The sequence below is a fragment of the Heliconius melpomene genome, chromosome 19, assembly GCF_056956725.1.
Source record: "Heliconius melpomene rosina isolate 202511_hmr_F chromosome 19, ASM5695672v1, whole genome shotgun sequence".
In the NCBI taxonomy this organism is placed as follows: Eukaryota; Metazoa; Arthropoda; class Insecta; order Lepidoptera; family Nymphalidae; genus Heliconius; species Heliconius melpomene.
This window is the reverse complement of record NC_140407.1, coordinates 5,860,972-6,080,016: the sequence shown is the minus strand read 5'-3', so window position 1 is coordinate 6,080,016 and position 219,045 is coordinate 5,860,972. Positions and strand designations below refer to the sequence as shown.

Below are 219,045 nucleotides of genomic sequence, written 5' to 3'. Positions count from 1 at the left end.
CGATTTCGACATGAGGATATAAGCATTTATAACTTAGCGATTCTTGGGTGGGCCGTCTGCTCAGATGTCTAACACATATTAAATTATTTTATTTATTTACATCCTTTACTTTTCCTTAAGGTAGTAGGATGTTCTCTGCACTAGATAGTGTACAACCCAGTTTCTATGTTGCGTTTATTTTACCGCTATTACATATATTTAATTGCTTTATCCAAAAACACGCATCTATCAAATAAATATGAAATTAAACATTAAAATAAGCCTTAATGGAAATCGAATTTACAATTATCGTTTTCATTTAGAAACTTTCCGACTGCACCTCTATCGCGTCACCAAATTAATGTACATTGCTATCAATTAAATCATTTGAATTGAGGCAAGTCTCTGGTCTGCCCACACTCTTCTTCTGTCGTTTACTTAAAACTACACAAGACGGTACGTTTCTCTCGAAATAGTGTTAAAATTAGAATATCCGTTCGTCAGTTCTTAGACAAAATGCGTTCAGTTCGATGTGGTAGTGTACTTGTCGTAGTCCTTTTTGTGTATTCAAGCGAATATTGTGAGTGATGTAGTTTAAAAATTCGTTTATTAATTTTAGTGTGTTTAAGTATAATGTGGGAATAAATAATATTTAATTAAAGTTAAGAATTTTTGTTCGTATAGGTACGTATTTTTCCTGATTTTTTTCAAATTGAGTAATTTCTGTTTTGTTTAAAAAAACAGAATATTTAAAATTCTACTCCCATTAACAACATGTTTCGTAAATTTCAATCAATTTTAAAGTACTTAAATTAATATTCTTATTAATATTCAGTCATTTATTATCAGCGAAAAACCAAAGATTCTAATATTTTTTGTGTACAGCTTTTAGCGAATAAATTAAAGTAATGGTTGGTGGAAAGAGATTTTATGATTTCACTATTCTAATAAACATGCATAACAAAACTTAACTTTAAATAGTTTCTATGTAACAGACTACCATATGCAGGACTGAGACTACTTCAAACGTAAACATCAAGCGTAAACACCAAGTCTAATGACTCACAATGACGAAGTTTTCATTATCATATCACAACCACAAGCATACGTTAGTTGCAATCTGACACTGGAAGCTATTTGTCGTTTAAAACGTACGCGTACAGAGCTAAACTTTTATTGTTATTATTTATTTCCATTTACATATTAATTCAAGGCTGTTTTAATGAGTGAACGCGAGCGACACAGCCTGGGCTCGCGTACAAGATAGTGCGTATTTTCCTCAACGGCGAGAACAAAGGGAATTTATTTGCAAATTTATTTAACACTTTCCAAAACTGACAACCAGCCTGTTGATCTGGACACGTGAACGTATCATATGTGAAAACGAGACGATGCGAGCGATCGTGGTGCGCGTGTAAAAAAATCGAATGCAAAAATGATTAAAAGGAACGGTGATAATGTATTTGCGATCGCGTCGAGCAACAATCAGTGTCAAGGCGGCCGGAGCGCTGTCTCGCTCTGCGGCGCCGCCACGAGGATCCCGCGAGCCACTGCCGCCAGGATGACGCAGCCCGACGCGCATCACAACACCAAGGAGGCCAACATTGCCCTCTCGACCTACGTGGAGAAGTGGAAGAGCAGATACGAGGATGCCGAGAGGAAACACAAAACGTACCTCCTCAAATCGGAAAAAGGTTGGTACTGTTTATTTGAACTCGGAAATCTTTAATTTTTCCCACTTTTTTGTGAATTCACTGCGCATGCTCCAGCGGGCCGGGTCGTATACGAACGAAAGTGCGAATGGTAAATCCTAGCCTCGTATTTGTCGGATTATGATAGGCGATAACCTGTTGCTTACACATTATATATTCTTAAGTTGTACGGCTCTGAGATAAAAAGTTCTATGACTTTGTGTATGAAAGCCGCGCCTTTTAACTTATAATTTAAAAGTAAATATTATATTAAACTCACGTCAGATACGGTTTTATAACTAGATATCATTACTACTGCGCAATACACCTGGCGTAATTTACCTTCGATCTGTAAATGATAACTTCACGTTCTCCGACATTACAACGCTTTTGATTGAATTTCGATATTTTTAAAAATAAATTTGTAAATCGATTAAAACGATGTGCAACACTATTTACGTCACATTTTTATTAATGTCAAAAATAATGTAAAAAGTGACTATTAGTATTATGATTTATGAATAATATTATTATCGGCTTATTCTAAATATATTTCGTTAAATTTGTGGCATTATTCAAAATAAAAAAACACGAATATTTTATATAAGTGTCTATTCCTTCATATTATAATTATGTTAGAAAAGTGAAAGGGGTTCTAGAAAATATAACAATAGAACTATTGACTATCTACAACCACAACTAAAGTCATTTACAACTGAAAAAACGGTAAATAATTAATTTTTATTAAAATACTATTTAATTAAAACTACAAAGTAAATATGTTGATCCAAAAGACATAATTTGAAAAGTTTCATTTTCAAAATACAGGAAATTCCACTTATTAAAATATTTATTATTTCGTAAAATTTTACGAAACGCAACACATGAATAATGATCATAATTTCAACTAATTCTATACCAGCCTTGTCACTCAACAGTTGTTTTAGTTGACTCTGCAGTAATTGAAGTTTTGTTTATATTATATGTAAATCTACACTTTAGTAAACAATTTAATAATTTCACTTATACAACATAAAAGAATATAATTATATTAATATATTTAAAAGAATGTTACAAGATGTTTAAGTATTAATTACTTTTAATGGAGTTTAGTAAAAGTTAGAGTTATGTCAATATTAATGAGACCATCATGATACAAGCTTTAAAAGCAAATGTTATGGGTTTAATTCCCATGCAGCGGGATATATGATTTTCATTTGTATGTTCTGGTAAGAAAACAAAGTATGATGTTGAATTCTGCCACTCAATGTGGAATGTCTCAAAACTTGTTGGTGTGTGAAGAACAAAGTGCACCGGGTTTCTTCTGCTTATCCTATTGTGGAGCTAGATGCTAAAACTTTTTGTATTTGGATTTCCATATATGTCAAACTTTGTTGACCTCTGGCATATAAAAGAAGGCCTTTTAAGAATTATTTATATTGGCAAAAAGATACAAGGCAAAAATCCTTTATTTGATTAGTTATCAATATCTTTGAGGTTTTTTTGTTTGCTTTAACAATTTTTTTTTATTGTTTAAACTGATTATGGTATGACCTAGTTAGACTTATATTTTTAACTTTATCTAAGTTATTAACTATATATGTATTATTTTCCTCATACTTAAATTAGGCTCAGAATTAAACTTATAAACTTATTAATTACACTTATGAAGTTTTGTATTGAACTAAAAATCAAATCAGCTTCTATCATGCTGAAACCCGTACACAGCAAGATTGGCAGGGGTAATCTAGTGAAGCCGCGGTATTGAGTTCCTCCACTCAACACACAATGCCAAATTTTGGAGGCTTTGTGTGTTGAGTGGCGGAACTCAATCAAATCAAATCAACCAAAGCAAAGAAATGGAAATATAAATTTTTAAATAAATATTTCATCTCCTTTGGTGGGGATCGAACCCACAACCTGTCGGTTTTACAGTAACACTTTGTGCCTCAAATTTTTGCAATATTTTATTTTAGATTATGTAGTTGCTGTAATATCACCATTTTTAATATTACTTTAACATATACAGCAATATGTTAGTTTTACTAAGAGTATAGTTAGCAACACAATGAATTTACTTTAAAATAAAGTCAGTTTACAACAAACAAGGTAAATGTTGAATAATAAATATTTAAGGCATAATGATTCAAGCCATTAACTAATGTCTGTACATATTTAGAGAATGACAATGATTTATTTGTTGTTAATTATTGCTATAATTTATTTAATATATTTGAAATAATTACAAAAAAATAGATTTTGGTCCTCACATGGGAGAATGATTTAAAAATATCTCTAGATATGTATATTTTTAAGTCCTCTCTGAAAAATATACATATCTAGAGATATTTTGTAAAAGATATAATATGTAAAAGTCAAATCCTACTATCTTTATCATTACCTATTTATAAAACAAGTCCCTTACTTTATGTTTGCTTAGATCTTTCAAATGATGCAGCAGGTTGTAATGCAGTTTTTACCAATCAACAGATTGTTGGTATAATACTTTTGCATACTATATTATTAATATAACTTGAGTTGTCATATCATATCAAATTTTGAAATTAAATTGGTTTTTAAATATCACAATATTTAAAAAAAATTAAAAGTTTTATAATAATGACATTCAGTTAATGATGAATATGAAAATTGTGAGACTGTCGTGACGCAGAGGCAAAGGCGTGTGACTGCTACAGGTGTATGATAGATTCCCACTCGGGGGAATATAATATTTAATATTTTCATTTCTTCCCTCTGGTAACGAGGCAAAGCGCGACGTTGAGTTCCGCCACTCAATAAGCAATGCCTCGAGAAGTTGGCGCAATGTGGAGAACGGAAGAGTCTTCATTTGAACGGAGTGTGTTAACACTGGGTTCCTAGGTTCCTTCTGCCTACCCTGTTATGTGCGAAATACATCGTGAAGCTACAATTAAAAAAAATAATCAGTTGTGCCAAATTTCCCAAAGTGTCAAGACACTCCGTTCTTCACTTTCTGCATGAAATTTAATATTATATAATATGTATATTATAAATGGTAAATTTGATTTGCCAGAAAGAGAAAATGAAAACTAACTAACTAAGTACTCGACTTTGCACGATCTTCAACATGACTTATATTCTTAGAGTCATAATATATTTATTTATTGTTACGAAAATCTACAGAAAATGATGTACCAAACAGTTCAGAGCGAAATTATAATTTTAATAACGTTATATTGTAAAATATTTATCTAAACGTATTTGTCAGATAAGATAAATTATACAATCTAGAAGAATATTCCATTAGGTATAGTTGTTACATTCTGCCTATTTATCTCTTTATCTTTGTGCAAATGGGAAGTAAGTATGACTAGATTCGATAGTTTTGGGTTCGATTTTCATCCTCGCATTTTCCTTCGTTCCGGAACCCAACGCGTGGTTTCAGGTGAAATGAAAATGTAAACTACATATCCCTTCAATTCCTAGAAATATGTTTATATATAAACATTGTTTTAGGTATTAATTACACTAGTGACCTATTAATCTGTTATCCAATATGTCAGGTACCAGCGTGTTGTACTGTATCGATACGCATAAATGGTCAAACGGGAGGATAAATCCGAAGATATAATATCTCGTATCAAATTTATTATCCTTGGTTTATATGACCATCTCATATGGTCTGGTTAACGCTATGAGAACTACGATTTACTTTATAGCCCTTTGGTCTTGAGATAGGGCCAATTTTATAAGTCCTTAGTCTTAAGATAGGATATTTTTTGTAAAGAATCTCTTTATAAAATATATTAGTTTTAATGGAGATAATCGAGTGCTGTGCTTTAGGTAAAATTACCAATTTTCAATTTTATATCTGGTTTTTTTCTTAAGTTTTTAAAGCCTTTGTCAAAACTAACTTTATGCTTAAAATAACATCAGAACGCTTTTAACGTTGAATATTGTCTACACATTTTTGTTTATCTAGTTTTAATGATTTTTAAATTATGTATACTTAACTGTACCTTACTAGCTAAAAAGACAAGAAACGGAAACTAATAATAAACAAATAAATTAAACATCAAAATAAAATTAGCTTCGCGCTGTATCTCGCACACAGCAGGGTAGACAGAAGGAACCTAGTGTTAAGACACTCCGTTCCCTACTTCCCGCCGAAATATGGAGACATTACGTATTGAGTGGCAAACGCCGTAACGTCAAATAAACTAATTTTTTTTTCTTCCCACCAGCAAAACGTGAACACGATGATCTCCAGCGCCGCTACAACATCGTCACAGAGGAACGCAACCACTTGGAAGCCGAACTTAACGACAGGGAGAAAGAGCTCAACAAGCTGCGAGCTGTATCCGAGAAGCTGTTCAAGGAGTACCAACAGCTTAAAAATAAGCATGAGATCGACACTGGGGTTATGCAGAAGTAAGTGATTTTGATTAAATTCATATTTGCATATCACATGGTAGGCAGAGTAAATATAGTTTCAAGACATTTTTCGAAATTGCATTACATGCCAATTTGTTTATTTTATCACGTCTTATTTGGCGCGCACTAATTAATTTCACGCATACTGGGTGGAATTAAACGCTGTACTATGCAATCATGAACATTCCCATGTGCACTAAAATCTTTATTCTACCCCGAACACTTGTTGAGACATATAAATCTTCTTTTTTTAACTTTCCTGGCCTGGTTTTCGGTGAAATGGACAAAATGCGGCGTTAGGTTACGTCTATCACACGGTATTCCTTAACAAAAAGAAAATTAAAGTAAACACCCCTCTGCCATTTTTCCACCCCACAAAATGCAGGATATGCATAAATTTCAATGAAAAATATAAAATTACAGCCTTCCTATTTATATTACGTTACGTCAAACGCACCCAAATGGAAAATTGCCTACAATTAGTAGAAGGGAGACGAAATGAATTGTTAATGACTTGGGGACACCATATGGGGAAAACTCTAAAGAGAACCTACAAACCATTATGGCATCTAACTCTCCATTATAAAGTCCAAATTTGCTTTGTTATATTTCAATATTTATTCATTATTAAAAGGAAGACTATTATTTATTTATACTGATTAACATTAAATTTAATAATTTAGTACGGAATGTAAGTTCAGTCAGTCTAGACATTTTTTTTTTCAGATTTGTCATGCCTTTTTAATTTTTGTTATTGTTTTGGGCCTGTGGCTTTTTACGACGGGAAAGTGAGTGTTGCTATTTAACGAATAAGTTAGAAATGCAAAGAAAATATGTAAATATTACAACTTGTTTATTGATTTTACCATAATTGATGGTAAATACATCAAGTTAGCTATAACCCACCTCGATGAATGGAATATCAAAAAGCAAAAAGATTTTATCAATTGAAACCAGTAGTTTCTGGGATAAGCGCATTCAACCACACAAACTCTTAAACTATGTGATTTGAGTATATGCATAGATTTTTATATACAAGAAGTCGGGATGGAAAGCTAGTGTATATATTCAAATATATCACAAACATTTCGCAAGCAATTTGCATTGAGTTAGAAAGTATGAATTATTTATGTAAACGTTATATCGATATTGACTCGATATTATAATTATAAACTAAATTTCACTTCTTACGGTCGCATCTTCCATAAGTGTTCTTTTTATAAAATAATATTTTGTTTTTTTTTTGTTTTAATTATGGCCGTAGGCTGTTATTGGGAATGCCCAATAATGTTTAGTGTTATCTGTGTTTATAAAAAAGTTAAATTCAAATATTTGGATGTGTGTGAATGCGAAATTGAAATCGAAATGTAAGTTTTTTTTCTACTTGGAATATGGCTTATCTTTTTTTTACTTAACTTTGGAATATCTCTTTTTTTATTAAAAATGTTTAAAAATCCTCTGTTCCCCTAAATAAAATCTGGCAATGCTTGTATATATAAATACATTTCTTTAAGAGACTTGAATTCACTGCCTCGGAGTAAGTACCTACTTAACTATGTCGACTTCAATTGGGACACAGTATCAATATAATAAATTATATTTCATTTTTAATGTTAAACTTAATGGCCCATGTTATTTATTACGAAGAAAGTTTCGATAATTTATAGTCTGTAACTATATTTATTTTGATATTAAAATATGATTTAAGGATAAAAATAGGTATACGTCGAAATAACGAATACGATTACGATTATTTTGAATTCGTGACATTACCTTTTGAATGGCGAAGCTCAACGCCGCTCTTTCTATTATCAGAGCGGGGTAACGAAACTAAAATATTTCCCCGAGTGTTCCTCCTTACTTTCGCTTAGGCGCTCTAAGTACTATTATTGTTATAAACATATTGAACTACTGTTATAAACATATAAAACTACTAGCGGACGCGCGCAGCTTCGCTAGCTTATTTAGGGGTGTATTCTAATAAACCATGAAACATGTGTTCAATGAAATATTTTTAAGAGTCTAAATATCAAATTTTATAAAAATCGGTGGCGATTTAAGAATTTTCCCACACAAACTTTCAACCCCTTATTTGCACCCTTAGGGGGTGAATTCTAGAAAACCATGAAACATGTGTTTAATTATATACGTTTAAGAGTCTGAATTTCAAATTTTATGAAAATTGGTGACGATTAAAAAAAAACCTATACAAACTTTCAACCCCTTATTTGCACCCTTAGCGGAAGAATTTTAGAAAACGATGAAACACGTGTACAATTAAATACTTTTAAAAATCTAAATTTCAAATTTTATAAAAATCGGTGCCGATTTAATTTTTTTTCCATACAAACTTTAAACCCCTATTTCACCCCTTTAGGGTCAAAATTTTTCAAAATCCCTTCTTAGTGGATGTCCAGATTACGAAAGTAAACATCTGTCCAAATTTCACGTTTCTACGCACAGCGGTTACGGCTGTGCGTGCGTCTTACCTCAGTCAGTGAGGACAAGTCCTTTTATATATATAGATTATACGTGTGTATACATGTTACACACATACATACATTACTCATTATTTAGAACAAAAAGCCGATGAGACAGTACCTACATATTTATAATTGTTATAATTAATTCACAGTAAAATGTATCGTATTAGTCAATACTTCTATACTAATAATATAAAGCTGAAGAGTTCGTTTGGTTAAGCGCGGTGATCTCAGGAACTATCGGTACGAATTACAAAGATCTTTTGTGTTGGGGATAGTCCATTAAGGCTATAGGCTATATTACATAACATTAATCGTTTTTATGTAAACCACGGTATCTGCGGTAGTTACATCGGACACTTAGAATTTCTTTTACTTATTTCCATTTAATAACGCAGACAGAGCCACACGTACATGCTAGTATAAAATGTGTATGAGAATCATAAACAAAGGTCTGCTATTAAGTTGACGTAATATGTTAGAAATAGACCTCGGTATATACTATCCACATAATAAGACCTAGTTCTAAATAAGCGTAGGTTGTGACGTTTTATCATTCAATACAGTTTATTTAATGTTTTAATACTAATTGGACTTATAGTCGGACTCACAGATGTATATTATTGGTTAAGTGATATTAAATTATTTATACCTACCTACTTGAATGGCTAGTAGAAATATGCTCTATTCTCCATTTTTTTACCTATTTAATAAATATTATAACAACTTAACGCAACTCTGCCTTTTAATATACCTTTTTTGTTATCTATATCGAAACTTTTTAAAATATCATCAAAGCTAGTCATCGACCTCAGTCATTTGTTGTAGAATCTTTTAAAAAAGCTTTAAAAAAGAAACACTATAATTATCCCAGCTAATATTATTAATGTGATATTTACTATGTCTGTTTGTAACACTTGCACGCCTAAACTACTGAACCAATTTTATTGACATTTGGTACAGATATAAAGTTAACCTTGAAATAGGACAGAGGTTGCCTTTTATCTATATCTATACTAATATAATAAAGCGGAAGAGTTTGTTTGTTTGTTTGTTTGTTTGAACGCTAAGATCTCTGGATCTACTGGTCCGATTTACTATGTTTTTGTTTTATATGAAAGCTGCATTCTTCAGAAGTGCTATAGGCTATATAACATTACATTACACATATATACTAATAAATTAAAATACTTTCTAATTTGACATGCAATTTATTCTGCCATGTTAATAACAACCGTCGCGTCGCTACGCAACCGTTACCGCGACATTTTGATATTCATCCTTATGAAAATAAATATAATAGTCACTTTTAGCATTTCATCTAGATTAAAATTATATTTCTATAGAAATTATATTCTTATATTTCAAGCAGGCGTAGCCGCGTCCGGGTCCGCTAGTCGTGAATAAAGCAATAGCGGTTATTTATTTTTTTTAGCTTCACGCTGTATCCCGCACACAGCAGGGTTAGGCGGAGGGAACTTCGTGTTAAGGCACTCTGTTCTCCACTTCCCACTGAATTATGGAGGCATTGCGTGTTGAGTGGTGGAACTCAACGCCGCGCTTTGCAGACCAGAGTGATAGTATGAATATATTAAATATTTCATTTCTTCAGATGGGAATCAAACCCACAGTTCGCAGTTACAATTGCACGCTTATGCCGCTAGTACCTGTTGGCATCACAACGGACAAATTTATTTTTCTAATATTAATTGATATTTTGCGTGTTTCCAGGGTTATGCAACAGGCTGGTGAATGGTACAAACAGAATAAGCAGTTGAAAAGACGAAGTACAGCCCTCTTACACGCATTGCCCACAACTGTAGACATCGATCTTACTGACGCTACTGACTCTGGTAAGTTAAGCACTTTGTTTTTATACAGTTACTTATAGCACGATATATTGTATACGTAGACTATAAAATATTTAATATTTTTACCGCTTTTACCTTAAGGAGTTGGGAAAATTCTTTCTAAGTGCTTCTTTATACTCTCCAATGAATAATTAAATAGGATAACCTGAATGTTATAAGTCTCTTTGTTCGTAGTTCGAGATAAGCTAATGATAGTTGACAACTACATTATCAGAGAAGCTTACAAAAAATTACAATAACTAATTTATAAAAATAATAAATATTATTCATATTTTTAAGTATGAATAATATTTATTATTATTACATATATTATTACCGAACAGATAACAAATTTATATTCTATAGTAGTATTTCTCAAAGAAAACCTTAAGGTTACCTTTTAAAATGAATAATTATGTCACACTTCGTTCTACGGAAAAATTATTTAATAAAGATTGAGTCACAAGTTATTTAACTAGTAGATTAGATTATAGTTCAATTTCTATGTAAATGCGGCCTTTTTGCGTAATCTAACGTTTACACGATATGCGTAGAATATTTTAACGTATGAGGAAATTGTTTAATTTCTTATAAAAAATTGCATGTACGCGTAATTGGTTATAGAAATGATCTTATTAAGTTAGTGACACATTTCTCCGTTTTCTACATGCCCCTTCAAAGATATAGATACTTTGTTTAGATCAAATTTTTGATGTGAGCGTTATTTAAAGCAAATTCTAAATTTACAATCAGCGTGTATAATAACAAGTACTGAGACTGTAAATACAACGATTGTTGATTCGATTCCCATTCGGGGTCGAAAATTATAATTATTTCCTGGCTCTGATAAAACAAGGCACGGCGTTGAATTCCGCCATCAATAGTGAAAAACGATGTCTTGACACTAGGATTTTTCTGCCTATCCTACTGTAGGATAAGGCGTGACTCTGACGTGTAAAACGACCTCGCCATTAACTTCTTTCACCATTCAATCGATCATCGAACCTGTGACCTTCACCAAACAATGCGCTTTATTACCAAGTTTTAAGAAGTGAGCTCTACAGTTAAAGCTATCTCAATTTTGAATCACATACATACTCGTATGTTTAAATGTACCTACGTTGTAGGGGAACAATAAAATTATTCATGCAATGATTCACTTTCTACGCCACTATAGATAAAGAGAGCTAAATGCGTTTTATAATATAAACTTTATGGGTTTTTTTTAATTTTTGCAGTATTTTTTTTACAAACAGTGAAACATTGTTATATACTTCTGTTTTACTTTGACTTTATAATATTTTGTTTATTTTAATTTATCTTTATGCTTTGTCTTTGAGTCAAGGTAATATGAGACGCCCTATTTATTTATTATTTGTTTTAAAAAATATGTCGTCGTCTAAGATATAAATTACAATTTGTTTTTTTTTTTAATTTTTTTCTTTGTTTTGTGTGTTGAAATGTAATTGATCGTCGTCACATATTTACATTAAGAAAAATCGTGAAATTCTATGATCAATATTTGGACCGTTTATTTTGAAAGTGGTGTAAGTCCATTTTTGAGAAAAATGAGCTATCACGTAATTCATGCTTCATTTAATGTAATTTTATTATATATAACTAGTCCGTGTTTAATTTCTCAAAAAAAACCCATGTTTTGAACAACTTAAAATCGGTCGGTAAATGAAATTGCATAATCATCGACATGCTAACCTTTAATTTTCTCGAAACAAAAGAAAATGGACTTACACCACTCTCAAAATAAACGGTCCATTTAATAACTATGAATAAGGTTCATCATAAATTAAGAGTTTTATATTTTTTGTATACTGATTAGGCGAAACTTTGAATTGCACAATATTATTATTATTTAATATATTAAATTTTAAGTGCCTATTACCCAATTCTTACATAAATACCTTCAAATATCCTCTCCAGCATCAGACACAAGCAGCAACGAGGAGGTAGAGTTCCTCAAACGCACAGTGAGCGAGCTCTCCGAGCAGATAGCGACGCTGCAAACTGAAGTGAACACGGCGCGACTCCATGAGTTTGAAGCGCATGAAATTAATGTGCAACTTACACAGGTGGGTAGTTTTATTCTTGTTTTTCCTGTTTATCTAAGTTACTTCACTGTGTTGATATGCAATCTATTTTCAAATTCCTACATTCGCATTATTTTTAGTTTTTCGTAGCTATCGCTCTTTGGCTGGGTGGTTATGGTCAAAGTAATAAAATATTAGATAATATTTTACCCTCAATTTGAATACGTTCATAATTATTGCAAACCTGCTATGTAATTCTAGAGTATTCCATGAAATTCTCTAAAAATAAACCTGTAACTTCAGTTTCTACGAAAATAGTAATATAATGACTAAATAATTAGTCAAATGGTTTTTACAATGTGTACGTAATATATCTATTACGTACACTATCTATAAGTATGAACAATATAACGTAAGCCATCATGGCGCAGTGGCACTGGGTGCCACTCGACGGTTGTGGGTTCGATCCTCACTCGAGGGAATAAATTATTTAATATTTCCATCTCCTCAACACGCATGTTTAGAAAAGTCGTCAGTGCGATGAGAAACGGAGTGCGTTAACACCAGGTTCCCTCTGCCTACCCTACCCTATATTTCAACGTGAAACTGAAAAAAAATATTGATTATTTGTAGGAGTTGGAGACGGAGAAAGAAAAGACTTTACAACAACAAAAAGAGTTAGAAGAAATTAAAGGGCAGTTGGAAAGACATCACCGTGTTTCCAAACTATTGTTAGACGAAATGGCCGCATTGAAAAATGATGCAGATAAAGATAGGGAAATGGCGGAAACGTAAGTGCTATTTGCTTTACTTTTTTGTATGTTTTTTTAGGTGGGGATTGTAATGGACTAATGGCACGAATAACTACGATAGAAATTCCGACCTAAACGTCTAAGTAGTGTAGTAAGTGTACGGAAATTGAAGCTGTGCACATGGCAACTGGTGATAATGTAATGCGTTCAATTGAAAATGTCAAACCTGTTCGAGAACGTTTTCAACTTCCCTTGGAAGTAACGTGTTCACAAAGCGGCTGATGCGACACTAATGATCTTGTCACAAAACACTTTGCAATTAGAGACACTTGTATTCATACAGAGACAGTCTTTGTGTACAATGAGGGATACAGCGCCTCATATCCTCCCCTCCCTCCCTCACCCTAAAGGGATATAGCGTGAAGCTAATTTTAGTTGAGTTGGTTATAAATTAATAACTTTTTTCACTTTCCAAATAAAAAAGAACACACACCAATTTTTCACTATTCATTATCAGGTACAAATCAGAAGCTAGAGATGCCAAAAAGCGTGCCAAGGTCTTGGCACATCAAAGTGCCCTACTCCTGGGGGAACTAGGGGAGTTAGGTCCAGACGAGAGGCTGGGACTACTCCTTGGTGAAGTGGATAGTCTCCGAGATGCCCTGGAACACCAAGCCATGAGACATAAAGATCAGCTCGAAGAATTGCAGGTATAGAAACTAAGTCTTGAGGTGTTTTGTCCAAGAATTTCTTATTGGTTTTGGACTAACTGTGACTTTTCTAACTCACACTCTTAAACTGATTAGGTACTAATAATTTAAAAAACCTATTTGCAGCTAAAATTAGCAGAAAAACACGAAGATACCGACATTTTACTATGGGAAGAGAAAATTAAATTGGCCGAAGAAGATGCTCAAAAAGCTTTAGCGAGAGCAGAGAAAGCAGAGAAGAAACTCGCTGAAATAGAAAAGAAACCGAAGAAATCTAATTTGATGTCGAGAATAAATTATTTTGAAAATGGCGGCAATGAGAAGGTTATGGAAGTCAAGGAAGTAAAGGAAGTGAAGGAAGTTGAGGACGTTAAGGAAGAAATCGAAGTGATAGAAGAGATGGTTGTTGGTAAGAGTTTCGTTTTGTATTTTTTTTTTCGTTTGGTTTTGGTTTTTAGTAACTAGGTACAGTCCTTGAGGCCTAAGCTTAGCTTTCATTAGTGTGAAGGAATATAAAGTGTAGTTGAGACGTCACTGGCTTGGCCTAAACCCGTTTATATTCCATTTTGACAACCAGTTTACATCTCTTGTACCGATAGGAGCGTTACATATTTAATTCTTAAAAAATAAGTTTTTGTTTGATTTAATAAAACTGAACGATAAAGTTGGCACTATGACTGTACAACAATAGTTAGTTACGTTTACGTCTATGCCTATGTGTGTATCTTCACTAGTACGTCTGTTTGTTTGTGGGAAGTCCCAATGGATGGAATGGATGAACCGATTTTGATCTAATTTTGCGTTTAAAAGGTGACTTAATCGAACGTTCTTAGCTATGATTCAATAACATCTGTCCAGTCGTTTGAAGATCATAAGATATTTTCTAGTCCAGATTTATATAAAATATACTTTTGTGTTGTTTTTAGTTTTTGATATACATTTATTATATATCTAATATTACAGAACCAATACAAGAACTACCACCAAAACAACAAAGCCCTCCTCCTTCCCCCACTCCTTCCCACAATCCTACCCCAATTCTCCCACCTCCCCCGCCTCCCGTTCTGCCACCACCACCTCCCCCTCCCCCGCCTCCGCCTATGGTGTTTAACACCACGCCGTCCAGTGTGGAGGACATGGCAGATATGCTTGCTAACAAGGGAGCGCAGTTAAAGAAAACTAAGCAAAATGGCGGTGAGTTACGTTTTTTTGGGTTTTTTTATATGACGCAGAGTATGAATATGGAACGTCAAGTTGTTTGACTTGGTGTATTCAGAGGACTGCAACACTGTCAGCTGTCAATATTTAGGGAAGTAGGGTGAATGACGCGTCGTTATCAAATAGAGGGTACGAGCGATGCTCTTTTGTACGAGCTTCTAAAACACATTTTTTATTTATAAGCACGTTTTATGTCTCTTATTAAGTTTTGACGAGGTGTGGCACGGAGTGTCTTACTATTAGGTCACCTCTACCTACCCTGCAACATACGAGTTACAGCGTGAAGCTAACACATCAGTTTTTTGCCTATTTTCTTATTCTTAATCTTTTCATATACCAGGTGGTGCAATAGACGCGATAGTGGATCAAATCAAAGGCGGTAAGTTCCAACTCAAATCCACGGGGGAAAACTTTATGGAGAAAAAACCTAAAGACGACCAACCTGAGGCCGTCAAAGAAATGCTACAAATATTGGGAACTTTAAGAAAAAGAAGGAACGTTAATAGACCTAATGCTGTGACAGATGAATGAATATTAAAGTACAGTACGGTCGACTAGTTGTGGCTGTTCTGATGTTAGATTTTCTGAACTTCTACCTATAATTATTACTATTTACCAGTAAGAAAAATCCTATAATCAAATTTCCACAGTCATATACAGCTAACTTCAGAGCGGCTTTTGAGAACGTACTGTATATATTACCAATGGAAATGTAAATATATAAGAGTTATCTATGATCTATGATACAGACGGCATTCGGATAAACGAATATCCGAACATTTGAATGACTAAAGTATTTGAAAAATTATGACGACACTTTCCTGTATTTTCCCCGTCTAAGTAACAACATTTTTTTTTATTTTAAAAATGGTTTATTCAGTTTAGTCAGTTAGTTTTATTAAATATATTAAGGTGTTATATAAATATTCATATTTTTTCACTATTTTTTATGAAATGATTCCTTCTTGTAATATAAGGTAGGGATTATATAACTGTGGAATAATATTACACTGATTTAAATCGCTAAATTTTAAAATTGAATCGGATCGGATTGAATATTATTAATAATTTGTGAATTATATACACGTATTTGTATATTCATCGCACAATCTCTTAAAAAAATACTCTCAACTATATTTTTTTGAATATGTTAAAACATTTCATTTAAAACTGCTCTTATTTTTTATGATATTTGACTGAATTTAAAAGTTTTACTTGACACCACTTATAATTAAAAGTGTACTTTATTATTACTAGAATAAGACTAAGTTATATCTCAATAGATTAATATGTATAGATATTTAGATATTTCTTAATAGTTATACAGTCGTTAATTAATAATATTTTATTTTTAATAATATTAAAAACATATATGAGAAATTAGTAAAAAAAATATTAAACTGAATATTGTTTCATTCTTTTTCATTAATTATTTGACTTAATTGTATTTAAAATTTGTTAAAAAATTTAGAAATCTGATATATTTTTAATATTTTTTATATTGTACATCAAATAATTGTAATACTGCCATTTTTATTAATTTTGTATTGATTTTAATTATTCATTTATCACTCCGTTTTTGCGTATTACATATGGCAACAATTGAAAATATGTACTTGAATTTAGCTTTTTTTATTAATTTGGTTGGGAAATTAACGTACAATAAAATTAGAATAGTCTGTTTATATAACGCTAAAGAATGGAGTGAATTACATGTAAAATAAATTTTTATATAGATAATAAAATCTTGTAGATTTACTTCTATTTTATATATACATTATTTAGTGTTGCCATTATTATTAATTTTAATAATTACATATTTTTAATATTATTAATTATTATTTTTGTAACTAGTAATAGTTTTGCGATGCGATGGAATTGATTATGAAATTGTGATATTTTTAATAGTATTGATAAAGTAACGTTTTATTGTACAATATGTTTTTTTAGGTAAGCAAATGTACTTGTGCCTTATAAATGTATGTGACTTTTGTAATAAATGGTTTATTCATTATATAATTGGTTATTTTTTTATTTATAGTAGAAATATTGTACAATGTTTCTTACGTAGGGAATACAGCGTGAAGCTAAAAAGAAACAAAAAGATATGTAATTGTTAATTTTACCATTAATTAATGTTATAATAACAACATATTTTAAATATAATTGACGTTTATTACAACCACGATTAAAATAAAAGCTATTTACATATAACGATTAAAAAAAATTAACAAATTATACATATTTAACACATCATTTTAAAAATATATATTATATACAAATAATAATGTGACAGTGTATGTAATCTTCTTGAATTATTTTTAATTACCCTCACTAGAGGCTCTGCGAAATCGATGAAATCTCTGTGAATAAATATATTAATTAATTTACTGCTTAATTAATAACTTAGAGGACTCGTGGCGCAGGGTAACAAGCGTGCGACTGTAAACACCTCAGGCTGTGGGTTCGAATCCCAGTCGAGGAATTCAAAGATGTAATATTTTCATTTTCTCTTCCGTTACTTCCGTGTTCCGCCACTTAACAGTGTCCCGAGAATTCGGCGAAAATTGGGGAAAAGAAATGTCTTAATGGAAACGGAGCACTAGATGCCCATACTTGCAGCGTGTAGTGAAAAAAATATCAATAACAAAAAAATATGGGGAACAAACTAAAATTAAAAAAAGAAAATAAAATAAATATTTTTTATTTGTGACTTTAATCAATACTTTAAAATACTGTAAAAAAATAACTTACAAAAAAATCATTAAAAAAAATAGTTTATATAGAAAAATTAGACAATAATAAATTTTAAGTATTTTAACATGGACGGATAACTATTTTTACGCTTAGTAATAAAATTAATATACAAAATAATAAACTGACTTCAAATATCTGCCACATTTGAATATAACAATGATTCGTTATTACATATTGTTTAATTGTCATTTACATATTAAAAAATTAAAAAGAGCAATTTAATTGTACTTTAATTAAAACTAATATACAGCATGTTTTAAATTAATCATTATCATTATAATTCATTGTGTATTTTTTATATATAAATATATTTTAAAAAACAAAAAATTACAATATATATGGTGTTATAAATTTAGTCCTTGATATGTTGTGTATTGCGTACAGAGCAGATAAAAACACTGGCTGCGACTCCCACTTGATGTGTGGTAGTGGAGGGCTGTTTTTTTAAAAACGGTTAAATTTTTAAATAAAATAAAAAAATACAACATTATTTGTCACCAGACGATAAAAAATAAACATTTTTTTAAAACGTCTTATAAGCACAGAAAAAAGATTTTTTGTCAAAGAAAAGAAAAGAAATATTTTTTTTGTCATAGTACATAGTATATAATAATAGTAATTGTGAAATAGTTAACTTCTTCTGTTTGATTTTTTCCTTTATCATGATGATATATAACTAATTGTATAATCTCAATTTATATTAAAAAAAAAGAAAGTTCCTAAAAAAGCAACAATTATTCAAGTAAAAGCCTACAAAAATACAATTAAGTCTACCATTAGTACTGGCAATTGCATTAACGACATTATTAAGCTGCGTTTTGTAACATTTACTATTTTAACAATAACATATTATACATATTAAATTACATAAACACCAAAAACATACCCAAATCATCAAAATAGACTACACCATAATATTATTATTTTTACAGTAATATTCTACAAATTACATTAACGATACTTTTTGCAATAATTATACATAAAAAATGAAAATCTAAATGTATTATTACATAATCGCTTTACTTATTAAAATGTATGATATATAAATTGAAATTAAAAGTATATAAAACATTTGTTAAAATATCGATACCAAATATAAATTAAAAAATTATAATGGATATTAGTTTTTAGCTATTATTAATTTCTTATATTTATACAGCATGTTCAATAATAAGTAAATCACGAAAAATATCTACTTATTTATTACAAGTCTAAAATACATAAAATAAATATTCTTACTATTGTTCTTACAGAGAATATTCTCGAAGTTTGTCCACAACAAGTTTCTTGTTCTTTTTCAACCAGTCAATGTTTATTCGAGCATTTTCAATGCCTTGAGATATTGCTAATTTCGATTCAGTGAGGTATTTTGCGTTTTTCTCTTTCCAATCTAGGAACTAAAAAGAAAAGAAAAGTGAGAAATTGTTTTTTAACTTCATAGCATAGGGAATGCAGAGAGAACGCAGTCCCGACTTTCTGCCCAACTGAATTGTGTACCAATTTAATAGATAAAACAGTCTCATTAGCTTACCTCATTAAGTTCCTTGTCTGTTGTAAATTGACTTAATAATGCCTTTATTATTCCACCGATACGTCTATCCTGACCGCGGAATCTGAAACATACATATATAAATATAAAAAATATAGAATAATTACCTATATGTCAAATATTGTAGAGCAAAAAAATACTTCCTTAAAAAATATATTTGGCTCATAACTCAAAAAATAACAATAGATTTTTTATCATCTCGTTGGTTTATATCAATATTAAATGGGAGTGGAGCCCACGTTGTGTTATGATTCGCTTGGGAGTCGTTTGTTAGCCTATAATTAGTACATTATAAATATTTATGTATCTTTAGTAATAAAATTGATTGAGATCGTCTTTTCGTCACATAATGCTCAAAAGTAGGGGAGAGGGCGGTGGATGCAAAATATAATAAATCTTACACTACTCAGTATAGGATTAACTTATAGGCAATTTCACTCTGGTTTCCGAATATAGTAGATCAGGTAGAAGGAGAGAGGAGGAGACCGTAGAAGAGGCCTAGTGTTAAGACAACACTTTGCGCGCTTTGTCTTTTTACTAGAATGAAGAAATGAAAATAATTCATACCCCGGAGTAAAAACCAAACTCACAACTGTATTACTGCGCTACGATATCTTCAATTTATTATAATATTAATAACTTCAAGTCCAACTCACGCATTATAAATATCGTCAATCCTGTTATAAATGAAGTCCCTTGCGACGTAGTACCCGACGCTGGAGCGCGCGACGGACGCGAGCACGCTGCCCGCATCCTGGCGGCGCACCTCTGACCCCTCCGTCACCGTCCACTCTAGGTATCTGGGGATCAACCCAGCGTTACAGTCACACATTGACAATAATTAGCACTATATGAAAGATTAAACAACCATCTATAAACAAATTAACACGTAAATGCATTTTTCTAAATAAATTAACACGTAAATGCATTTTTCAATTCTAAACACAATCCTTCCTTCCATCCTTAGTAGGTGTAAATATGTTGTCTGTACAATAAATTTTAAATATGAGCAAAACTTTTAATAGGACTACAGTTCGATCCTCACAGGATATGTGTATATAAACAATATATGAATATAATTATACTCACTGCGCCAATATCCACACATCCCTGGAACATGCCAAGGCATATAACAATACATCTCTCGCTGCCGCCACGTTAGAGGCGCGTCGCCTTGCGAGGGCGAAGCGCCATTCTTTTACTCCACCGCGACGGAGCGCCACGCAGTAGGTGGCACGACGAAGGTCCAAGGGAATACTGGAAGGAAATTAATTATGTTTATATGACTACAAGTGTCAAACGTGGCTAAATGTGGAATATCAACAGAGTACAGAGTTCTTGGCGGGCTAGATTCCCATTTTTGAGGTATTGCGTGTTAAGTGGCGAAACACAAAGCCTCGCTTTACCTTGTTAGCAGAGTGAAGAAATGAAAATACTAATAAATATTAATAATTTACTTCTCCGCGTGGGAATCGAATCGTCAACCCGTTAACAGTCACATGCTTGTGACACTGCGCCACAACGGAAAAATATTCTTGTTTCTATCAATATTAAGCTTTGAATAGCCTAAAAAAAGGACTCACGGGTTATTGACATCGGGGTTATCTGTATCCATCCACTGCTGGAACAGCTGCATGGCGTTCTCTTCACAATTAGGTACCTTCATGCTGCAAGCCCAAGAGCTGGTCAAACCCTGTAACATACACAAATAAAAGTCAGAGCTTATTTAACTCCAAGCTGTATGCCGCACATAGCAATGTGGCAGAGGAAAAGGCACCACCCACCTGCATTTTAACACTATTTAAGTCGTCGCCATTAACGATCCTCTTAACTGACAGTCCTCCAGCCCTCTCGTACGCGTTAGTAATCAATCTTCTCATGTATTTCTGGAAAGCTCCAAATTCTGGTGTCCTTTTTAGAACATTCTCGATCTTTCCTAAGGCACTGAGTCCAGTACTGAGGGGTGAGTATTCGGTTTCCCGACGGAGATAGCTTGCCAGTCTGAAAGTAATAGGAGGTGAGTGATAGTTGTAGGTTCAGCTTACATTTGAGTTGTTTTGATTTTGGGTAGTGTTGTTTCTTGTTCAAGTGTTATAAGATAGAGATATATTTTTAACTTCACGCTGTATCTGGGAACCTAGTGTTAAAACACTCCGTTCCCATTAAGACACTTTTCACCGTTCCACACTTTCCGCCGAATGGTGTAGGCATTGTGTGTTAAATGCCGGAACCGGACGTCGTGATTTGCATTTTATCTCACATATTAATATTCCGGCACCTTATTAGTGCGAGAAATTCTTAAAATTATCAAATATTTACTACATAAAAATTATATAGGTAAAGAAACTCACTCCAAGGTGATAGCATAGTCTAATTGATTATTCCACGCTAGAGCAAATGCATCAGTCAAGAGCTGAACCCGCCCCTGTGTCGGTACAGTACGATATTTCTCACTTGTCAACGTGTTGCTAAGGAGTTTCCAGTTTCGTGAATCGTAGTTTACTCGATATGGGGCTGAAATAAAAAAAATGTTTAAAAAATTTGATTATTCGGATATTATGGTTGCAAATTTTTGGTTGCATTGATTTAGGAGATTTTTTTTTTCTGTACTCCAAGGGACGGTAGACTTGACTATTTGACATTATTTTGACATTAACAAGCCAACTCGATACCACCGCGCGATCTTATGATAAATGGTATTGAAAGACAGACATACGGACAACAAAGTGATTCTAGAAGGCTTCCAATTTTTTTTATTTGAGGTACGGAACCCTAAAAAAATTTACAATTTTATAAAAAACATAGAAAATAAATATTATATATACAGATACAAAACAAAACATCAATCACAATATGAAACAAGAAATACATTTATTCTAAATCACCCTTTATAAAAATTATATACTCACCAATCATATTATAGTTAAGCAGAACCCATTCATCAGGTTTCGAGCCGTGCTCGAACTTGTGTTCATTCACAACGCCCTCCTTATCACTCAACCACTGTACGCTGTTATCAGCTGTGTCCTCATTCTGACAGAGAACACTGAGAGGCACCCACCAGGAGGAGGATGAGCGAGTTGACGAGCCGAGAGATAGGTATCTTTTCTAAATTAAATTCAAATTTAAATTTCTTTAGAACAACTTATAAAATCTGTGAAACATTTACTCGTAAATAGAAATATTTTCCAGTTAGTACTATGTTCTGATCTATATTAAATGAAATTGATCAAAAAAATCCCAACTATTGAACAAAACAAGAAAAAGAAATAAAATAAACGAAAAAATCAAACCTGCGACAACGTCAACGATTTATCTGTGTAATCCCTAGTGACAGTAATCAACGGATATCCGGTCTGCTTGGTCCATGTGTCCATCACTTGTTTGACAGTGACGTCTCTGCTGAGACCGCCATGTTGGCGGTTGACAGCTGTCAGTTCCGACCACAGATCATCTTGTTCCGCATTGGAGTACGAATATTTTGTTAGGTAGCTGAAATTATGTTATTATTTGTGATATAGAATTAAATTTCTGTAGATTAAAATAAACAGCCTCTCTGGTTTTAATTGACTATGTAATTAATATTCAATTCGGTCAAAACATTCCGTCAAAATTCTCTAAAAGGGATGTTACAAAAAACACTGACTCAATATATATTACTATAAAGGCTATATTTTGCTGTAATGCTTGAAATTAACAGAAAATTGAAACCTAAATATAACATGTTAATTTTAAGTACGTCCCCATACTTACTTGTGCAAGGCCTTCCTAAATACATCTTCTCCGAGGAACATTATCATCATACGTATGAGGGTCGCGCCTTTACGATAGGAGATCGTGTCGAATATCTCGGATATACGCTTTGGATCGTCTAAAGGTACTGAAACCTGAAAGGAATTACAACTTTTAAAAGAACTTCTAAAATTTTTTTACTAACACATAAAAACAAAACCAAAAACAATTACTGGATGCGAAGACTCCAGGGCATCTAACGCCAACACAGACAATGTGTGATCCACAGCATTATTAATTTCGACATTCCATTCAGGCTCGACGGCAGCCATTCCTACGGACGCCATGAAGGTTGCGAAACCTTCGTTCAACCATAGATCCGACCACCATTTCATGGTGACCAAGTTGCCGAACCATTGGTGGGCTAGTTCGTGGGCTACGACCTGGAGAAAAAAGAAATAAAATTACTGTTAATACTTAAGAGGAAATAATAAGATATTATTATTACTATTTAAATATCAAAAAAATAGAAATTTGAAATATTGACCTTATATAATACTAGCGGGCGCGCGCAGCTTCGCGTGCTTATTTAGGGGTGAATTCTAATAAACCATGAAACATGTGTTCAATTAAATATTTTTAAGAGTCTAAATTTCAAGTTTTTTATAAAAAACGGCAGGGATTTAAACATTTTTCCATGCAAACTTTTAACCCCTTATTTGCACCCTTAGGGGGTAAATTCTAGAAAACCATGAAACATGTTCAATTAAATATTTTTAAGAGTCTAAATTTCAAATTTTATAACAATCGGTGCCGATTTAATTTTTTTTCCATACAAACTTTTAACCCCTATTTCACCCCTTTAGGGTTAAAATTTTTCAAAATCCCTTCTTAGTGGATGTCCACATTACAAAAGCCAACATCTGTCCAAATTTCACTTTTCTATCATCAGCAGTTACGGCTGTGCGTGCGTCTTACCAGTCCAGTCAGTGAGGACAAGTCCTTTTATATATATAGACTAGCGGACGCGCGCAACTTCGCTAGCTTATTTAGGGGTGAATTCTAATAAACCACGAAACATGTGTTCAATGAAAGATTTTTAAGAGTCTAAATTTCAAATTTTATAAAAATCGGTGGCGACTTAAAGATTTTTCCATACAAACTTTCAACCCCTTATAAGCACCCTTAGGGGGTGAATTCTAGAAAACCATGAAACACATGTTCAATTAAATATTTTTAAGAGCTTAAATTTAAAATTTTATAAAAATCGGTGGCGATTTAATTTTTTTTCCATACAAACTTTTAACCCCTATTTCACCCTTTAAGGATTAAATTTTTTTAAAATCCCTTCTTAGTGGATGAATGATGATGATGATGATGATGAAAGTAAACATCTGTCCAAATTCCACGTTTCTACGCACAGCAGTTACGGCTGTGCGTGCGTCTTACCTCAGTCAGTGAGGACAAGTCCTTTTATATATATAGATTACTAGCGACCCCCTTGCGGCTTCGCCCGCTTTTACTACTGGATTATTCATATAATGTATGTTTGCAAAGCACTTAAGATAATGTGAAAATTAATTAAACCCTAATGCAATCCGCATTTTCGTAGTTTCAATAAGGATTTTCCAATTGTTTTACACAGCAAGGATTTTTTAGTAGGTACCGTAATTTTAAATCTGTACTACTAATCTTTTCAAGTACTTATTAAAATATATTTAAATGACTATTTTTAGATAGTTAAATGACTATTTTTAAACAGAAAAAATTATGAACAAAAGCCTACCTACTAATAACTACTACAAAAAATATGAAACCAAATATATCGCGCTGAAATAATACATTCAACTCCAATTATTCAATACGTGCAAACGCATCTAAATCTTCGTTGCTATGCCTCTATAGCGGGCGGGTTTTTTTTTCGAGCTTGTGGTTAATGCTGAAGAGGGTATTCTGTCCCTGATGAAAAGCAAGCACTACGTGGCTGCCTGTGAGGAAAATTAAATAGAATGCATTGGCCGGGAATCGAACCCGGGCCGCCCGCGTGGCAGGCGAGCATTCTACCACTGAACCACCGATGACTGCTCATGACGCGCTTGTATAAGCAAAACGTCGCGGGGCGCGTTTCGCAGCAAGGATGTTTTGATATTGTATCAACTTCTAAAGTACTTATTAAAAAACAGTAAAAGACAGTTTTGATCTACATTAAATGGCCATCGTAACTAATATACTTATTTATATGCACAGCTGATGAGTCAACGGCGTGATGTGTCAACAATTAAATGCGTTTTTCTCTAAAACTATTCGCAATTTCGAAATAGAGTAAAAAGCAAATTTTATCTTCGTTTAACGTAGAAAATTAATAAAGTATTTTAAAGGATAAGGATTAATACCATTATGGAAAAATATCCCTCACAATAAAAAATATATTGAAATTACTATTTTTAGACAGAAATATGATCACTAAACGTTATCCTTAAAAGATAAAAATATGCTGTCGCGGACTTTTTTGTAGATCTTATTAAGAGGAACAATACTCCAGTACATTATTTTCATGTAGTACTTACCATTAAAGCAGCGCATGCGCGAAAGTGTCTCAACGGGTAGGACTTTAGACACATTTATCGTATTTATGTTAATTTACATAAGAATGTACAAATAATAAACTATATATAAACCTTCCCTGAGAAATACTCGACCTAATGATGAAAACCGCATAAAAATCCGTTGGGTGGTTTAGAAGAAGAAGAGTTAGAAAGTTCAGACAGACACGAAAAGCGACTTTGTTTTATAAGATATAGGATTACTTAATAGTATAAAAATATTATAATTATAACTTTTTGTTTCAGCTTTACGCTGTATTCCGCATGTTACAGGATAGGCTGAGGGCGCCTAGTGAAAGAAATGAAAATATTCAATATATCATTCCTGGAATGGGAATCGAACCCACAACCTGCGTTTACAGTCACACTCTTGTGCCCCTGTGCTACGACTAGTCTCAAGATTTATTATCGTTATTACCTACGTATAAAAATATAATTCTTAAAGGAATCAAGTCTTTACCTCAGCAACTCTCTCCTTATTCAAAAACGATGATTCCTTCTTATCATACAACAAAGCGGTTTCTCTATACGTTATCAGTCCCCAGTTCTCCATGGCTCCCGCTGCAAAGTCGGGGATAGCTAACATATCCTGTTTCGGCAGGGGGAAGGACACGTTGAACCATTTCTCGAAATGTGATAGCACTTTTGGACCTATTTGGGCTGCGTAGGATGTCTGGAATATGAAATTGTTGTATAAATAAATTACAAATATTCCAAAAAAATTTTCCATTTTTGAATTTGAAATATCAAAGTAATATAAAAGCAAACTAACATTATTCTCATTTCTTATGAACACAAACATACCTGATCGATAGCGTCACTTCTGGCCCAAATTTTGAACTTTGTTTTAGATAATTCTGCAGGACTATCCACATAGGAGAACGTAGAAACAACGTAGGCGACGAGGTAAGTAGACATTGGGACGGATTTGTAGAACTGATCCGATACAAATGATGATTGTTCCTTTCTGTAATAAGTATGTTTAGAAATAATATAAATAAAGTATGCTGTGAGTTACCATTTAGGGTAAGAGTATTTAAATTGTTTTCAATTTCTCGCCCTGGTAAGACAACGTGCAGTGAAGTTCCGCCACTCATAATGTTTCAAAAATTGGACAAAAAGTGTCTGTTTAATTTTCCATTCATTGTAATAATTTGTCAAAAGAAAAGGATCGAATCAAAAATAAGAAGAAGAAAGCACAAAACATTTTATATAAACGTTATCTATTATAAGTCTATAATACAAATTTGAAGCCAGTCGTTCAATATTTCATTCCACTCGATTAGATCCCCACTTGAGGGATTTCATATTTTAATATTTGATATATTAATTTTCTCGCACTGATAACAAGGCAAAGCGCGGCTCCGGAGTTCAGCGGAAAATGAGCAACGGAAATGTCTTTATGGGTACGGAGAGTATTAACACTTGGTTCCCAGGTTCCCTCTGCCTTCCCTGTTATATGCGGGATATAGTGTGAAGCTAAAAAATATGTAAATAATAATAAACAAAACTTACTGAAACTTCTTCCCAATTGTTTCCCACGACCAAAAATCTTCCATGGCGCTGTAAAATTAATTAAAAAAATAAAAATACAAAACGACTCTATAACACAATTTTAAACAAACTTATAAGTAAAATATAATATTTAATTTAATTTAAAGAAAAATATATTAAATAAGTATACTAGAGAAGGTATTTTTTTATAAAATTAATATTATTAGCTTTTGCTCGGTGTATTTAGAAGTTATATATTAATACTAGCGGACCCGGACGCGGCTACGCCTGCTTGAAATATAAGAATATAATTTCTATAGAAATATAATTTCAATTTCATCTAGATGAAATGCTAAAAGTGACTATTATATTTATTTTCATAAGGATGAATATCAAAATGACGTGGTAACGAACGCGGTCGCGTAGCGACGACGGTTGTTATTAACATGGCAGAATAAATTGCATGTCAAATTAGAAAGTACTTTAAAATATATTAGTATATATGTGTAATGTAATATTATATAGCCTATAGCACTTCTGAAGAATGCAGCTTTCATACAAAACAAAAACAAAGTAAATCGGACCAGTAGATCCAGAGATCTTAGCGTTCAAACAAACAAACAAACAAACAAACAAACAAACAAACAAACAAACAAACAAACAAACAAACAAACAAACAAACAAACTCTTCCGCTTTATTATATTAGTATAGAAGTATAGATTATTTTTGTCTAGGCTTGTTCATTACCCAAATAAAAAGAAATAAATGAATACTAACTTATTATTACTAGAAGACTGCAGTGGCATGTTGGATACAGCGGTATATTCTTTTTGATGCGCGATGTTGATGGTAAAGGTGGCCTTATAGATGGGCTCGTCGAAGCATGGGAATGCTTTGCGGGCTGATATGGCCTCAAATTGAGTCGATATGAGGTACCTGGAAAGAGATCAAAATATATTTTTGGAAAGAAACCTACAGTCAAATTACCTACTCCCTTCTTCGATATCAGTAGGTATTCCATAATTAAATTCATTTTGTTTGGATTAGTATAATTATTTAAGATTATACCTAATCCATACAGAGGCCGTTTTGGTGCAGTAGCATTCGGAGGAATCAAATATTTAATATTTTCGTTTCTTCGGTCTGGTAACAGGGCAAATCACGACGTTGAGTACTGCCACTCAACACTCAATGTCTCCAGAATTCGGTTCACCATGTGCAAGGCAGCCTCGGGTCCTACGATGGCGCCTTATGTTTTAAAAATATAAAAAAAAAATAACCAATACTCACTCAGTGTTCTTACTGGCATTATCAGTGTACGTGCTGATGTAAGCGCCATCGAGTCCTCTCACCAAGTTACCATAAAACGGTATAGTTAGTGTATAATTCTCATTTTCCTTTAACTCCTCACTCAGAGAGATAATTAAGAAATTGACTGTATCATTCGTTTTGATGTCATTAACTTTAGGCGGCCCACTTTGGCCGACTATGGTCACTTTGTCTGTGGATATTGAAAAGTCTTGGGCGTGTAGAACTATCTGTTGCGTGTTTTTCTTTGCTGTTATCTGGAATGAAATTTACGAAAATATTTTAAATATTTTAAGGATTTTAAAGGCTAGTCATGACGCTGGGAGAGAACTGTGTGACTAAACGCGACAGATTACGGATTCGATTCCTACTTTAGGAAATTATTATTTAATATTCTCATTTCTTCGTTCTGGTTACGAAGTTTGCCTCGGGCGGCGTTGAATTTCGCCAGTCAACACACAATGCCTCCAGAATTCGGCGGAGAGTGGGGAACGAAAGTGCATTTTAATGACATTTCTATCCATCCGCTTCTGGATACTTTTACTTTTCGACCAAACAAAATTGTTTGTTAAAAAACTCGAACCCGCGCCCCTTGTAATTCGTCCATTTACATGTGAATATATAACATAAATACAATCTATCTATAGCAATATTATAACATTTACAAGTTGGTTTGGTTGAACACGCTAATCTCAGGAAGTATACTGGTATAGGGAAGGCCAAAGCCCATCGTTAATAATTTCGATGAAACCTAACTGCCGTTAAAGTTACCTTGGGGACTTATAACATACCATACCATACCATACCGTACCATAAGGTCATAAACAACTGTTAGTTACTTCTATTTGCCCTTTTTGACCAAGGGGGTGAAAGTAAAGAGCTTAATGAAATACATGTCTTTAATTTCAGAAAAGTATATATACCGAATAATCATTTCAAATGGGCTTTCAACCCACAACTATCGCGTGCTAACAAAATATCAATAAAATATATTGAAATCAACGATAAATATAAACGAAGCACTCGAGATAAAAATTTAATATTCATTAATTAATTCAGTCGTTGACTTATCTGAATTCACTGTTATGATAATGCCCATTATAAATGAAAATAATATAATAATAGTCATACACACTTATTATTAATTATTATTAAAGCATCGGGACGCAGTGGGGTAACTTCTGTATGTAAAAATAATAATTGTGGGTTCCATCTCAGCTCGAGAATCTGGATTATTTTCATTTCCCCACTTTTCTAAGACAGAATTAAGACAGAGCGCGGCGTTTGCTGTTCAATTTTAAATTTTAAAGTATGTTCTCTCTGCCTACCCTACTATATCCAGAATACGGGATACAGCGTGAAACAAAGCAAAAAAAAACTCTACCTCACATGGGTATAGAATTCATGGGTATTTTGCTGTATTTATCAATTACCTATATATTATTTTATTGTAGAAGTAATATAAGTAATAGATTTAACCTTTAAACGTAATGGCTATTACAGTATTAAAATGCATTTCTGTTTAAAATAAAATACCTTAAGGTAATATATGTTTAAAAAAATAAATTAAGTTTAGCTATTAATCGAATATAAAAAAGAGCAAAAAAAAACTTTCAAAAGCTCAACTTGCATGTTATATGCATATTAAGTTCTTTTCATTCTACAAAAATTATACGTCACACCACTTTACACTGACAACTCGAATTGTTTCTTTTTTTTTTTAAGATAATATTTCTTTCGAAATGCTTATTTATGCGGTATCCTTTTGTAAGTCTATATTTACGGCTATTGGGAAAGTTCAACGATCTTGTGGCGTAAGATTAGTCGAAAAAAAAATGGGTGTATCGAAAACAAATATGTAAATTTATTTAAAAGAGTTTCACGTTATAGCATATAGTAAGGTATGCAAATATGAATACAAAATACAGTTCGTTCCCAACGCACCTAATTTTTTAAGACATAACGTGTTGAGTGGCAGAACTTGACGCCGAGCTTTGTCTTGTTATCAGAGCGGAAAAAAAAAATACTCATTCTCCCGAGTGGGAGTCGAACCCACAACCGTCGTGATTATATCTTGATAACATCAAAGACATACTTACTTTATATTACAGATAATATCAACACATTTTAAATAATAAAATAATTGTAATCAAAATCCTAACTTTTTACCTAACATTGCCCAACTGGTATCGTATTTAGGACATTTTCCATTCTTTAAACTTTTTATTGGCTGACTCGTTATCGATTGCATACACAATAATACAAAAAATGATGTTTTTCTTATAATCTGTATCGCAACACTACGTGTTTTGGGTCGGCAACGTGGAGGCGTATTGTATTAAAATACAATACAATAAATACAATAATGCATTACAATATGTCCAAACTGGGTTATGAATAAGCGTGATTAATTTTCTATTTTTAGAGGTTAAGAAACTTTGAAGTCACAAAAATGAACTCCTGCGCAGTCAAAACAAGTTTCTATTTATTCCCTAATATGATGGTTATAATATATTCTATAGATTTTCTTAAATTTACTCATATAATTTTAGGGGTAATAAACCACTAATCCCAACTATCGAGAACATGTAAGCTAATATACTTTTTATAATAAAACTTTCCAGCTTTACGATTAATGGCAATGTTTGAACTTATTAGCCTTATTAGCTTTTACACTACAGCGCCACCGCCCTGGCGGAACTCGGAGCCGCAATTTATCCTATCAGAGAGGAGAAATGAAAATAATTTATTTCCCGAGTGAGAATCGAATCTACAACTATCGTGCAGTCAGCCAGTACAGTCAGTCAGTAGTGCAGTCGCTTTACCACTGCGCCACAATGTTCTTTTATAATTTTTAATAAACTTATCTATGGTTTATTTCGATAACAGTACAGTATAGAATTTGTTAGTAAGCAACCTTCTTATAGTTTTTGATGGAAAACGGGAAGAGGAGAAATTCGCCTTTGCCCCTCTATATTTATAAATATTATACGGCCTTTCTGGGGAAAGCTGTGAAGTGTGGATGACTTTGATTTTAAGATTTTTCTTACTTTTGATTATTTTCTTCGTTCAGAAAGTCTAATTTCAGGGCGGCCATAACTCGTCCGTCTCGACTGTATTGTACACCTGACACACTTCTCATAAGTTGCAATTATAGAAAAAATGCACGTGTCATATAGAAAACCTTCGCAGTAGCATTGCCTCGCCTTCGAGCGCTATGTGAATAATAAATATACACTGACCTCTATATACGACGTAGTTCATAAATTACAAGACGCCTTGGCCATATTGGCGCAGTGGAACAATGTCCAAGTGTTGAAGAGGGTTGCGGGTTCGATTTCACTCACGTTTTTATAGCAAAACGTAATATCCCGAAAAGTGGAGAACGGAGTGTCTTAACATTAGGTTCCCCTAACCCTACTATGCGGGGAAAAAGCGCCAAGCAGCTTTCATAAAAGATTTTAAATGTTGTTGTTCCCAAAATAGATGGAAAGTTGAGTGTAATTTCAATAAACATACCTAGAAAAATGTTTTTTCTAGGAAAGTCAATCGTCAAAAATCTAGTAATTTATTATTCTAAATAATGTGACTCTAAATTTAAATGATGGTTGTGGTTCCCCGCTCTGGCAAAGCTGCTTAGTTTAAAAAAATATATTTAGGTGTTGAGTTTCGCTATTCAATACGCAATGTTTCCAGAATCCTTCGGAAAGTGGGGAAAGGGAGTATCTTAACCCTAGATTTCCAATTTCCCTCTGCCTTCTGATTGGATTCTGCGTGAAGCCAAAGAAAATGATTTCTGTTACCGTTGACAGTAGAAAAAAAAGACAAGAACCGTCACTAAACACTATGACACAAATAGAACTATGAAATTATGAAACTATGGAATAGAAATTTTAAAAACATACATTTAAAATAAATACATGAAAGAAAATGAGATCGCGTTCAGGTCAGTAGGTTACAATGCGTACGTTTAGAATTAAATGCATATTGCACGCTATGTAAAGAGCCTACTTACATATAATATATCTATATCTATACTAATATTAAAAAGTTGAATAGTTAGTTTGGTTGTGTGCTCTAATCTCGGTAAAACTACTGGTTCAAATTGGAAAATTCTTTTTGTGATGGATAGTCTGTCTATCTATCGAGGACGGGCTTTGGAGGCTATCATTAAAATAAAAAAAGTAATACTAATGTATTTAAAACTTTCGTCCATATTACGTACTTCCTTTTACTTTGAAAAACATTATATTGTCATTATGTTTCGCTTTTACAGTTTACCAATATTAAGTATTTATTTTTAATCGTTCATCGATAACGTAAACATCGATTCAGTTCAGTAAAATTGTTTTTTATCTAAATTACAGTCTTTGTTGTAAAATGAGGGTATTTAATAACGTCTGTATGGAGCTAGCTGCTACACATCGGTTTTTATACTAGGTACATTTTTTTAAAATCCTACTAATATTATAGAAAGGATGTTTCTTTCAATTTCACGGAAAAACTACCGATTCAATTTAGATGAAACTTTACAGTAATATGTCTTATATAACAGAATAACACATATCTAAACGTTTGTGTAAAGGTTTTGTATAATTTGTCTATGATATAAATCGCTAGTGATACATAAGTTAAATAATTTTATTAAAATACTATCTTTTTTTGTAGAGTCACGCTGTAATCCGCATATAGCAGAGTATTCCGTTCCCCACCCTTTGCACAATTTACAAGGCATTGAGTTGAGTGGCGGAACCTAACGCCGCACTTTGAATTGTTAGCAGAGCTGGGAAATAAAAATATTATAAGCCTATAGACATAGTCTCTATTCTAAAGTACCTACGCTTAATAAAATTTTGAATTTACTTTCATCGTATATCTAATTTATATTAGTAATTGTAAATTACCTCTAACATAAAAAAATACATTTTCAAATGACAATAAAGACGTCACTTCTGGCTAATTACATGCGTTATGTTGTGCTGTAAAATAAATACAATACATACTTAAGAAGATATTAATTTAAATATTGTAAATTTTATTGAAATTGCCGCATTCACAAGCAATGATGACGTAAGAAATTAGTCAATGATTTCCACAATTTCCGCATGTAGCAGATTGGATTCAGGGAACCTTAGTGCTCAGATTTCTTCCTCACACACAGCCCAATTTTCGATACATTGCTTGTTGAGTGGCGGTATTAAACGCCGCGGTTTGTCTAACAAATAATAATATAGGTATAAATAAATGTAAATAAATATTTCATTTCCTCGAGTGGGGATCGAACTCACCACCCGACGCGTGTACAGTCAGACATTTGTGCCTCTGGGCCATGACTGGCCTCATCTCATTCACTTTATACTGGTAATATATTCAATTCGGTCTGAAACTTATTCTATTTGGCTGCCTTATTTCTGATGTCATTTTAGATTTTTTTAGCAAAAATACGAGTATGTTTTTTTGAGTCATATGACATTAAGACAAAATAAATACCAGTTCCATTCATCGGTTGTTTCGCAAACTTAGATCCGCTAACTTACACCACTAGATAGATAATTAATTCAAATTTCAAATTCTATTTAGATAATATAACACATCTACCTAAACAGATTTAATTAAATTAAAAAGTTTGTTTGGTTAAAGCCGCTAATCTCGGGAATTAGTGATTTCTATTGAAAATTTATTTTTGCCTTAAATAGTCCAATTATTGAGACAGGCAATGGAAATTATAGGGTATAAAACATCACGTTAATCGTTCCGATATAGCCCATTGGACCTGCGGTCAGAGATACGTCGGGCATTTAGAATGTGTCATGTGTCATCACTACTCTTTAATTATTTCCATTTGGCCAAGGAGATGAAGCCGCAGTCAAAAACTTTTTTTTTTTTTTTTTTATGGTAAAAGGACTAGTTATTAATATAAAACTTGTTCCTGAGTAACTGACACACAACGCACAGACGAAACTACTGGATTGAGAAAGTCGAAATTTATCATGTAAGTACGTAAGTTAAGGAAGGAACTCAACGGACGAAGAAAAGAACGGAGAAAATGAAAATGATTCATTGGTCTGAATAGGAATCGAATCCACAACCGTATATCAGGTGGAACTATTACTTAGATGTCTTATAACCTTAGCCGTCATATCAAAATAATTTCTGCTTCACACTGATAACATAAAACACGTCACGGTTGCTAGTAGGTACAAATTGCTTATAGTTTAAATTAAAAATTTACAATGTTATTCCCATATTTATTGTCATAAAAATATTGGAATTCAATATAGAAAACAATTTAAATGAAGGACGTTTCTAATTCGTGTGTTTTTACTACTTTAGAAAACTTATATTGAAACGTATTTGAACCCGCTCCTATGTCAATATTAAATGGAATTCCTAATTAATGGAATCTATCCTGCGGTTAACCTATTTCAGATTCTTAGATTGTTTTATTGTTGTTGTAAATAAAAAACAACAAAGGCAAAGAATATACACACAGACAAACTTTAATATTCAAAACATAAATATAGAAGTACCTATATAATTGAACAAAACACATATTATCAACTCGTTAAAAAAATAAAATTTATAAAAACTTACCAAAATATCAGCAACTCCAAAGAAACTGAAGTTGCTAGCAGGATCTATATCATATGCCAGTCTCAGGTCATAGTGAGAGGGGGCCACGTCGCCGGGCAGCAGGTACTGGGCGCTGAGCTGGACTGCTGCCAGCAGGATGAAGGCGGCGTGCCATCCCATTGTGATATCTAGGAATAAAGGATTTGTTAGGAAATGTTTGATAAAAAGATACTTTAGGGTATAATAGTGAAAAGAAAACGGGGAAATTGTCGAGTCGCAGAAGGAATGTAAACGCGGCGGTTGTGGGTTCGATCCCACTCGACGAAATGATTTTTTTCTCTTCGCTCTGGTAACAAGACAATGAACGGCGATAAGTTTCGACACTCAACACGCAATGTCTCGAAAATTCAGCGGAAAGTCGAGATTGTCTTAACAATAACTTGTATGTGCGTACGGGGGAAAATGCTGATGAAAAAAAAAGAGATGATTGATTGATGAACTTTTATTTCGGACTGAAATGGAAAATAGAATTAGAATATTCAGATTTTTTCCGAAAAAATCTAACAATAATTAATTATCACCAACCCGATAGGCAAAAAGCAGAATTCCGATACTCAATAGTTAAATAAAAAAAATAAAACTGAGTGGACACCAAAAAAACTAAATTATATATTACTATGCTTTTTAAAAAGCTATTTTTAACCTTAATTAATAATAAAATAATACACATAAAAATGCGTAATTAAAAATATAAATCCCTGTTTTCCATTACAATAAATTTATAAATAAAGTAAATTATAATATAAAATATAAATAAATAAAATACTTTTTCGATTTCCAGAGCACACCTAACTACAAACACTGACACCTCTGAAGCAACTGACGCAAATGTCGACCGATACTAAGCTAACATATATGTATATATTTATTCACTTATGAATATATGCAAAGTATTCACATTAATTTCATAAACGGGTCATATACTATGTTCATTTAATAATCGATTCAATTATGTCATACTTACGTACAATTTCTAAATTGTTTGTTTTATTTTTTTTAGCATCAACTGTATTCTGCAAAAGCAGGTTAAACGAGAAGGAGGGAGGGTTGGTTCTTTCGCTTTTTTGCCAAAGCGAGAAAATGAAAATAATTAATTTCTCCAAGTAGAAATCGAACCAACAATGGTCGCGTTTATAAAATTAAAAGCTGTTCCAGCGCTACAATGGTCTCGAAATGGAATTGAAAGAATCTATTGGTACATTATTTAATTCTCTACATTCTATTGACATGTAGATAAGTAAAGAACGGATTAACAGTAACTTTTTGTAATTTCCCTCTGTGTCTCGCATATAGCAGGATAGTCAGAGAGTACCTGGGAACCTAGTGATAAGACACTCCGTTCCCATTAAATGTCTTAACACTAAGTTGGAACTAAATATTACACGAAACTGAATATTAGGTAGCGTAACCGCCTCAAAGTTTCTATATATTTTGAACGTATTACGTAGACCAGCTATCTATGGCGCAACTGAGATATGTTTGACTGAACGCGAAAATTGTTTATGTTATACTCTAGAAATTAATATTAATTATTTTTCTTTGTTTTCTAATCTGAAAAGACTAATCGGTTAAATGATAACCTCCTTTTCTTACAGAAGTCGGTTAAAAATAGACAAACAAACGTTTGTACAATCAAAGTATTACATGTTAATGAATAGATATGACACTGACCCAATATTTTCTTAATTTCATTATGCACCCGCACCATATTCTATGCTGATGAGAATTTTAACTATTTGTCTCACTATATCTGTATAGTAGGCTCAACGAATCGTGATTGCCCAGAAATAAACTGTAAAAATGCGTAGAAGTTAAGAAATTCTAACTTCAGGGCGGCCACAATTCCTTGACCATACTCACAATAGGGCCATCCAAGGCCAGGCCTTGACCTTCCAATATGGTGAATTCGAACGAAAATTTCACATGAGCAGCTAAGCCCTCAATAGTTAAAAAGGGTTGGTTAATTTGGAATTGAAGAAAATATGTAGGTAAGTTTTCCCAGATTGTTTTTCCGTACGTACGTATTTTTGACAAATATAATTATTGTGAGTTGTAATGAATAGGGCAAGATCAATATTTAGACGGTTAACTGACTGTCTAACTGTAAGCGTGACGGTTGTAGTTTCAATCCACACATCTCCAATTATTGTTACCTATATTTAAATTAATTTCATCTCTTTGCTCTGGTGGAAAGGCGTCCTCGATAAATCGACTATTCAGCATAAAAATATTTTTTAGTTCAAGCCGCTAGTTCCTGAGATTAGAGCGTTTAACCAAACAAAGAGTTTGGCTTTGCAATATTAGTATAACAGTATAGATTATGTGGTAAGCAGGGGAACTTAACACCGCCAACTCAATAATATTTTAAATATAAAAAATTACACCAAATAAAAATCAAATCCATGACCATCGAGTAGGTACACTAAGACATTTTCCAATTATTTCGCTATAATGTGATTAAAGTGTTTATTGATTCATTAATAACACTATTTATTAACAAATAATTATTTATCTCACACACGAGTTAATTTAGAATAGTAATATGGTAATAATTTTAATTATCTATTTAATATCTATATTATAATAGCTACAGATAAATTATTTTAATTATCTATTACCTATTACCTATAGCTATCTATAGGTAAATTGTACTTTTTCACTATGCATACGTCCATTACGCGTTTTACATTCTTGGTGACCGTGAGTAGTAATATGTAAGTGGCGTCATAGAATTTATTTATATGGCTTTGTATTGATTTTAAGTTTGAATGTGGGGGGAAAATAGAAACAAAAATACATAAATATATAAATTACTAGTGGACCCGAACGCGGCTACGCCCCCGCTTGAACTATGCGAATATTTATTAAATATATTTATGAAATTATTTTCAGCTTTCAATAGAGAGATGCGTTAAGCAAGCTCATTTTGGGTGACGTTTTCTAACAACGAACTTTGCAAATCGTTGCTTAGCAACGGACGGTTGTTATTAACATGGCGGAATATATTGCATGTCAAATTAATAAATATTTTAATATATTGGTATACATCGAAAATATTACAAATATGAGAAAAAAAAGTATCCTATGTTCATCCCGAGATCCTCAAGTATCTCTATGTGATTACTATTTTATCACAATTTAATTAGCGGTTTGTCCCTGATCGCGTAAAAGACAGACAGACAGACAGACAGAGTTACTTTCGAATTTATAATATAGGTATGGATGAATTAAATGCCTATACAATTAATTATAAACACATTTTCCTTTGTCCCGCCATTGACCCGCTTTTCGTAAATTATTCTCCACACTTTAAGAACTCTTTGTAAATATATTTTTTTAATTAAGCTAACCAACAATTCCAAAGATATATAATATAATAGATAATAGTCGCAGAAGGTTAAAGATGTTAAAAATAAAAAAAAAATTAAATAGCCATAGAGCCCAGTTTAATAAACAATATGCAATAGTCATTCGCACTTTGCAAAACCTTCTGCCTTTATATCTATATATTATATATATAATAATGATTGCGTAAGACAAACCATCCAAGTCAATGGCTCGCGGCCTTTCGAGTAAGTTGCCTTGGCACGGGAAATTATTACTTTTATGCGTTTAATTCTTAAGTAGTAAGTACACTGGGGTCGTTTACTAATAAATATATACTTTTAATACAGTTAGTATTTAATTTCTATTAGCTTAACTTCGGAAGGAACCTAGTGTTAAGTCTTTTTGTTCTCTTCTTTTGAATTGCTGAATTTTAAGCTGTACCTAACCCTTTTTTACCTACTTGAGTTACCTATTTGAGTTACCTTGGAATATGTCATACATTACTTTTAGTTATTTCGCTTAACTCACTGTCCCTAACAAGTAACAACAAATGAGGATAATAAACAGTGATTCATTTTATATTTATATTTCATGTTTATTTTTCCTTATTTTTAAAAGCTTTGTAGTTTATATGTCAAGAGTTACTAGCTTTTATTCATATAAAAATTAGGCGTGCCAAGGTAACTTTTATATTTATTTTTTTATTTCTTTTTCAACTTGTAACAGGGTAGACAGATGGAGCCTAGTGTTAAGAGGTATAAGAAACACGACAGGTTCGATTCCCATTCGAGAAATTGAAATATTTAATATTTTCATTTCTTCGCTCTAGTATCCAAGCAAAGCTCGGCATTGAGTGCTCCAAAACCACAATACATCTCCAATCCACAAATCCACTATCCAGAATTTGGTGGAAAGTGGGGAACGAAAGTGTCTTAACACTAGATTCCCACGTTCCCTCTGCTTACCGTACTATATGTGGCTACAGCGTGAGGCTAAAAATATATATAGTAAGTTTTAGGTATCCTTTTACGGCGAGTTGTTATGGGAATCCCCGCGCCGATTCATAACATCGAAAAAAATATTCGTATTTAAAATACGATACGATACGAATACGATAATGTCGATATTTATTTAACATTGATAAGTTACATTTTTATTATATTAATATTGAATAATGTAAAGATTGTTGTTAAAAGTCATAAATTGTTGGAACTAACGTAAAGAATTGAGTTTAGTTGAATTTACAATTAGTAAAATTAATTTAATACCATTCATTTGAGTTGATTTTCATTTCCTCGTTCTGTAACAACGCAAAGCGTGGCGTTGAATTCCGCCACTCAACACGCAATACCTCAATAATTTGGCGGAAATTGGGAAATGAACTATCTTAACACTAGGTTCCATGCATTGCAACGCATTAAATAAAATATTAACATACTTTTATAATATTTTTTATTATTGTAAGTACGTGTTAAGGCATTTAATTGCAAAACAAGAATGGAATAATGTAACACTAAATTCTCAAACGAAAAGAGTATTATTAAAAAGATTTATTCATAGATATCTTGTATTTTATTATTTTAGAGGAAATGAATTTTAAAAACAAAAAAAACACCCCTTAAAATGTGTTTCTTAAAATAATATTTAAAAGAATCTACTTTACTTATATTATGTAAATTCTACTTCCTTTTTTACTATTGCACAATCACAATTACCTACCTGATACAAATGTTGCTTCAAATAAAGCACTAAAACTCCACTTTCTCTTCGAACATTTTGCACAATATTTTGCTTGTAAAAAGCGTAAATAGATAATCCAGTTGGTCGTTGTACTTGTAAGCACATGTTTTCAATATTGACAGGTAATTTAAGACATGACTTTGTTTTTTTTTATTATATTATAATAGCTTCAAATTCTAGTATTTTTCGGGCTTACATTTTTTCACAGCCTAATTTTCGAAACTTTGTATGTTGAGTATCGGCTCTCAACGCCGCACTTCATCTTAAATTCGATCTCTGTGGATTTACATAATACATATTTTGTTTTGAACCTATAACCATCGCATGAAGTAATACATTTTTAAATTTCGCCAAGCTGATGTCATAATACAATTCATATATTTTATATAGCTATGACATAATAAACACGAAAATAGCAATTTTTTTTAAATAAAAAATTTGCAAAGGTTACGTAACAAACAGGCTTTAAAAATTTCGTTCGTTTAAAACCCAACCCAACTGCTTAAGATACATATGTTTTTTTATATAAAAATGATTGCTTTGTCAATATAATCGTTATTAGAATTTACAAGTAAACTAAATATAATTTAGCAACATAGGTAATTTAGAGTCAGTTACAAGAGCCTTCTGAGCCTACGGTTTCACCTGATGTCAACGTCACAAAAAAATTGCCCGAACATATATACCTTTGTATAAAGGTACAGGCATTCCCTTAAACGGGAATCGAACTCAATATCGTCGTGACTCGTGTTTACTATCAAATGTTTTCCCAATGTGTCATCGTGGTGTTTGACGATATAATTATATTCTTTTAATTATTTGTTCAACTATACTATTCAAGAGCTTTATTGGTTGATATATTGTACATCTTAGAGCGTTATTATTACTTCATCTTATAAAAGTGACCATGGATAATGGTGAAATGCATAACCGTTACAGTTATTTAAAACAATTCAGTTTTGTATACCTCTTTTATTTTATTTAATTAAGAATTTTGTTTAATTTAAGCAATGAAGAAGAAATTATATATACCTATATATTTATAATTATCATCGCTTCACGCTGCATCGAGCATGGCAAGGCAGAGTGAGCTTGTTGAGATATTACGCCGGCCGTTGTCTTATTACCACAGCGAGGAAATTAGGTAAAGGTAATTGATTTCCCCGAGTGGCAATTGAATACACAACCGTCGCGTTAGAGACCGAGACTCTATCATATGAATATTTCTATTGCCTCAAGCTTCTCGGTTTTTAAAAAACCTGGTCATTTTAAAGCTTGCGTGGGGACACAGGTCCAACACGTAGAGGCCTCCCTTAGACAATATAAGAATGTTTTATTGTAACGCATTAACCGAGTTCCATCTCTGAGCAACCGCATAACGCGTCGTGGCTTTTGAGATGGTACGGAAAATATTGAAAACTACGTTGAGACTATGAAATAGTACCTATATATCCACGAACCTGAATCCTTTACAGGAGAAAATGGAATTTATCCACCTTTGGCTTCGGAACGCAAGAGCTACATGTAGCTCCACCATTTTTACTTACCATTTTCTCCTGTAAAGGATTCAGGTTCGTGGGATTGTCAACAATTCGCTACAGGCTGCCCTGCTGGTACTTTATTATTATTATAATCAACCACAATTGGGTAGTTCTAAATTAAGTTAATTCAAAATGAATTCAAAATGAATAACATTTTAAATTATTACCAAAATATGATCAAGACTAGTTCTCTCATAAATAAAACACATTCGTCTATAAGCAATATCTATTATGACATTACAATAACATACACGGACAAAAATACTGTTAGAAATGAGTTCAACGAACGTTACAATAGTTTTAGTTTAAAACTCGATATATGTTGTTGTTTTTTTTTTAAATATGTCCAATATTTCATATTGGATCATATAGGTCCTATATTAAATACTTTTTTTACTATTTGACTATTTATATATCGTTTGTTAATATATTATACTAAATCAATTGAGCTGTTTCAAGCTAAATTATTTATATCTAATTAGTATGTCCTCATCCATATCATCTATAATTACATATTTTTTTAGAAATTATAGGAAGCCTTCGTGGGACTGCAAATAACTGTGAACGCGATGGTCAAAGGTTCAATTCTCACTCGGGTCGGGGTGAATAAATGTTTTCATTTTAAATTGGTATAGCATATTGTAACAAGAAGTGCGGTTTAGTCTTCGGCCACTCAACACTAGGTTCCCTCTGCCTACATTGCTACATAGGATAAGGCGTGAAGCTAATGTCTTAAAATAATATTTAATTATTTATATAGGTGTAGACTATTTAAGCCAAGCTACGTTTAAATCATATTATGATATTGAACTTGCCGTCGAGTCACGATCCACTTTCGTAATAGAAACGTTACTGACACAACCAGTCTGAATGCGAATTTCAAATTATATTATTATAGCCCTCTAGGCACTGTAACGGTGGGTTTATGGTAGCAGTCGTGGATTCGATTACTAAATGTATTATTGTTTTTAAAAAATGTTGAAGTGGGACAGGGTAGCACTTAGGGATGCTAGATGGCCGGGAAACCTGGGAGCGTCCTGGAATTTTGCATGCTGTCCCGTGTAAAGTAATATCACTCTGCTTTCCCGAAATCAACATATATCTCTTAAAGGCGTTGCTTTAGATTCGCGTTTGTATTATAAGTAACTAGCGACCCCCTTGCGGCTTCGCCCGCTTTTACTACTGGATTATTCATATAATGTATGTTTGCAAAGCACTTAAGATAATGTGAAAATTAATTAAACACTAATGAAACCCGCATTTTTGTAGTTTCAATAAGTATTTTTCAATTGTTTTACACAGCAAGGATTTTTTAGTAGGTACCGTAATTTTAAATCTGTGCTACTAATCTTTTCAAGTAGTTATTAAAATATATTTAAATGACTATTTTTAGATAGTTAAATGACTATTTTTAAACGGAAGAAATTATAAACAAAAGCCTACCTACTAATAACTACTACAAAAAATATATCGCGCTGAAATAATACATTCAACTCTAATTATCCTATACGTGCAAACGCATCTAAATCTTCGTTGCTATAAAGGCAGGCGGGTTTTTTTTTGCTTGTGGTTAATGCTGAAGAGGGTATTCTGTTCCTGATGAAAAGCAAGCACTACGTGGCTGCCTGTGAGGAAAATTAAATAGAATGCATCGGCCGGGAATCAAACACGGGCCGCCCGCTTGGCAGGCGAGCATTCTACCACTAAACCACCGATGCGTGTAAGGCAGGCGGGCGCGGCGGACGCATGGCGAGTGGCGAGCCGTTTCGCAGCAAGGATTTTTTGATATTGTAACAACTTCTAAAGTACTTATTAAAATGAAAAACAATAAAAGACAGTTTTGATCTTCATTAAATGGCCAACGTAACTAATATACTTATTTATTGAGAGTAAGGGATAAGTAAAACTTGAGTCGATACTGCTGAAGTATCAACGACATGATGTGTCAACAATTAAATGCGTTTTTCTCTTAAACTATTCGCAATTTCGAAATTGTGTAAAAGCAAATTTTATCTTCGTTTAACGTAGAAAATTAATAAAGTATTTTAAAGGATAAGGATTAATACCATTATGGAAAAATATCCCTCACAATAAAAAATATATTGAAATTATTATTTTTAGACAGAAATATGATCACTACACGTTATCCTTAAAAGATAAAAATATGCTCTCGCGGACTTTTTTGTAGATCTCATTGAGAGGAACAATACTCCAGTACATTTTTTTCATGTAGTACTCACCATTAAAGCAGCGCATGCGCGAGAGTGTCTCAACGGGTAGGACTTTAGACACATTTATCGTATTTATGTTAATTTACATAAGAATGTACAAATAATAAACTATATATAAACCTTCCCTGAGAAATACTGGACCTAATGGTGAAAACCGCATAAAAATCCGTTGGGTGGTTTAGAAGAAGAAGAGTTAGAAAGTTCAGACAGACACGAAAAGCGACTTTGTTTTATAAGATATAGGACAAGACTGAAAGGAAAGATTAGCTTTCGGATATATTCCACTGCACTGCACTGCACTATTTTTGATATCGTTTCTTGTGGACTATCGGAATTGAATGTCGCTCTTACAAGTTAAAAGACTGGAGACATCAAAATGATATAAATAAAAATAGTTACCCGAGCGAGAATCGAATCCACAACTATCACATTTAATGTTAGACCGTTACCAATATTACTATATATAATCTAATTTAATTTTACAACTAGATACTAATACACGTAATATGTGAAAGTAAAAACTAACACATTCAGTGGGTAATATTGTTATAAAATATTTACAATCATTTAAGAAGACCGCCCTGTTTAGTGAATTAAGTGGTAATTACTTAACTCTTTTTATACAAGTTTTATTTGAATACATTGTTACTTATAGATTAATCAAAATTCGATACACTTTTAATGAGATAGGTCTGTATCTATAATCCACTCTCAACTCTGATGTCTATCTTGAGATATGGTTTTAATAATCCATTTATGAATACGGCACCACAAGATCGTCCTCAAGATCGATCTCAGACTTGAGAACGGTTTATAAATACGGGCCTAAATTAATGATTTTACTCAAGTATAGTTGCGTTGTCGATGATTGTAGCTTCGATTCTGGAGAATGATTCTATTTACATTACAATTAACTCAAATAAAAATACCACACAACTTTAAAATCTGTACAAAAAGAAAAATGGAGACCTAAATACAATTTTTTTTTCTTGTATTTTATAATAATTATCTTTAAATGTATTTTTACTAAAATTTCTCTTAAAATATTTTAATAATTTTACCTAATTTATATTAAGATTATATTTTTCAAATTATATAATTCTTCATAACGCTCTTGCTACTGTACAAATATAAATCTTACGTATATGTATATTATAAGTTTAATAATAAATTTTCTAAGTTTGCATTTCTAATATTAACAAAAACATTGATCTCTTCTGTTCATGTAGCTTTAAAGATAATGTAGGGTAGACATACAAAATATAAACATTCACTCTAAAATCTTTTGAACCGCAATACGTTAGTAGTAAATTAAGAATAGATATAAATTATATTTTAAATTATATTTTGCTTTTAAAAAAAAGATGGCAAAGTCACGGAAAAGTTTTCAAGTTTCTTATTATGAACGTGATGGTTGTACATTCAAATCCTATTCGAGGAAATATATAATTATATTTAAATGCATTTCACTTATACCAGTCCGATCATACAAAACGCGGTTCTGCACTCCTTACAAGAAATAATAAAAGTAGACAACAGAGTGTCTTAAAATCTCTTTTTACTCCACAAAATAAAAAAACAAACTAATTTTAAGTTACGTATTATATTAAAGCTAAGCTCACCTTTCGGCGGCACGTGCTCCTCCAACGAAAGACCAACACCGACTGGCAAGCGCAATTACTTTATGTAATGTAATAGTCATACCTTATTGAGAGTTGTACGATATGCCGTTTACATTGTAATATGACGGTTACGATACGATTTTTATTTAAGTAGTATGTTATAATTGCTAATAGAATATTGGTATTTGGTAGGTTAATGATGAACAATAAAATTAGCTTCTCTAGTGTTTTTTAAAATCTAGTCTACACTTTATAGACGTCTGCACGTTGAGTGGCTCAACTCAACGCCGATAGACAAAGGGTGCATACCGTAATATGTCAATAAACTGAATAAACTTTTAATACAAGTTACTAAACATTTATAAAGTGGTATTTCACACTTACATGAGATAAAAGCTTTTTTAGAAATACTATTATATATTTGGCTACTTTCAAAAAATTGTGTATTAAAAATGCTTAAAAATCGTATATTATAAGTCCACTTCAATCCGTCGACATCACTATTCGTCATTTTATAAATAATCTTTTTCATATAATTTGAAAGTTGTTTAGTACAAAAGTTCTTACAGAGCTTTTTAAGCTACTAAATATTATTATAAACAATCTTGACCCCGACGTGGCGCAGTGGCATCAGACTGATAAACGTAATCGGCACGGTTGTGCATTCGATTCCTACCCGAATGAATTAATTATTATCTAGTCCCTTTGTCCACCCTGCTGCGAGATACAGAGTAAAGCTAAAAAAACCTTTTCCGAAAGGGTTTTTTGTGAAATATCAATAACGAAATTGTAACTTTTATATAAAAGACACTGTTTCTCGAAGATCTCTTATTCTACAATCCAAAACCGCTTGCAAAAGTCTATTTAATTAAACAGTACTTTGAAATCGAATTTGATATACGGTTAAAGGTATTGCAAACATAATGTATAAGAGACAAATAAGTATAGAAAAAAAAAATCGTACAAATTATGGTAGGTTATTAGATAAAGTGAGGCTTGGAGATCAGCTCCACAAATATTTTAGCTTCACGCAGCATCCTGTATATAGTAGGGTTGGCAGGGGTTAGAAAAAATGATTAATTGCCTCGAGTGAGATTTAAATTTCCCTAAGAGAACTTGGAAACCCAGTATTTAGACACTTCTTTCTCATTAAAACACTTCAGTTACCCATTTCCCGTCCAATTCATGCGACATTGCGTGTAGTGGCAGTACTCAATGTCGCGCTTTGTCTCGTTACCAGAGCGAGGAAATAAAATATTTATTTTATTTTCTCGCCTCCTATTATATTTCTTCCTCGTTACCAGAGCGAGAAAATAAAATATTTATTTATTAATAGTTTATAGTTGCTCACATGTCCCCTGCGCGACGGGGGCCACAATATTTTACTATATTAATATTAAATATACAAACATTTTATCAATAATAAAACGTGAAACCGAAAAAAAAACCAATAAATTTGTTATCTTTAATAGAAAAAGTCTTACTTAAATTATTCTGAACATCGCTCTATAATAATTGAATTTAAGAGAAATATTTCAGCCGCGAATCAACAAGCAAGGTCTCGGGAAGGTTGCAAAATAAACATTTTTTACTTCAGTTATTTTTACAGATTTGATTCTAGCGTATTAGGTAAGTAAACAAGTAGTGATATAACTCTCCGTTACGTAGCCAAGTTGGCTGATGCAAAGAAAGCTCTTAAAATGGGGATACGCTCTGGAAGATCAAACATGTGACTGTGGCGACCCACAAACAATGGCACACTTACTCTCCTGCCCAAACTGTCCGTCTGCTTTGCTCTAGGGTGGGCCGATTTTCAATTTTTTGTTATAGTAATATTATTACAACGAGATGCTTATATGGGTCCCTTTTTTAACTTTTGGGTACAGAAATCTAAAAACAAGTAGCTTCACGATTTTAATTGTCGCATCAAAACAGGTAAATTGAAGATTTAATTTATAAGGTAAATAGCATAACGTGTGGGCCGTGCTTTATTACCTTAGCCGCCAAATCTAAAAAAAAATCTAAATAACTGTAAAAACTAGAATCAAACATTTTATTTGTTCTTAAGCCGATGAATAGATCGTTGACATTTACGAAGACATATTTATTCAGTTGACTATACTTTTTGAGTAACAATAAAAAAGCAGGTTTAACATGATCTAAGCATGTTTGAATAGAATTTATTATTTTTTTATGGGACTCAAATCATAAAAAATAAAGTTTAAAATTTTTATTTTTTCGTCGTAGCATACGAATTATTCACCATTTGTGGCCGCCTGCAACCTTGTAATGCTTTTTCCATTTACTAACCGTTGCAAATGAAACTTACAGCAAGTAAGCAAAGGAGGAAGCTTAGTACTAACCCAAATCCGTTCCATTTTGTGAAGTTCCAAAGACGAGCGTGTACAAACAGACAAAAATTTTTAAAACCGTAAATTCATATTCTATTGGTGTTTTTACATCTCTCTAAATTGTTTTTTTTTTTTTGAAAATGTTCAGAATTTTTCAGTCCCAAAGATTTATTATAAGAGTATATGGAATTGTCAAAAAACAAATAGGGAATATCTTGTACAAAAGAGCGCGACAGGTCCCCGCAACGCCCGCCATGAGCTGCTAGCTTAAGCTATATGTATAAAATAATTTTATTTATCTGAATACTTGCAGTTGCTCTGCTTTATTGCAGTTCTTTAATTCGTCTTTGTCAAGAATGTTTCTTTTTGAGACTATTTTTTATTGCTGTCCACGCAGCTAATATATTTTCATTATTATTTACAACGTTCATACGAAGTCAGTAAAGAAAGTAAATAATACTATAATCACAATTACAACTAAATAAAACGTAATTACTAAATATATGTAAATTTAAATAAACCTTTAGTGATAATACAAGGGCAAGCCAAATAAAACAAACTCACTCGATTTCATGATTTATTAACAAAAATTATCAATTCTATTATAATCTTCATTCCATTAATTACAATTATACGTACAAAATTATTGCAATTTAAAAAAAAATATTCAAATTTCATTCATGGACGACAAATTAATACTTAACAGAAACGTTAAAACACACATTATATCTAAAAAACTTTAATACTAAATTAATTCTATTAAAAATATCTGTGATTTTTTTAAACATAAAGCACTTGAATATAGCAGATGTCTTCTTTATTTGTAAAATATTTGAGCCAGTATTTGAAATAAATGATAAAATAGTAAATACACTAAAGTATTGATGGAATTAGAATCTGCACTAAGCTTTATATTAAATGATGTACATAAATAAATTGAAAGTAACATATGAAAATAAATCTCTTTATTGCAAAAATACAGAATATGGCATCAATCGGTGGTTCGTGTCTATTGTCATGATTTTTAAGCCAAAAAATATTATGCATACAAAAAAATGCATTCTATGATTTTTCTTTGAAATTATTTTAATTTTCTCAATTTGAATATCTCATACTCATTTTGAATGTAAGACAAACTAAAATATATCAGTTGAACTATTTCAAAAAAGAAAATTAAATTCATCCCCTTCTTATCAGGGGGTTCTTTGTTATATTAAAATAAAAAAACGCTATAGATTTCTATGTTTATTATATTTATAAAATGAACCATAACCTAGCACGTCTTAGAAATGAATCACATACTAACTAATATTTACTCTTAAAGATTGCAAATTACTTATCGTCCCCTGGACTACATTACAAAATACAAGTGATTCAATTCTAAAAACCTTAAAAATATTTTAAAAGAATAAAGAAAGGCATGCTATATATTGAGATTATAAGCTCAAAGCTATGATTACTTTACAAAAATATATTTTGTAAATATCTTAACCAGATTCTAAAAAAGAGTGTAATAATACTATATTTTTTCTACTTTAAGTATCAATAAATAGCACGCCTCGTATATATTACAAGTCACTTGATGAAACTTAGCTGGTCGCATGTTAAAATCTTGTACCACGGTGGGTACTGTAATAAAAATCTCTAAACTCACGATATTCATTCTTGCAAATGGCAGAAATATATGTCAAAATGCCAAAAAACAACTAAAGTCTTTGGGAACTTAAAGGCAACAGCAAGTTACCAAATACTTACACCTTATATTTTAATAAGATATACAAGCATGTTCTAGAATATTCCAGAATATCTAGATTTTATACTATATTAATTCTGCAATTTGCTAGTATGTTTATCACGACTCTTCTTCTCCTCTTTATCGATCATAAAACTTATTTTCTATACCATGCAATCATTGAGATTTAGACTTTTGTGTTGAGTAACAAAAAAAGTAAGATGACGATTTTTCTATATTAGATTTTTATTATCCATTTTCTGAAGTAAAACTACGCCATAAACAATAATTGCCTTTTTCATTAAAAAACCGCTCTCTAATACAGATAATAAAATATACATAGTTCGATATAAATGTTTCTAATTTGTAAAAAGATGTTAAAGCATTAGGCTTCAAGGCCTAGCCTTGAAATTTTGTTACCAACATTGGGTGCAATATAAAACCCGTTATTTCATTGTACAATTGTCAGACACATTGTCCTTTACGAAATGGTTTTAAAAAAATGCAACTTTGTAAGAAAAATAATCTCTTCAAAAGCATTATTCTATTCTTTTTTTAAATATTTGTATGTTATCATTTGTAACGAAATGTATTTCTTTTTATTTTAGGCAGTATCCCGCTTATATGCTATGTAGTGTAGGCACACTTATTTAATTTTTAACTTAATGCCCTGCTTTGCCTTCCAGAGCGGGGTAAGAAAAATACTTAATTCTTCCATCAAACTCACAACTGTCGCGTTCACTATCGGACATGGTCTCATATGTATTAAATATAAATAACAAATGGATAATTATAACGCATTTTCAATTAGTTTTTATAGTCCATACCTTGTTATATATAATACAGTTTTCATTAATACCAATTTATTTGCATAGAATGTTATTATGTTATTATTATAGTCTTTTTTTGATAATGAGTTAAATTAATAAAGTAAACTTGGTTATGTCAAATTACGATTTAATTTTTTTTAGCTTCAAGCAAATAAAAATTACTATCCTGAATACCCTTCACATGGTAGGGCAACCTCACCTAACCTGTTAAGACACTCCTATTAAGACAATCTATTTTTGTAGTTAATAAAAAGACCCATAGTAAAAAATATATACCTCTTCATAATAAACAGTTAAGCATTTTTTGACTTTAGTGTCTAATATTAAACAAAAAATATGATCAACCAATATCGATTTTAAATAATCGAATGTCCATTTTTTGCAAATATATCATATTCACAAACTTATATTTACATATGATTTCCATTCTACAATTTAACATAACCAGTTCCATAAAAAAAAAATTATATCAACGAACCAGAAATATCTCCAAAAATTATCAACATTATTATTTCACGTACAAAATATATTTACAACCATCTCTTTCATATAAAAATAAACCGGAAAGAGTCGGCTTGACACATACAAATATATATTTATGGAAAAAAGTCACAATAACATTGTATACAAACAAATTTGTTACTTGGTGTTATTTTTCTAATTACACAATTACAGAAAAAGTCAGCACTATAAATTACATATAACATAGAGAGAGATAAAAAACAAAACATTTTACACTGAAAATATTTTCATAACATTACACTCGTTATCTGTCCTTTTGTTTTATTGCTTACGACAACAGAATCAGACAGCACTATACATTACAAATGTATATAGAAAGAATAATGTGATTGATACTTTTTTAAAAAATCGATAAAAAATTGAACGCTACGGATTTAAACCCGAGCCTCGTGGAAGTAGTTTATACATGTCATCCCTTTCTTTAAAAGGAAAATGACAAAAGACGACATTGTATCACTTTACTCATATAATGATCTCTTATCAAATATCACTTAAGTTGAGTTAAGACTACTTGATATCAAGCCATCCTTTTTTCATCATAAGATAACAGAACGAGACGGCACTGCATAGTATCAGAAGACTAAGTGGCTTTTGTATAATATCTATATCTGTCTTACTACGATAACAGATAGAGACAGCACTATTCATTACATATAAAGTTAAAGAGTCAAAAACGACATCGCACGCGTTACATTTTTGTAACGTTACATTCGTTGCCCGTTCTTTTTTTCTTATATATATACACGACAGAAAGAGACAGCCGTGATTAATATTTCACGCTATCCTTTTGTTTACAAGGCAATAAAAACGAACTCTTTGTCTATTCTTTTCATATTTATGCCAACAGAAAGAGAGAACACAAGATAACATACTTACATAACGATACACCTTTTGGAATCGCGTTCAGGCCCCGATGTAAAAGAGGGGGGTGTTGGGGGTGTTTGGGGTGTATGAGGAGTTGGGGGTTTGATAGTTTCCGGATCTAGGGGCTCGGTGCTCGCGATCGGCACTGACAGGGGCAGGTCTGTGTTGATGCCCACGATCTAGAAAAAAAATATTTAGATAATTAATAATTTATTTTAGTGGTAATGAAGAGCCACGCTACATATTATAGAGTTTAGAGATGATAAAGAATAATGCGAAACGGTCGTAATTAAATTTAAGCGCCCTGATACTAAAGATTGTTCAATATAATCACTCAAAAACATCAATTCTTTCTTTGTTTAATACACGTTAAATTATTATTTACAGGGATATTCCTATAAAAATAATAAGTTGACCAAGATAATTTCATTACCAGAATATCAGAACACACCAAGAGTAGAGGACACGATCTTTGCGTCCCGTCTAGCAACAAGCGACACGATGCTAATAAATCTCTTACCATAAATAATATTCAGAAATATCAAATATCAAAATATCAAAGTGAAACCAACCTCTGCATTCCTCCTAGCAACAAGAGGCATGGTGGCGCGGAACGGCCTTGCGAGGCGGTCCAGGAGGCGGGCGCGCTTACCTCCTCGCCTCTCCTCCGCCTCAACAGCTACCTCTATCACCTCTTCTACCTCTAAATCTGCCTCTGAGTCGGGTTTGCGTTTGCGTCCCACTACAGTGCCTGTCGGTCTGCTGGGATGTTCTGGTACTGGAATATAAGCAAATTTAATATGTTTTTATAATTTGAATTTGTTTAAATTTCTTAATTGATTTTGTAGTTCTACATGCACTAGAAAGTTTATCAAAAACAAAAGACATTTTATATAGTATAATGAAAAAAATATTTATTATCAATCTTAAAGAATACAAAACTCAAAAGTAGCTACTATCAAGTAAAAAATATTTTAAAAAGTTAACTCCTCACCACTAGCAACAGATCGTGTGCTTCTATTAATACTAATATTCCTCAAGTTCATCTCTTTAAGTGGCTTATATGATTTTCGGCCTCGGATACTGCGTAAACCACTCAAATATGGACTTTCAGGTGTTTCCTCTGTTACGAAGGAGGACGATTCTGTTATGTCCATTTCCATTGTTGTGTTGTTGCCTGTAAAAAACCTAGTGTCAAGACATTCCGTGCTACACGCACCGCCTAATTTTCGAGTGTTGAGTGGGGAAATAAAAATATTATTTTTAATTCCAAGATATACGCGAAGAATAGAGCTAAAATCATTTCATTTCAGATGTGTGAATATCGCGAAAACCAATTGCGCGAAAGTCAGTGATGTTCTTTTAAACAGTCATTCAATATAATTAATGTTGTAAGCGGTGTAAGTTTTGTCAGTACTATCTATATTCTTATTTTTAGCAGGGTAGGAAGAGAGAGAGGCAAAGAGAACGAAAGAGTCTCAAGACACTCAATTTCCACTTTCGATCCAATTTGGGAGAAATTGATTATTGAGTGGCGGATAGTGGCGGAACGTCGCGCTTTTTCCTGTTACCAGAGCGAGGAAAATGAAAATAATTAATTCTTCCGAATGGGAGCCATACCCACAACCGTTTACAATCACACGCTCTGGTCACTGCGCCACGATGGTCGTGAACATATATATAATATATTATCGATATCATTATTGTAAAGTCAATAAATTTAGTGTTGTAAGTATCAATATTATACGGCCCATACTTTTTCACAGTGTTGTCCGTATAAATCACCAGGATAATTACCTAGGATGGAGACACATCGAGATATTTTTTTAGTATAGTCTTATGACCAGTCAGTCTTTATGATTAGTGTTGTTAGTTTTGTAAGTGTTATACGTGTCATCAGTCAGTGTTGTCAGTGCCGTCAGCAACTCACCAGTATAGTTAGCCAACATGGACACGTCGGGCTCCGCGCGGGCAATGGCGCTGCGGCGGTAGGGGGACACCTTGACGCGCGAGCGCGAGTAGTTGGTGTCGGGCTTGAGGCGTGCGTCGTCTGCAGAGTAACGTCACACTACACTTATCGTCGTGCCGCTCTTGGTTATAGTGGTATTAAGTTCGCGTTCGTAAGCGGTAATCGGTATCATTTTATCATATTTTTTTTATTATTTTGACTTTCGTATAAAATAACACAACAGAATTCGAAGCTAGGACCTTGGATACAGTCAAAATTTCCCATATCTATAGCCCAAATATTTAATTTGCCATATTTCCTAATATTATCTATATTAATATAATAAAGCTAAAATTCCTTTCGAGCCAAATTGTCTATTTATCGAGGAAAGCTTCATCGATATAATAGGTCACTTAGCATGGGTCATGTGTCATACACAACTTTTAGTTATTTCTATTTCGCCTTGCGGACAAAGCCGCAGGTGCTAGCTGGTAATTAATAAAAAACCTTCGAATGCTTACACTCAGTGATTTACTTGACATTTTAAAAACCTCACGCTACATTAGCGCCCCCAGCGACAAATAGAAAATCGGCAACTTTCATTATGCTGATCTATACGACCAGTATCCAACCATGTTGAGTTTCCATATACATTTTAACAGCTTTTATAAATGGTTGTAAGTTAAAAGTATTGAGAAGATTAAATTAGCGGGATTGCCTTTCGACTAATATATTTTTTATATATTATATAAAATCTACATCGTATTAATATACATATATATTTTTCATTCTTATTAGACAGTAGAAGACAGGATCTGTGCCACATTTCAAAAGGCGTCTTAATTTACACCTGTAAAACTATTTTTCTTAGATTACAAAACGATTAAGTATACAATTTATAAATCTACCCACCTTCATTCTCAACTTCAACAACGACTTCAATTTCAACTTCACTTCTCTGTTCTACATTATCTTTTTCGTTATCTTCTTTCTGTTCTTCTTGAACTGCTTTCAAGGTATCTTTTTTTGGGGATTCAGATTTTTTATTTTCCTGAACCTTATCTATCTTTTTATCTTGTGGTTTTGGAGAATCGGCGGAACGTAGTTTTCTGTCCGACATCGGGGTATCGTCTTTCAACTTGAGGAGTTTTAACTAGAATTTCAATTATTACGAAAAAAATGTTACAATTTTTTTTGATAAAAAGTAAAAATTGAGTAAAAATCGATATAGTATTAAATAAAATTAAGCATAAACAATGTATCTAATATTGTATGCATACAATGTATGAATTAACTACGCAATGGATTTTAATGCGGTTTTCATTAATAGACAGAATGATTCAAAAGAAAGGTTTATAATTTTAATCTTGTGTTTTTGAAGAATCGGCGGAGCGTAACTTTCAGATTAGTGATTGGTGATAAAATAAAGTAATAAAAAATGTAAACTTTTTTTAGATTTTCGAAGGGATTTTTTGGTGAAACCAATGGCCTTTTGTCCAAAACTGCATTTAAGTAACTCCAAAAATTGCGTATTTATAGTAATATAGCAGTACCCTAGTCATTAATAGAATAGAATAGAATAGAATAGAATATACTTTATTGCACACATAAATGAAATATATAGACAGAACAACACAAATAAAATTTAAAGAAAAACACGTATGCAAAGGCGGTCTTATTGCTTTAAGCAATCTCCACCAGACAACCTTTGAAACATTACGGAAAAATTGTAATGAGGAGAAAGGGGACAACGTCTCAGTGCAAATCTTATGAAATATAATTAATTAATTATTATATAATATATAATAAATAAGTCAATAATATAAAATAAACTTACATAAAATGTGTTTAATGTTTATATACTTTACACATACATACATACAAATATTTAAAAATAATATATACTTACACATATATACATACATACATAAAACGTGTTCAAAAATATATATATAATATTAAAAAAATAAATAAAGATAAACTATTATACTAAATTAAATAAGTACTCTTTTAGACGATTTTTAAAACTGTATAGAGATTTGGAATGTCGAACTTCTGTAGGAAGTTCATTCCAAAGAATTGCAGATTTCATAGTAAAAGACTTGGAATAAAATAGGGTATGGGAAGTTGGTAATTTAAGGAGATTATCACAACGGGATCTAAGGTGGAGGTGAAGAAGTGAATCGGCACCTAGGAAACAAAATCGATCTTTTAAGTAGGAGGGAGAGAGAGAGTTGTACAGGATAGAATAGAGGAGAGTCAGCATGCGGAAATTTCGGCGATGTCGGATAGGAAGCCATCCCAGCTGACGACGATGATCAGAAACATGATCAAATTTACGTAAACCGAAGATAAATCTAATACATAGATTTTGTAACCGCTCTAGTTTATTTAGTTGTTCCTCAGATAAGTCTGGGTAACACGAATCAGCATAGTCTAAAATCGGTAACAGTAGTGAATGAGCTAGAGCAGTTTTGGTCTTTATAGGTAGGAAATATTTCCATCGTTTGAGCGATCCGATAGTGGCAAATAATTTACGGCTAACCTCAGCTATCTGTACTGACCAAGATAGGGAATTGTCTATAATAATACCAAGGTTCTTAATAGATGGACTCAGGCTCAAATCGACGCCGCCAAACTGTATAGCAGGGAGGCTATTCTGGTCAAGTTTTTTTAGTTGCTTAGAGCCACCAATAATACTGACCTGTGACTTGGCAGGATTGACAGTTAAGCCAAAAGATTTGCTCCACCTACTAACATTCCGCAAATCTTCGTTAAGCTTATGAATAGCCTCACTAACATCATCAAACGGGGCGGCTAAGTAAATTTGAAGGTCGTCAGCATATAGATGAAAGGAAGAGCATAGATTTTGGGAAACTGAATTAATAAAAATGGAGAAAAGGAGAGGAGAGAGGACACCACCTTGGGGAACACCGGCAGAAAGAGAGCAAAGGGAAGATGACTTGTCATTGGCTTGAACGTACTGTTGCCGATCACATAAATAGCTTCTGAACCACTCAGTGGCTTCAGGAGAGATATTTATTGAACGCAGAACAGCAACCAAGAGATCAGTATCAACAGAATTAAAGGCGTTGCTAAAGTCCAGCAAAGCAATGACTGTAAGATTTTGTTTGTCCATGCTAAGTCTGATATCGTCACAAACTTTAATCAAAGTAGTGACTGTGCTATGCCCGTTACGGAATCCAGACTGGAACTCGGATAATATATGGTTGTCAAATAGATATTGATTTAGTTGCTGAAAAACAATACGTTCCAAGACCTTTGACAAGAAAGGAAGGATGGAGATAGGACGGTAGTGAGAGAAGGATTTTGGATCTTTGGTTTTGGGTATGGGGATAACGCGGGCAATGCGCCACAAACTGGGAAAAGTGTTATGGGAAATAGAAAAATTTAAAATATGGGTAATGACTGGAGCTAAGACTTCCAAGGGCAAAATAATCATTTTGCGGTTGATGCCATCATAACCAGAAGCATCAGATTTGATGGCTAGGATACTGTTTCTTACCTGGGATGGGGTTATAGGAGCAAAGTTAAAAGGAACGATTGTGGGAGACGGCAAGGAGTTGATATAATTCAATGTATTTGCCCTAATTGTGTTGTCCATAGGTGTTATTGAGGCAAAGTGTTTATTCAAGGCATCAACGTCTAGATTGCAATTCAAATCCTTACGTTGCCGGCCAATGCCTAGCGATTCCAGAAATTTCCACAACTTACGTGGGCTTAAGTTTTGTAAGCTCAAGTCAATATAGTTACGTTGCGCGTCCCTGCAAACTCTGCTACATCGGTTACGCAAGCTCTTATACCTTAAAAGATTCTGATCGGTGGGATTATGCTTATATTTGGATTTCGCCACATTTCTTTTAGTCATCAGTGACTTAATATCTGGCGTAAGCCATGGAGCGGGTAAGTATTTTAATTTAATTGGCCGAAAAGGAGCGTGCTTGTCATAGAGCTCAGTTAAAATAGAATTAAATTAGAAATGCCCAATTTTAACCCAGAATATAATCAATATAGAAAGAAACAACAATTTAAGTAACTAAAGGTTTAAGTTGTTTTTAATACGCAAAATAATAAATATAAAGAGATATCATTATACAGGGTGGAATTGTCAGCGCCACTTTAAATGAAACCATAGTTTTAACTACTCTATAAAAGCCTAATATAATTCGGAAAAAAAAAATTCTCAAAAATGAAAAAGTTTTTTTTTCAAACAAAATAAATAATAAAATTATCGTTTTAAAATAAAACGCCATTTGTAAAGTATAACATAGGCACGCACACACTTACCTGTCAAAGCGGCAACGTCGCTTACGTATGTGTGCGTGACACGAAATACAGGTATGGATAAAAATCGTGAAATGTAAAAAAAATCCTACGTCCAAACCGTTGAGGTACCTTGATTATTTTTTTTAATTCTGGGTTTGAAATATTTTACCCTATATGCAGTTTCAGTAAAAGAAGCGCTGCCTCTTCCACCCTGTATAAAAGCCAAATTTTATTATTTACACATTTTAAAAAAAGTTTTAAAGGTGCATACGCATGCAAATTGTAAAAATAATAATACAAAATTACTATTTAAATATATTATAATATTTTTAGAATCTAAATTTAAGAATGGCTTTTAAGCCATTCTATTTCAATTTTACTGAAAGCTTTTCAGTCATTTTATTTTTAATGTTCGCCACCATGACCATGTCGTAGCTTCTGAGTATAAATAAACATCTGGTTGTGGCTCTAATATTTATAATTCATTCCTCTTTTCCCCACTTGTAGGAGAATTATACTAATTTCTATTGCAAGAATAAAGGAATTACTAAAAACTCGATTGTTATAACATTGTACAATGCTTTTCATTGTTTAATATTGATGTGAGTATGTTTTTAAATTTGTATAAACTTTTGTACCTAAATATTATTATAAAAAATATAATTTAGGATGTTATATAAAAAATTACAATAAAAATGTTAATATGTTAGTATTTTAGTAACCAAGCCACAAAACAACAAGAACAAACAATCCCAAATAAAAGGCAACAAAAAAAAAACACTAGGGTATTCGAACCCGGTACTTACGTCATCTGGCACATAATCCTTGTCTGTGTGTTTGCTCGGCGGGCGTGGTGTTTCGGGCGTGCGGGTCGCTTTCACCTAGTTTTTAACGATTATTTTAGTGACAAAAGGGGATAATACGGTGTTTATTGTATTTCATTTTTTTAAATTATAAAAAATATTTTTTATTTATTGCATTTGATTTAATTATAACAAAAGCAAGTATAGTTCTGAAAGCAATTAAAAAATAATTACTTTACGTTCGCTACATGCCTACTCCATATAAAACAAAAATGTAATATCGTTTAACAATGTAAAGTGTAAAGTTAGGCAAATTTAATTAAATAAAATTATTATTTTTTGGATTTTTTAAATATTTTTTTCCTATTTATTTAATGTTCAATATTGTTTCAATTTAATTCAGAGCCGATTATCCTCTTTTATCTGAATACAACATAACAATTTACTAACTTCTATCACCATTAAAGTTTTTATCGTTTACTTATTTTTTCTTTTATTTAAAGAATTAAGTAAATAAAATAAAAAAATACTTTCACTTTTAGTGATTTTAGAAGTTATGTAACAGTGTGTCAATTTAAAGTAAGTGGTCTAACTTAGAATCTGTTCTATTTTGCTAGCAACAACTTAAATAATTCTGAACATGTTTTTATCAAGTTATATATGAACTATAGAACAATAAGTTGTATGCAAATACAGACTATAAATTTGTTAAAATCGATACCTTAACTTAACATAACACTTAATCTGCGTGAACTTTATAAGAGATGCCGAAAACATTTTATTTTCGCAAAAAACACGTTACATATTTAACTGTTTATTTAAGAAAATGATTTTTTTTATTATTTTTAATAAGTGGTCTGCAAAAAATAACATACTATTCGGCGTTTCTTGTTAAATTCAGGAAGATGAAGTTAGCTGGTCTGAGAATTAAGGGATCGATATATTCCTATAATCAAATATATTTTTTAAATATATTAATAACTGTTTATATAATTAAGTTAGACCCTCTATGCTTTCATAAAGACATTGATAAGACAATCACAAAATTTCACAAAATGTTAGTCATATCTTAAAAAACAATAAATTTATTCCAAATATTTTAATAATAACAAATCGACTTCAAAACAAGAAATTTAAATTTATTTGCGAAAAATCTAAATCAATTATTATTAAATAGGTAAAAAAAAAAAATTTATCTTATAACGCTTGAAAATATTAGTAATTAATTTGATATCGATTTCTCTTATAAATAGTAAAATTACAAATCGAAATTGAATACTCACACATAAATTGCAACCAAGCACCAAAAACCATGTGTTTTGACAAAAATAAAGACTTAAACACTTACTGTTAGTTAGTTTTAGATTCCATTCTACCAAGTGTTGGTTTCCAAACCATTTTTTGAGACAAACATACATACAAAATATTTAGAGACTTATTTATCAGAGAGTGGGGTTTAAGGAAAGATTATAAATATATCCTGCATCTTCCGCATATATCAGAGCAGAGAGAACGTAGTGATAATACACCTCATTTTCATCCTTTCGCCCTTTCTTGAGACATTGCTTGTAAAAACAAATATAATTAAAATATATTATCTTTAAAAAACAACAAACATTTATTCCCGTAGTGATAAAAAACAACCTTCCTCAAAACCTCACCTAACCAACTAAATAAGAATCTAGAGAAAAAAAACTAAAATCATACCACCATAACCACTAAACAGCCAGCAACCACGACGACTCCTCAACGTCAGGACATGACAATCACCTACAACGCCGTGACGTGACATAACGACTCTTCGATTAGGCCATGACGTGATAATCCCCGACAAAATCATGACGTGTTTTATCCCCGAAAGTCATGATGTGACGCTACAATGGACATCACAATAACGACGTGATGCATACACACCTGCGACCGCCTAGTGTAGCTGCGGCTGGGCAACCCCTCAGGGGTAGGGGGTTCGAACTCCCCGTCTGAGTCCTCGTAAGCGAGCTCCGGGAACATCTCGTCCCGCTCCACGTCAACGTCAGAGTCGCGGAGGTCTTCGTCCGAACTCACCGCATTGTCGCCGCCATTTTGTTCGCCGTTGAGTTTAGCGCCGTTTTCCTTTGCTTTCGGTTGGTCTGCCGTCTGTTTTTTGGTGGTTTGCTTGTCGTCTGGTGTGTCCGCCTGGAAGTTTTTTTTCTTTTCATAATATAATAATATAATTATTAATAAATATATATTTGGGAATGGAGTGTCTTAACACTAGGGTCCCTCTGCCTACCCTGCTGTGTGCGGGATACAGCGTGAAGCTGATTTGATGACAAATGATTGAGTTATTAAATCAAAGCCAATTTTCAATATTACAAAGTCAGATAATAAATATCTGATTAGATTTTATATTGCAATAACAAAAAGAGGTCTTTGTTTATATATTGATATGTGCTTGAGTAATTACTGTGCCAGTGTTTCTGTATTTAGGTCAGCAAGTGCAGAACGAAATGAAAGAAAGAAAAGAAATTTTAAAATTAAAACAAGTGATCTGTGACCTTATATAGACCATACATATCAAATATAACATATTATGACACATATATATCATAACTGAAACTATATAATACTTATAAGCTACTAACCTTTGCAATCTTCTCTTTACTGTTTTCCCCACTTTTCTCTGGCTGTGCTTCCTTCTTTTCTGCAGGCTTCTCTTTCTCCTTTTTCTCTACTGGTTTATCTTCTTTACTATCTTTTTTATCTGAAGTATCTTTTTTGTCACTTTTTTCCACTTTATCTTTCTTTTCTACATTTTTTTCAGTACTCTTTTCTGGTTTATCTTTTTTGTCAAGAGATTTTTCAACTACTTTTTCTACTTGCTCTTTTTCCTTGGTTTTGTCCTGTTTTTTGTCATTTTGGACTGATTTCTCAAAATTTTTTTCTGCCGCCTGCTTTTCTTTTTCAGCATTGGCAGCAATTTTTTTCTTCATTTCTTTCACAGGACTGTCCGTTTGTCGCTAAAGAAAAAAAAAACAATTTACTTTTTATAATATTATAATTTATATTTAGCGACTAATTATTATTAATAATAGTAAATATTGTACCTTTTCTTTATCCTCTTTCACTGGCCCCTTGCGCGTCACTATCTGGCTCATGATTTATCTGAAACAAAAAAAAACAAAAATAAATATTAGTCTCAAACGAGTGTAATATCTTAATAACAATGGAGTGTCTTAACAAAATAGTTCCCAGAAAACAAGTAATGTATATTGATTGCTAAAAAAATAATATCCTATATTACATTTTAAGCCCAAATTCCCATGTCATGTCTTCGTCAGTAATTTTAAATCAAAAACGAACAATAGATTAATCTTAGACCCGATAATTAAACTTTTATGAGATGCCCTACTGTACTTAATGCAAAACTGTTGGTTTCAAAACTTAGGAACATATTTCTATTCACAACATAAGGTTTCCCTCGGTTAAGTGTTTTGAAGTGTTATTCCATATTTGGAAGATGATCGAGAGGCGCGGTCTTAAATTGTAACGGTATTAGACGTTACATTTTTTATACGTTTTCTAAAAGAAAATAATTCATAGATACCTCCAACATTTACAAGAAATAACATAACATAAATGAAAGCTTAAAACGTCTTTTTCCACAATTTATCTACACCAAAAGCCCGAACTAATTTAGAAATACCAGAAGTATGAAAGTAAACGAAGCCGTGGGCGGCGCGTAGTTAATATTCATCAGTCAAATGAACTTGAAATGCCACTTTTAAAGTTAATAAAAAGTTGAATATATTTCGAAAGTGTATAGTTTATTAGATGTAAGTAAAAGTGGTCAGAAATATGTATAAATATATATTTGAGTTTTATCTTTGAGTTTTGTTAAGCTACATTTGTAATATGATGATTTTAGCCTGCAACGTCTCTTTCTTTTATATATTTTTTTCATAATTTATTCAGTATCCTGCTCTGATTGGGTAGGCTCAGACTAGTTAGTTTTAAGACACTCCATTCTCCGTTTTTCAGGATTTTTCCAACTACTCAAACTATTCAATACTTAATTTGAATTTCAACGTGTTACAGGCACATTGAAACAAGTGTTATCCACTTCTATAGGCGTATATTGAAATTCAAATGTTACGCATACATTTAATAACCTATCTATATATATAAAAGGACATGTTCCCACTGACTGAGGTAATACGCACGCACAGCCGTAACCGCTGGGTAACCATAACTAAAGTGGGGTTGAAAGTTTGTGTGGATTTTTTTTAAATCGGCAGCGATTTTTATAAAATTTGAAATTGAGACTTAAAAATATTTCATTGAACAAGTACGAACACGGTTTCTCAGAATTCACCCCTAAGGGTGCAAATAAGCAGGCGAAGCTGCGCGCGTCCGCTAGTAATTTATAAAGTAGTACGCATAGAAATTAAGTCAAAAAACGGAAATTTGATTGAAATTCCTTTCGAATTAATTTAACTGATTAATTAAAATAATATTTATAACTGTAAATCCACATTTTAATTGATATGAGCAATGATCACATCCGGTGTGCATAGCATGTATTAGAAATATTGAAATACAAAGTTATACGTAGTCGCCGGTGATGCTGTCAGCGTGAATCTATATATTAAAATATTTCTTTCTGTCTCAGTGTGGAATAAGACTAAAAAAAATTATCTTCTTATTTAATAAAAAATATTCAAACCTCTTCAGAATACATTACGAGTACATTACGTAGCGAGCGTACTAAAATATTTAAAAAATACATAAAAAGATAGGAAAAAAATGCCCTCTTCTAATTAAACCAGCCAACCAAAACATGGCGTAGGTACCTTTAAAATCAATCTCCATAGACTATTATAATTATAGACACTGAATATCCCTTAAAAATATATAACAGTTTTTTATCTACACTGTTACAGTATAACAAAAAGGTAGGTAGGGTATTAAAATTATTTATGTTTTTAACAGACAAAATATGTAATAGTACTCATAAATAAAGAAAGAAGAATATAAAGAAACATTAAATACGTTTCTATCTTTCTATCTATCTATCTTTTTTTTTTAATTAGCATTCCAACCCTCGTCTCTTGGAATACAATTTTCTAAATGATTTTGGAAATCGTTCAATAAAAAACAGCATGGCTTAATTTTCTAAAGCCATTGGCCAGTTTCCAAGAAAGTGGCCTGAGTTTAAGTCCCGCTACCTTAAAAAAAAATGTATCTTAATATTTATAAATTTTGAATATATCTAATATAGCAATCTCAATAGATAAACCGCAATAAATAAAATCACTTTGCACTCCGTATTCATTAAAAAACATAAGAAAAAATCCCTTCTATCTACTTGTTCATAACTCTGTATATGATTCCAATAGAGACGGGTTAACGACCCCGAGAGTGCACACTAATGGTCGACGGTAGTGGTACAAGGTGAAATAAAAACGAATTTCATGCCTTTTTTTATCTACAAAAAAAAAATGAATTTGATTACATAAGTTATTATAACTCAATTTCTAGGTAAGTTTCGAAAGGAAGAAAATATTTTTAAGAAGTACTAGTAAAGATCAATAAAACGTTGGGATAGAGTTATAATATATTTAACATTTTAATTGAAAGTGCGAGTTTATGATTTACAGTATATGTATAATTTATAAATATTTTGCATAATTTGGCTATAATGTAACAATAAACATAAGTGAGCGAACCTTATTATTTATATGCGAAATCGAAAATCGCGATGAGATACCACTTAATATAAAAATTAAGAGCTGCCCTTTTAACAAACATATTTTTTCTGTGTCCAATATTACATATTTTTATAACATCCTGGTATACTCTCTAAATAGCTTTAACAATATAGTTCCACTAAAAATATTCATAATCCACCCAGGGACTTTAATTATCTTTTACCTACTATTTAAAATGGTATAAAAGCATGTAATATTTATTTTAGAAAACGTATAAGAAATAGTACGTTCTGGCATTTTATGCTGCACCTCTTGGAAACAAGGTAAGAAGCGCAGGTTCAAATAACAATCAAATTTATATATGTTTTCTTCACTTGAAACATCGGCGGCCACAACTCGTCGAACGCATTTTAAATCGCTTACCGCTACAAACTTGCACCAGCACAAACACATACAAATATTCAACACAAGCAAGGGCCGTCATTAGAGCAGATATAAACGAACACTAGCGAAGGCACAAAATTAGAGTCTACATTGAGAATACTTGAAGGCCAAAGGGTATTATTATTTACTTGAAACAGGCAGCGCCATTTAAAACAATATTTTTATGTATCTCTTATTTTTATCAACATTTTATTGTAAAGACTACCTTGTTCTTTTTTCTTGTTGGCAAGGCATTATATGACATATAAAATATATATTTTCGTGCAAAGCAGGATACGCAGAGACAACCTAGTGTTAAGACACCACGTTCCCTGTTTTTACATCAGTTTTGTAGACATTGCGTGTGGCGGAAACGCAGCGCCCTCCTTCTAGAGCGGAGTACCTAATAAAACTATTTAATATGGGCAATGCTTTGCTCCAAGTAGGAATCGTTCACACAACCAACGTGTTTACAGTTAAGTTGCTCTACACCGATTTTTTTTAATTACAAGTATTGTTTTAACTCCTGCTGCGAGTGAGAGAGCGAGAGCGACTTAAAACATACATAATGTAAACAACATCAGTTTACAACGTCTGGAATCCGTAAATAGTCAAGTGTTTCAAAAAAGTTCAACTCAAATCTATTTGGAACATCCCCTCAAAATGTTAGTTATAAACAAACAAATACTCCTAGAACAAGGAACAGACTCTTAATGTCAAGACATGTTTGTCATCGAAACAAATATAAAAAATAATATTTATTGAAATCAAGGCAAAGAAAAGTTACTCAAGAGTAAGTAATAACTTATACCTTTCTCCACTATCTATTTTCTACTTCAATTTATATAGGTTTTTTTAAATATAAACAATCCTCGTACAGAAGTCGAACTATAAATGTCAGTACACAGTTGGAACACTCCCAGTGTGCTATTATGGTTTAAATTAGCTAGAACCACTAGTTTTTAGTTACAAAAAAAATTACATAATCAGATTTTAGATAAGGATGTTTTATGTCAAGTAGCAAGCCTTATCTTTTAAAGATAAAGCATTTAAAGATAAAGCAAGAAGTTACCTAAGTAAGTGGATTTCATCAATAGATTAGTCTATGTTTACAAAATACATACAACACCCACATATTACATACCTGAAGAAATAACTAAGGGCTATATATGACATATGACATCTTACCCTATGTCACACTGACAGCTGAGTTGCATCAAAACAACTAATTGTTTAAAGTGATGTAATGCCTATAAGCCTTCCATGATATGGTTAATTTTGTACATTTTTAATTTGAACCAATAAGTTTCTGAGATCAATGCATTCAACTAAACAAACTATTCAGTTTTAATTTATTAGAAAAAAAAGACAAATAATGAAAAAGTTTAAGTATTTATATGATGATGAATCACTTAATAAACAAAAGATAGCTGTATTATCTCATCAGTCATTCATCAAATGGCTACTGATTATTTCACTATGATTTCAATATCTTTGTAAGATGTTAATTACTGTCTCCAGTAACTTAAGTAAGTTAAAATTATTTTAAAATTTGAGAAAAAAGAATTTCTCATCAATTTCTCCGTTTATATAAAAAAAATAACTTTACACATAAAAATGTATGTAATGTAAAGACCTAATATAAGGTAAAATTTAAACGACATATCATTCACACACTAAGCAATGCTGTTATCACCCCTTATAACGCACATTCCGTCACGCCCAAGGTGTGCCCACTATGTTTAAATGTAAATAAACAAAAACGTACATAAATCTTATTCCGTATATATTTTTAACTTTACGTTGTATTTCGGAAGGAAGTGTTGAAGTTGGAATTGAATCTAGTGTTAAGACACTCCGGTTTCCCGCTTTCCGCCGATTTCTTAAGGCATTGCATGTTGATTGGCGGAACTCAACGCCGCGCTTTGCCTTGTAACTAGATCGAGAAAGTGAAAATATTAAATATGTCATTCCCCTGAGTGGGAATACCCCTTAACCGTCGCGTTTACAGTCGTATGCTTTTGTCCTTGTACAACTACGGTCCAAGTAATCTCATTAAGAAATAATTAAACGTTATTAAATATAATGTCAAGCTCATGGTAACAAGACTGCACAGCAACAGTTAAGTTCCTCCACGCAACATACGTTTCGAAAAAGGTTCCTTTCAGCATTAAGCTGAAAAATATGGAATATTTCTACTTTGTAATAGTCATTATAAATCTAGTATTCCTATAGCAAATATTTTAGATACCACTACTTAACCTTTAAAACGGCCACCTTGAACTTAAGAAGATATGCGACCAAAAACAACAAACAGCTTAGTCTTATCGTTTTACATAAATTTGTATTGGAATCGATTCATTAATTTCGCTAGCAAAACAAATAATGAACCTTGCATTAAATATAACTTTGGACTAGGTTATGAAATAACAAATTAAGTAAATTACAGTCTTCATATCAAAATTAAAGACGGGGCGTTGGATTCCGCCATTTAATACGCAATGTATCATAATATACAACTGGACAAAGAGGAGAACGAAATGTCTCAACACTAACTATGTTCCTCATTTTGCTTGGAAAAGATTTTTCGAAGAATGAAAATCGTTCTCTAATTTCTGCACAATTTTTGAGACATTATTTATTAGGAATGTGTTGAGTGGTGGATCTCAACGCTGCACTTCGTCTTGTTACCAGAGCAAAAGAGTATTCAGGCGTAACAAAAGACGGACAACATCTAAACAATCTGGTACTAAATTCTACTAATAATCACATTCTCGACAAGAGCTCGCTAATGTATGGTAAAATGGCGGTGCCTTTGTAACAATTGTTTATAATGTCACGCGTGTTGGGTGAAAGCCAATTTTGCAGGACGTCAAGAATCATTGAACTCTAATGATAGATTTTAAAGAATCATAGCAGTAAGAGCGTAGTGTCAAGATACTGCACTCTCCACCGTTCAGGTACCGGTATGATAAAAAAAAATTAACTCCACGACAGTAAAGAACACCATAAGTCAAAAACAATAAAGAAATTCAAAATCTCTTTAGCCCACATGATGAAATAATAATACCTACATATATAATAAGATTTTAAACAAAAAACCGTCCCCCCTCTATAAAAACAAAGGCCGTATACAGGAAACGGGTATCACAATAACCGTCGCGCCTATACACATACTACATGGTAGGTACAGTACTTCATATTTCTTCTTATAATAATGAATACATTATATATAAAAAGAAATATGACGATTATAACGTCGTCGTGCATTCTGATTAGGTAATATCCGAAATAAAAACGATATACATACAAAAAAATTATATATCTCATAGAAATTCACGTTCAGTTTAAATATCAGATAGATATCCTCTATAGATACCGAGAAAATATTTTTTTCGTTAAGGGTTTTAACCCCCATAAATGCGTTATTGTAAGGGTTAGAGGCATACAATTTGCAATAGTAAAAACGGTGCATATCAATGAACTGAAAGACAGTTCGCTTCATAAGCGAATATGATAAAAATAATCTTAATATTAAACCCAATTAAGATATTAAAATATTAACCCAATTAAAATATTTATAATAAAACAACGTCTCTTTTCAATGACAGCTAATAAACAGTCACTTGTTTATTTATTTTTCTTTTTATTTTAGATATCATTACAACACCCCCACTATATCTAATAATACAAATACACTAAACCATTAAACAATTTGTACACCCAACCTTTCTAGAAATTTATAATGTTTAATGGAACATAAACTTTTAGTAAATAAATCTGCAGGCATTTCAGCAGTTGGCAAATACTTGACATTCACAATATTGTTTGCTACACATTCTCTACAATAATGATATTTAATGTCAATGTGTTTGGTTCTCTTGTGGAAAATTGGATTCACAGTTAACTTTAGAGCACTTTGATTATCATTAGAAAGATCAATACTGTACAATTTATGTGTTATTTCATATTGTAGATTTCGCAAATACACTGCTTCTTTACATGCTTCAGTTATCGCCATATATTCGGCTTCACTACTGGATAAGGCGACAGTTTTCTGTTTCTTTGCCTCCCATGATATAACACAGCCAGATAAAGAAAAACAAACTCCAGTATATGACCTTCTATCAATAATGTTTCCACCCCAATCAGCATCAACAAACCCTTCTATTACTGAGTTTCCATCAGCAGAATACTTTAAACCATAGTCTCTAGTATATTTTAAATATCTCAATAACCGCTTTACATATGCACAATGTTCATAAGAATAACAATTATTAAATTGGCTTAAATATCCAACTGCATATGCAATATCTGGCCTAGTTAAAACTACAAGATACATAAGACTTCCAATTATTTGTTGATATGGAAAACTACCTACACAATGTTCATTCTTGGATACATTTAACTTAATTTCCATTGGAGTCTGAACAGGTTTACATTGTGTCATGTTAAATTTATGCAACAACTGATCAATATAATCTCTCTGACTTAATGTTATTGTTTTCTTACATTTATCAACAGTAACATTGACACCAAGACAGTTTTTTATTTCACCTAAGTCTTTGAGCTTGAAATGACTAGCAAGAACCTGCTTTAAATACTTAGTCTCATTAGTATTATTAGAAAAAATAAAAAAATCATCGACATACAATGCTACAATAGTTTTCAACTGACCTTGCATTTTAGTATACATACATGGTTCTATTTTAGATCTAAAATAACCTATGCTTAACAAACATTCATCTACCTTCCTGTACCACGCTCTTGAGGACTGTTTGAGCCCATAAATGGCTTTCTTTAATTTAAGTACTTGACCCTTTACTGTTCTTTCAGTAAAACCTTTAGGTAAATGCATATAAATAGTTTCCTCAAGAGAACCATTCAGGAAAGCAGTTGTTACATCAAGATGTGTCGTATCCAAACCTAGTTGTACTGACAATGCAAAAAGTAGCCTAAGAGTAGTATGTCTAACTACAGGAGAGAAAATTTCAGTAAAATCTACACCTTCTACTTGTGTAAAGCCTTTAGCAACTAGACGCGCACGATATCTGACTTTATTTTCACTGTCATACTTTTTTCGAAGCACCCACTTGCACTGCACAACCCTACCATCTTTTGGAGCATCACTTAACTCCCACGCATCATTGTCTTTAAAACACTGTAACTCCTCTTTTACAGCCAACTTCCACTGCTCCTTTTCTGGTCCATTTAAAGCATCCTCAAGAGATAAACCTGCCACATCATCCCGTAATTCACTGTCTACACACAGGTTTGATATCCCATATCTTTCTGGAACCTTCTTTATCCGTTGGGGCCGATCTTGCAGTCTTATTTTTATATCATCGTTCAGTGAGCTGTCTGCGTCTTCATAGTCGCTTGGCATGTATGTCTTATCATCATCTTGAAAACTTTCTGTTGAACTTACAGAGCTGTCTTCTCTTGGGATTGGTTCACTTTCTTGTAGTTGTGTATCATCAGTGCTATCCCCCACTGAATCAATATTCTGACTATGCACCTCAATGAGATGTTCAGATTTTGATTCCTTCTCAATGATGATCACATCTCTACTAGTTGTCACACTCCTAGTTTCTGGATTGTAGACTCTATATCCTTTTATATTTTCTGGAAAACCTATCAGGATACATTGATCTGCTTTTTTGTCCCATTTCTTGCGCTTTTCTTTTGCCACATGAACCATCACAGTACTTCCAAATATTCTGATATGACTAATATCTGGTTTGGAGCCAGTCCACAACTCATATGGGGTTTTATTATTCAATGCCGTTGCTACAATTCGATTTTGCAGGTACACTGCAGTATTGGTGGCCTCACCCCAAAATTCTTTTCCTAAATTTGCATCAAAAAGTAAACATCTTGCCTTTTCCACAATTGTACGATTAAATCTTTCACACAATCCATTCTGCTGTGGCGTGTATGGATTGCTCTTTTGATGAATTACACCAGCACTGTTCAAGTAATCTTCAAATTCTTTGCTGCAATACTCTAGACCATTATCACTTCTTAATACTTTGATTGTTTTCTTTGTTTGATTTTCTACCTGAGATTTAAAAATTTTGAAACATTTTAAAGTCTCATTCCTGTGTTTCAGAAAATAAACAAATGTCATACGACTGTAATCATCAACAAACAGTAAGAAGTATCTTGAGCCTCCTATAGATACATTTTCCATAGGCCCACAAATGTCCGTATGCACAATATCTAGTAGATTACTGCTTCGATGTCCTGTGCTTTTAAATGGTAACCGGCATTGTTTCCCTTCACAACATGTTGTGCATGAAGATTTGCTTATGTCAACTTTTTCATCAAGTTTCATACCCTGCACCGCATTCTTCATCTTATTCAAATAATCTTTGTTTACATGTCCTAATCTGCGATGCCATGTTATTCCTGACACCACCGATGCTGCCAAACATTCTTGTTTTAACAGATTGACTTTGTACACTCCGTTCATCAACACTGCTGTGGCAACCAACACATTCTTCTGATTATATACTGAACAACCATCTTCCGTGAAAGATACACTGTTGCCTTTCGTAATCAGTTGGCTTACAGATAACAAATTCGTGGTAAGACTTGGTACACAGAATACGTTTTCCACTATGATGTCGTATTCACGGTTGTCCGTTACTGTCGTTATTTTTACATCGCCAGTACACGATACTGAGACCTTTTCACTATTTGCAACAACAATTTCTTTGCATTGTTCATACTGTGCATTTATAACCCAACTTTCATTTGCTGTAAGATGCATACTCGCGCCCGAGTCGATATACCATTCATCTTTGTAGAAATTTCCACTCAGAAACACTGCGCTAAAAGCATTTGACTGCACTCTTTCCTTATTTATTTTCTTATTTGACGAGTTATTTTCATTATTTGTACATTGGTTTTTATAATGGCCGAACTGTTTACATCGATAGCACTTTATCTGTTTGACGTTTGACGTCGGTAAAGTAGTGTTGCCTACGTCACTTTTTCTGGCCATAGATAAATTCGAATTTTGTTTTCCTCTGTACTTAGAATGAATTGCAAAAGCACCACTAACTTCATTCTCATCATAACTTGCCAAATCCATATCCAGCAATTTCGTTTTGATGGAATCTGCTGTAATAGGTATTCCTGAGTGCTCTATTGCCATAATCATAGGGGAGAAACGATCAGGCAATCCCGCCAACAGCAATGATCCTGTCCACTGGTCATTTATTTCAAATCCTGTTCCGCTGAGCTTCTGTGCAGTATCAATAATCTGCGTCACGTATGACGTCATCGAATTACAATTCTCTCGGCGAATCGAAATTAAATTCCTTAGTAGACTTATTCTACGTGAAAATCCGTTATCATCGAAAAGTTGTTTAAGCTTATTCCACAATTCACTTGAAGTTTTAACGTTTTTTACATGTACGTACAGAGACGGGTCGATTGTCATTATTAGTTTGGCTTTTGTTTTTGCGTCATCTGCAGTTATTTCTTTTCCTTCTTCTGGCCACACGCAGTGCTTAGTGCCTTCCAAGATTAGAAAATTTTCTGCCGCGAAACACCATTCACTATAATTATTACGCCCCGTTAGCTTTGGTACGTTCACAAAATAGTTTGTCGACATTGTTAAATTTCAATAGGAATATACACTGCTATAATCTGCAAAATACTTGTAATTATCCTTTAACACTTGCGATGCAAAATTCTTGTTAAAATTACAAAATCGCGAAATTTATGAGCGCGGGCCCATAACCTATAATAAAACAACGTCTCTTTTCAATGACAGCTAATAAACAGTCACTTGTTTATTTATTTTTCTTTTTATTTTAGATATCATTACAACAATATTAATATTAAAATTGGCCGTCAAAAATGTAAATAACTATGATATACATATATACTTCTTACAGGTACACCCACATTGTAAAGTTGATATAAATTGTTTCGTAAATGGCATGGTTACAGACTTACGGATACCACATACAAGATATTATATATTTTTTTCATATTACTGCAAGTTTATATATTATTTATATATTAATACGTGAAATAAGAATTTTGAACCCCCTTTTAAGAAAATTGCGCGCACGGAGGAGTATGAAATTGGCATATTTATAATTTAGATATAGAAGTGCAGAACGCTAACATATTTGAATAATAATGCTTATAAAGTACATTAAATCAATGCTATGCAATTGACAATATTTACACTTTTATGTTTATAAACAACACATGTCTAACATTTTTTTTTGTTTTTTTTATGTGCTGATCTTTGCAAGTGTAACACTAAAACTCTTTTTGATTTTATTTCATTTCATTGACACTTATTACCTTAAAATATAACTAAAGACAACACAATTAAAGAGATAAAAATATAAAGCAGAGGACCAGTCTCTACATATGCAGGTAATCTTCCAGGAAAAAACAAAAGTGATTGTGTTTCACACTAATTGACTTAAGGGAAGGCATTAGGCATGACTGACTTCATTCACATCATCTGGGTAAAGCAGGTTTTTCATGTTTTGTCTTCTTAATCAACAATGAAGCATGAAAAATTTGCTTAGTGTTCTAAGTATATTAAGCGGACTTGTTTTGAATCAGTAGTTCCTAAGATTAAGCAAAAAAACTATGCGGTTTCATTATATGAATAGTATAGTATAAATACAAATTTGTACATAATATAACTTGGCTTCTTAAGATAAATAATATATTTAGTATATAATCTCAAAAGATGTCTTCCATACAAAATTAGCAAGTAAAATTTATTCTGACCCTAATAGAAAACCTAAGTTAAGAACAAACAAAAACTATATTTGAATAACAAAATATTCAGTATTTATGCAAGTGGCACTTCAGAGGCCCTCATTTTGAATTTGCATTTGAGTAAACTATGTTTTTGTTTGGGAAACCTACTTCTTTAGACAGGTATTAGATGACAAATAACTTGGGGCAGTAAACACTTTGTTCTTCACATATTATGCATGCAGAAAATTCAGTCTTTGACACTAAACTCTCAATGCCTAACCAGCTTAGAGATAAAATGATACAAAAATAACAACCAAAGATCTCTCTCACCAACTTATTACTTGTTTCTCTAACCATAACCTTCAACCATAAAAAAAATATTCACCAAAAAAGTCACATAACAACCACAACACAATTATAATCAAAGTATATAAGCCATCAAAGTATATAGTATATAGCAATTTATAAACCGTGAAACCCCCATACTTGCTAACCTAAAGGTTAATAAGGGAAATTTAATCTACTCCTGTTATAGCATTGCATACATCATTGATTTCCATACTCCAGTGATTCTGATACTATAGAATGTCTGCTTATAACTTAATTTAGTAATATTAGTATTTATTTATTTATTTGGGCGGTGTTGAGTTTCTACATTCAATTAAAAAATGTACAAGTTCAGAGTTTTTCTCAAATCTTAGGATTTTTTTTTCGATTTTTGATATTTTGATCTGGGAACAATTGTACTTGCATGCCACTTTGGTAATATCATCTTTTGCAATATCATCTTTTCATCTCATGTATATCAGTACTTTATATTATTTATTAAAAAAAGCTGATTCACACTTTTTCCTGCACCTACTGTCCAGAAAACTGTGAATCAGTTTTTTTTGGTTTGGTGAGCAGAGAGAATTAAATGTTAAGACATTCCATTTTCCACTTAATGCCCATTTCCATGAGTCAGGATCCACAACCATCATATTTACACTCAATGGCCTCAAGAAAAGTATGTAAAATAAAGTTTATAAATAAAGAAGTATATGTAGGAAATCTAATATACAATAATTCTCAATCTATATATTTATAATAACAATTAAAACAAAGCCTTAGACCTTAACATAAGCTATTATGATAAGTGTTTTATAATGAATTCAATTAACCTCATATATATTTCTTATCAATATAGTGTTGTTTGTTATTTATTTTATATTATCAATATAGTTATTGTACTGTTGTGTAAACTAATTTAAATATTAGGTAAAATAATACAAAAATACCATGGTTTTCTATTAATAATTTTACGAATATTTTTTAAGGCCGTTGTAGAACAGCGGCACAGCAGCGCGTCTGGCTGAAAATGTGATGGTTGTGAGTTCAATACCACTCAGGGGCAAGAAATTATTTTTCTGCACTGGTAACAAGACAAAGCACGGTGTTGAATTCCGCAAATCAAATCGCAATATCTCGATAACTGGGCAGTGCGTAGACGAAGTACGACGAGACTTAACACTAGCCATGTGGGAAAAAGCGTGAAGGTGCGTGAACTTTTAAATATTTTGTAATTTTTATGGTAAGATACAATATTTTATTCGCATAATAACTAACCTATAGAAGTTAAAAAAACTCAACACCTTCAAAGTAAGGTCAAGCTCATAAAATACGTGAGACTTCCTTGTTTTTTGTTGAAGACCATTTTCGATAGAACTAGTTTAGATAGTATCTATTACCTTACCTATGGATACAAGACACGATTTATCTATATATTGTTATTATAGGTAAATATTTACCAAAAAAATAATATGTATGTATCATGTTTCAATATCATGCAAAAATTATTAAAATCGAGCGCGTAATTTTTTTTCTAACCTTTCTAGTATCAAATATGTGAAAATATTAAATAATTGTTTTATACTATAAGTAATTTATATATTATCATGTTACACATGAAATTAATCTTTAAATTAAACGTAATATAATCGAATAGACGTAGAATTAATAAAATAATAAATTGAAAGAATGGCGGGCGGCATAACATGGCGCGACAAGCTCTAACGTTCTAATTAGAATATAATTATATACTTACATTTATTTAAATTGTAATCCACACTAAAATAATAATAACACTAAACTTTCACTTAAATATCCGGTGTATTATCAAATAAAACAAATATTCGAGTTGAAAGCGTCGTTTCTGATCATTTCATTGCGGCACAAACGAAATTATAATTATAATAATGTTGCCAAAGTTAAAATAAAATATTGTAATGCAATATTAAAAAACATTAAATTATTATTTATTAATAAATAGATTTATATAATTATATAATATATTTCAATAATATCTTATAAATTTCATAAAATAATAAATGACCAGAAATTGATACTAACACTTAGACAAGTAAAATTAATGAAACTAAAAAAATCCTTATAAAATTAATAAGAATGTATTTAAATTGATACATATTTTCGGCACAAATCTATTTTTTTATAATAATTAAAATTAGTAATTAATTAAATAATAATTATATAGGTAGTTGCCTAAAAGCGATAGAATGATAAAAAGAATCTTAATTGTCAATGTCAAACTATAAATATCACATTTTCTGTCAAAATACCATGTGGGTATTGTGGGTATTATTACTCGAGGAATTTTTTAAATTATTTTAGATCCAGTTTTAACTTTGAATTTAACAATGGATTATGTTGTAGGCAGCGTTGCCGCTTTAGTAACAGGTAATGTTACACCGAATAGACCTAGAAAATTTAAAAAGGCACTAACACCTACAAAACACCAGCCCTCGCCCAACGTAACACCTAAAAGTGAATTTGTAGAAGATAGATCTATATTTCTGTCACCAACAATGCAAAAAAAGAAGGCTATTGTTAAGAAATCTCCTAAAAGAATCTTCCAAAATCCAGATATGGACGTTACCAGTGAAGACGCCGGTGATTCAAGTATTAACAGTCCTAACGCTGTTAAAGTTAAGAAACATTTAAAAGATGAATTGGACGGGAAAGTTGCTTGTAGAGATGAAGTGTTAATAAGTTCTAATTCTCCAAAGTCAAATGAAAAAGTTCTTGATTCTCCACCAAAGATGAAGAAACCGAAAGACAGTGAAAATATTACTATGTCCAATGTAAATGAAAATACGCCTAAAAAGAAGAAAAACAAACGTAATTCCGCAATCGGAAACGAAGACTTGCCTACAGAACATAGTAATATGAAAGAAAAGGATGATGAAAAAGAAAATGTTACTGCAAATGTAGATTCTCAAAACACATCACCAAAAAAGAAGAAGAAACGATCAAAACCAATAGCAAATTTAGAAATGGAACAGCACCCTGTAGGGTCAAGTGAAGCACCTGAAATAAATGATGTAAGTGTAATGAAAAAAAATAAAAAGAAAAAAAAGAACAAACAAAGCAATGATATACCTACAAAAAATGTACTTAAATCAGTAGAAATCAATGTTAAAAGTCCTAAAAAGAAAAATAAGAAAAAGAAAAAATCTGAAACTGAAATTGAGTCAAGTGACAATGTTGAAATCAATCCAAATGCTGTAACAAACAAAGACACTGACTCGGAACATGAGTCTGACGATGAAATGGAATCAGAAAATGAGGAAATTAACAAAAAAGCTTTAGATTCTGGTCCAGCTGCAGATAGTTCTGATGATGAAGAACAAAAGCCTAAAGCCGAAGAGCCTAAGAAAGAAGAAACTGTTATTACAGAGGATGAAGTGAAAAGAACTATTTTTGTTGGCAATGTACCTTTCAGTACTAAATGTAAGAAGGAAATTAAAAAGATTTTTAATGAGTACGGACAAATAGAAACAGTGAGGTGAGTTTTAACTTATATATTTTTTTTATTTGTAAATATTTTAAAATTATATAATGCAGTTGGAAAATGTCTGTCTGTAAATGTAACAAGACTATGCTTATTCATCATCATAGTTTGGCATAAATTATTGCTGTGGCATCTTTTCTTCATGAGCAGGGAAATGAAAATAATTCATCCCCCTGAATAGTAATTAAAATCACAACCTTCACATTTGCTCTCAGATTCTGTCCCACTGTATCACAAAGATCTTAATTGGATGTTTGAAAATTTTAGATGTAATTTTAATGTAAGCTTTTTTGTAACCCTTTAAATAATTTACTACTCTAGTTTTTAGGCACAAGTTCTAAAATTTATTACTACCATACTATTTATAGGATTCGCACAGTCCCAGTAAAAGATGCCAGGGTGACTCCTAAAATGGCTGTCATCAAGAATGATCTACATCCTGACAGAACTACAGTCAATGTTTATGTAAAATTTGTTGATGCAGCTTCAGTGGAAAAGGTAAGGTTCTTTTTTCTTCAATTTACCAATTTTATACAATATATGTTTAAAATAAGAAAACAGGATGACCTTGGCATAAGACAAGTTTATAGGCTAGTAGTTTAGGTTTAGTTTAGGGGCTAAATGGCCCTTTACTCCAGATTGTGGGTCCATATCTCAAAAACAAAGCTAATTTATAATAATTTTAAAATTTTCTAGATATATTACTATACATATGATAACTGGCAACCTGAATACTTTCCATTCTTATGTTCATTTAATGATTCAATAGTGCTTACAGTAGTATATTTGAAGAAAGAATTATATAATAACTAGCGACCCCCTTGCGGCTTCGCCCGCTTTTACTACTGGATTATTCATAAAATGTATGTTTGCAAAGCACTTAAGATAATGTGAAAATTAATTAAACCCTAATGCAACCCGCATTTTCATAGTTTCAATAAGGATTTTCCAATTGTTTTACACAGCAAGGATTTTTTAATAGGTACCGTAATTTTAAATCTTTGCTACTAATCTTTTCAAGTACTTATTAAAATATATTTAAATGACTATTTTTAGATAGTTAAATGACTATTTTTAAACGGAAGAATTTAAAAACAAAAGCCTACCTACTAATAACTACTACAAAAAATATGAAACCAAATATATCGCGCTGAAATAATACATACAACTCTAATTATCCAATACGTGTAAACGCATCTAAATCTTCGTTGCTATGCCTCTATAGCGGGCGAGTTTTTTTTTCGAGCTTGTGGTTAATGCTGAAGAGGGTATTCTGTCCCTGATGAAAAGCAAGCACTACGTGGCTGCCTGTGAGGAAAATTAAATAGAATGCATTGGCCGGGAATCGAACCCGGGCCGCCCGCGTGGCAGGCGAGCATTCTACTACTGAACCACCGATGACTGCTCATGACGCGCTTGTATAAGCAAAACGTCGCGGGGCGCGTTTCGCAGCAAGGATGTTTTGATATTGTAACAACTTCTAAAGTACTTATTAAAATGAAAAAACAGTAAAAGACAGTTTTGGTCTACATTAAATGGCCAACGTAACTAATATACTTATTTATATACTGAGAGTAAGGGATAAGTGAAACTTGAGTAACATACAGCTGATGTGTCAACAATTAAATGCGTTTTTCTCTAAAACTATTCGCAATTTCGAAATACTGTAAAAAGCAAATTTTATCTTCGTTTAACGTAGAAAATTAATAAAGTATTTTAAAGGATAAGGATTAATATCATTATGGAAAAATATCCCTCACAATAAAAAATATATTGAAATTACTATTTTTAGCCAGAAATATGATCACTACACGTTATCCTTAAAAGATAAAAATATGCTCTCGCGGACTTTTTTGTAGATCTTTTTAAGAGGAATAATACTCCAGTACATTATTTTCATGTAGTACTTACCATTAAAGCAGCGCATGCGCGAAAGTGTCTCAACGGGTAGGACTTTATACACATTTATCGTATTTATGTTAATTTACATAAGAATGTACAAATAATAAACTATATATAAACCTTCCCTGAGAAATACACGACCTAATGGTGAAAACCGCATAAAAATCCGTTGGGTGGTTTAGAAGAAGAAGAGTTAGAAAGTTCAGACAGACACGAAAAGCGACTTTGTTTTATAAGATATAGGATATTAAATTTTATTTTATTCCAGGCCCTATCTGCAAACAACACGGTGTTAAACGACCACCATCTCCGTGTATCCCGCAGTGACTCTACAGGCGCAGCCCATGATCCTAAATGTTCGATATTTATAGGGAATATGCCTTTTGCCATAGAAGATGAAGTGCTGAGGAGTAAATTTGAGAAATGCGGTGAAATAGAGTCGGTGAGGATTGTGAGAGATAAAAAGACTAATGCTGGGAAAGGTAGGGTTGACATTTTGTTTTTTTTTATTTACGTTAGGGGATTTGCTTGATTCAGGGTATTGCTTGATATTACTCTCTGATAACTAGGCAAAGCACAGCATGGCAGAAGCCACTCAACACTCAAGAATTCGGCGGAAAGAGGGGAACCGTAATGTCTAAATAATGAATGAAGTTCTTAATACCAGGATCACGACGGCCTTACGTTTAATATATGCATATTATAATACAGCAGCAGACAAGAATATGTACGATTTTTAATGTGATGTTGTAAAAATACACTACTGTTAACTTTTAAATATTATTTCCATCCCACATATATTATAAATATTTCCAGTAGTAGAATTTGTACCCACAATCGTTAGTTTGAAACATATATGATACAGATATATGAAAACTGTATAACAATAACACTTAACATAAATTATTAATAATAAAACAAAAACAAGCAGCATTATGCTTTTTCCGTCACAGCAGGGTAAGCAGAGAGAACCTAGTGTTAAGACACTCCATTCTTTACTTTTCACTTAAATTTCGAGACATTGTGTCAAGTGACGAAACTCAGTCATGCTTTATCATCTTACGAGAAACCCACAACAAAAAAACCCACAACTGTCTCATTTTAATCACTCCCTCTATTAATAAGCTTAACATATGTTCCAGGTTTTGGCTATGTCAATTTTAAATCCAAAGATGGTGTAGAACTGGCATTAGCACTAACAGAAGAAGATCTTACAATAAAAAACAGAATAATGAGAGTAAAAAGGTGTACACAGGTCACTCAAAAGAAAATATCTAGACCTAATAATAGACAAAATCAATGGTCAGGTCAAAATCACAGTCCGGGTCAAAGTCAAAGGCCGGGCCAAAGTCAAAGACCAGGTCAAAATCAAAGGTGGGGTCAAAGTCAAAGACCAGGTCAAAATCAAAGGTGGGGTCAAAGTCAAAGACCGGGCCAAAATCCTAGGCCGGGTCAAAATCAAAGGCCAGGTCAAAGTCAGAGTAACTATGGAAGGCAAGATGTTAATCAAAGAAATAGGTTTGATAGAAATGATGATAAAACTGATGGCGCTTATAGAAGAGTTTTGAATAAGAGAAAGAATCAAGTATGTCTATACATAATTTCATTTTTAATGATTTAATTTTTGATTCTCAAATTGTAATATTAAGTACTTAAATAATTTGATAACCAAGAGTCCATAATTAATCTATAATTTTATTTTCTATTTATTACATTGTTCTAAATTATATTATAGCACAATGCTTTGTATTTTCTTAACAGGATAGTAATGAAGGACCTCCAAGCAAACGTCAAAATGTCAATCAACCACACAAAGAGAAGAAACCAAGGAAAGAGTTTGTTGGTATGACAGCAGAGAAGAAGAAAGTATGTATCTATTCTTTATTCTTCTATTTCCCACTTTCTGTTGAATTATGGAAGCATTGCGTGTAGATTGGCGCAACGCCGCGCTTTGCTTAGAAGTCAGAGCTAAGAAATGAAAATATTCAATACTTTATTAAATCGAACCCACAATATGAGGCGTCATACGCCTGCGTCGCAACGGGCCTCCCCTTTAAAATATACTTATTAAATCATATATTAATTATATTATGTAAGGACTTCAATTGGTAACCACTGCTCTAAACTAAATACTAAAAATGAATTCTTTAAAAAAAAATGTTGATATATCTTTTATTTTATTTCTCAGAAACACAAATTCAACAAAGGACAGAAGAAAAAGAAGGTTTTAAGTGAAATTTTGACTAAAAAGTGATAATTCATACATATTGTAAGTTATTTTAAGATCGATATTTTATCATAATAAAGCTGTTAATTTGGATTTTAAACAGTTTTTTAATATCCTTATATTTATTCTATTTTACGACTCACTTGCGGCTTATTAAACAAAACTTATTGTAGTAATGTTCCTTCTTCGTTCCTCATTCCTTGCGTCGATTCTTCTCAGGTCCAAAAAAGGTCCTGTATAGGGATGAGTTCGATATATCAAAACGTAACTTAAAACCGATATGTTAAGGAAAACATAACATATCGATATATGTTTTTAGAAAACCGTTTTTACAGAAACTTAAAACTCAACATATCTGTGATCTGAACAAAAACGTAATAACGCAAAACTTTTGAAACGTCAAACAGGTTTATATTAAAACTAACTTCCTCTCTTTCTAAGTAACTTATTCCGAACGGGCGTAAATGAGATAAGGCGAATATCTGATAAACTGATATTCGCTACCTCTCTTTCTATCCGTATATTCTTCACGGGTGTAAAAAAAATGAAGCGAATACCCGATAACTAACTAACTAACAGATTCATGTTTCGGCGGTTTTCTTACATTACATCTACAAGTTACTATTTCGTCGTTATGAAATCGAACTTCTAAATAAATGAATAAAGTTGAAATTTGGATATGATTTTGTATTTTAACATTATTTCAATTTAATTACTAAATATTGATTTTTTACATTTGATTATAGTTTTTATTTATATGTAATATTAATTACATATATTTATTATGATTGATTGATTGATTGATTTCTCGAAATATGGCGTTTCGAGCGTGCCAGTTGAGCACAATTCATTTCGCCAATGTCACGTTGTATGGAAAACACACGAAGGAAATTGACCGGTAATAAAAAAGATAAATATACACAATTATAGAATACATGTAAAAAAAAGAGATCCTGTGTTAGTACAGCCTTCACCTAAAACAAAACAAACACAAATTTACAATATATACACAACACATTAGATTAGTAATAAATAATATTTTACATGGGGGTTAATTTAAAGTTTTATTTTGTTAAGTTTAATATATTTACATAAGAATTTACATAGAGGACTAAACACAAACATTAACAAACACTGAACATTTAAAGGACGAGGGACTTTATGAGGGAGGACATCATATAAGGGACGAGTTAACTTAGGACAAGAGAAAAGGATGTGGGAAGGGGAGCCGTCGTCCAGGCCACATTCACACAGAGAGTGGTCCCTGACCCTGATCTTAGCTAGATGTACAGGAGTAGAAGCATGCCCAAGACGTAAGCGACAGATTGTTGTAATAATCCTCCGTTCAATAAACCTTTGAGAATAAAACCAAGGTCGCCTAGGAATATCAGGTTGAATAAGGGCGTAATACTTACCTTTATGGGATTTTGACTCACTCCAGGAATTATTCCATGACTTATGCAGATGAATATCCGCAAGGGACATCAGATCTTGGGCGGAATTGGAGAAATGGTCTAATGTGCCACACTGAATAGCTGATTTAGCGCAGGAGTCTGCAGATTCATTCCCACTGATTCCAGAATGTCCTGGAATCCACACCAAAGTAACATCCAAACCCTTTAGATGACAAGAGTACAATTCTTTACGAATCCTTAAAACAATTGAAGATCTCAATCTACTATAAAATGGGCTTCCCTTTAAGGCCATTAAGCAGCTTAGTGAGTCAGTAAAAATAACTGTCTGTTTAAAATTGTGGGAATGTGTAAACAGGACTGCTTCTAACAAAGCAACAGCCTCGCCTGTGAACACAGATGATTCGGGAGGGCATTTAAATTGTAATATAATTTTGAATTTTGGTATCCAGCAAGCTGCACCAACACAGCTTTCTTTTGAAAGCTTTGATGCATTTGTAAAGATGAGGATGTGATTTGAAAAATTTTCATTTACTATGGATTGAAATTTTGTGTTGGTGCCAGGATCTCCCTTGGTTAGGCCAAGATTTGTGACGATACAAGGAGAATGAACTAGGGCGTTATACGGTGTAAGGAATAGTGGATTAGAAGGAAAACAAGTCAAAGGATTAGGAAGAGAGGTAAGTCTAAGGAAGCTATCAAGCAGGTATGGTAAAGGTTTGCCTTGAGGAATGAGATCAGCTAGCTTAGATAGCTTAGACCGTAGAGGATGGGAAGACAGCTGCAACATTTTACTCACAAATCGATCGGAAAGGAATTGTCGGCGGATAGGAAGTGGAGGATCTACACACTCCACCTGCAATGCATTGGTAGGAGTAGACTTCATCGCACCTAGGATAATCCGAAGACATTTATATTGTATTCGGTTTAATTTTTCAGTAGGTAATTTATTAAAGGGGTCTAACACAAATAATCCATAGTCAATATGACTGCGAATTATAGCATTGTACAGCAGTTTTTGAGTATAAGGGTGTGCGCCCCACCACACACCAGACACAGCTCTCAAAGCATTAATGCCTTTTTCACATTTCCTGCTGAGATATTCAGCATGAGCAACTCCGTTCAATCGCTTATCAAGTATTATGCCTAAAAATTTGACGTTTTCTGTTAGATGAATGGGAATATTATCACACAAAATTTGAAAATTTGGAATTACTCTCTTTTTTGTAAACACGACCGCTTGACATTTAGCTACCGACAATGCCAGGCCATGCTCAGAGAGCCACTGGTTAAGATAGTGCAAGGCAGTATTTAAGCGAAAAGTTATGTCCTCCATAGAATTTGAGCTGTAATAGAGGACGATGTCATCAGCATACTGAAGGATGTTACAGAAATTATTAACAGATAATTCAAGGTCATGTGTGTATATGTTATACAACAGCGGACTAAGAGCTGAACCTTGAGGAAGACCTTTCCAGACAAGTCTGGAAGGTATAGTAAGAAGCGGATGTCTTACAGATACCGATCTCCCGGTCAGCAGATTACATATGTAATGGGACATCCTCGGCGGAATACTCAGCTGACGCAATTTCTGCCTGAGCACCGGAAGAAGAACATTATCATATGCAGATGCGACATCTAAAAAGACACCAACCAAATACTCTCCTTTGGCAAAGGCTCGTCGAATATCTGTAGTAAGAATACTGAGACTATCGATAGTACTTAGCCCCTTTCTAAAGCCAAACTGAGAGGGCGCTAAGATATTCCTACTTTCCACTATCCATTCCAGTCGATTTTTCAAAAGCCGTTCAACAATCTTAGATATAGTAGATGCCAGGGCAATGGGTCTATAGGAATTAAAATCTGAAGGACATTTTCCAGGTTTGAGGATAGGGATAACAATTTGGGACTTCCATGAGTTGGGTATATTGCCTGATTGAAATATTTTATTTATCATGTTTAGAAAATGGTGTTTAGATTTATCATTTAATCTTGTAATAAAGGAGTAAGAAATACCATCCTCACCTGGACTGGTATCCTTTAAATCCGTTAAGACGTTTTTAAGTTCTTCAAAGGAAAAAGGAAGATCCATTTCCTCCGAAGATTCAACCGGCGTGGATATAAATAAATCTTGGGATGGGACAAAAGGAGGAGCCAATTTGTTTGCAAAATCGTTGAGCCAAACAGAAGGATTATTGGAATTGGGACTGCTGACATTGTTAAGAGATCGGCGAAATCTCTTAACATTTGTCCAAACAAGGGAAGGAGAGGAACGAGGACTAAGGGATTCACACAAACTTATCCAACCACGTTTTTTCCTTTTCCAAATGCAATTTCTAAACTTCGCATCCTTGCGTCTGTAGTCGATAAAATTTTCCATAGTCATACAGGCTGCGTATGACTCCTCGGCAGATGTTCGCCGAAGGACAGAATCAGAGCATTCCTGATCCCACCAGGGATTGAAATGCATCCAATTCTGAATGGAGCGGTATTTGGGGATATGTAGGTCAGCAGCAGACATAATAGCAGAGACAAACCCTTCATAGTAAACAAAGATACTCTCATAATTACCAGACTCAGAAAGATTGCACAACATGCAATCCACAGAGTCGGCGTACTCGTTCCAGTTGGCCTTTTTTAAATTAAATCTATGGGGAAGGGAAGGACTAGGAGTGGAAGGAAGTCTATTATTTAAGGACAGCAAAATCGGGAAATGATCACTACCATGGGTAGATGGAAGTACAGACCATGATAGTTGGGAAGCAAGAGAAGGAGAAGATAAGGAAAGATCAATAGCAGACCTAGGGTTCTGATTTGGATTAACCCTACGAGTCGGTGATCCATCATTGAGAATGCAGAGATCCACATCATCAATCATGTCCAGCAACGAAGGCGAAAATCCATCACAGTAGTAACACCCCCACAAAGTGTGATGGGTGTTAAAATCACCCAGGACCACCACAGGGCTGGGAAGCGAAGAGATAATAGACTTAAGCTCTAGAAAGATGGAAGGGGAAGGATGAGGGATGTAAACAGAAAGGAAGGAAATACCAAGGGTCCTCACAGCAACAGCATTCAACTGTTGACTATGAGAAGGGAGAGGAATACGGGAATATGGAGAAGAGTGCTGGATGAGGATAGCACTACCTCCATACCCGTCATTTCTGTCCTCCCTCAAACAGGCGAAACCTGGCACCCTGAATCGGGAGTCAGGCACCAGCCACGTTTCTGAGAGGGCAATAATGACAGGATTATGCAGAGAAATAATATAAAGTAATTCATGCTTTTTAGCACGAATACTTTTACTATTCCACTGTAGGAAGGATAGTGGAGCCATTGTGAAGGATTTTAAAGATTTTGAGTAGGTTTTGGGCAACGTAGGACGGTAAAGGAAGTTCATCAGCAGTTGAGATTATGCTCACAAGAGTGTCAGTCAAAGCAATTAACAGATCCTTTGTAGATTCTGCTGAACTGTCAGAACCTTGACTAAGTGCACAACCATTAGGAAGGGATGAGGAACAATTGCTAATAATGGACTGGTGAGCTTGTCTATTGTATCCCTTTGCCATAGGAGCGTGGGGACGGGGAGCTTGGAAAACTGTTTTAGAATAAGATTTAGGGGAAGAAGCAGCAGGTCTGCTTTGTTGGGATTGGGAGTTTGTGAAAACAGGAGGTGAAAACATTTCCTTAGCAACATCAGCATAGGAACGTTGGACAGATGGAAACCGAGAGGATGCTTCCATATAGGAAATACACTCTTGCGACATAACCGACTTAATGTTCTGTTGTCTTACATACTCAGGGCACCCTTTTTCAGTTGCAAAATGTTTCGCTGTGCAATGGATGCAGGTTGAATTTTCCTGCCGGATGTCACATGCGTCACCAGTATGAGACTGGGAACACCTATAGCACCTTGGCTTTGACCTACACTGTGACTTAACATGACCAAAACGACAGCAATTAAGGCACTGGATTGTAGGATATTTATACAGTTCAATATTAAGGACAGATTTATAGGAGAATACTCTTTCAGGCAATTGTTGACCACGTATAGTAATTACAACAGTTTGAGTTGGGACCCATGTAACTACACCCTCACTTACATTCTTCCGGTTCATTCGTCTTGCTTTTATAACTTCTCCGCATGCAGTAGGGAATATCAGTGAGCCAACAAACTCTTCCAAAGACCATTCAACGGGAATTCCTTTTACAATACCCATTCTTGTAATATTAAATGTCGGGATTACACAAACATATTTACATAGACTAAGAACAGGATTAGCCAAAAATCTATTCGCTGCATCAGCAGACGTAAATTGGACACTGATTTTATTGCGACCAACATTTTTAACTCCATCATTAACTATATCACTAATTTTATTTGTATGGAGAAATTGACCAAATTTAATAGCTCTTATAGAGGTCCCTGCAGATGGGTCAGGAGATTCCCTTGACACATACACAATAAAGGGACCTTTATCCGTACTAATATAGGATTTTGGGGCTTCGGACATGGCAGGGTGGGTCCATACATTTTGGATGGAAGGAGTAGCGGTGGATGGGTCTATTATAGTTTTTTTAACTATATCCTGGTTTGAGGATGTTTCCTCACCTTGCCTTTTTCTATTTACAGCTTGAACTGTGGAATTTACATAACCCCCCCCAGGATCAGGGGGGTCAGGTGGAGGATCAGGATCCATCTTAAAATAAAATAACCTAACTATAAACTAAAACTAATCTAAACTATAAAACAGCACAACTACTTACTATTACCAATCACCTTATTAGTATGGATCTATTTACATTATTATATAATGTTTCCACTAAGTAAATAAGGAGTTTCACCACTAAAAAGAGATATTTTCACTAACACGTGTGTAAACCAAAACAAACGTCAGCGAAAACTCCATTTATTATGATATTATAATGTTATAATTATGATTTGACGTTTATTGACAATTCGAAAAAAAAATCGATTGCTGAAAACCGTTTTTGATATCGATACGAAAACCATATATCGGTTTCAAAACCGTTAGCGGAAAAAAACGATAACGCCCATCTCTAGTCCTGTAGTGTATGGGCCCACAGACACTACACACACTTAAAGAATACTGGGATCACTATCACTGGCTCACCACTACACCAGATCGGCAGCAGCGCAAGAGCACGTCTAACCTGCACCGTGTCCCCGACAACACTGCCCCTTTTGCTGGTGTACATGAGACAATGCTACATATCTATTTAATAGATACAAACACTATAGATCCAATCTATAATTTCCAATCCAAGTTCAATTTATAATTTGTAAGATTATGGAAATCAGTTCATAATATTCTACATATTACTGCTTTATATCATTCGTGTTTTCTCCACTATACGTAACACACACAGCAAATTAATTTGCGTCTTTTATCGCAATTTCATTAAAAAAAAGGAACAGTACTTGTTCCTTATAATAAACTTGACATACCTAAAAACGAACGACCTCAGCGATGGTCAATACGGCTTTCGGCGTAATGAGTCTACTTGAGATCTTTTGGCGCTTGTCACACATAGAGTGAATCACGTGTCATTGCAATATGTGGATGTGTATCTTATATTAATAGGTAAATAACGTAAAAAATCAACGAACTAAACGTCGTGGTCGTGGTAAAGAGTGTGACTAACGCGACGGTTATGGGTTCGATCCTACTCGAGGAAGTGAAATATTTATTTACGTTTATATTTCCATTTCAAGAGCTTGGTGCAAAGCGCGGCGTTGAGTTCTGCCAACACGCAATGCCTCTAGAATTCGGCAGAAAGTGGGGAACGGACTGTCTTAATACTAGGTTCCCTCTGCGTACACTGATGTGTACAGAGTACAACATGAAGCTGATAAAACAAACAACCAACTATTATTTGGTAGAATTTTATTATAATTGTCATTACAAAAATGTCAATGTTATCAAAAATAATCACAGTCTGACACTTAGTTGTATTACATTGAAGACTTATTGCCCTTAAACTACTTAAAACTAGGTACAACTAAAAACTACTACACCGTATTGAAGAATAAATATATTACTGTCGATCGCGATTGAGCACCTTATAGCGTAAGAATATAAATAAACAAATACAAGAAAATGGAATGAAAACAGTAAACACAGTAAAGGGGGCCTTACAACTACTTAGACTTAGAACTAAGTATAGTACACGTAATCGCAATGGTAACTAGCCGCGCTTGAAGCGCAGTATGGTGAGCGTGAGGGCCAGGAAGAGCGCGATCCAGGCGAGGGTGGCCACGAAGCCGAGGTAGACGTCGGGCTCGCTCAGCGGCCAGCCGCGCGTGAGCACTGCGCGCAGCGCGCCCGTGGCTAGCGTGAGCGGCAGGCAAAGCGAAACGCCGCGCAGCGCCCACGGCATGCCCTCGATAGGCCAGATCACGCCACTCAGCAGTAGCGTGGGGTAGAACGAGCCCAGCGCCAGCTGGATAGCGTTGCGCTCCAGCTCGCACGCCGCGGAGATCACGAAACCGAAGCACATGCCGCATAGACCTAATGGAAATTATTGAGTTATTATAACTTTTCATAGGGCAAAATCATTTTTTTACATTTTTTATTACAGTGAGTGTCTTAATTATCTCCACTCTGAAAAACAAAATCAAATCTTCAACTCACCTTGCAACAACGTCAACATGACCACGTACAGAATATTGCCATTGCACTTAACGCCAAACACTAAAATCATGAAGAGCAACACCAGCGCGGTTTGTCCGACCATCACCACGAATTGTGTGACGACGTGCGAGAACAATATCTCTCCTGGGGACACTCCGGCCACCCACGAGCGGTCTAACAGACCCTCCATACGCTCCACAATGAGTGCGGATGAGGTTAAAGCGACGGCGAGGAAGAACACGATCCTGCAATATACAAACAGAATATTTAGTTAAAGCAAATAATAGATATATAGAGATAATGGAATTAAAAAAAAAATTGGAGTTCTATTATTAACTTTTAATAATTGATAAAATGTACTATTCATTAAAAATACAGTATAAAATAATTGTATTTAATTTTATACACAATTTTCTCGTTGCTATTAATTTATCTATTAACCTATATAATTCACAAACCACCCGAACCCCCTCTTTCTACGTCTATGCGTAGGTCTATTCACTATAATCATCAAAATACTACTATAATCACTAGATATACAACTATAATCATCAAATATATTATTTAATATTATTGTTGTTAACTACATAATAGTAAAGGAAACTCACGTAAGAATAACTCCAGGCGCGACGAAATCAGTGAACGATGGGTTACTGTCACCATAAATGGGGTCCTGGAAGTCTATGGGGATGTCACCCACTTTGGGATTGTAGTTGCAGGTGGAAAGAAGGTCCTGAAAAAATGTTAAAAAATATATTAACTCTATTGTCTGCATGATCATTAGAAATAGAAGCCTAAATTATAAAATTGTTTCTTTTTACTCTTATAATTTTTTTTCCACAAAACCATGTTTTATCCAAGGTAGGTAATGAAAGTATATGATATCTTAGCAAAATATTTATACTGACTAAAAATAACACAGAAACATAAAGTAAAAATAATTAACTTACCTTAGCGAAATCACGATATGAGAACTGTATGTCCCTGTTCAACATGAGTCCGATCTGTTGGTTAGACATGTCGAGCCACACTTGCACTTCGGATGACGATATGGTCTCGTTGTCCGCTGTATCAGCTGTCGTATAATAAAAAAAACATTTGAAATATGACTTAAAGTTTTTAAACATTAGGCATTAGGCATATTATATTAAAAGATTCCTTATTTTCCAAATTTTTAAATTAAACACCTACATTTGCTTCCTTATTAACTTTTTTTAACCAAAAATAAGAAAACTCACCCAAAGCCAATCTAGCAACAAGTGAATCAGTATAATTGTCGTTAAAGTACACAGCGCCCCACGCGTCGCCGCTCCTCACAGCCGCTATGGCGTCCGGCACAGTGTCATAATACTCTTTTACTATTGATTTATTGTTGAAATGTGCTAAATAACGACATGATAGATTTTTCATTGAACACGATGCGTTGTATGGGCAGTTACCGTCGATGATGTTGACGTCGTCGTTCACTATCGCCTGTAAAGAGAATGATTTGATTGGTAACGGTATCAGTAATGGATTGGTAACCAAAGATATAATTTAATAGCTTAATTAATATGACTCCTAAGACCTGGCAATCCAGTTAATTATTAAAATGTATTGAAAAAGAAAAATGCAATATTTAGGTAAGAATTGTTTTATTTTTAGCTTCACGGTTAATTGTGTCTTTTTTAGCTTTACACGGTATCCCGCATATAACAAAGTAAGCACGCCATTTCACGCTTCCCGTCCAATTTTTAAACATTGTGTATTGACTATTGGGTCAATGCTCCACTTTATTTTGAAATCCCTCTGGCGGTATTGCCTCTGGACAATCGAACCCCCAACCGTCGCGTTAACATTCAGACGCAGTGCTACATCAAATTTTAAATTTACTTATAATTTAAGTAAAGTATGTTTTACATATTGATACTCACTAATCTCAATCCGCTAGGATCTCTACCGATGGCAAGACAGAACAATATCACTTGCATGACAGGCAGTGCAAAGATGAACAGCATGACGCCGATGTTCCTCCACATCCGGAGTATGTTCTTTTGTAAGAGAGCCTTGATCTTGCCTTTGGATGTTAGCTGGAATAGTATAAAAAAATTGGTTATATTTGAAATTACTTTAAATATATTATATGTGTAAGGAAATAATGATTTAATAGTTTTGAAAGTTATTTAAGAATTTTATATTATTAATTGCAATAGGTGACGTTATGAGCTACTAGCGTTAATATAAAGAAAATATTATAGAAGTGATTGATTTTTTCACGAGAAATAAAAAATACAGATATTTTTTTCCAATAGAATAAATAAAATCAAACAAACATTAAGAATCATCAACACAGCTTCATAGCTGATTTCAAAATTGTATTAATAAGAGAATAGACCCATTATAGTAATATGAAATTTTTATAGTAATAATTAAACTTTTTATGTCAATTATCTCACGTTGAAAAAGTTTCCGCAATCTTCACACTCTGACTTCACAGCTTCTGTCATTTTGCCTGGGAGCTGAAATAAATTATAAAAAAAAATTAAACATATACAAATAAATAGATAAAAAACTGTTACAATTGAAAGATATATCTTTTATACTAGCACACATATATTACCTATAACATAATAAGGAATAATTATATGTTTTTTTATAACTCAGACAATTCAATTAAAATCATTTTATTATGTTTACATTTGTAGCTCATTAGAATTGAATGTTGAAATTAATAATAATTACTATACAGATTAAGTATAATTATTAATGTTTCTACAATGAGTCGCCATTTTGAATTACTTTTTTTAATTACGCACGTGATGATTGTGGGTTCGAAACCTACTCAAATATTTGAATTATTTTCATTTCTTTCATATTTTTTTGAATAACGAAATGTGTTTAAATCAATAATATTGTGAAGATAATCAATAATAAATGCAAAATATAATTTAATTCAAATAGAAGCGGTTGAAAATGTGTAAAAAGTCTTTATTAATTTAAAAAATGTACTTACATCCCCATTAGAGCCTGCCGCATGGTCCACGATCAACACTTCCTTGCTTTGATGAAAGTTCAGCCCGACTACTTGGTTGTCTTCCGCGGCGTACGGCGCCTCTTCACGTTTGCACATCTTATTGAGCCCTAGGCCTCCGCCCGATACGTTTAGTTCTACTACTTGGTTGGCTTGACCTGAGAAATAAGAGAAATTGATGTTTTTAATAAGTATGATACTATTATAGCGTAGTTGTTATGTATACATGTACCCACGAAGTATAATAATAGATTTCCCCGAATGGAAATCGAACCTACAACCATTGCATTTAGAGTCAGAAGCAGTTCAATTCAATTCCCAATCGGGAAAATAAATTGTTATACTTCCATTGGAAGGAAAATTACCAAAAGATGTCAAGGAACGCTGAAATTTTAAAGTAATACAATTATACCGTGACGTAGTTCCGCCATGTTGTAATAATATACTGCTGAGAATGCGACTGACGCAGTTAAAGAATTTTATAAACAGGTTCATTTCCCGAATATTGGATTATTTATAATATTTGTGAGGTCGTTTCGCACAACTTTTAATTGTAAACGCGACGCAAAAAATCGTTTCACGCTATATTCCACTTATAACAAAGTAGGCAGGGAGAACCCAGTGATAAGAAACCGGTGAAACTCAACGCTCTTTGTCTCGTTACCAGAGGGAAACAAAGAAAATATTTCATTTACATTCACAACCTATTTAAAACATTATATCTCTATAAAAAATAAAGAAAAACATATAAGCTAGGTATTTCAAAACTGATTTATTAGTAGAAGTAAATGAGTTTGATCGGCAACAAACAAGTGTGCAGTATGTAGAGTGTGGCATCGCGAACGGTTGCGACAGGACAAAGGAGGGCGTGTGTTTTACCTGCGGGCCTTGGACTGCTTTAGGCGAAGTAAATACAAATCAAGAATTATATATTTATAACTAGCTTTAAACTACGGCTTCGCCCGGAATCAAATGAAAATAATTAGTATTTGTGTATATATGAAATATTTAAGTAAGTAGTAGTAATTCTAACCGGAGGTACACTGGTTACAATGATTAAAATGATTAATATCATGTAATATAGCCTAAAGCCTTCTTCGGCATATTCAACACAAAATACTGAGTTCAAATAAACACTTTAACTTTGTAATACTAGATTTATAATATTCCCATATGAATTTAAAAAAGCAGGATAGGCTTTTTCGCTTTTCTCGTTAAAAGGGCGAGGAAATTAAAACAACTAATCATCATCGTGTTTTCAGTGACGTTGTCCCACTGCGCTACGGTAGCATCAATTTGTATAAGCAATTTGTAAATTGTCTTTTTTATTTTTTTCCTTCTTTAAAAAAATATGACATTTATACAGAATCATGTAAATTAATTATTAAATTTCGATGTCTTTCAATATATTAGTCATAATTAGGTTAACATTATATATATTTTAATTAGTCATATTTTCTAGAAAAAAAATATCCTCACATAACTCAAGTGTCTCTTACTTAAGTGGAATTCTATGAGCAATAGCTTCTTAACTACTTTGTTTAATATTTTATTACTAAGCATTGTGAAATCTTATGTTAATATTTTTTTAAACATTATTATATAGACCTGACGCGTCTGACTATAAATGTTGTAGGTTCGATTTCCATTCGAGGAAATTAATTATTGTTATATCTTGGCTCTGGTAACTAGAGACAAAGCGTAACGTTCAATCACTAAGCACGTAATGTCTCAAAAATTGGGCTAAAAGAGGAGAGGAAGATTCTTTCCGCCTACTATGCTTGTTATTTTCGCTCTATAAAACGTTTGCTAACTATGTTTATGGGTTTGATTCTCATTTGGAGTAATATTTATATTTAATATTTTTTTCGCCTACTTAGACATCATGTAATCTACACAGGAAATAAGACACGCCTCAACACTACCAAGAAATAAACTTCCTTTACACAGAAGTCCATCACATTATACATTAAATATGTTTTTCAATAGCTTTTTGCGCATATTATTAAGCATTATGCCATAATTATCTAAATTTTCCTTTCGATACGAGCCCACTACAAGTACTATCAGGTTAGGTAAGACTTATGCAATGTACTATGTAACGTAACGTATTGTATATCCGTTCATATTATATCCGTTATCTGAGAAGATCGCGCAGTTGGCCGATTTCTTTGAAATGTTAATGTTTATTCTTCCTTCTTAGTGGAATCTTCAAAGAAATTTGTTATATTGAGATATTAATTAAGGGGAGAAAGAGACTAAAAAAAATACGTCACTCCATTCTTCACTTACCATCTATCTTATCTATTACAGAAATTAACGTCGCTCTTTGTCTTTTTGCAAGAAAATAAAAATAGGTTCACTCCACCGTATGGGAATCGAACCCACAACTCGCGATTACAGTCAAATACTGTCCCGCTGCGCCATTTAGATCTAAATAATAACATGAATTATAATAAAATATAATTAAAGCTACTTGCAGAAACAGTGTTCAATCGATATAGAAAGTGCTAAGTAGAGTTATTATGTCACAAATAACCAGATGCCAATACTCACTAGTTATTATCTTAGATAGCTCTTTCGTTAGTTGTTAACAAGAGAAAATATAACAAGAAGTAATATAACAAGAAATAAGTAAGTGCGGGTTCGATTTGCGTCAAGAAATGTTTGGTATGGTGCATTGTTTGTAGTACATTTATATTGGCAACACTATTAGCAATATTTTAGAATTTTCTGAAAATGAATGATTATTAAATTATTGAATAATAAATGATTATATATACAAAAGAAGACAATGCTTAATTCAAATTACAATAGCAATGTACAAAACATTTTTGTCCAATTTAGTTAAGTCCGGAATGTAGAGAACGGTGTGTCGTGTCGCAAAATTTTCTCTACTAATTTTGCTTAGTATAGAATATTTGCAAGTTTGAAGAATATAATTTACCTTGTCTCCTTGATAGCTTCAAGAAGACGTCTTCCAGTGAAATACAGCTGTACATGGTGAGGAGGGCTTGTGGTGATTCTTCAGCTAATAGACGTCCACTTCTCATCAGACCGATCTGGAAGCAGACACATAAGTTGACTATAGTTATATAGTTAATGGTTTAGCTTCACGCTGTATTCTGCATGTAGCAGGGCCGAGGGAACCTGGTGTGAGTTCCACTATACAAAATATTCCACTTGGAGCAATAAATGAATTTTTTTTATTGTTCCAAGTGGGAATCGAACCCCATGACGACCAATTCAACTCGTATAAAACAAATATCAATTAATACTCACACAATGCGCCTGCCTCGCCTCTTCAATATAATGTGTGGTTATGATGACAGTCTTATCACCCGAACTGGTGATGCGGACGAGATGGGTCCATATGGACTGTCTGAGTAACGGGTCCACGCCCACTGTGGGTTCGTCCAGGATGAGCAGCTCGGGGTCATGCATGAGAGCCACTGCGAATGACACACGACGTTGTTGACCACCACTGTAAAGAAAAGAATGGTTTTATTAAAAATATATACTGATAAGACTAAATTAAAGGTACCTACTCTTAAAACGTATATAAAATATTTTTGTCTGTCTGTCCGTCTGTCACCAGGCAGCACAAGACCCGTGTTAGTAAGACAGTTGAAATTTTCTCATACAAATTGTACATAAATAAATATTTAAGGTTGCATTGCATTACGGAATACTTCCTGTGTGAGCCCAATTAGCACTCAGCCGGTTGTTTCTTTAAACAATGTTTTTATGAGCATCGATTCAAAAGAACACTTATTGTGCATACTTGGATTGTCATCAGGACTCAGTGTTTGATGACTGACATTAGGACAACATCTAACCAAATAATCATAGTCATTGTCAAATAAAACGAATGTTTTTTATTGTGTGAAATTTTGATTTTCTTTTCATCTCATTCTTTTCTTATAAAGTGGGCGAAGAGTCCCTGAAATAGTGAATTATCTCCTCCTTGCAAAATTCATCCTTCATCTTTCCTGTAATAGAAAAGGGAATAGAAAAGAGAAATACACGCACACTTGCGTGTGGACATACGTCACGTACATTCGTGTCACGTTTCTTAAATATACAAAAATATATTATTTGTTGGAATAAAACGTGATAATTATGTAAAACTCGTTCTACAAGGTGTTATGATATAAATTAGCATAGTATTCGCAAGTTGACCTTCCGAAACGGCTGTTGGTTTTAAAAGCTTTAATTTTAATGTTATAAAATTATTTTATTTTTAGTTTGGTTTTTGATAATATATACCAATTTGTATATATAGTTGTCAAAATAATTATTTTTAAAATTGTTAAAAATTTAAATACGTTGGACTCGAAATACGCATTGCGATAGCAACGTGTATGTCCCTATACAAAAGTATAATTATATTGTCAAACATATGGTAGTGTATTCTACATTTATTTTATTAATTTACAATGAGGCCGTCATGGTGCTGGGGCACAAGCGTAAAGCAAAAATATTTCATATTATCATCTCCCTCTGGTACCGAAGCAAAGCGTAGCGTTTAGTTCCGCCACTCAACACACTCAGGAATTCGGCACTATGTTTCTTCTGCCTACTCTGGGATATGCAGGTGCGGGCACGCTGTATACATAAGACTTTTTTTTATGTTTTCAAAAAGTTAATGAACTTACAGTTTTAAGATTTTATTTGAGAACGAATCTTTATTATGAGACGGATTTTTAACTGAAGGTTATGTTAACATAAACGAGTTTTTTTTTCTAAATATATTAAAAACTAAATGTGACTGACATACGAATGTACAACCTCTAAATTCATAACAGGTAGTTACAAATTTAAGTCATACATTTATTTGTATTGCAATAAAAAATAAAATAAAAACATTGGAAGATAAAAAAGGAAAGATTCAAATCATATCCGTACTGCAATTTTTTTTTGTGAATTTGTTGTCTAATAACAGCAATACCTGTGGCTTATTAAGAATAATTATTAAGAAATTTCGATGTATGTATTTACTATAAGTAGGTACCTAGATGGCATGAGCGTGTTAATATCGCTCGTTATATTATTATAACATGTGCCATCCAACCTACCGTGTTAAATGCGGGATACTGCGTGATATAAGGTTTTTTTTTATTTGCCCTATACATTTCTCTTTCTGAACAAAACTTCTAAATTGACATCTCAACATATAAACAGACCTACCTACTTACTATATAATATTTAATATAACATGTAGATAAATACGTAAACACATTCATTCGTACATATTTCGCATAACGCGAAGCATAATCGTTCCACATTTTATTCGTATCCGCCACTAGTTGGGTAAGGAGGTTATGTAACCGCCGCGCCGCGCCGGTGTGGGGGGGAAGTCCGGATTTCAAGTGTCTTCGATGTTGCGAAATGATATATAAACACTGTCGACTCGCTTGCAATTTTTAAATATATTTTAGCTTAGTGGTAGTTCTAATGAAGTAGAATCTGTACGTTAATTCGATTCCCACTCTGGAAAAACGAAAACAAAGCGGAAATCTGACTATCTTGACACTTGGTTCTCGTTGCCTCTCCTATTTTATTTATCGATGCTCACAGTTTCGTTTGCGTGAACTATTGTCTATTTTCCAGCGTTCTACGCTGCGCTAATTCAGCTGCGTGGTCTGTCTCTATCATTTGCTCATTAACAAATAAGTTACATATATAACCAGTCATTGTCTGCAACTATTTTGTGTATATTTTAAGACGTAAAACAGAAAGTAATCGCTTTTCCCGCTCCGTAGAATTTTGAGAAATCCTCTCTCTGTTCCCCTACACTTCTCAAGAAACCTACATGCCAAATTCCAACTTTCTAATTCCAGTAGTAGCGTTTGTGCGTTGTCTACCAATCATTCACTAAAGAAAGAGATTTACATATAACCATAAATAAATGTATATTATTTTCTTGAAATAAATATAACATTTATTAATTTAATAGTTCACGTTCAATGTTTAATTCTATGCCAAAGCATAATACATAACAGTGGCAAGTAAAATAGAAACCATTGTTTAAACGATTTACTTACAGCTCACTAACTCTATACATTTGTAAAAGCTTAAACACGCATATATTACAATTTACCATAACTAAATTAGCATTATCCCAGACTGTGACATCTATGACCTAGCGTGTAAATATTATACGCTGAAAGTATACATAAGAACTTTTGTTAGAATATCTGATTTTAGTTCTTAGTTTAGTTTGAGGCTCTCACTGAACTGAGAAAATGCGGCGTTGAATTTCGCAAATAAATTCAGTAATGCCTCGAAAATTGATTGGTGGGACTGAAGACTTTAACATTAGGTTCCTTCTGTTTGCAATCTTGTTATGCAAAAAAATGAATCGTATGTTTTTTTTTAATAAAACACAGCTGCCGGACTTGATAGTAGTAATAAAAAACATTAGAAAAAATAATATTTATGTTACACCAAAAGAAAAATTCAAATTTTGCATAATTATTTATATACTAAATATCCATTAAATTAATGCTTGTACACGTTAATGTAAATTTATAAGTACCTACGATTACTAAGAACCTCGAATAAGAATCGAACTTGCTATTTCCGGTTTCCTTGTTAATAAAGCCTTCCTAATTCCTTCTTTAAAATAAACTAGCGTTTGCCTGCGGTTCCGCCCGTGTGGTCAAATAAAAATAACTAAAAGTAAGTATCCTAAATAACTCGCACCGCCTTACTTTTGAGGCCCTGTTATTGAGTAGAATAATGACGCATTTTGTCAACCAGCGGAGGAATGAAAATAATTTAAATATTATTCCTCTAGGCGGAAATCAAACACGCAACCATCGCGTTTAAAGACAAGACAAGCCTCTAAAAAAACATATCTACATAATTTCTACTAACATTGTGTTCCGTTACATACAATTTCATTCAGTAAGACATTTAAATTTGTCACGCCTATTGTGAACTAATAACCATAGGTAATGAACATACCTATTATATTTGTGTTTAACGTAATGGTTTGTTAGCGTTTATTTTAGTTGTTTAGTAATGGTTGTTAAATTATTTAAATGTGTTTACTGTTCTAGTGAAAGTATTGTTTAACATGTATTATTAATATAAATGTTAAAACTAACTTATAATAATGAGCAGCAGCAGGACATGATCTAACTGTGAAAGCATCGGTTGTGGGTTCGATTCTTACTCGGGGAAATGATAATTTCATACAGCGATATTCGAGGCGCAACACAACGCCCATTTTTCTTACCAAGAATATATCTTTTTTTTCTTTTTTTAAATCCACGCTGTATTCCACACATAGCGGACAGACGAAACCTAGAAATCTCCTCCTAAACCACTTCTGCTCCCCACCTCTCATCAAATTGGTTACAATTAATTACAGATATACTCATAGGCCCCTTAAGTATTACTCGAACCCACACATCATCTAAATAATTTACAGTACTACTAAAGCAGCCATATGTATGTACTTGTACATGCTTTAAATAATTAAGTATTCAATATCATGTAACTTTAATTATAACTCGTAAAGAGCACATTCGCATTCGGTTACAAAGTGTAATTGTAGAAAGCTGTGATGCAACAGATATAACTACTTAGTGAAATGACTTCACTGTAATTTGATGTAATTGAGTAAGATATTTTTTTGCAGCTTCACGCTGTATCACGTCGAATATAGAGGCGGTCGTGGCGAAGTGCCCCAAGCGTGAGGCTGTAAACGCGACAGCTGTGGCTCGCCACGCCATGTCAACGTGTTTCGAAAATACGGCGGGAATGGGAAACTGAGTATATGTTCCATTTGCCTACCGTGCTATACGCGGGATACATGCGGGACCCATGCGTGAAACAATAAAAAAGTAAAAAAAAAACAGTCTATTCTAATCCTGCATATAGCCATGTAGGCCAGGAAATTTAATGTTTTTTTGGATAAGGGGCAGTTGTCAGTTTAGCTTTGAATTTTTCCTTTTTATAAAGGTTTATTTTTTTTTTATTCGTCCTAATTTTTTGTTAATAAATTCTCTAAGGTGGGCGCCAGACTGTACTGGGACGTGAACTTATAACCATAAGTATATAATTATTAGGTTCGATTCTTATTCGAAGTAATGAATAATTTTCCTTTTTTTTATTTTAATAATGAGTCAACACGCGGCGTTGAATTCCGCCTCTCAACACGCTGTCTCGAAGAAGGGGCGGTGGTGGCAACCGTAGTGTCTTAACACTGGGTTCCCTCTGCCTACTCTAAGTGGAAAATATCGTGAAGCTGTTTTTTAAACTTATCTAAGTATATTACTTACATATTTGCGAACAATTAGCATAAATATTGAAATTTACGACTGAGGTCTAAAGAGGGGAAACACGTGAACGTCACATTATTCGCGTCAAATATTTAACTTATTAACATATTGTTATGCTAATGTTAATGAAGCTGGTATTTTTTGTGGGAAGAATTAAATTATTATCGTCGAGATTACTTCATCGTTGTAACGAATTCTGCTATAATATTCATTGCTATTTAAAATGTCTGACCAGTACAGGTAATGAGTTTGTTTAGTCGTCTAAACATAAAATTTATTAGGAAAAGGTAAAAAATGCTTAAATATAGAATGTAGGTAATTTTTCTAAGCATTTATTAGGAAAAAGTTGTTGTGGCGCAGCGGCACCATGGGCGTATAAATGGGAAATGAGCGGGTGCCCTGAAATATTATGTGGCCACCCCAGTATTTATAATAATAATAAATGAAGCTTGAAAAATTGAAAAAAAAAATCTATACACTAAAAGATCAGTTCAAAACTCCAAGCTTCAGGGTTTGAAGAGGGAACCTAGTGGTAAGACACTTCGTTCCCATTAAGACCACAACTAAACATGTAATTTCTGTAAAACAGGAAAAACGAAAAACGGAATGAAAACTAAGTAAAAATTGAATGTAGTAGAGTGGGCTCACTCTGCCTTCTCCGCATAATGCGGAAATTGCATGATCATATAAAAATATGTACCTACATACGACCCAAAACAAATATGTGTATAAGATGATGATTATTTACGCAAACCAGGAAAATGCCATCAATTATAATAAACAATACAATGTGTCAAGATGTCACATCGCCATATCATAATAGCTATTTACTTAAGTAAGTTGTTCTAGAAGACGTACTGCGTTGCTATATAAAGCCTTGCTTAAAATTATGATCAGAATTTATATTGAAATGTTGTACTAAATGTGGTGGCAGGATTTTATTATCGCGTATTTGTATAGTAAAAAGAGGAAATCCAGAGTTAAGACACTCCATTCTTCCTTTAAAAATAAACTACATTAAGAAAATATTATAATTTTTTTTATGTACAAGAAAGAAGAAGGAGACGAAGAAAATGGAGAAATTTTAATTTTTTCCCAACTCTCCTACGATAGCATATTTTGTTTTCGTATTAATGGCCCTGTTTAGTCTAATCCAAAGAATTCGAATATTTGAGATTTTTGGGCAAAACAAAAAAAAATGCAGTTACTAAGAGAACAAAATGTCCTCCGCAATAAAAATGAACCGTAGATATAAAGAAGGAAGTAATTTCGCTTTAAACGCTTAAAATGTAAAATATATACGAGTATGCTAATATTACCGTACTTGATGTATCATTTTGTTATAAAATAAAAAAAAAACATGTGATATTTTTTCCCTTTCTAAAAGCTATTCTCGTTGTTTTCATTTCTCTGATAGGTAGTTAAGTCAACCAGTGGTTTAAATTAGATGCATAGTGTAGAATAGTGATTTATCAACAAATAAATATAAACCACTAACCTCAAATTCTTCACCATTCTGTTTTCACTCGGCAGATCTAGGAATTCCAATAAAAAGCGAAGTCTGTCTAATATTTCTTTTGATTCCATCCCGAAGATCCAACCGAAATACATAACTGTTTCTTTTATTGTGAACTCGCCGTATAAAGCTATTTCTTGAGGCATGTAGCCTACACGTTTGCCTGGTACTCCTGAACCTGAAAACAAAGGAACAATCTTAAAAAAAACTATAAAAATGCTTAAATACAAAATAATCTTTATATATTTTCAGCTTCCCACTAGGATAGGCAGAGAAGACTTAGTATTAAATTACTCTGTTCTCCATTTATCACTCTAATTCAAGACTTTTAAACTCAATGCCGCATTTTTTTTTCTAGAGAAGGATCGAAACAACAATCATACAATGTCAGAATGTGCCACATTTTTTTTCCTCAACCACCATTTTCACTATTATTACCCAACATAGATAGTCAGAGGGAACATAGGAACCCAGTGTTAGGACACTTCGTTCCCTGCCGCGTTACCGCCGAAAATAAAAAAAAAATCAAAATTCTTAAATCTAAGCATTATAATTTAGGTTTAAATATTATGCATATATACATATTTATACATATATGTTTAAATTCTATTTATATGTATGTATAAAGTAATAAAAATATTATTACTTCATAATTCATCGGATACGACAACCTTGAAATTATTTACTAGGAATTACAAAATTTTAACATGGATTTGCGTTGGTTTAGTCGATACCTACTTAAAATATAAAAATAAACTATTAAGCACACTAAGGGGTCGAGTTCCACGCGAGGAAATGAAGCCCCGGAGCCGTTGAAAATATCTTCAGATATTTTCTAGAGGGAGCTGGTCTCCAGTATTATTTTTATGATTATTTTTTAGTTTAGTGTAAAGACTAGCATTTTGGTGAATATCATTAAAACACCTACTACGTAATATAGAGAAGTCATAACTTAAATAATTATAAATATTCTTACCTTTAGTTCCAGGTTTTCCCCCTAGCACCCATATTTCTCCCCGATTGAGTTTCCGCCGCCCGACCAGACAAGACAGTAGTGTCGTCTTGCCGCACCCTGACGCGCCGAGTAAGCCGTAACTGTTGAAAATAATATAATTTAGTTAAACATGGATAAAATGAAATGTAAGCAATGTTCTTTGTCTTTTCAGTTTTTTTTACATATAATATACAAAATGTGCATCTATACATACTAATATTATAAATTTGAAGACTTTAATTGTTTGAACGCGCTTATCTCAGGAATCTTATTCACTGATTAGTGCATTCAACCGAACAAACTTTTTAGCTTTATAATACTTTTTTTCAGCTTCACTGTATCTAGCATGTAGGTAACGTGTTAGGCAGAGAGAAATTATTAAGACATTCTGGTTCCCCCTTGCACCCAATTTTCGAGACATAATATATAGTGTTGTTATTGGAACTCAACGCGGTGCTTTGTCTTGTTACCAGTTCAGTGCGAGAAAATGAAAGTACCTAATTCTTTCCCCCAAATAGAAATCGAACCTACAACGATCGCGTACAAAATATGTACATATGATGTGTTATTGTTTTTGATCCATTTTATCATTGTTTAAAAAGTTAGTATTGAATTATTAGTCAAACTTAATTTTTTTATAATAATAAAAATAAAAAAAATGTAAATATGCATAATTCGACATTTACTAAGTTAATTATCAGGAACTTCTCAATCACTTCTACAAGTAGACTAGATTTTAAATGTACACCAACTGAACCACCTCGAACTAATAAATACGGAATTACTATAAATAACGGGTATAATTACATGTAAATATCTAACTATTAAATATACATAAGAGAAATATCTTATTTAATTTGACTATTGCACAAATTAATAGTTTTCATTTGCGGCGTTGGCCTTGCCAAATAGAAATAGCTAAGTTACATCAAAACTTTTTTTTATTTAACATCATTTTTCTTTCAATATAATTAATATAGATTAGAAATAAATACTATAGGATTACAGGTTGAAAGGCCAAACTAATTACTATTCATAATTGTTACAAGTTCAAATAGAGCACCCAGAAAAGCTGTTTTTTCTTGTTTTTGCATATAGTTATAGACAAAGAGAATTTAGTGTTAAGACACTTCGTATTTTATAATTATTATTTTGTACATACGATACAAAGGTACAAATTTTATGAAACACTATCAATATTTTATAATTTATATATATTTAGTCATCATTTAGTACGAAGGAACAACTTCGTAATAGGCGGTCGTAATTAAACGTGAATGCCGCGAGGCGAAGCAACAGGAAAACTAGAGAAATTTTCGCAAGGCCTCCTCGAAACTTTATAGTTGGTACTACATTTTAATTTAATTATTATAAAATGGTAAATAATTAACTATTGAAATCCGTACTAACTTAGGGTTAACTTAGTTAATAATACTCAGTATAATTAATTCCTCACTTGCAGTACTGGCCGTTCGAGTCCTTAGGAAATTATTTATAAAATAATTTCCTTCAGAAAATACCTTTACATGTTACTGGATTGCTGCTAAATGCTTCAAATATTCCGTCGGTTAGGCTTTGAACCCACAACCATCCCGTTAAATCATCCACGAAACAAAATCGTCAAACTAAAGTTATTATTATCACATATACACACTTAGAATGTAAACACTCCTCAAAGTTTCAACACCGGCCTCGTGCAATTGACAAACAGACCGTTGCGATCGCGTTACGTACATAGCTATATTAGCCTTATTATAAACATCTATACTTCTATACTAATATTATAAAGATGAGTTTGTTTGGTTGAACGCGCTTACCTCAGGAACTATTGGATGGAATTGAAAAATTGGTTATAGAACACATTATGGACGTATCACTAAGATATTTCAATTTAATTACACAGTTAGGAGATACTCTATTGTTTTTTTTAGCATCACGCTGTATCCTGCACCAGCAGGACAGTCAGATGGAACCTAGTGTTAAGACATTCCGTTCTCATAAAAACACTTCCGTTTCCCACTTTTCGTTCAAATTCTGGAGGCATCGCTTATTGATTGGCGTAATGAGCTGTCTTACTCAAGAGGGAAGAAATGAAAATATATATTTTTTCTTTCCTTGACTACGAATCGAACCTATAACCTGTCTTGTTTATAGTCGCACGCTTGTGCACGCTACGCTATGACTGACCCCACTATTACTTTTATATTCATGCTGTATCCTGTATATAGGAGAGGATCGATAGAGAGAACCTACTTTCAAGACACTCGCTATCCGCTTTAGGCTCGAGAACTGGAATGGAATTGTAGAGCACGTGTCTGAATATTGAGTCATACAATCGTTACGGTTAATTTCCTTTTGAGAGCATATTTTAATATTTAATGCTTAATTTTCCTCATTTCAATAACTACAAAGCAGGGTTGGCACAGGGAACCTGGGAACCTAGTGCTAAGACAATTAGTTTAGATTAAGATACATTCGTTATATGACAATAAAATACCACGAAGCCTCTTAATTATTTTTTTTAAATATAACATAATAAAGAAATCTAAAAGTCGTCGGTTATTCGATCTTAAGATCGTGGTTGTGTAACATTGTGGACGAGTATAATGTTTCCATAGTATACAGTATAAGGCCATTTATCTGCATTAATATTAATATAATATTATAGAATATGTTTCAACGACTGCATGAATAGGATAATTGCAAATTTGGCCGATGTACGATCCAATCGAGGAAATGAAATATTTGACTAGTACTCGAGAAAAGGAAATTAAATATTTATTTTAATTTCTTAGCTCTGAAAAAGAAATGAAAAAAATATTCTATTTTAATTAAAAAATATCTGAAGCAAAGCACGCTGTGTGGATACAGCGTGATCAGCGTCACGTCAACTAATTTCTTAAACACGGTACTACGCGGTAGAAGGGCGAAATCTCCCTATAGTCCCTAATCTCAGATTTTTCTGTAGGTTAATCTTTTTATCGAGGGAGACTATATTTAGTCACGTAAATAAATAAATAATATATTTTCCTCTATGAAGCCTCAAACTAACTATATATAATAATAAATAATCATTATAAGGAGCAGAGGAAGTCCGTATATTTCGACCTTAATTATATAAACCATTAACAATGATCGTTAGAGAATAATTAACTGATGGGACGTGATGACACTATTTAATTAAATTTCTTAAAGAGATATCTTCTTTTAAAACTTTATACCATATGGCATAAAAAACGTCCATTCCATTCCATTCTGAGACCGCCGTGGAGCAAGCGTGAGACTGTACGAAACGGTTGTGCGTTCGATTCCCACGAGGGTTAAATGACATATCTAAGATCGTCATTTCCTCGCTCTGGAAACAAAGCGCGGCGTTAAGTTCCACCGCTCAACACGCTATGCCTCCAGAATTTAGCAGAGAGTGGGGAACTGACTATTTTAATCCCTCTGCCTACCCTGTTATGTGCGGAATACGTGTACGTACGTGAATCTAATATCAAACATGGTAGCAAGAAAACCTAGAGACGAGTATCTCCGTTCTCTTTCCTTCCATTATAATAACATTGCACATTGGGTGGCGGAACTCAACACCGCACTTCAGAACATTACTCAGAGGTTAATGCTCTTTTGTTCTTCATTATTGGCACATTGCCACTTCGCTAAGTTTAACTATTGTTTGTTTCCCCGTTGTTTATTCGTGAATAATCAACCGCATGACTGTCTGGCATTTCTTTCCATAGAATTGATGGGTTCAATTTCCGTATAAAATGTCCTTGCTATGAATCGTCCTTGTGTATTACTCATCTCGACGATTTATAATATATTTTATTGATTTAAAGAGGCAATTAATCTTGTAAATGTACCCACAATGTATTCGATGTAAAACGACATACATATTGTAATTTGTAATCAGTTTTCTACATCATATCTACTAATTTAGGTATAGTTATAAGAATGCAATATTTTGAATTTAAAATATTTTTATATTTTATTACCGAGCTTATAGTAAGATTCCGCCGTGGATATAAAGTGAACGGAGTGTCTCACCACTAGGTTCTGCCTGCATATAAATATGTATTTAGAAGAAAGGATAAGTAAAAGCCTTTCTGTAGTTTTTTAATAAGCCTAGATAAATGAATAAAGATGCTAACATAGTCAATATTATATAGTTCGGACATAAAGGTCGAATTGAACAATTTATATTGTGTTTTATAATTCATTTATCGAGGAATGCTATACACAAATATTAGTTATTTCCATTTGACCATATATGCTGAAGAGTTATTTTAAGTAAAATATACTTACATGGTCCCCTTATGTACTGACATGTTGAGATTGCTGAGCACATGGTTGGGGCGTTTGTTGGAGCCGTAGTGTTTGTGCGCGTGCCGCACTGACACCGCTTGTTGACGTTTCTGCCATACCTGCGAATTATAAGAAATGAGGTATTATTTTAAAATATATTTGCTTTCGCTAAGAAAATTTAAGAAATGTAGCTATGTAGGTAGTAGTGTTAAGACACTCCGTTTCCCGTTTGTGCACCTGCGCAACGACTGTTGCTTGCAATGCTTCCGATATTAGTTTAAAGTATATAAGTAATATATTATGTAGAAACTTTGTACAGATTTTTTGTCGTTATATATATTAACTAAATTTATTTCGGTACTATGTACCTACAGCTATATGTTACCTTTAATAACGTAATTTTTACATATCTATGTTGATTGTTAAAATGACACTTTTGTATTTGCTTATCAGTTTCAATGCCAGTCACAATATCAGATCTGTTAATTTAATCTATGGAAAGTAGACAAAATATTAAAAAAGAACAACAAATGGAGAATGATATATCCATTAGTAAATTTTTGTCTCTATTCCATGAAAAAAATATTTAAAGCACTGTTCTGTTGTTCACGCTGTATCCTAAATATAGCAGAGAAGATTTAATGTAGGCGGAGAGAACCTGGGAACCTAGTGTTAAGACACTTCGTTTCCCACTTTTTCTTGAATTCTGATGGTATTGTAGCGACTGTAGCGAGACTTAACGCCGCGCTTTACCTCGTCTCCAGAAGGAAGAAATGAAAATATGAAATATTTCATTCCTTCGAGTGGTAATCGAGCCCACAGCCGTCGTGTTTATAGTAACAACCTTGTGCCCCTGCGCCACTACGGGCATCATTATACTTTTCAATAAAGGTGATATATAAACAAATAATTTACTACATAAACAGCACAATCTAAAAATAAAAATGATTAAGGCATATAAAAGATACACAGACATAAATTTAATTAATTAAATTATACTAAGTAGAAGTTATTATCATATTTTTTACCTGCCATGCCGGAAAACTGCAGTACATATAAAAGTTTAAAGATCCTCAGTAGTATTTAATTCGTCATACAATCTAAGGTCATCTTTATACAAGCATTCTTCACAAACCATTATAGCTTTATGTTCTATTGTAAAATATCCTTTGAGAATATTATATTGTATATTACATGCTTATATGAAATAATTAGGCGGTGCTCCATTTACGCCCGCCTTATTTTCAAGACATTGCGTGTTGAGTTACTAAGGAACACCGCGCTTTGAAATATAGAGAAAAGGAAAATTATCAGTTGTTATTACCACACCAAAGTGGAAAATTAATGAGAATTTAAAAGTATTTGGACATTCAGTTATTTCTTGATTTCGTTGAAGTAGACCATAAATCGTAAAATCCGAATTATTCCGTCTTAGTACTTCTCTATCTAAAAGGATATGTCAGTAATCATCAGTCAGTTAATAACGGTAGAGTTCTACATGAGTAAGCTTTCAGATGTCATCTCTTACTTCATTACCTACGTTTGTTTTATCGCCGCTTAAGCATTTAAAAAAGATCCGATTAGGTTAAAGACCTTTCTTTGTGGAAAATTATAAGTTTGATATACAAAAAATATTAATATGTATGTTTAACACATGAAATTATAGCATAATTACTTATAACATATATATTGTAGGTATTATACATATAATGTATTACAAAATAATGGAGTGATAAATCATTCCGTTCTCAATTCTAAATTAAAAAGTGAGAGAAAAAACACTGATCACACTGTGTCTCGCACATAGCAGGGTAGGCAGAGGGAAGTTGGGACCCTTTTTTAAGTTAAACATAACGTTAACACACTCCGTTTCCCATTAAGATACTTTCGTTGACCACTTTCCCCTGTCTATGGAAGTATCTTAAAGATGGATACAATATATTTTTTTATTTAAAATATAAACATTGCCCTGAGTGCGTAATAAAATCGCAACCTTTAAGTTTCAAAAGTTATGATTATTTTATTTTAGTTTTTATTAAACTCTTAGCACTAAGTTATTACGGCTTACCCTGCTGTGTGCCGAAGAGACATAAAAATGATTATTGAGTGATATACTTACAGTGCTATTTTGTTTCTCTAGTGGTGGTGAAAATTGTATCTGGCTCATCTTGGACTCCTTCTCGTCGCCTATAGGCGACGTAGGCGAGGTCTCTCTGTAGGAAAAAAAAACAAATATTATTTATTTGAAACTAAATTACTTAATTTATTTAGACAATAAATATGACTATCACAATTTGACAGACCAGCCAAAATTTTAATTTGATCTTAAATATTTCACCAAGAAGGACTGAAACCCACTACCATCGCATATAGTCAAATATTTATAAGCAAGCAAATACTTTAAAATAAATGAAAAAATTAAGAATTTTATTGCTAACATTGCAAAATGTCAAAAGAAACAGGGTAAAGACCTTCATTTAAAATAAAACAGGCTATAAAGTGCTACGATTCTAATCAGATTTGCCGCCATTGTTTGACCAGAACACTTAATTCATCAGGCATAGACATTTTGTATTCAGCCAACGTCGCGAGTCCGTATTTTGACATATCGCTCACGGTCACGAGTGGCGAAACTCGATTACGCCAAAAGACGAGACTGATTGTCCTATATCTATCTCTTTCTAACGACCTTGTATTACGTGTTGCTATTTCATTTCGTCAATAATCGATGTGACGTACTAAGTGGATCGATGTGATAATATCGATATTATTCATATGGGTATCACAGATACGTATGACCTATTAGTTTTAATAGATAAATTTGCATATGGCGTCTGGAAGGTTTTGAAATATTGATAGTCTGTCGAGATATTTACGTTCGTAGCAACATAGTAGTTTTAGATATATGCTATTTCATTACAATTAATAGTAATTAAATACTAACTTAAATAAATTCATAATATATAAGTTACGTAGAATACGTAGAAGAAAGCGCGGTATAGAAGATGAGAATAGTAATAAGTACAATGGAATAAAATGAAGTAATAAGTAATATGAATAAGGAAGTACAAGGGAAACAGGTCGATTTGCGAAGTAAAACTTGCCATATTTTCTATAGCAAATATAATTAAAATAGAGACGAGAGAGAATGCCAATACAATAATAAAAGTAATCTATCAAGTTCCTATATAAGTACACATATCAATATTCTCTCTCAACCACTGGAGGCCAGGCCCAGGCACCCCTGGAAAATATGCCTAAGTTCGCCCACGCAAAAAACCTTAATAAATCTCAATTCAACATCACGCAAGACGTAGTCTTTATAAAGATAAATTATAACAATTTTCTTTATTAATCTACAAAAGTAATTTATTACAATGTACAGTTTATAAAACCCGTTCGTAAGCGCGGTGTTGTTCCTTGATTTTGCAAGTTTAACGACCGAATACCATTCAGAATATGACGTCAATACATTTTTTTATTCATTATATTAATTGTTCACAAATTTTCTTTACCGATTTGATTCCAGATGTACATTTTTTTTACATACTAGTATATAAAAAAGTTGAAAATCAAGAGTGACTATGGGTGATGCAATGGGACAGCGTGTGGCAAACGTGGTTGTGGATTCGATTCCTATTCAGGGAAACAATTTCTTATACAAATTATACAGAAATTTCGCTGTCATACCTCTTTCGCCTACTTTTACCGCGTACAATAAAAATTAAATTTAATAATTGGTACATTTAATGACATATTTTACTGTCTATCAGTAGGCTTTTCATCAGAAGTAACTTAATGTCTTTTATAGACGATAAACAGATGTACGAAATAATTTATATTTGAAGCTGCTATCATTTAGACGTGTTATAGGTCAAATATATTATTAAAACACTATAAGAGTGTCAATAGTAACTATAATTATACTTAGGTAGTATAATTATTTAAAGTAATTTATATTACATTATTTACAAGAGTTCGCAAGGACATCTACTTTATGTTACTTTTTTATTGCAATTTATATATTACTTGTCGTCACCCGCAACTCTGTATGCGTGGAAGATGTTAAATTTAAGAATCTGTGGCTGTCGACGGTTGTGGATTCGATTCTCAGTCGAAGATATGGAATATTTAATATTTTTATTTCATACCTCTGGTGATGGGGCAAAGCGCGGCGTTGAGTTCCTCAACTTAACACGTAATGCTTCCAGAATTTAGCGGAAAGTGAGTGAGGGAAGTGTCTAAATTGAAACCGTATTAATTGAAGGTAAAAAAAAGAATGAAAATTCTGTGTTTTCCCGTTGTATGTTTTCCCGTTTCTGTATATTTTTTTTAGAAATCTTATTTTAGTGCTCCCCTACACTCCCTAGGTAGGACTACATATATACATGCCAATTTTCAACCTTCCAAGTCCAGTTTGGTCAGTCGCTTAGTAACGGAAGAGATTTGTATATTATACAGACATGCCTTTTAAAGTTTTACGTTCGCACAGTTTTTTCTTTATAATTTAGTCTTCCGTTTAATATATTATTATAGTAAGTACGAGAAAACGTTGTAATTAATTACTTTATTTACAATATTTTATTTAGAAAACCTTCTTTCTTGGCTAAGGAATGTTTAAGAAGACCGGGGAAGAACGTGGGTTAGATGTGGATCTATAATAATATTATAAAGCAGAAGAGTGTGTTTGGTTGAACACACTAATCTCAGGTTTTCACTACTAGTTCGATGGAAAAAAATCTTTTATTTCAGGTAGTCCATAAATCGGTGAAAATGATTAAGGTGGGAGATATTGGAGGGCGTCATACCCTGTTTCGCTTATCCACCCATAATTTTTTTCGTTTAGAAAAACAATACAAAGGCTCGACTCTAACCTCTAGACGCAATACACAACTATTGGTTATTTCTATTTCACTAGGGCGAAGCCTAAGGTAAAAGTTTTCTATAATAATTATAAATATTTCCTTCAAAATAAATTCGAATCCAACAGTTATAGTTCGTTCCGGTAAATGCCGATCGTGTCATAGAGTTATTCCTTATATGAAAAATCAATATTAATTTTAAGCATTTAAACATCAGTAACATCCTGTCAAACGTTTGCTTTCTCGAGTAAATCTTTGAAAATAAATATTGTTCTTTAAATCGATTACCTAAATATTGAAAAAAGGATTTCTCAAGAACAACTACAATTATATTTAATGAACTTTGGATATCTATCTATCTCAATAGCAGGTGAGCAGAAAGAACTTAGTGTTCAGACACTCGCTTTTCCGAACTCGAGAGATTGCATGATGACAGGTGGAACTTAACGCCGAATTTTGATTGAACCTACAACCATCGCGTTTACAGTCATCGGTTGCCGCATTTCGGCACGATGGCCTTAGTATTAGCTTTAGCTATCTTAAAAATACTAACTAATTAAAAAACATAAAAAATATGTTTTATTTCTTTTTTAACCGACGCGAATAAAATAAATCTCTACTATTGGCTCAGCCCGGATTACAAAAAGATGAATATTAAAAAAAACAAGAATTATGCTACCTGAATTTGCCTTTTTTCAACACCTATGATGTAAGCAAATCTATTTCTTGAGAAACAAAATCGTTAATTTTGAAACAAAATCCTAAATATTCATACAAAAATATGATAATATTTGTGTGAAACAAGAATAATATACGATATATTCACACGTCAATATGACAAAAAAATTGTACAAAATTAAGCAAAAAGATGGCGGAAAATCATGTAGCTGAGTTGTTTACGAGAGACAATGGTACGACTTTGACCCGCCACCTCTGATGTAATAGTGTGTTATTTTTCCTATATAATAATAGCTTTTAAATTTATTTAAACTAGCAATGGTACTCTATCAAAGAGTATCGTACTGATTGTAAACGCGAAGATTGTGGGTTCTATCCCTTAGAGGATTTTATTCCATCGCTCTGTTAAACGAAACGCGGCGTTTAGTTACGCACCTCGATACGCATTTGAGAAAGAAGTACAGAACAGAGTATGCCGACTGTAAATTATCTCTGGTTATTCTGCTAAAAAATAACTTTGTTTAAGTAAGCCTATAAGTATGGATTTATTTGAATTTCGCCACCGGGTGGAATTTTGTAATCTGCGTTATAAAAAAGTAAGTATCTACATATAAATAATATAATAAACATGAGTAATTACAATGACATTGGTTCAAAGCAGGTATTAAATCCAGATTTACCAACTTGACGGACGAGTTTGATCAAATAAAAAATATATATTTTACTTTATGACAATTTGTAATATCTATAAATAGGAAACTTAAGTTATTTTTGTTCCATTTTTCGCTTATTGCAAATTTATGTATTACTGAAGTCGTCGTGACGCAGTTACAGCGTATGTCACTAGGCGATGGTTGTCGGCTCGATTCCCACTCGGTTCCCTCGATTTCCTTTCTCTTGTAACAAGTCAAAGCGAAGCGTTTAGTTGTCTCTCTACGCGGATTGTCTTGAAAATTAAACAGAAAGTGCGGTACGTAAAGTGTTTTAACACTAAATCCCTCTTTCTACCCAGCAGTTTGGCAAGCTGAGAAAAAGATATAATAGGTAGATAAAAACTATGCTTTTTTTCTTTTAAGATGTATATTTCTTTAAGATGTCTACTTCAAATACTATGACAGTTCGTGTTGTTTCATAACCACAAGCCTCCACAGACGTGCATTATATTGCAGCGACTGCATTCTGCATACAATGCCTGAGTCAGTGGCCGGCACGTCTACAGTTGCTTAGGTGGCATCTATTATATTATATGAATTGAACGTACCATTGTTCTTTATTAGCTTTGTCACACGGTTTTACTTGAGTGCAGGTGGAATTTATTTATAGAATATGATATAGAAAAGATAATAATTCTAGAAAATAACTCTTATAAATTATAGCACAATAAAGTTCTCATCATCAAAGTCACAAAAACCTAGATATTAATATAATAGATATATAAATTGCTATTTCAAATTAAAACGATATTTAGAACTAGCGACCCGCTCGCGGGTTAGCTCGCTACATAATTATTAATTTACTAATATATTTTCTAATAATAATATATTTTTGAAATCAATGTCTATACCTATATTGAAAAGTAAAGTTTCAATTCAATAAAAGAGGGATGGGAAGTTTTGCCAAAAAACAATAGTAAAAACAGTAATTAAATCGGTTAAGCCGTTTCTGAGATTAGCGTTAAAAAACGAACAGACAAACAGATATTTTTTTAACAATCGTTGTTTTTTATTTTTTTACGTTATTAATTGCCACCAATAAATTTTCTTCTTCTATTTCTTCCACTTCGATCCTTTATGATTTTATTACAAGTTTAGATATAGATATAGATGATGTATGTCACTTGAGATAACACGTGACTATTGGAATGTCAGTATAATCGCTTTATACATTTATGTAAGATATTTAATTAAAAGTAATATCTAAATACCATCATAGCAAAAAAAATAGTTGGAATACACCAATTACAGATTTAATTTTAACTCATATGAACATTCTTATAATACGTAACGTTCTTTTATATAATTATAATGGAAAATCCTGTTTTTTCTCGTTCCAGTAGGAACTTCAAGTTATCCCCCCTTAGACGTTAAATTTCAATATTTTAGTCTCGTAATTTCTCCTGTGCGATGTCTGTCAGCTAGTCAGTAACGGAAAAGTTTTATATACCTATGTATGGATATATTTCTCTTTCTCTCTCTATCTCTCTTTTCAAACTTAACACAACATTAAGTTCCGCCAGTAAGCAACTTGGCAACAGAACAAATTATATTAGTTTATCTATATATATAAAATCGAAAGGTCACTCACTCATCACGAAATCTCAGAAACTACATGTGCTAGGAATCTGAAATTTTGCATACGAGGTATTTATAGGACGTAGGTGCTCGCTAAGACGGGAATTTGCAATATTCGACTTCTAAGGGGTTGTTTTTGGGGTCGAAAGTTTGTATGAAACTTCGTTACTACAAATGCTAGGAGTCTCAAATTTTGCATAGACGTCACTAGGACGTAGCCATGGAGACAGAAATTAATAATAACATAGTTCACGCGGGTGAAACCGCGAGCGGGCCGCTAGTAACTTATATTGTCCATTTACAACTATATTTATAAACTACTTAAGACGAATAAAAATCTTAGTGTCTCCTACAAATGATTTAGATGCGACATAATTGACCTTCGCGTCGCAAAACTATTAAATAGTCATCAAATACACGTGCACCGAATTAACGGTACATACGTTTTGTATGTAATATGTGGAAGAAAACTTAGTTATATTAGTAACAAGTTTTTTTTTTATTATAATTTAATAATCAAATCTTTTAAAATATTATAAACAAATATTTTATAAGATGTTGCAAAGTAAGCAAAAAGAATAAAAATCTTTGAAATTCTCCTTTTTTAACTGACCTTATCTAAATAGAATGATAAAATACTTTTACCCAAATATTTATGCTCATTAATGAGATTTGTACCCACGACTACCGAGCAACCATTAGCTGAGCGACAATAGCATAAGTAATAGTAATAAGTTTCGTAACAAACCGACAGGCATAATATGTATGTATATTGTGGGAACAAGGAAGAGTATATGTAAAGTAATAACCAAGCGATGGCGTAACTGCATAAAAAATGTTTCAAAATAGAAGGATATTAAAATTATTCTGGCTTTACTTTATAATTAAGATATTAAGGGCTGTTGATACCGTTGTCATGGCAACGTGAATATAAACAGCACTTACAATTGTTTCGTTTTTCAAGATGCTTATCAGACCGCCGATTTAGTAAATAAAGTATGTAATCTATTATTAGGTCCAATTAGAAAATAATATTTACCAAAATAAGTTTTAATAAAAATATTGACAACACACACACAACAGATGTGACTGTAACGCGACGGTTATGGGTTCGATCTCTATTCGAGGAAGTGAAATATTTATTTACGTTTATATTTTCATTTTTTCGCTCTGGTGTCGAGGCCAAACCGCGGTGTTGAGTTCTGCCACTCAACACGCAATGCTTCCAGAATTTGGCAGAAAATGAGGAACAATTGGCTAAATTTAGTAAATAGTTCTATTATAATATTATTAGTAATAGTTTTAATGCATACTCCATAGACAGGTTTAAGTGTTATTAAAAGAATCTTGTATTAGATAATGTTCTGAATTTAATTCTTATAAACCAAAGAGCCATCATGGCGAAGTGGTACTAATAGCGTTTTTTGTTTTTCCACTCTGGCAAGACGAAACGCAGCGGTGTCTCTCAGCACTCCACACACACACACAATTCAAATTAAGGCCATAAATGGAAAGCAGAGTGTCTTGACACTTAGTTATATACACTTAGTTTATATAAGTAAGCTAGATACTGCGTCAAACTAATAAATACAAAAATTAATCATTTTCATTGCAATATACATATACATATATTCATATTTCTGATTTATGAGAATATATCTGTCAGTTATATCACCGGTATCAAGTTCTTGAACAATAGAGCTCTTTGGAATCACGTAATATGTGAGAATTATTATGAAAGTATTGACGAGAGGTGAGAATGCGGTAAGAAGCTTGGGAACGTTTGAAGGGCGTAGCTTTGAAATATTCACAAAGAATGTAGGTAAAGTGTTTATGGTTATTATACAAGTGATTAACATACATTCAAGTATTAAAATTATTATTGTAATAGGAGGGTATCTTGTATTATTTAATTGTAAAAAAAATGTGATTATATATGTTTAGCTTTACGCTGTATCCTACACTGATAACAGTGTAGGCAGAGGGAATCGTGGAACTTAGTGTTAATACACTCCGTTCTCATTAAGACACTTCCGTTCCCCACTTTCCAACGAATTCTGGAGGCATTGCGTGTTGAGTTGCGATATTCAACGCCGCGCTTTGCTTTGTTATCAGAGCGATGACATGAAATTATAAATAATCCATTCCCCGAGTGCTGTAAACCACAATTGCTAGTAGAAAATTTGAAGATTAGAAATTGCGAGGAACAAAAGGGGGTCATTATCAAGTAACTTAATATAAATATAAGTATGTAGAACAAAAAGGTGGGATTTGAACACAGGATGATTAGGTTCTATCGATCTTGTGTCAAATACACCTTTATAGAGGTAATAAAATAGAAACTAAACTTAATTTATAAAATAAACAAAGAAATTGACTCTATGTAGAGTCAGAGCAATCATTATATAAGATTTAGCATTTAATTTGCATTGTTTAAGTGTCATGGGGCAAGCTTGCAAACGCTACGTGCTTGCTCAATAATTACAAATGACTAAAGGATTTCGTATGAGACAACTAATTGAGAAAAATTGATAGAGCAACACGCATTTGTAAATTTTTTTTTTTTATTATTTCAAATTTACAATTTATCGCGCAGACAGCATAGAAACTAATGTCAAGTTCTACGCTCTCCGTTCTACGTTTCTTGTTTGAATTTGAGACACTGCGTATCGCTATTCCAACTTACCGCCACTCTTACCAGAGCGAGAAAATAAAAATTATTCTTTGACGCGAGTGGGAATCAAACTCAAAACATCGTCACGCCTCAAATAATTTTAAATCTGCAAGACTGATTCTCAAATGTAATATTTTTCTCAATAATATATATTTTTTATAACCTCTCATCTAAATAGATGTTGCATTAGTCTCTACATAGAACATTATTATATTGTGAACAGTATAAAGTTCAGAGTATATTATGAAATAAAGCCATTTAATTTTATACTTCAATCTACATTTTAAAATGTTATGTTTAATACTCAGCTTTATTTGTCTTTTTTTCAGTTCACTAGCCAAAATACAATTAAAATAATAATTAAATAACATGAAATCGTTTCACTCTGTTATCAGATCGCGTTAAGCAGTAAATTGTTAAATGAAATATGTACACAAAAAGCTAGAGTCACGTCAGGTCACTTCCCTATTTAGTGGTAAATGACTTTTATGTAGTTCCATGCCCTAAAACTTTAAGATCGTTAAGATACACAATTTATCATTGTTTTAGCTTCACGCATAGCGGATAGGCAGAAGGTACTTAGTGTTAAGACACTCCATTCTCTGTTTCCTTCTAATTCTTGATACATTGCATATTAAGTGACAGAACTCAACCCACTTTGTCTTATTACAATGAAATGCAAATTCTCAGTTGCATTGTGTTATTTCAATTTGACCATGTGAAACGAAATGATGTTGTTTCTAACACATTAACACAAATCTAATGCCTCGGGCTTGTTACATTTATTACCGCATCGAAAAAAACTAGAATGATTTTAATAACTTTCACTGATATTACACTTGAAATGTGGCACGTTTGATTTATTTTTGAAAACCTGTATTACATTTATCACATTCACTACTGTATGTAGAGTTCAATAACAGAAAAAATAAAATATGTAGAGTTCAATAACAGAAAAAATAAAATTTTGTAGCATATAATAGGGACAATTTTACTCGTATACAATAGAGAATGTTTTGATTTAATAACTCTATATTACATAACTTTTTAATAATGAAAAAAAGCTTTTAAAAAACAGCTTCACATTTCTCTTTACATGGCAAAGGGAAGTAGTGTTAAGGCTCTCCGTCCAATTGCCAAAATAGTGCGTGTTGAGATTCAAAATAAATAAATATAAATGGCTATTACACATACTAAATGAAAATCATAAAAAAAAAACAGGATTATATAGCAAAATATGATAAACGAGCAACTCTACATATTAAAATGTGGGACAAAACACTTGCCTCAAGATATTACTTTCTCGTAAAACGGAAGACAACTTAAAATACAAGTCGAGATCATGACCCACTTGGCGTTACGCAATCCAAATCAACGTAATATGACATAATGACGTTGCATCACCTGATATGCAATTAACGACCCTAAAATAATAAATAATATTCGTTGCGAAGTGCACGTGTTTGCCTAAAACGTATATTCAAATATTGTATAAGGAAATGTTTAAATGTATTAAATAAAGCGAGAACAGAGTGTCTTATCGCTAAGTTTATTCTTTTTAAAAATTATCTAACCTTTTTAAGTGCAAAATATAACTTTGTGATTAAAACGATAGAGTCGTTTTTTGATAATAAATAAATCATAGAGTACATTATGTTTTGATGTCACGTCACTTTTAATGCAGTAATAAAAATTTGATTGTAGTAACATTGATATTATGCAAATATTGTATCTTTTAATTATATTTTATTAGGTCAGCGTCTGACTGTAAACGAAATGGTTGCAATCTCCTGACTCGGAAAAATTAATTATTTTTATTTCTGACTCGTACAGGGGAAATAAAAATAGGTCAGGTGTCTTAACTAAATGCGGCGTTAAGTTCTGCAGTAATGTCTCGAAATCTGACCGAAAGCGGAGGACTGAGTGTTTTGACAGTAGATTTTGATTGCTCTGCGATATACAGGATATAGTAGGAAAATAAAAAGAAATCTAAAAGGGGCTTTTACATTTCAAATTCAATTTAATTAAAAGATTATTTACATATTAATGTTAAACAATAACATTCTTTTTTTACATTTTTATATTTTTTTTATAGATGTTTTAAGTAAATTTTAAATCTTAAATTTAATATAGCAGTATCTTGAGTCTCGTTGGCGACTTATAGGTGTAGAGGGTTACCTTTCACTGTTTCGTTCACCTTTGAAACTTCCAGAAAACACAAACTCATTCGATATTTTGTAAGACTATGTTAAAGTACTAATAGATACGAAATAATATGAGCCTAACCTATTTATAATATCTAAATAACATGAAAATAGAATTTAAATGATGGAAAAATAATGCAAATCATGCTTATTATTATTTGTCTTACGTTCATTCGACGATTCAAGAGTTCTTGCAAAGGTCCATTTGAATAAAAAATATAGGATTTTATGGAAATATAAAAATATAGAATATTGTTACTAACGAGAAATTGTTCATTTTATTATGCTATTTGAAAATATGCACATATGTATGTATGTTAAAAATCACGTATTAAATGACATATTACTCTGTAATAAATAAAATAAACACGAAATATGAACTCTGTCATAGAAATATGTGGGTAAGTGTGCCATCCTTACGTAACTTGACGTACTTGTCCTAACACGTGACAAAGACTACTTGGCACCAAAAGTCACATCCGCTCTATATTTAACGTCCTTGACTTAATCATTATGACTAAGAAATTAAAATTGATTGATTATAAGGAAAAGTGATTATTTATATACATATATAGTAAGCTTGCCAAATTATCCTGTGATTCCTTTAAGAAAATACGAAAAAATACGAAAAACGCTTTGTCTGCTAGAGTGAGAAAATAAAAAATAAATATATTAATACTCTTCCCGGCTTACTTATAGCCATACCATGTACCATCACACTACGAAGACATCAAACGCAATTTATTGTAATTAAATTGCAAAAGACACTTTGCATCCACCTTTCGAACATCTTCCTTGAGGTCGAGTGATTTTCTCTAACCTTGGGCGGTTGCGATACAACACGCTTGTATACATATTGTACGAATCATTACAACATTGAAGATTGCATTGTGACTATTTTAATAATATATTCTTTGTATCTGTTATCGCGGCGTTGACTTCCGCCACTCTACATGTAGCGAGCGTTCTGCTGCGAGCTGTTCCCTCTACTTATACTCCTATTTGGGAAAAAGCATAGGTTGATTTTTATTACTTTTGTATTTAATTTGCCTTAAATGACACATTAAAGTATTCAGAACAATGAACAATTTAACGTGTCATTTAGATCTCCATACAAATGCAAAGTCACACATATTTCGTAATCATGTTTCTTAAGATAAATATATTCGTTTAAGTGCGGTATAGACAATGATGCTAACAATATCTTTGAAGAATTCACAGCTTGTATTATTACTATAAAATTCTCCAAAGATATAAAAAAATAGTAGCATATTCCTTCGGAACCGAGAGTTAAGTCTGTTCTCCACCTTAAGGGCAAAAAATCTTTGGGATGTTTTTAATATTACCATTATTACTTTAAATCTATAAGCTTATACAATTTATTCTATAGAAAGGTTAACATAAGTAACTAATATTTAAATATTTGCACACCATAGACCTTGCAGGAAATAACCTTTTACGTTTAAGTCACAAGGCCTAACAAATTTGGTAAATCTTAAAATTTTATTTACACTAAACATTAGACCTTGACTGTTTTATAAATGTTTCGAAATTACTATTTTTCTATATTACTATTATAAAATTAAAAAGTTTATTTATTTTAACTTTTTCATCGGATTATTTCTGAATCGATATTCCGTTTATCGAAGACTTGAACCCGCACCTCTTGGGAACCGTCGAAGAACTGGATGGTGTTTGTTTTTCCTTAGAATAACATAGTAAAAAATATTAAATGATTATTTTAGACATGCAAAGCGAATAAAAAACAATACAATTCATAAAAATCGATAATTTAATCGATGTGTGGATAATTTAAATCAATAACTCACAAAAAACCCGCGCTCTCGTAAAACGAGTTAACACAATTGCGTTTCTTATAACAAAAACATAAAACCTGTAAATCCATATTTTCTACATCCGTAAACAGCATTGTAAATTTAACATTATGAAATTGCATACATTTATTATAATAAAAGTCGATTATAGGTTCTTATAAAGGTTGAAGAAACTATGACAGATGCAACTCGACAAGTTTTAAGACATTTATTATAGTAGTAAAATCCTCTAGTTATATTGAATAACATAAAAAATATTGTACGACGTTCATATATGTTTTAAATAGTTGCCAAGAATATATTTAATAATAAGGTAAAATGAAAAATATGTATATTAAAAATTTTATAGTGACAGTTTCATTTTTATGATTGTATGGTCAGAAAATTTTCATTAAAATTTTCTAAAAATGCACCTTTATTATTGATATATCTTGAAATTTAAATAATGTAAATAAAATCGTATATATTCAAAATATGTTTAAGAATAAAAATTTTGGATTTAATTACATCGGAAATTACATTTTGTAAGTTTGGTTATTTCTAGTACAGACGTTAAGATACGGAATCAAACACAATGTGAGAAGAAACCTCGTGGCATTCAATGTATTGACCACGCTGTCCCATCGTGTTGCATAGAGAGGAGCAATGCCCGAAACTTAAAATTGTAGGTATAAGAGAGTAACATTGAAAACGATTAAATATTTATCATTACAATTCCTTTTAAAATACTTAATAACTAAGTGCAAAATCAATTCTATTACCCATATTTGTTTAGAGTACCCATTATAATCTACGTACGCACTTCACATGTCATTGTTTTAGATTGTTTTTTTTTTACACAAATGTGAATAAATATAGTATAGAAAAAAGATAATTTTATCGAATATTATTGATGGAAAAAAGATAATTATGAAAACTCATCGTCAGCTTTGACTTAGCTAACATAGAAAGAGAAAGTGATTATTGGTGACGCTATTAAGATATAAAAGCATATATATTATACTACACCTTCTAAGTTTACAGGTTTACAGGTTCCAGGAACAAAACAATATTTTGATATATACCTGAGAATATTAACTTAAGTGATAGCTTTACACTTCACTGCTTTATTGAGTCTATGAGGAAAATGTACTTGGTCTATGTACTTACTTGGTCTACCAGACAAACTTGAGAGGAGTTTTAAAATAATTTAATAGTTTTTCTACATTTACGTATATCAGAAATTAAAGAAAACAAAACAAAAAATTATTGAAAACAAATTATTTTATATATGTACACAACATAAATAAAAAAAATCATGTAAATAGCTGACTTACTTTATTTACTTCATTTACTTAATTTTATAATAATATGTTAATAGAGTATATAGTATTACACATATTTAATTCATTTTTTCCGCTCACTTAATGTCACCGACATACTTTCACTGGGTATTTCTCCGTCACAAAATGCAGCATGTTGTCAGGATTCCTCGAGATAAAGGTTAACGGCCGGACGCTGTGTTGTAATGTATTGAATTCAAATTATTTTATGGTTAAACAAGATTTAGTAATATTAAAAGTTTAATTGGAAGTAGTTGTAATAAAAAAAGTCATATAATCTTTTAAAAAAAGTTATAACATAACGAGAGTTTACTCCGTGTTAAAGCCGATGCTTAATAAACAAAGAAAAACGGCTAAGTATTTGAACTTATGAAAACAATTTATTTATATCTAATAAGAAAAGAGAACCAATTGACACGTATAAACATAAACTGCCACTTTATAAACATAAAAGTGTAAGTATTGTCAAATATATGATAGTGTGTGTGTAATGGTTTATTTATTGAGTTAGTGTATTTTATAAGCATTATTATTGAAAAATATGCATTTCTCCTACATATAAACTATAAAGTCCAAAAGTTTTGATAACGTATTAATATATAGTGTGTATTCATGTAAAATTAAAACACCGATTTTGTTAAAATTTAAATCAGATTTATTAATCTTAATGTATTTGATTTTAATTATTTTCATAAAATATAATATAAAATTATACGTTTTGTTTAAAATTTTCGAATTAGTATTCAAAATTTCGAAGGTGAAACGCGTTGATGTCTTTTCTATGGACAATATGAATACACACAAGACACACATAATTAGCCATATTGATTAGTCAGTGTATCGATACATATATTAATGCATGAATTCATTAGTTTATTTTATAATTTTATTATTCAAAGTGTATATAAACATATAACTTAAAATATTTAACTTTTAAATTGAATAATAAATTTAGTTTATTCTGTTATTCAATTAGTACCTACTATATTTTTATCTACAGCAGAAGGTCGTCTGTAAGAGATCAACATACTTTTTTATGAAAATCTCAGATATTTTTGTATGACTATATAGAACCAAGCGTTTTACTTATTTTTTTAAAACATTATTATGTGCTTTTGAAAACCTTCATATTTGTACTGACATTGTTAATTTTAAAACAACAGGTATATTGACATTGACAGTGTCAGTATAAAGGTAATCAATATAATTTGTAGGTCATTTATTAGAGGTGCATGTTGAATAAATGAAATTATGTGAGCAATATATTTAAAAATCTTAACGTTTTTTTTTTCTATTTTTACGTTTATCTTAAATTTGATTATTATATTAGGATTATCTTTATTTCTCACTGTGATATACAGGGCGCGGCGTTGTCTTAACACGGTTCCCTCTGTCTACTCTGCTGTATGGGAAATTATGTGTATATAAAGTGGAATATATAAATTTGTATTGTCCACAGAAATATATTTAGTTTTGCTCTAACGCTAAATATTCAGACCACATAACATAAATACAGTATTACATTTAAATACTCCTTTAAATCACTTAACATTATGTAAATGAAATATTTAGTTAACTTAATTAGTTGGGATTTGTTCATATGTGTACGTCTTATATATTTATTTGTATGTGATTATTGGTCACCTTTATATACAATTGTCACCAAAATAAATAGGTAAAATTTAACCTAATGTCAAAACACTATCCTCCGCTTTCCACCCGAATACGATGCGTGAAAATATATTTGTTAGTAATAAATATCTTCAAAACTAAACTAAACTAACCAATATTAAACATAAATCGTCAGGCGTCTGCGTTGCTTTAGAAATTTACTAAACAATTTCCTAGAGTCATTTTTTGTCGACCAAAGTTCATGGTTATTTTAAAAAAAATGTTTCTTTATAACAATATTAATTTGTTTCGTATATTTTATACTAAATTTGGCTTAGAAAAAAATTATAAAGACAATATAATATATGAATATTTTTAACTCTATCGACGTCCACTGGGGTTCTTAGGTACACCAAATTAATTTATATGTTGAAAAATATATTTTAGAAGGATTACTTGTAGTGTAATTCCTACTTTTTTGCTTAGCTAGTTAGCTTTGAATAATGAATTATTCTTATTTCCCCATTCTGACTTCTGCCATTTAATGGGCAAACTCGAATTTGGAGAACGAATTGTCTCACACTAAGTTTTCTCTACCTTCTACAATATAATACAAAATACTAAATAATATAGACTCTGTAATATTTCTCTACTGCTATGAACTAAGCTTCCATAAACGATTTCATTCGAAACGCTTTCCGGTATACGCGGGGTTGATTAATGAGAGCGAGCGCCTTCACTCTTACGTAACTGTGCTGATATTATTACACTGTAAAATATTTACTGTATTAGTTTTCGCTTACACATTATTTTGTGAGTACTTTTAATAATTTTGTACTTTTAAAAAAATATATAATTATAATACAAAAAATATTATTAATTGGTAGTCTTATCTCTAAATGGCATAACACGAAGTTATTTCACACTTTTTTCACATTTTTTTAATAACTACTACTATTTTAATGTTAAAAAAGCGCTTTATAAATCACAAATAAGTTCATAAAGTACTGTCCGATATATTTTATTAATATATTATTTCATGTTTCTTAAGAAACAGCTATAAAGTAAGAGGCTATAATTCATAATTATTTAGAACTGAATATCTTCCTATTAAATAATAGCTATTAACCAATACAAGCAAACGTCACGTAACATATTATATTATAAACTTTATACGTAGTTATTAAACGAGCAAAATAGAGTCACAAAATAATAAAAATACTCTTTGCGCAATATTTCTTCATACATTAGTTTACTTTTGAGGTCATCGTCAATCGATTCCCACTCGAGGTAATTAATTATTTTCAAACAAAAGCACGGCTTTATGTTTCGCCATTCGTAAATGTCTCGAAAATTAGACAGAAATTATATTAAGGAGTGTCTTAACACTAACTTTACCTCCGCCTACCCTGCTCGTAGGGGATATAAGCTACTAAACTCTGAAGCTACTAAAAATAACTTATTAGTTTTGACACACATACTCGTAAATATGAATCATCATTACTGCCAACATTACTAAATAATTAGAGTATAAATAATAATTGGTTGATTTTTTCTACATTTCATAATAATAACACTATTAACCTAAAGACTATAATCTTTTGTGTTTGGAGAAAAGTATTATAACACTAGGTTCCATCTTCCTACCCTGCTAGGCCGAAAAAATTGTAAAACTATCCAAAATTCTTTATAAATGAAAAATAAACAAATAACTGTAGAGTTATTTTTACCAACCATTAGCTATAAATCAGGCTACTGCTTCTCAAGACATTTAATAGACGCAAAGTGATACAAACGCTACAAGCATGTAATCTGAATGTAAATAACATGAGACATGCAAGGTCGCTCGCTGGTCCGATTATATCGATTGATACTTAGTTTGTAAACAAAATTAATAAAAACATTTTTTATTCATATGTTTGTATAATTTCCTTGTTCTTATTAATGTTAAATATTTTGATTTATTTTTTGTAAAAAATTTATCAGTATATATTAGAGTGTACATAGCAAGATAGGTGGACTAGTATTAAGTTCTTCTTCTTCTTCTTTCTTTCTACTATCCGCCCAAATTTGAGATGTCGTATCACAAATTTGCACGGATTTTGAGTGATAGAACTCTATGTCGCAGTTTGTAATGTATTTTTGATTCTATTGTTTATTTTTTACGTTTTTCAATATATCGATTAGAATTAGCAAAAAAAAACACTATTTCCAAGACTTGTTTAAATATTGTATAAATATAATACAATATATAAACACTAAACATGCAGGAACTGAACTAACATAATATATTACTTAATTTACAATGTTTAACTTAACATAACAGACAAATTCCTTTAAAATATAACTCTACATATGGTTTTCATTGTTGTCATCATCTCACCCCGCATATAGTGTTAAAATATAAGATAAAAGTTTATAATATAGTGTCTATTTTTAAATTTATATTTGTGTGAAACACAATAATGCACTTTACTCAATAAGATTATAAGCATTAATTGACAAACATATTAATAAATGCTATTTAAAAAAATCATGTTAACAATAAACCTTGAGATTCTTCTCGTTCTTCCTTGTATTTCCCCACTTGCCAAGGTTTTGGACGTCGCCTTAATGTAAATAGATGGTAAAGAAGTATAAAATGTCCACACGTATAATTGCAACTCTGTTAGTCATTAATTGTGATGCTTTCAACCGACTTCTAAATAAGAAGGTTTGATATATATTTGATATGAGATATTATTATTTATACTTTTTGATTTAAATATGAATAAATATAGCTCTTCTTTATCCATACAAAATGTGTGAAAAATTTAAGATTTACTTAAAAACCAAGTACAATGCAATATTAAACAAAACAAGAACATTGATTGCGTGGAGAACACAATCAGTAATTATAAATCATCATTAAAAATATGATTTCAGTAACGCTTATTAAGATTAATCATTGTGTAGCGAGCCCTTGAACCTAGCGTTTCGAGTCAAGCCAAGGCAAATGTTTATATCGACCTCGTATTTCAAGTTTTGTCCAAAACGACTAGTTATAATATGTCATTTTTATTCTATTTTGGAGCGCGGGGTCGAGCAGTTTGTGGAATTCTTTAGGGCCTTGTCGATGCAAATTTATATATTAATGCTTGAGGCATTTAAGCTAATGTATTTAGTCTAATAAGATATGTATAAATATACAACATGTACTAAAATATATGAGATATATAGCCACGAGGTCGCCTTCTTCGACGGTTGTTCGTTCGATTCTCAATCAGGGGGCTTAATGAAACGACAAAATATGGTGTTAACTTCTGGGCGATGCGAGGGAAACTAGATATCTTAACATTAGGTTTCCTCTGCCCCCCTATATGCGAAATACAACGCGAATCTAAAAAATGCTATTCATAAATCACTGTTGCATACAAGAGGAAAATGTTTAGAGTCAAATGTCACCAAGTAACGTCTTGTCAATAATTACTATGACACAGCATTACGGAAATATGATGTTGATACAAATTTTATATTTTTATTATCATACTTTATATTTATTATAATAACTATATAAAGATATTTAGAATATTGCAATTGATTTATAATAGTGGGTTAAGATTTCAATAAGAAAAAATCATTACAAATATATAGGTAGGTACTTTGTTTTAGTCAGTTATTTTTTTCCAAAATTTGGACAACAGGCTGTGTATTCGATTCCCGGGAAATTATTATTATTTATTTACTCGATTTGGTAACAAGACAGAGCGCGGCGTTGAATTCCGCCACCCAATCTGCCTACTTTGCAGTAACCAGGACTCTAAGGCTACAGCTGACGTAAGTTCACAAAATATTACGCTTCTAAGAAGAATCCAAAGCACACATATACAATCGATTATGTATACATGTAAGCATGTGTACGCTATGTATACATGTCAAGCGTTAACATGTTAGAGTATAAGGAATCTTTTAACGCACCTGTAAAATTTTTTTTGTTTATTTTTTGGTTTACAGATATAGTGTAAGCATACCTTTTTCATTGATAAATAATATTAATATTATATTTTTTTTTGCTAATTATTTATCTTTATTTGAAAAATTTTATTAAATTCAAGGTATTAAGACTTAATTTGTAACAAACTTATAGCGAGTCATTAAAACAGTGCAATTACTAAGCAACAAACCTAATTTTACAGCAAAAACATTATGATGATGAAACGTGATTTTGGTCATTATGTAGAAATGCATTTGTTTTTTAAGCTTCACGCTGTATCTCGCCTATGTTCTCTCCGTTTACCTGTACACATAGACGGAGAGATCGTAATGTTTTGACATTCCGTTCCCCATGCTCAGCCATATATTCGTTTTAATTTTTTTAATTCATTCCACCGAAGAATCGACACCATAGCCGTCACGTTAACAATAAGCTGCGTCGTTGCGCTACAACGACCTTATTTGCTTATAATTGTAAAGTTATCGGAAAATCCTGAATAAATACTCAATGAATCCTTAGAATTATGTGTATTGGTTTTTTAAAACATTTAACTCATTGAATATATTGAATTCATGTATAAGACACTATTGCTCAACTAACAGCCACACTCAAAGATATCAATTAGTGTTTAACTAACGGTTTTGATTAATAAATGATTTCAACTAATGATTGCACTGCAATTGCTATATCTACATAAGAAATAAATTTAAATTAGGTCAAAATGGGCAAATAGGTACATAGATTTGGCTAATTCATAATGTTTCATTTTATTTTGAAATCTATTTAATATATTTAATTTAAAAGGCCATTGTCGTCTTGGCAAAGCATTTGATTGTAACCACCACAATTCTGGGTTCAATTCTTATTAGACAAAAATAAATTATTTTCATTTCCTCGCTTTACTAACAAGACAAATCACGGCGTTAAGTTCCGGTACTCAACATACAAAGTAATGATAATTGGAAAAAAGTGGGCATCAGAGTGTCTTGATAGTAGGCTCTATCTGGCTACCATGTTATGCCTGAAAAAATGGGAATCATATTTTAAATAATAGTAGGTACAAGCTAAATAACAGCAGTAACAATCTTTTTATAACTGATTTATATGCACAAGGTTCCTTAAAGACAACATTTTATCTTCGCTCTCACAATCCGAACGTATTAAATATTAAATAATATTTAACACGAAGTCGTTTCACAATATCCTTGATTTAAAAAATACTGGCCGTTTAAAGAAATATGCTCGAAACGTACCAACGGATATTTACCACTCTATTTTTAATAAAAATCTTGTATTACTTGGATACAAAAAAGTTTGTAAGTAACAGCTACCTGTTGGAATAATAAAATAATATAATATTTGGATTCTTTCTCAGCTTCACGTTTTCCGCGAAGCAGGCTAGGCAGATGGAACCCAGTGTTAAGATACGCCATTCCCCACTTTACACCCAATTATTGAGATATTGCGTGTTATGTGGTGTAATTTGCTTAAATAAATAAGATAGAGTTTATATATAAATAAGAAAGACAACTAAAGCCTTCTCTCTCTTATCTATAAAAGACAGTTCAACGAAAAATAAGATAAACCGAGTTTACCTACTTTTTATAAATTGCAATTAACGTCTAGCAATTTCCCGCACTCTACGTTTATATAGTTACTATTTACTTACGTTATAAGCATATCAGGTGCACATAAAACACACACACATACACAAACACTGTAATTCTTTCACACACACTGTAAAAATAATTATTAATATAATAATTATTGATATTATAATTATTTTGTTTCGTAACTAAACTCCGCCACCTGACGAGCGTACTGGTGCGCGGTCGTCGTCGTACTGTGGGTCTCTACATAAGTTGACGCTACGTTTTTTACCTACTCACTCGGCTCTGACGCAAGTTGTTTCGGCAACTTTATTCGGATTTTTTTATAGTTTGTAACTAAGCTTAAGATTTTTGTTAATAATTAATATTTAAATGTGATTGTCCTGTATGACGTCAAAATATACAAGCCTTTTTTCTGTTTCACAGGTTGCGGAAGAATTACTTTAAAAATATTAATAAAATTTATTAATTTGATAACGTATTAAACACATTTTAGTCATTTTTATCACGTACTTTAAAAAAATCAATATCTACAAAATATATTTAGACATTTTTTACATTTTTAAAGTTTTTCATTTTTAAAGATGTTTGTTTTTCCAAAGTATTTTTCGTTATTGTCTTAAATCTAACTTTATATATAAATAAAACATTTACTTTTAATATAAATCTCTTTGGCCTTTAACCATTTCGTAAGTCATTCACAGGTCACATAAAAGGCTCTATTACGTGGTGTAGTGACGCGCTTACAGTACTCGTATGTAGAGTCTAAAATATTCCTATCACGCAATACAACTTACTATGCATATTTGTAGTTCAGATATTTCGCGCAAATATTTCGACATTATTATCGAATTTTTAATGATTTATAATATATTTTATTTTATTTTACTTGATATTTTTTTAAGCATCATTAACGTGAGAATATGCAAAATTCGTATATGCAACATTCGTATGTATATTTAGTGTGTGTGAAAAAAGATAAAAAATAGAATATTGTTAAAAATTATATTATTAGTTGTTTTTTAATACATTTAGTACAATAGTATCATAGAAAACCAAAAAATCTCACGCTCTCAAGCATTAATCTTATAAATATTTAACTTGTAAATCTACTTATTATCAGAATACTGGCATTCAGATATTTTTATGTATAATATTGTGTACATTTTTTAATATTCATGGTATATCCCATATATGGCAGAGTAGGTCCTCACGTAATATCAAGAAACTATACGTTGAGTGGCAGAACTCAACGCCGCAAGGAAATTAATATAATTCATTCATCGCCTAACTGAACCCACAATCTCTAAATTAATAAAATAGGCTATTATTTGTATTATTTAGTTTGTTTTTTTTGTTTTTTGTTTAAGTTAATTTATGATTCTTTTTTGTTTTGTGTTTTAGTTAATTAATATTAATTACGGTGTAATAAAGTATTAAAATAAAATATATAAACATTTTAACAGATACAGAAGTGCCCTCAACAGAAACAGAAATTGTACCATATACCTATGTTATAAAAGCTTCACAGTGACCGGATGTATGACGTATAGTCTAATTGGACATGTTATCCAATAGGCGCGAGTACAAATTCCACTACATTCAAAACTTTATATAAGCAAAGATGCTATTATGACATAGTTTTGTTATTTCACTGTGTTCACTCTTGATATGTTTTTTTAAGCTTTCCGCTGTAATCCATTGTATATCAGGAGTTTCAGGAGAAAATGAATTATTTCCTCGCTCTGGTAACAAAAAAATGTTTTATACCTAGGTGTCTGCCTATCCTGCTATAAGCGGGATACAGCGTGAAGCTAAAAAAGGTAAGTAGATTAAAATAATGTTTATAACAATTGTTTTTTTTTAAAAAGGCAGCCGTATTCGTATAAAGTCCACTCAGCATCACAAGGACGACAAGTTTCACAACTTATAGACTTCTAAAAACTCAAAACTTAAACAGTACCTTATAAACCTGAAGTAAATTATTATTTTGCTATTGGTCACCCGCAACTTTGTTAGCGTGAACTTTAAGACGTAAAATAAAAATAATTTCCTATTTCCAGGAATTTCCAGTAATCTATTCTCCCCCTATACAAATATTATCTTACCTAATATTTCCCTTACAAACATAGAGTAAATACAGACAAATTAACTTCCTCTCCAAATATCAATACTCCTCTATCGCCTCGATCGCCCACTACGATGAACTTCTTTATACATGCCCTCCGGGGGGCATTTATGCTTGTTACGGGGCCTTACTCCAGTATCGTCGATACTGTGATCTGAAGTGCCAACAGTGAGCTCCCACTGCCTTTCTTCTACTCACTATTACTAACCTAAACACTTATATCCATGATATAAATGTCTAAAAGTCCGTTTAGAAAAAAAGAACGGCGTTTATCACCGCCACCTACAAAGGAGTCTTTAAAATTAATGTTTTATTAATAAGTTCAATCCACATATTGCGCAAATAGCAAACAAAACTCTGCTTCTTCAATAATTTCCGCATAGATAAACAAAATATATATGAAAAATAACCTGAGGTACTTTCATACTTATGTAACGTGTTGCTTTAACGCACCTTGAGGAATTATATTTTATATTACCAAGGATTTTAAGTGACTTCCTAGTTTTACTTAAACGTATGGCGCAATAGGTAATTATATGCGCAGGGAAACAAGAGATAATCGTCATAGGTCGGGGGTTCATATTTTTACCTTGACGATACTTAACGCTGCAGTTTGTGTTATCAGACATGATAATTAATTTATTTTTATATGACATGCAATATCTCGAAAATGTTGGGATTTGTTTGGGAAAAAGAGTGTTTTAACACTAAGCTAATCTGATGTATTGAAAAAGCGTGTACATCTGAAAAGTTTAGCTAGGTACTTCGACAAGATGTCATCTGAGTGCAATGCTAGAGTGGTAAAAAAAAAATAGTCAAAATAAAACGAGTAATTAATCTAATTATGTGTTCAAAATGTATAACAAAGCTTATACAAATTGTTATTTCGTTTTTATTTCCGCTTTCTGACCACAAGAAATTTTAGAAATGACTTGTATCCATTTTGTATCAACCTACGCGTATATCTGATATAACTCACGAGTAAATTTGATAAAACAATATAGTGTAAAAACAAAACAATACATTCTTCTATGAGTTCGTAGATATAAATTATATGAGCGAAAAAAATTGAGCGGTTTACTACTAGCCTCTGAAGAGTTCTTGGCTCTATCATCAGACCAGCTCGATGTAAGGATAAGGTGTAAATCTAAAAAAATACAATAATTAATTTACCGAGTGAGTCAGTTGATCAAGAGCATTTAATTGCACACATTTACATTATTATCGTTTTTTAATAGAATAAGTTATTGATATTAATAATAATTAGTTATTGATATGAATAAGTTATTTTAATAGAATAAGTTATTAATAGTGCGGGACAGATCTACAGCGTTTGAAAACACAGTATCTAGTACTATAGTACTGGAAGATGGTCACGTAAAAAGCATGAGGACCCCCCGGAGGGCATGTGTGTAGATGTTGACAAAAGAAGTAGGTATATAGAGACCGTAGTGCTTGGCGTTCCGTATCGGAAACTAAAAACAATAAAATATAGCATTGAAATCAAAACGTTGCCTTTAAAGACGATCTTTAAATAAATATATTAAATTAAGAACATAGATTAATTACTTACATATATAATTTATTAGAACTATATGAATGATCAAAGCTCACGGTGAATTGATTATGTTTTTTTTTCCATGATTTATCTAAGTTTTTATATTATTAAAAAAATTGAAGGGCAACAACCAAACTGTTTTAAAATAATTTATTCTATTATATATAACGTTTCTTTTTTTACATTTTTTGTTTACATAATATATCTTCCGTATATTTAGGAGTATTCACTTATAACTTTAACTTCATTCTATATCTCGCATACAGCAGGATGGACACTGGGCAGAGCGAACCTAGAGTATTTCGCTCTGTGGCCAGCTCTCCGCCGAGTTTTCAAGGCATTGTATTATGTGTACAACGACGGTCTTTGTCTAATTTAAATCACAATTTAAAAAAAGCCTATTACTATTATTTAAATTGGAATAACATATACCTATCATAAATATATATATAATCGCAGTTAAATTATAACTGACAAGTGGTAATGCGGCTATAACACTTTAATAACACGAACGCCATCTTGTAATCAACAATGACATTACAAAATTACGTTTTATTTCATCATATACGTAATAGATGTCGCTTTACACAATGTGTTAATTTAATGATAGGTGGCGCTACTTTAGTAATACTAAAAAAACTATTAAATTGCTAAACAAGAAAATAATTTTAAAAAATATTTTTTTTTTTTTTACTTAATTTATTTTAACATTAAATGTATTATAAAAATATACCTCCAAGAATCTTATAATTTAAGTCTCGTACGGTTGCTTCCGTTGAAGACAACAGTTTTCTGACATTCTTTTTGTTTTTTGCCTTGGGGTTTCTGAGCCCGTTACTAATACATACCTACAATGTACATTAAATTTATGATTATTATTCATACTTTTATAATTATCTAACAGTTAGGCTAGGAAAGTAAAGTGAAGAATCAAGTGACATTATCAAATAACACATCTTTTTTCTGTTAATGCCGAAAGACTTTTAATCAGCTTCACGCTGTATCCCGCACACAGCAGAGTAGACAGAGGGAACATAGTGTTAACACACTCCGTACCCCACTTTCCGCCGAATTCTGGAGGCATTGCGTGTTGAGCGGCGGAACTCAACGTCGCGCTTTTGCCTCGATACCAGAGCGAAGAAACGTAAATATAAATTTAAGTAAATATTTCGTTTCCTCGAGTGGGAATCGAACCCACAACCATTTAGTTTACAGTCACACCTTTGTGCCATTTAGATATGTAAATAATAATTTTACTACCTCGTTGCGTGTTCAACATCAATAATAGATAGTAGCTCTAGCAATACTATAAAGAATAATCAGGTACTTTGTTAAAAAAAACTGACTTTTCTACGTCAAGTACTACATGTGCTATAAAATGTGCACGGAACTATAAATTCTATTTAACTCTAAACTCGTGTGGTTCTAGTAACCTCCAAAGAGATCCTCTATTCAGGTCCTGGCTCCATTATCAGACCAGCTCGATAATACCATATTATTATAACTTCATCTAGTCACTGAGTTTTTTCACATATTTTTCTTATTATTATATATGCTTGTACGGTTACTGCTATATTTAAAGGCTCTGTTCCAATTAAGACACTTCCGGTTTCCAATTTCCTCCTGAGTGTCGGAACGCCGCAGTTTGCCTCGTTACCAAAGGAAAATAAACATATTTCATTTTCTCAAGTGGTAATCGAACTCACAACCTGTCGCATTTACTGCCGCACGCTTGTACCTACTCCTGCGCGACTACTGACCAAAAAAAACTGACTGATCAAAATAAATAATAATAAGATAAAATATTCAAAACAAATGGAGAATAATAAATAATAAAATAAATAGAATTAGTTTCTTAACCGAGACTAGGTGGTGGAAAATTCCTATGAGCCTACTTATTAGGTAATATAAACTCAACTCAGTATTAAATCTTCATGTAGGTTAGCTTCTCGGGTTCAAGCGAAAGCTTACGTCACTTGTTAGACGTTGTATATTACATAATTTCTTATGCACCTATGTATCTATATACCTAACCATTATATTTTATTTCTACTAAATTTAATGAATATATTTGTAATAAATGAGTAAATATACGAATAAGTATGAATTACGGAAGTATCTGACGCAATAGCGCTGAAGTGTTGCCATGTTTATTGTTTAATTATACACAACGGTTCTAGATTCAAATATATAAAAAGTTTTTATATACTTTTCGCGTTTTATTGAATATAAGAGATTTTATAATAAGCTACTTTATTCTATTCATTAGGCCGTAGTGGCTCTGTGACACAAGTGTGTGATTGTAAATGTGATGGTTGTGGATTTAATTCTTACATGCTTGAATGCATTTGTTAATATCTTCATTTCGGCGCTCTGGTAACAAAGTACGGTGCTAAGTTCCGCCACTTACATGTGTAAGTGAGGATCATTAGGTCCACTCTATCCACTCTGCTATATGCTTCTTTAGAATTTGTGAGTTACAAATAGCTTAGTTAAGATTTCACCTGCGAAATTAATTTTAAAAGTAAAAAAAAATAATTCAATGGCTATTTTACGTTTATATTATGCGAATTAACAGTGTTTCTATGTTAAGATATGTACCGTTAACCGTCGATACAAACCTATTAACGGCTTATTCTGGCTTCACCCGAGCGCATATATATTTTCATGCAACTTAAATACTTTTCCTTAAAAATACGGACAGAGGAAACGAAAGGTTTTCCAAGCTCAATATGATATTGAGAGTGAAGAATAAAAAAAATATAATCAGTGTACTCACCCAGTCGTCCAACTGAACATCTGTTTGACCCTCTCCGTCCGGTAATCCGTTGCTGCCATATTGTCTGAAACAACAAAAATATTCAAATTAAAATACATTTAAATATACAAGTAATTATTTAAGCTTTAGTCGACACATTTCATTTCTAAATGAAATGAAAAAAAACACAGTGGAAAAATAATAATATTAAATATTTCACGTCCTCAAGTTCGAACCGATAACCATCGAATCATATATCGTATCATATATATTTATAACTTTCTTAATATAGAAAAATATTTTATTCAATAGAAAAATAAATACAATTCAGCTTCTTCTCAAACCACGAAGCCGCATAAGCAATGAATTACTGAAGTAAAAACTATGAAGTATTCATAAAAACTATCCTTAAGTAACCTTTTCTCACGCGTCGTAGCGTTAGTGCGATTACAATACACCTATTTGCATTTACCTCACTAACCTGAGTTTTGCAGAAGAATCAATCAAGGTTACCCATATTATAATATATACAAGTATTTTAAAAGAAACTACTTAACCGGATTAATCGTGTATATTTAATTTCAAACATTTTTGGAACACTTTGTAGTAGTCACGAGTAGACTCTCGATAGACTCCTGTCTTCTATTTAAAATGTGTAATAATCGTGAAAATCAAAGAAAATTGTTTTTTTGTTGCTTCACCCTGTATGCACATAGCAAGGTAGACAAAAGAAACCAAGGTCTGGTAACGAGGCACAGCGTGCCGTTCACTAGGTTCCCTTGATTTCGAAAGGGCTCTTCCAGCTCTTACAATACCATAACATCTAATTGATATTGATAAGGGGACCCTAAACCCTTATGAAGCTATTAGCCCTTATAGTGAACTTTACTGGTAGACCAAGACCACTTAACAAAAACTTCATAAAAAAACACAGGAACACGAAAGGCATGGACAATCAAAGTCTGTGGCGACTACAAAGGTCCCCTTTGCCTACCCTGATATATACGAAAAAAAGTGAAGCTAAAAAATGGAAAAACATTAGAAAAATTACAACTGTCATAATAGCAATGATACTTATACATATATACTGATATAGAGAAGTTTGTTAACCATAAATTCTTTCTTCCTTTAACTCATATTACAGGTAAATAAAATATTATATAGATAATTAAATTTAATGCCCATAAAAGTGACTTTAAGCTTAATTATTGTCGTACGCATCAACCAACATCACCTTTGACTCGGCGGTAATAAAAATATATGTAGGTAATAGTTTTTTCTTTATTGTCATCTTCATGAGTTTGCATTAAACGTTTACAATAAAATTTTCTTTTGTTTTTTCAATGTCATGCTATATCCAGAGGGAACCTGGAAACCTGGTGTTAAGAGTGTCTTAACACCAGGTTTCCAGGTTCCCCATTAAGACACTTTCGTTCCACTTTCCACTGAATTCTAAAAGCATTGTGTGTTGAGTGGCGGAACTTAACATGGCTTAAATCTTTGTGAGAAAAGAATAAAGATTAATTTATTATTATTATTTATGACTTAAAATTATACGGTATTATATGACTATACACAATTGATTTTAGAGTTAAACCAAGTGCTGTTGGTGCAAATGAAATGTACTGCCGTTCGACAATATTTGTAAATAAACGAAAAAAAGATATTTTTAAGTGTAGAGTCCCTTGATCCCTATTATTATATTTGTGTTCATATTATGTTTAACGCGGCGTTGAATTCCGCTACACTAGAAAAGAACAGATTATCTTCCCTAAGTCAATTTACTAAAAAACATACCGCTGGAAAAAAAAATGATTTTTAGACTTTCTTTTAGGGTTTTCTTTCTTTATTTTAGGATTTTATTTAATATACAAAATATTATTTTTTATGTTTTTATTTTTATATGTTATTGTGTATTGTATGTAATGGAATCTCGAAACCCATACTATCACTAATAATTGGATAAGCGTGTATTAAAATCGCAGAAAAAATCATCACACAAATGACCTTTCATTATAACTATCGATGTTTTATATCGCAACTGATGATTAAGTTTAATTGCTTGGAAAATTACTGACACACAATCATCATGTGTAAATCGTACAATGGGCTTGTTAGAGCTAAGTGTTTGCCCTACATTTCATTTATTCATATTAATAATGTTGTTAGTGTAATTGGAATCAGTTTTTAGTATTATCCAAGGCTTTAATTGTGGTTTTAACTATGAATAACGATAAACGTAAGACTTCTATATTAAAAAGCCGAAGTTTGTTTATTTGAACGCGTTAATCTCAGAAAATATTCGTTCAATTTATTAGCATTTTTGTGCTGGATTATCCACTTATTAAGAAGGGCTACCTAAGGCGACTAATCGTTTTGGTGTACCTGCGGGTAGAGTTACTTCAGGCAACTTGAATAAGTCACACACAATTATAGTTAATTTTATTTGAATGGTCAAATAAATCTCGCATGGGCGAGCCAAGCCGCTGGTAAAAATTAGTATTTCATAATTTATTATTTTTTTTAAATAAGAAAAAGAATAATGAATTCATTTGATTTAACCTACACTCTTTATGTTTTCAGTCACACGTTATCCTATTGGGCTATGATATTCAAAACCAAACGAAGGATGGTCTTCATAGCTAATAGAAAGATAACGTTACATAATAAATAACTATCTAATAGTGTACTTGTGTATGGAAGCTTTAAGCGCGTTGAAATCTTTTGAATGTTTTTGGCATTTCCGCCTTAGAACATATATCACGCCAGCGTTGGTGAGAGGCGTTCTATCTAGATAACTGATACTTATATTATACAGATGAAGAGTTTAATTGGTGATATCAGAAATTATTACTTGAAGTTGAAAAGTTACTTTTTCTCTCTCTCTCTCTCTCTCTTCGGACCACGTTTGTGGAAACTCCGCAGAGAGTGATCCGCACACCCTGCTGCACGCGGGATACAACGTGAAGCTGATTTTTTTAATTATTTGTTTCTTATATCTACCACATATGTAGCAGGGTAGGCAACATTGCGTGACGATTCAAACGCCAAGTTTGAAATATGACAATATAACTCTAAAATAATTTACATACCCAAATCTACAAAAAACCCGCAATATTAAAGTAATTCTTCATATTTGAAAAAAACGACCTAGAAAATGTTTTTATAAGCTTTTGTATTCCACTATTGTATTCAAAATAACGTTTCTAAGCGAAAAATATATCTCTATAAGAATGTTAGTATATACGATATATAAAATTTTAGATTAACAATAAGTTTTTAAATTTTGGCGGAAGGAGGAAAACAGAGTGTCTTAACGCTAAGGTTTCTCTGCTTACCCTGTAGTATGCGGGGTACATCGTGAAACTAAAGTAAATAAAAATAGCTCTACCTTATAACAGCCACAGTCACACCGTGACGAATATAGGGAAAGTGGAAATAGACTAGTTTTACTTTTTGATCCGGCTATTAATGTTATCAACACGCATATCATATCATATAACGCCAAAAATAGTGCACGCTCTATCACTTTGTTATCTTTATGCTGTATCCCGCACATAGCAGGGTAGGCAGAGGGAACCTGGGAACCTAATATTATGACACTCCGTTTTCATTAAGATATTTCCGGTCCCCAATTTCCGTCCGAATTTTGGAAGTGCTCATTTCTTCGCTCTGGCAATAAGACAAAGCACTGTGTTCACCTCTCGACACAAAATGTCTCGAAAGTGGGTAAATTCGTGAAGAATCAGAGAATTTTAAAACTAAGTTCGCTTAACATTAAGTTCTCTGAACGAAATATTTAATGTTTATGATATCTAATAATTTAATTTTGTGTTTGATTATTTAACTATTTCTACTTAAATAATCTCCACTCTTTACTATCTCTACTCTTTACTATTATTTTACTTTACGTTTATATTTCCATTTCTTCGCTCTGGTGTCGGGACAAAACGCGGCGTTGAGTTCCGCCCCTCCAAAATTCGGTGAAAGTGGGGAACGGAGTGTCTTCACACTAGGTTCCCTCCGCCTTCCCTTCAGTGTGCGGGATACAACGTGAAGCTAATTTAATTGATATTTTTAATATTATTATTTTATATTTACCCATAAAAACAATGGTAGAGGCAACGTGATCAATTATACATACAAAAGTAATATTTGTTTTTGCTTAACGTGTCTGTCACAATACAGCCTTCGGTATACAATATTATGTTAAAGTCACATTATTATTTTAAGTAGTATGTAAATATTTTTAGTAATATGATTTTATTTATATAAGGGGTTGTCCATTAATCACGTGAGGCTTGAAAGGGGGGGGAGGGGTTTGATAAAAATCACGAAAATAACACAAGGGGGAGGGGGGGGTGTAGTAAGATATCTCGTGTATTTATTTTTTCGTCTAACGCGCGATTTTTAAACAAATATTAAGCACAGTGCCAACAACTGACCTGCAAGATGCTTATCCAGTTGTTAGTGTTGAAGAATGTCTTGCTAATCCGTGGTCCGAGGACAATATACATTAAATATATTATGTACTAGTACAATACATGTTTTTCCTATGATTAAACTCTTCCTTTATTATTATTGTTATGGCAATAAAAAAAAACTTGCAACCTGGTGTAGACATTTTTATTATGGTCCTTAATTTCAGAATAAAATAAGATTATAGTTTATAGTTGTATTTAAATTAAGATAATATTCAGAAAATTTTAAGATTCGTTGTAGGTACTAAAAATACACGTGATGTTGAGAAGGGGGAGGGGTGGTGGTCTTAAACCTCACTACGTATCACCAATGGGGGAGGGGGGGTTAAAAAATGCTAAAAAAAGATCACGTGATTAATGGACAACCCCTAAGATCCTAAGCAGCGTTGGGCTGTGTACGTTATAGTTAAGGTTCGATTCGCACTCGTGGCAACTAATTACCCTACTATATGAGGGATAGCGGACAAATAAAAAAAAACTGGCCAAGTGCGAGTCGGACTCGCGTTATATTTGAATAAGGTTTTCAGATTATTTACGTTTAAAAATGGTAAAACAGAGTGATTTATCCCAAGGTTCTCTATAAACAGCACAAGGATAAAGCAGGCAAGTAACAAAATTAACCTGTAATTTAAAAGTTAACTTATAACTTTTTTAACCTCGACTAGCTGATGATAAATCATCAATTTGACGAACTCGTATCGACCGCACCATATATGTATGTGTTTTAATAATTTAAAAAACTGGTTAAATGTCACTGCAAATGCCAAAGGGGTAATTACAAAAGAAAATGTTTAAATGTAGACGTAGGTAGGTATAGTAAATATAAGGAAATGGCAGACATTTTAAATTAAGGCATGTTTCAGTTTTTTTGTGTTGTGTAACTTTTGTGTCTTGGTGAGTGAAGAATCGCAGAGAGATTTTTAACTAAATTCTTCGTTAAGCTTTATTCGCGTCAGTTTTGAGATGTAGAAGAAGAATTCGGACTATCCTGTATATAGCAGGATAAGGACCGCAAAACGCCTAATTTTTAGGACTTTGATGTAGCTCAACGCCACTCTTAGTCTTTTCAGAATGGGGAAATAAAAATAAATATAAACATTCCCCCGACTGGAAATTGAATTCACAATCATCGCATTCACTCTCAGATGCTGTCACAATATGCCACGACGGCCTCTATGCAGCTTCACGCTATATTCCGCACACATCTAAGTAGGCAGAGGGAACCTAGTGTTAAAACACTTCGTTCTCCACTTTCTGCCGAATTGCAAGCATTGCGTGTTGAGTGGCGGAATTCAACGCCTGTTGTGCCTTGGTGCCAGAGCGAAAAAAATAATTATTGTTAAATAATAATTCATTCCGTCGAGTGGGAATCGAACCCACAATCGTCGCGTTACAGTCACATCCTTGTGCCCCTGGGCCACAACGGCTTCAAATATATACACTATATCTATAATATATACTGTCCATAATCTCAATAACACTGTATAGCGGAGTACACCGTTAACTGTATAACTTCCGCGATAATTTCTATTTATATCACGTTTCTTTAAGTCTTCATTATAGCATTAAAACTCTTACTGCATACTACTCTCTGGCAATGAAAAAGTATTTACGCATTTAGATATATGTTTATATTAATTATTCTATTATTTATTATTAATAATAGATTTTCATTTCCTTTCAGCTTCAAGTTTATTCCGGAATTGAAGGGTAAGCAGAAATCATCAATGATCTCTGTTTTCTTCCACAATATCTCTACATAGCGTATTGAGTGGACTTTAAGATGTAAACTAGTAATAATATATAGGTTTAAAAAAAAAACTAAAAACACGTTCTTCCAAGTGATACAAGTACTATAGAATGTTGTATGAGTTTTATAAATTATAGATGCTTTTTATTTATTTTCTCAGTTTCACGCTGTATGTTAAATATAAATAGGCAAAAGAAAACCAGTTTAATTCACACCGTTTCCTACGTTCCAGCCAATTTTTGGTACATTGCGTACCGAGTGACGGAACTCAGCGCCGCGTTATGTCTTGTAACAGAATAATAGTAATGAAAATAATTTATTCCCTCAATAGGTAATCGAACTCACAACCATTGCGCGAAGATAAACACATAAAAACTAATTCTAAGCAAAAAACGTGATCGACACGTGCGAGTTGTGTGTGTAGTAACATTATACTCGTAGGCAAATGTTGAAATATACAACAGTGACGAAGTTGACGAAGAAAGATTCTATATAAATATTTTTGCTATTTTTAGCCGGTTTACTGGAACAATATAAATGTAAAAACTAAAAAGCTGGTAATAAATCAATTTTGATCAGCTAAACACTGATTTAGATCGCTTACGTCAAGTTAAATGTATTTACCAATTTTATAGAAAAAAATTAACGATCAGCTATCAGAACGTGTATCTTTAAAAAAAAAAACAATCACTATGCACTATAAATTAACATCTTAAACAGATAAGCAAAAAAAATTAAAAAAACATCAATCTGTCAGAAAAGGATCCACGGTGAAAGGAGCGTGCGTTACATAACTAAACCAGTCTTTAACCGGACCCCAAGTGGGGCGCGCCCGGTGGTATATTTAACGAAAATTGAGAAATATTTCTAACTAACACTCGAGGTTGTGTGGTTTCTATGATGACGACATGTTGTTACGACGAAATGGTAGATTATAGTTGGAAATGGTAGATTTTTGTATTCAATATGCTTATTAAAACTTTTTTTTACACGGAAGTAGAGATAATCTAATCAAAATTTTTTTTCATTTCATTTCATTTCATGGCAGGTATTTCATAAAGATGACAAAATTGAAAAATATTTCTAACATTCGGGATTGTATCGTTTCTATAATGACGATGTGCTCTTACGATGTTTAATTAATAGATTATGGTAGGTTTTTATAGTATGAATTGGTAGTTTATTTATTATTTGCTACTGAAGTTTTTTTTTAAATCCGTTGCATTGAGGTTGAGGTTGAGGTGACAGTACAGATAAAATAGTTGAAAAATAATTTTCTAATAATCTTATTTGAACGGAATGGCTCTATCTAGCCGAATATTTTTTTTTACTGCTTTTCTCTCTTCTTAACTCATCGTTACTGAGTCACTGACGGACTATATCAAGCGACAAGCTAAACCAAGGCACAGCTCGGCGAGCTATGAAGATATCAAAGCGAGGAAATGACAATAATAATACATACATAAACCAAAACACATTTTTTCTGTTTACCATATTAAGATAAACGTTATTTTAATCAAAATTTTCCATAATAGATTAGACATATCTTAGTGTAGAATTTAAATTATCTGGCCAAAGGTTGTTAAACCGGATTCATTCCAATAAGGGTTCTAAGGCTATTGCTATCACTCGCAAGGACAGATTGTTTCTTAATTATACGTCATAACTGCGGAGTTAACCGTGTCTTGAAACATTAAACATGGTTTTCTTAATGTGTGAATTTAAAGAATTTTTACATAGGTAAAAATAATGTATAAAAATAAAATACAATCAATGTATTTATATTGACATAACTTTTTAATCGCCTGTAAGAAGAGTTTTTCGACTAAATTTGTTTGTTTTTTAGTTATTATTGAAAGTAATTTTTGTAAACAGTTGGAGTTAATTTTCTCATTTATTGTTACAATTATCTTTTACTTAACTAAACCTATAAAATATATTAACAGAACATGGCATAGATTTTAATGTAATTTCCACATATTACCAAAGTTTAATTAAATAATGTATGCCGTTGAAAGGATATTGAAATGTGTAGCGGCCTAATAGACTAAATAATATTTTGCCTTAATTCTTCAGTATGCATATGTAAAGATAAATAAAAATATTTAAAGTTAGTATTTTACATAATAAAAAAATGTATATGTATTAGAAAAGAAATATTTACAAAAATACATAATATAATATACTCGTATCTCTCCACCGTTATGCAATATGCATAACAGTGGCAGTGCACCGAACGTTAGAAAGTATATTAGAGTATATTCTATAATCAAAGCTGTTCCAGAGTAAGTTCCCGCCATTCAACATAACACCTTACGTTGAACAGAGGTGTACTAACATAATAATTATTTTGACAAAATCTTTATTTTATATCTGTGGTCGAACATCCCTATGGTTGGTAGAGAATTGTCAATTCTAAAATTATTATATAAAATCCGTTAGATAGAAGTACCTATACAAGGTGTAAAATGTATTATTTGAATTTATAATACTCTCTGTTATTTTATCTTAGGTAATTGTCAAGCTGTTTGTATTATTTGAATCCTTGGATTGATCGAATTTCTCACAGTGGAAAACAACATTTTCTAAAAGACAATGAAACAAATATTATACCCTCATACAGATATCGTTCTTCATTCCCGCTCTCAACTCCTATATCGATCTTGCGATGCCGTTTTAATAATTTATAGATGAAAACAGCATCTCAGGATCGATCTCAGAGTTGAAAGGGGTTTATAAATACGCTCGTATGCCCATAGTGAGGCGTTAAGTTTCGCCACTCAACATGCATCTCGAATTCAAGTGGGACGTGGAGAGCCGAGTGCCTGGAAACTGGATGAATATAGATGTAAACTATACGCTCATCCAAAAATCCGGTTTAAATAAGAAATAAGTTCCAAGTCACGTCGTAAATTAAAATGACCATATTGAGATTGGACATGAAAAATTTACTTTTACAAATAGGTACACAACACAGTGCCGTGCTAATTTCAACACGTCTATATGTATTTCAATATTTGTAGATATATACATACGTCAGGTATAAATAAGTATCCATACAATAAGACCTTTGATGTTCGATTTTTATGCATTTAAAATAAAACTCTTTAACTTAAACTTAAAATAATATACTTAAAATATTTTTTTCTATCTTCGTTGTATCCCATATATAACAGGGAGCCTACTTTCTGACGAATACTTATACTTGTACGAATATTTTATTATAAATTTTTGGAAGCACGGTGTTTCCAGGACTTAGTATAAGTCCGTGGTCACGGATAGACCACCCAAACCACAAGTTACATTTAAAATATACTAACATCGTAGCTAGTAATATAATACTCAAACAGCCTACATTCAAAAATAGAATTGATGTCATGCTCAATGAGACTCTACCATAGTGCAATGGACAAATGTTTATTTTGCAGCTTCACGCTATATCCTACATACTAATTATAACATACTATAACTGAGAAAGCAGAGGAAACTTAGTGTTAAGATACTCCACTAAATAAGAAGTTATTAAAATGAGATATTGATAAAGATTTTTTTGAACTTTGAACAGGATTAGAACTGGTGACCTTCGCGCTGTTTGGCATTACGTGGTATGCACACCAAATGATTATTGGTTCTTATGTTTACCAACTATTACGGCGCACGCGACAGGCACCCTCGCTATAGTTAACGATGAGAGTGTAACAATGATTGATGAGATTAATGTTATTAGTAATCTTGTTGTAATATCATCATCACTCAGGCCGTCGTGGCGTTGCGGCACAGCGTCTGATGAGGAGAGGATTCGGGTCCCTATACGTAAAATAACTTACGTTTTATTTAGTATGGATTAATACTTTAAATCATGTAAAAAAAACTTATAAATATTGTTAGAAATCGGAAGCGGTTAACGTTTTATTAAAAAAAAACAAGATAAAAACCAATTCATTCCAATAAGGGCCGTTGCCTACAAGCGACTGCCCTCGTTTGATACAATTCCACTGCTTTAATAGCCCTTTTCACCTACATCTATCCTCTTTTCGCGAGTTCGCTAACATTATAAAATAACCTAAAGATATATAGCCTAAATACGAGTATATCAAGATTCTTTAATATTACAATATGCTCTTCGTACAGGTAAAGGACTATATATTTTAAATTATTAAAAAAACTGATCAAGTGTGAGTGAACTCGCCACAAACGAGCGTTCCGTACCAATATCGGTACGTAGGTCAATAAGTTTCCCACTTATAATGTTGACAAAATAAAATTTGTGTTGACTAAAAAGCTTGATATTTTGTATTCCAAGATACCGTACAAGTCAATGGTCTTGACAAGCGTAAAACACTGCTTTGCTTAAATAATTTTAAAATTGACGTAATGTACTAGTAATAATATAAAGTAAGCAATAAATTGAGATATTAATTGTTTACATCCTGCAACTGTGACCTAGTAGTCAGTACTAGTAATAACGAGTAATATGACTCAGGAATAGTTCAACGGAATGTTAATACAATTTAAATCGTCTTACTTAGAGATTACATTAAAAGAAGAGGTTTTACCATAAAAGTGGGTGGTTTTACCATAGTAAAACTGAATGGCGGGAGAATAAATTATTTTCCTTTTTTTTAACCCTGGTAACAAAAGATAACGTGACGTTAAGTTTCACGACTCACCACGCAATGTCTCAAAAATTAGACGGAAGGTGGGGACTGTCTTGATATTAGGTTACCTCTGCCTTCCTTGCTACAACTTTAAGTAAAAAATTTAGAAATCAAAAATAATAATAATCCAAACACTTTTCTTATATTAACTACAAGACATATTATGTTATTTAAATATGCCTGCGTCCTGAATACATAATACGTATATTAAGATAATGGATTTAAAGTGTTTATATTAGCACAAACTTTAACTAGCGTTGTTGGTGCTCAGCCTACATGGTCAATTAATGGCGAAATATAACTAAATAAACAACGGAATATAATATTCAGTATAATATGCATTTTTCCTTAAAAGCGGCGACTATACTGAAAACCATATAATACAATATGAAAAAGTTAATTTCATTAAATCACACACTTTTGGTAAACAAAATTCTTTATTTAGAATTCCTAATCCTTTAAGATGCATAGAATTAAATTTACAAAAAGTTAGCAGATTCAATTGCCGTTTCATTTTTCACGTACACCGACAAGTGCTTAGTAATCAATGTAAGCAATGACATATTTTAAGAACCAAAATACGAAATCACTTTCTCTTTTAACAGTATGCCAAACTTTGCGACAATATGGAGCTAGTGAAAAAAGAAAATAATTACATAAATATATTTTTTTAAATAATTTTTAAGCCATCATGGACTGGAAGTAGAACATCATATGAATGTACATTAGATGGTTGCGGGTTCGATCCTGACATGGAGGAATGATTTTTCTTTCCGCACTCTAGGTAGAATGTACGTTTCTGCTTTTTAAAACGTAGCGTCTATAATTCGAGCGGAAAAAGGAGAGCGAAGTGTCTTGATTAAATCTTTTGCGACTAGAAATTTGTACTGCTTCGTATGAGAGAGCCGCAAAAATATGACAAAAATACATAAGACACCCCTGCTTTATTTGGATATCTTATATATTTCAATTATTCAACAAAGTAAAATCTTATTGATATTGTCGACGAAAGAGGCCGTCTTGGAGCAACGACAAAAGCGTGCTGTAAACATGACCGTTGTGTATTCGATTGCCAGTCGGGTTAATGAAATAGTAATTATTATTTTCACTCCCTCGCTCTGGTATAGAGGCAAAGCGTGCCATTGAGTTCTGCCACTCTACACGTAATAGCTGGAGAAAGTACGAATGAAAGTGTCTTAATGGGAACGTAGAATCTAAACACTAGTTTCCAGGTTCCCTCTGTCTGTCTGCTACAAGCAGGATACAACGTGTGGCCTAAAAAATAAAAAAAATGACGCTATAATGACAATGTAAAGTGTATAATATGGAGAAAGTGTCTTACTAATCATTGTAAACAATGATTATTATGGGTTCGAAACCCCTTCGTATGTAACGTAAAGAAGTTATGATATATTCCGTATGTGTATAAGTTCACAACCATTCTTTTGGTCACATCACGTCATAACTACGTCATTATGACGTATTCTTTCACGTACTACTATTATGATTAAAGAATTACCTTCTTTCACATACTAGTACTATATGTGTGATTAATTAAACTAGTGCCTTCCTTTAGTATGAGTATAAAGCATAAATCTAGCTTTTACTGGGTAGAGCGTTCAGACGAAATCCAATTTTTTCTATACTTATATATTTTTTTTTGTATTTTTTGTATATTCAATAAAATCTATATTTCTATCTTCTATCTATATCTCTATGGAAAAAAAATATTTAAAAAGTATAAAAACTTTTCGCGGATTGCCGTCATTTTTTTATATAGGCTTATAAGGTTTGTTTGTAATTTTTGTCTGTTTCTATATATTTTATTCTCTTTTATTAGTGTGTGAATAACACTTTAAAAATGATAAAATACTTCATAAATAGCGTTCTCACTTACCAAATTGTCATATTTAGAAATAATATTTGGTACCAGAAATAAGCAGAAATAACCCTGCAGAGAAGCTAAACACTTAAATATATATAAAAATTATAATTACGAATAACAATATAATAATGTAGCTCGATAAAAATGGTATGGCAATTGGGTAGAGAGCTTGGAGGGTTTCTAAGAAGTGCGGATTTGAGTCCCGCTACTTTCAAACTCTTATATAAGTATCTGAAAATTAAAACACGAATTGTAAATAATAAATGTACAATAATATACAACTGTACAACTTAGAACACAATGATAAAATATACAACTTAGATTTTTTTCTGACACGTGACAACTATCATTAGTTAAGATTTTGAGTGTAACTTGTTAATTATAGTCCATTAAGTTGAAGTGGAGTGATTAAGTTTGATTTTTGTTGTGACTTATACTTTGTGAATGTTTATGAGATACTCTATGCGTAGTGGTGGTCTTAGTTAAAATGTAAAAAAAAAACAAATTTTGTCTGACTAGACTATGTTTTATTATTTTCGCTCAGTAAAACATTATACATATTTTTTTCAATCATTAAACCATTATTAACAGATACACTATTGATTATTGAATTTCTTTTTATATATAAAATATAAACAATTCACGCACATTTTCTAGGAATGTACGGTCATAAACGCCGTTACATTTCCAATGATTACATGAATACTTGTTTTTTACTGCGGCTTCGCACTCGTGGTCATATATTCTAAGAACCCGAGGTAACTCTGGCCGTAGGTATAATCAGTAACATCGAAGTAATTAATGTCTTATATAGGATAATTGGACTATCCAAAATTAAAATATTTTTTAATTTATACCATTACTTCCTAATATTAGCGTGGTCAACTAAAAACAAAACAAAATCTTCTGTTCGTGCTAAAATATTTTAAAATAAAACTATTTAACTGGATTAGTCGCGTTTATTTACAACTGAGGGCCGGGGCTAGTGTGGCTTCGCCAGCTTGTTCAACACAATTATTTCTTTTTTCATCTCAATTATTTTCGTGATCTAATAAGATCATCATTTTAAAGACAATATTCATACATTGATAGCTAAAATCTTAGCCAATTCCTTGAGAAGTACTAAGACAAGATTTCTTTAAATTCTTATGGAAGTGGATAAAAATGGATTTTTGCGTTTTATAGTCTACGAAAACTAAACACTTAAGCAGAATTGCGGGCGGCCACTAGCGTATTATATGAGTATTATGATATTGAACAGATTTCGATTAAACTTCCGACTTTCTTTTTCCACGTTACTTTCAATGTAATTTATGACTTGTGTTCACGAAAGATCTTAACAGTGCAGTGATTTTTATGTAATCTATATATATAAAAGGACTTGTCCTCACTGACTGAGGTAAGACGCACGCACAGCCGTAACCGCTGATGGTAGAAACGTAAAATTGGGACAAAAGTTTACTTTCGTAATCTGGACATCCACTAAGAAGGGATTTTGAAAAATTTTAACCCTAAAGGGGTGAAATAGGGGTTAAAAGTGTGTATGGAAAAAAAATTAAATCAGCACCGATATTTATAAAATTTGAAATTTAGATTTTTAAAAGTATTTAATTGAACACGTGTTTCATCGTTTTCTAGAATTCTCCCCCTAAGGGTGCAAATAAGGGGTTGAAAGTTTGTATAGATTTTTTTTAAATCGCCACCAATTTTTATAAAATTAGAAATTCAGACTCTTAAAAGTATTTAATTGAACGCATGTTTCATGGTTTTCTAGAATTCTTCCCTTAAGGGTGCAAATAAGGGGTTGAAAGTTTGTATGGAAAAATCTTAAAAACGCCACCGATTATTATAAAATTTGAAATTTAGACTCTTAAAAATATTTCATTGAACACATGTTTCGTGCTTTATGTTAATTCATCCCCTAGGGGTGCAAATAAGGGGTTGAAAGTTTGTATGGAAAAATCTTTAAATCGCCACCGATTATTATAAAATTTGAAATTTAGACTCTTAAAAATATTTCATTAAACATATGTTTAATAGTTTATTAGAATTCATCCCTAAATAAGCGAAAGCGAAGCTGCGCGCGTCCGCTAGTATTCATATATGGTCATATAATGAAAACGATATTATCATTTTGTTCCGGACAATAAAAGTGTGTGATGATTCTACAACGTAAGGTTCCTACCTAGCCTGCTTTGTGCGGGATACAGCGTGAAGCTAGAAAAAACTATACCCAATATTATAAAACTGAAGAATTTGCTGGGTAGAATACGCTCATCTCAGGAACTACTCAATTATTTTTGTACTAGATAGCCCATTTATCGAAGAAGACTGTATATAAGCTATATTATTATATCACGTTATACACGTTAGATAGTGTGTCGAAGCTCAGGTAAATGGTACTCAGAATACATTTCCTATTTATAGAGAAGAGAATGTTTTATCACTACTAATCTAGTGATGGAAAAACGTGTCTGTCTATCCTGGAAAGTGTAAACATATAAAAAATGTAAAAGGAAGACTTTTGTCTAATTAAAATCAGATTAAATATTTTACGAGTATATTGCTTGTTACATAATCAATATTTTTCTATGTAAGTAGGTATCTTTATTCTATTTCATAATTAATATTATAACTGTATTAGGGGACTTCGCTCACTGTTCGCTTAGTCTTTAATTTCCGATCGCTTCGCCCCTATCACAACAAAAAAGGTTTACACAACTATGTAAGTTCATCTTCTATAAAAACACTTACGACTTAAAATCACTTACACAAAACAACATTTATTACAATACAATATTTTTTTTATCACGCTGTATCCCGCATATAGCAGGGTAGCTAAAGGGAACCCCGTGTTAAGACACTTCGTTCCCCGCTTTCCGCCGAATTTTTTGAGGCATTGCGTGTTGAGTGGCGGAACTCCACGCCGCGCTTTGCATTGTTACTAGAGCCAAGAACTGATTAATAAATAATTATTCATTTCTTCAAGTGGCAATAGAACCAAAACAAAAAAAACCAACAACAAAACTTTTTTGTATTATAATAAAGTAAATTATGGTTTATTTAGACGACTTATATTGATCGATGTTAAATTACGGGAGATCTAAGTAAAACGTGAAAGTTACATAATATAAATATAATATTACATTTATATTAAGTTAATTTAATATAAATATAATTATGTGTGTACAGCTTCACTATTTACGACGATAGCAAATTATTATGTAATAAACAAAAAAACCACGCAAGGTTTTATGCTTATTACTGTAATAAAAATATCTATTAAATACTCATGTATAATATATTTTAAAGAAAAAAAAACTCGAATGTTTAATATATTTTAAATAAATAATGGTGTATTCAAGTAAAATAAGGATGTGATAAACGTTTTAACGTCTTGCGTCGTAACGATAAGTCGAGTATTTTATAAAGCCGTACAGTACACACGACGAGTATTGGTCGCCCTGAAGTTAGGTTTTCTGAACTTTTGCCCATTAATTAATCTAACACGGGAAGAAAATTATCAAGAGTAAGAAAAGTCTCTAAAATCAAATCTGCGCAACCATCTACAGCTAACTTCAGGGCGACCACGACTCGTCGGCCGTACTGTATATAGTCTTGCGTTCGCTCATTCATGCCTGGGCCACTTTCTCCTACCAACCTTGATTTCTTACAGCGCGATACTTACTAAAAGACAGGTAGGTAGGTATTTTCGTCACAACGCAACAACGCTACAAAACTTTTACTTTTCCAAACAAAACTACAGCAAACATAAAAACTTTCGACTGAACATCAAGGAATATATGCAATTTTATATATACACATATATATAATATATTAAAACAGTTGCATCATTTACTGTTTTTCTAATAAATACGGAAACTTGCGCAATAAAAAGCGCTTAACTTAAACTTCCTCGTAGATAGAACATTTCCAATTTCGTTTAACTCTATTATACTCTATAAAAATACTTACCAATATTTAAAATCCGTTTTACTAACGTCACCAAATAAAATGAAAACACAAAATATATATGTCACTGTCACTTGAAAATGGCGCGAAGTTTTACCACAACACGAAATTTTAAAAAAATTAAAATAAAACAGGCAAACGCTGGGCCACGTTCGTACCGGAGCGTGGCTGCGTCGGTTGTGACTTGCGAGTGTTTGTCTCTATATCAGTATATGCCAGTTAATTTCTTGTTAACTGGTAAAGGAGGAAGCTTCTCTGATTTTATCTTATTTTATTTATTTATACGGGTTATTGTTTAATCATTATTATATTATATACAATTGTTAAATAAAGTTGCTCAAATTATGAATTTTATGACAAAATTCCTGATATGTCAAAAACATAATAAATAAACAAATGCTGATTAAAAGTATAGTATACAAGCTTAAAAATAAACAGGTAATTTTATTTTTTCTGGCTCTATATGAATTTATCGGGCAAAGGAACGATAGCAATCTTCAGTGCGTCGTACACTTAATACATTATGTTTATGGAAGCTAATTAAAAATAAAATATTCATAATTACATAATACAATATTTAAAAGGATTATTTTTAAAAAATCTTGTAGGATTTTTTCCTATGTACTTTACAAGAAAACAAACTTAATAAACTTAATAAAGAAAAAAATATCAACATTAAATCTGTCTAGCTAGAGCCTTTACGAATCTCTAAAATAGTACACTCGGCAAAGTTTAACTGTAAAAAATCAAATCCAATCTATATATCTATACTTGTTTAATGCAAATTAGATACTAAGCGATGTCTCTGCGTGCAGCCGTAAGCATTACGATAGCGAGTAGTAGATTCCACTTACGTAGTTGCGAAAAACAAGCAATTGCATCGACGCCGATGTGTTTGTTAATGTGGCTATTAGCCTATTACGTTATTTAGCAACTTAGCGGAAATCCACTTTAAACCTGTCGAATTATTAATTATATTTAGTTTAATTTTTTTATTATTTTAACGCCAACGTTGCATAATGCTGAGTTTTTGAGTCTACAGGTGTAACGCGATCGACAGATCAACGGTTGCCTATGTGTAGAGGACCAGTACCTATACATTTCACTCCTATGTATGTTCGCCGATTTTCAGTGGTTCGCCAAATATTTGATGTTTTGTGTTTATTTTTTTAATTCTTAAAGAAAATTCTCAAATACAATCCAACTGTTGAGTATGCGCTCGTTGTTTTTTTCTCGGCAAACCGATTTATGGTGATTATTTTATACTAATAATGGTAGTTTTTAAAATTATTTCTGGTCGGTCTTTATGCTCACCAAGCGGTCCATACTAATTTCCGGATTGTAGATCAACGAGAAGTAGAGCTTATAAAAGTAAACAACTGAAGTTTGCCGGTGTGTGCACCCATTTTATAAGAAATTAATTATCTGTAATGTAAAAGGAAGGGCCCATTTCCTCATTCTGGTAGATAGGATTTACTTAGAAACATGGACATTTCTTTTTATATTTATATATTTCTTTTTTAATAAGACTTTTCTGTGCTCCAAGTGACGTAGACCTCGATATTTGATATAACTTCAGCTTCACACCCTCAAGCGATCTCGAAGTAGTCTTGACAAACAAGAAAGTGATCCTATAAGGGTTCCTTTTTTACCTTGCGACGTACTGAATCATAAAAAAAGTAAATAAACAATTTACAGACTCTCAGATAAAACTTCTATACCTACCTGATAAAACTATAAGGCAAAATTCTGATTTTGTAAATAAATCATAATAAAACTGGTAAATAAAATTAATACGAAGGTCGAGAATATTCATTTGTGATAAAAAAGTTATGCTTAGTTTATGCCTAATTATAATTCCATACGTAACTATTATATATCAACTTGTTTTTATGAAACGAATGTGTACAATGGACATTATATTTGAATAGTTAGGTAAAATGATGTTTTAAATTAAATTCAAATGAGATTGGCTGTTCTGTTCTATTCCCTCTTTACCTTTTCTTATTAGAATTTTTTTCTTATTAATATAGATATTATGTGAATCTTATTAGAATTTTTCTTAGATTCTCGGTAGCTTAGTATTTTTATGTACTAAATATACATAACAGCCATTATAATCAAAACGCTGGATTCCGTCTCAACATTCAGTATGTGTTGTAAGTTAAGGCGAGAAGTAAGGTAAGAATTGTTAGTATAGTATTTTTCTGCCTACAACGTTATCCGGGGATAAACATGAAGATGAAACAAATTGTAAAAACATACTTGTGTGTGTTTTTGCTATTTTTATTTTAAATTTTTAATCGCCCGTATACTTATTTGTTTCCTATCGCTTTGATATAAAGCAAGCTTCGTGAACAGTATATCATGGGCATACCGCATGTCCCATAATTACACAAGATTTTCTTATGTAAAAGACTCTATAATATTTCAATTTTATACAATAGAGTGCTTAGTACCTGACACTAAGAAGCTTAAGTACATAAATTTTAGTAATTAAAAAATTAAATACATAAATTTATGCAGCTTGAGTGGAAAATTTACGTCATACATATTAATAACTCGTAAACAAAGTATATTTTTCTTTCAAGACGTAAAAAACAAGATTTGCTTATTAAGTAGATAGAGTTACACATTATCTGAATTGTGCAGATGTATACTTACTTAATGGTAATTTACTTTGCTTTAGTTTAGTTCGACATATGTTATATACATATTATATATACGGTATAAACCTACTATATACAGAAGGGTAAGCGGAGAGAGTGTTAATACACTCTTTCATGTCTTATATCGAGGCTTTTCGGTTTGAGCGAAGGAACCCATCAACCCGCTTTGTTTTACTAGACTGATTCAATAATATTTTTATATATTTCTGAAAGTGAAGTTTGAATCCAAGTCCACCATGTTTACAATCAGACAATACTCTACTACGCCACGGTGGCGTTCTTTCATTTAGTTTGTTTTTATTATTTTTATTACAATAACATAATTACAATTGATTGATTTCTCGATGTATGGCGTTCCGAGCGTGCCAGTTGAGCACAATAATTACAATTGCTCAATTATGTGTATTAAGTATCTTTTAGGAATAATTTGATGACGTACAAAGGAATAGCATATCGTTGTAATTTTCAAGATAATGTAGATAGTTACAAATACAAACAATTAAATATTTATTCTAAGTTATACTTAGTTCATAATTCATCGAATTTTATCTGTTATTAATATGCATCCAATGCTCTGTACTATAAATAGACTGTCTAATAGACAGTTAGTTGTCACTGTCAAAATTATTAATTATTAGGTTATGTTATTACTTACCTACTTTATTAAAAAACTCATAATTTCTAACAATATATAACATGGCACTATTCAAAAGTTTTATAATACGCCAATTTTGTAAGTTTTTTATTATCTGTATCAAATTTATACCAATATTTTAAATTGTTGTTCTATAGCTCTACTGCTTCCATTTCAAATATTAATAAAAATTGTAATATAATTATATTTTATATTGCTTTTAGTTGCAACAACAAACAAAGCGGTTATATCATCAATACGACCCTCTTCCAACACAGCAGCAATCGCTAATGAAGATGAACCAATTGAAATTAACAACCCATATACAAAAGAAAAACCACAATGTATTCTATGCAAATTAAAAATAATACCCGATTACAAAAACTACCGGCTTTTATCACAATTTCAAAGTCCATACACTGGAAGAATCTATGGCAGACATATAACAGGATTGTGTAAAACTAAGCAGTCTCAAGTTGAAGCTGAAATAAGAAAAGCACAAAATTGTGCTTATATGCCATATTATTATAAAAACAAAGAATTCTTGAAGGACCCTAAACTATTTGATCCTGAAAATCCGATAAGATCCCACAGATTTTAATATTTGAGTAGTTTTAGTAGATTTGTGTTAAAAATAAATAAAGTTTTAGTTGAATTAAATATTTTTATTTGAACATATGGTTTTATCATTTTATTTTCATATTTTTAGTAAAACTATAATTATCAGGAGAATATTTTTGATAATCTAAACTTATATTAAAATTAGGACTTACACACTGGACATAACAGATTAGAATAAAAATAAACTTTTTTAAAACTTTTGTCAATTAGTCTACTTGTATGTGCACTTGTTTACACTAATTTCAGAAATGGCTAAATAGTTTTATTTTTGTTAGGGTTAGACAATTCATAGTCTTTTTTTGTTTCACACCTTATATACAGCATATCTGCTTGCACAATCAAAAAACTACCCAAGACACTATTGACTTCCAAATTTGGGACCACTGTATATAGAGTGGTGGAACTCTACAATCTTTTTTTTATGTACATACTGAATTAAATTAAAACAGCATAAATTGTGAAAAAAGAAATTTATTATTGAAAATAGAAATGTTATATGAAATTATTTAATTTGTATTTGAAATTTATTGAATTCTTATCATTTATTAATCATTTAAGCTAGATAAAACAATAGTAGCATCATCTGGTGTTACAAAACAATCATTCTCTGAATCATATCCTACTAAGTTCGGTGGTATTTTTAAAATTTGTAATATTTCTGAATACTCCATATTTTGTTTATCAGGAATTTTCTTTTTCATTAACTCCAAGAGTTCCGTTAAAGCATCTTGACATCCTCTCTGCCATTTCTTTATTAAATCTCTTAATTCCAATGTGTCATTAGTTAATGATTTAGCTAGCAATAACTTCTTTTTTGTTTCTATTTTTTCCTTCATTTCATCAATATCCCATTGGGTTATTGACCCTGTTGACCTTGCTTTAGACGGTTTTATTACTTTTTTATAACATTTTCTTATTATTATAGTTTTTTTCTTGTCAAATTGAAAATCATCATCATCATCATCATAGGAGTTAGAACTTTGAGAGGATGGAGTGTTCTCTATTTTTATTGGTGGTTTGGTCATTTTCTTTGTTAATGCCTTTCTTTCTTTTATGTTAGCTTTTAATTCGCTAACTGATGTTGATTTATCTACAAGCTTTTTAACTTTTATTTTATTTTCTTGAAAATCATCTTCTTGAATAGAAATTCTAGTTTTATTATTAATATTATTTTCTACTTTATTTATATTATTGCAATATTTTTGTTTTTTGTTTATATTAGATAGTGGCATATCTTCAGAGTCAGAATCAAAAAGAATTTGTGAAACAGGATTTGTACTGATTAGTTTACTTTTTGAATCATCTTCATTTTTAATTTTATCTTTACTTATAGATTTTAGCAACTTTTTTTGTATAACAACTACACATTCCTTTGTTAAATTATTTGGAGATTTATTTTCATTTTTTGTACTAATAGTCTTTTCTGTATTATATGTACTTGCATTCACTTCATCTTTGGTTAGTTCTTTATTATTATGTTCAACTTGTACTGGTAAATCATTTACTTTATTATTGCTTTTAGAATTGCTTCTACAGAGCATAGTAACTACATTATTCAATCTTTTTGGAGATTTTTTGGTTATTGTAACTGTACTGCAATCATTTTTAATATTATTTGAAGTACTGAATGAATCTTCAGAATTAGGTTTAGGTTCTTCAATACATTCGTTAGTCAAAATTAATGTTTTTGATTTTTTCTTAATTAATATATTTCGAGATGGAGTTCCATTCATATCAGAAGTAATCGGGGTGTAACATGAAAGAAGGCTAGCTGTAATACTTTCGTTTGACAAGGAAATATCAATATCCTTTATATTTTCGTAGTGACTACATTTTTTTTTACGTTTTCTACATTCAGTATCTGGTGTATTGGTTTCTGTTTCACTATTGTGTGTAGATAAGGGCGATATGAACGGCGAACGTCCACTTTTTCTAAAATTTCGAGACAATCCAACTCTTCGTATAGGAGTTAAGTACGATTTGCTGATGCCACCAGGTGTTTTAGGTGAATCGTTTGTGTTTTTAACAGATTTCGTATTATTCATCATTGTTTTTAATCATATTTTAAAAATGCTCTCACGCTTCGCTTGTTTATTTTTATACGCAATTGTCAAAAATATTTACATTCCCGCCAATTCTAAAAAACAGATAAGAATTATGAATATACTTAATTTATTGACACACTACAGTAATATTTTAAAATTTACGTAATAAATTATTTCAATAATATAACTTTATATATTTTATTTATTGCTGTTATTAATTACTTAATGTGCACAATAAAAAAATATATTATTTAAACCAAAGACAAGATGATTTTTGTAATATCTTATATTTTTTACAAGAATTTTGATTTATTTTTTCTTATTATTTTAATATTCCTTAGTCTTTTTATTATATAATTCTTGATAATTTTTCGTGATTAATAAATTTATGATTTTATAAAATGAAATTCCTGAATTGAAAGTTAAAATAAGCTTTACGTCAAAACGAGTTGTTCGTGTGCTGCAGCTGAGCGAGCCAATCATAAAACAATTTTGTAACGAGAAAAAATCGCGCCTTCGATTTCGACACGTTCTGTGAACCAAACTAAAATTAAAATACGACCTAAGTGTAATTATTCTAAGCACATTTTATCTATTAAGTGTAAAAATAAATATTCCTTTGTGACAATATAAATAAAAACATTACATAATGCCACTGTTGAGATTGACTGCTGGTAGTTTTGGGCAGTTGCGTACCTTCGCAACGTCATCTGCGCTTGCTAAACGGGTAAAGACCTTCGCCGTCTACCGCTGGAATCCCGACGAACCAGATAAGAAGCCGCACACCCAAAACTTTGAAGTGGACCTCGATGATTGCGCTCCTATGGTCTTAGATGCTCTACTAAAAATAAAAAACGAAGTCGACCCTACTTTGACTTTCAGACGATCATGCCGCGAGGGTGTCTGCGGTTCTTGCGCTATGAATATTGATGGCACCAACACTCTGGCCTGCATCAGCCATATCGACCAAGATCTGTCCAAGCCATCGAAAATATACCCTCTACCTCATATGTATGTAGTGAAAGACTTAGTTCCAGACTTAACTAACTTCTACCGTCAGTACCAATCTATTGAGCCTTGGTTACAGCGTGATAAGGAAGCTGTTAAAGGTAAGGAGGTACAATTGCTCCAAGATGTGGAAGATAGAGCAAAGCTTGATGGTTTATATGAATGTGTACTATGTGCCTGTTGTTCCACAAGTTGCCCTTCATACTGGTGGAACGGCGACAAGTACTTAGGCCCAGCTGTCCTTATGCAGGCTTATAGGTGGATCATTGATTCCCGTGATGATGCTACGGCCAAGCGTCTGTCAAACCTAAAGGACACATACTCAGTTTATCGTTGTCATACTATTATGAATTGTACCAAAACTTGCCCCAAAGGTCTAAACCCTGGAAGAGCAATTGCTCAAATTAAAACCTTGTTATCTGGTATGGTCAAGAAGCAAACACCTATAATGGACCCAGCCGGCTTAGAGAAAAAAGCGGCAGCAAATTAAATTTACGAAACTAGCTACAATTTATGTTATGTTTTGCTATTTGTTGTTAACTGACAATAATTTGACAAAGTAAATGTTATTGTAATAAAATTTACTTTTGAAATTTAAATTTAAACCGAAAAAACATTCAGTATTTTGTGAGATGAAATATATTGACATTATTTTTTTTGTTCCAAAATTTTTACATTTGACTCAGTACTTAAAGTACTTAGAATTATTATCAAAAATACATATAAATTATATAAAATAGGATGAATTTTTTTAATGACTTGGAAACGGAAATCAACTTAGATAATAAATCTAGTAAAATCATTTAAAGTATTAAACCATCATCATTTATATCATGTAACATACATTCTAAGCACTGAAAAAATATAATAATCAAAAATCAAATGCTACATTTTAATATTAATTTGAATAATAAAATTAGCTTTTTTGATATTAAATAATTTTCTACCATTTTTTCAGTGCCCTTTTTTATAGAATGAAATACAAATTTGATATTGGTACTGTTATTTAACTATATTATAATAAAATCTTGTTTCTGATCAGCAAAAATCATGTAAACCCTTTTCAAGCGTAAATTATTGTCACTATTTATTTTCATTAGTCCTCTAATGTATTAAGATTACATTGTATTATTTTGTTGAATAAAGTTGTAATTTTTCCTGCAGGTGTGTTTTCTTTTCTGGTAAATATTTGTATTTTAACTTATCATAAAAGAAAGAGTGTGCTAAAGCTTTCTTAAAGCTTGAAGTAGTATCCCGCACATAGCAGGGTAGGCAGATGGAACAGAAAATCTAATGTTGGGATACTCCATTCCCTATCAACACTTTCGTTACCCAAATTCCGTCAAATGCTTAAAGCATTTTGCGCTTTACCTCCTCACCTAATGAAATGAAAACATTAAATAAATCGAACCGCCAACCGTCGCGTTTACAATCTCATGCTTGTGCCTGCGACACGATGGCCCCAGTTTTAATAATTATATAAATTATTTAATGATTTTATGGTAGGACCGATCTTCACACGGACCGTAACTCATTTTCAATTCTTCGTTCTGGCAGATCTACATTGGTGTATATAAGTACGTGAATCTGTTTTATAAGCAAGTATCATTAAGTTATGAATCTAGAATATTTTTTTACCATTACGCTTTATCTGGCAGGGTAGGCAGAGAACCGAGTGTCAAGACACTCAGGTCTCCACTTTCTACTCAAATTCCAGACATTCTGTGTGGAGTAGCGAAATTTGTCACTGTGCTTTGCCTTTATTTTGCAAATTTTTGTAAATTTCTCTATTAGGTACAGGAACTAGTACCTATATACCTACAATATTTGATATACCTAATAATAAATTCTTTATTTTTTTAATTAACTGTTTCAAATGAATACGACCATGAAACAAAAACTTTCCGTTTTATTACGTAACTAATTATTGTTATCTACATACGTTTATTAATTACTTAGTAATTATTTACACCACATATCGACGTTTTTTTTAAATAAGGTCAAACATGCACATTCATTTATTTATCTCCTTATAAGACATCTATTATATTGCATCGCAAAGCTAATCTGATTGATTTTAATATAATGTTATGTAGGAAGATATTATTTTAATTATATATAAGTAAATCTTAAATATTTGCGGCGTTGAGTTTCTAAATATATCTTTAGAATTCGGCCAAAAGTGGGAAATAGAAATGTCTTAACACTAAGTTCCCAGGTTCCCTCTGCCTAACATGCTATGCGCTGAACACATGCTATGAGTGACTGCATGAAGCTAAAAAAAATACTAAATATACTTATATAAAAATATACTAAATTTGTAGTCATAAATTCCAAAACGATTCCCACTTGATGAGTTTTGTCAATGACATCATATTGTTTATGAAAAGATTTTTAATTAATTTGTTAATATTTATTTATTAGTAGAACAATTAAGCTATGACATTAAAATATATTACTAACATTGGATTCAAATAAAAACACATTTTATATAAGACACTTCTTCTTTCTAAGACACTTCGACATTTCTTCGCTTCGATAAGAAGGCAAAGCGTACCGTTGAGTTAGTAGTTCGTAGTAAATTTGGGCAGTGCGTGAGAATAGAGTGTTTTAACACTATGTTCCCTCTGATTACCCTGCCATATGAAAAATAATTATGGTTTTATATTTATTGTATAAATTAGACTAAATTATATAAACTGTCTTGGAACATTGCAAAACTAGAAATCGTTAGCACATTATGTAGAACCAGTTCACTGTCTACTAAACTAATGCTAATTTTCTTTCCAGTTCTAAATATATTGCATAATATTATTTAATATCAATCATCCGCAATTCGTAAATATCTGGCTGTATTTGTTTTGGGTTTTGAATTCGATTCGCATTTGGGACAATGTCATTCAATTAAATTTCAGACTTACGTAATTTTACAAAGGACTTCAGAGGTACCTACAATATAAAAATAAAAAAATATATTATTTAACCTTGAAGATCGCCTATTTATATAAATTGAAAACAAGAAGTACTCTTGTTCCATTGAGATATCTACATAAAGCAAATTAGTATCGCATTTGAACCAATGACGACATAAGTAGTAGCACGGCTGACAGCTAGTGTCTATCGTTATTATTTTATTTATAGGTTCTAATCGACGACCATTTAAAAATGTTTTTAATGGAAACAAAAGTTTGAGACAAAAGTGCGAGAATGCACATCGAGAAAACGTCTCTACATAAAGCCAAAGAGTCAAGCCTTTCACAAGTCATTAGGTCCCCATTGATACGAAGGGATCTACGTTATATGCGAACAAATGGTTTACGCTGATACTGGCGTGCACCAGCTCAGAGATGAGAATGTATCAGTAATTCATATGACCGAAGGCCGAGGCCGAACCTGGGGAATACAGGGCCAATCGGCGTTTCGGTGTGAAGTACCGTGTCGCTCTGCCGAAAGCAGTTTCTTCGAGGCCAGTATTAAGGTCCAATATGCTGGACCTGCGACCTGGGATTTGCTCTTTTAAGAAGCCTGCTCATCATATCGAAATCGAGTTAAAACTTTATGTACGAAATTAAAAACTTCACATCAATGATTTGAACGCGAAGCTCAAAATACCTACCTAGTGTAAACATAAAAAAAATCGAATTTTTGAAGCTCAACATATTTTTTCATGAACATATAATTTCAGTTCAGTTCAAGTTCAAAAAAGATCTGTTTGACCCTTTTTGACTGAAGTATTTTTTATTTATTTATTAATTCCTACGACTTTCAATATATTGTATAAAAACTAAAAAATGTGATATTGCATTAACTTTTTTTAAAGTATAAGGTTGAAATAAAAAAATATAAATATAACATTATCTTATATATTTACTTTTCTCATACATATCTCTTATTTTGAACGTCTTAATACTAAACAAATACGTACAGGAAATTCTTTTAGCATCATATTTTATTTATAAATAGTGTCCCACGCGCGGCTCCACCCGCTTATTATTATGTTATCGCTAAATTATACAAAATGTTTACATAAAATGTAGCCTATGTGTTATTCTGATCGATAAGTTATATTACTGTAGTTTCATATAACTGCGTTTAGAAGTTTTCACATGAAAATTAAATAACCATCCATGCTCAAAAGCTTTCACATGTATAATATTAGTAGGATTTAAGAACAAAATCATATATATACTAGCGGCCCCCCCGCGGCTTCGCCCGCTTGAGCTACGTGATTATTCATATAATAAACAGTATTGATGTCAATGAATCATTTAATTTACTCGTTCAGAAACAGTCTTAAATGTTAAATTATTAATTTGGGTAATAATTTATAATATTGTTTGTAAAATAACTGTAATGATTGCATATTACAAAAATCAAATCGAATAATCCAATATAGAAATCGAATCCAAAATAATTAATAGAATAAATTAATCGAATATCGAATCCAAAATTATTAATCGAATATCGAATCTAAAATGTTTAATTGAGAACCCTCTCCTTGTTTAGAGAGTCGGTTAAAATACCGATTTATTATACGTAAAGATATGGATTGCTTTCATTCAAATGACTAACTTTTTTTTAATGAACCGATGTTGATGAAACAAACTTCAGATGTTAAGCTGGGTGAAAGTTTTACGTAAATCGGTTCAGTACTTTCAGAGATAAGCGTGACCATAAATACAGACAGACAGAGACAATAAATTCAAAAAAATATTTTTGCTTTCTATTATTCTTTTTAAGTGCCCCTCTATCCACATCAGTCAAAATTACTTTTTACTGTTTTATTATATAGCATACATTAAATGTACATAAATTAGCCTAATTATAGATTTTATAGTAAGATTTTATTTAATTATTTACTAAGTAATTTTCTCAACTAAATTTCCCACTTCATTTAATAGTAACTTATTACTTTCTATTTGAATCTTTCGTTCATCGTACTTAATATAATAATTTTATATATTAAATATAATAATATTTAAATAAAGAAAGTAATAAATACTAACACAATCCCTCGACAGTGGCGTAGCAAGCTTAACTCGCGCCTGGAGCAAAGTGCTTTTACAGCGCCCCCCAGGCTAACACAATATAATTCCATATGTATGTTTAAATAGTTTGGCGCCCCTTTATGAGCGGCGCCCGGTGCATGATGACCCCCGCCTTGCCCCTCTCACTACGCCACTGTCCATAAAATCACAAAATTGTACATATAAATATTATAAACACAAACAATTTATTTTATACACGAAACATTATTTAAATAATGTGTTTTTTTAATTTTCATTAAAATGAGTTAAAGGTAAAAGAAATACATTATGTTGTATGTTTTGTATGAATTTCATTTATTTAATTATATACTAAATAACAAATTATATAAATATTTGAAAATACTCAAGTAAAAGGATGTCTTTTATACCAAAACATGAAGTTTCAATTTGTATAATATACAATACTAGCGACCCTCTTGCGGCTTCGCCCGCTTTAACTACTGGATTATTCAAATAATGTATGTTTGCAAAGCATTTAAGATAATGTGAAAATTAATTAAACCCTAATGCAACCCGCATTTTCGTAGTTTCAATAAGGATTTTCCAATTGTTTTACACAGCAAGGATTTTTTAGTAGGTACGGTAATTTTAAATCTGTGCTACTATCTACTGTCTGTCTACTATCTGTGCTCTTTTCAAGTACTTATTAAAATATATTTAAACGACTATTTTTAGATATTTAAATGACTAAGTATTTCTAAACGGAAGAAATTATAAACAAAAACCTACCTACTAATAACTACTACAAAAAATATGAAACCAAATATATCGCGCTGAAATAATACATTCAACTGAAATTATCCAATACGTGTAAACGCATCTAAATATTCGTTGCTATAAAGGCAGGCGGGTTTTTTTTTCGAGCTTGTGGTTAATGCTGTTAAAACAGCGACACCGTTTGGGTAGGCACTGCGTGGCTGCCTGTGAGGAAAATTAATTAGAATGCATCGGCCGGGAATCGAACCCGAGCCGCCCGCGTGGCAGGCGAGCATTCTACCACTGAACCACCGATGCGTGTAAGGCAGGCGGGCGCGGCGAACGCATGGCGAGTGGCGAGCCGTTTTGCAGCAAGGATTTTTTGATATTGTAACAACTTCTAAAGTACTTATTAAAATGAAAAACAGTAAAAGACAGTTTTGATCTACATTAAATGGCCAACGTAACTAATATACTTATTTATATGCTGAGAGTAAGGGATAAGTGAAACTTGAGTAACATACAGCTGATGTGTGAACGGCGTGATGTGATAACAATTAAATGCGTTTTTCTCTAAAACTATTCGCAATTTCGAAATAGTGTAAAAAGCAAGTTTTATCTTCGTTTAACGTAGAAAATTAATAAAGTATTTTAAGGGATAAGGATTAACACCATTATGGAAAAATATCCCTCACAATAAAAAATATATTGAAATTGCTATTTTTAGACAGAAATATGATCACTACACGTTATTCTTAAAATATACGAATATGCCATCGCGGACTTTTTTGTAGGTCTTATTAAGAGGAACAATACTCCAGTACATTTTTTTCATGTAGTACTCACCATTAAAGCAGCGCATGCGCGAAAGTGTCTCAACGGGTAGGACTTTATTCATATTTATCGTATTTACATTAATTTACATAAGAATGTACAAATAATAAACTATATATAAACCTTCTATGAAAAATACTCGACCTAATGGTGAAAATCGCAACAAAATCCGTTGGGTGGTTTAGAAGAAGAAGAGTTAGAAACAACAGACAGACACAAAAAGCGACTTTGTTTTATAAGATATAGGATATGCTATAAGAACATTGATATTAAACTCTTTTTTTTTTGAAGCTCCACGGTGTTTCCAGCATTTAGCAGGGTAGACAGAGAAACCTAGTGCTAAGACACTTGACGCTTCACTTCCCGCGCGATTTTGATGACATTGGGTGTTTTAATTTCTATATAATCACGTCTACCACCAACCCCAATACCGGCGCGTCTACAGTTTGTGTTTTTTTCTGGTTTCCATTAAATGATTTAAAAATTCACAAAAAATAAACAACAGTATAATATTAACTCCTGTATATTTTTATCTTATTTAAAAATATGGGATTCCTTTGAGGGAAAAAAATCTTTTGCTGAAAAAGTGTTCTTTTTTTGTATATTTGCAATCAAAATGGTTATTGATTGATTTGTTAAGAAAAATAAAGACATTATATTAATTGACAATTTAATAGCTAATATAATATATATTAAATTCATTTTGCCATATTATAATTACAAAAGAAGCATAAGAAATATAATAAAAAATTATATATTTACATAATATATAATTGCATTACTTACTTAGTTACAGGCCACGTGGCGCAGCGGCACAGTGTTTGACTGTAAACGCTCGATTCTGACTCAAGGAAATATTTTTTTTTTATTTCCTTGCTCTGATCACAAGGTAAAGCGCAGCGTTTAGTTCCGGCACTCATAACGCAATGTTTCAAAAACCGGTGCTTGGGGAACTAGGTATCTCAATACTAGCTTCCCTCTGCCTATCCTGCATTATGAGGGATGTAGCGCGAAGTTAAAAAGAAAAAAAAGAAACATAAAAATACTTAAGTTATGGGATTCCTTCGCGATAAAAAGTGTAATTTAGGCTTGTACAAATCGGATGTGTCATATCGTTGCACTTTAGTCCGTTTGAATTTGCCGTTGGGCGTCTGTGACGGACTTTGTTCGTAGTTTTCTACCGATTTATCACTAGATGGGCTATTTGGGAGGGCTGAAACAGAGAATAGATAGAATAGAAGATTTACAGCTTTACAGATATAAATCTTCCTTATTACTTGTCATTGGAGAGGCCTATGCCCAGCAGTGGACGAGGACAGGCTCATGATGATGATGATTGCTTGTCATAAATATATTAATAATTCCATAGTTAAGCAAAGTACTTCACATAATGGGATAAACGCGATGCTTAGGGGGTCAATTCCTACTTAGGGGAATAAATTATTACCATATACCTGTTCTGGCAAGACAAGGTTCGTCAAGATCAAATTCAAATGGGACTCAGAGAACAGAGTATCTTAACACTAGGTTCCTTCTGCCTATTCAGCTATATGCGTAATAAAGCGAAAAGCTCAAAAAAACTTACGTGCTCGTTTTGGTCGCGGAAGGCCAACGCGTTTTGCTTTCCCTAAGTATTTTGATCTAGTGTTATTTACTTTATTACCAGGAATCTCTTCATGTTCTGAAACATACATGATATATTATTTTTAATATCTTTAAAAGTATTTAATAAATTGATATCACTTATATAGTAATTGTTAATAAGCTCAATTATGTTAAAATGGTTAGATAAATAAAGGCCATACGCGACATGTTGTGAGGGTTCAATTTAGTTTCCAGTCGACGTTTGTGCCGCTGCGCTACGACAGCTTCATTAATGAATATATTTATAAATTTAAACTTATAACAAAGAAAAAGCAATAAATATTACCTAAAGTAGTAGAAGTTATTTGATCCGTACTAATTTTTCTAATTTTATTCGGTGTTAATACATGCCTATTATTATTTATCATTTCATCTGTCATTTTCCTTTTTAAATTATAATCGATATCATTATCGATTTTCGACTCTGTAAAATAATCGATCGTGGGCATTTTACTCGGTGATGCGTTCACATTGCCCAATATTATTTCCATTATTTCTTGTCTCGATGTTTTATTCACCATTTCCTCTAATTTCGCATCATAATCGCTTAATTCGAAGGAACATTCCGATTTATCTGGACTGAAAAAACTTGATTTTAGATTTTCATCACAATCGTTGTCTATAGGCAGAGATATTTCGTTTGACAGATTGACGTTCCTAATGACACTTTTAGTGTTAGGCAGTTTTATGTAACCGTTTTTGTGGTACGTCACTATTTCGTAATCACCGAATTTCTTTGATTCGTCGCGTATTATATTCTCTTCGTAGGAATCGCAATTGAATAAGTGTAATTTGTTAGAAGTTTTTGTATATTCCTTAAAAAAGGTAGCAAATTTAGCTCTTTCTATTTCCGCGTCATACTTTTCGTGTTCACCAAAATAGTGTAATTTAATTTCATCATTTATATGTGTTTCTTCTTTATTTTTTAACTCATTACTTTCATTTGGAATTGTTTTGTTATTTTCTTTTAATTCCTCATTATCCGATAGATCTTCAGCAATGATTGTAATTTCAAATTCTCTTTTAATTTTCATACGTTCATCGGAATCTGAATTCCCAATGGCTTCTTCATTTTTAATATTTATATCCATATCTTTAGTTTCAATATCTAATATTTTTTTCTGTACATTATCATTCTTATCATGAATATCTTCATTATTTTCTTTGCATATTTCTTCAGATTTCTCCTCCATTTGTCGATGCTTTCTCTCAACTTCTATAGTTGCATCGTTCAAAACATTTAATAATTGTTTATTCGTGTAATGTGGTTCTTGTGGATATTCTGCTTTTGCGGTATCTTCAATATCTTGATTTTGTACAGAGTTTGTAACACACGCAAATTCTAATTCAGGCCCAGGTATGCTAGAGTAAACTTGACTTAAACTCGGTCTAACATTAGCTTGAAATTCTAATAATAACACTGCTTCTTGATTCATCCTTTTTTGTTCCTCGTCTAGAAATTTACGCATTTTCATCAATCTTTTAGCTTCTTCTAAATTTGCCGCGAATTTTGGTTTCTTTATCGTAATGTCTGGTACGAAAGGCAATCTGGGCGGAGAAACCAGTGGCTGTTCTAAATGACTTTCGATTCTTATCGCATTGTTTTGTATTTCAGTATCTTGTTCGTGTATTATATTTTCTTTATCGCTAGGACTGGTGGAATCTCCGCTAGTCGATGTGCTCTCTGATTTAGAACTGCTTTTACTTTCTTTCTTACTTTCAGACGACTTTGAACCTGATTGTTGGTTTGAACCTTTAGAGGATGAACTTCCATCGTTAGAATCTCTATCCGTAGAACGTCTATTTGGATTGTTTCTACCAGACACACTATAATGATCATCTGTTTCTTTTTTACTTTTCTTATTTTTATTTTTGTCATCGTGTCTGTTTTTGCTATTTTTATCACTTTTGCTGCTACTACTGCTGCTACCCTTTCTATCTTTATCTGACCTATGTGAAGTAGATTTTGAATCTTTTGGTTTATCCATACTTTTATCAGACTTATCTTTATCTTTACTAGAGGAAGATGAAGATTTCTTATCATCTGAATGTTTGCTACTAGAATGTCTATGGCTTGAACTTGAGCTTTTATGTGATTTAGAATCTCTGTGGCTTGATTTATGAGAACTTCTGTGACGCGAGGAGTCCCTACTGCTATCTTTACTGTCTTTCTTATCTCTATCACTTCTATCCCTAGATCTTTCCTTATCACTGGATTTAGAATTTCTATCATCCTTTAAAGATTTACTTTTATCATATTTGGTGTCTCTTGAACTCGACTGCTTAGAATCTGATCGTTTGTCTTTACTGCTTGTGTGTTTGTTAGAATCTCTTGACCGATGTGAACTTTTATGACTATTTTTCTTTTCGTCTTGCTTTCGTTCCTTTTTGGAATCTTCTGAATTATTTTCAGTTTCCGTCACTTCTAAATTAGCTTTGCTGTTTGCGTCACTTTCGTAATCTATTTGCAAGTTGTTGCTGTTAGAACTGTCTTCGTAGAGAGGAGTATTAAATTTATTTATATTAACTTGATTGTTGAATTGGTAAGCTAGCTTATCTTCCGTTTCTTTTTTTTCTTCTGTAACTTTTTCTGGTTCAGTATTACTTTTTGGTGATTTAGCATCAATTGCAAATTTGAATGAACTTAACTCTTTTTTTTCATCTTCCTTAAACTCTATATCATCTTCGAAGCCCTGTTGGGCGTCACATGAATTTTCATTATTAAAATTTCTTATGGGAGTTAGTGGTGACATGTTCCTTCTAAGTGAAGAATCTGAACTTGAATCATCATCATCACTGTTTATAGGTTTAAAGAATTTCTCTTTTTCTTCTTTATTAATATCTTCTGGTAATGGTATATTTGTAGATATTATTGGATCTTTTGGCAATTGAATAGTTGCCAATTCGACTTTCGGAGGACTGTTATCTGGAGATGGTATATTTTCTGGTTTTATTTCTTCGGCGGGTAACGGAATATTACTTTTGTCATTAGAATTTGAATTATTATTTACAACTTCAATTACTTCATTGATCCCTTCCTTGTTATCTTTTGAGGTATCTTCATTATTTTCAATTTTAGTAGTTTCGTCTTCCTCCATTTTAGTTTCTTCTGGTGTATTATCGATATCCATATCATCATTTTTGTCATCGTTACTTTTAACTGAACCAGGGCTTACTGCTTCCAGATCGGTTGGTAAGAGATCATCGACTTTGCCATTTGAATTTTCTGCTGTGAATGTCTTTTTTCTTGCAATCCCTAAGTAATTGTAAACTAAATCTTCGACTTTTGGTATGAAAACTGATGCCACTTTTGGATTTACCACTTGATCTACTATTCTTTCTACACCTTGTTCTAGGTAGTTGCCACTGTAAAAAATAGTTCTCTTTTAGATATTGTATAAATATGGGATAACTTAATTTTCTATATTATTGAATATTTTTTGTAAATTATTTGTATGATTATTTGTTATTTAAAATCAAAACTGTTGTACTATTTGTTGTAAGTATATATCGTAGAGTAACACGGATCGGAAGGATGTGTAATATTTACCTAGGTGTATTTACAAAGTGTGCATACACTTAAACAAAATAATACGCTGTCCCTACAAAACTCATATAGAAAGTAAAGTACACTAATATTTTAACGCATACATAGGTATCTCCCATGTCATAAAAGTATAACAACAAACTGAAAATTGTTTTGGTGGACTAATAATTTGACAGATGCATTCCCATCTGTTACCCATGCGTGTTGAGTTTCGTAACTCAACGCCGTGCTTTGCCGTTTTACCTAGAGTGAGGAAAAGAGAATATTAATAAATAATAATTTAACCCCTGTGTGGGAATTGAACCCACAATCCACACATTGACAATCACAGTACAGTTTTGTTATAGATGAAGATTATACATTTTTGAAAACCTTTTAATCTTCTTTAAAATTTTCATTTACAATGTGTAAATGTGACTTACTCTAAAATATGCTTCCTGAGCTTTTCTCTTAATTGATTTTTGTTTAAATCTGGTTGCCAAGTCTGCCTTGAGAGGAATGTTGAAACAGAATTTTCAACTCTTTGTCGTAGATTCTGATATGCTGGTCTTGTATCAACATCTGCTATGCATTCTTTACGAAACTAAAGAATAAAAAATATTGATGTATTATGTTATAAGACAGACATAAATTTCATATGACTTTATTGTTGTACATTTTTATGTTTGAATATGATTGCCTTAAGAACTATGAATCCGATCTCAATTTGATTTAAAAAGACATCTAGAGGATTTAATTATGGGCTAAAATTCTTGATTATCAAACAATATCATTGTTATTTGCAAAAAAGGCACACATCCTCGCAAAGTTGTGGAGACTATAAATATATTGTTATACCTAATTTTTAAATAAAATATCTTATATAACTCTTCAGTAATGTAAAATTTTAATGTTATCAAGAACAAGAATACTTTTATTTTGAACTTTTATATTGACCATACCATGCATAACTCTAATTGTATGTTATAAAATGGAAAAAAGCATTTGAATTGTAAGCATAAAATGTGAACCCTTGGAATAATATTCATAACAAAAAAAATTGAGTACATTTATGTGTAATTAAATAAAATATTTTACAAAAGCATAAGTTGTAATTATCTTGTCCAGCTTTAAACTAAATGTGGCATCGAGTTCCTTCACTTAACCTGCAATGTCTCAAATATTGGGTAGTGCATGAGGAATGGAGTGTCTTAATCAAATATAAAATGTAATTATAAATGTAAGGCAAATATTTTATTTCATATTTGTAATTTTTATTACTTTGTATTTTTTTATTTTCTGTTAACAACAACTAATATTAAAATCCAAAATAAGCCCATAATAGATTTATGTTATGATTATTGATGTTGTGCTTTGCTTTTACATAAAGAGAAAATATATAATAATAAATAGTATTAGAAAGATGTCAATTTTCAAATAAATTAAAGTGTATTAATTTTTTTAAATTATAAGCTAATTCATTATTTAAAAAAGTATAAGTGATAGTCATTTCTTAAAGTCCTATCTTAAACCTTAAATTCAATATCATAATTACATGTCAAGACAAAAATGGTGGAGAATGTAAATTTTATGTAAAGTAAATCGTATCTCATTATATCAAACACAAGCTAGGATAATATTTCTTACAAAATAATATAATTTACACAAATATTTCTTACCTGATCGAAAATTCCTTTAGATTTCAATTCATAAACTAATTGATCAACTAAGCGAGGATCACCCGGCATATATTGTAAGTGAGTCATTTTAAATATTTATAAATAAGAAATTAAATAATTACCTATAACTAATCAAATTTTAGAGTTATTATATATCTAATTAAAAGTTGCAATTATTTAAACAAAATGCTTAAATCAAAATACTCTTGACAATTATTTGTCAATGACAACCAAATCAATGTTCTTTTTTCTCCAATATTCCAAATATTGGTAGCATTGACGTTTTGTTATACAGCCAAATTATTTTGACAACTAAACGTTCTGATTAATTGGGGTAAATAGACACTTTTATATTCATATCGCAATGCATAATATACTATTGTTAATAACTTTGTTTCTAAAATGATGTATCAAATAATTATTTTATATGAATATAATGAGACGCATTTGTGAAATAAATAAGCTGGATACCATGTTATATGGCGCAGTACTGCACCGTATCGTATTCAATTGCATTTAACATACAACGTGCAAGTATTTCTACATCTAAATTTTGATAATCGATACATTAAGAAGGCAACACAACTAAACGAATGTCTGTGTCAGACAAAGATTTAAACTTGACATATCTTTAACGAATTAATTTATTCATCAAACAAAAAATGAAATTAAACGGAGATATAAAAAACTTACACACTGTTATAGAGAAAAGAGAATATCTTGAGAAAAAGGCACAAGGTAAGCTTCATTTTAAAATACTTCGTAAATTATGTGTTTAACATAGAACGTTTACAGATTCTTATGACATTTATGTCACTCCTGTCACTTAATTGATTAGGTGTATTTTATATTATAATATAACCTTAATAAATAGTTTTATGTATTGTTTATTAAATGAAAATGAATAAATTGTGCACTTACACTATAAAGGAAATACATAAAGCGTTTCGTGATAAACTATTGACCCCAACAAGTTTCGCCGATTTGTGTATTCAGAGAGCCGCACAAACGAGTGAACTTAACGCATATATATGTCTGACCGACGAAATAGCCGAAAATCATGCTATTGAAAGTGAAAAACGAGTATATATCGATAAAAAAACGAAACCTTTGGATGGAATTACTATAGCCATAAAAGATAATTTTTGTACAAGAAATATTCTCACGACTTGTGCTTCGAATATGCTTAAAAAATTCGTACCCACTTACGATGCCACTGTATATTCACGACTTGTTAATAATGGAGCGTGTTTAATCGGAAAAACTAACCTAGATGAATTTGCTATGGGGGCAGGGACAGTTGATTCAATTTTTGGCCCAACTCGTAACCCTTGGAGTTACAGTGAAGACTGGAGGATATCTGGTGGAAGTTCTGGAGGTAGTGCAGTTGCTGTAGCTTCCGGCTCATGTGTAGCTGCTATAGGTTCTGATACAGGAGGCTCAACTAGAAACCCAGCTGCTTTATGTGGGGTTGTAGGACTTAAACCTACTTATGGACTAGTTTCACGCTATGGTCTTATACCTTTAGTTAATTCAATGGATGTACCAGGATTATTGACAAGAAATATTGATGATTTATCAATGATACTCAATTGTGTGGCTGGCCCAGATATTTTAGATTCTACTACAATTAAAAAGGAATTTAAACCAATCAGTATTAGTGAAGATTTTGATTTATCTACTGTTAAAATAGGTATTCCTAAAGAATATCATTGTTCTGGGATGAGCAATGAAGTCTTAGATGTATGGCAGAATATAACAGATTTGTTAGAAAAAGAAAATTGTCAAATAAGTACAGTTTCATTACCTCATACTTCAGTTTCTATTGCAGTCTACTCAATTTTGAATCAATGTGAAGTTGCAAGTAACATGGCACGGTATGATGGCTTAGAATATGGCATAAGAACTTTGGAAGATTACTCGACTGAAGAATTATATGCTTCATCACGAAGTGCAGGTTTCAATCAAGTTGTCAGATCAAGAATATTCACTGGCAACTATTTTCTATTGATGAGAAATTATGAAAAGTATTTTCTTAAAGCTTTGAAATTGAGAAGATTGATTGCGAATGACTTTAATAATGTATTTCTAGGGGATAATTCGGTAGATTTGTTATTAACACCTACAACTCTAAGTGAGGCACCTTTATATAATGATTTTGTGTCTAAAAATAATAGAGATCAATGTGCATTTCAAGATTATTGCACTCAACCAGCCAATATGGCTGGTATACCAGCATTATCAATACCAATAAGATTATCTAAGAATAGCATGCCATTGTCATTACAATTAATGGGTCCCTCATTATCTGAGGAACTGTTACTTAATGTAGCAAAGAAAATTGAATCTTTAATTCAGTTTCCTAATCTAGAGTTTGAATAAATTGTTCTATTTAATAGTTGTGAGTGTGTAAATAAAATTATTGTTTTATATTTTTTTGTTTTTAATTACATATTTTTATTACTATAACAATTATTGAATGATTCAGTGAATGCAATTGTATACCATGAGCCGTTCCTCTGAACTTAGGATTAGTTTAGGTCGAGATAACCTCGTATAACATTGTCTGTTGATTGCTGGAACACCTTGTCACAGGTCTTGTTACTATACTAAGGAAATGATAAAGAATTCATTTCCCTGATTGAAAATTAAACCCACCACCGTCGCCTTACATTCATGCGCAATGCCACTGCGCCGCGACGACCTCAGTTATTTAATATTTATATTAATTACAGGTTCCCTCACTACAGAAACGCTAAAAAAACTCAACATCTCATTGGAAATTCTACCTCAAAAATGTCAAAATTTGTTAGAACAAATTGTCGAAAACCAAACTTTACTTTATTTATTTGAAATAAGTAATCTAGATTCGACAGCAATATCTTTATATCGTTCTAAAGAAATTTCAAATCAATTACAAGACGATTATGTAATTTTAAAATTGAAACAGAAAAATGCTGAATGGCAAGCGAAAATCGATAGAAAAAATAAATTTTTAGATAGAATTAGAAAAGAATTGGTCAATTCTAAGGAATCACTGTCGAATCGTACTCCGAACCCTGATAATATACAGGAGCATATCAGACAATTGAAGCAGAAACTTGCTGCGTATGAACAAAGCTATGTTAAGGCGAAGGTAATTTTTTTTAGTTGCGGCGGCGGCCCTGCAGTTAGCTGTATTAAATGGGTGTGCAGATTTGATTTTAGGATTTTTCATACTTTTCATTATTTTCTTCCCAAGTTAACATGGTGCACAAATTCAGTACGCTTAATATTAGTACGGCCACGAGTTGTCGACCGTACTGTACTACGCTAGCGGAGTGAGACATTGTCTTACTAAACTCTCCCAAGTGCGGGTTAAGCCCACAATAATAACTTTATTCTTAACACTAAGTTCCCTGCCTACTCTGTATATATGTCACCGTAAGATTATCAAAACGGTTAGTTTATAGTCTTACTCGTCAATTTATTAACAATCCAAAAATTGTGAACTCTATAAACGCTGGCCCTGCTTGGTCGCCTTTACAGCTAAATTGAGCAATACGCGTTGACCACAGAGCTAAGAATCTAACAAATCAATCAAACAATCTAAAATGTTTTTTTATTATGTGATATTATAAAGTATGATATAAAGTGAGAAGACCGTTAGATTAAGGTGACATATATAAGGGGTAGAACGTGCAACTAACTTGCTTATACATTTTATAATTATAAATTATTATAAAATACTTCAACTAACACATGTAAATCATATTTGTTTCTCACTTTCCAGAGTAAATCACAAACACAAACAAACACTACACAATCCGTACCCGAGGCACTATCACCTTCATGTGTGTCCTCCCAGATAGCGACCCTCCTCTCTCTCCGCGAGGAGGAGCTCGAGATGAAGCAACGAGCTGATGACGTCACATTTACAAAGGAGGCGCGCCATTTGTTCAGCGCGTTGAGGAGGTAGTCGGTTCGATTCCCATGTGGGGTAGAATTTGTTCTATATTTTATATATTTTTGTTCGATATAATAAATAATCATTAATTATATAAGATAAAATTAAAGGTAAAAATTAACGCTATACGTTACATAATGTATTGAAATAAAAAAGTATTTAAAAGTGTTTTTTTTTGATTGCGTGTTCGATTACCAATTAAGGAAAAAGTTGTATACAGTGTTTTTGTCAGCACAGCAAAGCTTAATACTAACAAAACAAATAATACAATTATCGTTGTAAAGTAAAACGCCGTTTGTCAAGAATGACGTACGCAGCCATAAACTTAAGGGAAATCGCCGCACACTCATTCCGAAATGAGTCGTAGGTATTGGCGGCAAAGTTCAAAGCTGTTTAAACTTTAGTAGTATTTTTGTAGTAGTATGAATTTTATGTGCGGATGTGCGACCTCATGTGTTAGACTGAGATCCGGCCGTTGAATCCTGCATATACGAGTTTTCTTAATTAAACCTATATTAATGAATAATACATGATTAGTAGAACAGATTACACTTGGGTTGCCTGGAAGAATCCTGCCGCAATCACCTTTAATTACATTTTTTCGTAACTCATTTTTGGAGAAAATTGCACCCATACGTTTTTTATATGAATCGCACATCATTTGAAAGATAATCGCATAAGGAATTGGAAAATTAAGGGTTGCCAGCTCTCAGTCTGTCGCAAGTCTAGGGTTGCCTGGTTTAAACATGTCACTAAATGTTAATAATTTGCACTCATGTGTTTTTTTAATGAATTATATATCAAATTAAAGCTTATTTTTTTCTGAACACTATAAAACAGGGTTGCCTGGAAAATTCCTGCCGCAAACAGGGGTTGCCAGCGTTTGAAATATTTTATTCCGGTTCCGTTTGACTATGAGAATAGACGATGAAATGCGCGGTCTGCCTTATGTTTTAAAGTAAAATATTATACAGTAGAAGGTCAATCTTAAAATCAATGTTTATTCTAATTGTTCACCTGTTAAATGATGATTTGATTCATATTAAGTACACGCAGAAAACTATTTAAAGATGAAATCATTCTTATTTTTCAAGTAAAATAATGAATCTATAATATTGAGTCTTTGCAAAATCTATTTTCTAAATACTAATATTTATTTATTAATTTAAATGACCATTTTGAAACAATTAAATTATCTAATTAAATAAATGTTTACAAATATCGATCTACTATAAACTATTAATATACATACATATACATCATGTTCCCTTAATATAATGAAGGGTGACCATTATTGCGGATATTTTTTTTATTAATTATATTGAAAAATACATTTCAATGAACTCTCTATCTCTCTCTCTCTCTTCGTTCTCTACTTGTTTGATTTGACAACGCTTGCCGCAATTTTTTTTTTCTCACGCAATTTTTAATAATTTGCATAGGAAAGAAATATATATAATAGAATTATAATAAATAAAACTAAGTTAGCAAAATAAATTCGAAGAAAATCCGACAGTAATGCCGACTAAAAAACGCTATTTACGGTTTATGACCAAGAGTCGGCAAATATCAATTAGTTGGCTATTTTGTACTATAGATAAACATTTTGCGGCGCGATACAAAGCAAACCAAATGCAATAAAATGATTTTCGAAAATGTATTGTTTCTAAATGCAATGAAAGTGCAGATGGCCAAATGAGTTGTTTTTGAGCATATTACTTACTTACCTTTCGTTTTGGAGTAAAGACGTTTTTACTTGACAAAAATGAAGTAATAAGTATACTTTAATGTTTAATATTATATAGTTTAATAAAATGTAGACAATTGTGGCCGTGGGAGTTGCCTCAGTTTTGATTACACTAAGTTAGGGACGTGAGTGAGTGATTACGCTTTATTATAATAATTAGAACAATTCTTTCAGACCTAAATGCCTTAAAAACTATCAGCATAGACAGACAAGTTCTTGCTAGCGACATTTTTTTATCTATATTTTAATAGTTTTTATTAGTTGAATAGTTTTCATTTACTTTCCAAAAACCTAAATATTCGTACCAAAAAGATGGGCGCCATAGTTCTTTCTACGGATACGGACGGCGTTGTCAAATCAAACAAGCAGAGGGCGAAGAGAGAGAGATTGTTTATTGAAATATAATTTTCCTTATTTTCTTAATTAATAAAAAAAATATCCGCGATAATTGTCACCTCTCATTATATTAAGGAATCATGTTGTAATTAATACCTTATAGTAGATCGATATTTGTAAACATTTACTTAATTAGATAATTTAGTTGTTTTAAAAGGGTTATTTGACTAAATATTACTATTTATAAAATAAATTTTGCGAAGACTCAATATTATGGATTATTATTTTACTTGAAAAATAAGAATGATTTCATCTTTAAATAGTTTTCTGCGTGTACTTAATATGAATCAAATCATCATTTAACAGGTGAACAATTAGAATAAACATTGATTTTAAGATTGACCTTCTATTGTATAATATTTTACTTTAAAACATAAGGCAGACCGCGCATTTCATCGTCTATTCTCATAGTCAAACGGAACCGGAATAAAATATTTCAAACGCTGGCAACCCCTGTTTGCGGCAGGAATTTTCCAGGCAACCCTGTTTTATAGTGTTCAGAAAAAAATAAGCTTTAATTTGATATACAATTCATTAAAAAAACACATGAGTGCAAATTATTAACATTTAGTGACATGTTTAAACCAGGCAACCCTAGACTTGCGACAGACTGAGAGCTGGCAACCCTTAATTTTCCAATTCCTTATGCGATTATCTTTCAAATGATGTGCGATTCATATAAAAAACGTATGGGTGCAATTTTCTCCAAAAATGAGTTACGAAAAAATGTAATTAAAGGTGATTGCGGCAGGATTCTTCCAGGCAACCCAGGTGTAATCTGTTCTACTAATCATGTAATGTAGTCATTCATTAATATAGGTTTAATTAAGAAAACTCGTATATGCAGGATTCAACGGCCAGATCTCAGGGTATGTGGATGTTACACCTCCGCTCCAATAGTGCCATAAGTAAAAAAAAAACAAAATATAACTATGTATTTATTCGTTATTTATCTTCATTATTTTCTTCAGTTTTATTTTCTTCATTAACACATGGCCATGTACATGTTGTAAATACTTTTGCTGTAATATAAAAGAAAGCACTTTTTTCACTCACTCTGAACTGCACAGGGTAGGCAGACGGAATCTAGTGTTACTGTGTTAAGCTTTAAGACACTCCGTTCCCCACGCTTTTTTCCCCGAGACCTTACGTGTATTAAGTGGCGGAAATCAACACCAAGCTTTGTCTTGAGACTGTCTTGAGTCTATCTTGAGACTTGCTTTGTTTACCAGAGCGAGGAAATGAAAATAATTTATTCCGTGTGAGCGTCTTACCACTAGGTTCCCTTTACCTACCCACTACGAGTATATGCGGGATACAGCGTTAAGTTGGAAGGAGGACGAACATTACGAACGAGCCGTGACCGACCTGAAATTAGCTGCGCATATTTCATTTTAGGATAATTCTTACTTTTGATTATTTCCTAGGGTGCACACAGCACAATGCGCAAAAATCTAGAAAGCCTAACTTCAAAGCGGCCACAACTCGTCGACCGTAGCTACTGTACTCTTACCTTTCATTCTTTCCGTATCGAATTCTTGAGACAACAACATACTATGTTGTCCATTCCCCATTTTACCTCTTAAACCCCATAAAAACGTATTAAACGGCTTCGTATTTATGGCAACATCTTGTTTAGTTTGGAAACACTTGTCTCTAGGTTGTACTGTTTGACAATGTGTGTCAGATCTAAGATGGCTGTAGATAGTTTGCGTTGAATGCGTTTTGCAATTAACTATTGTTGCCTGGAATTATTTAAAACATATTTTATAATTATTTTATATTATAATTGAGACCAGTCAGTTGTTTTATAATTATGATAAAAGATAATTTAAAGTTTTCATGTAATGTGTAGTGGGGAACGGAGTGTCTTCCCTCTGTCTACCCTGCTGTGTGCGGTATATATAAGATTCTGTTTTGCACGAAATTAACACAAAATAAAACATACATTACGAAAAGACATACACAACGGTGGACTTATCTCTAGAAGAGATCTCTTCCAGCCAACCCGTGGAAGTGGATAAGTGCAAAGTAGCGGGAAAGACAAGATAGTGCAGGGAAATTGAGAAAGACAAAAACAAAATAAATAATAAAATACAACTAATAATAATAATAAATATAAAAATAAATAAATAATAAGGCAATACACGTCAATGTGGTACAATGTCAATACACATAAATAAACATAAATATAGTTACACAAAATAAATAATATATTATAACATCTAAATATAAATACATATATACTATATAATAAATACATATACAGCGTGATGCTCACGTTTGTGGGTTGGATTCCCACTCGGGAGAACGAACAATTCAATATTTTATTTTAGTATTTTTTCGCTCTGATGATGACGCAAAGAGCGGTATTGACATCCGCTACTTAACACGAATTATCTCGAGATTTCGGCGGTTTATGGCTAACGATATGCGGGATACAGCGGGTATTAAAAAAAAACTGTGTTACCCATTGACAGGCGTGTCGTTTCCACTCCCACATGTCCCAGGTGTAATTTTTCTCCATGTATTGTTCTATTGGATGTGTTTCTGTTTGTACGTCTTTGTGTTCCATTTGAGCTATTATAGAAAAATTACATATATTATACGTATACATTGTAATGCAATTAATTATTATTTATTTTATAACTCTGGTGACAAGAGAAACCGGGGCGTTGACTTCTGCCACTATTTTATAGACGAATGTCCAATTCTCTGGTATTAATAAGGAGCGAACTGTGTGTAAATCGTAATTAGTGACCTAACACACGGTAACTTGAAAAAAAATAGAAAATGAAAATTAAAAATGTTAATGAGGCTTTCGTCGTGGCGCTGAGGCACTAGCGTGCGACTGTAAACGTGTCGGTTGTGGTTTCGATTCCCACTCGAGCAGACAAACTATTTAATATTTTAATTTAATTTTCCTGGTAACGACTTTCATCACTCAAGGACTTTCCACCGAATTCTGGAATCTCGCATAGATTCCAGAATTCGGTGGAAAGCGGGGAAAGAAGTGTCTTAACACTAGAATTGGGAGAGAGGACCTGGGGATTCCCTCTGCCAACCCTGCTATGTGTGGGATATAGTGAAGCCAAAAAAATGTCTTTCAACATAATGTACAGGTACATACTTTGTGGTATATATTTAGTGACCAAATTCTCTATATTCTTCACCTGCTCGACATCTTCGTGAATATTCAAAAGGTTTATAATGTGCGGATTATTTCTAGCGTACTCCAATACTTCGTTTATGTATCTAAAATGTAAAATATATAAACATTAACGGTTCGTCGTGATATTGCTTATGACTGTTAAAGTAAGGTAGTTGTGTGTTCCGGTATTTTTGTTTAAATTACCTTATTTTAATATAAAAAAATAAAATATAATACCTATATATAATGAAATATAAACTAAAAAAAATAATTTAAATGGTAAATTCAAGGTACGTAGGCTAGGTAGTAATCTAGCTATGAGAAAATTATCATATTGAACTATCTACATACTTATATTGAATAAATATAAATAAATTATTATATCACTTGCCTTTGCGGATCTCTACTAAACTGCGCCGCCATTTTAACACTACAGAACCCGTAGCGATTTCCCTTAGATTTAATAAGACCCACTTTCATATTACTCGGTACTAGAGCACCAATGGTCAAACAGAGGGCACAAAAACCTAAAAACTAATGAAAAAAAGTCGAATCAAGTGCGAGTCGGACTTAGTCAAAACGATGCATAAATTCTCGTATCGTTTGATTGCGTTGACTTAGAAGCTTGATTTTTTGTGTGCTCCAGGGGACCTGAATGTTTGATAGTACCTAATTTCAACTTCATACCTCCACTTGATATCGAGGTCGTAACAGACGGAGAGTAGGACAATAGTGATCCTATAGGATCTAAAGTCAAATCTTCTTAATAATCCGCCTGGAAGTTAAGTTTTTTGCGCATTGCTCGCTCGCGTTAGAGAAGTAAATATTGAGTAAGTCAAAATTCCTAAATTTAAATCTGAGCTGTCATCTACAGCTAACTTCAGGGTCGCTACGACTTCGAGAACATACTGTGTGCTTAACATACCTGTACATATCTCTCAGTGAGACAGCTATCGCTACAACCCACATAATTTTCCAGCGCACCCAATGACAATCTTTCCGCCATCGACACCTGAGTGTTCATTCTCTCCACATCACTCATAGCTCTCTTGCCTTCCGACATCTTCTCTAGCAGAGTGTAGGGCATCTTTTCTTGTATATTCGATAGTGTGGACATTACTTTAGTGACGGTCGACAATAGGAACATTATGTTCTGCATTGATCGCCAAATGCGCCATAGCCTTGTGAATAAAGGCTGAAAAAATAATTTAGGTACATTTTAATTTACGTGAAAGTCAGAAAATTTTGACTAAAATCCATCAATGAAAAAAAAATAAAAATTAATTAATAATAAATTTGTGGTAGGTATTCAAAAACAATAACCGTTCTGCACTTTTCCCCTACTCAGCATTTTTTCAGAAATCTTACCGATTGATATACCTACGTATGTATTATTTATTGTCCATTTTCCATTAATACCGAAACACGCAGTGACAAGTTCAGATGAAAAATATAGAACAGATTGTCTTAAAACTCTACCCTGCTCTGTGCGGGATAAAGCATAAAGCTAAAACACCAAGCATTAATAAAAAAGAAAAACTTACAAAAACAGTAACGACAGGCACTGCAGCCTTATATTTAACTGCCAAATGCAATTCCTCCAGTGCCATCTTTATATTATCCACACATTGAGATCCACTTTCAGCCATACTCTCCACATCGGATAATAATTTACGTATGTACAATTCATATTGACGATTAAACGCTAGTAGTTCGAATATTTCTTTATAGTCGTCTCTGGAATTTGAAAAAGTTGAATTTTAAAATATACGATGGCAGGATAGGAACTCGCGTCCCTTGAATCATAGACTCGAGAGTTTTAGTCTACTTAGAATTCTTAGAAATATGTATGCCATGCGGATTGTGATTTATATTCAATATAAGCATATGCTTCATACGGCTAAAATAGTTCTCTTCCGTAAACTTTTTATATAAATGTAGATTGGCTGGAAAAACAAAAAAATAAAAAAAATAAAAAAGAACTGGCTAGTTATACTAATCTACTGTCAAACAGTACCGCGGTGTCAAAGTTGATGAAATTAAACGAACGTGCCTCTCTTCCACATTAAGATACTCATATAAGATATATAAAAAAAAACACTCAATCAAAAAATTACAACCAAATGCCAATCAAATCTGTCCAACAATCACAAGGGTCAAACACCCATACCCAGTAGCCAGTACCCACCTAGTATATTCGTCATCGGTGACGTCACCGTTGCGGAGCACCACCACCGCGTCCGCCACCACCGTGCTCAGCGAGCTCACGCGACGCATCACCGACATGAGCGCGTGAGAGAGGGACGCTATACACGCCTTGCTCGCGTCTATTAGGTTGAATGGCACTGAAATTGTTACTTATTAGTTAATAATTAAATATAGATGTATTTGAATTGGTATTTAAAATTAAGTAACGAGATTTGAACGTGCTACTACAGCTCTTAATAAATTTACTAAAACGCGAGGGCGTGAAACAGTAAATTTGCTCCATCACATCGCAGTACGAAGTCTGATTGCAAACGCGATGGTAGCAGATTCGATTACCATGAGGGGAATGAATTATTTTCATTAGGTACCCCACAATGCCTCGAAAACTGAAAGGAACGTAAAATACCGAGTGAACTACAACACTACTTTTAGACATTGCGTTTTGAGTGACGGGAGTGAGAGTTATACATTTTTGAAAATCCGACGACGTTTCAAAAACTGATGCGTGGCGACACAAGTACACAAATTATTGTAAAGTCTTAGAAATGTCTGGTTTTTGTCTAGTTTAATATTATCATTTAAAATGTGTCAAAATCTACATCTTACTGACTAATCATCACGTTCTTTTCAGGCAGAAGCCTGGAGCTCATGATCGATCATTGCATCGAACTCTACAGTCGAAACGCTGCCTTAATCGCCTGTTTAATACGTTTTTTTCTCAGCTTGATGTATCCGGCATGTAGCAGGCTGGGTAGAACGAGCTTAGTGATAAGACACTCTGCTCCCCAATTTCCGCCAAATTCTAGAGGCATTGCGTTTTGGATGGGAGAACGAGGAAATAAAAATATTAAATATTTAACTTCAATGAGTATGAATCACACCCACAATCTGTCTCATTTACAGTCACAGTCCTGTGACCCTATGCCATGGCTGGCGTAAAAGTTACAGTTTACTTACAATCAGGTATCCCCTCGCCCCCCTTTTTACAGTCTCTGTTAAAAAGTCTAACACCAGATGTTATTTCCATTAATTCATTTAACTGTGCAATTTTTTCCGATCTCGGCAAAGCTGTGAATATTTTGAGGTCCTCTACGGAGAAAACACTTTCTAACGCAGCCATACCTTCTTTTAAAGTCTAGAATAAATTGTATATTAATTTTACTAAACTAATAGTTAGTCGAGACCATCGTGGCGCAGTGGTACAACAGCTGACTGTAAACGTGACAGTGCGAGTTCGATTCTCCCTTAACGAGGAAAAGGCGCGGCGTTGAGTCCCATCACTCAACACACAATGTCTTAAGAATTCGGCGGAAAGTAAAGAACGTTCCCATGTTCGTCTGTCTACTCTACTAAGTGCGCACCGAATTCTGGAGGCATTGCGTACTTATATTCCATTTCCTGACGCGTTTACAGTCTAATGTTTGCCACTTTAGAACATATATAGCTATACTTACAACAATGGAACCAGGATTTCCAAGGCCACTTGACAAGATTATATAAATAGATATTTTCCTAAACAACTTCTTGAAGCCGGCCTCATCCTCCAACTCGGGGTCCTCCTCCAATATCTCGGTAATGAGTGGTCTGAGACACTGGTTTATTGAATTTAAATGCTTATCTATCAGATTTTGTAACTTGTCGTAGCTTGTTTGCATTGTGAATTGCATTTTCATTGTGTTTATTGAGGTTTCGCTACCTGAAATAGTTTTTTTTTTAGTTTCAGGTCGTATCCCTCATATAGCAGGGTAACTGCCACGACGGAATACACTTCGTTCCCCACCCAACGCCTCATTTTCGAGGCATTGCATATTGAGTGGCGGAGTTTGTCTTGTTATCAGAGTGAGGAAATAAAACTGTCACGTTTATCATCAGACGATGTTATTGTAGTTTCAAGGCAAATCAGTAACAAATGTATTTATACAAAAATAATATATTTTATTGAGGTCGTTGTCGCCACAGCGTCGAGTATGGGACGGTTATGGGTTCGATTAAGTATCTGTTCCAGGCGCTCTGCAGGATCGATTGTGTGACAGCTTAAAGCTAAAAAGCATTTCACGCCATCATGAACCTTAACTTTTTAAATGATAATTGTGGGCTAGATTTCCAAACGGGGAAATGCTTAGATACATTTTTCATTATCGACATTAGATTATTTTAGTTTGGTAAAGAGAAAGAGCGATCCGTTCCCATTATTTAAGTCCCAATAGCAATATTTCTGTAACTTACGTGTGAGCATATCGACACAATCATTCACAAAAAACTCCAAATTATTTCTGTTTATTGTCTTCGTGAACAATCTTCCATATTTAGGATTTAGTAAAAGTAATTCAATCAAATAGATGACGAACTCTGTATCAACTACTGCGGCTTGAGCTTGGCAATTCCTCGTTATTTCATTCGCCATGTTCTTAATAACGTTTTCGTTACACGCCATTTTTAATAAAACTATAAATATTAAATTAAACTAATTAATAAACTCGAGTAAAAATATTTAAAAACCGCTTTATCAATGTTGCTACGGCAACGACATTTACGTTTGCATTTTGCCGACATTTCTGTAACAGAAAATAAATAAAAGTACAGTACGGTCGACGAGTCGTGGCCGCCCTGAAGTAGCTGTAGATTGCTGCGCAGACTTGATTTCCTTACCTATTAAAGGCATTGCAGCCAAAACAAAAGCAGAAGGAACCTAGTGTTAATATATCCCCTTCTCATTAGGACACTTGCGTTCACCATTTTCGGCCGGATTCTGGAGATATTACGTGTCGACTGTCGGAACTTTGCCTTGACACCAGTGAGTAAATATGTTCCGACACCAGTGAAGAGAAAAATATTTCATTTCCTCGAGTGGGAATCGAACCCACAACCTTCGCGTCGCGTTTTCAGTCACACGCCCGTGCCCCTGCGCTGCGACTGGCCCATTTTCAGTGTTTATGTAGATAACAATGTTATATTCGCAGTTATTTAATGGAAATTAAATCATAAAACAGCTCAGTACTCTTTTATTTACCAAGTTTTAAGTGATGTAATCCTTTAATCATGGTAAGTAGTATCTCTAATAAAAAATAATGTAAAATAAAGATATTTACTAATTTTTTTACAATATGCTAAATAGAATATACAGGACTAGATCTCCAAAGCGAAAGATAGGGTAGAATAATACTAAATATATGCGACGAGTCATGTTATTAGGTAATTTATAAGGTAAGTAAGAAAAAAATAATAATAAAGCCACACAGATTTCAAGTCTTTTATTATCCTAAAGTCCCTCTGGGATGCATACAACCTTTAAACCTAGCGCACTAGATTCACATACTTATATACTAATAGTACATACAGTAAACACGAAAATATTTTCAAATCATTTCTAAATTAAATTTTTATAAACTCAAATTTACTTATAAATAGTAATTAATTAGATTTGTCACTTTTGCCAAGCAACAAATGGCCACTCATCATAAGGCAGCTGTTATATTGCTTGACCATAGAAACCATATGGGAAAGAAGGTATTTAATATGTCCATTAAAGAAATGCAATATAAAGATTATATTTAAACATATCGAGTTATTAGTTTAGATAATTATTTTTTAAAAAAAATGTATAATAAAGAATATTTATTTCCTTTGACAATATACGAAAGTGTATATAATAATTATTCTTTGTATATTTATTTCTTCAAACTGTATCCCGCATATAGCAGGAAAAGCAAAAAAAACCTAGTGTTAGCACTTTTTTGAAATATTGCATGTTGAGCAGCGGAACTAAACGCCGTATTTTATCTTCTTAACTAAAGCGACGAAATAAAAATAATTCTCTTCCCAGAGTCGTAATCGAACGTACAATCATCCCGACAACGGTGTGTACTTCATTCATTAGAAAAAGATATTAAAAAAAATATAGTACTAAACTAATAACTAGAAATCTAGAAGTCTTGTTATTGAACACACAATACAAATAGGGATTTAAGAAGCTGCAGAGAGATCATATATTGTATGGTCAAATTAAATTGTATGTATCATTCATCTTATACTATAATAATTGCATATTTTATTTATATTATAACATTTCTACTTTATATATAGTTTTAATAAAAATATGTTTGCTCATTATAATAAACAATGCCATTTCTAACCATAAAAAAGAAAATGAAAAATATATAGTCAATGTTATATTATTATTTAATTAGACCCAAAATTGTATATCCAATGTTATGCAAGTAGACCTAATTATTTTTAATTTTTTATTTAGAGAACCTAGAAACAAATCTCACTTTATATTCTCATTATATCATCCAAACAAACAAACAGTCACACATATATAAAGCAGAAATCCCATAAAAATTTAGGTTTATATAAATATATACAAAAAACACAATTTACTCATCAAGAAAATGTGTCTTCAAGTATTTCATCATACCAAACGTACGGAATCGTTTCGTACCTATAACTTTATACAAGGCATCGTCACAAATGGCAAATTGCTTATTATTAGGGTCATATAGGTTCTTCTCTTTGATTATAGTCCATACTTGCTTGACAACTTCGTGGCGGGGCATTTCCTCTTGGCCCATCAGTTCTGCTAGGGCTGGGGAGAGTTTGTATGCTCGGGTGTAACCGCCGCCTTTTCCACGACCCCCGCCAGCCTGAAAATAATAAAAATAATCTATGACATATACATAAAATTGAAGTGTCTGTCTGAAATTTCCAATAATTGTGTTATTTTAACTCTATATCTAGGTCTTTCTTTATAATTTCCATGTTACTAAAATATAAACAATTTTAAAATGTTTTTGCCTGTCTTTCTTTTTCTTGTCTTTCTTTCTTCTTACTATTACTAAACAACAAAAAAACAAGAGAATTATTAAAAAAAAAAAACAGTTTTTAAAGAATGTTCTTCGATAAAAGAGTGGGTCGCTAGTATTAAATATTTCTACCTTTTTTGCTTTAGGCGCTTTTTCCTTCTTTTTTCCCCAGTCACTGTCAGAGTCCTCTGATCCCTTCTTCTTTTTGCCTTTCTTGGCTGCTGGCTTCTTTCTCTCCTCCTTTAGACACAACAATTTTTTTTAGTGTTATACCACACTAATTGTAAAAACAAAATATTATTGTAGTAAAATTTATGATAAATATTACAAATAGAAAAAATCTGTTACACTGAAAAGAAATAACTGGCCTCGATTGAAATATTGTAAGCATGTACAATATATTATATAAGTATTAGATTATAAACAAAATTAAACTGTGTATTACAGGTGTGAATAAAATAATTGCAAAAATTTCATTGTCTGATTTGTTTGTTTGCCTATCATATATGTATAAATTACCTCCGATTCACTATCGTCACTTGCATCATCATCATCCTCTTCATCTTCATCAGAACTTTCCTTTTTAGACTTCTTAGATGATGACTTGGCCGCTGGCGCTGATCGTTTGGCTGGTTTCTTTTCTTCCTAACATAAGTCATATTTCAGGACAGGACAAACATAAGTCATATTTTACTGAATCAAGGATTTCCAAATTAAAAAAAATTAATAGTGATGTATAAAGACAATAAAAAGCAACCAACCTCTTCCTCTTCCTCCTCGTCTTCTTCATCATCGTCATCATCCTCATCCTCCTTCTCCTTTTCTTTGCTTGTAACGTAATCCATCACTAACTGGTCTATGATCTTTTTTTTTTCACTCAAGTCAGTGTCAAACACTTTTTCTAATTGCTGAATGACCTTTTTAGTTGAGGTCTTTGCCAGATTTGCGTTTTTCAGGACATCTAAGAAAAAAATTATGTTATGTTAAAATATTTTTAATTTTTAAGTGTTATTCCAACAGGTAGCGAAACCCGCTTAAGCAACACAATTATTTATTAGCTAATCTGAATATCTTTTGTGTTGTAATAATATTACCATTTTAAAGACAATATATGTAAACTGAAAAGTAAAATTTAAAAAATTTGTAGCAATTTTGTCTAACACAAAAATGATCATTCTTAGCAATAATCTCTGTGTGCAAGTTCTTAGAAATAGTCATTGTATCAAGCAAATAAAATTTCAATGTAGCTTTGGTAAGAACATAATATGGCTTAGTGGTTGGACGAAAAAAAAAAGATCTAGGTTTGAATCCCGCTATGTAAAAGCTTTTGTTTTCAAAAATATTCTTCTATTCTTAGTAGAAAATTGTAGTTATGGTAAAAAATAAGCCTGAATATTATTGTTGTGATGTAGAGTATTGATAAATAAATTCACTTTTATTCTAACATATGGAATATTACTTATACTACAAGTGTATATTACTTTATCCTAAGTGTATCATGTACAAATCTGAACCAAAACAAAGATACTGTTCTCTTCCTTTGACATAATTTCGAGATATGGCATGTTGAATGGTTAATGCCACTATTTATTTACATAAATGTTAATTTATTATATATTATTTTTAAAATAAGTTATCAGTGTTCATAATATTTATTTATATTTCAATCCTTAGAAGTGTTATCTTTTATAAGAAACATTAAAAATAATAATACAAAAAAAGAACTTTAAAAATAATAGAATTGGAGTGACACATCACTATCCTGCACACTCATTGTCATGTAAGTGATACTGATAAGTAACGTATAAAACAAATATATATAAACACAACAAAAAATATTATATACTATTTCCCACCATAATAGAAAAGACCTATGTATGTTTTCTTTCATACAGGCAGTATCGATTTTTAAAAGACAAGTTCGGTTGCACTAAACTATCAATTAACTAAAGTGAAATGAGGAAAAAATTACAAAAAGAACCACATAAAACAAAATAAAAGCAACATTAGTTAAAGAAATATAAGTTCTGATTTATACGTCACGGTCTTTTATTTGTATTGCATTTCTGAACGAGGCCGCGCAACATGGCGTCCTATACTAAATTGACAAAACATTCACAAAATACTTAAGAATAATCAAATTAAGGTGAAACAAATAAAACGTTTCAGATAATAGTTGTTTTGAATGTAGGTGCGCGTCATTTCTCAAATTTAAACATAATTTAGAGCTAGCCATTTTAGCGTGGCGTACGTGAAGCGTCTATGCTGGAAGCTACGCGTTGCATAAAAATAAACCACCAGTGGGTAGACTTAAATAGGACGGGTAAAATGAAGGCATATATACCAATCGATCCGCAAAATATTAGCAAACAACTTTCACATGAAACATTTTTGTAACAATCATCTACTATCAGAGATATTTCCAAATAAAACAAGTGAAAATGCAAAGTTCTCTTGCAATTTGTAGGTAGCCATTACGTGATCTTCATAGATAGGCTGTGTTAAGATATTTAATGGTATCAGCTTAAAAAATGTAAATTAAGTACAAGAAAATGTGTTGTACATAAAATATAATAAGTTTCTTACTCTTAATTTCCTTTTTGAGATCTTCCTTAGTTATATCTGCCATTTTATTAGGACAAGTATATTCCACCGCCGACTATAGAGAACAGCCACACAATAATATACCTACGCGCTAGATGCTACACGGCGTCCACACGAGATCTACCGAAGATAACTTCGGATATCTTCGGCTTCTGAAACGGCAACCAATGAAAGGCGCGAAATATACTAACAATGCGTTCAGTTTTAATATTAAGCTACATTTAAGCGAAGAAGACATTGACTATTATATGAAAATTAGTTAAGTGCCGATTACCAGGTAACTAAAAGTGCACCGACTACCCTTCTTTTGCCCAGATTCTCACTTTGTACGTTTCTAGACAAAAAAGTATATAAAGTGAATTTCATTAAATCTACACCGAGATTATTTATTAACGTGATAACGTCTTATAAATCGATCAACGCCGCCTGCATGCACGTTAAAATATGACTTATGTCACGTTCCGCCTGATCCGAGCCTACACGCGATGGAGAGGCACGATTGGTTGAAGCGTTCACATTGTTACTTGTAATTAAAATTATGCAAATTTAAGTAAAGAAATATTAGATTATATTAACGTGTGCAAATAAATATTGATGTATTAGAAAAAAAAAACAATTTTTCCTTCTTTCTTTTATACAAAACAATGTTTGTTAAGCGACTATCATTCATTTCAATTCATGAAAGTATGAAATTTTGATCATCATCATTTTTTCTTATGACGCTATCACGTAAAATTTACAAACTACTAGTTTTTTATATCTTCTTTATACTTCTTTATTTATTTCGTTGTTTCTCTGACGTTAAGTAACCTCTGATGACAATATAGTTGATAAGCGCAATTGTAATAATGTTTCCCTATCCATCACCAGAAATTATCGTTTGAAAGTAATACTTTTTACTTAACGAAAATTTAACCTATTATTTAAAAAAAATCATTCACGTCTAATTATATAGAGATCGATTAAATTGATTTCTTTCACTTTAGTGAACAATAACACGTGATGAGTTTAGGAGACTAAGCGGCCTTTTTAATTGGGTAGTTGGCTAGTCAGCTACATTCTTAATGGTCACATCTAATCAAAATATTTTAACTACTGTATAAGTAATTTGAGTTTATTATTACATTTTTATTTATTTAAGTAAAATTTAAAAAAATATACCATGTTGTTCGTATTGAACATCTCCCAGAAAAATGATTTATATATTTTTCAATTCTGATGTGTTTTGAACGTACCAACAACTGAGATGTGACAACAGACAAGCCGAACGCTGTTGACATTTGACAATATTGTCAAAGCCATGTGTGATGATTTTATTTGTTGACGAACGGCTAACCTCAAATATAACATAAATTTAAAATAATCTGATAAATCCAATATAAAGAGATTCGCCATGGCTAAAGTAAAGAACAAGAAAAATGCAAATCTAGCTGATAGAGTTCATAATAAGAAAAAAGCTGAAGCTAACAAGAAGAAACTGAATCCTTTTGAAGTTCATATTAATAGAGAGAAACTTAAAGTTTTAGGTAAAAAATCTAAACATGACCGAGGCCTACCTGGTGTATCACGTGCAAAAGCTATTCAAAAGGTAATTATATCATGTTCATGATTATTGAATGGAAATCATATATTTAAGGGTTCAATCGTAAAGATGAAACATCTTATTTTTTATATATGCCTACTGTATTTTAAATATACAAAGTAGTAATATTTGTGCTACTTAATAATTGCAAATTTGCACATTTAGAGGAAAGAGACATTGGGAACAGAAATGAAGCTCATCAACAAAACAAACACATTTATTGATCGACGTATTGGTGAGAAGAATAATCAGTTATCGACCGAAGATCGTATGATCGCCAGATTTGCTGCTGAAAGGGCTAAACAGCACAGCAAAAAGAATATATATAATCTTGCTGATGATGAAATATTGACACATAGGTAGACTATGTATTCTTATTTATTTTTACACTTGTTCTCTAAAAATATTTATAAAGTTATATTTGTAGTATAATGTGCCTTGAATTAAAAACACATGGATAAAGATATTATTAAATTAATTAAAATATGATTCAATAAGAAATATTTTCTGCTCTGTAACAGAGTCCACCAACCGAATAGCTAATTGAATTGTAATATGTTTTTGGTTTAGCCTGACTGAGTCAATGTATTAGTGTTTAGTATCAAGTGGCAATAAGTATAAAGAACATGTTTTAAACTTAATTTTGTCAAAATTGGAAGAAAAGCATTCAATTTTAAACTGTTACTCTGCACTTGGGGAAGAAAAATACTTATTAAGAAAATTTATAAAAATGTAAAAAACTCTCTAAAACCACACCTCTTGGACAATTTCCAAAAGGTACAGGTTCAAATCGCCGCTACATTCAAATTATTTTATACATTTTCTTAACAAGTATTGAACTTCATTCATTTATCTGCAATTATTTAAAATTGAAATGTTTTTTTTATAATATCTATATTGTATTTCTATAGAGGCCAAACATTAGAACAAATAGAGAAATTTGATGATCCAAGATCATCTGATGATGAAGAAGATGAAAAAAGATTTGGTGGCTTAGGTGGTAAGTCGATAATTTATTTATTAATACAGTAGTCATTCTATCTTGACCAGGGCTTGTAACCGGTATGCATAAAAGTACTGCGGCGTATCCGCTCCGCATAGAGATTAAGCCAGCAAATGCGCAACTTGGCAACGCAGCGCCGTGCTCGGGGCCTTCGTCTCTAAGCGGAGCAATACCTTTATACAGTACTAGTTACAAGCCCTGCTCTTGACAAATTTGGCATTAAGTTCTGCTATTGTAAAAACAATAATTTGAAATTTGAATTTCAAGGTAGAAAGTGCAAAATAGAGTGTTCACATAAGGTTTTCTCTGCCTATCCTGTTATTTGCATCTCAACCTTGAAGCTAAAGATATAATATTCGTAAATGTCTTAAAGTAAATATATGCTTTCCATACAATGTGACATTGGTGAAGTGCTCAACTGGCACACTCCAAGCGTCGTAAATTAAGAACGGAACTGAAATATATGCTTAGAAATCATGTCACTTTTATTATAATGTAATTTTATATTTATCGGTACAATGTGAATACTGACAGACAATGATTAACTTATAGGCAGGGAGATTTTTACACTGTCTATACCCAAGTATATTTTTACTTTAGTGAATTTACACTTAAAATATTTTTTTAAAAATATTATTACAGGCGAATTTGTATCAGAAGGTCACTTTGGTGGTGGAATGCTATCAAAATCAGAATCAAAAGATGGCGCTAAATCCCACAAAGACTTAATAGAACAACTTATAGCTGAGTCTAAAAAACGCAAAGCAGAGAAACAAAAGGAAAAAGAACAAACTTTAGACTTAACAGAGAAATTAGATAGCGAATGGAAGGATTTACAGCCAGTTGTGTTTAAACAACAGAAAAAAGAAGAGTCCATTATAGATAAATTGCTAAGTAAGGCTGAGACTGGCCTGGATTATGATAAAACTATGAGGGAATTGAGATTTGAGAAGAGAGGGACGGTTGGTATATGCATATTTATATATTTTAATATATATTTTTTTGGCCCAGATATCTCAAAAACCAGATTAATTCGGTTAAAGAGATTGATTTAAAATATATAATTTTTTTTAGTGTCACTTCTATTTGTCTACTACTACTTGTGGATGGTAGGAAGAGAGAACCTAGTGTTAAAACACTTTATTTCTCTTAATAAATAACACACTTTATTTATTTTATGTTGAGGGGCAGAAATCAATGATGTGCCTTTAAAAATGTGCATTTAAGCAAATTTATGCAATAATCAAATTTTAAATATGTACAAACACAAAAAATTAATAACAAAAGTATATGATTGACAACCAGTCTAATAAAGAAAAATAAACAAAAGTGTATTACTTATACAGCCATCTGATGGTTTGAAAAGTAAAGAAAAACAAGACGAAGAAGAAAGGAAGAAAATAGAAGAGTTAGAAAGACAGAGAGAAGAAAGAATGGTGCCTGAAGAAATTGTTACAGCAAGAAATTCTAAACCGACTCCCAAGCATAGGTATGAAAACTGTTTTTTTACCTTCACGTTGTATTCCGCACATAACTGGGTAGGCAGAGGAAACTAAGGAACTAGTGTAAGGACACTCTGTTCACTATTAAGGTACTTCCGTTACCCACTTTCCGCAGATTATCGAGGCTTTGTGTTTATATTCCCCGAGTAGGAATCGAACCCACAACCGATCCGTTTACAGGAACATACTGCTTCGCTGCGCCTCGAAAATATAATATATTTAAAGTAATCTTATTTACACATAAGAATTTTGTAATAATTCTGTATGTAACATTATGTTATTGTTGATTTTTTATTAAAGTGAATTTATATAATTATAGGAAACATTGATTGTGTATTCAATCCCCTCTTAGAGGAATGAGTTATTTATTATATCCATTTCGTCGCTCTCGTCGTTTCGTCTCGTCGGTAACAAGGCAACTCGCGGCTTTGAATTCCGCCACTCAACACGCAACGACCAGATATTTGGGCGGTGCGTGAGGACCAGAGTGTCTTAACACTGGGTTCCCTCTGCATATCCTGCTATGTTTTGAAGAATACAGAGTAAGGCCATAACTATTTTTCCCTTATAGATCAGCAGATGATTTAGATGATAACTTTGAATTAGACGACGAAAAGGAATTCATGCTCGCGTACGACAATGAAGGGAAGCCATTAGTGCCAGAACATGTGTTAAAAGATTATTCAGGTATTTTAAATAATTTATTATAATTTATATGACTACTCATATTATTAGCGTTTGTAGTACATTAATTATAGTTTTTTGCAATTTTATAACAGTTTTCTTAATTTTGCAATTCTCTAAATATTTAGCAATTTTATAATTATTTTTATAAATTCGAGAGAAATTAAATAATTAAAAAAATTTTTATAATAACGGCAAGTTTTCTTAAATGTATTTTCAAATACCAAAACGATTAAAATAGTGTAGTGTGCAATTAGAACGATTAAAATAGTATAATTTTAAATAGATATCGTTTTTTATTAGCTTAACGCTGTACCGGAATCTAGTGGTCCGTACACTTCGTTCCTATTAAGACACGTCCGTTCCCGTTTCTCGTTCCGTGTTGAGTGGCAGACCTCAACGCCGCGTTTTGCGTTGTTACCAGAGCGAAGAAATGAAAATATTAAATATTTCATTCCCCCGAGTGGGAATCGAATCCACTACCGTTGCGTTTATAGTTCTCATGGATGTAGGTTTAGGTGTTTTTTTTACTGCATTAAAATACATAATAAACAAATACATAAAGACATTTCGTGTACAAAGGTGGACTTATCTCTAAAAGAGATCTCTTCCAATCAACCAGTGGAAGTGGATGAGTAGCGAGTAAAAACAGAGTACAATTTTATTATATTATGATAACTTAAATATAAAAAAAACATTTTATAGTGCCAAATGCAAAGAAAAAATTCGAAGATGGCGTATCAGATACATCTGATGAAGAAGACAATGATGAATCTAATGATGATAGTGATGAAGATAATAATGAAAAAAATAGTGATGTTTCTAATGAAAATGAATCTGAGGAAGAAAGTGAAGATGATGAGGAAAAAAATAATACAGAGAACGGAAAAGTTGATGAAAGTTCAGACGATGAAGAATTAACAGATGATGAAAGCTCTGATAATGATAAAAATGTTCGAAAAGAAAAAAGTATACTAGAAACGAACATAAGTAACAATTTAAAAAGAAAGAAAGACGAATTTGATGAAATAATAAGTATAGATGTTAAGGAAACGAAAAAATTAAAAGTTACAAATAATGAAGACAAGGAAAGTAAAAAGAAAATTCAAGAAAAATCTAACGACAATTTCGGCAATAATAAAGATAATAATAATGATTCTGGTGATAATGATGATAGTTCTGAAGATGATGATGATGATGAAAAGGATGATTTCAGAGACTTAAGACAATCTGATGGATCGGATGAAGAAATCGAAGATAATAGTGAAACTATTGGTTCATTCTTCGATTTACGATTTAGTGAAGGTGATCATTTGAAGGTAAGTATCGTTTCACCTTCACGTTGTATAACAGAGGAAACCTAGGGTTAATACACCCCGTTCATTCATCACACATTTTCTGAGACATTTTGTTTTTATTGGCGAAATTCAACGCCGCAATTTATCTACCATTACGGGAAAATGGAAATAATTTAAATTTAATAATTTCCTCAAATGTGCATCGAATCTACAACTATCGCGTTTACAGACAGTCTGGTATCTGCTATACACGATTGTCTTAAATTATTAACATAATTATTATTTTTTTATTAATGTCAATAATCAACTATTTGTATTGAATATACAAAGATAATATTTAATTTCTTTTTTTCTCTTTTAGGAACTATTAATGGGTAAAACACCGACACAGCAAGCTACAGCGTTACAACAATTAATAAAAAATTACGACCCAAGTCTCGCGGAAAACAATAAAGAACTATTAAGTAGACTCTACGCACATTTATTACAGTATATACACGAAATATTTTCAAATTTAAAAGAAGAAGCCGAAATTATCAAATCATTTCTTATTTTTAACAAATTAGTACCGTTTTTCTATGATTTAGTCCATTTAAATAAGGTTTCAACTAAGAAATATATAGTGGAATTGCTAAAAGAAAAACATGATAAATTCAAACGTAATCCAAAAAAAGTGCCTGATTTGGATACGCTTGTATTTTTTAAATTAATATCAATTTTGTATCCCACTTCGGATTTCCGACATCCGGTGACGACGCCGTCTTTGTGTTTTATGGCGGAAATACTAACTTTGTCGCGATTTAGAGACGCTCAGTCGATTTCTAGAGGATTCTTTATAGTTGCATTAGTCTTAGAATATACGTTTTTATCAAAAAGATACGTTCCGTCCGCTTTAAACTTTCTGAGAGGCATTTTCTATTTATGCGCAAACACTTCTATTTTAAATCCAATTCAGGTAGTACCGCCATTCCGTTTACATAAAGACGTCAAAATTTTGAATTTAGAAAGCGACTGTTCGAACACTGACGTCGATTTAAAAATGGTGGCAAAAGATTTAGTTTTGACAGACGTTAATGATGATTTTAAAATTCGATGCTTGTACAATGCTGTATCTATGTTGAGGGAATTTTTCGATAATTACATAGAAATTGAGGCATTAAACGCCATTTTTGAGCCACATGTGCAGTTATTGGGGAGAATTGATGTGGATTTGTATCCGAAGAAGGTTAAACAGAAGATTTCGGAGGTATTGCAATATATTAAACAGAATTTAGAAGTAAAGACGTACACACAAATGGCTAGGGAGAAGGTGAGACCGAAAGCTTTGAGGTTGTATGAACCGGAAATACAAGATGTGTAAGTATATATACTAAAACTATAAAATGTATAACTTTTCTAATAAATTTTCAAATATTGTTATATTTTGGAAGCGGATTCAAATTTTACTTAAAGAAAACTTTATAATATACTTTTTTTACACCAAAACACCTACGAGTAAAAGTTAAAAAGAACTTATGATGACAATAGCATTAAAATTATCTTCTATTGAACTCATATTTAGTATATTAATATTACGACAACATTCAACTTACAAATCAACACTTAAAAAACATATATTTTTGCGTAATTGTTAACATTTCTGGCATGTACGCAGAAAATCAAAGAAAATTTTGTGTTATACCATGCCACCTGCCATTAATTATTATAGCAATATCAATTGCTTGTAACTGTGTTAAATACCGCATTGCGTGTTGAGTGGGGAAACTCAACCTCGCGCTTTACCTCGACAAAAAAGCGGAAGCGAAGCGAAGCAAAGAAGTGAAAAAAAATATATTTAATTTCTTCGAGTGGGATCGAACCTGTCGCGATTGCACGCTTGTACCCCGCCACGACAATTTAATTATAATTAATAATTTTAATTATTGTTCAACAGCTTCACAGGCAGTAAGAGTTCAAAATTATCTAGGGAGAACGCAGAAAAGGCAAGACTACAAAATAAATATAAGAAAGAAATGAAAGGCGCTCTAAGAGAAATAAGACGTGACAAGTCGTACATAGCGTCAGTGAAGATACGGCAGAAGATACAGAGGTAAATATTTTATTTATATTTTTTAGTATTAGTTGTTCTTATTTGGTATTATTGTATTTTATTATATATTTTCATATATTTATCATTAGGTATATATAGCAATATACATTTATTTTATTTTTAATTCGATGTTTATTTATTATAGATTATTATTCTTCTATGACCTTATAACGTGAACTATGCTATTTTGATAATAGCCCTTAAATTTACTATTTTAAATCGTTTATCAAGTCCCTTAGCCTTAGTCTATTTAAATCCTGATATTTATTTTTGGTTTCTCTTTACGGTCTTGGTTTCTGTTTGGTGTCTGTAAATAGCAGAGAAAACGGAGGGAAACTATTGTTAAGACACTCTGAAGATTTTTGACACATTCCGTGCAGAATGGCGAAATTCAACGCTGTGTCTTGTTACCAGTGAAAAAATAAAAATAATTCGTTCCCCTAAATAATAATCAAATTCTCAGATGTCGCTTTTACTGTTGGAGCTTCTAATATTAATAATAATATAAATAACACTTTAATTAAAAACTAATTATTATTATTTATCATTCCAGCGATAACATAAGAAAAGAGAAAGTGAAACAGATCTACAAAGACGCGTCTATACAACAAGGGGAATTAAACAAAATAAAACGAATGAAGTAGTTGTTCAAATATTTATTTGTATATTATATTACAAAATATTGCACTTTGTTTATAATATGTATATAATAAATATGTAATATGAAAATTTGTGTTTTATTTACAAATATTTTTTTATAAATGCATCAACAAGAAAAATATAGGAAGGATATAAAGTAATATATTTAAACCGAATTCGTAAATGAAACGGAAATCTCGAAATTCAGTCGAATCTTTGTCTTAAACACCAACACCTTAACGAAATTTCCAAAAATAACTTAAATCTACATGTATTCATTAAAAATACAATAAAATATGCCCATATAAAAATATACCATTAATAACATCTGTGTTTAAAATACAGATGTTACAGATTATAACCATATTATTATTATCTGTATCCTATAAAAACTTTAATTTATTCTTTTTTCTCATCACTATTTAATTGCCAGATAGAATAATTTAAACAAGTGGCAAAACTCAACCAACACAAATATGGCGCCATAAAGAATAAACTATTTTTGTTTACATTATAAAAGCTTATTGTACAAGCTACGGCCGCCGCGTCTAATGCTAGAATGTGGAAAAATGCCTGAAAACAAAAGAAAATTTTGTTTTGATTTCAACATAATTAAAGGTGTTTATTTTTTTGCTACTCTATTTTTTTAGCTTTATGCTGCATCCCGTATGGTCCGTATTAGGAACCTTCCTCCGTCCAATTTTCGACATACTGCGGGTCGAGTGGCGGAACTCAACGCTACACTTCTTATCATTTTCATCTTCTTAGAACGAGGAAATGGAAATAATTCATTCCTCGAGTGTGAATCGAATTTGAATCCACAATCTTTGCGTACACACACAGTCACATGCTTGTTCCGCTAATCTTCCACCATTACCATGATCTCTGCTCAACTTACAAATATGAGTAAGGATACAAATAGCATAAGAAAACACTGGCATTTGTGGATTTGAACCCCTGAGAAAGACTCGTATTTTCTAATATAGATTCTTCAAATAAATTATCACAAAAAAACGACATTAGGTAAATAAAAGTTTCGTTACCCAACATGCAATGTTATTAAAAAGATAAAAATATATGTATATAGTTTCTTTTTCTCTACAACCTTTTTGAACACGTGTAAAGATAAACATAAACATAATTACCAAACCAATTTTGTGGAACTTGAAGAACACTGGCGACCATGACCAGTTAAGCAATAACTGTCCTCCATATAACGCTAACGGTATAACTGCCTCATCTTAAATTAAAATAATTAAAGTTATACATTGAAGTAAATACATTTACAGAATATATTTAGAAAAATGACAGCATTTCAACATGGTCTTTGACGAATTCACAAAAATCTGCCCTGAAGTTCTGCCTACGTGCGATGGAGCGCACCGAAATGCGCACCCGCACAAAAATCGTTGACGTGTGTATTAAAGCCGCTACGATAAAAAAGAAAAGGATTGGCCCGGACCCATCCGTCGCATGCCTAAAAAGTTTTAGGCTTCTAAAAGGAGAATTGGCAGACCGAAAGGGAGATGGCAAGACAAGCTGGACCATTACAGGCCTGACTGGTGTCACAAAATAGATCAAAGGGGAAGAAATGGAAACGAATGGAGAAAAAAAGTAAGTAGAGTCGAACGAAGTACAGGTTAGTGGGAAAAAAATACAGAGTAGGCAATTAAGAGAAAACTTACTGTTAAAATACTCCGTTTGAGCTCAGTTTCCGAAATATTGTACATTGAGTGATGTTTATCATTACGAGAGTGGGGATATTTTTCGTCTATTTGTTAACAACGTGGCATTAAGTTTCGCCACTCAACACACAATGCAAATAATATGCCTTCATCTACTATTCAGCAGAAAGTGGAGAACACAAGTGTCTTAATGGGAATGTAGTGTCTTAACACTAGGTTCACAGGTTCCCCCTGCCTACCCTTTGCTATATACAGGATACAATGTGAAAAAAAAATTACATATACAATTTGTAATAAACCCTTGAAATAGCAAAAAAATATGATATCAATAAATCATATCAGCACTTAAGAATAATATTTGATATTTAAGTGCCTTATCTTTACTGGCTTATTGATAAACAATAATAATATGCAAGTGGTGGAAAAAGAAAAGAATTGACATAAATTGACCTTAGCAACAGCTTTTAATTGATAATATAGGAAGTCATTTGTATTACTTATTTTATTCAAATTTATTAATGTGCAGATTTTTAATTGAGACAGACATTTTTAAATCTGATTAATATAATTGTTTTTATTTTTCCCCACGGGCAAGACAAAATGCAGTATTATATTTTCAAATTAGCCTAGGAAGTGCATAAGAGTGTCTTGATAGTAAGTTTCTCTCTACTCTGCTAGATGTAAAAAAATAGAACATCAATCTAAATATGACTCATTGACAACTAATATAATAATAATAAAATAATAATTGTCTTATTTTAAAAGTTAATATTGCATTCATTGCATTTTCTGCAATATTTAAAAAAATATAAAAAAAAACATTGTACTAAATTAATTATAGTATATGTCATACCTGTAAATCCACCACAATCTTCATACACTTTATAAGAAGCATAGCCCATGCCTGTGTAAAGCGCAGTCCAGGCCGGCCCAAACACCCAATTTGGTGGGTTCCAGCTAGGTTTCTTAATGGTTTGATACCAAGCTTTTCCATTAGCTGATTTCACTTGCCCAGACATTGTTAGGGCTCCGGCCCAACCTCCGACATTCGGTAAAATCATCGCTCCAATCATATTCCAGTTCACCATTTTGATATTTTATGAATCTGACTATAATTATAAATAATTATGAGATTAAACAATAAAATTTTTAGGAGATATTGCAAAAAAATATTAGACAATTAATGTGATTAAAAATATTGTACTGTGTTATATGACAATTTCATAAAGTATTTTAACCTAAATATTGCGTTTTCTAGAAATTTTAAAAGTTCTGTAGTTTAAGGAGTATTTGAGTGCCTTAATAAGCATTAAGTTAATATAATATAATTTTTAATAACAAAATATGGTTCGTAATATGTACCACAGTAAATTTTTTATTAAAACTAATTTTATTTTTCACTAACAAGGCATACTTAACTACAATGCTACAAATAAACAATATAATATAAGAAACAAATAACAATACCTGGCTAAATGTCCAAATTAAAAAGAAGCGTCCAAGTGTTATAAAAATAGCCCGTGAATGAAAAACACTCTAATTGATTCAATGATATCACTTTTGTAAATAAAGGTAGGTTTAACTTTAAAAGTTATCACCTTTATTTGACTCTACAGCTGATATAATTATACTCTGATAGCTGTATAATGTCAAATAAAAGAGTGCTTGCCACAATAAAAAATATAATTAGCAATTGCAGGTTGCAATTAGAAGAAAAAAAATTGAATTGAATTGCATTTTTATAATGACCTATAAAAGGTCATAAAGAATTGGTCGTAAAGAAGGAATAAGGCAGAAGGAACCTGAGAACTTAGCGTTAAGACACTCCATTCTCATTAAAACACTTTCTCTAGTTTCCGCCGAATTCTCGAGACAGTTTGTCGAGTGGTGGAATTCAACGCCGCGTTTGCCCTGTTACCAGAGCGAACAAATTAAATATTAAATATATCATTCTCTCTTGCGGAAATCTTCGCGTTTACTGTTATATGCTTGTGCCTCTACGCCACGATAATATATATAACTTTAATTTATAATTTCATTAATTCTGCTGAAAACGGAACGCAAAGTCACGGTATCATGCTTATAATGCGACTTATTTGAAAAATCACGATTTACATTCTTATACTAAACACGCTCTTACTTTTATATTTGGTCGCATAAAAATTATACCGGTGATTTCACAATTAGACTTTTCCTATTTTCTTAACTTAACTTTTTACTAACTCTAGTCTATTATTTGCATCGTGGGAGATTTTCTAAAAAGAAATCAAGTAAGTATATTTATTGAATAAATAAATATACTTTAACAACACTAGAAGTACACAATCAATACCGGTTCTTTTAAGGTAAACAAATTACTCATATACACAGAACACATTTGCTCATATATCAGGGTCCATCAACTCCCATATTAAAAGTTTTGCCTGCACACATAGATATTCTTTGGCTGTGTTTGTGTTTGGTGCTAAAATTATGAATTATTATTATTATTAATTAATTCATTCCACGTTACGTTTAGGCGTGACCCTCCCAGGCTGCTTCTATGTTACAAGATTCAAACTTGCTTTCACATTACTATTTTAATTTTGTGTACCAACCATAATTTGTATATTTTATACAGAAATATATATTGTACCAAGATTTCTAACATAATAGACAAATTACAATGCTACAATTTTGTACTTAGTGTTTTGTTAAAGTGGAATTAAAAATACATGTTTGCTTAATTATAATGAATTTAATTTATCTGCTGAAGAATATTAGACAAAAAGAATTATACAATATATTGGACTTTTATAATATTAATTTCATTTTCCACATGTTACTTTTTTGTTTATTTTGTTATATTTGTCAATGGCAACAATGTTATCTGGGTTGGGTTAATTAACATGGCGGTCGATCTTGTTGTTCCATGTGATTTAGCTGATCTTCTCATTTGATATTTTTAAAATTCTTGTGTGTATACGAATTAATATATTTTTTATTTAGTTAACGAAATGATGTACTTTAAGTTAAGTGGTTTCGTGTCAGTATATTGAAGAGTTTGTTAAAACACGTGCTTGCAATATGGCGATTGTCTTTTATAGTTTTAAAACAGGAAAGCTAAATATTATGAAGTAAGTGTACAAATATTATAAAGCAAGTAATGAAAATTATTTTATGATATATTTTGGACTTAAAAATCAAACTCTTATTGCGAGTATACCTTCAAGCATTATAATTACGTTATTCATTTGGTAGCCAGTGTTTAGATTGAAATTTTGTAGCTGTTAAATCAATACTAACACAACTTCCAAATTTAAGTAAAAACCTATTATGTAAAATGTTAATATCAGAGAGCAGTAAATGTTAGAATATGCGTGTTCAGTTAACATTGCTGTTAGGGTCATTTAAAGTAATTTCAGAAAGGAATTATTTGTTTTTGAGAGAAATCTATAAGTAGCACAGTTCTATATTTTATGGTTTTTTCACCTTAATTTATTTCATGTTTCAGGGCACAGACTTGGGTCAAATGTTGTTGGCCTAAGACTTTTTTTGGAGTCATTACACCCACTATTACTATACTATAAACACTACCTATACTACCAATAGTCTTATGTGATTAGTATGTCATGTTTTTATAAAAGCGAAAGGCAAACCTAAGCATATAATATGCTGTGCCAGATATAATTGGGCCATCCTATTCAGGTATTAACTATTAGAGGTATATATTCAGGTAAAGTTATTTTTTGCCATTGTAAATATATTTTAGGCATTCTGCTTTTCTTGTTCTGGAGGCATTAAGAGTTGAGTTGCGGAGCTAAATGCCACGCTGCACCAGAGCAAGGAAATAAAAGCATAAATTATCAGAATATTTTGTTTCCTTGAGTGGGGATAGAACCCACTACCGTTGCATTACAGTCACACCCTTGTGCTGCTGCGCCTCAACTGCCTCTTATATTTAGTGTTACTTAGGCAAAGGAGTGTCTTACCAGTGAAACACAGTTACAGTATGTGGGATACAGTGAGAAGCTGATTTATTTTATTTTTTATAATTATAATATTAAAGCCCAGTTGAAAATAAAAAAAATATCAGTAGAAACTAACAAACATGCAATAATATGAATTTTAAATGAATTCTTTTTTTACAGATGAAAGAGATTCCTTCTAAAGCAAGGGACATTAACTTTTAAAAAAATATAAAATTTGAGAAATAGAGCAAGACGTGAAGATAACATAAAAACATTGGTTTAGAGTCAACAGCATGAGAAGAGGTATTTTATTATGTTTTACATTATTTTTACAATTCCATTCCTTAAATGTGAGTACAATTTGTGATACAACTCCCAGGGAAATTACCAAAAGAAAATAAAATGAATAATAAGATTAGGAAATATTTAAATTTATAATATTTAATAAAATATTCTTTTATGATTTATGTAAATTAATGCCAAGTTTTTCTTTGCTCCAATTGAAAATAATTAATATTCAAATATAAACCATATATGCTGGAAATTTAGTTTTGATATGACTACTTAAAGGATAGTTAAGAAAAGTATATGTAATAATGAACATGATAATTATAATAATACTTGTGTTAATAATAAATAATAACGGACTAATACTTATGCTACTTGCAGCTTACAGTTAAGCCAGCATTCCAAAGCATAACTGCAAAGCATTGGAAAAAAAGATTAGAATGAATGTCTAAGATGACACCAGCAATGACAATTCAGAATCTGAAGAAAAAGAAGCTGCAGAAATCTTGAGCCTGGAAGTGGGGACTCCTGCAGTAAGTTTTTAGAGTATTTTTAAATTGGATGTTTAATAATCTAAATTTCAAATATGTTGTGTTAGTTGATAATATATTTCAATGTTTAATTAAATTCGCGTGTCATTTTTTTCATAACACCAAATCACTCTGCTCTGCACGCTGATGTCCTCAATGGCGCGGAAAAGTCCCCTATGATTGACAACCCAGCAGAAACAATAGCACCAGAAGAGTTGGATGTCTTGTTGCAATAACTTCACCTTCTCTCCCGTAAGTATTTTTAAAACATGTAAATACCAATAAAAAAGATTTTATTTGTTTAGAAAAGGAACAAATTATAAGTTTATTTTAAAAAATCGATTTCATAAAGCAAACTTGTATTAAATTAACCAAATCATTACTGTGGTTATTACGGCTTATTGTTCCTTTATACAACTATATATAAATTTGCAGGCCGCAACTGAAGGACCCCTCGAGAAGAATTCCCAGTTCAGTGTATAATAAATCATTAGAAATGTGAAACAGCCATTTGTAATTAATGTTTGATATAAAATAAAACATTTTTCATATTTATATTCTTTTAATATTATACTTACCAATATCATTTTAATTTAAATTTAATAATTAAAAAAAAATTATTACAGTATTGGGGTAATTTTAATTGTAATTGACAATTAAATATTAACAATTTAACATATTTTGTTTGTACGGAAATCACAATTGATTGTTTATTATGATCAATCAAAATTAATTGGTAATTTTGATTTCCGTACAGACAGATGTTTTATTATTAATATTTAATTGTTAATTGCAATTAAAATTACCCTAATACTGTGTACTAGTAATTATGCTTTTGAATTTGAATATTCCCGCTTTTCCGAAAAAGTTTGGTGCTATAAAATGCGGCGCTAGTAGTATAAGCGTGTAAAGCTATTGGCAAAATTTTTTGTATGGGAGTTACGCTTCTTCTAGTATATGTTCCTTGTCATATATATTAATAATTAATTTTGATTCAAGTCACAAAGTGCTAAACTTAGTTGTTACTTGTTGCTGTACCTTTTGCTTTATTTAACTATTACATCATTGTTACTAAGCGGTTTTTGGAGGAAAATTTTAGGTAAAATTACATTTTATATGTCTATTGTTTTTAGTTCGTTATAACTAACATTAATTTGAATTAATTATCAATTGACTTTTGTACGATAAGATTAATTAAACGTATAAGAAATTAGTCAATAACTGGTGTTTAGGTACAATATACATTATTTAAGTAATTTATTGATTTACAATTCAAGAAAATGGATATTTTGCAAGAATATTTAGAATTTAACAGGTAAAATAGCACTGTTAATGTTGTTAATTAGTTATGTTTTTAATTTAGTCATATATTACTAGATTCTTTGTCTACTTCGCAAAATAGCAAAAAGGAAAAATACATAAGAAGAAACAGAAAATTATAAACCATATTAAATTAAAAGTAAAACTATAATTATATAAGTATATTATTTAATATACTTATATTTATTTAAAATAAAGGATTTATATTTTTTGATTAAGATAATGTAATGTTTGACATTTGTTTGATTATACTAAGATAAAAATGATAAATGATATATTATGTAATGTCATGATAAAACATTTTGATAAAATGGTTTGAGAAAAGAAGAAAGAATTTTTTTTTCTATTATATGTGACATGAAGAAGAAATGATGCACAATATTGAACCAGAAAATGGTGTTATCAGGAGTACCATATGATGTTAATTAAATATGGTGTTAAAACACTCCATTTTGTAATTTTTGCACAATTTTCAAGATATTGTATATTAAGCGGCTATTGACTACTCAAAGATTGTGTTATCAATAATATTTATTACTTTACCATATTTTATACAACTTGGAATATTGCAGTATCCATTTATCTAAACTTCTGATTATGTTTGATAAATCCACTTTGAGATGTCTAAAAATAAAATGAGTAAGATTATTCTAGATTTTTTCAAACACAAAAAAACATTTTTTTATATTAATTTCTACATATAAAATGAACAAAACTTATTCTTTTACTACACATAACTTTTTTTTTGCAGAACAGACATTGAAATGGCAAACTGGGCAGCGATAGGTTCAATAATTCTCCCCAATGCGGGTGGTTGGGCCAACGGTATATACTTTGCTGGTCAAATACGTAAAGATAGTGATAAAGCCTGGTATGATACATTAAAGAAACCCAGCTGGACCCCCCCAAAATGGGTTTTCGGACCTGCTTGGACAGTGTTGTACAGCAGTATGGGTGTAGCTTCTTATTTGGTGTATGAAGAATGTGGAGGATTTACTGGTAAGTTTCCTTGTAAGAAAAAATATTTTCTAGTGGTATATTTTGTCACTTATTTATAAGAGATAGATATATGGTGTTGCAGACTTTTTTAGATAAAAAGAAAGTAAATCGGACCAGTCGATCCAGATACCTTAGCATTTAATAAACAAACAAACTCTTCCGCTTTATTATATTAATATAGAATGTATAGATAGTGAGTCTTGGATTTTCTTGTTCATAATGTTAATGTGAATAAATGTGTCTACCGATTGCGCTGTCGTAGTGCAAGGGCACAAACGTGCGAATGTGAAAACAACGGTTGCGGGTTCGATTCCCATTCGGGGGAATGAAGACAATGAGGGCTTGAATTCACTCAACACGCAATGAGAATGAATGAGTCAACTCAATTGTCTTCCAGGACCGTGAAAATGAGAATAGGACTCACATGGTTTTGTGGGTATCATGTTTAAACTTAGACAATATCCCAATACGCCACGATATTTTAAAGTATACTTGAATTTAGTAAAAAGTTTTAATTATATGTAATTATTTCAGATGAAGCAGTTCTACCTCTTTCTCTGTATGGTGGTCAACTTTTACTCAACTGGGCGTGGACACCAATATTCTTTGGACTGAAGGATTTTAAATTGGTATGTTTATTGCCTAATGGTACTTTTTCAATAATATTATAGTGAAACAAAATAATGGTATAGTAACAGTTAGTGTCATCCACAAAGACACACAGCACCATTTATTAGGGAAATTGACATCGGCGTCAATCTCGTCAGGGAGATATTTTTCGTCACTTATATTTTTCGTCACGTCTAGTATTTTACCGTGTCGTACTTAAAAGTCACAAGTCATGTCAAAGTTATTGGGAAATTAAATCTTTATATGCAGTGATTTGTAGAAATTTGTTGGACTTTGACAAGATTTTTTTAGTGTGATAATTACTAATAATGACATAAAATACCCATTTCGAGAATACAAATAAATTATGAAATTGTAGTAGAGCATTTTATATTTCTACCGAAACACTGGCGTAGTTTTGCACACTTGTACTATAAGCGATTATCAGAAAGGACCCTCCCTTTCTTCGTAACTATCTATAGTTTACTAATAATAACAATAAAAACATTATGTAAAAAGATACTTTTTAAATTTCAATGTTTGAAATTATTTTAAGAAATTACAGCTAGGTGTCTGCTTATATTTTATATTAATTATAACTTACTAAATTACTAGTTTTTACAATTAAAAAACAGGCTTTCATAGAAATATCAGTACTTAGCGGAGCAGCAGTAGCGACAACAGCAAGTTTCTCACAAATAAGCAAACCGGCAGCCGCCCTCATGCTACCATATTTAGCATGGCTCGCATATGCAAGCTCTTTGGCCTATTACATATGGAAGAATAATCCTAAGGACGACAAGAAGGACTAAATCGGTAAGAATTATACTTATTATTTCTTTATTTAGTTTTATACTGTATTCTGCATACAATGTAGTATATCAGGGAATGTAGTGTTAAGATATTCTGTTACCCACGGCATGTATAGATACCTTCTAGGGTGGCTATAACTCATCGACCATATTGTAATACTAATTGAAATAAAAAAATACTTTGTGTTTTATAATTGTTTAATTTTTTACTTTTTTTTTGTTAGTTTACCTTATTTTATGAAATTATATATACGTGGCGCATAGGCTAGCCCACACGGGGAATTAAAATATTTTCATTTCTTCGCTCTGATAACAAAGGGCAGCGTTGAGCTACGCCATTCAACACGCAATAGCTAGAACAGCGGTGCGTGCGAAACAGCGTGACTTAACACTAGGTTTCCTCTGCCCACCCAGCTATATGCCGAATGCAGCATGAATTAATTGGTAAATGTTATTTTCAGATGCTGATAAGAAAACGCACAAGGCAATTATTAATAATTAGATATTTAACAGTTCAATAAAGATGCTTAATCACGCTAAATAAAATAAAATAAGTATTAAGTACACAGTTATAACAGATTTGTAGTTATTTTTAATTTTCATTTTTTATCTTGATTATAGAACAAAGTTTTAGGTTTAATAGTAATCGTCCTAAGTTATCATCCTACTAAAATAAACGCATATGTAGCAGATATTTCTTTTTATTAATAACTTAACTAAAGTGAAAAATAATAATCAAAGAAAGTAAAATGTATAGAAAATTCTTATTAACTGATTAAAATATAAAACCAATGTGACTGACATAAGTGACTTAATGAAAAATCTTAATTTTCATACATTTTATTATCATTTGGTTTTAATATTAACAGGTTTGTATCTGCTACCTTCAGGGCATTCCTTGACTGCATTTAAAGGAGTACTTTCTATGTTATTGTTAGTTTATACATATGCTTTGAGTATAGTTTTTTCTTTTCGAATATTTATTCTTTATGTTAAATAAATGTTTCATTAAAGTGTGTTGTTTTATTTATAAAATATAGTCTAGGCCATCCTTTCGCAGGGGTGCAAGCGTATGACTGTAAACTCGATGGTTGTGGGGTTCGATTCCCACTCGGGGGGAAAGAAATAGGTCTCGCTCTGTTAACGAGGCAAAGCACGGCGTTGACTTCCGCCACTTAACACGCACTGTTTCGAAAATTGGACGGGGCATGGGAAAATTAGTGTCTTAACTCGTATGTCTCTGCCTACCCTGCTATATGCATTAAGTTGATGACGTCTGGGTCAAACTTATGATACAAATGAATGAAACGCTCTCTCTAAATTTATTATATTTTTTTTATTATTATAAGAACAATTTTATTTCTATTATTAAATTTGAAAGTGATATAAATGGACCAAAAGTAAATTACGTCACACATTAAGGGAGAGGTTGACGAATGAAAAATTATTCGACAAGGGTTGCAGAAATCCTAGATTTCGTAACATCACAATTTAAAAATATAATAATTATTAGAACATTTTTTTAATATAATAATTTATACGTGTAAAATTGCAAATATGTACCTAACGTCACGTTAAGAGGTTTCGAAAATTGGACGATGAAGATCGGAGTGTGTTAACCCTTTGGCAACCATGCTATACGAGATACAGCATAATGCTAAAAAACTATTCAATGTTTTAATACTTTTAATAATTAAAACGAAATATTAAAACATCTGTAAACAGTGTGCTCTCGTATTTGCATACCAGTAGCTAGCACCACTCAAAACTAAAATGGGTCAGAGGGTTGAATTCATTACAATTAACATGTCGATTGGCCTCCATTATCAAATTGTCAGATGCATGTGGGAATTTGGCCGAATTTCTATTGTAGCCATATAATAAAAGAATCGTTTTTTCTTTTGCAAAAACTCATGTATTAAATTTAAAAAAAAAACAGATTCACGCTGTATCCCGCACACAGCAGAGTAGGCAGAGGGAACTTAGTGTTAAGACTCTCTTTTCCACTTTCTGCCGAATTCTGGTGGCATTCAGGCATATCAGAGCGAGGAAAATAAAATCTCTTCAGAGTGGGAATCGAATCCACAACCACCGTGTTTTTGCCACGACAGACTCTGATTTCCGAAATTTGTCTAATTATAAATTAATAAATAAAAATATTTTAATATTTATGACGTTAAATTAGATCCCGTTAGTTCTCTCTATTAAAATTTTAGCTAACACTCATCATATGTATAAACTTTATTTACTGAGCCATTACGGTATATAATTTTAAATTACTACAAAATTATTATAAACATCTACCAATTACAGTACTAAGACAACTTTATTTTATTAAGGCTCTAAAATTAATTTTTACGATACGTTAAAGCGATACAAATATTTATTTCGTGCTTCTCGAATTTTAATTAAAGTATCCTTTTAATTATTAGGTACCTTTTCGTGTTATTTCCTTACAATGAATTTAAAGTACTTGTTTTTAAAAAATAAAAATAATTACATTATATTGTTATCAATTAAGCATGTTCATTACTAGCACGAAAGCATGGGAAAGCTTTGAGCACGTGTGAATTTGAGCATGCATGCATATAACAGGGTAGAAAGAGGGCTTTAAGACACTCCTTCAATGCTAATTCTATATCCTAATTACCAATTTCGAGGCATTCAGTATTGAAAGCGTTTGCCGTGCTAACACACCGAGGAAATGATAATAATTCATTAATCCAAGTGGGAATTGAACCCACATTGAACAAGATTATTCTGTGAAATAAAATTATTAGGTCTATTAAAGAAATGTTGGCTGTAATTCTGTAATTTACAACTTGTGATAAGCGCGGGATAATTGGACGCAAAGACCGACGTGATTAGGGTTAGATTTAAGATTTATCGATTAATTTGCTTTTGAAAGCCTTTAAGTTTTACCATTTAGATTTATTATTTAAATTCCCATAATTTAATAATATTTACATAGATTTTTTTTACCTTCATCCTGCAGCAAAAAAAACTCCGCGATAGCATATCTCTATCTCCTACACATCGGCGTAGGAACAAGGGGGCCGGGTGGGCCATTTCAGTCAATTGTAAATGAATCTTAAATTTTATATATTGAATTAGTAGCCACAAAATCTAGGAAAATGTTTAGGCAGGATATGCGTAGACATATTGATAAATTGGTCAGGGTCCGACACATTGTAGAAAGGTGACAACGAGATAAATTAAAAGTGGTCCCATATGTTGCTGAAAGTTTACGTTATTTTATCTTTATTTAATTTGGTTGGATATAGATCTTTATATATATATATATATATGATGTATTAAATTTTATCTTTTAGAATTAATTTCATCATCATCATCAGCCTGTCCTCGTCCACTGCTGGACATAGGCCTCTCCAATGGCACGCCATTGAGCTCGATCTTCAGCTCTTCGCATCCAGCCGCTGCCCGCTACTTTGCGAATATCGTCACCCCATCTAGCTGGAGGACGTCCTACATTACGCTTGCCGAGGCGTGGTCTCCACTGTAGAACGCGCTTACCCCAACGGTCATCGGTTCTGCGGCAAATGTGACCAGCCCATTGCCACTTCAGCCTGCTAATCCTTTGGGCTATGTCGATAGCATTGGTTCTCTGTCGGATAACTTCGTTTTGAATTCGATCCTTCAGAGATATTCCAAGCATAGCCCTTTCCATAGCACGCTGAGCGACTTTAAGCTGGTGGACCAATCGCACTGTCAGTGTCCACGTCTCGGCTCCGTATGTCATAACTGGTAGGACGTACTCATTAAAGACCTTCGTCTTTAGACTTTGCGGTATGATGACGAAAAGACATCACGTAAGGTAAGTGACGGTAACTTCGTGATAGTACGTGGTTTCGTGAGTTTTGCTTGTGGCAAAAATAATAAGCAATTTAAGTATTATTTACGGAAACTATATATTGGTATATAATCTTTATACTTTCAACTGTCTAAAAACTAAGTAACAATATTTTAATGATAAAATTGAGCGTATAGCGACATTTTAAACGCAGAGTTGGCTACAAACTGCATTGTAACGTGTCTGCGATGCTTGCGACCGTAAGACTAGCGTAAGAATTTCTTAAGGTTGTAGAAAGACAAAGGTAAGTTATTCGAATAAAACATTGAATATATGCTTTTTTGTATTCTATAAAAAAACATTTTATTGAAAAAAGAAATAGATGGAAGCATAAAATTCTTTTAAAATTGCAATAAATCGATTCACGAAATAGCAGACATTTTATTTATCAAGTGTCCGCTATTTCGTGTTACTACCGAATTAGGGGAATCTTAGATACTTTTTAATAAATTTATATTTATGTTATAACTAAGATAATTTAAATTTAAAGCTTAAAATCAGTTACTGTATTTATTAAAGTTTCTCGTGATCGAAATTCGGTATATGTTTTGTCCACTTAAATTTCTATATTACTATTTTAAAGGTAACCTGAATTGGTAATTTTAAGCTAAATTCGTATAGGTACTGCCAATGTAATTTTATTTTTTAATCAACCTTTATAATTTATTTTTGTGTATTTTATCGAATATACGTGGTAGTTAATGATTACTTTACATAATGTAAAAAATACTGAATAAACAGAACTGCGGAAGTTACTAAAATCAGTAACACGAAATAAGATCCCCTACATTTCATTATTTTCTCTAACTTCGTGACAAATAAAACTACGTAAAATCAGCACATTGACTTCTTTGTCTTTGTTAATAGTGTTTTAATAGTGTTCTTAGTCTTGTTATAAGTCTAAATAAAGATCTTTTTATTTTTTCAAGAATTTTTCAAGAATATAATATATCCTATATCTTATAAAACAAAGTCGCTTTTTGTGTCTGTCTGAACTTTCTAACTCTTCTTCTTCTAAACCACCCAACGGATTTGAATGCTGTTTTCACCATTAGGTCGAGTATTTCTCAGGGAAGGTTTATATATAGTTTATTATTTGTACATTCTTATGTAAATTAACATAAATACGATAAATGTGTATAAAGTCCTGCCCGTTGAGACACTTTGGCGCATGCGCTGCTTTAATGGTAAATACTACATGAAAAAAATGTACTGGAGTATTGTTCCTCTTAATAAGATCTACAAAAAAGTCCGCGATGGCATATTCGTATCTTTTAAGAATAACGTGTAGTGATCATATTTCTGTCTAAAAATAGTAATTTCAATATATTTTTTATTGTGAGGGATATTTTTCCATAATGGTATTAATCCTTATCCTTTAAAATACTTTATTAATTTTCTACTTTAAACGAAGATAAAATTTGCTTTTTACACTATTTCGAAATTGCGAATAGTTTTAGAGAAAAACGCATTTAATTGTTGACACATCACGCCGTTGACTCATCAGCTGTGCCGACTCAAGTTTTACTTATCCCTTACAAGCATATAGCATATAGATAAGTATGTTAGTTACGTTGGCCATTTAATGTAGATGAACTGTCCTTTACTGTTTTTTCATTTTAATAAGTACTTTAGAAGTTGTTAAAATACTAAAACATCCTTGCTGCGAAACTTGCCTCGCGACGTTTTGCTTATTTATACAAGCGCGTCATGAGCAGTCATCGGTGGTTCAGTGGTAGAATGCTCGCCTGCCACGCGGGCGGCCCGGGTTCGATTCCCGGCCGATGCATTCTATTTAATTTTCCTCACAGGCAGCCACGTAGTGCCTACCCAACCGGTGTCGCTGTTTTAACAGCATTAACCACAAGCTCGAAAAAAAACCCGCCTGCCTCTATAGCAAAGAAGATTTAGATGCGTTTCACATATTGGATAATTTCAGTTAAGTGTATTATTATTATTGGTTATTGGTTATTGGCGCGATATTGGTTTCCTATTTTTTGTATTAGTTATTAGTAGGTAGGTTTTTGTTTATAATTTCTTCCGTTTAAAAATAATCATTTAAATATCTAAAAATAGTCATTTAAACACAGATTTAAAATTACAGTACTAAAAAATCCTTGCTGATTAACGGTTCGCCGCCCACCACGCGTTCGTCGTGCCCCGCAACATTTTGCTTATAATAGTGGATCCACCGCACCCGCCTGGCTTCTTTCCCCCAGGCATGGAAGGAAGGCCTGCTCATTATGCTGCTGAGGGATACCGATCTATAATCCTCCTCAGTACGGTCGCCAAGCTGTTCGAGAAGTTACTCCTCTCACTTCTTCAGTCACACATCAACCCTCCGGCGAGGGACGCAGGCACCATACTACGTGAACACCACGCGCCACTCACCGCAACCTAAAAAAGAAACCCTAGTGGTACACATTGGTCGCCTCGCGTCCAACGTATTCCGTTGCGCCGGTGTATCGGGTCACCTGCACCTAAGGAGCAGCACTCCGCATACCCGGCCGCCCGAGGTCAGACGTCTTCTTCCGAGGGACTTTCTATCCTCCTCCAAATCCGACTCATAAGCAGTCATCTTGGTCGTTTAATCTAGGCCTTCCTCAAGAAACCGAGTGTTCAATTCCAATCCCCTCCCG

The 219,045-nt window shown here is 32.1% G+C and overlaps 16 protein-coding genes and 1 long non-coding RNA gene across 30 annotated transcripts; 8 read left to right on the top strand and 9 right to left on the bottom strand.

The window, feature by feature from the left end:
- Nucleotides 1–517: 517 nt before the first annotated feature.
- LOC146528500 (uncharacterized) lies at nt 518–17,160 on the top strand. 4 transcript variants are annotated; one of them, XM_085203205.1, is made up of 10 exons: nt 518–663; nt 1,193–1,673; nt 5,894–6,080; nt 10,298–10,419; nt 12,355–12,503; nt 13,095–13,252; nt 13,731–13,923; nt 14,050–14,332; nt 14,887–15,117; nt 15,482–17,160. In XM_085203205.1, the coding sequence occupies exons 2-10, from the start codon at nt 1,415–1,417 to the stop codon at nt 15,670–15,672; spliced, it is 1,773 nt and encodes a 590-aa protein (XP_085059331.1). In that variant the 5' UTR covers nt 518–663; nt 1,193–1,414; the 3' UTR covers nt 15,673–17,160. The 4 variants fall into 4 exon arrangements, with proteins under 4 accessions (XP_085059331.1, XP_085059330.1, XP_085059329.1 ...); XM_085203204.1 differs by having other exon boundaries at nt 547–663; nt 975–1,673; XM_085203203.1 differs by lacking the exon at nt 518–663 and having other exon boundaries at nt 895–1,673.
- Nucleotides 17,161–17,829: 669 nt separating this feature from the next.
- Nucleotides 17,830–45,732, bottom strand: LOC146528499 (aminopeptidase N-like). 2 transcript variants are annotated; one of them, XM_085203193.1, is made up of 18 exons: nt 45,680–45,732; nt 35,180–35,346; nt 28,568–28,842; nt 28,055–28,213; nt 27,298–27,345; nt 26,587–26,749; nt 26,243–26,455; nt 23,413–23,622; nt 23,201–23,334; nt 22,741–22,939; nt 22,357–22,555; nt 21,799–21,961; nt 21,232–21,448; nt 21,031–21,140; nt 20,537–20,704; nt 20,104–20,247; nt 19,430–19,511; nt 17,830–19,295 (listed from the first exon to the last, which is right to left on the bottom strand). In XM_085203193.1, the coding sequence occupies exons 2-18, from the start codon at nt 35,336–35,338 to the stop codon at nt 19,146–19,148; spliced, it is 2,793 nt and encodes a 930-aa protein (XP_085059319.1). In that variant the 5' UTR covers nt 35,339–35,346; nt 45,680–45,732; the 3' UTR covers nt 17,830–19,145. The 2 variants fall into 2 exon arrangements, with proteins under 2 accessions (XP_085059319.1, XP_085059320.1); XM_085203194.1 differs by lacking the exon at nt 45,680–45,732 and adding an exon at nt 35,985–36,054.
- A 2,862-nt stretch (nt 45,733–48,594) lies between these two features.
- On the bottom strand, nt 48,595–82,012 carry LOC146528497 (uncharacterized). Of its 5 annotated transcripts, none has more exons than XM_085203209.1 (10): nt 81,994–82,012; nt 62,103–62,160; nt 61,641–62,015; nt 60,931–61,191; nt 59,020–59,094; nt 54,839–55,079; nt 53,909–54,028; nt 52,973–53,155; nt 52,551–52,756; nt 48,595–52,157 (listed from the first exon to the last, which is right to left on the bottom strand). In XM_085203209.1, exons 2-10 carry the CDS (start codon nt 62,151–62,153, stop codon nt 51,987–51,989), a joined length of 1,683 nt encoding a protein of 560 aa, XP_085059335.1. In that variant the 5' UTR covers nt 62,154–62,160; nt 81,994–82,012; the 3' UTR covers nt 48,595–51,986. The 5 variants fall into 5 exon arrangements, with proteins under 5 accessions (XP_085059335.1, XP_085059334.1, XP_085059337.1 ...); XM_085203208.1 differs by lacking the exon at nt 81,994–82,012 and adding an exon at nt 75,958–76,131; XM_085203211.1 differs by lacking the exon at nt 81,994–82,012 and adding an exon at nt 75,958–76,131 and having other exon boundaries at nt 61,081–61,191.
- On the top strand, nt 76,471–81,950 carry LOC146528498 (uncharacterized). Its single transcript, XM_085203202.1, has 6 exons — nt 76,471–77,715; nt 78,090–78,219; nt 79,892–80,105; nt 80,766–81,208; nt 81,385–81,489; nt 81,812–81,950. The coding sequence occupies exons 1-6, from the start codon at nt 76,568–76,570 to the stop codon at nt 81,875–81,877; spliced, it is 2,106 nt and encodes a 701-aa protein (XP_085059328.1). The 5' UTR covers nt 76,471–76,567; the 3' UTR covers nt 81,878–81,950.
- Nucleotides 82,013–82,638: 626 nt separating the features above from the next.
- LOC146528496 (uncharacterized) lies at nt 82,639–88,447 on the bottom strand. Its single transcript, XR_014879094.1, has 2 exons — nt 88,030–88,447; nt 82,639–82,824 (listed from the first exon to the last, which is right to left on the bottom strand). It is a non-coding gene; the product is annotated as an uncharacterized LOC146528496 (long non-coding RNA).
- Nucleotides 88,448–89,154: 707 nt separating this feature from the next.
- On the bottom strand, nt 89,155–154,476 carry snu (ABC-type transporter snustorr). Of its 2 annotated transcripts, XM_085203195.1 has the most exons (16): nt 154,291–154,476; nt 137,563–137,626; nt 110,157–110,250; nt 108,038–108,156; nt 103,715–103,833; nt 102,721–102,916; nt 96,211–96,412; nt 95,876–95,990; nt 92,911–93,086; nt 92,354–92,416; nt 91,832–91,987; nt 91,157–91,391; nt 90,869–90,993; nt 90,527–90,651; nt 89,919–90,163; nt 89,155–89,795 (listed from the first exon to the last, which is right to left on the bottom strand). In XM_085203195.1, the coding sequence occupies exons 2-16, from the start codon at nt 137,619–137,621 to the stop codon at nt 89,473–89,475; spliced, it is 2,352 nt and encodes a 783-aa protein (XP_085059321.1). In that variant the 5' UTR covers nt 137,622–137,626; nt 154,291–154,476; the 3' UTR covers nt 89,155–89,472. The 2 variants fall into 2 exon arrangements, with proteins under 2 accessions (XP_085059321.1, XP_085059322.1); XM_085203196.1 differs by lacking the exons at nt 137,563–137,626; nt 154,291–154,476 and adding an exon at nt 131,157–131,322.
- A 3,074-nt stretch (nt 154,477–157,550) lies between these two features.
- mRpS18C (mitochondrial ribosomal protein S18C) lies at nt 157,551–158,264 on the top strand. The gene is made up of 2 exons (XM_085203191.1): nt 157,551–157,689; nt 157,815–158,264. The coding sequence occupies exons 1-2, from the start codon at nt 157,653–157,655 to the stop codon at nt 158,189–158,191; spliced, it is 414 nt and encodes a 137-aa protein (XP_085059317.1). The 5' UTR covers nt 157,551–157,652; the 3' UTR covers nt 158,192–158,264.
- Nucleotides 158,265–158,666: 402 nt separating this feature from the next.
- Nucleotides 158,667–160,359, bottom strand: LOC146528493 (uncharacterized). The gene has a single exon (XM_085203190.1). The coding sequence runs from the start codon at nt 160,257–160,259 to the stop codon at nt 158,757–158,759; it is 1,503 nt and encodes a 500-aa protein (XP_085059316.1). The 5' UTR covers nt 160,260–160,359; the 3' UTR covers nt 158,667–158,756.
- Nucleotides 160,360–160,694: 335 nt separating this feature from the next.
- Nucleotides 160,695–162,425, top strand: LOC146528492 (uncharacterized). The gene has a single exon (XM_085203235.1). The coding sequence runs from the start codon at nt 160,906–160,908 to the stop codon at nt 161,752–161,754; it is 849 nt and encodes a 282-aa protein (XP_085059361.1). The 5' UTR covers nt 160,695–160,905; the 3' UTR covers nt 161,755–162,425.
- Nucleotides 162,426–168,237: 5,812 nt separating this feature from the next.
- On the bottom strand, nt 168,238–174,919 carry LOC146528491 (uncharacterized). Its single transcript, XM_085203044.1, has 5 exons — nt 174,692–174,919; nt 173,456–173,616; nt 169,773–172,852; nt 169,428–169,523; nt 168,238–169,055 (listed from the first exon to the last, which is right to left on the bottom strand). The coding sequence occupies exons 1-5, from the start codon at nt 174,776–174,778 to the stop codon at nt 168,889–168,891; spliced, it is 3,591 nt and encodes a 1,196-aa protein (XP_085059170.1). The 5' UTR covers nt 174,779–174,919; the 3' UTR covers nt 168,238–168,888.
- A 343-nt stretch (nt 174,920–175,262) lies between these two features.
- On the top strand, nt 175,263–178,802 carry LOC146528489 (uncharacterized). Its single transcript, XM_085202554.1, has 3 exons — nt 175,263–175,429; nt 177,427–177,827; nt 178,464–178,802. The coding sequence occupies exons 1-3, from the start codon at nt 175,354–175,356 to the stop codon at nt 178,647–178,649; spliced, it is 663 nt and encodes a 220-aa protein (XP_085058680.1). The 5' UTR covers nt 175,263–175,353; the 3' UTR covers nt 178,650–178,802.
- On the top strand, nt 175,476–177,123 carry GatA (glutamyl-tRNA(Gln) amidotransferase subunit A, mitochondrial). The gene has a single exon (XM_085202550.1). The coding sequence runs from the start codon at nt 175,586–175,588 to the stop codon at nt 177,071–177,073; it is 1,488 nt and encodes a 495-aa protein (XP_085058676.1). The 5' UTR covers nt 175,476–175,585; the 3' UTR covers nt 177,074–177,123.
- A 3,035-nt stretch (nt 178,803–181,837) lies between the features above and the next one.
- Nucleotides 181,838–188,977, bottom strand: LOC146528488 (cilia- and flagella-associated protein 206). The gene is made up of 10 exons (XM_085202549.1): nt 188,366–188,977; nt 187,594–187,835; nt 187,097–187,274; nt 186,120–186,276; nt 185,476–185,668; nt 184,857–185,126; nt 184,323–184,465; nt 183,911–184,035; nt 183,251–183,360; nt 181,838–182,525 (listed from the first exon to the last, which is right to left on the bottom strand). The coding sequence occupies exons 1-10, from the start codon at nt 188,571–188,573 to the stop codon at nt 182,250–182,252; spliced, it is 1,902 nt and encodes a 633-aa protein (XP_085058675.1). The 5' UTR covers nt 188,574–188,977; the 3' UTR covers nt 181,838–182,249.
- A 398-nt stretch (nt 188,978–189,375) lies between these two features.
- Non2 (upstream activation factor subunit spp27 homolog Non2) lies at nt 189,376–193,689 on the bottom strand. Of its 2 annotated transcripts, none has more exons than XM_085202552.1 (5): nt 193,528–193,689; nt 191,703–191,902; nt 191,461–191,586; nt 191,074–191,181; nt 189,376–190,782 (listed from the first exon to the last, which is right to left on the bottom strand). In XM_085202552.1, the coding sequence occupies exons 1-5, from the start codon at nt 193,568–193,570 to the stop codon at nt 190,516–190,518; spliced, it is 744 nt and encodes a 247-aa protein (XP_085058678.1). In that variant the 5' UTR covers nt 193,571–193,689; the 3' UTR covers nt 189,376–190,515. The 2 variants fall into 2 exon arrangements, with proteins under 2 accessions (XP_085058678.1, XP_085058679.1); XM_085202553.1 differs by lacking the exon at nt 193,528–193,689 and adding an exon at nt 192,798–192,940.
- Nucleotides 193,690–194,818: 1,129 nt separating this feature from the next.
- l(3)07882 (Nucleolar protein 14 homolog l(3)07882) lies at nt 194,819–202,432 on the top strand. Its single transcript, XM_085202522.1, has 10 exons — nt 194,819–195,133; nt 195,293–195,486; nt 196,039–196,127; nt 196,773–197,092; nt 197,477–197,619; nt 198,204–198,319; nt 199,022–199,635; nt 199,976–200,970; nt 201,548–201,703; nt 202,257–202,432. The coding sequence occupies exons 1-10, from the start codon at nt 194,939–194,941 to the stop codon at nt 202,345–202,347; spliced, it is 2,913 nt and encodes a 970-aa protein (XP_085058648.1). The 5' UTR covers nt 194,819–194,938; the 3' UTR covers nt 202,348–202,432.
- Nucleotides 202,345–205,675, bottom strand: LOC146528485 (translocator protein-like). The gene is made up of 4 exons (XM_085202527.1): nt 205,495–205,675; nt 204,881–205,136; nt 203,488–203,582; nt 202,345–202,915 (listed from the first exon to the last, which is right to left on the bottom strand). Exons 2-4 carry the CDS (start codon nt 205,113–205,115, stop codon nt 202,742–202,744), a joined length of 504 nt encoding a protein of 167 aa, XP_085058653.1. The 5' UTR covers nt 205,116–205,136; nt 205,495–205,675; the 3' UTR covers nt 202,345–202,741.
- A 459-nt stretch (nt 205,676–206,134) lies between these two features.
- Nucleotides 206,135–213,548, top strand: LOC146528484 (translocator protein-like). 4 transcript variants are annotated; one of them, XM_085202524.1, is made up of 5 exons: nt 206,135–206,297; nt 210,867–211,114; nt 211,649–211,743; nt 212,359–212,539; nt 212,997–213,548. In XM_085202524.1, exons 2-4 carry the CDS (start codon nt 210,880–210,882, stop codon nt 212,533–212,535), a joined length of 507 nt encoding a protein of 168 aa, XP_085058650.1. In that variant the 5' UTR covers nt 206,135–206,297; nt 210,867–210,879; the 3' UTR covers nt 212,536–212,539; nt 212,997–213,548. The 4 variants fall into 4 exon arrangements, with proteins under 4 accessions (XP_085058650.1, XP_085058652.1, XP_085058651.1 ...); XM_085202526.1 differs by lacking the exon at nt 206,135–206,297 and adding an exon at nt 206,311–206,372; XM_085202525.1 differs by lacking the exon at nt 206,135–206,297 and adding an exon at nt 209,766–209,894.
- Nucleotides 213,549–219,045: the final 5,497 nt, after the last annotated feature.

Bases quoted from the DNA above. Each gene is read 5' to 3' on its own strand.
- LOC146528500 (XM_085203205.1), top strand. From the start codon at position 1,415: ATGATTAAAAGGAACGGTGATAATGTATTTGCGATCGCGTCGAGCAAC. The intron at 6,081-10,297 runs GTAAGTGATTTT...GCGTGTTTCCAG, and splicing joins GACACTGGGGTTATGCAGAA to GGTTATGCAACAGGCTGGTG. The intron at 13,253-13,730 runs GTAAGTGCTATT...ATTCATTATCAG, and splicing joins GATAGGGAAATGGCGGAAAC to GTACAAATCAGAAGCTAGAG.
- LOC146528499 (XM_085203193.1), bottom strand. From the start codon at position 35,338: ATGGGATGGCACGCCGCCTTCATCCTGCTGGCAGCAGTCCAGCTCAGC. The intron at 28,214-28,567 runs GTGAGTATTGGT...ATCTCTTTCCAG, and splicing joins AATGCCAGTAAGAACACTGA to GTACCTCATATCGACTCAAT. The intron at 26,750-27,297 runs GTAAGTTTTGTT...TACTTATTACAG, and splicing joins ACAATTGGGAAGAAGTTTCA to AAAGGAACAATCATCATTTG.
- LOC146528497 (XM_085203209.1), bottom strand. From the start codon at position 62,153: ATGAGCCAGATAGTGACGCGCAAGGGGCCAGTGAAAGAGGATAAAGAA. The intron at 62,016-62,102 runs GTACAATATTTA...TTTTTTCTTTAG, and splicing joins TGAAAGAGGATAAAGAAAAG to CGACAAACGGACAGTCCTGT. The intron at 59,095-60,930 runs GTGTGTATGCAT...GTTAAAAACTAG, and splicing joins GCTACACTAGGCGGTCGCAG to GTGAAAGCGACCCGCACGCC.
- LOC146528498 (XM_085203202.1), top strand. From the start codon at position 76,568: ATGGATTATGTTGTAGGCAGCGTTGCCGCTTTAGTAACAGGTAATGTT. The intron at 80,106-80,765 runs GTAGGGTTGACA...CATATGTTCCAG, and splicing joins AAAGACTAATGCTGGGAAAG to GTTTTGGCTATGTCAATTTT. The intron at 81,490-81,811 runs GTATGTATCTAT...TTTATTTCTCAG, and splicing joins TGACAGCAGAGAAGAAGAAA to AAACACAAATTCAACAAAGG.
- snu (XM_085203195.1), bottom strand. From the start codon at position 137,621: ATGGCAGCAACGGATTACCGGACGGAGAGGGTCAAACAGATGTTCAGT. The intron at 91,392-91,831 runs GTGAGTATCAAT...TTCTCTTTACAG, and splicing joins ATCCTAGCGGATTGAGATTA to GCGATAGTGAACGACGACGT. The intron at 90,994-91,156 runs GTGAGTTTTCTT...ATTATACGACAG, and splicing joins TGTTGCTAGATTGGCTTTGG to CTGATACAGCGGACAACGAG.
- mRpS18C (XM_085203191.1), top strand. From the start codon at position 157,653: ATGGCACTATTCAAAAGTTTTATAATACGCCAATTTT. The intron at 157,690-157,814 runs GTAAGTTTTTTA...TATTGCTTTTAG, and splicing joins TTTTATAATACGCCAATTTT to TTGCAACAACAAACAAAGCG.
- LOC146528493 (XM_085203190.1), bottom strand. From the start codon at position 160,259: ATGATGAATAATACGAAATCTGTTAAAAACACAAACGATTCACCTAAA.
- LOC146528492 (XM_085203235.1), top strand. From the start codon at position 160,906: ATGCCACTGTTGAGATTGACTGCTGGTAGTTTTGGGCAGTTGCGTACC.
- LOC146528491 (XM_085203044.1), bottom strand. From the start codon at position 174,778: ATGACTCACTTACAATATATGCCGGGTGATCCTCGCTTAGTTGATCAA. The intron at 173,617-174,691 runs GTAAGAAATATT...TTTATTCTTTAG, and splicing joins CTAAAGGAATTTTCGATCAG to TTTCGTAAAGAATGCATAGC. The intron at 169,056-169,427 runs GTAAGTTTTTTT...TCTCTGTTTCAG, and splicing joins TCCGCGACCAAAACGAGCAC to CCCTCCCAAATAGCCCATCT.
- LOC146528489 (XM_085202554.1), top strand. From the start codon at position 175,354: ATGAAATTAAACGGAGATATAAAAAACTTACACACTGTTATAGAGAAA. The intron at 175,430-177,426 runs GTAAGCTTCATT...TATTAATTACAG, and splicing joins TCTTGAGAAAAAGGCACAAG to GTTCCCTCACTACAGAAACG. The intron at 177,828-178,463 runs GTAATTTTTTTT...CTCACTTTCCAG, and splicing joins AAAGCTATGTTAAGGCGAAG to AGTAAATCACAAACACAAAC.
- GatA (XM_085202550.1), top strand. From the start codon at position 175,586: ATGAAAATGAATAAATTGTGCACTTACACTATAAAGGAAATACATAAA.
- LOC146528488 (XM_085202549.1), bottom strand. From the start codon at position 188,573: ATGGCGTGTAACGAAAACGTTATTAAGAACATGGCGAATGAAATAACG. The intron at 183,361-183,910 runs GTATGTACCTGT...TTTCTATAATAG, and splicing joins CACTAAATATATACCACAAA to CTCAAATGGAACACAAAGAC. The intron at 182,526-183,250 runs GTAACACAGTTT...AAATAATTCCAG, and splicing joins AACGACACGCCTGTCAATGG to GCAACAATAGTTAATTGCAA.
- Non2 (XM_085202552.1), bottom strand. From the start codon at position 193,570: ATGGCAGATATAACTAAGGAAGATCTCAAAAAGGAAATTAAGA. The intron at 191,182-191,460 runs GTAATTTATACA...TTGTGTCTAAAG, and splicing joins GTGACGATAGTGAATCGGAG to GAGGAGAGAAAGAAGCCAGC. The intron at 190,783-191,073 runs GTAGAAATATTT...TATTATTTTCAG, and splicing joins AAGCGCCTAAAGCAAAAAAG to GCTGGCGGGGGTCGTGGAAA.
- LOC146528485 (XM_085202527.1), bottom strand. From the start codon at position 205,115: ATGGTGAACTGGAATATGATTGGAGCGATGATTTTACCGAATGTCGGA. The intron at 203,583-204,880 runs GTATGACATATA...TTTTAATTTAAG, and splicing joins AGATTGTGGTGGATTTACAG to ATGAGGCAGTTATACCGTTA. The intron at 202,916-203,487 runs GTAATTATGTTT...TTTTGTTTTCAG, and splicing joins AGTTCCACAAAATTGGTTTG to GCATTTTTCCACATTCTAGC.
- LOC146528484 (XM_085202523.1), top strand. From the start codon at position 210,076: ATGGATATTTTGCAAGAATATTTAGAATTTAACAG. The intron at 210,111-210,866 runs GTAAAATAGCAC...TTTTTTTTGCAG, and splicing joins GAATATTTAGAATTTAACAG to AACAGACATTGAAATGGCAA. The intron at 211,744-212,358 runs GTATGTTTATTG...ATTAAAAAACAG, and splicing joins GACTGAAGGATTTTAAATTG to GCTTTCATAGAAATATCAGT.